At 43.5% G+C, this 288,358-nt stretch overlaps 6 protein-coding genes and 1 long non-coding RNA gene across 19 annotated transcripts; 4 read left to right on the top strand and 3 right to left on the bottom strand.

Moving 5' to 3' along the window:
• The first annotated feature begins 66,734 nt into the window (after positions 1-66,734).
• On the top strand, positions 66,735-93,928 carry Camk1g (calcium/calmodulin dependent protein kinase IG). 2 transcript variants are annotated; one of them, XM_074048430.1, is made up of 13 exons: positions 66,735-66,884; positions 75,911-76,031; positions 80,302-80,430; positions 83,286-83,360; positions 85,650-85,788; positions 86,393-86,516; positions 87,871-87,946; positions 88,989-89,101; positions 89,849-89,927; positions 91,506-91,593; positions 91,801-92,225; positions 92,780-92,907; positions 93,048-93,928. In XM_074048430.1, the coding sequence occupies exons 2-12, from the start codon at positions 75,940-75,942 to the stop codon at positions 92,868-92,870; spliced, it is 1,431 nt and encodes a 476-aa protein (XP_073904531.1). In that variant the 5' UTR covers positions 66,735-66,884; positions 75,911-75,939; the 3' UTR covers positions 92,871-92,907; positions 93,048-93,928. The 2 variants fall into 2 exon arrangements, with proteins under 2 accessions (XP_073904531.1, XP_020037335.1); XM_020181746.2 differs by lacking the exon at positions 66,735-66,884 and adding an exon at positions 66,894-67,060.
• Positions 93,929-96,170: 2,242 nt separating this feature from the next.
• Lamb3 (laminin subunit beta 3) lies at positions 96,171-133,445 on the bottom strand. 5 transcript variants are annotated; one of them, XM_074048425.1, is made up of 23 exons: positions 132,985-133,445; positions 131,612-131,680; positions 130,674-130,828; positions 121,181-121,295; positions 120,555-120,628; positions 116,041-116,232; positions 115,183-115,246; positions 114,678-114,871; positions 112,607-112,727; positions 111,708-111,896; positions 110,200-110,355; positions 109,570-109,766; positions 109,079-109,190; positions 107,787-108,165; positions 106,275-106,435; positions 105,946-106,160; positions 105,475-105,672; positions 104,985-105,129; positions 101,178-101,385; positions 100,634-100,775; positions 100,093-100,269; positions 99,182-99,335; positions 96,171-96,715 (listed from the first exon to the last, which is right to left on the bottom strand). In XM_074048425.1, exons 2-23 carry the CDS (start codon positions 131,640-131,642, stop codon positions 96,579-96,581), a joined length of 3,516 nt encoding a protein of 1,171 aa, XP_073904526.1. In that variant the 5' UTR covers positions 131,643-131,680; positions 132,985-133,445; the 3' UTR covers positions 96,171-96,578. The 5 variants fall into 5 exon arrangements, with proteins under 5 accessions (XP_073904526.1, XP_073904530.1, XP_073904527.1 ...); XM_074048429.1 differs by lacking the exons at positions 130,674-130,828; positions 131,612-131,680; positions 132,985-133,445 and adding exons at positions 126,825-126,944; positions 127,087-127,493; XM_074048426.1 differs by lacking the exons at positions 130,674-130,828; positions 131,612-131,680; positions 132,985-133,445 and adding an exon at positions 127,087-127,494.
• A 5,062-nt stretch (positions 133,446-138,507) lies between these two features.
• LOC141413949 (uncharacterized) lies at positions 138,508-249,510 on the bottom strand. Its single transcript, XR_012439006.1, has 3 exons — positions 249,052-249,510; positions 241,046-241,146; positions 138,508-141,719 (listed from the first exon to the last, which is right to left on the bottom strand). It is a non-coding gene; the product is annotated as an uncharacterized lncRNA (long non-coding RNA).
• Positions 159,014-159,999, top strand: G0s2 (G0/G1 switch 2). Its single transcript, XM_020185741.2, has 2 exons — positions 159,014-159,164; positions 159,289-159,999. The coding sequence occupies exon 2, from the start codon at positions 159,331-159,333 to the stop codon at positions 159,640-159,642; it is 312 nt and encodes a 103-aa protein (XP_020041330.1). The 5' UTR covers positions 159,014-159,164; positions 159,289-159,330; the 3' UTR covers positions 159,643-159,999.
• Hsd11b1 (hydroxysteroid 11-beta dehydrogenase 1) lies at positions 175,492-227,842 on the top strand. Of its 3 annotated transcripts, XM_074048415.1 has the most exons (7): positions 175,492-175,633; positions 190,057-190,170; positions 191,040-191,170; positions 191,885-191,996; positions 192,117-192,302; positions 225,116-225,259; positions 226,663-227,842. In XM_074048415.1, the coding sequence occupies exons 2-7, from the start codon at positions 190,083-190,085 to the stop codon at positions 226,878-226,880; spliced, it is 879 nt and encodes a 292-aa protein (XP_073904516.1). In that variant the 5' UTR covers positions 175,492-175,633; positions 190,057-190,082; the 3' UTR covers positions 226,881-227,842. The 3 variants fall into 3 exon arrangements, with proteins under 3 accessions (XP_073904516.1, XP_020012033.2, XP_073904515.1); XM_074048414.1 differs by lacking the exon at positions 175,492-175,633 and having other exon boundaries at positions 189,973-190,170; XM_020156444.2 differs by lacking the exons at positions 175,492-175,633; positions 225,116-225,259 and having other exon boundaries at positions 189,972-190,170.
• An 86-nt stretch (positions 249,511-249,596) lies between the features above and the next one.
• Positions 249,597-283,445, top strand: Traf3ip3 (TRAF3 interacting protein 3). Of its 3 annotated transcripts, none has more exons than XM_074048416.1 (16): positions 249,597-249,733; positions 253,270-253,684; positions 263,572-263,785; positions 263,866-263,929; positions 266,140-266,164; positions 266,432-266,461; positions 266,561-266,656; positions 273,716-273,787; positions 275,852-275,992; positions 276,224-276,361; positions 277,877-278,012; positions 278,603-278,665; positions 280,034-280,090; positions 281,160-281,296; positions 281,986-282,099; positions 283,019-283,445. In XM_074048416.1, exons 2-16 carry the CDS (start codon positions 253,328-253,330, stop codon positions 283,109-283,111), a joined length of 1,737 nt encoding a protein of 578 aa, XP_073904517.1. In that variant the 5' UTR covers positions 249,597-249,733; positions 253,270-253,327; the 3' UTR covers positions 283,112-283,445. The 3 variants fall into 3 exon arrangements, with proteins under 3 accessions (XP_073904517.1, XP_020018416.2, XP_073904518.1); XM_020162827.2 differs by having other exon boundaries at positions 263,572-263,719; positions 283,019-283,443; XM_074048417.1 differs by lacking the exons at positions 281,160-281,296; positions 281,986-282,099; positions 283,019-283,445 and having other exon boundaries at positions 280,034-280,369.
• Positions 283,446-283,671: 226 nt separating this feature from the next.
• On the bottom strand, positions 283,672-286,333 carry C11H1orf74 (chromosome 11 C1orf74 homolog). 4 transcript variants are annotated; one of them, XM_074048423.1, is made up of 2 exons: positions 285,184-286,333; positions 283,672-284,625 (listed from the first exon to the last, which is right to left on the bottom strand). In XM_074048423.1, the coding sequence occupies exon 2, from the start codon at positions 284,550-284,552 to the stop codon at positions 283,743-283,745; it is 810 nt and encodes a 269-aa protein (XP_073904524.1). In that variant the 5' UTR covers positions 284,553-284,625; positions 285,184-286,333; the 3' UTR covers positions 283,672-283,742. The 4 variants fall into 4 exon arrangements, with proteins under 4 accessions (XP_073904524.1, XP_020018417.1, XP_073904525.1 ...); XM_020162828.2 differs by having other exon boundaries at positions 285,250-286,333; XM_074048424.1 differs by having other exon boundaries at positions 283,672-284,539; positions 285,250-286,333.
• Between the last annotated feature and the right edge of the window lie 2,025 nt (positions 286,334-288,358).

Raw genomic sequence — 288,358 nt, 5'->3', positions numbered from 1 at the left:
GGGTTGTTAAGTCATTTGCCCAAGGTACATATTTTGAAGTAAGGCTGCAGCTAAAAGGCAAGTCTACCAATACCAATACCAAGGACACTGGTTATTTCACCATGCTGTACAACTCTCCAGTGTTGAGTTCATAGTTCTAGTAAAAGTTAAGGTAATAACTTCAGTTTGCTTTTAATACCCTTCCTCATAACACTCTCTCCTTTTTTTGGTTACCTTATATTGCCAAATCAGCAAATAGTATATTGGGCAAGAGAAACAATGGGTCATTTTCAGTCTCAAGTTGCTCAGCGAGATGATGGTGACCTGCAAGAGAAATAATATTTCATAGGGAATCTCCACAAAACTCCTCTACTCATGCCACTGACAGATCATTGTTTGGAAATTATGGTAACATATAATATTCAATAACTGACTTGTAGCATACTTACTGTACTGTATTGTACTTGAACATATAGAGAGTGACTTATAGATTTGTTTTCATAAGAACTGACTCTTTGATCATGAGAACACTGACTGTGTGCCTGATAAGTTCCAGGCCCTGTGTGAGTCTGAAGACTCCGAGATGATTAAGTCACAGTTTCTGCTCATAAAGTATCAACAGTCTTATGGGGTACACTTGCAAAGGAATCAACTTGACATGGGGTGTAAAGTCCCCCATTTACTTGGAGCTCCATACTGTGGAATTGTGTTTAATGTACTATCCAGAACTCCCTGCTTCATTTTATCCCAAGAAATGCATTGGCCCGAGAAACCTCAGAATGGCATGGTAAGGTCAACATGGGCAGAGTGAATAGACTCTCAGTGTGGCCACGGACACTGAGAGCTACTTGCTCCCACGTGGACTCTGCCATGGCTACTCTCCTTGCCCCAAGTGAGAAAGGAAGTACTGGGTTTGGACATGAAGAACTGCTGTGTTGCAGGGTGGGTATTTTTCTCCCTTGCTCTGCTCTTTTGCCTGGGCTGACACATATGAACATAGGTTAACAAGAGAGAGCATTTAGTAATTTTAGTAATTTTCTCAGGAGGAAGACAAGCCCCATAAGGCATTGAGAAAGTTGAGACCATACAGATGATTGTGTTCTCGCCACCCTACTTCCCAGCCCAAACACTGTGCAGTTTCTGCTGCTGGTGAATAAAATCCTCCTCTCTCGCTGGAGCAGGAACTTTCTACCTCCCGAACAATAGCAAGTGTCATCTTTCTCGTTTAACTCCAGGTTTCCACACTGTCCTACCCCACAATCTCCCAACACAGCACCAATGCTCCAGATGGCTGGAAAGCAGGCTCTGAGCAAATATTGCCTCTTGAAAGGTTAATAATTTACAAATGAACTTAGCTGATAAAAAGTCAAGGCTTCTGCTGCTGGGATAGTGTGGGTTGTGATGTGCATGTAGCCAGCTTTCTTCAGTGAAGGAAAAAAACAGCAAGAGAGCCAGGTGACTCCTTTGTAAAAAGCCTTGGCAAAATGGGGAAGAAATCTATTCTCTCCCATATAGCAATGGGGGTTGTGTGGAACTCAAGTGTTTTGTCACACCACAAATATTTCCTGTATCAATGAAAGTCCAACGAGATGCACAGGCAGCACTCTTTCTCCCTGGTGCCACTGTGGAAGGACACACTCTTCATGCCTGGAAGGACACCCAGGATTTTTATGCAACTACGCATACCTGCCATCTCATCCCACTAGCCTTAGCAAACAATTGCTCTATTGAGACATAGATTACCCTAAGAGCTATGTGCCTCTATTTGATCCTATTCAGAGAGAAGGAAACAAAGTCCTCTTTCATAAGCAATTTATGCCTTCAGAGGGCATGTAGAAGAGTGAGCAAGAAAAAATGGAGGATGGCTAAGTGCCATCCGTGCTGGAAAAGAAGGCCACAATGAGTGGATGGAACCAGAATTATTTGGCCTGGAAAAAGAGGTGATTGGGAAGAGAGAGAAAAACAACTATATTCAGCCCAGGGATTATCATAACAAGGTACACAAAAAGAGAGTTCAAGAGCAGGTAATGAACTCTTGCTGTAGGAAAGAAATTACTGGGTTTGAACGTAAAGAAATTGCTGTGTTGCAGGGTGAATGTTTTTCTCCCCTGCTCTGCTCCACTGTCTGGGCTGACAATCTGAAGATAGGTTAACAAGAGAGAACATTTAGTAATTTAGTAATTTTCTCAGGTGGAAGACAAGAAACTCATCTCACATAGGCATTCATAGAAGCCATGCTGAGACAACCCCTTTAAGCAGTACAAAAACTGGGACCATGCTGTTGACTGAGCTTTCCCCATCCCAACCCAAAGCAGAGACTAAAACAGCACACACATAACTACACTCATACACAGCACATATGCTCACACATGCTCACACCATACTGGCACACTCTTGGATCAGACACACTCACATGCATGCTCAAACTTGCACATGTGTTCATATATAACCACAATTGCACATGCTCACAGGGGCAAACACGCCCACACTCATACCTAAGTCCATCTGGAAAGGAACCACAGGAAACAATGACCATACCCAAGGCTGGTGAAACAGATGGGAGCTAAGGCAGTCAGTGGGGAGGCTTTTAGACCTGTGCATCCCCTTATCTGGAATGTCTTTCCCAACCATTTCCATATACCTCTAATTTTTGCCCATGTAGGAGCCTCTGCCTGTAGGGGCTGTCCAATCCCTGACCTTTCTCAACTGCTTCACTGGTCAGAGGCATCTTAGAAACCATGTTCCTTGGGAGAAATCCTCTGGCCATAACTATTAGTTCAAGAGTTGGGCTTCCAACACTCAGGTGGCTTACCATATTGTATCTCCTGGAAGTTGAAGGTTTTGCCAAAAAAAAATCTGAATCATAATGACAAGGGCAGCTCTAAAGGGAAGTGTCAGTGTCCTAGTTTCCATGACAAGGCCCCAAGGGATGTCAGCTTCCCGCCCTGCCTGAGACCTGTTAAGTCCTTCTGTGGATTCTGTGAAGTAGTGCCATCTGGTTCCTATGATCCCTTTCTATTATTGAAGTTAGGTTAGTTTTTATTTAATTTACTTGCAAACAAAAAAATTAATACTCCATTCATCCCAATTCTATTCAAATACCTACTCTTGCCTGTGCTTCCAGCTAGAAGCAATCTGCTCATTCTCAAAACACAGCATATTTATGGCTTTGTTTTTCCTCTGTGTACCTTTCATTTCTCTCTGAGATTCAATATCAGACCATAAGCTCCTTGAAGGTAGAAACCATGTCTTATTTATCATTTTAGCCCACTTGTCCCTAGCACAGTCCCTTGCACACAACCATTCTGGATATGTAGTTGTTGAATGACCGAGCAAATGCATGGCTGAATACATGTGATAAGGAATAAATTATCTCAAGTGAGGACAACTATTTCTTTTCTTTTTCCTTAGGAATGCATGGAGTCACAATCCTTGAACCAAAAATGATTAAGATACAGGCTCTAGCCTTAAAATTCCTCCACTCTTACTGGACTGAGAGCAGGGGGAATAAATGAGGCAAAGGAATGCTGCTCCAACTCAGGACACAGCCCTACACACTCTATCCCTAGGAACAGCAGAGGTAAGAAAGTCACACAACATGCATCCACCTCAATCTTGCAACAAGATCGTATTAAAAGCCATTTTTCAAGCCTGAGTAAGATGTTTATGACCTGATAGACGATGGCTGGCAAACTCATTTCATCATAAATATCACAGGAGATAATATACTTCAGTATAAATGATGCATCTGCCTTTGCAGGATCCTCGGAGTGAGTAATGCTCCTCCAATATGGGCTTCTTAAAGATAAACAAATTATGGCCGGTAATTACCCGAAGTTTGATTTTCTTTTTTATGAGCTTTTCTTCACCCTAATCACACACAGGGTGGGAAGATGGAAGACACAATTGGGACTTAAAGGAGGGAAGGAAAGTGTGTGCCCCTTCAGCAGTGAGGCAGTGCCAGGTAAAGACAGAGCTGGTATTCCCATCCCTCTGGAGTGAAAGGAAAGGCTCGGCAAGTAGGGAGATGTGCAGAAAATAGAGAAATTAGGATGGGCAGAAAAAGGTGATTTCTCGAGCTATTCATCTTTAGAAGATACCTAACATTTGAAAGACAGTCTCTCTGTCTCTCTTACACATACACACCACACACATTACATAGTCATTCTATGCAGATCTGGGTAAGCCCAGATTGCACAGTCTCTAAGCCCACTGTGATTCTTGAATTTTATCCTTCCTCCTTTCTGAATACAATGTGTGTTAGTCAATTTTCTGCCACTAGAACAGAATCCCTGAGAACAGCTACTTTATAAAGAAAAGAAATTTATTTGGCACATGATTCTGGAGGCTGGGAAGTCCAAAAATATGGTGCTGGCATATAGTGGGGGTCTTTGTGCTCCATCATCCCATTGAGAGAGGCAGAAGGCCAAGAAAGGGTAAGAGTGAGGGAGCAAGAGAGGACTGAAAAATAACAAATTTGTGGGCGCCAGTGATTCACACCTAGCTACTCAGGAGGCAGAGATCAGGAGGGTGGCAGTTCGAAGCCAGCCTGGATAAATAGTTTGCAAGACCCTATCTTGGGGAAAAAAAAAAAACTTCACAAAAAAAGGGCTGATGGAGCAGCTCAAGGTGAAGGCTCTGAGTTCAAACCCCAGTACCACAAAAAAAAAAAGAAAGAAAAATAATACATTCACTTGCAATAACTAACCTATTCCCATGAAACTGCACAAACCACCTCTTCTGGGCCCCATTTCCCAGCATTGTTGCCATGGGATTAAGTTTCCAACACATGAGCTTTGGAGACACATTCACACTAACGGTGTTGGGTGTCGGGGAAGGCTGGGCACCTCTTAGTTGTGAATGTTCCAGATTCTTGTCAAATTGAACACCAAATTGGACAAAACACACAGAAGTAGCAAGCAAGATGCAGATTTATTGCATAAAACAGAAGTGGACCTGAGTGAAGACCCTCAAGGCCCCAGTTCTCTGTCTGTGTTGTACTTTAAAGACAAAATGGGGGTTGAGGGGTGCTGAAAGGGGGCTGAGAGGGGCAGCCCTCTTATGATTGACAGCTTTGATTGGCAAGAGGATGTTTATAACTTTTTTTGACTGACCGTGTCCCTACCCATAATGCATTTTGCTATACTCCCATTCATGAGATGCAGTCTGTCAGTATGAAGATTTAAGTAGAGGGGTGTCTCAGATGGTTATCTGAGGACAGATTCTACAGCACCTTCACTAGCTTGGGGACCTTCCCCTCTGTGCAAACACTCTCTTTTATCATTGAACTAACCACAGAAAGAGGGTTCTAATGACATTCCCACCCCAAAGTCCCTTGACCAGGGCGTGTCCTACGTGGGACTTCCATAACATTTTATCCAGTCAGTCTCCACCCCCTCTTAATCAACCTGTACTTCCCTATTCTCCTGACTGAAAACCATAACATGCCATTTTCTGCCTCCCCTTCAAAGGTTAAAACTTTAGTTTTACAAATCCTTCATCTCCTGATAGGCTGCAGTCCCCTCTCATCAACAGTTCCATCAAAATGTTGCCTTTATGATTTCTGGGCAGGTGGTTAAATATTCATACTTGAAAATTAAATTTCTTCTTACATACAGGACCAGATTCTATGGAGTTAGTAGCTTCTCCCGGGATCGGAGAAATACTTCAAGGTGGGAAGGAAGCATGTCATTTAAAATAATAAGTTAACAAATAAGAGGGTCACAGTGTAATGTACTAGAATAATCTAGTACATCGGGCATGTGGAAACCTGGGATTAAGTAGGACCTTCACCATTTCTTATGCAAGTGCTATTTCTTCACATCTCTTCAAATCAGTCAGTTTTCCCTCACTTAAAAGTGGGAATTACCCACTTGGTAGGCGGCTTTTAAGAACCAATGAAATAATATTGGAAAAAGTCCCAGCCACCTTTTTGTTGGGCCATAAATATTTATTTCACCTGGCTTCCTAAATCTGTATAGTAAATGATGGTCAATGTACACAGCATTCTCTGCAGTGTTTCTGGGGCCTCTTTAACATTAACAACAGTCTCAGACATGAGCGAGATAAAAACTGTTTCCTTACCTTATCTGTACAGACTTGAGAGCACAGAGAGGTTAAGAGACTTGCCCAGGGCCTCAGGGAGAAATAAAACACAGATTTTTTTAGCTTTTCTATGGTTCTTTAAGAGCACACTCACCTGGGAGGATGGGTCATAAAGAGACATCCCCTTCATGAAATATTTACAAACCCCAACCGAGAAGAGAAGCAACCTGCCTGGCAATTGGGCTGTGAGTCCAGTGGACATAAGTTTTGCCCTCAAAGGGAAAGAGCCAGCTGAGGCCTGATGCCAAAAGTATCCTGGTTTACATCTACAAAAAAACCAGGCTGTGGATAGGGAAAAGAAGTATACAGGAACTTAATGATGACTGCATCCATTTGCTAACAAAACAGTATCACAAACTAGGTGGCTTAAAACGACATATTCTCTCACATTTCTGGAGACTAGAAATCCAAAACCCCTATCAGCAGGGCCATGTTCCCTCTGACAGCTCCAAGGAAGAATCCTTCCTTGCCTTTTTCTTGCTTCTATTTTTTACCAGCAGTCCTTGGTGCTCTTCGACTTTAGAGTAGCCCTCCAACCTCTGCCTCCATAGTCATGTGACCTTCTCAGGGCCTGTATGCTTTGGTGTCTCTTCTCCTCTTTAGGATCCCATCATATTGGATTAAGCCCTGCCCTACTCCAATAAGACTTCATCTTAACTAATGAAATCTGCAAAGACCCTATTTCCAAATAAGATCTCATTCTGCGGTTCCAGGTAGGACATGAATCATTATCATTATTATTATTATTATTATTATTATTATTGTTGTTGTTGTTGCTAGTAGTGGTGGTGGTGGTGGTAGCAGTAGTAATGCAGTGCTAGGGATGGGGATTGAACCAAGGTCCTCGGTCCTCGTGTATGCTACGCAGGTGCTCTACCATTGAGCCATACTCCTACCTTGGACACAAATTTTGAGGGGATATGATTCAACCCAGCACAATAAGGAAATGAGAGCCAAGTTGAGGAGGAAGACAGAGAAACCTGAGCAGAGAAAATGAAAGAGAGAGTCCATGTGAAAGGGCAGACAGACACAGAAGACAAAAGCAGAGAAGGAGACAGAGAAACAAAAGCAACAAAAAGAAATAGATGAGGTTGGAAAGGAAGAGAAGGAGGAGAGAGAAGGTAAAGGGTGCAAGAGGAGCAAAGACACATACACACACACACTGACATCTGCACACAAAATATAGAGACAGAGAGAGGGTAAACAATTACCCTTAAAATATGCACCTTTTCTCTGACTAGATGCCCAGTGGCAACCCTAAAGCTGTTACAGGGACTCAAACTACACCATGGAAAGTGATCCGAATGTCTCTTTGGTGTTAAGAAATGTCTGCAGTTGTGAACTAAACAGAACTTTCTCAAAAGAAGAAATTCAAATGGCCAGAAAACACATGAAAAAATGCTCACCATCTCTAGCAATAAAGGAAATGCAAATTAAAACCACACTAAGATTCCACCTCACCCCTGTTAGAATAGCCATCATCAGCAACACCACCAACAACAGGTGTTGGCGAGGATGCGGGGAAAAAGGAACCCTCTTACACTGTTGGTGGGAATGTAGACTAGTACAACCACTCTGGAAAAAAATTTGGAGGCTACTTAAAAAGCTGGACATCGATCTACCATTTGATCCAGCAATACCACTCTTGGGGATATACCCAAAAGACTGTTACTCCAGAGGCACCTGCACATCCATGTTTATTGCGGCACTATTCACAATAGCCAAGTTATGGAAACAGCCAAGATGCCCCAGCACTGACGAATGGATTAAGAAAATGTGGTATCTATACACAATGGAATTTTATGCAGCCATGAAGAAGAACGAAATGTTATCATTCGCTGGTAAATGGATGGAATTGGAGAACATCATTCTGAGTGAGGTTAGCCTGGCTCAAAAGACCAAAAATCGTATGTTCTCCCTCATATGTGGACATTAGATCAAGGGCAAACACAACAAGGGGATTGGACTATGAGCACATGATAAAAGCGAGAGCACACAAGGGAGGGGTGAGGATAGGTAAGACACCTAAAAAACTAGCTAGCATTTGTTGCCCTTAATGCAGAGAAACTAAAGCAGATACCTTAAAGCAACTGAGGCCAATAGGAAAAGGGGACCAGGAACTAGAGAAAAGGTTAGATTAAAAAGAATTAACCTAGAAGGTAACACCCACGCACAGGAAATCAATGTGAGTCAATGCCCTGTATAGCTATCCTTATCTCAACCAGCAAAACCCCTTGTTCCTTCCTATTATTGCTTATACTCTCTCTACAACAAAATTAGAGATAAGGGCAAAATAGTTTCTGCTGGGTATTGAGGGGGGGAGCGGGAGGGGGTGGAGTGGGTGGTAAGGGAGGGGGTTGGGGGCAGGGGGGAGAAATAAACCAAGCCTTGTATGCACATATGAATAATAAAAGAAAAATGAAAAAAAAAAAAAAAAAGAAATGTCTGCAGTAAGAGATCAGCTGGGTGGGGCTCCTGGGAAGCTCTCATGGCTCTCATATCCCACCTCCTCCTCTGACTCTGGCTCCAGGGGCTTCCAATTTTAAAGTTGAGAGCCTGGACCATGGTCAAAAAAATACTTTTTTCCAGAGGCAATGCCAGGTCAGTCCTATGTTCATTTACCTCCTCTGGAGAAGAAAATGGGCCACCCAGGAGATGTGATGACAGTGTTCCCCTAAGGAGCATATGTTCTTAGCTTCTGGCAGGCTGCTCAGGGTCAATCTACCCCCATTATTCATCCAACCAGATGTCATCCCTTGTTATTTTTCAGATTTCATGTCCTGGTCTTTCCTAACTTCCTGAAGTTTTCCAAATATCTCCAGAGGGAGGTTAGTCACTTTACCATCAGCCAGAACAGACTTAAAGCAAGAAAAATCATAAATTAGCAGCTGGAAGAGGACTTGGGGCTGGCAAAAGAGACTTCACGTGTATGACGTGTGTGTGTGTGTGTGTGTGTGTGTGTGTGTGTGTAGACACACACGCACACACTGGCAGGCTTTTGTAGAGAAGTAGATGGAGGCAGAAGAAAGCCCCTAAATATAGACCTGGCCATTTCCAAGTTACAAGGCTCTGGAACTTTATCATTGGAACAAACATTTGTCTACTCATAACAGCAAGTCATACACAAATGACAGAATTTATGAACTAGGTCTCTCCTTGCTTTTATTTTCTTTTTCCATATTAAAGTTAATGAGTCCCTATGCCTTCCCTATCATAGAAACCATCATTTTAAAGAAAAGAGTCATAGCTTTCACATTTTCCCAGCAGAATTTTCCATGCCAGTCTGATTGGCCCGTGTTGTGACTGGGAGACATAGGTGTAAGGACAGAAGGCCAGGCTTAAGCCAGTGCTGCACCATCCTTGGTCCCTGGGCTATCCCTGTAGAATAGTGAGGAAGCACTCTCTACCAGCAGAATTTCTACATCTTTGAAGCTTCTGGGCTCCTGGGTTCCCCAGTCCTCTTCCCTCCTCCATGGGCAAGACAGTTATTTACATCAGCCATTTCCAGGGATAATGGAAAGAGAAGGGAGTTAGTAGACAATTATCTCACATGGCCACATAATGAAATATATGTCTTCGTTGTCATAGTAGCCATTATTCATTCATTCATTCACTTATTTACTTATACATTTTTTTCTTCCTCATATTTAGAGTTGTATAATGTTCACTGATGGAGTTATCAAGATGAATTTCAATTCAGGGTAAAAATGAATAAAAAGGAGCTCTAAAAGTTGAAAGCCCAGGGTCATAAGCTGTAAGGATGGGTTCTTCTATCCAAGGATAGGCCTTTCTCATCTCTGGGGCTGCAGGTGGCTCCAGACAGACTCAGAAAAGAGTGTTTGGCCCTCTTCCAGTTTGGGGTCAAGCACCTACTGACTTGAGAGTTCCTTAGTTTATTCTCACAATGAACTATGGCACTCCAAACAGTTGGCAGGACAAAATCCTCAAGGTCAAGGCACTAAGAGAAGTATAGAAAGGCCTGGAAATGTACAAATAGAGATGGTTATTATTAGTACCTTGACACAAAAGCTACAGACACCCCCAGGAGTCCAGGCTAAAAGAAAAGGCCATGCAGCCCAAGAGTATGAAATATAGTGGAAAACAAAACACAGAAGACATGGAAGAGCATGATGATGCTCTGTATCTGTTTCTTTCCTTTCAGAATATTACTTGACATAAGAAATACCCATTCTGTAAATAGTCTCTCAATATGTTCTTTTGGTTATGTCTCCTTTCAGCATTGGCCAGCAATACTCTCAGTAGGGACAAACTGAGGGCTGCTATTTACGTGTTATCTCATTTTCATTCCCCTCCTTTCCCCTGCTTTGTCTGGTATTGCAGGGAATAATGAGGCTCCTTGCTTGTTGGCTTGTACGTAGGTTCTGCAGTCTGGAAAAGGACAGGGGGGGAAGTCAGTGTCTTTTTCTCTTTCTTTCTTTGCCTCAGGCTGTGACTCTCACTATGATCACATCTCCTTAGCTCCACCTCCCACCAAAAAAGCCCCTGATTGAAGGTCACATTGGTTAGTTCCTGCCTCTAGGATCTGAAAATAACACCTCCTTTCACTATGACTATAGACCTAGGGTTAGTAGCAGCTTTCTGCAACTGTTAGCTTTCAAGTAGCTTTACCATTCCTTGTTTGGATTTTCAGCTTTTCAACTTCCAATTTTTCATGTATCCAATTCCTGGTATTAAATATCTCAGTTGAAAAGCCTGGTGTGTCTTCTGTTTTCTGAACTAAAACATAGAAGGATGTTGGTTTATTTACAGAACTTCCTGGGGTGAGTGGAACTGTGCAACAAGATGCAGAGCCAAATTCACTCCACAGAAAGCAGACATTTCAGCACCCACTGCTGACCCCTGGATACTAAGGGCCATAGTGCTAACATCACCAGCACAGGACCCTGAGTCCTACCTCTGTAGCCTTGGGAATTAGCTCCCAAATAAAATTTAGATGGCACTATCTGATTGGTTGTGACTATACCACTGATCCCATTCTCATTTCAAAAGACTGGACTTTGAGAAACTGATTTTATTAGCAGAGTCAAGATCCACTTCTCAGTAAGATTTTAGGATCAAGAATTCTACCAACCCGAGGAAGAAGCTGAAGCATACAGTTAACTTTCCTGAAACCTTACTTAAGAATGGAGAATCTACTGTTGATGGATGCCACTTCTAGCTCCCTGTCAAACCAGCTGCATCCTCTTTTCATTTTCTAAAACTTTATCCATATCCATTTGGCAGGAGAGTAGATTTCATTATGATCATTACCAATGTGGACAAGCAGCCAAGATTTAATATCTGTTGGTCAATAACTGCTTTCCTACTTAATAGCTCTTGATGACCATCTAGAGGAGACTATGACCTTCTTATCTATCTAATTTCCAAAAGGGTTTGCTGATGTTCACATAGCCTATAGAACCTGGGGATCCTGACATCCATATACCTTAAGACTCTCTTTCTCCCAAGTGAGCACAGAGCATTTGTAGCTAGGGTACAGAACAGGAACGCTGACTTCTCCATCCTCAAAGTCCAACCCATGTTTTAGCTCTTCTCTGAATCCTTTCCTGGTTTTAGCACTCTGTCTTCTCTGTTTTCTATTTTGTGTCATATCACATAACCTACCACTACACTATGTTCTACTCTTGGAATCTTCTCTGTCTGTTTCATTTATGTCCTCCTTGTTTATCTACCAAGATTGCAGACTCTCTGGAAACAGGACACAGGTTTCAGACTTACCTTGATGAATCAGAGAAGCACAAAGGCAACTGATCAAGGATCAGCTAAGGACCTCACACTGGAGTAAGTGAGATGAGGGTCTGAGAACGCTGACCCACCAGTAGAGGTGAAGTCTAGAGGTGTCTTCCCTCCAGGACAAAGTCAAAGTGCAATACTAATGTTTGTTTTGACCCCAGACATAACTCAGGACACAGATCCACTGGTGGAGAAGGGAAGGGCAAGGGACAGAGCACAGGACAAAGAACACAAGTACAAGATGATATCTAGGGCTCAGGCAGTAAGAAGCAGTCACTATTCAAGAACTATCCATAGATTTCAAGCAGTGAGTCATGGAATGGTCCACCAAATCAGTGAGAAGCAGGGTAAGGTTTCCAAGGAACCAGAATAGGAGTCAAGTTAGGTGACTAGCATTGGAGAAACTGGGCATAGGGGCAGGAAAACCATCAGAAATACAGAGTTTAAGCATCCAGAGAGCACATAAATACCTGTCTTTGGGCAAAGACCAAACCCTTAACAGCAACTCTGGTCCTTCTCTTCCTCCCAACCACCGCAGGGGGTTTCTCCAAGCTGGAGAGAGAACTCCTCTCTCTTCTCTCTCCTGACCTGAGCTCTCTGCCTAAATCTGTGAACTGGAAAACATGACCAATTTCATAGTCCTTAAAGTTTCAAGACTCTAACTATGTTCCTCTTCAACTCAAGTCTGCAGGGGGAGTGACTGTAGAAGTCAGATCCTTACTGGTGCCTTCTGACCCTACAATACCTAGAATTGTGCTAAGTCCATACTTGGTGTCCATCCATTCTAATAGATTAAATAAATCCAGCTCATCCAAGCAAGCACAAACCAGGAGGATGTAGGAATCCCTGCTTGGAACAGCAGGCCAGCTTCAGAATTTATCTACACGTCCCAATTATCCCAATTGTCCTCTTCTCCTAAGGTCAAGGATAATAAGGTTCTAATCTGCATTATTACCCTAAAACCTTTTTAAAAAAAAAATGTTTGGGTGTCAAGAGGCCAACTCACTCTTCCTTGACATCCCACATCAAAGAATAGAATTTAAGAACCAACACTTAAAAAGTAGTGGCTTGACCACTTGATTCATGACTAATGATATCAGGCTGTAGGAAAGGAACCTTTTATGGCAGGTACAAGAAACACCAGATCAGCGTTCTGGGCTCTGGAACTGGCATGGCTCAGTATTTGTGGGAAGGGCTAGCAGTCTTTTTGCATGGCTAGGCACAATTTCTCTTCAAAAGACAATCCACAATATAAATATTTTAGCATCATAGCAGCATTAAGGCATGGATGAAAGAAGGGAGGAAGGGGGCACCAAGCCAGAAAAATAGTGAAGATCAAGGACCTTTTTGCCCAGGCTACTTCCCCCAGACTCTGTTTCAAGGTTTTAGTATGTTTTTAATCACTTTACTATTACTTATAAAAACCAATAGCAGGCGCCTGGTGATTCAAGCATGAGAGTCGTTTTCCTATTGATTTCCTTTCTCCTCATTTCCTTTTGACCTCAGTGGAGAAGGCACAGTCTCACTATTCAAAGGAACCATAACTCAGTCCTCACTCCTGGACTTTGTTTAAGAAAGTACTTAATATTTTCTCTTCTTATGTCCCAGGGAACTACATTTCAGGTGTTTAATCATCTTTACAACCCCCAAATATTTGGGATTTATGGAAAGCATTTAAACTCAGTTGAAAAAAATTAAAAAACAGTGTCCTAAATTCAGGGTAAATTTTTGCTCTCGTTATGGGTGTTAATTTATGATTCAACAATGATTTCAAAGCTTTATGTGAAATCCTCTGAGGCTTGTATTTTCTTATTATTCAACCTAGTTTTATTCTCAGTATCAAATCAATCACATACTCAATCACACACAGCACAGCGTCCTCCACCCCCATACACATAATTCAGAGTCTTAATCTACAAAATTATGAACCCCTTGGGAAGAAGACCAAGGTAGTCCTTATGGTATCTCATTTCCTCTGGTGATGAAAACAACTAATCCTTCAAAAGTCTAATTTTTGAGGGGGGTGATGCTCTTAGGAGCTAAGTTTAAGGCCACAGCGTCTTAGCCACCCAGAGTAAAGCTCCTGGCTACTTCAACACCACGAGGAGTTACTCAAAAGGAGTGAAGTGTCTTCTAGCAAGGTTGATTTGTGCTTGTTGAAGTGATCGTAACTCCTTCTGTGGCAGAAGATCCTCTACTCATGCTTCATAGGGTGAAAAGGGAGCTGGAATTTGAAACCTAAGCTTTGGTAGTCATATCTTCTTATTCCTAAGGGTTAAAACCAGTCTGGGAGGTGAGGATTCAAGCTAGATTTTGTATAGTAGGGAAAATCCTAGTGCACCCCACCCAGTTCTCCTTTCTCCAGCCCAAGGCTGCTGTGCACTGTGAAACACCTCTGCAGATACCATCTCAAGTCATAGCCTACTCTGACCATAAACCTCTGGCTTCCTTGGATACCATCCTTCTGTCTTCCCACCTGGATTCTTCCTTTCTGGATGGCCCTTTCAAATTGATGAATTGTTTCAATATCTACTTGGATTTTAGGGTTCCATTGCTTCCCATGTTGACCATTTCAGTCCCATATTCTTTGCATGTAGGAATGTAGCATCCTCCAGGATGTTCAAGTCCCCATTTGCCTACAAGGGCAATTTGGCAGCCTGTGACTGAAGTGTCCCAAGGGAGAGCAAAGTGTTGTCCATGCTGTCCTATGTCCTATTCTGTGTCTCTCACCTCCAGTCCACGCACTCCGGCAAGAAGCCAGTCCTATCTGCCCTCCAAGAGCTGAGCTATCCCCATCAAAACAGGCCCTCATGTGTCCCAAAGGACCTGACAGGTGGAATTATAGAGATGCAACTAACTGGCAGAAGACAGAGATGTGACAATTTAGGTGCAAAGCCAGCCCAGGGGAAAATGGGAAACCCTATCTGAAAATTACAGTAAATCAAAAAGGGCTGAAGGTGTGGCTAAAGTGGTTGAGCATTTGCTTAACAAGCATAAGGCCCTGAGTTCAAACCCCAGTACCATGAGACAGATGGAATGAGAGGGAAAGAGAGAGAGAGAGAGAGAGAGAGAGACAGAGAGAGAAAGACAGAGAGACAGAGAGAGAGGTTCAACTAACTGGATGGCAGAATCTCCTTAAGAAAACATTCAACAGTATTGTTCAAATCATATTAAATAGTATTTTTTAAAGATTTCCAGGCATAATATCATATGCCTATAATCCTAGCATAATTGGGAGGTAGAGGCAGGAGGACCATGAGTTTGAGGCTAGCCTGGGCTACATGGTAAAACTGTCTCCTGTCCCCTAAAAAATAGGATGAAAAGTATCCATCAGAAAGAAATAAGCTCAGATTCACTTGTTATCTACCATTGCCAAACCCTACAGTAGACGTTTCCTCATACATTATTTTAATTTTATCCTATAACAATTCATCAAGATATATTTCAGTTTTATAAAACAGAAACTGAAACATAAAGAAATCACGACAACAAACTCACTCTACTTAGTTAATAAATCAAAAGCTGGGACTCAAACCCAGAACTCTATTTTCTCCTAAATTCAGGAGTTTTCAACTCCAGCACTTTTCTCATGGCAGGCATTTGACTTCAGAAGCCACTATGACAGTGGTATTCTTTCCTGAGCTCCTGGAGAGCATGGGGACACTTTTCTCCATCCCCATTCTCTCTTCTGACCCTGACACCACATGCCACTCCAGTAAAAGATGCAAGTTGAGCTGCCCACACTGGTTTTTGCCTCAGGCCCATTAGTGTGCAGACTACCTGCCATGTTGTCCCTTCACCACCCTGGACAAGGCCCTTCCCACTTTCAGGGACCCAGAACCTCTTAAGAGTCCCATGTTGTCTTGACTGCAGAACCCCTCCTCAGAGGCAAGGTTAAAGAAGAAAAGGTTCTAGATTTGGGGACCTAGGAAAGCTCCCCACTAGACCACTGATCCAACCTAACTAATCTGGAAATTTGAGCCAATTCCTCTTCATCCTCCTACCCATCTAAGAAAGGAACTTGCAGAGGTCAGATAGAGCAGAGTTCTATATCTTACTATGACCTTGATCCATTCAAGGCCAGTGTAATTTCAAGCACATGACTAAACTACAATTACAATACTTGACCCTTGAGAAGTCAGACAGAAAATACAGGCTGCTTCTAAGAAACAATTTTTAGCAAATGAGCTTCATTAGAAGCCCAAAAAGTCCCAGTGGAGTTAGATGACTCCTTCTCTACCCCAGTGGTCATCCATTCACCTATTTTGACTCAGAGAGAGGTATTGCTGGTTCAGCCACTTTCCTATCTTGGGCATCACCCACCTATCAAATTGACTTGAAGTCCTGCTGCTGGAATAGCTGACAGGAGCCAGTCAGCACCATCTTTCCTCTCCAGAAAGTTAATGCAGGAGCTACTAAGACCCACAAGACTCATGGCTCACACTGTGACTAGCCATAAGAAGCCACTTTTCTCAATCCAAGTTATTATTTTCCTGGGCAATGCAGAGGGGTAGGTGTGAGTCAAAGAACCTAAAAGGTGAAGTATGACTATTACCAATTGCTTAAAGAAAAAAAACACTAGCATAGATTGAACTGTGCCCACACACACATACACACACACACACACACACACACCCCAAAAAATTCAATTCACTAGGGCATGTGAATATGACTTTATTTAGAAATAGGGTCTTTGCAGATATAATCAAGTTAAAATGAGATACTGGGGCCAGGAGCCAGTGGCTCATGCTGGAAACACTAGCTTCTCAGGAGGCAGAGATCAGGAGGATTGCAATTTGAAGCCAGCCTGGGCAAATTGTTCGTGAGACACTATCTCAAAAAACACTCAACATGAAAAAGGGTTGATCTCAGAGCTGCTCAAGTAGCAGAGCACCTGCCTAGCAAGTGTGAGGCCCTGAGTTCAAATCCCAGTACCACCACCAAAAACAAAACAAAAAAAGGAGAGACACTGGATCAGAGAATGACCTAAATGCAGTGATTGCTGTCCTATGCAAGGAAGATTTGGAGATGCACAGACAAGCATGGAGAGAAGGCAGTCACATGAAGACATTGACAGAAATTGAAGTAATGCAGCTACAAGCCAAGGACTGCCAGCAACTTCTGGAAGCCAGGAAGAGGGAAGAAGGCAAGAGGGACTCTATACACAGCTCCACCAGCACCTTAATTGCAAACTTCTGACCTCCGGAATTATGACACAATCAAGTGCTGTTGTTTTAAGTCACCCAGTTTGTAACAATTTGCTATGGCAGTCCCAGGAAATTAATATATACACTGAAGGGGTAAAATGGCACAATGATATGAGAAAGAAAGTCAGGAGAGAAGCAACACAAGTGGCAATTAAAAACATAAACAACGTTCAACATCTGGTAATAAATGAAAGGTGACTTAAAATGATATGCCCTTTCTCCTTTTCAGATGGCAAAGATTAAAAAGAATTATAGAGCCTGGTGTGGGCACAGGGATGGGAAATAACCGCTTTTGGAATAACTGGGAACAAATCTTCTAGAGAGTAATATGGTAGTCTCCATCAGAAGCTGTAAAAACTGTCATATTCAAGGAAATAATTAGGTAAGTGTACAATGATCTATGCTTAATAACTTTTTCATCATAGCATTGCTTATAATAGCAAAATAAAAAAGGAAAGAAATTTAAAGTTCAAACAATAGGGAACTGTTAAATCATTTATGTTATGTTCACACAATAAAATTATTATGAAGCCATTAAAATGAAGATGTTGATCTGTATTTATTGACAAGACATGTTCAAATATATTGCCAAGTGAGAGAAGTACAGATTAATTCTCTCTCTCTCCTCTCTCTTTCTCTCTCTCTCACTCTCCTCTCTCTTTCTCTCTCTCTCTCTCTCTCTCTCTCTCTCTCTCTCTGTGTAGTGAGAAGAATATATATCAATTATTGGCATTTAACCTTATGAATCATTTATTTGTTTTCTGATTCTCTTGTCTTTCTTTTTTAAAAAATCAATGCTTTAAAAATGTTTTTTAAATGCAATGGATTTGAGCACTTCTGCTCCTGAGCCAGTCTGAGTGATGTCCCTGGAGGAGACGTCCCTGGGACAGTGTTTCCTACCCTCTTGTTGTTCACACAGGCCAACACTGCAGAACAGCCAAGAGCAAACAGTGTACACCCCTTGCTGCTTGCCTCCGCCTGGCTCTGCTTTGTAGCCTGGAACCAACCTCTCCATACCCCCAGATCTCTTTGCTTTACCTCCAAATTAACTTTTGGTTTTTCTCTTCCTCTTTACCACTTGTTCCTAACCAATAACTGGATGATGTCTTCTGCTCTTCTTTCACATCCTAGCTGCTCCCCATAGGATATGCACACTCCCCAGTGCAGTGTGGTCCCTGTGGAATCGAGAGCATCTAGTCTACCTGCACCTACAGGGCCCAACACTCTGCCTGTCCCATATGTGTTCATTGGACCAAATTGAATCATGCAATTTCTAGAAACAAAAGGAATTGGCAATCAGTAACAATCAACTTTCTCATTTTATAGATAACGAAATGAAAAGTGCAAAAAACCAAAATGGCTTAAAATGACTTGCTGGCTCCCAAATCAGACAGGCCAGACCTCTTGGCTCCTGGTCAGTGTTTCCCCTATTATATCCTACTGACTGTCCAAAGAAGTTACAGTCCCTGAAGCCGCAGCCTCAAGAAGACACTGAGAGCCTCCCAGAGCTCCACTCTGGACCAGTCACCAGTCACGAGGTGCCCCCCACATTGGTCATTCCTGCCCTTGGGTCTTTCATGGGGAGCAAACTTTCTGATCAGCTATTTTCCTGAGATCCAGTCATGCTGTTGCAGGTCCTCCTCCCCAGGCCCACCACATTCTCCCCTCTCCAATGTCTGTTGCCCTTGACTGTGGTTCTCAGCACCCCTCCACTACTCCGCATCTCAGTCTCAACCTCAAGTCAAGTCCAGGGCTTTGCCTCCCATGCTCCAATGGGCCTGGAGGAAAAATTGAAGTGTGCCCTGCTGTCCCTTCAAGGATTCACATCTACCTTCCAAGCTTGCTTTTACACCTAATTCTGGTGAGCATCAGCCTCTTCCTCCCCGAAAGTGTCTGTTCCTAGGGTCTCTGCTTCAGCCAGTGGTTGGTGCGTCTGGACATCTTTGTTAAGTGCTGTTCTTGACCACAGGTGGAGAGTGCTCTCCATCCTTGTCCTTCCCTCACTGTGGCCAGGCAGATCACAACAAGCCCAGGCCAATCTCTCCCCCAAAGGGAGTGCCTGCCTCATTTCTCTGTAGGGTCCCAATGGGTGCCTGACCTTCACCTGCTGAGAGATGAACCTTAATTCCTCAGAGAGTTCATGGGCCCCTAGGGGCAACAAGGACTCTGCTGTCACTTACACTAGCTCAGGTCCAACCCATGGTGCTACAAAAGGAGAAAGAACTGGTCAGGACAGAACATAAGATCAGGACCCCCGGCAAAAGGTCAGATGAAGGAGGACGCTGGCTTTGAGCCAGTAGGGAGGTCAAGCTTGCAGGGCCAAAAGCCCTGTCTTGAATCCCTCCATAGAGCTTTTTTATGTACTTCAAATACCTTATAATTATATTTGAAAATGGATCCTATTGTTAAAATCAAGGTTTAAAAACCCTAAACTAGAGGATTGGAGAAAGACTGGGACTCAGGACGAAGGCAAGGGTCCATTTTCATGTTTGGAACAGGTATTGCATTGATTCAGCAAATACCCTGAATCACCATTATGTGCCTGGCAGTGAGTCAAGAAACACCTGACTCACTGCAGAATCAGAAATACCTGACAGCCCCACTTAGGACGGGTTCTGAGGCCCGGTTCTGAACCTGAGTTGGCCCATGCTCCAGTTAGCCAACAAGCCACCCTACATGTAGGGCCAGAAACAACAGCAAGTGTTGATTTTGCTCACAAAAGTGCAGCGTGGGCAGGGGTCAGTGGAGACAGCTCTCTCTACTCCATGCACAGAATCACCCAAAGGTTTGCTTGTGTGTCTGGCTGTTGTGCTGGCAGGTGACTGAGACCTCAGCTGGAGCTGTCAGCTGAAACACCTGCACCCGCTTGTCTGAGTGCCTGCTGGCTTCCCTGCAGAGTGGTGGCTGGGATCTGTAAGGGAGTGTCCCCAGAGAGAAGGAGTGGCAGCTGCCAGTTTCTTAAGGTCCAGAGCTGGATACTGGCACATCCCTGCTTCCCTTGTAATCTGTTGATGAAGTAGTCACAGAGCACAGACTCAAGGAGAAAGGACACAAACTGCACCTCTCAGAGAGAGAAGTGCCAAATGCCTTTGAGGTCCTGTAGTGAAAGTGCTATGGCCTGTAAACTGGGAAGAAATGCGAGCAGCTATGGAAGAATGGTAAGAACTATGAACTGGAGAGCCTGCAGCATCATACCACGAAGTACAACGGTTAAGGGGCACAGTGCTCACTCTGGGCCTCTCGATGGTCTGTGGAGCAACACAGAAGTGGCTTATGCCCTCTGTTTTACAGCAGCTCATCTTAAGATCCAGTGATTACTATGCTACCCAGTCCCCAGTCCCAAGTAATGCCAAGGCTCCAGGAAGCATTCTAGATTTCTGCATCCATTCCCTTACTGATTGGATTTCTAGGCCCTTCCCAAAGTAGCTCAACATCCCTGGGAGATGTCTGTGCTTCTCAACATTCCTGGAAAACTGCCACTCTGAGCTCAGGGCTCTTGTCACTGGCAAGCACAAACTATCATTTCCTTGGCAGCCACTACTCCATCAACCAGTTCAGTCCGGTGTCTGTGGAAGCACCTGGGTTCTGTTGATTTAGGGTGAATTTGCAGGAACTATAAGCTTTCTCCCCTTGCTACTGTCAAACTCTGGTCCGGCATTCATAGAAAATTCAATTCTGCAGTTATTAAGAGGCTAGCCTGTGCTCAGGCAGCTGATAGTTAGGGACCAAAGAGGGGGACTAGACATTAACCACAGAAAGGGAAAGTCACAATGCACATTAGTTTTTCTATCTCAGAGGCTCCTGTTGCCAAAAGTATGGAAGAAGCTCAGGCAGGGAGTGAAATATTACCTGCACAGTAATTTGCACCAAGTTCCAAGTGCGCAGCAGGACAATGAAATAATCCTAGGAGAGGCTAATATCCAATTTCACTTATTCTCCCACCAACCACTCCACACCCACCCCCCCTGCCCCAAGTAAGAGAGGGCACATCCAAGAAAAGGCTTGGCTCCTAAACTGACAGGTGGAGGCAAGGGGCTAGATTTATTGAGAAATACCTAATTAAGCTCCAGAGTAAACTAGTCATCAAGGTGTTTAATTGGCAGCATGTGACTGTTAGGAGCTAATTAAGTTGTTCCCTCATGCTTTAATTAATGTTTGTCATTCGGCCACTGTATGGCTTGGTGCAAGGGTAAGAGAAACAGAAGGGACCTGCCGGCCAGGCCTTAGACAGTCACTTACAGTTCTCGGCACCCAGGCAGCACTGAGCAGATGGGGCTGAGTGTGGCCTGGCCGGCTTACTCCTTTATCCAAGTCCCAGAAGTTACTTTGAGCTCATTTAATGGAAAGTTACTGAGGCTCCTCTCTGTGCCTGCTCAGAAGGCTGAGAGGATAGTGGAAAGAATCAGGTTAAACCTCAGTTCAAATCCTACCTTTGCCTTTCAATGTTTGTATAACCATGAACCACCTGGCTTTCCTAAAATCACATTGGGGATACATTGAGAAACACTTTGAACATCAACTTAGATATTAATAATGAAATACAGGACTGTAAAATAGATACAGTGTGTGGAGGGAGGGTACTTGCCAGAGAGGGGAGGGTGAATGAAAGAGATTAAAGTGAAGGAATATGGTTGATAGATTTCATATATGAAATAAAACAAAGAAACCTCCTGCAATAGTTTTAAGTAGGGTGGGGAGGAGATGGTGGGGTGATCTAACCAATGTACGCTGTAAGCCTATTCAGAATTGTCACAATGAGTCTCTCCCGTACAACGAATATATCCGAATAAAAAATTACAAGGAAAAAATACAAATAAAGTCACTTTTCTTACTTGTAAAATGAAAATCAAATATCCTCAGTCCTGGGTTCAAAATTCTTTGATGACTTGCCATCTCAAAGTAAAAGTGAAAGCCATCATGATGACATGAAGAGCTTTTCAGAATTTATCCTCCCCTGTTCTCCATCCCTTATCTCTCTTCCTTCTCCTACTACTTTCTCCTCACACCACCCATACTTCTCTTCTTCTTGCTTCTTGCTTCTTGGACTTACTATGCACTTACAGGAGATGAAGCTTCCGGCTCATGAATATTTGGGGACAAACCACCTCCCAGCCAATCCTAGGAGTTACTGGTTGCAACAAGTCTTGCTACAAGGGGCCTGTCTATAATGCCCTTTTACCCCAAAATCCACAGGGCTCACTCCCACAGTCTTTGTTCAAGTCATCTTCTCAGAAAGGCTTCTTCTCACCTCTCTGTTTAAATTCCAAAACTCAACCCCTCCCCCCAAAAAAGCTGGCAAGTGCTATCCCCTATCCTTGCTTTTTCCTCCCCTTAGCATTTAATCCCATCTAAATTCTTTTCAGTAGACATGCTTATTCATTGTTTTAGAATGCCTACCCCATCCATATGGAGAGTAAGCTCAATGACCGCAGAATCAGTTTTGCTCGTTTCCATCTCTGCTGTATTTCCAGTGCCTACAATTGTGCCTGGTCAGTAGTAGGCACTTGATAAATATGTTAAATAAGTAAGTATGAAATTACTAATGGCAATGGCACAGTCTCTGATCAGAAGATTTCCAAATTCTTTGTGTCCCACATGGAAGAATCCACAGCAGGACACGTGGCTGTAAGTGGAGTTTATTAAAAGTTAAGGAAGGGAATTACAAAAGGGAGCATGGTGGGATCAGGTGGAATCTGGGGGCAGACAGAGAGTCTTTCTCTTTTCCAGCTGCTTTTAAAACTTAAGTAACCGATGGGAAGAACCTAGTGATTCCCAACCAATAACTGATGAGTGGGGTGGGCATGGGTGGTCTCTGGCCAGGTGAGGGTGGTTTGAGTTGTCTCTGAGCCAGGGTGTGAATAACTTACACACATTTGCAGTTGAAAAGAAGAAAGAAAGGAATATTCAACCTGAAATACAATATTAATCCAGACACCTGCTGGATTGTAAACATTCTGCCAAGTGCTATGGGAATTCAGATAAGAATGGCAGACACTGCCTGCCTGTAAGAAGTTCAGAATTAGGGCCCAGCACACTTTCCTGTAAATGGCCAGACAGTAAATATCTTTGACTTTGCAGATCCTGGGGTCTCTGTCACAACTATGTAACCCTGTGGTTACAATGCACAATCGGTCATAGAGAATATGCAGATGATGGGTGTGGCTGTGTTCTACTAAAACTTCATTTGTGGACACTGAAATGTGAATTTCATATAATTTGCAAAATATTCTTCTTTTGGTTTTCTCAACCATTTAAAACTGTGAAAGCTATTCTTAACTCCCAGGCTGTACAAACATAGGCAATGGGCCAGAACTGACCCATAGGCCCACAGTTTGCTAACTCTGGATCTCAATAGAGGTGGAAAGAAAATTCCATGGCTTATAACTACGGTTTAAAAAAAGATGCTACAGACTAAATCTCAGAGGCATTCATGCAAGATGGTGGTAACCGAGATAAACTAGGGGAAGACGAGAGGGAAAAGAGCAGGCTTAAGCCAAGTGCTGAGGCCTGCTTAGGAAGGTCCCCAAGCATCAGCCATGACAGTCACAATAGTAATAACAGGTAGGACCTATTGAGAGAACGTATGTGACGTTGCAGGCTCAGCTCTTGGTGCTTTACCAGCATTGGTTAGTTCAATCCTTACAGCAGCCCAGCTAGGATCTAAATTTCACTCTCCTTTAAAATAAGGCCAGGGCTCCCAGGGTTAATAATTGGCCCAAATGTGTCAAACTCTCAGCCCGCCACTCCCCTTCTGCTCTCCCTCCTCCTGCAGCACCTTTGATCCATGTCCTTCCCCTTTGCCTACTGTCAGATGTTGCCTATCCCTGGTGGGCCTGCATTCATGTAAATAACCATCTCCTAAATACACTCAATGAAAAATCAATTACATAGCAAAGTGGCTGAGGTTTGGATAAACAACCTAATTGTTCCCTCTGGGGCTGCTGGCTGAGCCCTCCCTGTCAGAGAAGAGAGAGAGTTAACATTTATTGAGAATCCACCTAGGGCACTAATGTGCTCTTCCTGCTTGACCATTGTGGATCTGAGTTCCTGTGCCAAGCCCTCATCAGGATTCAGGGGAGCTGCTGGTCTCCAATACCACTGATGATTGGGCCAAGTGAGCTGCCCAAGTTCAAAGTCACCTCCGGCTCGCACAGACTTGAGACTTTGACCTCCAGGGGTGCATTACTGGTGCTTTTCAAAGATGACCACCCTAGCTTCCTAGCTCTGATTGAGACGATGATGGTCCCTCCAGGAAGGCCACCCTGCCTGCACCCCATCACCCCTGAGAGTTCTGTTCCTTTATCCTTAAATTTTCACAATTAGACTTTCCTTCCTTTGAATACTGGCTCTAGTTACAGCAAAGATCCCAGGGAGGTATATCCACTAAACCTTGTCAGTCAGTAACACCTTTCTGTAAATTAGTTTTCAGGACTTTTCAACCAGACAGCTAATTAAAATTGAGCAACCGGCTAGAGAATATGTAGAGTCCAAGTTTAGAGTGCCGTAGGAACAGGTTGAAGAACTGCAAAGTGGCCTTTAGCAAGAGAGGCGCAGAAAGGAAGCAGTGGTATTTCCAAAGCGTGAGTCTGCGGGGGGGGGGGGGGGGCTCTTCTCCCCCACTCTTCACCCTACTTCTCACTATTAGCACTCATTGTTAGCATTCATTGTGTGTCAAGTGTGGTGGGCGGTGGTGACACTTGAAGAAATAAGACACGGTACCCAACCAGGGCTCACCAATAATTACAGCTGCATATAACGCACTGTTCTAGGAACTTAAGAACCATCTACCAGTTTTGGAATAAAGGATTCCAAGGTCTGACCACCCAACCATGAAGTGGTGAAATAACTGAAAGCTTCCTGATTAGGGAATCAAGAGACAAAAGTTTTGTATTTCTTGCGTGACCTTGTATGAGTGACTTCCCCTCTCTGGGCCTTGTTTTACTCATTCATTTATTCACTTAACTTTGCGCCAACACTGTGCTTAACTCTGGGAGTATCTAGTGATAGTAGATACCATTCCTATTCTTATGGGTTTTATGGTCTAATTGTAAGCAGACAAGTGTGAAGGGAAATAAAATAGCAAAAATGTCCCCAGGAACAAATGGCAACCCTGGGGATGTAAAGGAAAAAAATGGCAGAAATAACCTGGGGATGTAAAAGGACAGATGGCAGAAGCAACTTTATTTTGGATAAAGAAGATAGGAAGGCATACTTAAAAGCAAAACATTTAGGGAGACTGAGAAACCAGCTTAGCACACAGGTGCGGAGCCCCAGTAGTTTCTCTTCCTAGACAAGGAAAACAAGATAAAACATTCCTAAGGGCAGACATCTAAATGGATGAGATACAGACCCCTAAAAGGAGAGAAACACAGCAAACTTTCCCAAGATAAAAAAAAGGGGGGGGGAGGTCTCACCAGAATAATGAGCGTAGTCATAAAATGTACATGACAGGTTTCAAAGACAAGATGGACTAACGAGACCCTCTTGGAATGTCCGGCCTGATAAGGATGGGGGCAGCCAGATGGTAGGGTTCAACAAGAAGTTAATCAAACAGCCAATTACAGCTACAGCTTCAAAGTAGAGAGGAGAGGGTGCCTAAAGTCAGCCCCTATTTAATCTCATGCACTTCATCCTTTCTTTGGCTTAGCTCTTTCACTACATCCCACCCATCAGGGTGCTTTGCTATCCTTTCAATGAACTTTCTTCTTGCTTTACTGTCAACTCCTGGTCTGTGACATAAATTTGCTTTAATTCTTAACTGCTTGTCTGGCGCTTTCAATCATCGACTATGCCACGACACGAACTCAGGGAATAACAATCCAGTCCAATATTACAATGGGGAGTGTGGATATGAGAGAAATAATTTCACAGATTATTGCCTTATAAAATGATGATCAAAACCAGGGATTTTAAATTAAACCATGGCTGTAGATTAGAATCAAGTAGGAAGCTTTTTGTTTGTTGTTGGTTTGTTTTGTTTTGTTTTTTTGAGACAGAGTCTCACTATGTAGCCCAAACTGACCTCAAAATGGTAATCCTCCTGCCTCAGCCTCCCCAATACTGAGATTACAGGTGTGTGGGAAGCTTTTAAAGAATAAAAGAGTATCTGAGCAGAATCCCCATTATGATTAAACCGATCAAGTTCAGGCATAGATATTTTCATAATTTCCCCCAGGGTATTCTAATTTGCTACCAAGGTTAGAGTCATTGAACCTGACAATACCTAAAATTCTTTCCTGCTCTAACATTCTTTCACTCTTTTATATTGTATGAATAATCTAGGACATATATTTACATATATGTATCTTTCTGTATTTATGTAAGAGAAAGACAAAGATACACAGAGCTGCAGAGAATGAGACCAGAAAGACCATTTAGCTTGTAGGTAGGACAAACTACTGACAACCAGTAGGAAAATAATTTATATCAGCATTGCCCCGCTAGTCCCAGAGGAAGGCTCAATTGGATGTTTATGTACAGGCTACCTGCACCCAATATCCCTTCTTGCACCCCTCTTTGTCTATAAAGCTGACTTAATTCAAGGTAGCAATGTGCCTGGGCCTAGGCCTACATTTCTCAGCCTCCATGACAGCTAGATGTGACCAGTGAGAAGCAAGTAGAAGTCATGGATGCCCCTCACTGGGGGAAAGCTCACTTCCCTCCTGCCTCCAGCTTTCTCCCTAGGACAAGTATGAGGTAACACACACAGCACTAGCCATCAGGACAAGGGAGTGACTTCAGCATGGAAGTGATGAGCCAAGGACATTACCTCAGGGAGGTCAAAGGGTCTAGGGTCATAGCGTAAGGTCACTGTCACCCAGACTGTGACTTTCACCTGAAAGCAACATGTCACTCCTTATTGCTTAGGTAACATGTTGGTGGGTGTTTGACAGGCATTCTGTATGTAAAGAAGAAAGAGCTCCTATTTTAATAAAGTTACAAAACATTGCAGACACAGTGATTTTCCTCACCCTGTCTGTCAAGATTTTCATTGCACATTTGCTCACATGAGAAGTTCCTAACAAAGGAACCTGTTCACTTTGTTTAACCTGGCACTTGGGGACCTGGGTTCCTCCACACATCCGGATCACAACACATACATATGCACAGACACATAGAGCAGCCTTCCATATTTCATGAAACTCATATTCTTCAATGCATTCTGCGAGAGTGTTTGACATGAATGTGTAAACATCCACTTATTAAAACTCCAGAATTCCCAACACCTGGATAGTTCAATCTAAGCCATCAATCAAATGTTTAATATCAGATGTGACAAAGCAACCAGTTAAATGTTTTATTTTCTATGTAGTTGCTGGGGCACTGAAGAGATGAAGGCACAGGTGCCCTGTTCAGAAACAACCCAAATCCAAGATGCAGCTGTGCTTTTTCCCTCCAGCACCAACCTCTCCTCTCCACCTGCATTCTGCACTGGCCAGCCTCCAGGCAATGCGCTGACCAGTGTGTTTCTAGCTCTGGCTCAGCTGGAAGGTTTCCAGGGATGGGAACAAAAATCAAGACTGTCCCAAGCTGGGCACCCATGACTCATGCCTGTAATCTTAGCTACTTGGGAGGTGAGATCGGGAGAATCACGATTCCAGGCCAGCCCAAGCAAAGAGTTCGCAAGACCCCACTTCTGAAATAACCAGAGCGAAATAGACTGGAGGTGTGGCTCAAATGGTAGAGCACATGCTTTGCAAGCATGAAGCCCTGAGTTCAAACCCCAGTCCCACCAAAAAAAAAAATACTGCCCCAAAACTGCTATGCAGAATAGCTTGCATTGGAAAACCCATTCCTCAATCAAATCTAGGAAAGTCCTGTCTTTAACTTCTTGGTAATTACTACAGTGAGAACACACTGACCCATCCTATCTACCTAGCCTGCCCTGTGTGGCCATCTCAGGAGGTCTTTTCTCACTTAAAATTCTGTTAATAGTTGCCAAGTCTTTCATCTCAGAAAAAAAGCTTAAACTGAAAGACATTGCTATGAAAAGAAACACTAATGAATTCATGGACACTATAAACACCTGATACCCTCTCCTAAGAACTGACCTTGCCAGACTATCTTTCCTCATCCATCTTTTAACCCACCTTTATGTATAAAGTGGAATTTTTGTTGGCAACATAGTTTGGTCTTATATTTTCTTATCCACTCTGACATTCTTTGACTTTTAATTGGTGTATCTAGACATTTCATTTATCTAAATACCATAATCACCCTGTATAGTATTACTATTAATTACTTTACTTTTTTCCATGGCAGGGGATTGAACACAGGTCATCGCACATGCTAGGCAAGTGTTCGAAACTTAGCCCCACCCCTAGTCCCACTATTATTAATACTTCAAACATTTATCTGTTATGTCAATTAAGAATAAGAAATATAGACTTTTTTTTTAACCTTCACTTATTCTCTCTCTGGTGCTCATCCTTTCTTCATACAGATCTGAGTTTCTGACCTTTTTATTTCTCTGAAGAACTTCTTATAACATTTTTTCAAGGGCAACTCCACTGGCAATGAATTCTTTCAGTTTTTGTTTGTCTGAGAAGGCCTCTCCTTCACTTCTGAAGGACAGTTCACTGGATATAGAATTCTAGGTTGGTTGGTGGTTTTTCTTTTAACACTTTACAAATATTTCACTCCTCTCTCTTCTTCTTCACCTCCCTCCCCCACCTCAGCATCTTTCAAGATTTTCCCTTTGTCTTTTTTGGTTTTCTGCAGCTTGGGTATGATATGCCTAGATATTAAGGGTTTTAGTATCTGCCCTGCTCTGGACTCCAGATGTAGGGAGTACTCATCATTAATTTTAGGAAGTTCTCAGTTATTATTGTTTCAGGATTTCTTCTGTTCCTTTCTCTCTTCCTTCTCCTTCTAGTTTCCAGCTACACATCTGTTAAAACTTTTGTCCCACCAAAGAAGTAGTTCTCAGTGTCATTGCACCAGTGGCAGCCCCATTAGTTGGGAAGTTGTGACAAATGAAAACTACCGGGCCCCACTCCAGCCCAGACCAAACCTGCTTATTCTGGGGTGGGATCTAGCAATGTGTGTTCAGTAAAGCTCTCTCAGTGATTCTTTTCATGTAAAGTCGGAGAACCATCATGCCAAAATCAGATGGTGAGCACTCAGACATCAGATAGAGGTGATGCAGAAGAAAGGGAATTACAGTCACTAGAAACATTATGTTTAAAAATTTTGCCCTTAATTTCTGCCTACATATCAGTACTACTTTCTATCATGGGCTTTCATGCCTTAAGTGAGTCCTAAAGGAAGACATGGGGCTAACTCCAAATTAATGGTCAGTTTCTTTGCTTCCTTCAACTCTGCTCCCATATCAGGCTGTATAGCACTCTGAGAGCTCATTTAAAATGGCTTTAGACTTACTGAGCCAGAGTCTCCATGAAGCTGTATTTTAATATGATTCCTTAGGTTTTCTTACTCAGCCAGTCCATGGCATCACTGATAGAGCCTTAAATTGAGCTAGTTGGTTGCTTTTCATGAAATCTCAAAACTGCCCTCTTCCCCTAGTTGATCCATGGTCTTAGATCATAGTTCAATAGGCTCCACCTCACCCTTCCTCTCTTCCTTTCTCCTTCCCTCAGGTGGACCTAGGGTCTACCTCCAAGATGGGATCCAGAGCCCCAGAGCTGAGTGCTAGGCCCCATACAATTCCTCCATACTCCTTTGAGTCCATCAGACATAGGACATAATATCCCCTGTGGTTGATGGCACTAGCTAAATGTCTATACTGTCTCCCAGAATGTAACTATTTCTGTTCCTTCCACTCCAACCAATCTACTATGACCAACCAACCCATAGAAATGTGACTCTTCTCATAAGTTCCCGCTAGCTAACTCTCATACCTCAGGTTCCTGTAGGACCCAATCACATCCTAAACTACAATCAAAGTTGGGTATCCTGCTGGTCACCATGCTTTTGCTAGTTTTACATCCTAGGGCTGTTATCTGCCTCCATGCCCCAGCCCACAGACTGTCACCTTGCTCCCTTAGTGCTCTCCAGAGTGTTCCAAATATCAGCCATTCCAGATTCCCTAGACCCTATTGGAGCCTGACCTTCTCCTTGTGCCAGTGGGCTCTGGAATTACGCAGGGAGCTCTGTGTCCCTTGGACATGAGCTGACTCTCTTATCCAGTGTTCCAAGCTTAAAGCTTGGAAAGAATGATAGGAGATAAGATTGGAGAGAAAGAGGGCTGGACTGAAGAGAGAAATGAATAACCTCTTAAGGAGTGCTGGCTTCAGTCCATAGCACAGGGGACATGTTAGAAGAGTTTGAGACGTGAGAGGAAACTATTTAGCATCACAATAAAGAATCAAAATTGGAGGGCAGTGAACAAGATCAGCAATTGGAAGACTTTCAAGAACCACCAGCGAGCAGTGTCTGATTTCCTGAGTTAGGGGCATCAAATGCCAAAGGCTACTATACTATGGGCTGGAAAAGTGGGCACACCAGATGAAGCCAGCATGACAGTTATCCCATCATTCCCCTACATATCTGCCAAAATATTGGGCTCTGCAAAAGGAGACCCTAAAGCCACTGGCCCAAGCATTCCATGGGAGATCAGCCTCCAAAGCCATCCATCAGAGATGACATGCAAGACATGTTCAGTGGGCTTTGTGGCTGCATCCCAGGAGACACTTAAGCTGCTGTTGTTTTAACAAGCTTCTGTTGGTCACCTGTTCTTAAGGTTTAGAATTCAATGCCTCTGTTTTACCAGAACCTCCAGAGAAAGGAAAACTTCCTTCCTGCTTATCCATCTGATTTAAGGATTGATTCTGTGAGTTTCAGAGGCAAATGTTAGCGAGGTTCCTTGCTGAAATAGCTCCCGGATGTTTGGGATATTTTGCTCATGTTGATGGTTTATGTCTCTCCACCCACACTGAACTTCCAGAACAAAGCCACTGTCCCCTCTCACCTGGACTATTCTCATTGCTAGAACCTTCTGCCTGATCTTCAGTTTTACCCTCACTTCTCATTCCGTTTTTTCATAAAGAAGCCAGAGTAGAATTTCTAAAGTACATCAATTTGTTCAGGTCACATCCCTGCTTAAAATTCTTCCTGAAACCTTCAGGATAAAATCAGATTCTATTACAGGGCTGGGTAGGGGACTCCATGATACAGCCCATGACCTCTCTAGTCTTCATTCTCACCAACTCTTCCTCAAACCCCAAGCTCAGCAATGGAATATCCCTTCCAGTTCCCCAACCCATTGAGCCCTCACCCGCCTCTGAGCTCTGCACAGGCCCTTCTCATCATGCAGAGCAGTGCTGGCCAATGCAAATAGAACTCGAGTCTCTTATTCAATCCTAGGAGACACTGTGAAGCAAAGTGAAAGAAACAAGTGAGCTTATCATTAATAATACATTATATAACTCAATCCATTGAAAAGGTTATTGCTTCAACATACAATCCCTATAAAAATTAAGAATGAGATAACTTAAATTCTTTTGCACACTGTCTTCAAACCTGGTATGTATTATATACATACAGCACATCTCAGTAAGGTCTTGCCATGTTTTCAAGTGTTCCACAGCCATACATGGGTAGTGGCTCCTATGCTGGACATAGCAGGCCTTGAGCAGGGGCCTCTACTACAGCCAGTCATCCTCCAGTACTGAGGCCCCATAGCAAGACTCTGCCTCCTGTCCTGCCAGTCCAGGCGACTCTTCTTGGTACCCCCATAGTTGTGTCTTAGACCTTGCAGGCTGCTGTAACAGATTACCACACACTAGATGACTTCTACACAGTGGAAATCTCCTCAGTGTTCTGGAGACTAGAAGTACAAGATGAGGGGGGCCAAAGGATCCAGTTCTGATGAGGACCCTCTTCTAGCTGCAGACGCCAACTTCTCTTTGTATCCTTACTTGGTGGAAGGGTCAAGAGGCTTCCTTGGGTCTCTTTCATACAGGTACAAATCCCATTCATATAGCTTCGCCCTGATGACCTAATTGCCTCCCAAAGGCCCAACTCCCTAATACCATCGCCTTGTGTATGAGGGGTCAACATGTGAACGCTGAGGTGAAGCCAACATTCAGACCTCAGCTCTCCCTGCCATCCACTCAGCTAGTTCGCAGAAGCCTGTTTTCTTATTTGAATTCCAGAATGTTAACTCCATGAAGGCAAAGACTAGGCTTGTCTTCTTTGCCATGAAACTCCAGCAAACACATGTTGTAAGCACCAAATAAGCATCTGTTGAAAGGAGAAAAAAAGTCCTGTATGGCCTCAACCCATCACTGGGAGACTAGAAGATGATTTTAAATTCATGTAAGGTTTCCCTTCTGCTTCGCCCTCCCTTTATCCACCATCTATGTGTCCATGCACACACTCCCTCACACACTCACCATCCACTGTACACATCTTTCCACTTACACTCACCCAAACACGTGTGCAATCCGTACTCCCACTGCATACACGTCACCTACTCTCAGACTCTCTGAAACAGCCTCACATTCATCTAGTAAAACACTCACATTCACATATACCACACACTCTCTCAGGCACTCACACATCCACACATAATTACACTCACACACATTGCAGAGGTTGATAGGAAGCCCAGAGAGGTTTTTATTTCTTTCAGGGCACACAACACACAGCTGGGGTAGGCCTGGAACTATATCGCAAGGTGACTGCTTGAGGAACCATGATACCTTTGGTTGCACATGCAGAGACCCAAGGGCCACAGGTATATCTAGGCACACTAATAATTATCCCTGTTTAATGTAAGCCAATGAGTGGTGGCAGAGCCAACCATCAACTTAATACATCCCTGGGCCTTTATGCCACTGAGACAGGTGTTGGTGGCTTCCTGGCTTTGGGCAGTAGCAGCACTTTGTGGTCCTCAGAACAGGCAGAGCTTTGCCGATGAGCTAGGGGCAGTCCACAGATTCTTGATATTTGCCATAAGCTGGCACCTATCGCCTTAGGAAAGGAAAGGGCCAAACATCTCAACAAGAAAGCAGATCACTCAAGAAGGAAAGTAAGCCTTTCTGGCCTGTGTGAGGAGAGCTAGAGAACGTGCCCTGGTGTGATTACCTTAAAAGTGGGTAACACAATTGTTCTGTGTGACCTGGAACAAATGAAAGACCTCTCCCAGTCTCCCACCAATCTGTGTGAGGACAGGAGGATATGAGTGTGGATGCCAGTGGATGAGTATGCAAAAGTGTATATGATGTGTGTTTCTGAGTGTGAGTGTAAATGTATATGAGAGAGCCTGTGAGTGTAAACTCTGTGTGTGGGGGATGTACATGTTTGTGAGCCTGTGAGTGTGTTGGAGGGTGAGTCTAAAAGTGCACTGGTAAGTGTGAAAGTGTTCAAGGATGCAGTGTTTGGTAACGTTTGGTGAGTATGTAAGCTTATGAATGTGTGTGTGTACATGAGTTGCAGAGAAAGACATTCCATGCAGGAGGGCTCTCCAACGTATACAGTGGTGGCTGATTTGATCCATTGCATGGCCTCAAATTGCACACGCACTGTTTCCTAATGTCCCATGGGTTTCCTTTTCTGTACTCTTTTTGTCTTTCCCTCGTGTTACAAAAAAAGATGTTTCCTTCACCCACTTCCAACCATACTGTGGTGTGATCTACAAAGTGTAAGATCCTCAGGGCATGAAGGAAAAAGAAAATACAAGTATCACTTGGGAGTGGGAATTCTCACTGATGAATTAAGATACAATAAGCCTACAGTAGGGCTCCCAGGCCTTCCTGCTACGGGCATTCTTAAGAGAAAGCCACCACCTTAGTCACCGTCTTAGTCATTGGCTTTCCTGAAGTGGTGTTCAGTTAGAGATGGTGAAGGATACCGGCAGTGAGAGTGTGGGCAGTTGGGGGTAAGGATGGCTTCTCTGCATTCCATGTCTTGTCACAGAATGAATGCATTGCTTTTGACAGTCTGAGGAGAGCAGAAACGGACAACATTGGAAGAAATAATTAAGGCTTAAAATGGCTTTCGGTTCTCACATATTAACATAGACAACTACTCTCAGTACCAACCCTCCGATGGGAGGGAGGGGCTTTTGAACTCCAAGTTCAAATAATTGATGAAGTTACCATAATAAAATACCTTCTGTTCCCATCAACTTATTCATGTAAGATTTATCAGTGTGCACATCTATAAAAACAAAATAAATTTTTGATATAAAGAGAGGAAAAAAGGAGAGAGGGAAGGAAGGAAGAAAGGAAGGAAGGAAGGAAAGAAGGAAAGAAAGGAAGGAAAGGTTTGTTTTAGAACACTGCTTCTTTTAAGCACAAGGGACTTGTAGGAACTACCAAAGTTTATAAGTTGTACTGAATAAAACCCAGATATAAAAATTTTATGTGGTTTCTTTTGAATAGGTAGTTAAAAATCTGTTTTATCAAATAATGAGATATGTAGTCCAATTACAATCAATCTTGAGATATTTAAGCTTATAAAATGTTTAAAATTTGTCTCTCCCACACCTCCTATTAATCAAAAAATAAAGTTAAATGCTGACTTCTGGACCTATTTTTTTGAGTTGGAGAGTTCATCTCAATGTCTAATCAATTAAAGGAGCTATGTCTGTGTTTGTACACAAGATTCTTCTTACAATTATTCCCAAAAGCTAGTTCTAAAGTTCAGTACATAGGAAAGTGCATGTTTATTTTTTAGAACTGCCACACCTTTAATTATGTTCTTGTTTTATAAATAACTTATAATTTTGGCTACCCAAAACATTTATTTGTGATAAGCTACTGAGAAACAGCATATAGGTTTTTCTTGTTTTTATAATTTACTAAAAAATAGATCAATTCTATCATAGCCTTCATGATTAGTCTTGAGTGCTTTCAGTAGTCTTTTTTATAAGATTAAAAATAATCCTTCTCACAGTTTTATAATAGTCTTCAAAACATATTCTGTAATGTTGATGTGAATTAAAATTTTAAGTCAGACTTTCCCATACAGAAAGTAAGGCTGATTTGCAGACTGGTTTGACAAGGAAGACTAGCTTTGCTAAATAGACTATGTGCAAGGCATTTTCCATAAATTGAATGAGCTTGGAGGGTTTGACAAAAAGATGTTTAAAGCATGTAATAAAATAAATTCATTTCATTTTTTTAAATTGCATTGGGGAAAGTGTATTGAAATTTACAATATTTTAATTTCTAGCCCTTTCTTAATAAATTGAATGAGACAAGTTGCCTCTAAGTGAAAAAATAACAGATGTAATTAATAATCACTGAATAAATTTTGGGAAAGGCTTTTTGGATATTACCAGAAATTGAGAAAGTGAATGACTCTACTCATAGATAACAAATCCCTTAGGAAGTCTTTTTCTCTTTCAACAAAATTGAAGGAGAAAATAATTTTCAATGATGGATCATTGTGTGATTAGGGGCATTTGAACTCAGGGTTCAAATAATTGATGAAGTTACCATAATAAAATACCTTCTGTTCCCATCAACTTATTCATGTAAGATTTATCAGTGTGCACATCTATAAAAACAAAATAAATTTTTGATAAAGGATAGACTTGACGCTGCATCCTTTCTCATTCTAGCAATAAGTTATCTTATTGGGGGATCACACTAATCTCATTAAGAACTGTAGCCCCTATAAATTTTTACTGTTTGTTTAATTTAGAATTGACAAAAATTTATGCTGCATGTTTGTTAGTTGGACATTTGTACACTGATAACACAAATAAGGTCATTCATTCAAGAAGTAATTTTAACATTTAGAACCTTAATGAATTATCATTAAAATTTCTGACTACAGGAAGTGTAAATTACTGAACTGCACACTTAACATGGTTAAGGTGGTGACTTTTGTTATATGTTTTTCAGTATAATTAGAAGATAATTTTTTAACATTTTTATTAGCAAATATTAGTTATGGGGGGAGGTTCACTGTGACATTTCCATATATGCTTCAGTGTACCTTGGTTACATTCACCCCCTACTCTCCCCTCTTCTTAAAACAATTCCAACAGGTTTCATTGTTCTATTTTCACACGCATATTACGAAGTACATCAACCATATTCACCCTCCATCACCCTCTCCATTTACCCTTCACCTGCCACTAGTACCCAGCCCTGAACAGGGCCTGTTTTACATCCCTGTCCTTCATTTTAAAGTATATATTCATTGTTGAAAGGGGTTTCACACTGATATTTCACACTTGCATATGTTGCAATTTACTCAGATTAACTCACTCTATTACTCTCTCTTACCCTCTCCCCAAATACCCCATTAGTCTACAGCTTTCAATACTTTTCATTGTGCCATCTTTGTACACAAATGCAATGTATTTTGATATTATCCACCCTCTATCTTTCTCTTTTCCTCTCACCACAACTAAAAACTTAATTTTAAAAAAAATCCCAGTCACATACATGTTATTTCAGAGACTCACATTGTTTGGTCAGTAAAAGACCAAAAAGACTTAAGTAAGCACAGAAGCATACATTAGAATTAAATTCTGTGAGAGATAGAATAGAAAGATGAGTTTAGAAGGTTAGGGCATGAAATAAAATTTCCTGATGTTAAAGAAACACATTGTTCCCATAGTTTTTAAAGAGTTGATGACAGATACCAAATCACTGTGGTAGTTAAAGTCCACTGAGTATATTTAATAAGAGATAATAGTCTCAATTTAAAGAGTCAATATTTATATACCCTGAAACTATATCCTCTGAAATTATTTCAACTTGTAGAGAAAATTATAAGGCATTTCCTTAATGTTTGAGAAGCTCAATGGATTTTTAAGATGTTTTTGGAGGTGGATGAGCAAAATCAAAAGGCACTGCCTGAGCCTGGGGTCAGTGCCAGCCCTTTGTGTCCTGTGGATTCCTGATTTTCTCTCCCTATTCTTCCCACTTTGTTCTGGGTAGGCATTTCTTTCTCCTGACGAAAAGCATTGACCCTGTAAAGCTGAATTTTCAAAGTTGTATGACAGTCACAGGCTCTATCCACCCTAGATAGAGCAGTGGCAAACCCAGTCAGGCCAGGATTTTACTACGTGGACTAGCTTGTTCATTTAGGAAGGAAAGGAATTAAAGACCTTTATTTATTGAACATCTGTCATGTGCAGGGTGTTTTATATACAAGGTGTTTTATATACATAATCTCATTTATTAATAAGAAAAATCAAGATTATTATTATGATACTGAGCACTTGCTATGTACTAGACACTGAGTTTAGAACTTTACATAAGTGATCTTAATCAAGACTTAAAAATCTTCTGATACTCAGCAATGAAGAAGAACGAAATGTTATCATTCGCAAGTAAATGGATGGAACTGGAGAACATCATTCTGAGCGAGGTTAGCCAGGCTCAGAAGACCAAAAATCATGTGTTCTCCCTCATATGCGGACTGTAGATCTAGGGTACATGATAAGGGGAGAGCACATACAGGAGGTATGGAGATAGGTAAGAAACCCAAAACATGATAGTATTTGATGTCCCCACTACAGAGGAACTAGTATAGAAACCTTAGAGTGACAGTGGTCAATATGAGAAGGGGATCAGGAACTAGTGAAAAGGTCAGTTAGAGCTGAATCAACTTGGGATGTAACACATTTGTATATAGAAGCAATGCTAGAAATTTCTCTGTATAGCTATCCTTATGTCAACTAACAAAAACGCTTTGTCTTTCTTATTATCGCTTATACTTTCTCTTCAACAAAATGAGAGATAAGGGCAGAACAGGTTCTGCCTGGAAGCGAGGGGGGATGGGGAGGAGAGGGAGGAGGTGGGGGACAGGGGGGAGAAATGGCCCAAACAATGTATGTATATATGAATAAATGAATTAAAAAAATCTTCTGAGGTAGAAGTTATATTATCATCATTTTGTTTTGTTGGGTTTTTTCAGTTCTTGTTTACTTTATTCTTTTTATTATTTTTGTACTGGGGATACACTGTGATATTTACAAAAGTTCTTACAAAATATTATAGTTGAATCACCACCTCTGTTATTCTCCTTTATCCTCCCTCCTTATTATCATAATTTTAAAGATGAGAAAAATGAGACTCAAATAAACTTTCCAAGATTAAACAGTTAGGAGCAACAAGGGTGTGGCTCAAGTGGTAGAGCACCTGCCTAGCAAGCACAAGGTCCTGAATTCAAACCCCAGTGCCACCAAGAAGAAAGAGAAGAAAACAGCTAGGATATAACAAAGCATGATTAAGACACCAAAAACCACTGTTTTGGACTCAAGTATTGCCCATTTGAAATGAAACTCTAAGAGTTACCAGGATGGAAACTGGTAGGACTTAGGTCAATCTGATTCATTCACTCCCTATTTTTTTCCAGAAAGGAATTTTCCTGATAACTCTAAGTATTCCATGAACACCTATATTATTCCCCTCACTTCACCAATTTTATTAAGTGAGAGAAGTGATTTTTATTATATTACTATAACCCCTCCTTTCTTCTTTCTTTTCTTTTCTTTTCTTTTCTTTTATGCAAACAAGAAAACTAAACTCCCCAGAACCTCTTCTGAAAGTTGGCAGATCCCTCAGTGTTCTTGGGCTCCCAAATCAGAGCAGTGTAACAGCTGTTAAAAGCTAGCTGAGTCAGTTGATGTTAGCACCAGGGCCCCAGGCTCCCGGAGGTGACACAGTTGAGCAATGGTAAGAATCTCTGTGTTACAGAGCAGCTTTCTGCTGCTATGACAAAATACCTGAAATAAACAACATGAAGGGAGGAAAGATTTATTTTGGCTCATGGTTTCACAGGTTTCATTCCATAGTCACATGACACCATTGTTTTGGGCCTGTGGTAAGGCAGAGCATCATGGTGGGGAGAGCATGGAAGAGCAAAGCTGCTCACCTCATGGTGGGCAGGAAACAAACAGAAAGAGAAGAGGGGCCAGGTTCACAATATACCCCTCAGGGGCACAGCCCCTATGACCTACTATGACCTACTTCCACCAACTAGGCCTTAGCTCCTAAAATGTCCACCACCTCCTAAAATGTCCACCACCTCCCAAAAGTGCATCAGCTGCAGACCAAGACTTTTAACAGGAGCTTTGGGGAACATTTAAGATCCAAACCATAAGAGGCCCTACAACACACTTTTGGATATACTGGAGGTATGGGCTCCAAACTGGCATATTCAATCATGTGGGGACCCCATCTTCCCACTGTCTCACTCATGGTTTTGATCAGAAACCACTGGGCTCTGGCCCAGGAGCAGATGGGAGAGGGGTTTGCCAAAAGGAGACTCAAGAAAAGAGCAGAGTGTGAGTCTTATTCTCACTGCCACTTCCTGAACAGGGACACTTTTTTTGTTGTTGCTTTACTAAGGCATGGTCTCCATTGGACTTTGCATAAGGCTCTATTTTTTTAATTAATTATGCCCCAGGCAATGAGGAGGGAGAATCATTTAAATCTAATGTAACCTATGCAAAAACCCAAACAGTAACTTGATTCTGGGAGTTGTGTGCTACCACTGACAGAAGGGAAAACAAAGACACTCCAGAAGATTGCCATACAGCGGGAGGTGGAGCCACCCAGGGAGACCTCTCTGTGGATTGCCTGCAGGGACTCCCAAAATTCCCCTGCCTAGCCTATTCCATTCCTCCTCAGGATGATGCATCCTATGAAGAAATAAATGGACTCATACTGGTGGGGTTTTTTTGTTTTTGTTTTGGATTAGAAGGGAAGAAATAGCTTTTGTTTTCTTTTCTTCCCAGTTGGCTAAACATGACATCTGACCCACAGGCTTGGAAAACAACTTGACTAGCAGTGTGAGCGATTAGACAGGACAAGAGCCTGGAGTATTCTCTCATGGAATGAGGAAAGCCCAGGCTGTCTTTGCTTCTGATATTTGTGGCAATCATCAGGAAAGAGCAGCTGTCAAACTTGCCTCCTGCCCCAATGGGGCCACCAGTCCGCTACAGTCTTTATTTAATTGGTTTATTAATCTTATAATACGATACCAACTTCTGTCTCATTGTGCCTCACTGACTAACCAGGCCTGGACTTTGTAAATATGTTTAATTAAGCTCCAAAAGCCACAAGCCTTCTCTCCTCTTGGTTGCTTTCTCCCACCAGGCCAGACACCAGCTGGAAGTGAAATAAACACGTAGCCCTGCCTCCCTGCCCATCTGCTCCCACCTAGGGTGGAGATGTGAAGGGAGGACATTCTAGGGGATGAAGTGCCCTTCACCTCATCTGAGGGTTGCTGGTGGGGGGTACTGCTCTATAGAGAGACCCTAATTAAGAATTTTAAAGGGTGAGGAAAGGACACTTCAAGCTTCTATGTTTAAACATCTTCTCCCAGTCATCCAGACTCATTTGGGACGATCCATTTACAGGAGCAATGTTTCTCTGGTGTTCTCTGAACCCCAGAAAACAATGCCCTGACCTGGGAAGGCAGGATAGGAATCATGAAACGAGAAAGAGGAGGTGAAAATGTCCAGAGATGGGTCTGAGAAGAAACGCACTGGAACTTGTTTTATAATTGCAATGGGATGGCTAGGGGCACATCTGTCTCACCCAATCAACTGTGAGTCCTAGCAGGCAAGGACTAGTGTCTGGCATAGTACAGTGTATGTAGGAGACAAATAAACTTGGAATGAGGGATGGAGGAGAGAAGTGGATGAATAAGAAGTGGGTACATCTGTAAGTGGGTATGTGAATGGATTGATGATGTGATGGGGATCTGGACCAGGGCCTCCACTCACTGTTACATAGTCCCTATAACTCCAAAAAACCATGTCATGGTGTTCTTTCCATGGAAGGGTCCCTTCCTAGAAGAATGGGCAGAAGAGTGGGGCCAGAGATAGTTTATGTAGAGTCTACACAGCATACTACCAAAATAATGCCAACAGGAAGGAAAGAAACTAGTCTCTCTACCAGTTGTTATGAAGGTCAGATGCTAAACTCACTGATTGGGTTGTGGAGGTTTCCTTTATTTATTTATGTATTTGTTTTTACTGAATTGTGTCCACAGGGTACAAAATACAAACGTTAAATCTACCATCTGGACATTCCTAAACATCTGGATATTCGGCATCACATTGACCCTATCTAGTTGTCTTATGGCCGTGGAGTTATAGCCCAGAGCAGATGAAGGGCAGAGGAAAAAGCACATGGAGAGAGATGTTTATTTACAATGATCATTTACCCCAGAATGCCTATAAATGTTCATATTTCAAATAGTCTGCTAATTGTCAAGCTATGTCCCAATTTTTAATTTAGAAAATATGATCGTGCTAGGTACATGGGTAAAACAATGTATAAGAAAGAAAGAGAGGACAAGGAAGAAAAGACAGGGAAGGAAGAAGAGCAAGTGAGGAAGGGAGTTGGTCAGGGCACATATTTGAGCTGTGAGGAAAGAACACCTATAAAAGGTATATCACAGTGTTCATCTGAGAAGAAAAAGTAAAATTCTCCCCATTCTATACAATCAAGACTTGGGAGGAAACAAAAGCTAGCCAGTCAGCTTAAAAACAGAGGTAAATCTAAGCTCCTTGCTTCTATGGTGGCATTTGGGTGTTGTTCCTTCCTTAGAGGGAAGAGTACAGGGAGCCTGAATTGAAATGGTTCCCCAGTCCCCCAATATGAATCAGAAAGGCAAGATAGAGGGTGAGATGCTTGAAAACTGGGAGAAGTTTGGCATCACTTAAACAAGACCTCTGATATACACATGCACACATAGACACACACATTTTATGTCCTCAAGGTTCATTTCAAGCCCACAAAAAGAATAACATCATTGCCACAGAGTCTCCCTCCCTACCTGCCTGCCTTGTGTCTCCTCTCAGTCATTCCAGGCTTGCTAGAGTGTGTTTTTGTTTTCTGTACTGGGTGATTGATTATAGAAGAGCAAATTAGCTCCCACTGCTTTTAAGATGCATTTTCTCTCTTAAAGAGAAGATGATGTGAGCATTACTCCTCTCTCCCTGTCTGCCTTGGCTATTGGCCTGCAGTGTCTGCAGCCTTACAAGGGCCTTCCTGCAAGAGAGAAGGAGCAAAAGGCTCTTCAAACTCACAGCAGCCCATCCCAGTGTGACCCAGTCCTGCACTCTGCTTCTCCAGCCTTCTTCCCCATCTCCAAAAAATGGCTCTGGTTATTCCAGGCTGTTTTTGCTCCTCTGTACCAATACAAGTGAATCCAGCTGCCTAGCACAGAGTAGGCACTGTTGAATTAATGAAGAAATAAATAATGAGTGAATCATAAATGCTAAGATCTCAGCTTAATGAAATACATGTGCTCTAGGCTCCAAGAAGTGTTCTGTGTGTGCGCACACGTGCTACTCAAGGTGGTTCCTGGACCAGCAGCATCGCAGTCATCTGGGAGTAAGCCTCAGGGTGACCTGTAAACAGATTAAACTTCCAGAAGCATTGCTATTTTGTCCCGAGTGGAGGCAGGATCTCTTAAGTCTCCTCATTGCCTTATGTTTCTCACAGTAATAAGAAAGTGAGCTCAGGGTCACTACAGACCTATTGTGCTGCCTGGGGGGAGGAGAAGATAGAATTTCAACTCCTTCCTTTCTGTTCTAGCCCATCCCTCTGGAGGTCATGCTCCTCTGGAGGTCCCAGCTGACAGATCCAGAGCACAGCATGGCTTTGCTCTAACTAACTGCCAACAGTTGGCTAAAGCTATATTCGTTATTCAAAAAGGCTCATTAATCTCTTAATGCCAGTGTAGCCAGGACTGCAAATGGTGAGCTCACCTCCTATACCCTGTTCCTGATGGGGCATCTTGGTTGCTTCTGACAGCACAGCAGTAAAAAGAGGCCTCTTTCCCAGAAGGCTAAGCTACCTTCTGGGAACAGGGAACCAAGCTGAGTTAGACCCTAGCTGAGCCCTGCCTCTGGATTGAGTGGTCCTAGGAGGTTGGACCTAATTCTAGGTCACTCTCGGGTCACAAACACAGCCTCGGAATGGCCCCCTGTGGGTGGAGGAAGATAATTCTACCAATCCCGTGAGGAAGGTCACTGAGTTCTCTTAGATGGGCTGAGTTGCCCTCTCCCAGCCAAATCAAGAAACTGCCCCTTGGAAAAATCTCACACTACGTTTGAAGACATGGAAGAGATGTGTTCTAGGAAGCTCTGAGCAAGCCCCGAGGAGCTACAGAGCTGATTGCCAAGCTTTGAGTCTGAGATTCAAAGTCGCCCTTTATCCTAAGGCCCAGACAGCATGAGTGCTCTCCTCCTTTCTCTTCCAAGATTTGCTTCTGGGAGTTTGTCTTCCCAAGACAACAAGCTCTTAGCGGATGGGATCTGCTGTGTCTCTCATACCTGCGCCATTTGTGCCTGGTACTCGACCGTGCTAAGATACCCGTACTCAAGCACAGATATGAGGGTAGAGGAAAGAATGAGGAGAAAGAGGAAGGAAAGGCCAGGAAACAAAGAGAGCCAGCGAGGGAGGAATCTGTCAGAGGCACATCTCCAAGCAGTAAGAATCTGATGGACATCAAGAATGAGATGCTTACTGAAGATTGGACCACCGCCTGCAGTGGCTATAGTCTGGCCTCAAAGAGGTGAACTGTCCAGCAGCAGGGCTGATGTAGGAACAGCACTGGGCTCCGTCCTTTGAAGTCCAACATTTTATTAAAAAAAAAAAATGACAGAATTATACCAAAAATGTTTGGTGTAGATGGTAGGTATAGAGATGTCTTTTTTCTTTCTTTTTTTCTTTTCTTTTTTTTTTTTTTGGCTGGTTTTGTTCCTCAAATGGACAGACCCTCTAGCCTCAGTCATTTCCACTAGCAGGCCCCACAGCAAAGTGGTTGAAGTATTTGTTGATGCAATACTGCCCTCTGCTGACCACAGGCATTCACGTCTCTAGGACAGCTCTGCCCAGCAAAGCTGGATCAGATTGTTCCTACCAAGCACTACGCTTTGTCCCTTCTGTATCTACCCTTTATCAAACCCATTCCCTAGTTTTGCTGAGACCCACCCAAGTCCAACAATGGGCACCAGACTGAGACTAAGCAAAGCTCAATTAAGCAATGTTAGCTCAGCTACCATTTATTGAGTATCGGCTGGTGAGGGGGCAGCACTAGGGCTATTCACTGCAAAGCTACATCTCCAGGCTCTAGATGAGTTGATCACTTGGGGCCTCACTTTCCTCTGTGAAATCAGGGTCCTCTTTCCCTTGGGGAAAGAGAGACTATAAAGCAAAGGCGAGAAAGAGTGCAATAAACCAGATGGTTTCAGACATACCTGAGAACTAAAAAGCATTCATCTTTTAAAGAAACAACTGAACTTATTTCCAGGTGGTTTGTTGACTTTGGTAAATACTTTAGGCCTCTGTATGCTATGTTGTTAAATATTCCAAGGTAGCTGATGTTTAAATTTCTCTACCAATGGGAAGCAGAAGAGCAGAATGGATCATCCCACACAATGCCAGGTCCCTGGGTAGCTGGAAGCTGAGATGAAGATTCCTCTCCTAAGGCCTACCTTTGCCACCTGTTCTATTTGAGATCAGGTATGGGGCTATTTCTCAAAATTGAGCTGTATCAGAATCACTTAGGGGAGTTGTTAAAATCAGATTGCTGATCCCACCCTCAGCCTCTGATTCAATGGAAGGGGAGGGGGGTTTGAAGCCTGAGAATCTGCATTTCCAAAATATTCCCAGGTAATTCCCTGGGCCTGTGCTGGTGGTATAGTGGTGAGCATAGTTGCCTTCCAGGTAATTCCCTGGGACCAGACTGGGAAACTCTGGGTTCACTGTCTATGGCAACAGCTTCTGAATCTTGGTGACTTTTCAATACAAACATTTGGGTTTTGTTGATGCTAAATATGGAATGAGTTAGTGCAGTCCTACTCCATGTAGTTGCTGGAGAAGCTAAGCCAAAAATTGCCCACCACATTACAGCCACAGCCTCTGGAATAGAAGAACTTCTTGGTTGCTATGACCAAAGAAAAGGAACTAAAGAATTGTGTTTGGACTTTTATCTGTCTCTACCAGACAAGATCACAAAATCACACTCACCCTCCACTGACCTAAACAACTCACATGGCCTACCTATGCTCCAGACAGGAGTCCTCCATGTTCCTAGAAGTGAACTGGATGTTGGTGAATGCATACTGTCAGTCATACCATCCCAGAATATCTGTTTGTGCTCATAAGAACATGTATAATTACATACAAATGAGACAGTGGTCAGTGAAGACACATTTTCAGACTCTCAAAGGTTGGTCATAGAGTAGTGAAGAAGAAAGAGAAGAAAGAGAGGAGGAGGAGGAGGGAAGAGGGGGAGGGGAAGGAGAAGAAGAAGGAAGGAGACAGGAGATCACTCTTGGGTGCTTATGTATTCCAGGAATTGTTCTCAGTGTTTTTATAACCCTTACACAACCTTATATGGTAAGTGCCCTTTACACCTCCATTTTGAAAGTGAGGCAAAGTACAGTTATTTAGCTTGTCTTGGGGAAAGAGAAAGAGAGAGAGAGAGAGCTGGAATTGTAATTCAATCAGTGCAATGCTAGAATCTATGCTTTTTAAACACTGTTCTGCTCCATTGCTGTGCAGTTACTTCCAATTCTGAAGAGGGGAGAAGAGTATAGTGAGAAGTCCTGATTTCTGGATAAGCTAATAGTTCAAACCCAAGAATTATAAATACAAACAGTTCTACAGAGAAATCATGCTCACTCAAGTAGCTCAACTGATACACAAAGAAGTTGGTTCAAGTTGAGTATGTTAAAATCCAGTTCCAATTGAGGGTCTTTAAGGTCCCCCACTGATACCCCAGAAATGTCTGGAAGTCCAGCTAGGTAGTGTATGCCGGCCCCAAAAAAGCACAGTATTCCTAGTAATTGATCAGAGATCAAGTGAGTGGGTCAAAATATTTCCTGATTTTTCTCAAAGAATTGCCTTCCATGTTATACAGGAATCTTTTCATTCTCACTTTCTACCCTCTTCTCCCCCCATCCTCTCCTCTGGGCTCTGTTCCACCTGTACAGATGCTGCAAGCTGGGCAACCCTGCCCTGAGATCTGTCATTTCCTCTCACTCCACCCTGAAAGCCAGTGATAGGTTCTTACTTGACATCATCATGCTGAAACAACTACACACACACACACACACACACACACACACACAAAATAGCCCTTTCTCCTACTGATGGTGACATAATTCTTAGCACTACTAAGAAGAAACAGTTTCTCATGCTGAAACAACTACACAAACACACACACACACACACACACACACACACACACACTACCCCTTTCTCCTACTAATGGTGACAGCCTCCCCTAACTTCAATAAGAAACCCAATAAAAATTCTACTTCTTTATTCTGTCTCACTGAAGACACCATCCCACGAGAAATTGGGAGGTGAGAAGATAGGGGAAAAATGAAATTGAAGGATGGTATAGAAAACTTCTGCCTGGACCCACTGAATTTGATAAATTTGGCTTTCCTCACTAGTAAAATGGGTAGGATTTAGCAGCAGAGGCTTTGGCTGAGCCATGGGCAGCCAGCAGAGGGCAGTAGTCTAACATGAGCTCCAACTCAGCCAGCACTCAAGGTCATTGCTGAAACCTCTAGGGGAATGTCATCTCATCATGAGGGATCTGTTTAACCCAAAACACAGTATACTCAATGGTCCTTGTTAGTGCATCAAAGGGAGTCAGTCATTGGCCTCAAAATGTCAGATTTCTCCCCTGGTATTTATAATCCTCTCATTTCCTATTTTTCATAATAAAAGTTCAAAATCTCCTTGGCAATGATTTTGAAACACTATAGTTTTCAAGTCAAGTTGAAAATACTATTTCAACTTGAGTACCCATTATCAAAGATACATGGCCAGTCATTCTATCTCTCAATCTCTCTATATATATATATCTCTATCTCTATCTCAAAACACACACACACACACACTCAACATTCACAATTTTTACTGACAACTCAAACCCACCTGACTGAGAGGGATAATTGGGAACTAATTGCATACTCACATCAGTTATTCTGCGTTGTTGGTCTGTATTATGAAGGACCTCCAACCAGTTTAGGGATGTGCTTAGTACTCCTAAAGGCACAGTTCCATGGAGTCATGACTAGAACAATTCTTTCTGTTCAAATCTCCAGGTGGTTAAAGGCATGAAACACATCTTTCCTTCCTCATAAAAATGCCTGTCAGATGGACTAGCAGTGGGAACAGTGCTTTGCAAAACAGACAATAACATCTCACATCTTAGCTATCTTGACACATAAAGCATGTTGCAAACATATAGTGCCTAAAGAGTAACCTCAGGCTGACTCCAGCCTGAGAATGAAAAAACAGGAATTCAGGATTTCACACTGTCAGCAAAGTCATGCCTTGAGAGGGCAGCAAAGGCAGACTTAGGATGTTCCCAAGTGTTTCCCATTTTCTCTCCTAGCTTCTGGTGGTTTGCTTACAATCGTTGGTATTCTGGGCCTAACAGCTCTGCCTTCATCTTCCCATGGAGTTCTCTCTGTGTCTATGACTGTGTCCAAATTTCCCCTTTCAATAAGGATACCAGTCTTCTGGATTAAGAGGCCACCCTACTCTAGTCTGACCTCATCTAAACTTTAACTAACTATATCTGCAATGATCCTGCTTCTAAGTATAGTCACATTCTGAAATCCTAACATTTTGGGGTTAGGACTCCAATATATTGAACATTGAAGGGTCACAATCCAAACCCATTTCAGGAATATATGCCGTCCCCCAACCACCAAGTCACCTGCCAGACCCGATGGGAATGCCAGTGCCCCAGATATAGAGACAAAAACATCATGAATTAATTAGATTTTAGATCTAATTTCTCCAATCTTCCAGCTTACCAAAACAGATAATCTTACTAGGGGTCGCAACTCAAATGCCCTCATTCTTTATCTCCAACTCACACCGAACATAAAGCTTTCTCCAAAGTTGCTCCAAGATCCTTTTTTTTAAATTGGGGGTGGAAAGGAATGTTTATGGGAGTCTGTCTATGTAACCCATAAAGCCTTGAACTCCCTATCCTCCTGCCTCCTGCTCCCAAGTGCTGGAATCAAAGGTCTGCATGGCCACACCTATCCACATTCCCCAAGGCTTTGTGTGAATCCTTAGAGGCATCTCATGCCTACCCTTTAGCAATTCCGGTCCACTTGAGCCCTTGTAGTGCTGCAGAGCTGTTGTCTCTGCTGGGGCTGTTGCTCCATCATCCTCAGGAATTCTCTCTAGTAAGTCACTCTGGTATCACTTGCTTTTGTCCTAAGCTCTGTAGTTCTTCCCTGCTGCATGGATGGGAGTCCTTTACATACTCCCACCAATGTCTGGAACCTTCTCAGCACCAACACTGCTATGTAAGGCCAATTTTGGAATGAGGGGAAATGGGTTGGAAATGGCTCGTTCCCCTTCATGGAAATGTTAAGAGGCAGCCCATGGCAGTGCTGCTTGGGTCGTAATGCTCTATAGGGTGTGTTGAAACAAACTTCTTTTAGTTAGAATCACTTTTTCTTCTGGACAGCACACATTAGCACTGAGCCAAAGATGACTTCAAGTAATAACCACCAAATTGAACTCTTGCCCTCTGGCCAGTAGTACCTTCTGTGGGATCAGATCATCAGTGGAAATACACTGAGGTTCTTTCCCAGGGGCTACTCAACATCCAGGCAAATAGACTTCTGGCAGCTCTACCTCACCAGTTTCCAGATGAAACCAGATGTGTAAGAACTTTTCTCTCATTCAGCATCTACTGAAGTCCAATCACACACTGAGAACTAAGGTAACAAAGATGGATATGACATAGTCCCTGAAAACTTGCAGTTTAGCTGAATATCTGGTATCCCCTGAAAAAGAAGATATTCTCAAGGCAAAATGATAAAGAGAATGATAGAGTAAATAAAAAAAGTGATAGGATGCCATGGGACTCCCCTCACCAGTAGAGAGAAGGCTGCTCAAGGTAAAGTTTGAGGTGGGCTTGTAAGGTAAAGAAATACAAGGTGGGTATTCTAACCCACCTTGCATGATGGAGTACATGAAGCATGCAACAGCAAGGTATAGTCAGTGTATCGAGCCAGATCTATGCTGTGCCAAATAGCTTGGATTGATTCTGCAAGCAATAAAAATCCACAGGAAGATTTTAAACAAGAGCAATATGCTCAGATTTGCATTACTGATCAATCACTGTCACAAGGCAAGTAAAGAATGGGGATGGAAGAGGGATGAAACTAGAGAAAAAAAGACCAATTCAGAGGCTTTTGATTGTAATCCAGTCAAGCCATGAAAGGATGGAGAAGAGGCGAATTCAAGAAATATTTAGGTAGCGACGTCAGCAAGACTCAGACATTTATTGGATGTGGAAAGGTTAGGTAGGTCAGGAAATTGCAAGTGGTTCAGACTCCTAGGTTGCATTCCTGAGAAGAGAACAGAGGAGATAGGCAGAGGGAGAGGTGAGGAAGACGAAGACATCATGTCCATTTTGTACCTCACTTCACCTTAACCGTGCATACTCCCTACTTTGTATTTCCCACTTCTCACTTAGGTACAGTTTAGACTTGCTAAAGTTGAGGTGATTGCAGGACCCCTAGATGTGGTGATCATCCCTGACCTCAAAGAATTTACTTTCTTGTAGAAAAGATAGGCATGTGTGATCCACATATGTCTGTTGTGGCAATATAGTCAGAGGAGAAACCAAGCAACACTCAGAGGAGTAGAGAACTCAGATTTTAATTTTACGCTAGCGGGCCCAGACGTGTACCTGTGTCTGAGCCCCAAACAAAGGATTCATAGGATATTTAAAAGGCAGTGCAGGGTATCAGGTTATAAGGAATGTGCTCTCCCATAAAGTAGGGCTAGTAGTGAGTTAGAGACCTAAGGTTTAGATAAGAACAGCAGGGGAGGCCTGCTTTGGAAAGTTTATTTACAAGTGGAGACAAAGGAAGGCAGGAATGGGTGCTTATCTCTGCATGGTGCCTTTCATCTTGGTCCCAAACTTTTGCATGGCTCTAATGAGCAATTCCTCACAGCTCTGTCGGAGGTTACAGCTTTTAATTGACAGTTTACCATGTTTTACAACCCTGTTTCAAGGCTATCTTCCTCTTCATTCCCCCCTTTTGATGCTTTTTCCACTTGTGGACAAGCATCAACACTAGACTTTAGTATAATCTTTTAAGGTTTTTTTTTTTTTTTTTTTTTTGTCCCAAAGACCTATATTGTGTTACCAGGAGCTGTAACTTTATCACCTCCATTTGTGAGCTGATGAAGTTAGTTATGGCGTTAAGAAGGCACATGCAAACACAAGTGCCAATGGAAACATAAGGAGAGGCCAGATAATGGAGTCAGCTGTATCTCTGCCTATTTTCATCTGATTTACACAGAACAACACTCTGTGTTTGAGAAAAGTCAAAGCCCTTCTTCTTGGCAGTGAGTAGATCCAACCCACTCTCGTTTTGGAGGACCACTGATGCTAGAGAGTTCAGCTGGTCCTGCATGGTCGCTATAGACCTAGCCACTTGTTCTATGTCATTTGTTAGGTCCACAGATAATTGATTATAGTAGGCGACTGATGAGGCAGTCCCTCCTATGCCTGGTCCTTTCCCAGTCATTATCCCCTGTCCAATTAATAAAGGTATGAATTGGATAGCTCTCTTCGACTGCACATGAGCCATTAAAGGTGGGGGTGTCTGATTGTCTGATGTTTATCAGGGGTGAGGAATGCTAATGTGCAAATGCCCTTCCAGTCAGCTGGCAAGTACTGGTAAGCAAGGGTCCCTCAGACAAGGAAGAATCCCAGGCTGGTGCACCATAGCCTGTCAACTGTACATCTAATGGCAGTAGCTGTACAGTTGAGATTCCAAGTTAAGGTTTCCTGTCCTAGAAGGAAGCCTTAACAGGGGTCATGGTGGTGGCAGATCAATGTCTTTTACTGGCCCAGGTCCACCTAGGTAATCACCTCTGGGTGGCCTCTCTAGATCTGTGGCTCTCCCTTTAGTAAACTGATATGGGAGTGGGGTAGAAGGGTAGGGTGGCACAAGGAGGTTTATTTCCTCCACTGTTTTATGACTTTAAGGTGTCCCTGTCTTTCTCCCAGCAACCCATATGCCCTATAATGTCTTTGTTTTTGCAACCCAGTTAGGCTATCAGCTTTCCTTATAGTAAATTGTCCCTCTCCTGGTGCATTCAGAGATTGATATGTTGTACACGAGTGACAGATACTGATAAAAGGTGAAGGCATACCTTAGTTTTCCCTGGAAGGAAAGCAGCCTTATGCAAGCCGAGCAGTCATCCCAGCCTCCCAATTGGACAACCTTAAAATGTAGCAGAGTCAGAAGGCAATAACACATCAGAGACATCATGCCTGAGACTGGAGTCTGGGCTACAGATAACACCAAACAGCAGTAAGGCTTCCTACTATGAGGAGATAACAGAAGGCCAGCAGTAATCTCTGGCTTACATTTCAATCTTGGGGAGCAGTGACAGCCAGTCCTCATGTAAACAGATTGCACAATGCTAATCAGCAGGATAAGGTATGGGTGACAGAGAAGAGGATACATTTGTGTCCTGGTGGATGAATCCTCAGGCTTCTGCCGTGCGTTGACCAACCAGCTTCCGGGATGTGGCTGGGGCAGGGCTGGAGATCTCTCCAGTGATGGCATGCTGTTGTGAAGTTCTCTGGAACCTTAATCTGAGGGGTATTAGTTAAATCATGGAGAGCCTGTCAGACATTGGGCTCTGCAGGGGCGGCTGTCCTTTTATCCAGGAGTGATGTGTCCCGGGAGTGACTCCTGTAACTTCAACAGCCCTAAGAGCTGCCAACATTACTAGATGGGGACCCATACAACTGGGTTGGAGTAGTTTCTTTTTAATTTTTTTTTATGTATCATATCTCTCCTTTTTTTTTTTAACTCAGTAGAATTACTTTGGCAACAATATACTGTCAGTATATATGTCCAAGAAAACTTTTTTTTTTAAAGTTAAAAACATCATCTTTAAGTATTAAAGGACATGTTTAGATCCAGTAAAAATAGTTATTTTGTCTCTATTTAAGTAGAAGACCCTGTCTAAAAATATGAGTTTGTGTCTGGAAAAGCTTTAATGTCAGATAGCCACACATGCATAAGAACCATTTCTTTAATCCTCTTGGCCTTGGTTATCTTTCAGAGGTCTGGCACCAATGACCCCATTGGAACTTTGATGGCATTCCCCACTTTGTCTCCAAATTGTTAGTCTCCGAACAGTCTCTTCTGAAGATCTGTCTTCCATCCAAGTACTAACCAGGCCTGACCCTGTTTAGCTTCCAAGATCAGACAAGATCGGGTGCATTCAGGGTGGTATGGCTGCAGACTGAAGATCTTTCTGGATTGGCTGCTTTTTCCTGGATTCTGTTTGTTTGGTTTCAGTCCCATGTTGGGAGGGAATAATGAGCAGATCAGGTGGGAGTCAGTGCCAACTAGACCCTTTTGGCCAAATTTAAGCAACAAAGAGGCTTAGAAGGAATGGCTCTTAGGCAGTGCACTTTTAGACAAGGACAATACAAAACAAAATCTAACAAAAGCAGATATCTAAGTAGTTAGCTTGGTTGACACATAGGCACTCATTAGAGTCATTTTTATGGACTTGATTATAAATGTCCCAGGAGGATCAGAACTGAAATGACAAAAACTTAAAAGAGCCATGGTTAAAATTTTGATGGACAATTTAGCAACCAACAGAACAGTACATCAGTACCACTAACTTTTTGTTACCATGTTTATCTAAATTTTGTATTGTAGAAGACTTGATATACTTGAAAATACAAATATACTTAATACACAGGAACCAGCAACAGCATCACAACTCTATAGAGGTTAATACACATATTAATTTAGTTGTTGCTCTTGAAGTAAAACTTTAGATTTTTATCAGTTGTAGGGGGAAAGAATAGTTTTAGCAAACCCAAACAGCCCAGTCACAAACTAGCATAGGGTACAAACTGTATTAGAATCATCCAAGACAACAGTTGTTTAACCATGAGGTCATCTAGAAAGTTTTACATAACTGTTAGAAACTAAGAGGCATGGAATAGGCACAGAGACAGCTGAAACACTGGTACAAGGTTTATTATTTAGGCAGGAGCCTTGTGGAGGGGGACCCCAGCAAGACAGCAAGAGCCCATTGCCATATATAGGCTTGGGCTAGACATAGGGGGCTAGTGGAAAAGTACCAGGAAAGTCACTGTCTGCCCAGCTGTCCCTGGCATATATCCAGGATGACAAAGGTGAGCCAGCTGCAAGGGGAAGGGTCTAGTCCTAACATGGCTTTCCTCATTGTTAACCCCAACATAAACCAACTCTTAAATGAACATGACTCAGTTACCTTAGTAGTTAAAACCCTGACAAAAATTACCAGAGAACACAGGTAAATATTTATGGGGACTAAGTGTGAAGTTAGGAAACATAGTGGCCAAGAACCATGGCTCAGATGTTGATAAGAAATCATATCCCAGATTGTTGACATTAACAGATGGCTCTTGACATATAGCAGAATCCCATCAACCTGCAGTCAATGGAACCCCCTCTAAAATAACAGCCCCAATCTGGTCATCTCAGGGAAAAATTTCCTCCACCTGCCATGTGGAAGGAGTAGGACTAACATCTCCACTCTGTTATGTCTAATAAAAACTGGAGATCTTGACTTCCAGTGTAGTGCTCCTTTTGGAGTTTTTATTTATTTATTTATTTACTTTTATCCTATCTGGGGGGTGCACTTTGGCTTTACATAAGTAAATCTGTCTTAACCCTCATATCAGTGCAGCAGTATTCCCTGTGTTCAGCTGCCTCTTGTCTCTCTGTGTTTTAATAAACTCCTGTTATCTTGACAAATTTATGGATTAACCTGGAGTATCAAAAATTTTTTTGAGTTATCTTGACAAAACAAAACCATTATAAGACAATTTTTGTAAATGTTATCTAGACCAATATAATATTTTTAAGGTAGCCTTGTTGTTATGAGCTTAGAGAATTAAATTTTAGTTTAACATCAGTACATTAAACTTTGAAGTTATAAAACCTTTAATGTAACTGGATTTTAGTTAACTTTAACCGGTTATATACCATCTATAAGCTGTATAATTTTATGACAATTTACTCTGTATCTTTGTGACAATTTATTTGTATCCTCTGGGGAGCTGGTCTTTATCCTCTTCTTTATCTAAAAGTATTTTTTAACCCTTTATTTATTTTGAAAAAACCATATCCTTAATACCTTTTATATATTTTGTTACTTGTTGAAAATAACTCATAAAATCTTTTAACTTAGAGCCTTATATTTGCATGAAAAAAAAAAACAAGAAAGAAAGCAACCCTGAAATTATTTTTTTGTATAAAAGCAATTTATAGAAAACTCATTTGTTAATAGACCCATATATTATAAGAGAGAATTAAATCCCAGATTTTATTTATGACAGAATGAAACAGGCTAAGGTAATTTTAACTACCTAAATTCCAAGACTTTGTTGCAGACTGTAGCCTCTTTTTTTTTTTCCTTCCTGGCTAAGCCAGAGTGTTAACAACTGAGTGTCTGCATCCTAGTAAGGCCTGATTGAAATAAGTTTGGAAGCTTGTTTTTTGTTGTTGTTGTTGTTTAAGGTAGCAGTAGAACAGAGTAATAACTTTTACATTTACTCTATAATAAGAATCGTCCTTAAGGTGTTTACATATTTAAATGTAAAAGCCTAAGCAGTTTATAAGAAAGATCTTTAAAACAAATATCCTGGTTTTTTTTCCTTGAATATCATATTAACCTTATAGTATCAATTTAAGAACCATTTTGAGATGTTTACATACACACACAAAAAGTTTTATAAATTAAGCATGCCAGAAAAACTGTCAATTTAAGCACGCATAAAATGGGCTGGAATTCCAGGAGCAGATTAAATTTTGCCTGTGCTTTAAACAAATTCACGCACACACACATACACATTCACACCAAAGTTATAACACTTTCCTTCTCCCCCTCCCCGCCCCCCTGGGAGAAGTGCCTGACCTGTGGAACTCCCCTAGGAGGTTCCCGGGAGTGGATTAAGCTCCCCTTCTGTCCAGTGGGACAGAACCTGACTGAAGACCTGTGGAACTCCTCTCGGAGGTTCCTGGGAGTGGATCAAGCTCCCCTTCCGTCCAGTGGGACGGGACCTGACTTAGGACTGATTTCCCTGGGGGTGGTGCTTACTGAGTCCAGACGAGATGGCCAGATGAGTTGGTCCACTTCTCCTTGGAGTCCAAGCTGAGTCAAGGCTGCTCAGAGAGTTGGGGCACCCAGGTGAAGGAGGACCCAGAATACCATCGGGTGGCGCACCACCTCGTTCAGTCCCGTGTCCCTCCCTACTCTGATGCAGCCCAGCCGCCAGTTGGTGGCACAAGGGGCCAGTGGGCTGGAATCTCGCTGGGGCCTCCATTTGTTGTGGCAATATAGTCAGAGGAGAAACCAAGCAACACTCAGAGGAGTGGAGAACTCAGATTTTAATTTTTATGCTAGCGGGCCCAGACGTGTACCCGTGTCTGAGCCCCAAACAAAGGATTCACAGGATATTTAAAAGGCAGTGCAGGGTATCAGGTTACAAGGAATGTGCTCTCCCATAAAGTAGGGCTAGTAGTGGGTTAGAGACCTAAGGTTTAGATAAGAACAGCAGGGGAGGCCTGCTTTGGAAAGTTTATTTACAAGTGGAGACAAAGGAAGGCAGGAATGGGTGCTTATCTCTGCATGGTGCCTTTCATCTTGGTCCCAAACTTTTGCATGGCTCTAATGAGCAATTCCTCACAGCTCTGTCCGAGGTTACAGCTTTTAATTGACAGTTTACCATGTTTTACAACCCTGTTTCAAGGCTATCTTCCTCTTCATGTCTAGACTTAACTATCTTAGGTTCCACAGTCCATGGTCCACAATTTCAACATCCATGGTGTCCTGGGAATCTGAAAAGAATTTCTAAAAATAAATTTGAAGTCCATTTGGTAGCAAAATGGAATTGAATGGATTTGCTCCTTGCCTGACTTGTGGCCAGGGGTGGATTCTATGTAGATATGGTGGCTCCATTAGAGCCATGTGACAGGAGGATGGCAGGATGGGAGTGCATTTGCTGGGTAGACTACAGGAGAAGTCCACCATAGTCATAAGGACCCCATGCTATCAAAACTGCATTATTCTTCCTATGCTGTAGATGAAGAAACCAAAGCTGCGGTTCATGTGAAATCACCAAACCAGGACTCAAATGTACATTGAAAACCTATTTTCTGGGATAAGAATCTGCAAAAGGGCACTAGGATCTGAATTTCCTTTTTGTTGAGATTTATAGTGATTGTATTTTTCAATTCACTGAATTTTTTTCATGTTGAGTGAACACACACACATACACACACACACACCCCACCCACCTTACTCCAATCCACGGGATAAAAGCAGAATCTCTCCCAGGAGTTTTGCCCTGGAGGGAGAAATTGTATCAAGCTCTCTGTGTGAAGAGAGAAACCACAAACAGTTCCAGGATTTAAAAGCTGGAAGAAGAGTTGGTGGAATGACTCAACTGGTAAGAGCACCTGCCTAGAAAGCATGAGGCACCAAGTTCAAACCCCAGTGCCATCCAAAAAAAAAATGGAACCCAAAACAAACAAATAAAAGCTGGAAGAAGGTTCTATGAGACACAGAGGGCAAGGAACAACTGCCCGGAGGGTGAATTGGCTTCTCTGCTGCAAGTTCCACTTCCAAACTTTGTGCACAAAATGTCTAATATCTCATGGTGGCATGAGGCACATTCTCTTGGGGCCCCATCAAATATGAGTGCTACCCTGCTCTTGGTTAGAAGACTGGACATCTCTGTCTAGGCTTCCTTTTTGTGAAATGAGAACAAAGCAATGGTCAGGAGTCTGGCACACTGACTTTTTGGCTCATGGCTCAGTCCTTCAACTGGAACTTTGACCACTCTAAGTTCCACGTCCCTGTGACAGACTCAGCATGGTCCCAAGCTTGGTCACCAGGACAGTCTTCCATGAAGGAGCTTTAGTTCAATGTTCATGGGTCTTTATTAGCATCCAGCCTTTCTCAGTCCCAAAACTCAATTCTGTGCTGATTCTCTGTCTTGATTCCTCAACCAAATCTCCTCCCTGAGCCTGATTTCAAACCCAGATTCCTGTGCTGCCTTAGAACTCTTTCCAGTGCCCAATTCTGCTGAGATAAGGACACTTCACTTTGTTTCCACCTACACCCTAGGCTTGCAGTCTTGCCTTGATGGCTCCTGCCCTGAATTCACCCACCAAAACTTAGTCCTGCTGCATGCCCGTCTGCCTTCCTGACTCTTAATGTGCTTTGGTTTAATGAACTAGTAAGTTACTAGTTGCCATAGCTAGGCACCTAAAGACACAGTTTCTACTCTAAGGACTCAAAATGTAAGGAAATCAATTCATAATTAAAACTTTGAATATAATGAAAGTACAAATAAGATCTTCTCCTGTCTCCTGGGGAAGAGTAAATTATTTTGCTATGAAGGAATTCATAGTGGAATGAGAGGGGAGCTGTTCTTGAAGCATCGCTAAGAATCCTCTAAACACAAAAGGAGGGAACACTTAGACAGGACATAGCCCATGCAGAAGCATGAGGCTCTGCCTTCTCTGAGCCTCCCCACTCCTGTCCTGTGCCCCCAAGTTGTGATGCCCACCCCCCACCTCCTGCATGAAATTTGGGACATGAAGACTTGCTAGTACAGCAGTCATTACCTGCCACCACCCACTTCAAATATTGAGCCCCTCAATCTTCTCATTCTCAGCTGGGGTACAGGCCAACCTGAGCTTACAAAGAAATATACACAATGACTGGCCTGGTCGTGTTTCAAAGGCTGCACTTGAAGAGCTTGCTGGAGTTGTAAGAGGAACACACCTGCCTTTCCTTTCCTCACTCCATAGTCTCTCCACTCCATAGTCCAGGAAAAGATAGAATCTCTTCTTCCTCTTCTTTCCCTTCCACCCCCTCACAGATCTAGCCCCCAAACATGGGTCTGATTTCAATAGTTTGACTGAGGGTGTTCTATGCCCCAAGATCAACCAGAAATTTTCTAATGCTTTTGAATACTCTGGCCTTGGGACCCCTGCAAAGATATAATCCCTTGTCTCTTTATAATCCTTTAGGCTGGTTGTTTTCTCCCAAGGTCTTGAAAAACTTGTACAGAACATTCTTTCTGCTTTCCTCCCACCTGTTGGGGGAAGGGGCTGGAAATGCTGCAAGCTGAGATCAAAACAATCTATAAGAAGGAGTGGCCATGCTAGCCTGCTCTCTGTCCCCATGCTGTGGTCCCGCCTTTATTATAGAATGAAAGTGCAGGAACTCGCCTTGGATTTGGAGTGCCTATTGTGCCTGCTTTCCATGCACTATGCAAAGAAGAGCGGCCGTTGTTCTCAGCCCACACACCTTGCCCTTGAGCACAGTCCCTCCTTCCACAGGGCTCTTTCAATCCATCCGTGAAGGTCAAATTTGGACCAAAATATTGAGAACACTGAGACAAGAGAGCTAGTATCTAAATCAAGCTATTGTTTCCTTCTTCAGAAGTCGATATTTCTGCTGACTTCTTCTTATTGTCTGTTCTATTATGCAAATGCTCCCTCTCAGGAACAATGGCCAACAAGGGGAACATTTAGGTGATACAGCTGCTAGGACCTTGAAACCTGCTCTCCTGAAAACCTGGAAGGGGGTAAGGGAAAGGGAAAATTGGGCAGCAACGAGAGGGGTTCATCTCTCATAGGGGATAGGGAGGCAGTGAAGAGAGATGACAACTGGAAGAAGGGTTTTATTGTTGTTACTGTCCCCGGAGCCACCTGGAGGTGAACATGTCCCCAAAAAGTTATCTGTCCTAGGCATTCCAGTTGTGCATGGTTCCTGGTTGTCACCTTCTTAACCCCATCATTAAGGAAAGGTTTTGTTCTTCACTGGCCCCCCACTTTTCCACTTCTAAGTATCCTTTCAGGGTATGCCTTAGAATTCCTGGAGTATTAGAGAACTCAGGATTGTGCCCGTTCTTAGAAAATAAAGTTATCCCAAGAGGGGAGAGTACCTGTCACCTCTATACCATCGGATGGGAAGCTGAGACCTCACTATCCATGGAGAGCCTCTGTCCCAGACAGCTGGCTCAGAGATGTGAATTCACATGTACCCCTCTTTGCCCTCCAGGCAGACATGGCCTCTACCTTGCCCATGTCTAGTGCCTTCACCCAGCTGTCCTGGGCTGCTTGACTGGCTGTATTGATCCCTTTAGTGTCTCACATTGATTCTTGCCCTGCAAAGTGTCCTCTTCCTGAGTGTTTATCATTTCCCAAGAATTTCACATTCATTATCTCATTTAATTCTTATGGCTAAAGGAAGTGTTCACATTTACCCATTTTATGCCTGAGAAACTGAGGTTCGGAAATGTCAAGACACTTGCCTAGGATCACACTGCTAGTAATAGAGTACCCCAAATTCAATCTCATCTCATGTGTGACTCTTAACCTCTTGGTTCCAATGACTCCCAAAGAGATATTCACATATTAGCATCTCAGGTTCTATTCAGGGAAGGCACTCATAAAACTCAACTATTCACTCAGTAGAACTTTCCAAAATACTTACTCCATGCCTGCTCTGTGCTGCGCACTGTGGGGGACAGAGAAGACTAGCAGGAAGTCCCTGTGGTCCCATTGAGTCATTTTCACAGGTGGAGAAGTGGCTCAGTAATCATCCCTGGGAAGTTTCCAGAAGGTAGACATTCTGGGGAGTGAATGGCCTGAGGTCTCCCCTCTTGAGGGAAATGAAGCCCAAGAGAGAAGTAGAAGGAAGAGAGAGTGAAAACTCAGTGCCTGGCACACTGCCTTATCCATAACAAACATCTGGTATGTATTTATTGGATTTCAAAATATTAAAGAAAAGAAGCAGTAGTCCCCATCCATATCAGAAATACAGAAGATATTGAGGAAGGCAGAAATAGGACTACCAAGAAAGTGATCTGTTCCCATCAGCTAGAGAGAACACAGGCACCTCTGGGCCTGTTGCTAGACACTGTCACTAGAGGGCAGTGGCAACTCACTCTTAGGAGTATGGGAGCCCTGATAGCCCCCAGAGAAGCCAAGAGCAATCCTGAAGCAGAATCACTCTGCCCAAGGGGGTTTAGCCACTCCTGGAGGTAGATAGACTTGTGATTTCAGTTGGGGATACATGAAGCATTGTTTTTGATGTTTAATATATGTCTTCCTTTTTTATTTGACCCTAACAATAGACCTGTGAGGGAGACTGATTTCTTTAACCCAGTTAACAGATGAGAGAGGGAAGATCTTGGAAATGGAGATTTAGCCTCTTCCTTGGTTTCTCAGCCAATAGCAATGTTATGGAGACAGATGCCAGGTCACCTAAGTCCCAGTCCCAAGTTGAATCCAGGACTGTCTGTAAACATTATGACATGAGCTAAATTCCTTAGGGGAATTCTCACCATTGTCATTTTTCTTCCTAGGCCATTTTCTTTGCTGTTTGTTCATTCCCTGGAGGATTAGGAAGAAACAGATTAAGGAGATTAAATTTAAATTGCTTAATCAGACACTTTGTAAATAGCTATAATAAAGTTTAAATGAGGTGAGTGATATGCATGGCCACCCAGTACTCTAGATTCCCCTCCCACTGGTTTTTCAAGGTCACATACTGATAGCCTTGGAGAATCATTGCTAATTCTCCCAGCTGTGGATATGAAAATATGTGTGCAGATAATGATAGGCACAGAGAAGAAAGGTCCTACAACCTCTGCTGAGGACCAGAAGCAGAAGCAGGCTAGGTCATAGCCAAATCCAGAAGCCCAGAGTGATGGGCTTATACTCTACGCTCCACCTGTTCCTAGAACACAGTATCTTCCAGGCTGAAGTCATTTGGGAACAGGACTCATGCAGCCAAGGTGATGGATTGTTCTAGCACGAGGACACACAGTAAACACATGAGATGAAGATTAAGTAAAAATCTACTTGCAGTATAGATTTTCCACCTGTCATATCCAATGCCACCTCCCACTTCACCCAAGGTAGAGCTAGAGACAGCCAAATATTTGATGAAACTTGGCAGAGGCTAAGGAAGAAGGTGGAAAAAATCTAGAGAAAAAGTACATAGGATGAAAAGGATATGGGAAAGAAGAGAAGAAAAGTACAGGTGGAAAGGGCTGATGCTTTCCTTCCAGGACCCAACCAGAGATCTGACTTAATGGCCCACCTGACACCCAGCTCTCTGCAGACTCTAAATAAATTAGATGATGCAACACAAAGAGGAAATAGGCTGCTTTGTGTGTTCTGGATCCTGTGTCCTCAGGGGCAGTCCATGGTAAGCCCACGTACTTATGCACTGTGCTCCTCCGCCCTCCCTCAGATCATGGTATCAAACTCAGGACATACCATAAAACTCAATCTTAGGTTTTATTGAGTTCTTCATGTTTCCAGGTCTTTGTGGAATGTGCTCTCTGTCAGATAGTAGTATCCACATCTTTGAAGCATGGTTCCTACCCTCAGAGAGTTTTGTTATCTAAAGGGACTTCTATCAGAGCCATTTTGACCCCAGCAGATGCAGTTGCAGAGATGTGAGAGCAGAAGGACAGAAAGGGTCTTCCACTGTGCCTGTGGGCCCAGAGAAGGCTGCTCAAAGGAGGGGACTTTAAACATCCAGCTCGAATAAGAAGATGAGCACTAAACAGGTTGCAGAAATAATATGATCCACAACACAGTGTCAAATATACATTTTTGGGAGTACTACCAGTCTAGTGTCTTACATTTTAAAACAAATAAATACGAAAATAGCAAGGTTTGCATTGATTATGTCTGTGTGCCAGTCTTTCTCTACTCTCCTATAATTTCCATCAAGGAGATCAAGAGGGCAGTCTATCCTCTATCATTCAACCTCAAAGTGAAAATGTGTGACCAAATAAATGATACTGTATATCACTTTAGTGGCCCCTTCTCCCTTCTTGCTATCCTTCCTATCATACCTTCAAGGCCTTGAATCTGCTTCTTTTCCTACCTCACCAGCTGCATTTGGGGCTACTGTACCCTCTGCTCTCCCTGCACTTCTATCTCTTCAGTAGCATGGCTCCTTTCTGCTTTAGGGTCATGGCACATGCTGCTCTTTTGTTTCTCTGACTTTTCATCCGGCTAATTCTTCTTTCTACTTCTTCACTTACATTTCCCTTTTCCTTCCTGGCAGGTCATCATGTCTTGTTATTGGCTGTCCACAAAGTACAATGTAGAGATCTAATTAAGAGTAAAAGACAATGTAGAACCAAGGTCAGATAGGATTTTGAAAACACAGGAAGAATTGTTTTGTCTGCATAACCATGCTTTTCTTTTCTCTTTCTTACACTAAACTCTAACAGGACCCCTTATTTTGTTTGCCTGGAGGGGTAAGCAGAACCAGATGGGAGCCATGGAGGTGAGTAACTAGTTCTAACATGGCCACTTCTTTTGCCAGTGTCACCTGTGAATCAAAGGACTTGATAAGCTCAGACTCACCATTGTTCTGGTTGAGGGGAATATGCTCCCTCAAAGACCCTGGCAACTCCTGAAAGTCATGCTTTTCTCTTCTTCACTCCCGCTACCACCTCAATTTAGACCCTCATCCCCTCAGGTGTTGGCAACCTAAAAAGCCTTGCTACTGACTTTCCAGTCTCGAATTTTCCCCCATTTCAGTCATACCGCCATTGATTTCCTAGATTCCCTTCCTTACAGACTCCTGAGCCAAGCCCAAAGCCTTCACCCAGGCTGCTGACTCACTCACTCCCTGTCCATCCAGCCTTGCCTCCTACACTTGCAAGGCTGCCTCACCATTTCAGCAATGGTTTTGTATATTTTAACCTCCTTGTTTTCCCTAATACCCACCACCACCACTGACACCTCCCAAACCTGGTCTTTCTCATCCTTAAACTGCAGACTAAATTCCATCTCTTCTATGAAATCATTCCTGGTATCTCCAGCCCACAGAAATCTCCCCCTAGTCCCATTGCAGGGGAACAATACCTTATTTAGCTATGACTTAGTCACCAATTGTTTTCAATGTTTTAGTCTTACCTTATCTCCTGGGCACATTGTTGATTTTTAATAAATATTTGATTGAATTGTGTTTTTGTTTTGTTTGTTTATTGGTGGCACTAGGGTTTGAACTCGGGGTCTCATGCTTGCTATGCAGGCACACCATCACTTAAGCCACTATACCTCTTGAGCCCTTTGAATTGCTGATTGTGGGAAAGTTAGAGATAAGGTCATGAATATGAACTAGACAAAACTACAACCGCAGGTGTGATGTGCATGTATGTGTTTGTGTGTGTATATGTGTGCATGTGTTTTGAGGCCAAAAGCTCTCTTCTACCTCCTGAAGAAACATTTCTTAATTTTTCTCCTCACACCAGTACTTGGACAGTGGATGTTCTGCCCCACTCTGGGCCACTGATGATTGGTTTATGGCCCATCAGTGTTTGTGGGGAGTCCTGGCTTCTGACCTCAGCATAAGGAGGTAATGCTTTTTCCTCCAGTGCCCAAAACTTCTGAAGCTATTTCTGTTTCCCTCACAGAGAGTTCATCTCTGGCCCTGTGACTCACCAAAACCAATAACATGCAGGTGGATTGGAGGGAGAAGGAAGAAGGAGGAAGATTCTGGTGGACTGATGGTAACAGATGACTCCTGCTCAATTCACCCTTTCATCAGAGCATGTTACAAAGTGCAGAATGGGATGATTCAGGGACTTGGACAGTAGAAAGTCTATGAACGTAGGATCTGGGTCTGGTTTCATATTCCCAATGCCTAGTACACAGTCAGCACTTGAAAAATATTCTAAGGAATGAGTGTATGTCTGTAGGGAAGACATCAGAGAGGCAGAATCTAACTCTTGTGGAGATAATCTTTGTAAGATGTGTCAATGCCCACGGGCATGCATGATTTGGCTGTCTCAGACTGTGATAACCCCCAGCTCCAGAGTGTTCAAGTCAGAGAAGGTTGGAGACTAGTCAGGGATGCTCTGCCCAGAGAATGTGCGTAGTAAGTGCAAAGTTAGACTAGTAACAATAATATGCTATTATTCTTGTTATCAACATTAAAAAAGGTTGGCATTTATTGAGTACTGACCATGTGCACCAATCACTAGCAAATTATATCTTATTTACTTACAATGACTGTCAAAGGCCTTTCCATTGCTGAGGGTTGATGAGCCTATCAGGTCCAATATACATTCACAGAGCCAGGCACCGGAGGAGGCCTGAGGAAAGGAGAAGAATAGGCAGGAAATTCAGGCCAAATTCCTTTGTTAGAGAACTCTCAATTCAAGTGGTAAGATAGAAGTGGAAGCAAACTAAGTTTTAAGGCAGAAAAAGATGAAGAGCTAAGGAAAGTTGTAGACAATGAGTTTGGGGAACATCCCAGAGGAAGGGAAGCAGGAGGAATCAGAGCTTCCTGAATCAAGTTGTGTTTCATGTGGATTTTTAAAATGTATGAAATTTCCACAGGCAAACTGGGGAAAGACAAGAAATCAGGATGAGCAAAAGTCAGGAGCTTTGCAGTAACATGTTGGAAGTCAGTGTCTCATATGGCATGGCTGGATTGTCAGATGGATAGAAGAAAAGATATTGGGGAAGAAGAGTAGTTTTGTGCCAGATTCTAGAATTCTTCAGAGATTGGCTACAGTGTTTAGATTTTATCCTGTAGGTGAGTTTTTGAAGTAAAGCAATGTCCTTTATTGAGATAATTTTAGCAAGAATGAAAGTTTAATTGGAAAGCGTCATAGTCTGTTTGAGCTGCTATAACAAAATACCATAAGCTGGGTGGCTCATAAACAATAGGAATAATTTGTCCCAGCTCTGGGGTCTGGCAGTCCAAGACCAAGGCACCGGCAGATTCAGTGCCAGAGAAGGCCCACTTTTTGGTTTATGAAAGTGTCCTCACATGGTGGAAGAAGCAAGGCAGCTCTCTAGACACTATTTCCGTTCATGAGGGCTTTACCCTCATTATCTGATCATCTCTCAAGGACTAAACCTTTTGCCACCATTATACTGGTAATTATGTATCAACATACGAGTTTGGGGATGTAATTGTTCGGACCATAGTAGAGAGATAATGGTCATAGCCAAAATTTATTGATTGCTTGCCTTGTGCCAGTGACTATTCTAAACAACTTGCATTCTGTTTCATTTTACCCTACCAGTGTATAAAATAAGTTCAATAATTATCCCATGTTATAGACAGAGCACTGAGGCAGAGAGAGATTAAGTCATCTACCCAAGACCACATATCCAGCCAATGGAAGACTTAGGAGTCCAACCCAGAAGTCTTCTTCCAGAGCCACATAAACCATCCTACTGCAGCACTAGGAGAGCCTATCCTATCCCAATAGTACCTGCAAAGAGGATGAGATGCTGATGGAAGATTGCAGAGATGAAAATATAAAAGACAGAATTTCCTCACTGCCACCTGTGTAAGAAAGGGAGAGATACACATGTTCTTATTTGCTTGCATTCACACAAAGAAAAACCAGGAAACACAAGAAACTAATAAAAGTGGCCATCTGTAGAGGACAAAGTCAGGTGCAAGAGGAAAACGGGTATTGCAGTGGGATGACACACCTCGATGTATGTTTTTTAGTACAGTTCTTATTGTTGAGTTAGATGAATGTTATTTATTCAGAAAAGATGATATCAAATAAAAGGCACAATTTAAAAGTGAATTCAAAGGGACAAATGAAAGTGTATAGACAACACAGACAAAGAAAAGACTGGGGTTCCTGATGAGCCTGGGGGAAGATGGAAGCCCATTAACCTAGCATAAAAAAACCCAGGAGGAGAGTGAGTTTGAAGAAAGCTATAACACACTCAGGCTAGTTTGACCATGAAAGTGGACATTTGGATGTCAGGGGTTGGGATGACAACCCAGATAGGGGCATTGGTTTGGGAGTTTCTCAGGAAGTTGGCTACAGGCTCTGTGCATGGAGATCATTAAGCAGAGGTTAGAGAAGGAGAGAGCAGAATGGAAGTCAAAGTCTTTAAGTAACCTGCACTGAAGAGGCAGCCCAGCCCAAGAGAAGCTAAAATAAAGACTGTGACATCCTGGTCAAGGGACAGGGCAGAGAAATGAAGCGAAGGGAAGAAAGGGAACAGAATTTCCATAATTTCCAGCAGAGGCGTGGTCTCTTAGGGTCTCATGGGTCAGAGTTGAGGACAGTCTGGTAGAGATGGGAGTCAAAATGCTAAGCTTCTGAAGGAAGGGAGCTACATCAGAGATATCAAGTGGGGCCATCCAATCTAGGGGCTTTCTGTAGGACATCCAAGGGCATCTCTCCCCATTCTGGAAAAGAGAATGGGTTAGGTGCACACTGAGGGGCTTCAGCCAGCAAATGTAGACATCTTATCACTGGAGGAGGTGTTTTTAGACAACATACTTCAGCAATTGAATGGTTAAAAGGGGGAACTGAGGCAGGCAGTCCTAGAAAACTTCTCTGATTTTGTGTTACCATCCCATTCAGGCCACAGTAAAGCTACAATTGGACATTTTATTTTTGGTTTTCATTCTTCCCTTATGTCTTTCCATTACACACATGAATGCAAAGCACAATTATACACACAATCATACATATAATCACACACACACACACACACACACACACACACACACATACACAAACCCGCACACTCCTCAGCATAAAAGGGCTCCTTCAAACAAGCATTTTTCTGACACAGCTCAATGGGAGGGAGGGAAAGCAGAGAGGAGGAAAGGAAGGAGAGATACAAGCCTCCCTAGCTACTTTTACTCCCCTTTAAGGCTGCCTGGTTACGGTCCTGGGAAAGAAAACCCCTGCATTCCTCCCCTTTAATTGGGTTTATTGTGAAAGAGCTGGAGCCGCTAATCCCGCAGACCTGTAGGAGCAGGAGTGGGAGCGCCGCCCAGCACAATTCTTCCGAGTCCCTGGGTGAGATGAACCTGCTTCTGTTCTCAGCTTAGGGGGTGGACGGGGGGAATTACCTTGCCTATGGGAGGAAGGGGCACGCAGAGCATAAGAGTGGGTTGAAGAGCCACTTTTGGGTGAGACTTGGGAATTCATTTCAGCCTCAGTTCCAATGTTCACGGACTCTTGTGGTCTCAAGGGTAAGTTGTAGCTGCATGGAAAAGAAGTCTGAATGGGGGCCGGGGTGGGACCTCCCTGGAGAGCCATCTGACCATCACTCCTTGGCTGGGTCCAGTGGGAACCTTCTGACTTCTGGGTAAGGACGTGGGGACAGTATATGTCTATGCTCCTGGCTCAGTGCTGGGGAGGGGTTCGGTCCCTCCGCGGGGTGTCAAGACCTCCCTCCCTTAACGCTCCTTTCTCCTGCTCACCCTTCATCTCCTAACCTCTTTGACCCCATCTGTCAAATGGGGAAATGCCCGCTCCGCCTACCTCTGTGAGTTGTTGGGAGGGTTAGACGCTGTGGGCTAAGCGGAGATTGTAAACAGCCCGTGGCTCTGCACACCCCCGGGAGGAGGGTCAGCCTCAGGCCCCCAGGCCGGGCTGGGTCCCCGCACAGGCTCCAGGCCCCCTGCCCCGGCTGGCTGCTGCGTTCCCATGCAGAACACAGGCGCGCTACGCTGTCAGTCACAAGACAGCGCCTTCACCTTCCCCAGGGGCGCATCTGGCCTCCTGGGAGTCTTTAAACTTTCCTGGTTTAATTTCCTGGTAAAGATGTGAAGAGGAGGTCTGGATTCACCACCCCTACCGCCCCCGCACTGTGGCCCCTTAGCTGCACGTAACTTTGACGCACAAACCTTAACCCTGAGGCTCGCGGAGGTGGCTGCAGTGTGTGCCTGGTCAGCCTTCTGCTCGGGAAGCAGATAACATTTTTCATGAGGAAAATCTCTTCAAATGACCAATAGGATCAAGCAGGTTCCGTCTTGGGTAAAGAGATGATTTTTTTTTTCCAGATCAGACCAAAGACAGAACAGAGCCCCTGATATTCTTATCGACAGAGCATAACCAGGGCCAAAAATGAATCCCACATATGAAAACAGGCCATGACACAAATTGCTTAGTAATACCTGTATGGGACACACTTCACAGGTGATAATGTGCTCTTAACTCATTATTTTGAGGACAATCCCATTAGGTAGTAAACTCTTGTGGGGATGTGATCTCTGGCTCTCAAAGAGGTTAAATAGTTTGTCTGGAGGTATGCACTTGGGGGTAACCTTTGAGTCCTGAACCTCTGATAAAGTCAGTGATATTTCCATGGGACTCTGGTGTGTGTGTGTGTGTGTGTGTGTGTGTGTGTGTGTGTGTGAAGAATACTCTTTAAAAACATGGGGCAAAACTTTGGGAAAAGCCTGAGGTACCAGTAAGAAAGGGTTTGATCTGGAGCCAGTTGAGGCTCTGGCAGGAGATATGGTTTCTGGTCTCAATACCGAGGTATCTGAGTGCTGCAGGGACTCAGCTTTTCCAGATCATTCAAGCCACGTGTTCCAGGGAAAGCAGTCAGATGTTGGGTTGCATGATAGCATCATAAGGAGGAAGGTGGAGATGAGTGACATCCCAGCAACCGTCTCCAGGAAAGAGGCAACAGGTTACCTGGTATAGTGACAATGAGAACGATTGTAGGAGTTGAGGAGCTGGGGCTCCGAGCCCTGCTCAATCACTTACTATCTGTTTGATTTGGGCTTTTCTTTTTCTGAACATTTTCATCCGTGACCTATACAACGGTGTTAGTTGGAAAGGTAGCGGTGAGGCATTAAACAAAATCATGGGTGCAAAGTGCCTCCTCCCCCTGCAATGCTCAGTCCACAGCCGCTTAGACTACAAGGCCTGGGAGCAATTCAGGCCGGAAGAGAAAAAGTATCCCCTTCTAAAAAGAGAACGCCTCCCTATCTCCCTCTCCCCCATACACACGCACACCCGGCCAGAAATAAATTGCCACACGGAGTGCGTGCGAGTGACGAGTGACGGCACCCAGCCGCAGCCTGCCAGAGCCAGCAGAGTGAATGAGCTGCAGCATGAATGAGAGGAGGAGCGGCTGAGTCTGCAAACAGGCTTTGTGCCTGGCTGTACAACTGCAGGCGCGCTGCCATGGTCAGTGGCTAGGGGACCCGCGCTGAGCAGCTGCCAGCAAGAAAACAAGCCAGTGGGGGCCAGAGGGCTGGACAACCTGTGGTTAAGTGTCAAGCCCTGTCCCCAGAGGGAAGGCTGGTAACTCCGAGCTTCTTGATGCAGCGGCCTTAGTTCAGCCTGGCTCTCCCTCCCTCTTCACTGCCTACAGGGTACAGATCCTAGCTCTCTCCTTCTGGGAGCCACAGTGGAGTGCCCGACTGGGACATTTATAGTAATGAATGAGCCACATGTCTGTTAGAGGAGGCACTTTTTGCATGAGAGGGTGTGTCATAGAGTCAGCATTACCCCTAAGGACTCAGAAAGTTGCCCCCAATGGAGAGGAGACTAGCTCACGCCCATGGCAAAGCTGACTCCTGTGTCACCACAGATCTGTGGTTCCTCAGTTGAAGACCAAAGTGATTGCATTCAAGGCCATGGTGTAGGAAAATAATGTATCTTCCAATGCTTTAGCATCTCAGTGAGATGAAATGCTTACCCTGTGTGAGACATGTGGGAACTGGGGTAAGCTCAGGGAACCATAGACTCCTATTTCCTGTCATGCTCACCCCTGTTGAAATGATTTTTGCAGGGTAGTGCACACTTGTAATCCCAGCTATTCAGGAGACAGAAGGAGGACGGTGAGTTTGAGGCCAGCCTGGGCAAAGTTATGGAGACCCTATCTCAAAAACAAAAGGACTGAGTGGTGTAGCCCATGTGTGGAGCACTTGCTTAGTAAGTACAAGGCCTTGGGTTTAGTCCCAAGTACTGAAAAAAAAAATAGGGCTAGTTGTACGGTTCACATGGAAGAGTGCCTGTCTAGCAAGTGCAAGGCCCTAAGTTCAAACCCCAGTACCAACAAAAACATAGGTAGGTAGATAGATGGATGGATGGGTGGATGGATCGGATACATAGATGGACAGATGATAGATAGATAAATAGATATATAGATAGATAGAATCCTTATCTGCTTTTCTTGCTCTTTCCCCAGTGCCTGATGTTTAGTTCATGTGCCTATAGCATGGGTCCACTGCATAGCACTGTGGAGGTTGCAAAATGCTTTCATGTTCCTTGATGCATTAGACCTCAAAAAGAATGCTGAGAAATAGAGCAAGGAGCATTATTCCCATCCAGCAGATGAGAATACTGAGGCCCAATGTGTTGAAGAAGTGGCATACCCTGCTGTCTCCATTGTCTCCTATACATCAGCCACCCTGGGGTGCTCTGGAGAATGCTCGTCATTTCCTCTATGAAAAGCACATGATAAACCTTAAGCAACACATGAATTCTGGCTTGTCACCACCAGAAGTGATTTGGTTAAACTTAAATGTGGAAATGTGGGTTTGCACCTAAAATAAACCTCAGGCGCAACTGAAAAGCCTTCTTCCTCAGTTATTTTGTGAACACAAACTGACATGCAGAGTGGCAAGAGGGCTAGGGAATGGAGGAAACAGTCCTTGGAGTTTCTCTCCAGCGGAAGTCTCCAGGAAACTTTTGGGTCTGGGTCTGGGTTCCAGATGACTAATGAGCCATGGGGTTGCAACCTATGAGCTGGAAGTGAGTTCTGACAGCTGCATAGACCCAGCCACATGCCTGTGACACCATGAAGAGGGCAGGTCTGTGACTGGTGGCAGTGGACTGTTGGAAATTTCATACATTCCTCAAAAAAATGAAGAAACACAAAGCATTAGAAATGGCCTTGTGTGCATTTTCCAAAGTATGCTTTGAACAACTCCAGATCTCTGGCTGCTAATGGGTGTTAGGAAAGGCAAGAGTTTCACCATCCATGAAATTTGGGAAATACCAGGTTAAACTGCATTGGGCAAGAGTCTTTAACAGTCCTCATACCCTTTAATAAGCTAATATTAACCATGAATCTCCTAGAAGGAGACCAGAGAGGCAGCAAATCCACCTTGCTCACAGAGTCTTTTGGGATTTACGGTCTAAAAAACAAACTTCCGGGAACCCTAATCTAGTTCAACCTCTCCTTTTTACCAAGGAGAAACTCAGAGATGTGTAGTGATTTGCCTGGGGCTGCACAACTTCTGGGTACCAAGCCAAGACTAGAGCCAGAGCTTGGCTTCTTTCTATTTTGCTTCTCAATCCAGAGGGTTATGCAAAACCCATATGGACCAGAGTTCAGAAAATTGTGGAGCCTGAACAAGAAAGCTTTCTGGTTTATAAAATCAATGGCACATGTATTTCCATGATTTTGTGTGTCCCAGCTGGGAGGTAGCGAGCACATTCTTATTAAAAATGATCTAACTGACAACCCAGGGGCCACAGGCCTGATGGAGTCATGTTCCCAAGGAATACAGGACAGTTTAAAGAAGTCTTCGTGTGACCTGATTCCTCTGAGGTCAGGAAAAGAGCCAGGCAAGTCTGGAAGCCTGTGAAAACTTGCTCACTATGCCCCAGAGTGAGTCACACCTCCTTGCTTAGAAGCACCAAATGAGAATACACACACAAATCACGGGGGCTCCATGTGTGGGTAGAACTGAGAGCCATTATTTGTGGGTTTATGTTTACAAGGATGCTACTCAAAGGTTCCCTGCCCCCATCTTCTCTGGTTTGCCCAGGGCTAGTTTAGAAACACTATTATTCTTCCCACATTGTACATACATTGGATTGGGCTAAGTGTCTTTGGATTCCAGTGTGATACTTCCAGGACTCCAAGACATCTTAATAGAAAGGTAACACTGATTCTTTTAATATGCACCTCAGAGCAGGGTCCTAAATGTCTGGACTCCAAACAGGAAACTTTTGGTAGGAAAGCCTTGTGGAGCAAGGGAGACAGGAGTGAGGGACTGGAAAGTGTGAGTTTATGGAGTGATCTGGTGCTTGGGTTAATGTGGTAGCATTGAGGAGGCCACTGCAGACACCCCTCATCTGCCTGAGAGCTCTGTTTGGGTCTAGTGCTGCCCCTGGGACAAATTGGAGCTTTGGAAGGAGACAATGAAGCCCCATGGGAGAGGCACATGGAGGCCGCATGGCTTCTGGGCTTGTGGCCCAAACATCACTCACCAGCACCTCATCAATAGCCAGGTTGGCTGCCACCAAGAATCAGACAGCCTCTCCCTAGAAGCACAAAAAGGGCAGTACTCAGAGATGGCGTCCATGCCGAGGCTGTGTTGCCTGCCCCTTAGGAAGAGTCTCTCCCTCTGTAGCATCCTCCCCAGGTGCAGAATTTTTCTCCAAAAGCCCAGGATGACCATTTAAAAACTGGGAACAGAACGTCTGGGGAGAAAGTGGCCTGACTTAAAATGGTCAGGGAGGGCCTCTTTGGGTGTCTAAGGGAAATTCTGCTGGCCAGATCCCACCCCAGGCCCCATATACTCTGTCCCTGGTGTGATGAAGATGGCAAGAAGCCAGGACAATTGTGCCTTTTATGGCTGTTGTTCCTCCCTGTTGCTGTGTCACAGGCAGAGCCTCATAGTGAGGTCTTTGGAGGAGGTCACCACTCTGAACCAGGGCTCAGGTCTCCTTGCTTCAGGTTCCTCTCTATAGCAATATTTTAAAAAATGCATCCACCTACCTTTCCAATCCCACCTGAAGTCCAGCTCCTCTGCAAAGCTTTCCCTGACAAACCCACTCTCCAGCACCACCTTCCTCCTTACTTACGCCAGTATTTAACATAGGCTGTATCTTTCTTTAAGTAGGCTGCACCTTTAGAATGTGCCAGGCAAGATAATGGGCACCAGGGATTCAGAGTTGCATAACCACAGTCCTGTCCTTTAAGCAATTGCCTATAGTTTTGGTTGTTTATTTAGTCTTTTCAACTTGATTGAAGACACTTTCAGGGTCAAGCTCGTATCGCAGAATTATTTATACTTAGTTCAGTCAGTATGCAGGAGGTACTTTGTTTTAATAAAGTTTCTGGAATGAAAAAGTGTTACCTCTATAATTCAAAGACAGTACCACAAGTAAGGTTATTTTCTTTGCCAGGAGCCAGTGTTGCAGATTTTTCATGTGAGTCTTGCTCTGCTGACAGTGAGGGGCCCAAAGCAGCCACGAATGTCAATATCTGTGGTGTCTCCTGAGCCATCAATGTGAAATCAGTTCTAAATCTCAGAGAATTCTTTAGTGGCTGCTCCTGAGCTCTGAAATCCAATGGAAGTTGTTACCGGAAATAGAGCGAAGCAGGAAGTGCTTTGGAAGCAAATAAGAATGATATTGGAGCCTTGAGCTTCTCAGAATTTGTTTTCTTTTTCTCTGAAAGGGCTAGATTGCAGAAGTCAAGGGGTCGGGAGGACTGTAAGAGAAAGCAGCAGCATACAATGAGAGCACATAGGCATGTCCTTTCTGAGTCATTACACCTGCCCCCCCACCCCCCGCCCCCTGCCCCAGGTCTAGGGGCCTCAGGAAGGTCTCTCTGAGGTCCTGGATAGGCAGGAGTAAAGAGCCCCTGGCAGGTGTCAGATTTGGTTCCTTGCATTTTCTACATCACACTGAAACTAACTTGTTATTCAGTGTATGGGAGGAGGGGTGGGCGGGAAAGATGTTTTCTATGGCCTCGCCTAGGCTAAGAATATTATGTTTTTAAAGCTATTTAAGAGATGGGAAAGAAGGAACAGAGAGTACAGATCTGCTAATGAGGCAATGGAGCTTCCCGGAGAGCAGGCAACAGTGAGGAGCAAGGCTGATGGTCTGGAGAGGTTCTTGATTGGATGCTCACCTGGGCTGCCAGCAGTGCTATTGCTCAAGGATGGGAGAGAAAGAGAAGAAGGTGCACAAACCCACTCTGTCTCTGTCCATTTTGTCCCTTGAAACGTCCAGCCCTTTGCCTTGATCCCCTGCCTTCTTCAAGCCTTCTCAGCGTAGTGCGTCTACAAGTAAGAAGCTGTTCCTGGAGACTGCTTCGGTTAAGCTGAGACTGATGTGGTGTAGCACACAAATCCACATGGAGACCACCCCTTTCCCCTTTCTGCTGCCCTCCAGATGACAAGATGTGAGTGGAAGTGAGGAGATTTGGAGCTCAGAATTTGCAGAATGCATCTGGATAAAGATATCCCTCTATTCTAACAGTTGATCCTCCTCAGAGCAAACTGTGCTGGTCTGATTCCAAGAAGTTAATAACCAGTAACTATCAGAGGGGGAATTCGAACTCAGGTTCACCTCTAAACCTGTTCTTCACTTGATGCTTTATTGTGGAAGCACACTTTCTTTTCACTCTGAGGCTATTAGAAGGCCTCCAGGATTCTACTGGCAGTTTTTTTAAATAGGGGCAGAGGACAGTGCCTAAAAGGAGCAACCAGGAGACATATCTTCCTATTTCTCTGTCAGGTTCAAGGAGTGTGGGAAGAGGGCATTGGCAGAAATGGTGTCTCATCCTTCCCAAATACCCAGGGGCCCTTCAGCCCTGCACCCTACTGTCATAACTAGTGGCTAGGGCACAGTACCCAAAGGAACAGAGATTCCCTCCACCCCACTCCACCCCACCCCAAAGACATGTTTCTCTGTAGTATTTCTTCTTGACTTTAGCAAAAGACTCTTGCCCTAGATGCTGCTGCCAGAAACATGGCAGTCATCCCAGACCCCCAGATACCTCCTCCCCCACCATGTTGTACATCACCTGGTGCCGTAAATAACTGGTCTGCCTGAATACATCCCAGGACCATCCATTCTCCCCTTTAGCACCACCATGGGTCAAGCAACCATCATCTCTCTTCTATACATCTGTCCATTTTCCGTGCAGCAATTCTTACCCCTCCACCCCCTTCTCCAAAAATCAGTAAGCTCTTTAAAACATCCATGGTGCAATTTAACTCACTTGCTAAAGGTCCTTCATGTCTTCCTATCTCAGAAGAAAACCCAATGACTCTTAACAGAGTCCGTACAGACTGTTTCATCTGCCCTGCCTGCCTTTCCTTGCCTTCTTACCACCATCACCACCCCCTGCCATGCAGAGTTAGTTTCCTGTGCCCCAGCCACACTGTCCCTTCAGTGTCTGGAGCATACCATGGGCTTTCTCCATTGGGCCTTGGTGTTTTCTTACTTCTGCCAAAAAGCAGCTTCATGTACTCTTTGCTTAGTTTGCTCCTTCACAAATTTCCAGTGACGGCCTAACTAGGACATCAGACCTGCTCAGGAACCCTTACCTTATCTAAAGACACCCCCTGTTTGTCTCTCTACATGCTCAGATCTCTCCCACACTTTGTAACTGTATACATGTGAGTTTGCTGGCTCATTGCCAGTGGCCTTTGCCTAGCAGCCCCAGGAAGGCAGGACCATTGTCTGTGTTGTCCATTATTACCTACCCAGCACCTGGAAAATCACAGGTAATAAGTAAATCTCTGACAAGCATGGAAGAATGGCCACAGAACTTTACTCTAATGCAGAGTTAAAGCACAATTCAATTCAGATTTTAACGTGTAAGTTCAAATTTACCCAACACTGGGCAAGATTTTGTGGGAGTTGAAGAGGAAATGGTAAATGCTCATTCGTTGAAGCCACAACAGGTTGAGAGTAAGAACAATTGTGATGACAAAAAGGAGCAAAGCTGATTCTGAAGACCGAATAAACATCTTGGTGATCATTTGGGCAACACAGGAAGTACCTCAGCTCACGTCATGGCTCCTCGAGGTGGATATTCACACGTTAACCTACACACGTATGCACCATTGCCTTAATGAAGGCATAGGTTACAAGCAGGGTTTCTGCTGCTGAGCGTGTAGCAAGCTTAATGCACATGTAGCAGACATTCGATAAATTTGTTGTAGTAATTTTAAAAGATAAGTGGAGAGAATACTCTTATTTTGTCATGTCCAGGTTTTGCTCCCAATCCTTCCTTCTGGTCATTACATAAGTGATGTATTTCTTATTCGAGCAATTATTTGATCAGACTTTGTCTTTCTTCTCTTCCTCCATCTCTCCCTCCAACAAAGCATCCCTAGAAGCTTCAACTCTGGAGGCAATGGGTCGAAAGGAAGAAGACGACTGCAGTTCTTGGAAGAAACAGACCACCAACATTCGGAAAACCTTCATCTTCATGGAAGTGCTGGGATCGTAAGTACTGGCCTAGGAAATCCGGTGAACTGGGCCACCTACTGTGGGGAGGTGAAGAGTTGTTCTGGGTCAGCTGTGACAGATGAAGTGCACTGAGGTTACTAGGACCTATTCTCAATAGATCTAAGAAAACTGGGAAGAATTTTACACCCTTAGGGGTAATGGGTGGTGTGGGAGAAGGTACCCTTGGGTGAAAGTGGGGATGAGTGGCACCCAGAGAATTTCCCCCAGGTTCCTGGTCATTCTGAGCCACCTCTAGCGGACCTGACCATACTTCTAGATCTTCACCAACTTATGAATTCTTGCCCAGGCCACAGAAGAGAGGAATTGGAGAGCACCTCGAGAAATTCAGTGACTTTAGAACTTTCCTGGGCTTCCTCATTTTTTCCTCCTGCTCCAGTGATCAGGCCAACATCATTGACTACTATAAATGGAAGACAGGGGGCTTCTGAGTCCCAGAGAGCTGATGGCCTACACATACCCTAGTCACTTCTGCCACCACCCTCTCTCTTATCCATATTTCAGTGCTTTGGCTGTGCCATGGTCCAAACGCTCACAAGCCTTTGCTGTCTGTGCTTGCCCCTTGACAGTGATTATATGGCTGGTAGACCTGAGACAGCTTAGTCCTGTCTGTCCCCCCAGGAGGTTATAGTCTCTGACACAGAGACTATCACTATCACCCCTTCAGAGCCCCAGCTGGTAAGCTAATTAGCCGGTACTAATTGGGCCTGGGCAGTGAGGAGTGGTCAGTGAGTTGTTCATCCAGGCAAGCTTTCCTTCTGGTCAATTCTGTCTAAGTATTGCTCCCCTCTTCCCTGTCTGGGAGGCAGTGACCTCAGATAATGATGATGGATGCCCACACTCTCGCTGCAGACAGAGAGGCTCCAAGCATGGCTGAGAGGAGACCTCTGAGTCCTCCAAGCACAGGCAGGATGTTGTGCTCTGCACACACAGGAGGATCACGGTGGTGGTGCTGGTCTTCTAGGCAATAGCACTTCCATTAAGGGCTTCTGCCAGCACAGGAGTGGCTCAAGAAGAAGCTTTTCATAGAAGCAAAGAGTCAAGGAAAACAGGCAGCAGGACGCCCAGATTGACAAGAGCATGTCCACTGCCTGCTAGAAGGACTGTCAGGAGACAGATGTGCCCTCCCTCATGAAACTCAGTGAGGTCTACTGCGAAAAAAAATCTAAACCTAGAGGGCTATCAGCCATCCGGGAGCTTATGACTCCTTCTTTGAACTGTGAAAATGTTTGAACACAAGGAAAAGTGAAATAATAGTACAATGAGTGTCATCATTCCCACCCCTTAAGTTGTTAATATCTCCCTGTCCAGTCCTCCATCCTCTGCATCCTTTGGTTCCACAACTGCAGGCTCCATCATCAGAGGATTAAAAACTGTGGGGAAAAAAATTGCATTTGTGCTGAACATGTACAGATTTTTTTCCAGTCCTTGTTCCCTAAGCAATGAATAATAATTATAACAATGATTTACATTGCAATAGGTATTATAAGTAACCTGGAGAAGATTTTAAAGCATATAGGAGGATGGTCATAGGCTATAGGCAAAAACTGCATCATTTTATAGAAGGAACTTGAGCATTGCCCAATTTTGGTATCTGAAGAGGTCCTGGAATCCATCCTCCAAGGGTGCCTAGGGACAACTGTATTTGTTTTACATACAAGCCACAACTATTGAGCAGTTAGGGCTGAACGCAGACCAACGAGAAGGTGCCTCTGTGGTGCTCAGGAGGGAGGTAGACCCCAGGCTTCCAAATCCCACAGTGTGGTAAAGAGAGGAGCATTTTAGGAAGACCAGATTCCCCTGAATCAGGATTCACCAGAACCCCATGACAAAGGACTCTTCTTCCCAGTTCTCTACTCCTGTGGAGCACACCAGGAGAATTTACTTTTGTCTAAACCTACGCAGATGCCACACACCATCCAGGACCCTAGGGCAGCCACAGGGAACTGTGCAAAGGTAGTAGTCCACAGCAGAGAACATGTCACTTAAGTCCCTGCCTCCTTCTTTCACACTGCACAGAAGGAGATTCTTCTCTTTAGTCCTCTTTACCCACCATCAGCCACCACCCTGGCTCCCTATAGAATGGAGAACTATTAGAGCAGAAAATGCAACTAGTCTTGGTCCAAACTTGCCATCCATCCATTCATCTCTTAAACAAATTTTTTTTGTGCATTTTCCATACATAACCAGGCTTAGGACCCAGTTCTCATCCACATCCATCTGCCATCATGCCTTGCCTCACCCTTCACAAATAGTGCTGGACTACTCTCACCCCGGCTGTGCCACCCCAGCCTGCTGGTCCACATCCTTTTCTCATACTTCCTCCCAACTCCCACGTGAAATATTTCCAACTCATTTCACTGGACAAACTCACCCTCTAAAACTAAGCTCGGGGTGTTCTCAACTCAGGACATGATGTGTTTATTATATGCTCCTCAACTACCCCAAGTGGTTTCTTTGTACAAATTAAGAAAAAGGTGCCCTTTCCTCTAGCATGCTGTCTGCTTCTGGATTATCATGTAACATACACACTGGCCCCAAGGTGAATGCCATCTGTTGGGACTATGCGGTGCACAATTTACCCAACTACTGCCCAGTGAACACTGTATTAAGTGCCCACTTTCTGTGGCCTCATCAAATGCTGCTGTTAATCTATATGTGTCTACCTCTCACATTCAATTATAAACTAAATCAATAGTCATTCTAGTGCCTGACGTGGAGAGGTTCCATGAGTTCAGCAAACATTCATTGAATGGCTGATAGCTTTTTTAAGATCAAGTGCTAATCGCTTCCTTGCTTTGTTCTTCACTAATCTACAAGCTCACCTTTTCATCTCCAGTATTTAAGAATCAGTGAAGTGCTCAATAAATCTTGGTGGAAGGGATGAGTGAATGAATGGATGAATAGAGCAAGGTCTAAAGGCTCTGATTAACTCAGTTCCAAGTACAGCTGGGAAAACAGGAAACCCAGACACAGGAAATGCCAAGTATTTTCTAATGCATATTTTTAAAGTCCTTATAAAAGCTTGACTGCTTCAGGCCTTCATTCTAGAATATCCAGAGGGCAAGGGAAAGGAAACTCAGCTGTTTCGTCCTTTAGTTTCTGTTTCCTGTTGTACTACAAGGTATTCTCCCTAACGGTATTCGATAATGATAATAACCATAACTAACATATATAGTTTAATAGCTGTCAAGAGCTGGAGGCATGGCTCAAGCGTAGAATGCCTGCCTAGCAAACATGAAGCCCTGAATTCAAACCCCACTATGGCAAATAAATAAATAAATGTTGAAAATACTTTTGTGCAGTTTACAGATGTTAACTCATTGAATCTTCTAAACAACCCTGTGACTCAGATACTATTGATACTCCCACATTCAGATGAGGAAACTGGGTATATAGAAGTTAAATCACTTGTCAACCATAAAGCAGAGCTTATAACATGCATCTACCCTTAGCTTACCTGCTGTTCTGATGGTCTGGTCTTCAGAGGACCCCTGCAAACTAAGAAGATTGTAATTTGGAACCCTGCCCTCATTTCCCATTGGATTTCATCTGTTCTGCCATAGAAATTCTGTCCCAGAAGCTGCTGCACCGTCTTTTCTTTGTCCATGAAGATACAAATCAAATGAATGAAAGGATGCTTAGCTTCCTTGTCCTCTGAAAATTGGTTCAGGGTGATGATCAGACAGAAGCAGATGACATACCTGTAGTCCCAGCTCCTTGGAAGGTTGAAGCAGGAGGATTGCTTAAAGTTTGAGGCCAGCCTGGGCAATATAGTAAGACCCTGTGTTTAAAAAGATAAATACGAAAACTGCCACAGCAATTTCTCCTATTACACCCGAGTCATCCCCCAGTGCTATAGCCACTGCCACTCCAGTGGGTCGATTGCACCATGCTAGAAGTAAAGTGAAGTGACTCTGCATTGGCCTTTCTTTAATGGGTTTGCCAAGTGAAGAAATCACCACAGCTGAAACACTCTGGGGTTTTTCCCAAATTATAGGAGCAGGAAAAGCATGTGCCTGGTCCCTGGGTCGTTAATGGGATATTTTCCTTCCCTCATGATCTATGCACGAAAGAGCATGCTGGCATGTCAGATAGATCCTGTCATCAATACAGCTCATTCAGGCCATCAATGACAATGGAAACTCATTGTCAGCTACATCTTCTTTTATCTACACTTTCATTTTGCTTCCAGAATGTTCTCTAGCCAGTCAGAACTAAGGCTTATGTCTTGGCATCTTCCTTTCAGAGGAGCTTTTTCAGAAGTGTTTCTTGTGAAGCAAAGGGTGACTGGCAAGCTCTTTGCTCTGAAGTGCATTAAGAAGTCACCCGCCTTCCGAGACAGCAGCCTGGAGAACGAGATCGCTGTGTTGAAAAAGTAAGTGTGTCTCAGGGTTGTTGGGTGTGACTCTGGGATCACAACATGTCTTTCACAAGTTACCTTCACGAGACCATGGGCTGGATTGCCACCCCCAAAGACATTTCTCCCTTTGACTGAGTTGATGGGTCAGTTTGGTCAATCAGCTAAATTTCATCAGACACCTGTCCTGGTTGAATTATTTTTTTTTACCAGCAAGTTGACTAGGGAACCCGCTAGTGTGAGAGCTAATTTGTGCACATAAGCCAGAGAACAATTAGCCCAAAGGAATAAAAATCAATTGATCGTCAACATCAGGAAGAATCGGTAATTAAGGAGTAGCATAAGACTTGAAAATTAGCCCCAATTTTATCCAAAGCTAATGTAGCCATCATGATGGATGGTTGCACTAACAAATCATAAACTGTATCCAGAGAGACTGTTATAGCAAACCTTTGGAACTCCTACAATATACCAACAGAGTCAGGCCCACTAACACAGGATCAGGACCACAAGGATGAGGCACACAAAATTCCTCACCCTCAGGAGCTCACATTTTCCTGGTGGAGACAGAGGTGTCCATAACATACTATAATCCCATTCAATGTAAAGTGCACCAACAGAAGGCAGAACATGGAGGTGATAAAGAATCATCTTGCCTATGTGTGTTTTATGAATATGGGATATTAGTCACATTTTTCAGAGAAGAAAGTCCTTGATGAATGAGTAGAATTTTGTGGGGGCAAAAAAGATCATGCAGAAAGGGAATTCAGGCTAAGAGCAATGTAAACTTTTATGTAGAATCATTAAAGGACAGGAAACGAAAGTAAAATGTGAAATGGAACAAGGGATTACAAAAGATCTTATGTGTCACAATAAAGAATGTTGGCTTTATTCTGTGGGCAAAGGGAAGTCATCCTGAGGATGTTAAGCAAGGAGTCACATGAGCAGATTAGTATTTTATAGCCATCCTTTTTCAGTAGGATGGGATGGAAGAAAACAGCCTAGAGAGTGGGAGACTAATTGTAAGACTTTCACAATAATCTAGGCATGAGATGAGAAAACAAGGTAGTGGCAGGATCATGTGGAGACAAGACAACTGGATGCAAGAGATGTTTCAGAGAAAGAAGTGATTGGGTTGAGGTTGACCAATAAGAGTATAGAAGAGAAAAGCATCAAAAAAGATTCTGAGATTGAGCATGTGCCCATTAATAGAAAGTAATGCCACTGCTATTGGGAATGTAGCTTGCTAACATGTGCACAACCCTGGGTTCCATCCCCAGCACCACAAAAACAAAAAGAAGAAAGAGAAAACAGACAAACAAGAAAACACGGAAAGCATACAATTGCTTGGGATAGAGAGCAAATGTGTAGGCTTGGCAGAAATAGAAAGAAATTGGTTGAAACACATTGAATGTAGCTCTCTACCTATTTGTACATGGAAGTGTCTAGTAGGATACTGGAGAGATAGATTTGGGCTCCAGGGAGATTAGGGCAGAAAGGCAGGGACTATAAACTAATGAAAGCAAGGACTATGATGGTCATTCTTATTGTAGTTTATCAACAGCATAGACAGTAGATGTTTGTTCAGTGAGTGTTTAGTCAACAAATTAATGTTAGCATTGCCTGCTTATGAGTTGAATCCATCAAGCAACCAAGTGCAGCAGGTCTGTAGTTTTTTTAAATATCCTAAATTAGATAGCTATTATTGATTATATGGTTTGTAATCCATGAGGTACTGAACTAAACATTTTTCCACTCACTTTCTCTTTTAATCCTGATATAACCCTATAAGAGATATGTACTTTTCAGGCAAGGTAAATGAAGTTTAGGAGATTGGAGAAAGCCAGCTAAGGTTAGTAAGTGCCTGAGCGAAATCTGAACCCAGGCCCAACTGACTCAGAGTCTAAGTTCTTAACCTCTGTGTTGCAGATCCATGAGTAAAACTTCCTGGAGACTGTCTGCCTTTGCAGGCATGCTCAGAATTGCTGCCTGGAAAGCAAAGCCATGCCCCTTGGCTAATAAGATTATTTTGTTTGACTCAGTCTTTGAGTGATCATACACAAAAGTAACCTAGGGCAGGGTTTCTCAACCACACACTATAGACATTTGGGATTGGATCGTTCTTTGTTATGTAGTGGACTGTCCTGTGCATGATTGGATGTTTAGAAGCATTTTTTTCCTCCACCTCCTAAATGCTAGTAACACCCTCAGACATGAATAACAACAATCAAAAATATCATCAAACGTCTCCTCACAGGCAAATTAGCTCCTGGTTGATCTAAGACATACCACAGGAATTGTGTCTGCCTTGTTTTTTCACAGTACCCTGGAATAATAATTTTTCAACACTTCCTCCATGTTTTCCAAAGAGGGAGTTCAGCTAATCTAAGCCCATCCTACTGTAGTGTATTTTCTTCATGTGATATTTCTGAAAAAAATCTGAATACCCATTTTTTAGAATAATCAGCTGTTGGGTATGTCCTTAGCCTGCATCAGGTGTGTGTGTGTGGTGATCAAATCCAGAGCTTCACATCCTAGCAAATATAAATCACATCCTCTATCACTGAGCTATATCCCCAGCCCTTCCTCAGATCTTTATCTCTTGATAAAACTTAATGAAATTCCTGAAGTAACAGTGAAATGCTTGTTCTCTGAAAGCAGGATGATCAATATTCATTCAATAAATGCAGGTTAAATACCACTCTGGAAATCTTTTCCCTGAGATTATATTGTGACAGCCTACTTATTAGGAAGGCTTCCCAAGAACCCAGTCCCTCTAAACATTGCCATAAAAACGCTCCAGAAAAAACTTTAGGACTGGGTCTGCAGTCTTTGTCCGGACCATCTGAAGCATGTCACTTACTTTTTCCTAGGATCAAGCATGAAAATATTGTGACCCTGGAGGACATCTACGAGAGTACCACTCATTACTACCTGGTCATGCAGCTGTAAGTGTAAGGTGACCCATCTCCTCCATAGAGCCTGGTTGATCTAAGACATACCACAGGAATCGTGTCTGCCTTGTTTTTTCACAGTACCCTGGAATAGTAATTTTTCAACACTTCCTCCATGGGCCTGGGAGGCCCAAAGGAGGTTGGTCAGTGGTGATTAAAAGACAAACTGAAGAATTTCCTCAAGAGGCTTTGAAATGCTGACTTCTTTTATGGTTGACGTGCCTCTAGGCTGAGCAATAATGCCAGGGCTGATTATTGATACAAGATTACCCGTTGTTGAAATATTTCCTACAAGTGTGAAAATAGTTTTCCATGCTCTTCTGCTGTCCCACCCCTCCCCTGGAGCTTTCTCAGGTTTCCCCACAACCCAGCAACTGAAGGGGCCATGCAGAGTGTGAGCCGCCAGAACTACAAGGTACCACATCTTGGGTCCATTTTGACCAGTTCATCTCTGTCAAGTGGATAGTAAACCTATAAACATCATTCCAGAGTAAAGTTATTACAGGAGTAGAAGCCACAGCTAGGAAGATTTCAATTCAATACGAGAAAGAGTTTCTCAAAAGAAATTCACTTGATGTTAAAAACAAGTTCTGTTGCATTTGTTGTTATTGTTGCAGTACTGGGGCTTGAACTCAGGGCCTTGCACTTGCTAGGCAGGTGCTCTACCACTTGAGCCATGCCCCTAGCCCCTGTGTGTCCTTCTATCAGACAGAAATAGTACTTCATTAGAAAGGTCTTTACATGTCATCAGATCCAAATAAGAGTTCTGGCTGACAGTGACTGCTGTGTGGGTTGGTCAGTGCTCCTGAGAGCTCAGCCTTTCACCCAAAGACATTTCTTCAGTATCTATAAGTACACACCCATATACTCACATGCACACATACAACTCTGTGATCTCAGTGTAGCTGGATGCAATGTGATTTTGGACTTGTAGACTGATTCCTTGGATTTTTTTTTTGTGGTGCTGGGATTAGAACCCAGGACCTACACCTTGAACCACTACACCAGCCCTTTTTTGTGTTAGGTTTTTTTCAAGATAGGGTCTCGTGAACTATTTGTCTGGGCTGGCTTTGAGCCACTATTGTCCTGATCTCTGTATCCTGAGTAACTAGGATTACAGGCATGAGCCACCAGCGCCCAGTTCCTTGGATAATTTAATACATTAATTTGTGTCTGAGTAATTGATTAATTCTCCGATCACTGACACCCAGTAAAGAGACAGTCAAGGAAATGAAGTGGGGAGGGCCCAGAGTGGCACTGAGTGAACAAAGACCATGTAGCACCTTAAGAATGTCAATTCAAGAGGATTAGCACAGAGCTACTCAGACGAGTAATGGAGGGCAAGGAGGCAGGCAGGTTTATATGTCACTCAGAAGCCACCAATTCTCCCAAGAGTACCACTCCAGGGCTGAGGATGGTGAGAGGATTGGAAACCTTGAATCATGATTGAAATAGTCTGTAGATGTTTATCCCAGAAAAGAGAAAGGAGGAAGGCCTCAGGAGAGCATTCTACTGGCTTTGCATACTTGAAAAAGATTCATGTAAAAGAATGTTTTTCTTGTTCTGTTTAGTCCCAGTGGGTGGAATTGGTATCTGCTAGAAATATTATTAATATTAAGAAGATGTCAAAAGATAAAACAATCTGTCATAGTGAGTTCTCCAGCACTTAGATGTTGCAATACTGACCAGAAACCTAGGTGAAAATAGTGTAGCTAGTGTTCAAGAGATAGAAGGTCAGTCTTTAACCCACTGCTAAGACCTGAGATCCTATACCATTTGAGTCTCAAAATATTCCAAGACATTACCTGAAATTCCAACTTTAGGTAGCCTAATTTTCCAAAATGAGGAAAGAAATTCTGACCAACACAGTTGGTCTCATTTTCATGCCATTTATTCCAACTTTGCCCAAGTATCACTTCTTTCTTTCATCATGGTTTACTGTGTCCTAGACCAGGAAGAAAGACAGCTAAGAAATGTGTCCACTGTAAGGGATTATTGGCAACTTGTGCAATGACAACCAGAGGCATTTGTATTTTAAAGGAAACTTCCACAGAGAAGTCAATGCTTGGCTCAAAGAAATGACTCCCTAGTGATATCATTCCATGTACCCAGAGGAGGTGTTTTGAAACTGTAGTGGTCCTCCCTACACCCTTCAAATCACAGTCCACAGGAACGTGCCTGTTCTATCACACCTGTATTTCGCATGGCTCCTGAGTAGACATGTTTGCATTCCTTTCACCTGAAATAAGAACTGGACTCCTGCTCTTGCCCCTGTGCCCTCAGGGTCTCCGGTGGGGAGCTCTTTGACCGGATCCTGGAGCGAGGTGTCTACACAGAGAAAGATGCCAGCCTGGTGATCCAGCAGGTTTTGTCAGCAGTGAAATACCTCCATGAAAATGGCATTGTCCACAGAGACTTAAAGGTATCAAGGCAAGAGTGCTTAATGGGAAATAGACAGTGACCCTTTAGGAAGCTGTGTGGGTCATGAGAAGTCGACCTCTCTAAAATGAGAAGGTTAGACAAGTTGAATTCTCAAGGTCTCTTTGGTTCTCAGATTTCCTAAACAAGCCTTGGGTGACTAAACAATCATTGTTAATTTGTACCTTGGCCTTTTCCCTTCACTACATCTTATCCCACTAGGAAGTCTAAGTAATCCATACATTTAGTGAACCCAGCCAGTCAAACTCAAGTGTAACAAATACTTATTGAGATACTTATTGAGGGTCTACATGGTACCAGTCATTGCAATAGGCTTTGGTGAGATAAGAGACAATCAACCGAGGGTGAACAGACAGTCTTGGGGTAGTTGGAAGTGGCAGGAAATTACAAGGTGAGCAAAGTCAGACACAGAGGTCTGGGGTATGGGAGTAAGGGAACAGGGAGGAGAAAAGAGTGGGAAAATGAACTTGGCATTGAAACCAGGAGCTCAGAGCTTAGCTTCCTAAGAAATTATTTATCAGGAGGAAGGATACATTTCTGTGTTTTAAGTGATTGCATCCTGTACTCCATATTTCCTTCTCTTACAGCCTGAAAACCTGCTGTACCTCACCCCTGAAGAGAATTCAAAGATCATGATCACAGACTTTGGTCTGTCCAAGATGGAACAGAGTGGTGTCATGTCGACAGCCTGTGGGACCCCAGGCTATGTGGGTGAGTCTGAGAGCATCTGAGAAGTTGACCAGTTGACTGTTTTCAACCCCATGGATATAATTCACAGAGTAGGGTGATTGTGCAGAGACAAGGTCCAACTTCAGGGGCTACCCAGGTAGAGCATTCACTGCTGAGGTTAAGGCCAATCTATAAATCTCTGGAACTACCCCTACTGCTTTCAAATCCTAATCTTTAAAGCCCTTCCATAGCCTTCAGCCATACTTTGACTATCACTTCAGAAGATACCCTTCCTGCCTTTTTTTGTGTTTTCAGCTGGCCAAGGGCCAGAGAAAAGATCACCACTCTAGAGGAGACCTCTTAGGAGGCTGGAGCACAAGGAGTTTATGACTAAGGAACCCAGATATGGACCTCAAATATATACCTAGGAAGCATTCTGGGGAACTGGCCGAGATGGAACACCCTGTTCCATCTCGGCCAGTTGAGAGCCCTGGAAACCGTGGATGAACAGGGTGTTCCATCTCGGCCAGTTGAGAGCCCTGGAAACCCAAACCCTATGGGTTTCCAGGGCTCTCAAAAAGGTGACAATAGGAAGGGTACTGGTGAAAGCATTCCTGGGATCCATGGGGGAAGAAGTTGAAACTTGGAATGTCCACTCCTGCCCCTTTCCTCTTAGCCAATCATCACGTGTTTGGAGTTGAACAGTGGAAAGCAGAGCCCTGACTCAGAGAGTGAGCTATTCTCTCCCTAAAAGGGAAGTCAGTTACTCCCCAAAAGATATGGAGATCTACTGGGTATTACGCCATGTTTTCTGGGATACATAAAGAAAGCCACTCTCTACTGCCCCAGAGACCCCAATCAGATGAAGACGTGACTCATGTTCTCATGGAGAGCTCAACCTGATGGGGCAGACTAAGCCCCTGCCCTTAGAAGGTACCCAGAGTCTGATAAGAAAGTTACGGCCTACTCTCTGGAGCTTCCTAACCCCTGTCTTCCAGGGACTCCTGCTCTACCCTGAAGACCTCTCAGTCTAAAAGGAAAGACACAGCTCTTGCCCTGGGGAATTTCCCCACCTGAGTGGAGAGACACAGCCTCTGTTTTCAGAGAGTAGTTAGTGTGATGGGGGTATGGAGTCCTAGAGATATCCAGTCTGATGGAGGAGTCATAGACCCTATCACGGTCTCTGTGGAGAGGACATATTATCTTCTCACAAGAAATTTTAGTTGTCCTAGGGGAAACCCAGCCCTGCCCTTGGGAGTTTTCAGTCTTATAGAAACTCCTCCATCTTCTGGGCTACCTTTGTTGTCCTCTCTAAGCCTCTTGCTGGCCTTCAGCCCCCACCCCATAGCCCTCTTCTCTTGCCCCCAGCCCTGACTCTGCCATTGGTTTGCTGCAGCTCCAGAGGTGCTGGCCCAGAAACCCTACAGCAAGGCTGTGGACTGCTGGTCCATTGGCGTCATCACCTATATATTGTGAGTAGAAGCTGGCATTGGACCAGCCCCTGAGAATTCTCAGCGCCTCCTCACCCTTCTTCTCTCCTCCCCATCTTCTAGTTCTCCCAAGCACATGTACACACACATGCACACACATGAGCTTACTCATACACAAGGCTCCAAGAATTCCTCTGTCCTCATCTCTACCAAGTAACAAAAGCAGAGCCCTAGCTTGCACTCACTCTTCAGCACCTGGCCTATCCTCCTCCTGTGCCCAACTCCCACTCCCCATATATAAGTGTGCTGCGTCCCTCTGTGGAACCTGCAGGGAAAAGCAACAGACCAAGTCAGGCCTGGAAATCAAGTAGACCTGATGCTCCTGCATCTTAGCTTTCTCCCCTGGTGACATCAGCCCAAGACAGGAACCATGACCTGGATGAAGCTGGTCAGGGCCTCTCCTTTTTGTGCCTCCACACCCTCAGGCTCTTCCTTGTCTCACCTGCTCATCGCCTCTTCCCCACCATCCGTCCTCACCTATAACAAACTTGGCTCTTAGGAAAATACCCTGGTATCAGACACTTATCCTTTCGTGTGGATTCAGCTCTCTATTTCCTCAGTTTCTGTTGGATAGTTTTCTCATTCATTCATTTACTCAACAAATATTCATTGACTGTCTACTCTGAGTCAACCCCTGGGGTAGGTGCTAAATAATAGAGCAAATAATAGTGAACGAAACAGCCCAGATAAATCCTTTGTGAAATTTACACTTAAGTAAACATTCACTTTCTTTCTTCAAGATATTTTGGACATCAAAATACCAAGGGTCGGAAGAAGTACAGAGAAGTGGTGGGGGTTTGAAGGCAGAATGTACAAAGGGGTCTTCCGGGGATGCCTCTTCAGGACTTGCCTCCTATACATACCCTTTATGGGACCCGGCCATCCCTGAATCGGGCAGATCCACATTTTGATCACACTGCAGGTTTCCCACCTGTGTGTGCTATGGAAGGTGGGGTGGAGAAAAAAGGCTGGCCCGGGAGAATGGGACATCTCAGCAGCATGGCTCCTTCCTGTACCTTTGCAGGCTGTGTGGGTATCCTCCATTCTATGAAGAAACCGAGTCTAAGCTTTTTGAGAAGATCAAAGAGGGCTACTATGAGTTTGAGTCTCCATTCTGGGATGACATTTCTGAGTCAGGTAAGGCCAGTAGGTGTGAAAGGCAAGGTCACAAACTCAAGGCAGAGGCAGCCGGGAGAAAAGCTCTTAACAAAAGATGATAGTCCTGGCTCTTCCAAGTCCCTGGAGATAATACAGAATGAGCTGCTGGGGAAAGTAGAGAAATTTTCAGATGCTTCAAAGACCAGATAAATTATTTGTGTCTAGGGTTCGCGTGTTTGTTTTCCTAGAGGCAGAACCACAGCATGCCTGTGCAGAAAGGTGGAGAGCGGGGTGCAGTTTAGAGAAGAAACAAGGAGAGTAGAGTCAGGCAGAGGGGAGGGTTCCAGGCAAGAGTAGCAAAACCAGGGGTAAAGTGCAATGTCTGAGTATGCAAGAAGGCAATCATACATGCTCATTGGGCCTGGTAAGTGGAGATTTGAGCTGGAACAAGCCAGCACTCACACGTGTGCCCACATTCTGGTGCTGGCTCGTGTATCAGCACACATACGCACACGTGGTGTACAGGCACATTGGTGCCTCGTGACTCTCAAGGTTTCTGCAGTGCTGTGTGGGTGAGGCTGCTTAGAGCCTCTCATCTTGGATGGCTTATGGTGGATAGTTGTTAGGTGGTTTGGATTTTTTTCTCTCTCTCTTTTAAGACTCTTAAAATTGCTTCCTTGGAAGATTAGCTAGATGTATTCATTGCCACCCACCAGCCCAGAAGTGAATTTCCATCAGTCATGAAATCTGGTCCTTAGTTTTCATGTCTCTAATTGCTCCCCTTAGCCAAGGATTTTATTTGCCACTTGCTGGAAAAGGACCCAAATGAACGGTACACCTGTGAGAAGGCCTTGCGGCACCCCTGGTGAGTGAGAAATGGGGTGGACTCTAGATCTTTATCTGGGGTCCCCAGAGTCATGCTGACTTGCTCATGTGGCCATCCTCTGGAACTGCTTGTCCTGAGTCTTTGCTGAGATATCCACAGAGCACACAATTGTTCATCAGCTCCAGGTGAAGATGCAGACATTCATCAAGCGGGTCCAACCTAAGGACGGCAGCTGAATTGTCCAGAGAATTCCAGAAACAGCCTCAGTAGGGCCCTGTCATTCAGCGCAACATATATCAGCGCCTATATGGTATAACACTCAGTTCTTGTTACTCACAGGCCACCCTTTTCTGTCCTTAAGAATGTCGTGTTACTCTAGGATCAAACCCTGTTCCATGTGAAGGGACTAGAGTAATCCCAATCAACAATAGGTAAATGCAATCTTGAAACACTTTTTTACCTTACCACTCTCCTGCTCAAGAATTTTTAATAGCTCCTCATTACCTACCATAGCACATTTAGATTCCTTTGTCCTTCAGGGTTTCTCTAATCTGGCCTAACCCTTTATCTTCAGCTTCATCTCCTAGGATTTCCAACTTCTCTTCTTGCCCTCCTCCACCCCATACACCAAGCTCTTTCCTAACTATACCTTGAGTTGTACCATTTTCACCATCAGGAATGTTCTATCTCTTGACTTCCCTGTCAATCCTTTAGAATCTGGATCCCTTCCCTGGAGCTCCTGACTCCTGCACGTCATGCAGGCCTCTCCATTTCTCTTTATTAGCTTACAGTCAATTTCTCTAGCCCACAGAATGAAACATCACACATCCAGATTGCAGGCTCCTAGGGATCAAGGCCCATGTCTCTCATTTCTTTGGATCCCTTGGTAGTTGTCCTAGTACTGTGCACACACAGCACATGTCTGAGGAATGCTTACAGACAGGTGAATAAGAGGTTAAAGGAAGGAGAAGGAGGCAGCTGTATCAGATGGCTCCCTAGGGAAGGTTCCAGGGGGCCTGGCTTCTGAGCAAGATTTCGAGCTAAAGAACAATGATGACACAGGCCTAGTGATGTAGGGGTCTGTAAACATTTTCTGTAAAGGGTCAAATAGTAAAATGTTGAGACTTTGCCAGCCATACTATATCTGTTGCCACTTCTCAGCAGTGCTGAGTAGCTCAAAAGCAGCCACAGGCAATGCCTTGTCTGAGTGAACACACAAGACTGCATTCCGGTGAAACCTTACTTGCAAAAGAGGATATGGGGCTGGGGATGTGGCTTAAGGTGGTATAGCACTCGCCTGGCACGTGTGAAACCCTGGATTCAGACTCCAGTGGGGAGGGTGCAGACAGTGTGTAAATTCCCCTCCCATCCCCCAGGTCATAATTTGCCAACCATGATCTCAACGTGTTTGGTTTTTCCAAAGCATAAACACCCTATGACATGCCCAGGGAGGGTGACAGAGAAGCCCTTATTCCAACCCTTTCCTATCGCAAATCACCCCTCCCCTGGGGCATTCTACTCAGTTTTGACCTGGACCTGTATGCACAGAGCCCTGCCCATCCCCAGGCTGAATGTCCACAGCCACCCAGTAGACAGGGTCCCCTCCTGCATCCACAGGATCGACGGGAACACAGCCCTCCATCGGGACATCTATCCATCTGTCAGCCTCCAGATCCAGAAGAACTTTGCCAAGAGTAAATGGAGGGTAAGTTGTGCTCTCCAGGGCTTGGTGGGTTGTTCTGGGACCCAGGAGGAAGGGCAGGGGCGGAGCTGGTGGAAGGCTTCCCTTGGGGCATGCCACCAGGCAATATTGCTCCTTGTGTCCTCTCTGAAATGAGAAGTGGGCACCTTGGTTTCCAGAGCCGGGCGGCCCTATGAGGCTGCAGAGGCCAGAACTGCTCTATCTCCTTAGCAAGCCTTCAATGCCGCAGCCGTTGTGCATCACATGAGGAAGCTGCACATGAGTCTGCACAGCCCCAGCACCCGCCCAAAAGTGGAGAACAGGCCTCCTGTCCCCCCAGCCTCAGAAGCCTCTAGAGCCAGCTCCCCTGAGATCACCATCACCGAAGCCCCTGCCCTGGACCCCATTGTGCCCCTCGCTGTGCTGCCCCAGCTGCCCTGCCAACACAACTCCCAGCCCAGTGCCCCCGGCGGCAGGTCCCTCAACTGCTTGATCAATGGCTCTCTGCGCATCAGCAGCAGCCTGGTACCCATGCATCAGGGGCCGCTGGCCACGGGGCCCTGCGGCTGCTGTTCCAGTTGTCTGAACATTGGGAACAAAGGAAGTTCCTCCTATTGCTCTGAGCCTACTCTCCTCAAAAAGACCAACAAAAAGCAGTACGTATTTTCTGCAAAGACAAAACCTAACCTTGCTCAGCCTGATCTGTAGGAAGTCAGCCAACTCACTAAAAGAAATTTCAAAAAAGGTCTCTCCCACTGCTAGGCAGCTCTTCTAAAGGTAGGAAGAAGTCTAGATTGAGAGACAGGGGACAGGGGGAGGGAAAAGCTTCTGGCCCCTGCCCCTACCACTCACTAGCCATGAGACCACAAACAAGTCTGTGAATATCTCTGTGTCTAGTTTGCTCATCTGTGAAATGGGTTGATTGAAGCGTATTGCTCAACCTGCCTCACAGAGGTGCTTATAAAATTTAGTGGAGCAGCAGAGATTATAAAAGCCCTAAGAAAAGTGGTTAAACCATTAGATTCACTGAGTTGCCAGAGCCTATCTGTTTGGGAGATGAAAGGAATAGGAGGCCATAGCTGTCTAATGTGTCTTTTATTTGTGAATGTCAGGATGGGAGAGCTGGGTGGATGCACAGGCACAGAGAACACCCCTCAGCTATTTTCCCTTCCTCAAATACTTCAAGGTCACTGCTTGATCTCCTTTTTAGGAACTTCAAATCAGAGGTCATGGTGCCAGTTAAAGCAGGGGGCAGTTCCCACTGCCGAACAGGGCAGACTGGGGTCTGTCTCATTATGTGATCCCTGAAGCCTGTGCTTGTGTCACTGCAGTTTTCAGGTAAGAGGCCAAGGGACCAAAGCATAGAACTCAGGAGGAACTTCTGTCCCAGAGGGAAAGCCCTGTCCCTGGCCTAAATGATGGGCCTGAAGGGCTGGAGATGGACGCCCCACCCTCACATGGAGCACTTCCCTTCACAGGAGACATGTCTGACTCTTCTCTGCCCTTCCAACCCTGGTGTCTACCCTGCAGAGGGAGGAAGGGGAACAATGGAGCAGGGCCTGGCAGAGCAAGTTCTGTTCAGAAGCAGCAGCCAGCTGCCACCTGGGGCAGATACTCACAGGAGGCCCCGGAGAGAGCCCCAAGGCCTGGAGTCTCCTTGAAGCTATGGGCAGGAGGAACAGCATCCGCTGGCTTCCAGGTCTCCCTGACCTGCCTGTTCTATGTCCTATACCCTAGCTGCCTTGGCTCCATGCAGTATCCATAGATAGCGCTCACCTGGTTCTGTGTTGTTCGTTTGAAAAGCTTAGTGGGCTGGCCAGGCTGTGCCACCTTCTCCAAGCAAAGCCATATGGAAACTCTACTCAGACTCCCCGCTCTGCACACACTCACTCCTGCCTCTCCAGCCTCAGGCCTCATGGCCAGACTGGATTCATTCATTATTGTAGTTATCTGTCCATCTGCATGAATGCCAGGCCACTTCCCAGGATCTGCCTGGGAGTACTCAAAAAGCTCTAATTCTACTCTCTGGGATTAGCTCCCAACTGCACTGAGACCCAGTCAGCTCATTCCCAGAGCACTCCCTCCTTGCCTCAACCTAAAGGCTGTGTCACATCTTCAAAGGTGGAATAGAAAGAAATCCAATACTAGGGACCATCCTGGCCACACCCCCTCCGTACCCACCCCTAAGTACACTGGAAGCTATTTTCATGTCAGCCAGGAATTCTACTTCTGCTTCTGTTCCCCTTTCTCCTCCTGAAGGTCAGGTACATTATCCTTGTCCTTCCCAATTTTCTTGCCCTCACCCCCTCCAGCTTCATGCTCAGTGTTGTGCTCAATAAAATGGACATATTTTTCTCTACATGGCTTCATTTGGTTCTTTCAAAGTTGGAAGAGGGTTAGGGACTTCTGTATGGACAGCTTTATACCTGACGTGTATCAGGAGCCTACAGTGAGCCAGCCATCTAGTGACATGAGTTACATAATTCATGACAATCCTTTGGAGTAGATTCTGTGGAGCCCAGAGATCTAGCTCCAGTGTTCACTCTTTTAATGACTGTATTTGAAGTGCATGGGTATAAGTCTGGTTCTGCCTCACCTCCAACATCTGCGATCTTGGATGTTACTTGCCTTTTGTGCCTTGATTTCCTTATTTGTCTCGTGGGAATATACAGTGCCACCTGTAGGTGGCATCATGAGATAATGCAGATGATGTGCTCAACACCACACTTGATAAATAAATAACTAAAATGGTTAATAACGATGATCAAGTCATTACTGTATGGCACATGGGTGTGCCATAAACATAAGTAATCCCAGCCCTCAGGAGGCTGAGGCAGGAGTTCAAGGCCAGAATGGGTTACATATTGAGACCCTGTTTCAACAACAACAAAGACAATGTAGGTAAAATGCCTAGTACATAGCCATGGTTAGCACACAGCATTTTTAACATTCCATGTTTGCACACACAAACCCACAATTCATTTCCAACTTCTCTTTGAGATCCCAAGAGATATAGATGGTAGTCTTCATCCTGCCTCTGAGAAAGATAAAATGGCTCAACCCTTCCCAACGTTACTTGGCTAAGAATACAGTACCATTAAGTACTTTTACTGCTAATTATAGGCCTTTATTGTAAATAACCCTTGTAATGTTTATTTTTCCTTTAAATAAGCTAACATGTTGGAGACCAGGGAAATTTGACTCCCCAGTGGTCAGTTGTTAGACCTTTCCCTGGTGCCCAGCTGCCTTGAGCAGAGGACCATCAACCAAGCAGCCCCTCTTTGGCTACTGGCCAAACTGCCCCTATGGCAGCCTGATGGCATTGAACGTTCCATGGCTACCTTGAGGAAGCCACACTGCCAACACAGCTGTTTGCTGCCAAGGCACAACTCCAACTCCAAAAGGTACTATTGCAGCCACAATCGTTTCAAACAACTTGTCCCAGAATTTTGGCCATCATAAGCCTCCATTAACAGCAGCAGCCATTTTCACTCAGACCAGAGGAGGAACACGTCCCCTGATGGCTCAGCAGAAGGTCTGTGATTGGTGCAAACACCCTCTGGCTCACTCTTCATGTCATCTGGGAGATACCTTCCTGTGCTGCCCCTTGATGGTGCGACATTAGGCCCAATAAAAAGCTTCTCTGAGTGGTCTTTTCTTGCCTACTTGTGATCTTATCATTAGTAGAGCAGGCTGAGCTGGTAACACAAAGAGAAAGTGACTGAAGTGGTGGCAGCAGCAGTAGTAGCAAGTAAGATAGTTTACGAGTCCTAGAAAGTGGGCAGGCAGAATTGACGAGTAGCAGAGGTGGTGGAGATAATAAAGAATGGCAGAAGTATATAGAAGGCAAGAGAAGGCAGAAAACAGAAAGCTGTGAAGAGTCAGAGATGAGAAACTCCAGCTAGAAGAGTTCCAGGGAGCTGCCAAGCCTTAAAATGGTCAAAGGTCCCAACAGCCTAAGCCCAAGATATGTAACACTAGCTCCTATAGGAGTGAAAGTCCCAACACCCAAGGCCTGCCCAGGAGCTATAACACTAGCAGGTACTGTCCTCTGCTGCTGCCTCTCACTGATGCTAGAAGCTCAGGATTACAATAACTGTCAAGTGCTAGTGGTTAAAGCACACCAACCTGGGTGCATCCAGCCATAAGTCTCTGGCTTCTAAAATCTGTAGCAATAGTCCCAAGCTCTCAGGGCTTGGAGCGGTAAACTTCTAGACCTGCCAGTCTATCCCCTAGGCCTTGGGCACTCAAGGATAACTATAAGAGCTTCTACTTGCCTATCATAATACCCAGAGAGAATCCAGGTAGAACAAAAGGATCCCAACCAGCTGATTTGTAACACCGCTGGGAGCTGTGTGAACCTGGACACGTTTACTTCCCTTCTCTGAATTTCTATTTCTTTGTCTATAAATGAGAAGCTGGATTGCTACACAAAGGTGAAAACTGCTACTCTGGTCTCTTATGGATGGAATCCATCCAGTCCCATGGTGGAGGAGCCCAGTCTCTAGGTTCGGGTGTTGAGCAAGCTGAACTGAGTGAGCAGGGCAACCATGGGCTTGAGCTCATAGGAATTCCACATGGAGGCAGAAACAGTACAAAAGTTGACTTAATGGAAAGACAGACCTTTTTCCCTCTTTGACTTCCAGGTTCCTTTCCAAAGACATTTATTATGTATTTCACTTGTACACCACTTTCTGTTCAGTTTTTGTGTTGGTCCAGGATTCCACCACAATGAAGGACAAAGGCTGGGGACATCACCCAGTCCAGCTCCCTCAACTTGAGAGCTCCCGGTCATAATGACATGCCTATCATCAGCATCTCTGTCCCTCAAATGTGCTGTTCCCTTCAGCGCAGGCTCAGCAGTGGCACAAAGCAATCCTAGCAGCTGCACATCTAGGTTGGTCCGGACTGTGCTATGAGTGACGTCAAAGCCTCCTGGAGCCAAAAGCTCCACCTGCCCATCAAAAACAAAGGGGGCAGATGAATGGGGCCAGAGGTGGAGCTGGAGATCACTTGCAGGTGGCATAATAGAGCACACGCGCATTGATGTGGTCACGGATCTGTTCCACGTGCTTCTCCAGCCCTGTCAGGTCCGCCGAGCGCAGCACGATAGCCTGGCTTTCCCGCAGCAGCTCCGACTCCATGTCTGAGGCAGAGGAACACAGGCAGGAGGAATGAATCTCAGTCCCCCCTTCTTCCCCCACCCCCAATCTGGAAAGCAGCACCAACAGGAGAATCCCTTCGAGAGGAGTGGGCTTCTGAGGCAGGGGCTACATACCTCTCCAGTCCCTATCCCACTCTTAGGAAAAACAAGCAGACTTGCAACACACCAAGCTTTGTGACACAGTGCTGTTGGACCCCATCAGCTACCATCCCATCAGTGGTTTTGGGGTTTTTTTTTGGTGGAGTGTGAACTCAGGGCCTACATCTTGATCCACTCCACCAGCCCTTTTTTTGTGATGAGTTTTTTTTGAGATAGGGTCTTGCAAACTCTGCCTGGGCTGGCTTCAAACTGTAATCCTCCTAATCTCTGCCTCCTGAGCAGCTAGGATTACAGGCGTGAGCCACTGGCGCCTGGCATGTTTCAATATTTTATCAGCATGGAGGTCCATGTGGATGCCTACTGGCTGGATTTCAGCCCAATGAAAATTCTGGTACACTCTGCTGGTGGATAGTGTTCAAAGGGTGGCTACTGCATCTTCAGAAGGGATATTGGCAAGCCTTCATACATCAGGATGAAGGTGGCCAGGGTGGGAAGGAAGGGAGGGACCCAGAAATTATATCAGATAAGGACTAGATGTTTTAGCCTGGAGAAAATAAAGCCTCAGAAGTGTGCAGGACTATCATGTGGGAACAGGGCAGATATATTTCTATAACATGGATAGAAGCAAGAATTGGTCAGATTTTGGCTTCATGAGAAGACTTTTCAAATACCCAGAGCTGCCTAAAGTTGGAGCCTCGTAAAGCAGTGCATGCCTCTCCCTATTCCTGACAAAGTTCAGGTTGTCCCTAGGGGACAGGATGGACTGGGTTGCTCTGGAGTCCCTTAGACCTTCATGTCTAAACTGGAGGTGATAACAGGATGGCCAGGGTAGGGCAAAGTTTATTTGGAGTCGCATTTTAGGGCGGGAAAGTGGGGAAGGATTTTGGCTTGGAAAAGCTGCTATTCTGTATCCTCCCCATTATCCTCCAATTTAAGGTAAATTCCTAAAAGTGGGTAAATGCTACAAGCTGAGCCTTTCCTGGTTGGTGGCACATGGCATGCCAGGTGCTAAATCGTTTTAAGATCACCCCTGAGCTATTACTCCCCTTACTCTGTCTTCTTTGTATTTATTAATGCTTTGGGCAGTAGCAAGACATTGCTGGCTTATAATCAGCTTGCAGTTAATCAAAACTCTTGGGTCCTTTTCAGGTAAATAACAACTTGTATTTGCCTATCACTTACCAGTTATAAAGTATTTGCAGTGACAGAGCCACTAAGAAGCCAGCCTCACCTGAGCTGTATTTGTGGGTTACAAACATGGCCAGGGTAACTCTTCTTCTTATTTAAACTGGTCTGGTTGGCTTCAGCCCATCTAGGCTTTTGTAATTCTCTTAGAATAATGAGTCTGTTTTCTGATGTATTGACTGTCTGTCACCCTCAGATTTGATAAACAAATTCTTTATCTTTATTCAAAGCATCAGTGGTCAAGAACTGAACCAGTTACTGGGCTACTTCCTTAAAGTCAGTCCTTTTTGCCTTATTTTTGAGGTGGCCATAACCTCACATCTATTCATTAGGAACCCACCAACCCAACCGTCTTTATGGTGTCTACCTGGTTACCTGGTAAGATTTTTGACAACCACTCTGGCTAAATTCAGAAAGTTTATGGCATTCACTGTACTCTCTAGTTCAACAATACTATCATCAAATACTAGTGATTAACTGGTTTCTAGAAACCCCTACTCCTCTTTCTGAGGAAACCTTAGAACCTTCTCAAAAGCTACTATTATGCCTCCACCATATTCAAAACCTTGGATGGTTCCTTACATCAGCAGGAGCAAATCTATCGTCTTCATCTGGGCCTTGGAGCCCAGCTACATGGACCCCACCATGTGGAGTTATGCTACTTCTCTCCCACTGGTTCTTCATCACCCCTTTTCTCATGGAGATGAATCCTGTCCCCATCCTCAGAGTATGCTTCATTCCTTCTCATCACCCGTGTCTTGATGTCCTTCCTCTTCCTCATAGCTCTTGTGGGCCTACATTTCCTCGCAGGCCCACCTCAAATTCTATCTTTCTGAACTTTTCTTTCATTGACCATTTCTCTCTGAACCCCTAGATCTCTTATTATTCATCCCTTATCACAGACCACCTTGTGTTGTTAAATAGAGTTTCATGCATCTTACAGGTAATGGGGAAAATGGCTTCAGCTGAATTGTGAGCTTTCTCAGCGTAGGCCATGCCATGTCACGTGAACAGGTCTGCATTCCCCACATACGAGAGGTAAATTCCGATTGATCTCACTGCCTTAGCACTGCTGCTCCAAAAAGAATGGGCCTCAGGAGCCCTGGGAGGGGACCATCAGCCTTTAGGGATGCCCAACGGTCCATGCACCCAGCCGTCCCTCACCTTTCATCCTGTCCATCATCTCCATGGTCTCCCCAAACAGCTCCTCTGCCTCTGTCTTGACACTCAGGATTCTGCTGCTCTGCTCACCCAGCATGGGACTCCGACCCAGCCGGTCCTTCAGCTCTGCATACTTTTGCTTTATTCTCTCAAATCCCTGGAAAAGACAGACCAGTCTCAGTGTTGTCACCACCATCATCCATCCCAAAAACCTGTGGCTAAAGCACTTGACATCATTCAAATCAGCGCACAGCGATAAGGTGCCTCCTATTATTCCTTAAAGGGCTGGGTTTGCCTAACCCAGGTGATGTCTTAAAATTCTGGATCTCCCTCCTTCCATCTCTAGGCTCTGTCACTTCCCACCTCACTTCAAGCACACTTCAACCCCGTAACAGTAGGTGAATATTAAGGTGTCACTTAAGAGCATTTTTGGCAACTTGGCAACCAAAATTGCCCATGCCTGTTCCTGACCCTGGAGGAAGCAGGTAGCACACTTGAAGCACTAAGAACAGCTCTTTGATCTCTAATCAAATTCTGATTGTGATGGAGCCCAGGGTGTCTGTCTAAGCTAAGAGTGTCTAGCCAAGCTGGGGACTGAGGAGACAAACTCCAGATCAGGTGTCAAGAGATGTGCTTTGTAAATGAGCTTTGAGCCTGGGGACAAGTCACAATCTCATCTGTAAAAGGAGAGCATCTGAGCTAGAACATCTTCCATGTCCCTGGCCCAGCTACCCCAGAGGCAGCCATGATGGAATTCAGATGCCTGGCTATGACTGGGTTCATGCAGAAGCCACTTCTGGTTCTGTTACTCCATGTGACTTAGAGCCCATGGTCTTATAAAGTGTGCAAAGTCCATCCTGCTCAGGACCCCCCTCTGACTATGCAACATTGGGCTAACTCTGCACTCTCTGTACCTCCCGGGCACTCAGTGCCCTCTCGTTGGCACCCTCTGCAAGCTGCTGGGCCTGGGCTGCCTGTCCCCGCTGCTGCTGGGCTTGGCGGCGGAGCTCCTCCATCTGTACTCGGAAGCCTCCCAGCTGTTCTGTCATGCCCATCACCAAGATTTCTGCTGGCCCCAGGACCTGCTGAACCTTTGTGGAAAGAGAGAGGAATCTGGGGATATAGCAGCAAGTGGTCTTCTTCCCCCAGCTTTTCTCCCAGTCTTCAGGCAATAAAAATATCTCTCCAACCAGGACTTCACAACGGTCCCCTCCCAAACACCTTCCTGTTCACTGACATCCAGGCCTCCTCCTTCTCCAGCCTGACTCCACCCCTGCCGTATCTCAGAGTCCACCCTTGCCTTCTGCATGGATAGAACAGTCCAAGGTTCCAAGCCGGGCCTTTTCTAGACCTCCAGCTCAGTTTCCAATTGGGTAACATTCTGGAATCTTCTATCCCTCATGCCTAAATCTGTTCATTCCCAAATATGGAGGGGAGGAAGTCATAAAACCTCACCTCAGCAACCCTGTCCTGGATAAGCCGAAGGGAGCGACTAGTGCCTTGCATGGTGTCCTGAGCTTCTTGCAGTGCCACTGTGCCCTGTCGGAGGTTCCCAACCACATCGTCTACCTGGCCTTCCACCGCATGGGCTCGGCTCCTGAGTGAGTTAAAGAGGAAGGAGAAGGGGAGAGAGAATGAGTGAACAGTGAATGAACGAGTGTCTGATTCAACTCACACACCCCCAGAAAAATACCATTCCCAGCCAAGATAAGAGCAAGGGGAGTATTAGGGATGCTCAGCAGCTCTTACTTCCAGAACTCCACCAAGCAGACATGCTCAGTGAGTGATGCTGGAGACACCTCTGGGCACAGTTGCCCATATGGAACACAGGGTCATGTGAGTGAAGTGTAATCCAGACTCTGCAGATTACACCATCCCCCACCGTGATAAGCACCTCTTTCTGTATTCCACCCTCTACACCCCTTTCCTAATGACAGGGTTGGGAAGCAAAGCATCAGCCCAATCCCGAGCAGGGAGGAATTGAGGGCCCATGTCATACCTGGCCTCCTCAGCCTCAGCCTGGAGCCTGCGAGCCTGTGCAATGTCCTGCTTGGTCTGGGATAGCACCAGGTCCACGTTGGGGAGCCTGGCTGCGATGGCCTGGATCTCTTTCATCTTCCGCAAAACTGTGGCCGAGTCTGTGGGTAGCCACAGGGCCAGCACGGCCTCACTGACCTCCTGGATAGTGGCTGCATCTGTGTCAGGATCTGGAAGACAGCCATCCATCCATCAGACTGAGGAAGCCCACTCACCTCCCTCAGGACCAGCAGCCCCTCCAGGCTGAGCAGTGCTCAGGGGCCACGCTGATTCTCTGGGAGTTTCCGGAAATGCTGTAGGAGAATGATTGTCCTATGCTCAGTGCTGTGGGGAGGAGGAGTGTCAGCACAGCTGTGGCAGCTAAGTGTCTAGTGCCACAGGAAGCTGCAGGGCCCGGAGGAGGAGGTGGTGCCAAGCAGCTGGTACTGAACAATGCCTGCAGCATACACATAATCAGCCCCAAATTGGGGGGAGTGACCAGGCACTAGAGCTGCTTCCTTGGCAATAAGACCCCTTCTCTGCACACCATGTTGAGCGCTCATGTCTGCAAAGGCAGATAAGGATTATCATTCTTTGCAGGAATGTCACCTTCTCATCGAATGGAGAACTGCATCTTCCATTCACCCTAGACTGGGCCTCCTCATTCTCCATCCTTGCTTCATCTTTCTCCCCAGCACTTAACACCACCCACATGGGAACACTGGCCTTGTTTATCTGGGTTTTGTCTCTTTTCCCACTAAAATGTAAGCTTCATGAAAACAGGGTGTGGGCTTTGTCCACAGCTATCTCTGCAGACCCCAGCACAGTGCCGGGCACTCGGAGGTCCTTGGTGTTTTAAGAGTAAATGAATGATTGACAGGGCTCTCTAGATCCAGGTTTTGCTTTCCTATTCAAGCCACCTGGGACCAGTCAAGTGATCAGGGTCCCATCCTGATCTATAAAATGGAACTAATGATCCCCGACCTAAAGGTGTGACATGTAATAATCAATTAGCAAGAGTTTTTACAAACCAATACTGAGTCAGAGAGTAAGGTCAGAAGTACAGAGATGACATCTCCCCATGTCTCCCTATTTGCTTTTATAGATTTCTCTGGTATGGAAGTGTTTGGGAAGGAAGCACTAACCCAGATGATTTGCCCATGCTTCACTACCAGAGGGTGTACTCACCAACTGGCTATCTAGATCCCATCCCCAGCCCCTCCCCATGCCAGGTGGGAGACAGGCCTGGCCATTGCTATGTCCCTCCGGCCATTCTGCAGCAGCACACAGCAGAAGCTCAAGACAAAACTAGCTGAGTTTAACTAAGAGGGCTCATCACACCTGCCCACCCAGACATCAGCCACACCTCTAACCTGGAGTCCTGCTTCCAAACAGAGTTTAATAAACACCTTCCCCAGAAAGCCTCCCACCACAAGGATGAGCCTATCACTGCCCTGCTTTGGCATTCCTGTTTTCTGCAGAAAACTTCAGCTGCAGGCACAGGCTGGGTCTGCAATACATTCAGTTATAGGTCTTCTGAGGCTTAGAATGGGCTTAGTAAATATTTACTGCTCGCACAACAGCATGCGAGGAATTAAGGCTGCAAAATCAAATTAGATGATGTCCCTGTGCTTGGGAAGTTCAAAATCTAGTGAGACAGGTTTGTAAACAAGGAAGCATAATAATGTATGAATAAAAGTCCAGGGTAAGCCCAGGTGCGAGGATGGCACTGGAGGAGCACCTCCCCCAGGTGACAGGTCCAGGGAGGCTTCCTGGAGGAGAGTGGGATAACTTCGGGGGCTTCTCAGAGGATGAGCAGGAATTAACCAGGTCAGAAGAGGTGTGTGGGGGGGGACCTAGAGAGAGGAAAACATTAACAAACTGTGTGTGTTTGTGTCCATACCATGAGGCAATAATGTAGTTTGTGGACAATAGAGTAAGATCATTGGGCTTGAGTCCTACCTGCATCACCTCTAGCTGGATACCCTTAGACAGGCTGCTTAACCTCTCTGTGTCTAGATTCCTTATATGCAAAATAGAAATAATAATAGTGCTTAGCTCAGGTACCCAGGATTAAATAACGCAATACATGCAAAGCACTTAGAAGTGCCCCACACTTATTGTGAACTTAATAAACACTAACTATTAGTTTGATGGATTCCATCTGGAGAACTAGTAAAGGCAATGTTAATGTCCTCCCCGGTAGACCTGCCACTCTCCCTCGCCTGCTGTGACCCTGCATGCCAACAGCAGTCAGCACCACAGGCCCCTCTGATAACGGGTCTCAGAGACTAGAGCCTACTGTTACAGTACTGTGAGAATCTTCATGGATTCTCCCCATGGCCAGGTCTCTCTCAGGCTCTGCTCCTTCCCTGTGGCCCTGGACCCATCACAGGACTTGACCTTAAAGGCAGCATGAGTGAGATTGACCACTCCCTGCATGTTCCTGTGAGCCTGGGCTGCCCCACAAGGAGAGAAACCCAACCCCCTTTACCCCTGAGGCCCTTGCCCTGGACAGGTTAATACAGGATAAATTGTCATTCAGCCTCCCTGGGCTTGACTTGGGGACAAGCCGCCCTTGCCTGAGTCTGATCCCCAAACCTTGGCCTGTCCCTTCATCCTTATGTGTTGGGCACCATCTTCCTGCTTCTCCAGTAACATTTTCCCCCAGAGGGACCGCATGGCCTTAAGCAAGTCATTGGCCTTGCTATCTACACTCAGGAAAGAGCTTTGGCCTGTGTGGGGCAAAACCACAGCAATAGTAGCAAGAAGAGTCACTGCTACACCAAACCCTCAGCCATATTAACTGGGCTCCCAGCCAAGCAAATTCCCTGGCAGGGACCAGAAATTTCATAATATCAACTCACATTCTGGAGGCACCTTTAATTTTTCAAAGCACTTTTTACATCAGCCGTTTGATCCTCAGAATAAACTTGTGAAATACTACCATCCCTGTCTGCAAGGGAAAGATGAGGCAAAGAAAAACAGAAGCTGCCAAAGTTGTACATGGCCCCTGAGTCCTGTCTCACTCTCCAGGAGCAAGGGCGGGGAATAGCGTCCATCCATTCATTGCATTAGAGTGGGATGCTTCCTGGGTTGGCCTTGGGCTAGGTGCTGGAGATTTAGCTGTAAATAAGACTGACAACCATCCCTGCCCTCTTGGAGTCTCCTGGGGAGACACACAGCACATTCACAGAGGAACCCAAGAACCATAGAGACTTAGCAGTGCCATGAAGTTACAACTCCAAAGGAGAATGGGAAGGAAAGGGGATGTCCATAGATAAAGAGGTCAGGAAAGGCCTCTCTAGGGGAGGTGACATTATAACTGAGACCTGGAGGACAAGACACAGCAGCCTTGGAAAAAGAATCCCAGGCAGGCAAAGAGCAAATTAAAGTCCCTGAAGCAGGCAAGAGTCTGACATGTTCAAGGACATCCAGTGAGGGAAGGAAAGAGGAGCACAAGGTCACACCAAGAGATGGACGGGTGCCAGACTTCGTAGGCCAAGAAAGGACCTGGGAGTTTATCCAAGAACAAGGTGAAGCCATTGAAGGATATTAAGCAGGAGTGCAATGTGATCAGACTTAGATATATTTTGAAGAGGTGTTTCAGGCTTCAGGCTGTTCGATGGAGAATGGATCACATGGAGCAGGCAGGGAGGGGTGGGCCAAACAAAGGGTGGTGGCAGACATGCAGATGAGGGCAGCAGAAGGTGGGCTGATGAACTGGACCTGGGAATGCAGGACATGCAGGAGCAGGAACATCAACAGAGGGGACGCAAGACCAGCTCACCAGTGAGGAAGTCCCGGACCTGCTGGATGAGGAGGCGTGTGCGTCTGACATCTTCTTCCATCTGGGAGCGGCTGGTGCTCACCTGGCTCTCCAGGCGCTGAGCATCTGATTGGACCTGAGAGGCAGCTTCTTCAGCTGCCCTAATCTGTTGACACACACTATGGGTCACAAAGGGGGACAACCCCCAAGGGGCCTCTCGGCAGCCCCCCAGGATTGTGGAGTCACCCTCTACCTTAACACCTATCTATGAAGCATTTGTAACCAACCCAGTTTGACCCTAGAAGAATGGTGTACATGTTGTGTTTAAAAAAAAAAAAGCCCAATCTCCAAATTCTATCTTGCACTTGGTGTGGAGCCCTCAGGCAAGTCATCTACTATCTCTGAGTTTTAGTCTCTCCTCACTGTAAAAGCAGGAGCTCTGAATTGCCTGAAGGGCTCTGTGCCCTCTGCCTCATTCTACCTGTGTCCACCCCACCTCCACTGGACCTACCATCTGCCTGGTCTGCTGGAGCTGGGAGTTGAAGCTACGCAGCTGTTCAGCCACTTGCCCCGCCATCCAGAAGGCCCCTCCAGCCCTGGGGAGAGCACCCCTGCAGTGGGAGCCACAGGTCGTGCCATTATCTTGGGGACACAGCTCACCAGGGCATGCTCCTGGAGTGCAGGCCATCTGCCTGGAGCCACCACAGACCTGTAGAGAGATGGGGGTGTCAAAGAGGCTCCTCAACAACCACTCCCATCCCACACCAGGAAACAAACAGCCAGGCATCTCCATGACAACCAGGCACCAGAAATGTGTTTCCTTGGCAACCTCTGAGCACACAGTGAGGGGTACAAGGGTCAGGATGAATCAGGTAGGTTCTCACTAGGGCAGGTCTGTCCTAATAGGAAACACGCGGCAGCAGTTGATGTGTGACAACCTGGGCAGGGGCTCCAGGAAGTAGACTCCCATGCCCTGAGTCACCTTGTTGATGGTGGGTGTCAGGTCAGGCAAGGAAGCCATCTGTAGCCTCAGGGTGGAGAGCTGGGGGCTACCAGCACCCATTCCGGCCTGCCTCTGTAACTCCTCTGCCTCTCTGCGGCTGTCCCTAAGCTGGCGCAGCAAGTGGGAGCTGTCGGACACCTGCTGAGCAGCCTGGGACGACCGCTCATAGGCTGTGGTCAGCATGCGGAAGGCTCCTGAAGGAAGAAGAGTGTGGATGGAGCTTGCCCTGGCCCTGGACACCAGGCAGTGGGGAGGAGCAGAAGAGGAGAGGGGGCGGGGCATACCATGGCCATGTCCCCTTCTCTCACCTGAAGGGTCAGCACTGCTTATTTTCTCAAACTGCTCCCTCTTGCTCTGATACATAACAAGGAGGCGACTGAAGCTTCTGTCCAGACTCTCCAGGTCTCCAGGGAACGAAACAATCTCTTCCTCCATGGGTAGGTCCAGCTGCAAGCCCTGGAGAGTCCGCCTGAGATGGGAAAAGAGCATTAGCTAAAATATAGGAGGGGACTCCAGCCTCCTCTTGGAGGAGCCACTGCTGAGTTCAGGAAAAACAGCTGCCCGTGGAGAAAGGATGGGAGAAGCCACGGGCTGCAGAGGTTCTGCTGGGCAGAGGCAGGGAAGAACTAGGTCAGTTTGCACGGCCTCCCTCCATCACTCTGCAGGCAGGTGCATGAAATGCTTTCTTTGCTTGGTTTCTGTGAACCTAACATTCCCAATTCTCCACCTCCCCCTTCTCCCCAGCGAGGAACCCTGGCCTGCCTTGCTCCTCCTGGCTCTTTTCAGGCTGACTTCAGCTACCCGGGTACAGCAGTGGCTCCCACATTTCTTCTGTAGCCCACACCACCCCACTGAGCTCCAGCCCCCATCTCCTGCCCACCAGTTATGCCCACCTAAAGGAGCCTCAGGACCCTGACCTTTGGGCTCAGGCATGGAACACCCTTTCATGGCCTGCCACTCCATGCTGACATTCCCAGTTAACTGCTTATGGACAGACTCCAATTTTTTGAGGTCAACAGGCACCTCCCCTGTGAAGCCTGACAGAATTACATTCTGTGGGAAGGTTTAGCTCTCTTACAACATGTGCCACCTAATTTCACTGTTTACATGTCAGCAGGCCCACCTGAGCCTCTGGATATTAATTTTATTATCCCCAACACCATATACTCATATTAGATGCTTTAAAACACATGTGGAGTGAATAAACGAATGAACGATTCCCAACACTCATTCTGGTTCCTCTACTGAACCCCCCCAAAGAAGCCCTAGCAGCCCCATAAGTGACAGATACTCGGACTTCACGCTTCTCAGGCTGCCATTGCTCTGCTGCCAACCACACACCTGGAGAGCTCTGCACTGCCAGTCTGCCAGTGCAAATTAATTATAGAAGCTTCCAGAACCTCATCTCACTAAGAAGGCACCTCTGCTCGTGGGACGGGGTGGGTGAGACTGCTTCCATTCCAAAGGCAAATTTGGAACTATTTTTAGAACCCTTCCCCCTCTGCCAGGGTGACTAATCCAGAGCTGACTCTCCTAGGCAGCACAGGGCACTTGAAAGAGCTCTGGGTTTGGGCTCCTGGCCCCCTAGTGGCTGTGGAGCTCTGTCATCACCTAACTGTGCCTGTATCATCTGCAAGACAGAAGTAATACAAGCTGCCATTCCATCCTCCCAGGATTGTCGCAGACATCAACAAAGAGCACATGTGAAAACGCCTTAAGAACTGCAGTGGACCACATGAATGTCAGTAAGAACCCGTGTGCCCCTTTCATGAACCCATGTAGCATAATCCTCCCACTTGGTTGGCAGGGCAAGGGATTACCTGATGGAGAAGATGGCGTTGGCCACCTGTGCCACTTCCTGCTCTGTGACCAAGGTACTGCCAAGAATTGCTTGGATCTGCTCAATCTTGCTCTTGGCGTCCAGTATCCGGGAAGCAAGGCCATGGTCCTCCAGACCTGTCCCGGACCACAGGCCGGCAGTGGCATTTCGCAGACTGCCAAGGCGCCGAGCCTGCTCCTGGAGGTCTGCATCATAGGTCTGGAAACAAGAGTGGCAGGCCACACACACCGGGTAGCGGTCACAGTAGCCTCGCTGGCACTGGTCACAGCGACGCCCAGTCAAGCCAGGGCCGCAGAGGCAACGGCCCGAGACTTTGTCACAGCCTCGACCTTCTGTTCCCCGGAAGTCACAGTCACAGGCTAGAGCCAGGAGAAATAATAGTCAGAGACAGGGGCCAGGGAGATGAAGGCATCTGGTGGGGAGTTCCCTAAAAAGAAGGTCTGACCTGAGGTCCTCCTGTGTGACTTGGAAACAAAAGCCATGCTGTTGACAGAAAGCATCTAGAGCCCACCATGTGCCAGGCACAATCTTAGTCACACTCACATGAAGTCATCTGATCTTTGCAACCATACTGAGCCCACTACTCTTGTGTGTGCCCCGAGCCTTTTTTGCTATAGTTATTTTCTGGATAGGGTCTCACACTTTGCATGGGCCATCCTGGACCTTGATCCTCCTACCTCTACCTCCCAAGTGGCAAGGATTATAGGAAGGGACCACTACACCCAGCCTAAGCTCACCATGTTTATTTTCCACTTTTATAAATGAGACCACTGAGACACCCCCAGTGCTTGCTCCCTCCCTCAAAGAAGGGAGGAATACAGTGTGCTTCCTCAGAGGAGAAACTGAGTCTAAAAAGGGGAAGTGATGAGATCAAAACTGTGTCTGCATACCATGATCTTGTCACTACATCAAAATGACTCTTTGGAAAGTGGCATCTTTTCCATCTCAGGACTCACTTTCTCCATCATTAGGAGGGAATGAATGACCTCCACTCCTACTGCTGCTTGTAGGAAATGCTCTTTCTCAGGGAGGGACAAGCAAGGCAACCCTCCTATGTGGGGACGTGGGAGCAGCCTGCAGTTAGACTGACCTAAGCGTGGGGAAGCCAAGCAGTGTGGGGGACACCGTACTCATGGGGCCGCCCAGGCTGACACCACACGTATTAATCCAGGATGTCCGATCATATCACAGACCTCAGTCCTCACCACGTGTCTCTCCTCCCACACCTCACACCCATCCACGCGCTTGTTCTCCCAAGCAGAGAGCACGCACCTCTGCATCCCACGGCCACATCTCCGTGCGTACGATCCGGACACTGGCGGATAGCTCCAGCACTGCACGTCAGGCCACCAAACCCTTCTCGACAGGGACACTGCCCTGTGAACTGAGCAGGGGAGAACACCCTCAGGGAACCCGTCCTCTCAGGCTCTATCTTGCCCTGCTATTTGGAGACCAGGTCCTGTCTGGACCTCTGCTCCACACACAGAATCCAGTCCTCGCTGGCTGGAGCACAGGTGAGCCTTGTAAAACAAGGACTCCCAGAGCAGAGACCAGCCTCGAGGTCAAGGCCCAGAGGTACTCTGCAGAAGGTGTGGTGAACAAGGCATTGCCCAAGGCTGAGAGCCACAGAGAGAGGGACATCAGGTGACACAGGCCTGACCGACTATGGAAAGACCAGAGTGCTGCATGATGGTGAGACAGAGATATCAGTAAACAGGAGCTCTCTGCTGCTGAAGGTCCCCGGGTCCACCCCCACCTCATACCTGGTTGCACTGGGGACTGAGGGAGTTGTGCGGGTCACAGGCACATGGTTCACAGCCTCGGCCGCTGGCCAGCTTCCAGTGGAAGGGAGCACACTGGTCACATTTGGGGCCCACTACATTGGGCAGACACAGGCAGCGCCCACTCTCCTCATCACAGGGCATATCCCGCCGGGCCCCCAGGACACTGCAGTCACAGCCTGTGGGAGGGAGGGGTGCTGGGCTCAGACAGATACCCCACAGAAAGCTCAGCCCCAGAAGACACATGTCTAGGAGGGAGGGAAAAGCACTGGCCAGGGCCATTCCCTCTGGATAACATTGCTGACTCATGGCCACTGTGCCTTCCCAACCATCTGGCAGCTTGACTGCTCTCTCCTGCCCACCCTTGCTCTGGCTGACTCAGTCCCAACACTCAGCCCAGGCCTGTGCTGCCACCTGCTGGAGAGCAGTGGCACGCCTCCAAGTGCAGGGGAAAATAAGAAATCAGAATTCCAGGCAAAGCAATGCCAGGCACATCCCCATTGTTTACCCTGAAGTGGTGGGGAGGGGGTCCCTCTGTGATCTGGGAAAGCCTCAGGCTGGTGTCCCCATGCAGCCTGCCCCACACCATGACAAGCTGGGGCCTCTACTCACGGTGGCAGCCCTGTGGGTTGGCATAAGTAAGTCCAGTGAAGCCGGGCTTGCACAGGTCACAGCGCTCTCCCTGTACATTCTCCTTGCACACACACTGGCCGGTCACTGGGTCACAGGGAGCCCCTGGAACTGCCCCATCTGGGTCACACTCGCAAGCTGAGAGCCGAAATCAACCATCATGGTAGGAATAAAGTAAAGTTGAAAGTTCAGATCAGATTCTAGGAATCAGACTGTGGTTCAAATCCTTGTTCCACCACGGGCTTTCAACCTGCCAACCTCTGCAAGAACTTAACCTCTCTGTGCCTCTGTTTCCTAACGTGTCAAATGGGAAAATAATGAGTAAATATAAACCAGATGGGACAGTAGCTGGCACATGGAAGTACTACAGATATACTTTGTTGTTATTTACTGAGCACTATGAGACATGCCTTGAACCAGGCACTGGCTTTGGTGCCTTATGCAATCTTCATGATAACCTTGAAAGGTGACGATCGTTGTACAGATAAGGAAACTGAGGCTTGGAAATATTAAAGAACTTACTTAAGATCACATTGCAAGTAACTGCTGGAGAGAGGGGTCAAAGTCAAGTTCATTCCCATAAACAAACAATATCCGCAGGAAGTGACCCAGCTTTCCCCTCTCTGCTCCCTGCTTCTTTCCTGCCTTTCAACACTTTTGACTCCTTCATCCTGGAGGTCTTTCCTGATCAAACCCTCCTCAATCAACTTGCTTCAGTCCCGTGTGCTCTTCCTGTACCAACCCAGCAGCCTTGTAGGCACCTTAAACATCGCTCACGGTTTCATCCCAGTCCGTTCATATGTTTAATTAATATTTCTTTTCTTGTCTATTGTTGTGCTGGGTGGGGGTACATTGGCATATTTGCAAAAGTTCTTACAATGTATCAAATATATCATATTTGAATTCACCCCTCTGCTGCTCTCTTTATCCCCTCTCCCCTGATTCCTGGAACAGTCTCAACAGGTATCATGTTTGCATTTATTTACATGTGTGTACATTATTTGGACCATCCCCCACCCTCAATAACATTTCTTGAACATCAGTGATTTGTGAGTCAGTGGGCTGTGGCCAGAGGATAGAAGACATAATCCCTGCCATAGGGAGTGCTGGATGCTGGGGAAAATAGAAAAATAAACATTAGAACAACAGGGTAAGGGCAAAAGCATGGACACAATGCTTCTATCCTTCTGTTTCATGTCTGTTTGCTTTATATTATCCAAGGACAGGAACTGTCCTCTACTTTTTTCCTCTACTATGACCAAAAGAAAGATTACATTGATTGGCTTGTCGATTGATGGTCCAAGAGGTTAAGTGACTGGCTTAGTAGTGCATAGGCAAGTTAAAACAATCCCCACAAGTCTTGACCCATGACCAAATCTTCATGCTTCCTGATAGCCTTTGTGTCCCCAGGGACATGTGTTCTCTTGTCACCACAGTAAACAGGGAGTAATGGATGGAAGATGACCTGCGTCCCAAAAGGTACTACTCACGGATACAGGTCTCCTGAATGGGAGCTCCTGGTCGTCGGTTCTGGAAATAGTGCAGCTGACATCGCTCACAGTTCTTGCCTTCAGTGTGGTCCCGGCAGTTGTCACATACACCTCCATATGCCCCCTGGCTGGCAGCAAACACAGCTGGGTCGAAGTGACAGGTCTCCGAGTGCCCATTGCAATCACACCCTGGAAAAGGGGAGTCCCAAGGCTGACCTCTGACCAGCACCAGTGCCATCTATGCAACAGGCACCAATGCAGTGCAGTCACTTCACTAACAACTCTGCGAAATGCCCAAGGCAGGGAAATGGCAAAACAGAGGCCAAGGGACACTTGAGTAACTATCTGAGGCTGCATAACAAGAAGAAAGCAAGGTGGATGGGCACTCAGGCCTTCTGACTCCAGTGTGGGATGCACTTAAGAACAGGGGCCATGTTGGCCCAAAGAGAGAGCCCTTTGAAAAGTCAATCCACAGCCCTCCCCGACAGCCACCACAGATGTGCTGGGTCACTGTCTCTCTGTGGGCTGTGCAAATGGAGGCTCTGATCCAGAGGGCCATTTGAAGTAGGTGAAATGACAACAGGGAACCAAATATACCTGAAACAGTAGAAGGGGCCGGAAGAAGGTTCTGGAGACACCACCATGAAAGCCATGTGGCATCAGCAGAGACCAATCCTTGGCCCCTCCAGAACTGGCTAAAGAGGAAGTAGAGGCAGTGGGGGTGTGAGACAACACCCAATCTCTTCACCCCACACACATAACCAAGAGAGTCACAACTTCATCTCCCTTTGGATAATAACAGCCAGACCCCCTCTGTGTCCCACGTGATGTCACGGAGACAAAGAAGGATCAGTACCCAACCCAGTCACTACAGGGAAGGAGTGGTTCCAGGCTCCTACTTTGGCATTCATGGGGGTTCTGGCCCTCGGCGGGTCTCCAGGGCCGGTTGTTGTAGAAAGGTGCACAGCGCTCACAGTTGGGGCCGGCAGTGTTGTGCTGGCAGGCGCAGATATCATGGACCTGGGAGAGGGGCCATGGGTCATTAGAATAACTAACACTGGAGAGCCCCAGGGGTGGACCTGCCCTCTCCCCTCTGACCTCTCTGCCCATCATTCAGGGCCCTACCCAGACTTCAGCCCTTCCAGGACACTATCCCTGGGTGCTCCAGCCTTCACCCAGCTCCTGCAACACTAGCTCACCTGCCTGTCATCACTTTCTGTATGTTAGCACACACACGTGTGAGAATGTGTGTGAGTATGCTGTGTGTACCTGAACTGCTCCTCTAGCAAGGATCTTACAAGCGCACTCCTTGCACTTTGACAAACCCCCCCCCCATACCCAGTCCCTGACACACCTGGAAGGTGCTCACACCCTTGATGGTGGAATTCTAGAAGACCTATGGACTCTCTGGGGAGTAATATCCCAGCAACATGTGACTAAGTTGTTTGGCTGATGGGGCTCTTAGGATGAATTGTTACTAGACTCATTAAAGTATAAAAATAGAATAGCTATTGTGTGCTAACTGCCTTCCAAATTAAGCCTAACACCTTCAGCTTGGCATTCAAGGATCTGTACCATGTTTGCTCCATTCTTATCTCCTACTCCCTGCAGAACTTCCAGCTGCTCCCTGTAGAAGCCCTACTTTTTTCCCATCTTCTGGCCTTTTCTGATGTTTTTCCTGTCTAAAAATTCCCTCTCTCTGTATTCATCAGCAAAATCCTACCCAGAAACTCCAGCTAGAATGGCATCTCCTTCATGAGGCCTCTTGGGTCTCTCTAATTCCATTTCAACTCTGGCTGCACTTAACAATCAATCACCTGAAGAACATTTTTCAAAATACTAATGCTCAGTCCTACTTTGATCCCACCCTCAGGGCACACAGCCCAGACATCCATGATTCCACTGTGCTGCCAGACTGCAGGCCCACCAAGACTAGGTGACTCACTACCTCTTCCACATCCCACTGTCCACCCATACAACCAGGAGGACTTGAAGTCAGGGCTGCAACTTGATTTCCACTTAAACGGAATCAGTAATGTCACTGAGACACCGAAGGATCAGCACCCAACCTTCTTCACAGGTCAGCCATCCTACTCAGTCTTGGGCTCTTGGAATTTGTCTTATAAGCCCTCATAGAACACTGGTCTCCAAATGGGCCTCCCTCTGCCCCCTCTGAAGCCTGGGGCAGGACTTGGCCCTGAAGGGGAAAGAACAGAGCCAACTGCTGCTCATTTCTCTTCAGCCTGCCTTCTATGATTTCCTCTGGCCCTCTATCACTAGGCCCAACACCATGCTCCCATATGTTGATAGAACTGAAGCCCTAGAAAAGGCAAAGGAAAGGCCCCTGTGCCTCCTCACCTAAGGCTCTGTCTCCTCCACTCAGGGACCTCATGTCTGTGTTCACAGAGGACCCACTAGGGAGCTAATTTAACTCAGCTTCTCCACCCCGCCCATCCCTACTGAATCTGACTGGGCTGGACTGGGCCATGTAGACTTCATATGTGTACTAAACACTGATGGCTCGCTTGCCCAGATCTCACCATCAGATGAGACTTTAGAATCCCAGCCCAGGGACTGTCAACTCAGGCAGGATATTAGAGGTGGAGGCCCAGTCAAGTAGCTTTAGGTCCCAATGAAAGTAAAATTTATAGTAATATTTTCATATCCAAATAATAATATTGCAAATAATAATTCACACATTATAATTACAAGGTATAACTGGGATTGAGGAGACTTGCCTTAAATTCTTCCTCAACACCCACACATACACTTGCATGCAACTGAAAATTAGAATCTTCAACCACAAAGCACATCTGCAGAAACATTACCTAATTCTGATTTTTGAAATGGCATTCACTTAGATTCATTTTGGTTTTTGCTGAATAACCTGCTTCGCAGGAGTTCAAGAACATCTTTGATCTTTCCTGGTCCTGCCCCTTCCCCTCCACCTTCCACACCCTGGGCTATCACCTGCACAGCAGTGGAGGGTCCTGCAGGGTCTCCAGGCTTGGGGGCGCAGCTGTCAGCATGGCCATGACAGAAGCAGCTCCCCTGCAGACGCAGCTGGGACACAGCAAAGTAGGCACTGGGTGGGTGGTAGCGCCTCTGGGGTAAAGAGGCCAGCCTGGTGAAGTTGACTCTCAAGTTTGTGATGTCTCCCAACTCTGAGGGGCAACGGCAAAGAGGGAAAGGAAAATAAAGAAGGAAGTTAGAAGTAAGTAGTCTCCTAGGAAAAAAATCTTTAGCCCTCTTTTCTTGCCTTCACTTTTTATGTTATATCAAGATTCATCCTCTCCAACCCCCAACCTTCTGACAGCATTCTCCACACAATATCACTTTAGGGTACATAGGGCAACTAGTGAATCTCAACCCTGTTGAAAATCTAAGGGATAACCAGAAATTTCCATGACCTGGGTTCCAATTTGTTTCATTCCCCACTCACAGTCCCAGGAGCAAGAGGCATAGCCAAACTGACCTTGGATTTTTTTACTTTGAGGTGCTGAAATCCCAGATGCTAAATCCATAAGGTTAAGTTGGACCTATACAGAGAGGGAAAAAGGAAGAACTAATCAGTAACTAGAATCTGCTCTGAGCTCAGCAGTGACTTCCTTTCCATTCTATGCCCACCCTCCTGTGGTACTCCAAGGCCCTTCTCAACTCAAAACTGGGATGAACCATGAACATGAGGTCTGACACCTGTCCCAGGCGAGCAGATGATCAGAGGATCCTAGGAGTGTGTGTGTGGTATACACACACATCCTTGTCCAATCTCTTCTCTCCAATTGAAAATATAAGTATCCCAAGAACTTATATTTTTCCTGGGTCAAAAATGTTGGTAAGATATATTACCTACAGATGATGGTTCAGGATATGATAATTTTCCATTACCCCAGGATGAATGAGAGGGTCTATAACCCAAGGATGTATGGTTATAGTGGTCACTCTGTCCACACAACCTTGGACAACTCCAATTTTGACTAGGCTTTTTATTTATAAAATTTTAAGGAAACCACTCATTAGATGTGACTTCCCTTGCACATTCCAGAAAATTTTCACTTCAATCCTCCACAAATTGGGAAAAAGTCTTGGGCTCTGAGCAGGTGGACAGAATTGACTTGGATAAGGGTGTAACCAAGAAAAGCTGCTGGAACGGGAGGCAGAAGATACGCCACCCACAGGGAAGACACCACTCTGAGCCTCCCTCCCCTGAGAGCTGCTCTGCACACACCTCAGCCAAGGAAAAAAGAAGTGAAACTACAACCTGAGTCCGCATGACTGTATGTACATGGGGATTTCTCCCTGTGCTGGCCTTTTCAGGGTTCCCTCTACCTACCTTCCCCCCATTTAGGTGCCCATTAGGCCTCTGTGGCAAGGACTGGCACCGAGCATCCTGCCAGTTCTGAGGCTGGCCCTGGCGGACCCTGGGGAATGTGGAGGCACAGTCAGCAGCCAGGTACTGGTACACCCGCCAGGTCTTGCCGAAGTCTGAGGAACGCTCAATCAACATGCCAGCAGGCATGGGACCCTGCAGAGACACAGACAGGATGGGGCCCTCAGTGACTGAAGAGAGGAGAGGAGAGGTACTGTAGTTTATCCTACCCATGGGGGACCCAACTGCAGAACTGGGCTTCCCCAGGATTCTGTTCCCCCTGGATTCTGGATTCTCTCTCTCTCTCTCTCTCTTTCTCTCTCTCTCTCTCTCTCTCTCTCTCTCTCTCTCTCTCTCTCTCTCTCTCTCTCCTCTCTCCTCTCTCTCTCTCATTCAGGCTAGAATAATGCTGAATCTGAATTCTTGCCACAGTCTCTGCCCTGGTCCTCCAAACCATTATTTCAGTTCACCAGAGAGATCTTCCTGAACGGTTATTTGATTGTGACACCCACTGTCATCTGCACTGGCTTAAAAATAGAACACAAGTTCCTTGAGTGACATGCGACATACTGTGTTCCTACTCCTTCCTGCAGCAATTTCATTTACTTCCTTGCGCTACAGGTTCATAAACCCAACCTCCAAAACAGATTCTGATCCAGGACCATCTGTCCAGTTCAGTGCCACCTCTTATCACCCCCTTACCCACCATTGTCATACTTCTCTAGGAGACTCCATCTGATTTTCCCTTGTTCATTCTTACCTTGGCCACATTTGCCACAATAATGAAAGAATTTCTTTATAAAATACAACGTAGACCATATCACTCCTCTACCAAAAATCCTCCAACCCACTGTTGGTTGCAGCCAGTAAGTTCATAGCGGGAGGGCTGCCCAGTGTACAGCCCACGTGGCACAGTATGTCTACATGCCTACCATGGAGCTTTAGGGTTTCAGGTTTGCCCTTCTGACTTTTGGTTTTGCTTTGGTCTAATCTCTCCTTTCTATATCCTCATTTTTTCCCTTTTCTAATGGGAATGTTTACTCTGTGCCTTTCTCACCATTGTATGTAGAAAGTATACAACTTGGTTTATTTTGGTTTTTTGTATGCTTGTTGTTTTTACAGTGGTTCACAGCTAAAAGTTTGCCTTGAGTCTCAGAGGAAACTTTGGACTTAGACTTTTTGGGCAATGCTGGAACAGTTAAGACTTTGGGGACTCTAGGAGATGGACTGAGTGAATGCATTTTTTGCATTATGAGGTGGACATGAGCCTTTGGGGGCCAGAGGAAGAATGTTATGGTGTGGCTCTTAAATGTCCCCCCAAAAGGCTTAGTCCCCAAATGATGGCAGAGGAAACTTTAGGAGATGGAGCTTAGTTACAGGAAGTAGGTGGCTGTGGGCATGCCCTTGAGGGGTATATTGGGACCTGGGCCCTTCTTTCACCTCTCTCTCTCTCTCTCTCTCTCCCTCTCTCTCCCTCTTTCTCTCTCAATGTGAGTAGCTTTGTTCCAGCACATGCTCCCCACTATGATGTTCAACCTCACCACAAAACCAAAGCAACATGACCAAGTGACTATGGACCGAAACCTCTAAAATTGTGAGCCAAAATAAACTCTTCCCTCCTTTTAAGTTGCTCATCTCAGGTATTTCATCTTAGTGATAGAAAGCTGATTAACACACTCACTACTCTCAAATAAAATCTAAACTCCTAGCCATGAGAAAAGAGACCCTATGATCCCAAGTCCTGCCTGCCTCCTCACCTCATCTTAGGCCACCTCCATCCCTACAAGCCCTAAGTCACATCAAATCCATTCCCTCCTCAGAGCCTTTGTACCTCTCTTCCTTCTACTGGGAATGCTCCTCCCCCATGAGGTCCTTCTTACCTTCTATTCTCAGTTTCAATGTTACTTCCTCATGGAGATCTTTTTTTTCCTTTGGCAGCACTGGGATTTGAACTCAGGCCCTCACCCTCGCTAAGCAAGCACTCTGACCACTTGAGTCATTCCTCCAACTTTTGTGTGTGTGTCCGTGTGTGATGAGTTTCTTCAAGATAGGGTCTCATGAACCATTTGCCCAGGGCTAGCTTTGAACCATGATCCCTCTGATCTCTGCCTCTTGAGTAGCTAGGATTACAGGCGTGAGCCACCAGTGTAGGGCATGGAGATCTTTTTTATACCTGTTTAACTTGCCCACAACCTGCCCAGCTCACCTCCAGTATTTCCTATTCCAGCATCTTCTTCCCTTCAGAAATATCACCACAATCTCCAATTACTTATTTGTCAGTTCCCTGCTTTTTATTCTTCTCTCACTAGACCAGAATTTCTCAACCTTGGCACTGTTTATATTCTGAGTGGGCAGCTTAGTTGTAGGGGCTGCCCTGTGCACCGTACCATGGTTAGCAGCATCTCTGACCTCTACTCACCAGATGTCAATACCACACCCACAGTTGTGACAAACAAGAATTTCTCCAGAACTTCCCAAATATCTCCTAGGGAAGCGGGGAGGGCAAAACTACTCTTGGTGGAAAACCAGTACACTAGACACATTAGACTGTGGGCTCCCTTGCCTGTTTGAATTACAGTTGTACTCCCAGCACCTAGCACAGAGTAGGTGCTTTGTATACCTTTAGTGAATGAATAGTGAGCCATTAGCTTGCTCCTCCCTATACATTCATATCTACAGATTCATTTCACACTAGTCTGTAGTCCTCTTATCGCTATAAACACATTTTACCCTCCAGATCCCTCGTGCATTCCCTTGCCCCCACTCTACTTATATACTTCCTGGCCTCTTGCCTCCTGGCCTTTGTGCTTGCTGTTCTCTTTGCCTGGAATGAAGTTGCCCTTCACCTGGCTATTTCTGGCCTATGAAGGGTCACCTTCCTCTGGGTGAATTCTCTTACAACCTCTCCCATAGCCCAAGGCCAGCTTAGCTAGATGCCCTGGCTCAACCAGCATCTCTGCTTACCAATCTCTCACAACACTCTCACTACAGGGTCTTTGTCTTCCCTGCTGTGGCAAAAGCTACTTGAGGATTACGACTTAGTTTCACTCATCTTTCCGTCCCTAACCTCTGACACCAAGCCTAACACACAATCAGTGTTCAATATGCGTATGGCAAGAATTAATGAGTAAATGAATGGGTGATAATATTCAGCAGTATCTAAGTGAATGTTGCCCTTCAAAACTGTCACCGTTAGAAACTGGGCATCTATTCAAACCATGCTGGCATTTCTCAAAATACTTTGACCTTTTCGTAGGGCATGGCTCTTGCAGCCAACTTTTTCAGTCATATAAGAAATTAGGTCCTATAACTTTTTACTCCAAGCTCAGTTTAACTCTTAAAAATCTTATCCCTCCTGATCATCAAAGTTCTTATTAACCGAACTTGACTTGACTAGTTGACTATTTCTGTGAAATGAATAAAATCAAGTCTTCTCTGAAAACAACTGCCCTGTCACAAACTAATGAAATATTCCCTCCACAGGGCTATCTCAAAAGGCTAATCTAAGACATAATGTCAAAGTGCTTTGAGAAGAAATAGCACTGAATGAGTGGATTGCCATCAAGAGAGCTGCTCCACAGGTGCATTGTTCATGTGAATGGATGAGTTCTTGGCTGTTCGTTAAACTCAATCTGATCTAAGAAGTTATTAAAATAGAGTATACCAAGAATACACAACTGTGTAATAAGCAACTGTGTTAGTCAGACTTTTCACGGCCATGACAAATACCTGACAGTTAAAACAGGAGCAATTTACCTTGGCTTATGGCTTCAGAGGTTTCAGTCCAAGATTGGCTGGCTTCCTTGCTGTGGTCACGAGGTAATAGTAAATACAATAGTGGGGAGCATATGGTGGAGCAAAGCAGCTCACCTCATGATGGACATGAGGTGGGGGTGGGACTAGAAGCCTGGGGCAAGGCGTAGCCCTAAGGACATACCTCCTCTCCAAGACCTACATCCTCCAATTAGACCCTACCTCTAAGTTTCATCACCTCCCAATAATGCTATCAAGTTATGACCAAAAAAGGGTTATTGGTCATCTTTTAATGAATCCATCAGTGGATTAATCCATTGACTGGGTCAGAGCCTCTATAATTCCATCACCTCTTAATTATTGACTCCATCAGCTGGGTACTAAGCCTGTAACACATAAGCCTGTGGAGAGACACATCCAAACCATAACAGCCATCAAGTCCAGTAGAATCAATATTTGCATTAGACAAGTAAAGGATGGGAATACAGAGAGAATGATAATATACAATCATGATAAAACCAAGATGGATCCAAAAGGTTCTCTGGGTCCTCTACCATCACCAAAATATAGGTTCATAGTGAGAGCCATCTCAGCTTGGTGTAGGGGCCTGCCCTGCATGTGATGCCTGTGGAGCCTAGAGAGACAAAAAGAGTGTTCCTCTATGGCTTGAGCCCACAAGGTTCAGGGTCCCCTTTCCTATGCACATTCATCCCCAAGAATCCCACCTTAAAATCCATCATGATGTCCTGAAGCTGCAATCTTCTATCCAGGTCCAGCTGTAGAGAGACAGGGCTCACATCTAGAAAGACAAAAAGAAGGAACTTTAGGCCCAAAACTTCCCATGTTCCCAGCTCTGCAGAAGACCCTGGACTAGACTAGCTCGAGAAGTCACAAATTCTCCAACCTTGATTCTCTGATTTACCTCTTGGAGAGGAGTGCACCAGTGTGTTTCTACTTCTGCGACCTATTCAAGATCTGTCTGTTCTTGGCCAAATTCCTTCCCCATCATCACCTGATGCTTCTTAATACCGTAGGGGTTTCAGATCTGTCTGCTCAACGCAGATCTGTTCTAAAAGCTCCTTTCCTTCCATGTGTTCACCCATAGAAACAAAATACAGTGAAATAAGGGTGGTTCTCTCCCCATACACACTCTCTTTAATCTCAATAGCCTCTCTGCCTACAGCATCTATCAGACCCCAAATGTAGAGTTAGAAGATTTCACCTGCCAATCTTCCACACCCCACTGCCATAGGAATAGCATAGAAACCCAAAGGGATCATGAGCACCTTCGGCCACCCCCAGCCTATGGGGCCTCCACAAGTTTGGGCCCCTGTAGTTGGCAGGTCCTCACCATTCTGTGACTGCCACCAGCGCATGGGGCCTGAAGATGAAACCACATTCTCCACTCGGTGACTGTTGTAATTGTGGGGCAGTCTCGAGTCGCACTTGCAGCACTTCATCTGCCACTGTGAGAGATACGGTAGAGGTTGTGGGGTGGGGGGCTTCTCATGAGCTTCTTCCCTGCTATCCTGGGATTTTCTGGTTAGTGGAAATCCTAAACTCAGGGATCCACTGACACCATCAATACACTCAGCAGGATGCATCGCTCAAAGCAGGGCTATTGGTCATCTCTTAATTTGATTCCTTTGTGTCCCTCCAGACACACAGCAAGGGAATAGTAAATAAATGTTGTGAGTGGGAAAAAGTTATAAGATTGTGAATGACATAATCTTGGTACATAAGATTGCCTTAAGGAGAAACTGGAAAAGAGTGCTAAGACGAAAAGAAAGGACATTCTGTGCACGTCTTGTCAAGTTACTTGTTGCCATTTTTTTTTATTATTATCTGCCTTCCCCTTGTAGGGTGTCTACTCCATGAGGGCAGGAGCTTGCCCTGCCATATTTCCAGTGCTTAGAAAAGTGCCTTGCTTAGCAAATGGAAGGCTCTGAGTTTGAGTTCAAACCCCAGTACTGCCACCAACAACAAAAAAAGAGAGAAGTGGGAGAAGAGAGAGGGAGGAGGCAGGAGAGGGACAAGGACAGGGAGAAGGAGGAGAAGAAGAAGGAAAGTACCTATAAATAATGAATGGATAAATAGTAAATGCTCAATAAATGCTGGCCATTCTCTTTCACATTGTTAATAGACCCTTCCTGTACTCAGAGAGCTTAAAAAGCAGGGGCAGGGAGTAAGGAGGTAATCAAACAAAAATAGTAAGTGATAGGCCTGTAGTTCCAGCTACTTGGGAGGCAAGAGGTAGCTTGAACCCAAGAGTTTGGGTCCAGCTTGGGTAACATAGTGAGACCCTGACCCTTTGGAAAAAAAAAATTGATGGAGTGCCTACCAAGTATCAAGGACTGTATTAGGCAATTTCAATGTGCAAACATATTAAATTTCACAGCAACCATGTGTAGTAAGTAGTATCGTCTTTGCCGATGAAAAAGCTGAGGGTCAAAGAGGCAATATGACTTTTCATCGACAAGCTCAACACCAAAGAGGATCCCTTACCATTTCTCTCTCTTTCTCTCTCTCTTTCTCTCTCTCTCTCTTTCTCTCTCTCTCTCTCTCTCTCTCTCTCTCTTTCTCTTTCTCTCCCTCTCTCTCTCTCTCTCTCTCTCTCTCTCTCTCTCTCTCTCTCTCTTTCTCTCTCTCTCTTTCTCTCTCTCTCTCTCTTTCTCTCATACACACACACACACACACACGCACACGCACATCCTCCATTCCTGGTATCCTCTCACTTCAGCCTGGAAACTGCTGAGTGACAAACCTCCTGGGAAGCGTGGTAAAGAGTGACCCCGAAGTGTGCTGACCCTGAAGCTAACCTTGGGGAAGCCTATGACAGAAGGAGCCTTTTGGAGGTGTGGTGGAGGGGCCAGCTTCTCTAGCTAACCCAGCTCAGTTACCACAGAGACAGTAGCTGTGCCCCTGGCTGAATTACCTGGGTATTTAGCATAATCCTTTCTGGGCAAGACAAGGCTCTTGTTGGAGTCCGGACTCCCCTCCAGACCTATTTTGGTCCCTGGCAGTAAGCATGTCTTTCTCCACACTCTGCTCAGCCTCAGGGGCAAACTTTTCCACTCTTCATCCTGTCTGCACTCAGCACATGTTCTGAGGAGGAACAAGGGCCAGCTGCTTTCTGGCGGGTGCCCTGTCACCCACCCCCACCCCACCCCCCCACGGCTCTGCTGGGAGCTGATCCCAGTCCTCCCTGGCCAGGATAACACCCGGAACAAGGCTCTCTCTTTCTCTGGGCCATGGGACAAGGAGCAGTCTGCGGAAATGCCCTCGATATTCCCAAATGATGGAATATTATGTAACTACTAAAAAACAGTTTAGAGAAAAAAATCAATTGCATAGGGAAATGATTACATTATAATGTTTTTTGAAGAAAAAAGTTGAGCATAAACATGCAAATACGTTATAACCTCAAATATACTTTTTAAAGGAATGGAAAATGTTTGCAAGGATATATACCTGTACATTAGGTGAAACCATATGCAACTGCTGATATTCATCCATTTTTAACCTACACACATGACAACTGTATGTTTTTAGTTGCCAGTTCAACCTAATATCTCTGCATAATAGAATTATAGGTAATTTTTCCTTCTTTCTTATTTTTTAATATTTTTAAACTTTTATGTCTTGAATATATAAATTTTTATACTCAAGAATATAGGCAGCATTATAAAGCTAAATAAGTTACAACCTCCAGAGTGTTCAGCTTGGACTTACTACCCTGTGCCCTGCTGCGGTCTTCCTAGTGACAGCTGGGGGCCTCCACACCTTCTCCACGCTCCTCACACGTGTACAGGCACTGATGGAGAGATGAGATGGCCTCGTGCACTTCAAAACTATGTGTTGCTTATCATAGTAACATAGCTAACAGAGGGATTTAGCTAGTCCTTAGAGGCAAGCTAAGCCACAGACTTCAGACAGGTATTTTAAGTAGCATTGCTTGTCAACACACTAGTAGGATGGAGGCCTGAAATAGAGTAGCTCATGGCAGAAGCCCATGTAAAGACGACCTGTGCATTTCTTCTTTTGGGGCCTCAGTTTCCCTCTCTGTTTTATTCTTGTGTGCTTTTGGGTAGTATGCATGTATGGGGCAGGGGTGGTGGGGCGGGGGTTGTGGGGAATGTGTGCGAATCTCAGTAGGAAGCTCATCTTCTCGTGCATGCTACATGTGCCTCCCACTCTCCCAGAGATGGCAGCTCTCGGCTGCAGCTGCCTCCTGCTCTGGGGTCATTTGGCCAGCATTCTCCTGGCTGTGCTACCTCAGAGATGCAGTGTTATTATCAATTTAGCCTGTCAGGCCTCCAGCCAGTTTGGCTTTTGCTTGCTCTCCAGCTGGAAAAGCTAGGCCTTCTCCTGGAGCTTTCTAGAAGCTCAGCAGTCTGACCAGAAGACAACACCTTCCAGAGAGCTGGAGGAGGGCAGAAGAGTGAGCAAGGGCCAGCAGGGTCCTGAATCATAGTGGAGAGGACTGGAAAAAGAAGGCACATACAAATGAAAGCCCTGTGCCTGAGAAGAGCACAGAGCTAATTCTAGGGGAACCAGGAAGACAGGCTCTGGTTATATATGACACAGCTCTCTCCCATGAGTGAGCCAGGGGGCTGCCTGCATTCATCTAAGAAGCTACAGTCAGGGTCATGGCCACCAGTCAAGGCCAAAAGAAGGAAGCCAAGACCAAAACAAAACAAACAAACAAACAAAGATCCAGGGGCCTTCAAGAAAAGACATCAGCTGTCTTATTGGTAAAATGCAGGGTTCATGAGATAATGAAGTTCCAGCCTGTTCTAACATGCTATTAGAATTCACCCTTAACAGCTTATCATCAGCCCAGAAGTTAAGACATTCCCAGCAAGTATACAAAGGAAGCAAGAGAAAAAGAAGACATTGGCCAGATGTTTCTGTGCCGGGGAAAGTCTCTTCCCAGCAAAGAGGGCAGTCGGAAATGGATCTAATGAGTACTTTGCTGAGACTTCTAGGCCTTGGGTCAGCAAAGTATACATTAGATTCCAGAAGCCTTGGTATTACCATGTCAATGGACATTGTAGGTAAAGGTAGGTCAAAAGTCAGAGTCTACTACTAGATATGGGTAGGAGAAGGGGCACAGTGTTTTGAACCATTTTCAACTTCATCTTCTTCCTTATCATGAAGTGAAATCTTCAACAAATTCTTAACTTACCACAGCCCTAACCATCCAAATCAAGTTCAGAAAAGTCATTTTCTAAAGCTGATCATAAGGATGATTACACTATACCAGCCTCTCTCCTGAGCACTGCATATAAATATTATCTCATTTTTATCCCTCCAAAATCTCTGTGTTAGGTACATTACATTTTATAAATGGTGAGTATCTCCATTGAGCAGATTACGAAAGTGAGTCTTAGAGAACTTAAGAAATGTGTCCAAGCCCATCAAGATAGGAAGGGATGAAACAAGGATTCTTGTCCAAGACATTTGACTCCAAACCTAACTGCGAACATAGAGGTCACTTGGGAACCATTAGAAATTGCAGAAACTAGAGCTGGTTTTCTGCCCCCATACCTTGAGAAAAGCAGCCTCAATTCTAGCTCTGACCTTTTCAAAAACAAAGGTATCCCCTAGTCCTGAATGCAGAGCTGTTTTGTGTGTCTGGAACTTCTTCAGCTTCCACCAGTAACAATGGCTTTCTACAGGTCCTGCCATGACCATAGGCAAAGGGCCTAGGCCGGGAATGAAGCAAGGTCAGCCTGCAAGGCATTACCCAGAGGTTTCTCCCAAAGAGCAACGGGGTGAGAAGTCAGGTCAACGAAGTTATGAGGCAATCCAGGTGTCTCTAAGCCTTCTCATTATAGCTTTCCCCTCTCCTCTCTCCTTTTAGTCCTATAAACACCAGTTCCTAGCACAGAACAGCCAGGACCCTAGAGTCTCGGATTCTACCAATCCAAGTTTTCCTTCTCTCTTAATAACAACTCTCTCCACTCTCTAATAACCCTTTTTATCTTCTTCCATCTCCTCAATAACGACTTATCCTTGATCTTACTCTGTTGGGACCTTTTGCAAAAGTCATAGCTAAGACTTTGATAAATAAACCCTTGCTGAGGTATAAATGGTTAATCATGGGTTGACACAGTACCTTTGCTAAAAGTGATTTGCATTTAATACAAGAAATTCAACATTGCATTATCCAAAACAGTAAGCCCCAGTAGTGGGAGCCTTAGAAGTTTTAAACCTTCTCAGAGCTCTAGGAAACAGGAAATCCAATATTTTGGTGAGGGACAGAAATCAGAGATCACAGTACAGTATGTATGCAAACACATCTGCCTACACATTAGCCTTCCTAGAGGTCAAAAAAGCAGACAATTTCCAAACAAAGAAAGCAATAGTTGTTGGTGTGGGCACAAATGGGTGTGTGTGAGATTACATACATGTGTTTGTGTATATGTTGGGGAGGAGGGAGCCTCCAACTGGCTACTGCACCCAGCTTCTTTGCAAGAGATAAAAATGACAGCTGTTTGGTTTACATAGTTAATTAACCTGAGGAATGTGCTGTGTAAGACTGTTATTAAGACAACTGGGTAGTTAAATTTCCCCTAGAAAGAGAGGGAATTGGAGATAAATAGAGCATTTGTTGAAGCAGACACCACATCACAGACAATGTCTCAAGCAAAGACCATGGCTGGAAAGCTTCCACACAAAACCCCCTGATTCTGAAAAATGAGCCAGGGAACACTGAAGGGTGTGGCTCAACCCCTGTAGCACTGGCTTTGAGAGACACTGTGGAACCCCAGAGCTGTACACATAGCCCAGCCGTCTCTGAAAAATGGGCAGACAACAGAGCTGAGCAAACAGAAAAGACCAACTAACCAAACTCCTTCATTTCCTAAATGGGGAAATGGTGGTAGAGAGAGGAGTCATGATCTTCACAAGCTCAGAGCCCTTTTCTGAGTGTCAGGACCATGACCAAAACTAAAGAATCTTCACCCCCAATTCAGAGCGACTGCACTGACCGTGACTTCCTGTGGATTCTCCCGTCACCCATTGCAGATCACAGATCAGATTAGCAGGGGTCATCTTGGAGGCAGAGTAGGCTGGCCCCAGGATGGACTGACTTCCGGTGAGTGTGTGTCCTGACCAGGGAAGAAGTGTTCAGGAGTATAATATGCAGATGGGGTCTGCATGGCCACCAGAGGCAAGGAGGGGACAGGACCAGAGGGAACAGTTAGCATCTGCCAGGCACCATGCCTTCACTTTGCACGTACTGTTACATACCTTACAACAAGCCCTTGGAGTGGGTGCTACCATTGCTCCATTTTCATATGAGGCCCAGGGATACACAGAGGTGAATGAGAATAGGGAGGAGTCACACACATTTTCATTCATGCCTTGAGACTGAGGGAATAACAGTGCAGAGAGCTAACCCAGAAGTTATCCAAGAGCTAGAAGGAAGAAAGCCAGGCTGGCTAGAACTGCAGCCTCAGGGCTTTTTGGTAAAGAACAGCCTAGACCCAAACCCAGATAGTTAATGGTTCATCAAAGCAGGCAGGCTCAGAAGAGTAAAGTTGGGGAGGTAAAAAGGAGGTGCTGTGAGGCAAATCTGGCCAAGTCCAATGTCCGCGGCAAGGGATGCAATGTGGATCCAAAATCCACAGAAGCAAGCCCTTGAGGCCAATAGGACACGGCCACTGAGAATGAATTAGGCAGAAGAAATAACAAATAGGCTAAGTCTGGTCTACAGAAAAAAAAAAAAAGAGCCACTTCTTGAGGTCAGGAGCTAGGAGAGGCAATTTTGGAACTAGAAGGAGTCCCCAGGACTCTTGCAATTCTCAGATTGTGAAGTCTGGCTACAATTGGGGGTGGGAAGGGGAAAGAGTAAGACAGAACTGTCCAAAGGTCACTGCACTTTCATTCATGCCACATCAGCAGCAGGCAGCAGGTACTGGGTGATTTTGTTCTGGGCTCAGAGCCCACCATGTCACCCCTGCATGGAAATAGAACAGAGGCTTTAACCAGGGGCCTTGACTTAAGGGAGGTCAGACACGGAGTACGAGCTGGTAGAGAGGGGTGAGGAGTCAAAAGGTATGGAGTAGGCACTAGGAAGACAGCTCTTCCTCATGCCACCCTCATTTCCAGCTGTGGATGTTCAGTATACCTCCTCCTCTCCACTTAAGAAACCCAACAATTAAATGTTTCTATCAGAAATATAGGATTCAGCACACACCCAAAACTTTCCTATAGCTAAAGGGAATAACAAGAGCTTCTCATGAGGTATTATAACAATTAATTCATTTAAAATTCTTAGTATGATGCCTTCAACACATAATGTGTGCTTAAAAATGATAGTTACCTTTAATATCATTTAAGAACAAAATAAAGATTAAAAGCAGAACTCAACACAGCAAAAATCTGAATTCCTACTTTTTATCACATAGCCACTACATCCCCCAGAAAGGATTCAGGGTACGTCCACACAGAGGACTAAAAGGGAGTCTCTATGGCTTTAGTGTGTACCTTCACCGTTGGAAGCTGTGGGCTCAGAGAAAGTTAGGCATATAAGGGAGAAGGAAAGAGAAATGAAACAAGCAGAGAGGTGAATTGCAGAGAAGAGATGCTGACTGCCAGCAATCAGCTCATTCCTAAAGAATAAAGCAAAGGAGGGACCTTAAAGACCACCTCGGCCAACACTCACGGAAGAGGGAAGAGAGCCTCTTGGCCAAGGTCATACTACAAGTTAATGGTAGACCTGAAATTACACACCACCCCAACGTGCCCCTATTCCCTACTCTTTCCAAAGGCTACCTGGATTTATTTCCCTTTGCAGAAAAAGAAAAAAGACCAAATCTTCTCAGCTTTCACAGTAGAAAAATAGCTAAGATTTATTCATCCCCAAGGTTGCCAAAGTCCAGACTTCTCTTTTGCAAGCACCCAGTTTTGCTCTCAGGGGGCTGCTTAGAGCAGAGAAGGGATTTGGCTCGTGGGGACAGCTGAGAGAGGCAGAGAGCAGTCCAGGGAGATGCCAAAAGCCCAGGCCTAGCAAGGGAGAGGCTGTCTAGACACGTCTGGGAGTAAGCATGTATGCCAACATGGGGGCTTCTGATCTTCCTTTGCTCCCACTTCTAGAAGGCAAGTCAGCCTGAGGAAGAGAATGAGCAGAAACCTTCAGACATAGGCTCAATGGCACTTGATTTGGGGGAAGGGAGTAACTGAGGAGTGGCAGCTAAAATCGCTGTTGGCCTAGAAAGCTTAATTATGCCAGGTCCCCTGATTCCCTAATGCTATGGAGTAATCTGGACCCACAGGGAGTCCTCACCTTACCCAATCTTGTCAAATGGGATTTCCCACATCCAAGTGGGTGAGATGCAGAAACCACAGCATCTCTACTCCGCATATCCAAAGTCATTACCAGTACCATCTGTGATTAAAAATAGCCAGAAGAACACTGGGGAATGGAAGGGCAGTGAGGCCCAAAGGCCATATCAAATACCGCCTTCCAGGGACAAGGGCAGCCTGGAAGGGGGAAATCACTGACAACCCAAGCCTCCTTCATGACAATCAATCTCTCTTACTCACCTTCACTCCCTCCCTCTCTCTTTGCCCCCAAAGGCTGCAGAGACTTAGGGTGAACCACTCCTCTCCCATTCCCTTGTACAAGTCTATTTTGAGGGCAGCAAAATGAGGCACCAGGATAGTGAGCAAACTTTTGGTGATTTCAACTTTGGTAAAAATAAATAACAAAGAAAGACCCCCATGTACTTAAGAAGAAAAGAAAACCAAAGTTCCTACAAAAAAAGGTTCAGAGGCAATATGGAAGAAAAAGTACAACAGCTCTATGGAAAGGCCAACTGCCTAATAGGCAACATTAATAGATATAGCCCAAAGCATTTAGTTCCTGGATTTGTTTCAGCTCCTTTTCCAATTTATCAACTGAGTCTCTGGCCCTCCCTGATAACCTCCAAGCACTAATCTATATCTTTTACCAAGTCTGAATATTTTCCACCTAACCTGGGTTGGTAAAATACGGACCACCAAGATTAACAGATAAGTAAATTGGCTCTTTACACATGACAGTAGCAAAACATACACAATAAACTATGGCCTACTGTCATATATTCTCCTGTGAGCTCTGGTCTACCTATACTCCAACACATATTAAAAGTATGGTGGCAACAGAAGGATTGTGGCACAAGTGAAGTCATGCCATGGTAAGAACACCAATCAATGCACACATCCCAGCTCCCATGAGCAACCAGCCTTGTCTTTACCCACCCAAGATGCCATGTTAGAGACTATAAACCTAAGAGATGGGTATTTGTACCAAGAGTTGGAAGCCATCCTTTAGGCTAGACATAATGGTGCATGGCTAGAATTATAGTCATGAAAATGAGATAGGAGAATTACAGTATGAAGCTGGTCCTGGGAAAAAAAGTATGAGCCCTTATCTGAAAAAGATAAAACCAAAATGAGCTGGAGATGTGGCTCAAGTGGTAGAGAACTAAGTTCAAACCCCAATACTGAAAGGAGAGAGAGAGAGAGAGAGAGATGGAGAGAGTGAAAGAAAGGAAAAGAAGGAAAAACTATCCTTTTCCATGCCCAGGAGCTAAGAAAAGACTCCCACTTTATGCAGCGGAAGAAAGAAAAACCTATTCCATTAATTCTGAGTACATTTCCTCTTGATCAATCAACATGTAAATTCCTTAGAAGCAGTGATCTGGCCTGATACTTTTCAAGCACTCTCCCACTCCCCACAGTGCATGGGGCTTGACCTATACCAAGTACACTGTAAGTACCCACTGAACAAATGGCCAGCTCATCCTGTCCTGCCTTCCTCCAGTCCTGGAAACCATTGAAGCAGGGCCTACCTCTCCATGCTGGGTGCAGTAGGTCTCAGGTCTGGTCAATCCACAGGTAGATGAAGCTCGGAGAAACCGGGTCCTCCCAATGAGCAAGTCCCCAACAGGAGGATAGCAGGCCCCACGGGAGCAGGATTGTTGAGCACACAGGAAGCCAGGCAACACTGAAATTATAGGGGAGTACTGGGGTGCAGAACAAAGAGAGGAGAGTCTAGCAGGACACCTCAAAATCCTTCAGGGGAGCTAACATGGGCAAAACTGCCCCGTCTCCTCACTCATGCCCCCACTTCCTGGTAATAATGGTGGGGCTGAGACTGTTAGATGAAAGAAGCTGAGTTCACATCCTATAACCCCAAATGTGAAAAGGAGAGGAGAAAGATTGGCAACTTAAAAAACCATGTGGCACCTGTATGTGACTTTTAGAAAAAAAAAAAAAAGTCACACATTCGGCCATCAGGACATGGTCCATAACTATTTTTGCCTGCAGTATGTCTTCTGTCAGCCACCCACAGTCATTTGCGGAACATTGAAAGAGGCCTGTGTTATTTCTACTCCTTTGTCAACAAAGGTGTCCCAACCTTAATTTATGAGTTTCCAGCTATAGTTTACTGGCAAACTCAGAACACAAGCCACAGTGGCTCTGGAACCAGCCTGAGAGGAAGAGGATGGGAAATAAACTGTGCAAAGCCCTCAGGAAGCCACAAAACAAACTCAAGTAAAAAAAAAAAGACTCTTGGGAGCCTTTCAAGAGAGGCAGAGAAGCCTCTTCCCTGAAAGTCCTAAAGAGTGGGGAACTCCCACAGCCATCCCCATTAGGCAAGCATTCCAAACCCAAGAGACTACAAGGTGACAGAGGGTGCTCACACTGTTAAACTCTCTCCTGCCTGTGGCTATCATCTCCCTGTACTTACCAGATCCTTGGAGAATGAATGGGAAGGGATACTTACTGCAACACAGGAGAAGGAGAGATCTCATCATCAGTCAATGGGAGAGGGGATCCCCAGAGCGGACCTCACCTGGAACAGAGAGAGCAAAGCAGCCTGGGTAAAATGATATAACCTCCCAGGGCATACCAGCCCCTTTCCTTTTCTGTTTCTGGATTCCTGTTTCTTCAGAAGTCTCTAGCTAGTATATTAACTGAGGACATTTCTGAGCAGTGAGCACACTTTCAGCCAAAAGCTTGGAAAATGCCAGAGCCCCAGACCCCTGTCCCAGCTGGCATGTGACTCACAGGGTACCCTGGGAAAATTCCATCTCCTCCCAGATTTCAGCTTTCTCTTCTGAAATGGATGGCAAGGGGAATCCATCCTGTCCACACCACAGGGCCATATGAAGAGCATGCGGGGTAGGCAGGGGCAGGGCCTTTAGAAATCTAAAGCTTTGTTTCTGCCTCAAGAGAGAGAACTGGTCTTTCTCAGAGCTTGGACCAGTAGCCTCAACCTAGCCCAGCCTAAGTAAAAAGGTCAAAGTGGCTGACAGCCATTAGCAGGGTCTCCAACACCACTCAGGGCCCCAGTGAGGTTGAGGCTAGGATGACCATAATTCTTGGCTAGTTAGGCAACTGAGATGCAGTGGGGAAAGAGGTAAGCCTGGTAGGTTTAAGAAAAGCCAGAAGGGATTTCATCTGAACTGAAAGAAACTCAAAATGACTCCAGTTATGGACAGAGATTCTGAAGGCAGCTAGAAATGAAGATTAACAAGGTGTAAGTGGGGGGCTTGAGAGGTGGGTCCGTCTCAAGGAGGCATGCTGCATCCTGTGCTTGTAATGTCCCCCTTAGCCTTGAATTAGACACTAGCTCTGCTCCAATGACAGCCTCACACTCCATTAACTGAAGTGGAGGTCAAGGGTTGGCTGGGCAGGAGAACAGGAGTATCTAAGGGCATCCTTTATCCGCATGCTTGAAAAGCATTCTTTCCAATCCCCTCCCGGGAGAGTCAGGAGCCTAGGCTGGGGACATGTGGCTGGAGGTCCCAGTGCTGATGGTGACCTGAGAGAGGAAGCACCTCCTGATTTCCATACAGTGCTCTCTCTGCACTCCCACTCAAGCTAGAAATCCCCCAGTAACAGGCACTCTGAGCCCAGCCAGCCCACCCTTTCCACTTCTCCTTTGTGCTCAGCTGCAGATCTACACTGCTTTTTTTTTTTTTTATGTCACTGAGGTGCTTATCAGATGTAAAAGAGCTATCCAAACAGTGGCAGACATCTTAACCAAGCATTTGGAGGAGTGAATCAGGCCTTGCAACCAGGCCACAGGCACCCAGAAACACAGCCTCTCTCCGCCATCCCACCCCACAAAGCAGGGGAAAGCAGGGAACATACCTGTCCAGTGCTATCCTTGTTCTTCCTGTAGATCTGTAGATCGGCTCAGAGAGCTCCCCTGGAATGTGGGGGTCTTCTCTTTTGGCTCCACGGTTTTAAACAACAGCCTCACCTCTGGAGACTCCCTTACTGGGCGTAGCCCCACAGCAGGGCGGCCTCAGGAATCTGGCAGCTGTCACGCCCATCTGTCGTCATTGCACCCCCACCCCCAGGACGGGACTGGGCAAGTGGGTCTGTCCCAGAGGCCTAGAAGCACGCACCAGAGTGCCCGCCTGCCTGGGGGGGCCTGAAGGGCTGGAGGGGGGCACTGCGAATAGACAGCACCATGCAAATGTTTCTGATCATTAGACCAGGACTCCTGGAGTGGGGAAGGCCCCTGAAATTGGTACCAAGCACTCCCCAAGGCCAGGAGGGGTCTTGCTCTGGACCACCCAGGACAGAAGATCAGGTAGGGGGCACAAAGGGCAGAACTTGTATACAGAGTATACAGAGTGTTAAAACCTCAGATATGTCACTATGCCAGAAGGTGACTATGCCAGGGTCCAAACATCCAGGACCCTGGAAAGCACCAAACCCCTCTCAAGGGAAAAAAAAAAGTGGAAAATCCCAGTTTCGTGGGGAATTTGGGAGTCCTTTGAAAGGATCAGGAAGTGGTCAAAGCTCAACTCAGCCAAGGGAAGTTTAAGAGGCATGAACAGAGGAACTCTCCACACCTAGCCTCGGGGCTCCCTCAGCAGGGTTGGCAGGGAGCCCTGGGACAGGTAACTACCTGTGAGTCACTGCCCTGCTGCAGGGAGGGTGGCCTCTGAGTCCCTCCCTTCTGGGCAGGAATGCCAGCCTTGAGGGCCAGAAATCAGACCTGACCACAGGTGGTAGAAAGAAAGGCTGAAGTAGATCTAGACTAAGAAAGTCAAAGCAGACTCCCCCTGGCTCCCTGCCAGGCTAGAGAACACAGCAGCCTTTGTGGGACGCAGGGCTGACTCCTGGCTTAGGGTTCCTGGGCTTAGAGCCACTGTAAATGGCAGAAACAGTTGAAAGTCTGATCTCCTGGGACACTCTTCCCTCCAGGTTGGGTAAGGGGGCTTTTCAAGAGATCTGATCTCTATCTTGGTCCTGGAGAGCCTATACTGGCATAATTTTGGAATACTCCTTATCCCAAAGTCACAATTTAAAGTAGACTTCTTCACTGTCCATTCCAGCCAATCTGTCTCCAAAGCAGAAAGTTCTCTACCACTAGAGCCCTATGCCTGAGAAATTAAGGGTTTGACAGCTCTTAAGGGAAAAATATAGGATTCTGAGGCTCAAACTGGGTATGTCTAACCCCCAAGTTCTAATTTAGCACAAGTTTAGGTGTAATTAGCAAACGCACAATAAGTTTATTAGAAGTGTAACTGAAACTCCAAAAACCTTCTTGTCTTGCCCACTGTCATTATTCCAGTGAAATGTGGCTTAACTCAGCAATCAGGAGCCAAAACGAACAGCTTTCCTTTAGCAGCCCTCATGGAACACAGAGAGACCCCCATCAAGTCCCCTGAAGAGAAGAGACTTCTGAATTTTGAGCCCTCCCACATGGTGGTCTCTTTCTCTCCATCTCCACTTCCAACTCTCTGAACTCAAGACCAGGAAACTTTCATCCTCTGTCCATCACCAGAGGATGTGACAAAGAGCTCAATAATAATTAACTCAGCCCAAGAGAGCAGGTGTCGAAATCCCAGATCCTACACAGGAGGAGAGGAAGCAGGGCAGGAGTGGGGTGGGCCTCACCCTGAGTGGCTGGGGCCCTTTAAATCCTCTCCTTCCCATTCTGAACCCAGGTAAATAAGCGTGTGATGTCTCAGACTTCACAAGCTAGGGCAGGTCCTGGAGCGGTTTAGCTTCACAGGAGGGAAACACCAGTTGCTCTTCTTGGGCCTCCCACACACTCCCCATGAAAGTTCTGGAAGCTGCTTACGCAGACCTCCAAGAATAGCTACACACTTCGTGAACAGTGTCCTTCCCAAGTCGGGATCCAGTCCCCTCAGAAATTCTAGGACGCCAGACATGAGCTCTGGGGCGTCTTTAAAACTAAGCAGCCTCGAATCGTGCCCAACATTCAGTTAGGGTCTGACCAGAGATTCAGGAGAGATGGCGGGACACGGCCTGAGCATCTCAGCCTCCCCTCTGTGCACTCCTTTCCTCTCACCCTGCCTGTCACTCTCCTGCTGTAAAGCACTCATCTCCCCTGGAGCCTTGGCTCATTAGAACACTCAGGGAAGTGACAAACGAAGTCATCTTTGAGTCCTGTTTTTCTTGCATTCACATCAGTCAACCAGCAAATTCTGTTAGACCTCCCCTCTAAAAGTAACTAGAATTCACCTTCCTGGCTGACCCACTCTGCCCTTGACTTCTTACAAGAGTATCTTCACTGGTCTCCAGTCATGGCCAAACACAACAGTCTCTTCACTCCCCTGCTCAAAACCCTGCACAAGCTTACTGCGGGCCAAAGCCACAGCCCTGACAGAGTCTGTGAGGACCTACATGGTCAGAACCACTCTGCATTGCCTCTCTACCTCTACTACTTTCCCTTACTACCTTCACATGGTCTCTTTGCCATGCCTCCCAACTGCCAAGCCTGTCTCAAGACCTTTGTTACCTGTCTCACAGTTTTTAAGTCATCCTTCTGATTGGAACTTCTCAACAAGGTCTACCTTGACCACTCTATTTAAAAATCACAACTAACTTCTCTGCCTTGTATCTGTCCTCCACCCCTTGCATACCCAAACCCATCACCCTACGTTATTGGTGGGTTTTTACGCCTTTAATTTTTTGGCAACACTTAACACTCTTTAACCAACTATATGATTTACCTATTTATCATGCTTGTTTTCTAGCTTCCCCAAGATGTAAGGCCCAAGGAGGCAGAGCTTATCATTTATTTTATTTACTTCTGCCTTCCAAGTGCCCGGCACAAAGTAGGTACTCAGTATTTGTGAAATGAAAGGATTCACACTGAAGTACAAGTAACTCATATGCATCCTCCATGCGTTTTTGCATAGCTGAATCCTCAGAGTGGCCAGACTCCGGTGGAATGGATTTACTAACAGAGTAGCTCATGTATCAGCTGGCTACAGTGAGGGAGTCTTTTTGGAGGCATCTTCCCCAGCTTACCGAAATGTCACCATATTGATATAGGTGGCATCCTTCCTTTGCCTGCTAATCAGTCATTCCTGGCATGTCTCTGCTAAGTGTGGGAGCTACTAAGAATTAGAAGCTACTGTCTCCATTAGCCATCTGTCAGGCTCAAACCATGCAAGTTGCCAGAAACATCAGCCAAGATCTGATCAATGAGCAATCAAGGGGGGATAGAAAGCAAGGGAAAGAAGAGAGAAGGAAGAAAGGGAGAGAAGAGATTAAAAGAAGAGGTGAGAACCTGCTCTGAGCTGTGTCACTCAGGTATCGCAGGAAGGGGGTGCCAGGTGACTAAGACTCAGGCACCATCTGAATATAGTGAGTCATGACTGAGTCCTTGTCTGTGGGACAAGGTGGGCTCCAGCAATAACCCTGGGTATTTACCCTGTGAGTAAAGCTGCCGTGGCCCTGAACTGCAGCCATCCAGACAATTGGTCACCTCTTCTGTGTCCTTCCTGAGGAGCCAGAAAGAGAAAGCTGGCCAGGTATATTCCACAGGTGCAGATGGGAGCCAGCCAGAGGCAAAGGCCAGCAGTAAGCAGGCCAGGAGCCTAGCTACCTGTCGTAAGGTGACTCTATTCCACACCCTTCCCTCTCCCCCACCCTCACCTACCCAACCTGAATATCTTCTTAGCAAAAAGTCATACACACTAGATTGGGCCTGAGGTCTTGGAGAAATCGGGCAGTCAGCCTAAAATAACTACAGCTGACATTTGCTGAGTGCCCTTGGTGTCCCAGGCACTGTTCTAAGTAAGCCCTTTCCATGTATTAACTCATGTAACGCCCACTACAATGCAGTGGGGATAACACTTGGCTGTCCTTCTTTCACAGATGAATAAGATGAGGTCCATTTTCAATAACTTGGTCCCAGCAAGTAACCAGTGATTTGAGCTCAGACCAGTTTGCTCCAGCACTCTTGTTCTTAAACATTACATAGGGCAGAGGGTGTCCCACCTCGTCTATACATCCTGTCTCCACCCTCATTAATCCTTGGCCAGAGTCCACCATACACTGGACTTCACGTCTCTCAAACCTAATCAAGACCCAATAGCTCAAAACTTTCTTTTGTGCCCTGGTTCCAACCCTTGGAGCACTGACGTTAACTGGGGATCCAGAGGTGATACCGCAGCTGTAGAAACATCTAGAACAGACACCACCAGGTGCCTCCTGGGTTCTTCTTTTATTTTTAAGGATTGAACTCAGTGTTTCTTTCTCTACCATTTGAGCCACACCCCCAATTCTTTTGCTTTCAGTTTTCTTTTTTCAGATAGGATCTTGCACGTTTTGCCCAAGCCAACCTCAAACTGCAATTCTACCTTGCCTCCCTTGTAGCTGGTATGGTGTGTACTACCAAATCTGGTTTGCTTTTGAGATAGGGACTCCCTAACTTTTTGCTCAGGCTGGCCTTGAGCTGCAATCCTCCTCGCGTCTTAGCCTCTTGAGTTGGTTTTCCATATTGACACCTCTTCTGTGTGGGCACTGCTGGACAAGGTGCTGCCTCCATCCCTCCTCTCAGAGTCTCCAAACATATCAGCATGATTTCCCCCTCATGCTAACAGGTTGCTGCTCCAAGTGAGGCCAGGATCACACAAGCAGGAGTGGGATGACAGAGAAGGAGGCTAAGTGAGCATCTCCAGGAGCTGACAAAATCAAGCAAAGGCATGACAAGAGGATGACACACTCCCCCACACCAAAGGATGGGTCCCCTGACTTGAGGTCAGACTCCTGGGACACCTGGGGACCTCCATTCCTTCTGCTCTGACTAACCTGACAAAGTGCACCCCCAAATGGCTCACCCTCCTGAGAGGTATGGCCCAGATAGCCTACAGCCTGGTGAAGGCAGAGGCTGGGAAGAAGCTGACTGGCTCCCAGAGAAGATGGAAGAATATCTGGATACCCTACCACCTCCACCTGCTCCCCATCATTGACCTTCCTCCAGCGGACAGGCTGGCCCATCACCAAGCCCCCTTCTCCACCCTCTACCCCTCTACTGCTAACTCAGCCATTGCCCTCTGGGAATTAGGTCCTCAGGAACTAAGTCCAGACTGTGAACCTTGGCCACAGATTTGCCATGTAGAGCTGGTCATGTAGCCACAGCCCAGCCTCACCGAGGGGACAGCTGTACACCAATCTGAAGGAGCAACATGTAGCCACTGTGGTAGGTCAGAGCATTCAGGGAGAGGGAGACAGAGGCATTTCTGAGTGTGAGGTGGGGCATTCGATCCTGAGATCTGCTCCCCATGTTATCAGAGGCCTGCCCCGTGGAACTTTAAAATTCTAAATGTGATCCATGAGAGGACCCACTGGAGACAGAAACTAAATGCCCTAATGTTCAAATTGGCATTTGAGGGCTGAGTATGGAGAAATAGCACCTTGTGGTCTGAGAGGGAAGGGAGCAGGGTGCGGCTACCTGTCTGGAAACACCACCTAAAGGCTTTTAATCAGCATTTCTCACAGTGCCTGTGGCTGCACAGGGGTTTATGTATGGACTTGACCTAACTCCAACACTACTACTCATAGAAGCATAAACTTAGGAAAACTTGGGGCTGGCATTCCGCTCAAGGGTAGAGTATGTGATTAGCGTGCATGGGACCCAGCATGGATGCCACATGGGCACATGCACACACACACACACACACACACACAAGCCTTGGGCAACTCCCCCCACCACTCGGTTTCATCATTTGTAAATAAACGGATTGGATTCTTCCAGTTCTCACCTAGGCTACCCCTCAGAATTACTTGGAGAACTGAAAAATATCACGTACCAAGGCCAGACCAGGCTCACCCAGGAATTTCACTGGTTTGCAGATGAGCAGGGCAGTTCTGTGGGGCACGGTGGGGTGCAGCCATGGTGGGAAATATTGAAGTCTCTGCTCTCAGGCTTAGGACAGTAGCTAAAAGCTTTGTCTTTAGAGTGAGAGAGTTTAGGGCTCAATTCCCCGCTGGGGTGACAGAAGCCCCATTCCTGCAATGGGAACTGTGACAATTCGACTTCAGAGATACTGTAAAGATTAAGGGAAACAGCACATGCCTAATTTTTCTAGCAAAGTGCCTTGTTAGGTGATAGCTCCTCAGAGGTTATGTTTCCACACATGCATCACTCACAGGTGCTGGGTGCTGTTATCAGCAGTCTGCAGTTGTTAACAAAAAGCAAATAGCGCTCCCATCCAGGTGTTTCAGAACACACCTGCAGGCAGTGAGCTGGCTTGGGCTGCTCTCCTAGAGGACCCCCAGGCACCAAACTGAGGAGCTGCGTTTTATGTGGTCCCCCCTATTCCTTTGGGGCTGAAAACTCTACAGAAGCCTTGACTGGAAAGAGAGGCACTCAGGCAGGACTCACTGGGAGTAGGGCTATGCATCTGGCCTTCCTGATACATACCTCTGAGAGGACAGAGGTAATGGCAGGAGAGGGACTATTTACAAACACAGAGGGCAAAGGACAAAGAAGCAAGTGTAAATGTGACAGACGTTTGTTTTATGGCCTTTAAGGGATAGTAAAACCAGCCAATTGCATCATTCCTGCAATCTCATAGATGATGGAGAGAGGAGAATCCCAGTTACAGGCTGACCAGGTAAAAATGTGAGACCCTAATCTGAAAAATAACTAAAGCAAAAAGGGCTGGGGGCATGACTCAAGTGGTAGACAGCCTGCCTAGTAAGCGTGAGGCCCTTAGTTCAAATCCCAGTACTGCCAGAGAGAAACAGGTAATAAAAACAGAGTTGAACACCTGTGAAAGATTGTAGTCAACTTAGTCTGGATGCAGTGTGCAGCTGAACTCACACTTGCCTAGCAAGTTAGAGGCAGCACAGAAAGGTCCTTCTTCACTTGAGGCCTCTGCACTCACAGATCAAAGTCTGGTCAATCTCACATCAGACAAGGGTGATGAGACCTTACTCAAGCTAATTCTTTCCCCTTGAAACAGAATTCAAAGCAGACCCCATTCTGATCTAAAATAGTGATAAAAGAGATTTTTATAACTTTGGGAAGTATTTGTGAGATACTGTTAACTGTGGAGTGGGGATATACATAATACCAACTTATCTCTAAAGGGAAAAAAGTACTCAGAGAGAAATCAGGGAGAAATGTCCAAAATGTTAATATGTCATCTCCTTACACTTTTCTGTGAGCTCTCAACTTCTTCAATGAGCATATTTTAGTAGAATGAACAGTAATAGTGAAGAAAACAGTTTCAGGGTGAGAGAGTGGCTTGTGCCCATGACAGGTCACCTTTGAAGAGTCCTTCCTCTCTCTGGCCCATTTTACTTCTTCCACTGAACCCACAGGCTGCCTGAGAGTTCATTCCACAGTTATCTAAATGGACGTAGAGCTTGTAAAATGCGGATTTCCCTTCTTAAGAAGTATTGCTTCCAGGGCTCAGTGCAGGAGTTACGTCAGAAGAGCACTCAACTCAGTGCATCAGTGAGCACACCAGTGAGCATGTGAAGGCAGAAGCAAGAAGACAGGAAGCAGGGGGAGGGCTGAGAATGTGGCAAGTAACTTCCAGGGCATCTTAGCTTCCTGTTTTGTAACTGCTCGTGTATATTAAAGCTGACCACAAACAGAGTCAATTTTATTTCATCTCTATTTGGAAGAAAAAGAAGTGAAGATAACTAAAATTACTACCCCTATCCAAAGGAGACTCCTGCAGGCAAGTCTCCCAGCTTAATGCTGCCTGATTCTAGTCTTCCCATAGCACGTTCAGAAAATTGTATCTCTAAGCAGTTCCCTTTGTTCAAGTAAAAAAGTGTATACATATTCATGACTGTGATGTCACATCTCTATCTCAGGTACATGCACGACCCCCAACAAGAGACCATAAGCTCCTGGATGTAACTCAGATTGCCACATTAAATATAAGAATTCAGTTAAAACTCACTCTCAGATACAGAAGGAGTTCTCTGGTTGTATATGTAGGCTCCAAATAATGGTACAGGGCACACTTACACTAAATGATTTTTTACTCTTTGTATGAAATTTCAAATTTTACTGAGCTTCTTGTCTTTTTATTTGCTAAATCTGGAAGCCTCACTTGTAGTGGGTTGTTCACTCAGTTCCATAATTTCCAGACCTTTTCTAACATGGTCATCTTCCTCTAGCAGGTCTTCCTTTTGCCAATAATCCTCCTAAAATACAATGCTTAGAAGTGGACAAAGGTGCCCTGGCTTCCAGATGACTTGACATTATAATGGCGTCCTCTGGGCCTGGGCCTCTTTGTCACAGGCCACTCCAGGTGAAAGACCAAGGGCTGAACCAATGGTACAGAGGTGAGCCTGTCCCTCCACTCTCGGGCGACTGCATGTGCATTTCCTGGACATTATAGGTTGTATTTATCCTTTATTTGGGATACTATTCTAGAAAGAAATAGCTATGGCTCAGTGCTGTGGCTGCAATCCTAGTTACTTGGAAGGCTGAGATTGGTAGGATTGTAGTTCAAGACCAGTCCAGACAAATAGTTCAAAAGACCCCATCTTCAAAATAATCAGAGCAAAATGGACTGGAGGTGTGGCTTAAGCAGTAGAGCACTTACTTTGCATGTGTGAAGTCCTGAGTTCAAACCACAGTCCTACCAAAAAAAAAGAAAAAGAAGAAGAAAGATAAAAGGAAAGAAATAACTGTGTTTTCCTGAGAAAATAGAAGAGAGTATTTTTCAAACTCTTCTATGTATCCAGTTTCAATCTAAGTACACCAAGCCCACATTATTCACAGATATATTACACACAGAAATATAATCAAAAAAATTGTCATATTGAATAATTCGTAGAATGTGACACTGAGGCAGACTAGACTTTAGGGAAAGTTCAGAACTTTTAAAAACTGGACAGCCTGATTTAGAGTGCCTCTGTGATCCCTCTCTTACCTACTCCCTCTGAGCCCAGAGAGTTCCATTTCAATCACAAATCCTTTGTTAAGTTAAATTGGAGTGCAAATTTCCTCCCACATGGACTTGGGGTACCTGAGAATTAGCACAGGTGTATGCCTGAGTCACCCCAAATCCTCCCCCTGTCCCTGAGACCATTGGAGGAGACTGGAGTGATGTGGGTTTTCTCCCCACCTCCAAGTTCAGGATGATATAAAAATGACCTAGAATAAAAATTCTTCCCTTTTTTCTTGCATGCGGCACCTCCATTCTGCCTAGCAGGGATCACACCTGTTAGCCCCTTTTCTATAATAAAACTGTTATTTCCCTCACTACATCCACCATGTTTTCTGCTTGGATTCTTCCTCCTCAAAGTGCAAGGATCAAAATCTTCAGATTAGAATCATCAGCGGCTTCAGCAACACTTCAAGGAGAATGGAAGGAAAAGTGACTGTGGTGAATGTTCTCAGATCTCTCCCCTCTACCGCTCCCCCCCCACAAAAAAAATCTTAAAAACATAGACCATGAGACTTCTGCAAATCACAGCCAGAGGGCAAATCTCTATGAGCTGGGTATGCCACTCAGTCTCTAAAAGAAAAACCAGTGTGGGAAGGGATAAATAACAAAGAGAAGATTCTGGTACTTCTGGTTTGACCAGGACTTTCCTCCATTTTAGCTCTGAAAGTTCTGTGTCCAAGGTAACCCTTCATTCCCACGCAAATTGAAGCAGTTGGTCACTTTGGTTGTACAGCAATATTTTTTTCTCCCAGATAGCTTTCAGAAGTGTTGTCTCAGATGATTAATTAAACTCTGCAAGAAGACACAATAACCTGAGAACATAAAGTTGCTCTGAGACCCAGAACAACCTGGATGGAAATAACACATGGGAATAAAACTCTTCCATGGGAAAGCACAGGGAAGCTCCTGGATGACACTGGCCCACCTGAGCAAAGCAGCCTGCTTTGTGGCACAGTTTGAGATAAGAGCATGCCAGTGTGGCTTTGTTCTGGAGAGGACCCACTTCTGCAGCTTGCCAGATAGGGGGCTCTTCCCTACCAAGTCACATCAGAGATCATGAACTTGGAGATATTTTAACGATCTCAAGTCAGAAACTTCAGATTTAAGTCTGTCTCAAGTCAGAAACTGTGGGTTTCCTCATCTTGAATTTGTGCCGTTCTTAAATCATGTGAGCAGACGCACATGTACCTTTGCCCTTTTGCCTGCTGCATTTTGTTGGTTTTGGCTTGTACTATGAGTTGCATTTGGTATGGACTTTGTCCTGCACATTCTCAAACATCTCCAGGTTAAAGTCAACAAAGTCCCTAGCAAGGTACTCAGAGTCCAGCTTAAAAAGTTGCCTTTCAGCCCAACTCATACAGCCCCCTTCACACACGTGCTCTGGTCCAGTCATCCGCTACCTTGACCACAATTAGGTTTGATTCATCCAACTCTCCCTGTCTACACTGCACTATCTGCCTCATGTGAACTTGACAAAATCCTAATCTAAGACTTATGTCTGATTCCTGGGCCAAAAGTGGCTTCTTTGGTATTTCCTGTGAATTCTTCCCACACAGGCAGCAGACCTTCCTATACAATTCAACCAGCAGTTGTAAATCCCTTGGTGAATAGCTCAAATTTATATACTTATGTCTACTCAGAAGTAAACATAATTACTTTTCATTGTTTTGTGATTTGTTCACAAATATAGAATGTAAACTCCTCAAAGTCAAGGATATCCTTTGAGCTCATAGCTTAGTGTTTGCACAGAGCAGAGACTCAACAAATAGATTTGGATTTATTAGTATGGATTCTTGGGACAAGGAAAATCCTAATTTAAAAAAAAAATATTGCTTGAAGAAGATGATGCCATGAATATCACCAACTATCTTTCTTTCTCAGTACTCCTCTCCTATTCAGAAAAAGAAATTTTTCCCTCCAAGAGTTGGACTCTGAGGAATTTCATGAGTTGATTCACTCATCAACAGAATTCCAAGCCTATGTAGCCTTCAGTTGAACACCAACTTCCTATTCTATCTGCTATTGCTGGTGCTTAGGAGTGAGAAGATCAGGACCTGAGCTGATATTAAGTTGGTATTTAGAACTGAAATACTTATGGAGTCGAGCTATTAGGGATCTAGGCACTGCAAGCTCCAAGACCCAGCATTTAGAATCTTGAGAAGTGATGAAAGAGGAGCACGTGGATCTGGAGAAGAGGGGACAGGTGGACAGAGGGTCTTAGGATGCAAGAATTCCTAACTATGTTTAGGGATTCTATGTCTCTCCCAACAAATCAGGGGACATGTGAAACAGGTCTGTCAGTCTTTGCTCTTCTTGTGCTGCCAATGATGATGTGTTCACTGAGAGTTTCAGGCCCATCCCAATGAGTGCCAAGCCTAACAGCACACTAAAAACCCCCTTCCAATGGTCAAATGAGGTCCTGGAATATCTATTTCCTTAAGTCCCTTGCCTGGGGATCAGCAGTGTCCCAAAGACAAATATGAGCATTGACGGGAACATCTCTCTTCCATAGCCCATCTGTGTGTCCAGTTTGTTGTGTTTCTGGGTTTCTCTCCAGACCTTTGACAGTGCCTCTTATCCCTGTGGTTGTTCTGTGGGCTGGATCTGGGATCTGAATTCTCCCAGCAAGTCAGTCTGTACACTGATACCCCTGCACTCCCAGCTTCTGTCTGGTTCTCATCCTCAGGGACTGACTTTTCTTCCAGTTCATCACATGTCAGCAGACCCTTCTGACATTTAACCTAGAAACACGAAAACATCCAGAACCATTCATTCACTCAACAAATATTTATTGAGTGCCCATCCAATGCCAGACATCAAGAGACACAGTAGTAAACAAGCCAGGCACAATCACTGTTCAGTAGAAGACTACTATCTCATGGGACACAGGCATTAAACACATAATTACCAAATACTTTGTTAATTTTGCAACCAGAGTTACCTCAATTCCTTCAGCCATTCAAGAGTCACTCTTTCCCCTACTACCCAATAATAATTCTAGGAATTCTAAGGCTAGATGTTTGCATACAGATTCATTGTAGTTCCTGATACCCACAAACACTTGTAGACTTCTTACAACCATTTTTCCATGCTGGCCCAGCTTCTCCAGCCTCGTTTGAAACCATGAGCACATGGTCTTCCTTCCATTCTCCAGAAATACATAACTCTTGGGTTTAAGAAACTTTACTGGGTATGGTGGTGTAGACCTGTAATCCCAGCTACCCAGGAGGTGGAGGTAGGAAGATCAAGAGCCAAGACTGGCCCAGGCAAAAACTCGAATCCCTAGCTGAAAAAAATAACTAAAGCCAAAAGGGCATGAGGTACATCCCTTGCCTAGCAAGCAAGACCTTGAGTTGAAACACCAGTACCACCAGAAGAAGGAGGAGGAGGAGGGGGAAGGAGGAGAAAGAGAAGAAACTTTACTAAAAATGTTGAAGTAACACAGTGAGATTACAATAAAAAATAAACGCTAACTTTCTTGTCCCTAGAATCCATCCAACATTATATGTGTTCCTGCTGCCTTCTCCCTCCTTGACTCTGAGCTTTGGATTGCTGGAGTCAGGATCCTCCTCTGACGCAACTTCCTCCTCCCTTTTGTGAAACTTCCTCCTCCCCAACCTAGGAAGGCAGCCTCTTACAGGGTAACAATCCCGGGCTGGCTGATCTGCCTTGAGATGGACCTGCTTGCTGCTATTTGCCATGCATCAGCCCATATCCACTCATTCTGGAGAGATTTATTGAGCACACTGTACCCGGTATTGTGCTAGATGAGGAGGATACAGCAGCAAACAAAACAGGACAAGGAGACTAAGAACTAAATCATACCATTATCGTTTCCTATGCTATGGAATAATTTTTAAAAGATGCTAATGATAGGGGTCTTGAAAGCATGTTAGAAAGGATGGAGAAAGGATGTTAGAAAGGATGGTCTCTCTGAAGAAAGAGGTGACATTTGGGCCTGAAAGGTTAAGGGCTAAATTTCTGAAAACCAGCTAACTAGGCCATCAAAATTCCTTTCAAAAATTTTTCTTTCCATTATTTTTAAAAAGATGGGAATTGAGTACTTTATGAAAAATTAGAATGCCGTAGGTCCCTTCCTATACAAATTCTAAAGTTTAATATTGTTTTTATTTTATTTCCATGGAAAAGAATGAGTATTCAATCTTTTTAGGGATCAGAACCTCTGAACTCATACTCAAACCCCAGATGATACCAGGAAGGGTTGTTGCAGGCATAGGAAGAGCAAGCACAAAGGCCCTGGGGAAGAAAAGAGCTTAGATTCTTCTAGGGGTTGCAGGAAGTGATGGGAACATCATGAGCAAGATGCTGTTGACAGCAGGGGTGGAGGAGGACAGGCAGGGCAAGATCACACAGAGGGATGGTCTCATCCCTAGTTATGTATGAGAACTCCTTTGAATATTTTTTAAATTTCTGATGCCTAGCCCCTACTTCAAGAGATTGAAATGGTCTAGGATGGGGTTGGAAAATTGATTTTTTTTAAGTTCCTTGGGAACCAGGCTGAAGTACCACTGACATGGAGTCTGTGACTGTCCATGTCCAGAGGACAGAGTACTCAGTGATGAAGAACATGGAACCTGGAAGCAATCTATTTTGAATCCCATCTCTGTTTCTAATGCACTGTGTGATCCTAGGTACCTTGCTTAAGACTTTTGTTCCTCAGTTTCCCTATCCACCCTGTAGAGTTGTTTGTAAGGTTAATGTTAATCCAGGTCTTATAAAGCACATATTAAGGATGCAGTGACTTTTGGCTCAAGCATCCTTTATTATTCTTGGCCTAAGCTGGAGGTAATGAAGGTGGAAGAAGTGGATAGAATCAAATTATCTATTGGTAAGCAGAACTGGCAGGACCTGTCAGAAAACTGGATGAGGGAGATGTGAGAAAGAAAGGGATAAAATGGCTTCCAGTTGTGGGGTTCTAGCAATTGAGTGGAAAGTGAGACTGTTTTCTGAGATGGGAAAGACTAGCAGAAGAACAAGTTTTGAAGGAAATAATCAAGAATTCCATTTGGTAGGTATTAAGTTAATGACACCTAACAGATAGTCAAAAAGAGACACCAGCTAGACAACTTAATGTGTAAGCCTGGAATTCAGGAGAGATAAATTTCAGAGTCATTAACATATAGAACTGTATTGTTCAATACAATAGCCTCTAGCCACACATACAAGGTTATTTAACTTAAATTTAGACTAATTCATTAATTCAGTTCACCATTCACTTTAACCACATCCCAAGTGCTCATAGCTAGTGGCTACCATATTGGACAGTGTAGCTATGAAACATTTCCATCGCTGTAGAAATTTCTGTAGGGAGCACAAAGAGACTCTCAAACTGTGGGGCAGTACAAAACCATCTAGAAAGTGTTCACAATTCTGGGGTCACATCAAAATCACCCCAGGAATTCAGACTAGATTCCTCTTGGGGTCTTCCAGGTCTTAATAGTTGTTTAAAAAGCTCTTAGAATGATTGTAAAGGGGAAGCAGGGCTGAGAGTCCCTAATCACTAAGGACGAGGTCACAGAGAGCCCTGGATTGAGCCAACATTAAGGGCAGTGACTTAGCCATGTGCTGGTGGCTCATGCCTGTAATCCTAGTTACTCAGGAGGCAGAGATAAGAAGGATTGTGGTTCAAAGCCAGCCTCAAGCAAATAGTTCTCAAGACCCTATCTCCAAAATACCTAACACAAAAAGGGCTAACAGAGTAGCTCAAGTAACAGAGTGCCTGCCTAGTAAACATGAAGCCCTGAGTACAAACCCCAGTATCACCAAAAAAAAAAAAAAAGAAGGGGGCAGAGACTTCTAATGCAAAACAGGTCACACTAAGGGGAGGACACTAACAGTAGGGGGAGGGTAAAAGAAGGGAGTAAAGCAGGTGAATATGGGTGATGGAATTTCTATACAAGAATGAATATAGAATTTTTAAACCTGTTGAAATAACCATAGGAAGAAGACTAAGGTGGAAAGGAGAAAAATGGAGGATGAACCAATTCAGGTTATAATAGATAACCAAACAAAAATGACTTTTTTTCAAAAACAAAGTACAGGAAGGTAAAACAGGTCCTGTCTAAAGGTTGGTACAGTGGGAGGGGGAGGATATAAGGAAAGGCTGTAGGAAGTGAATATCATGAAAATATTATTACTCATATATGAAAATGGAAAAATGACACCTGGTGAAACTATTCTAGAAATGGGAGAGTGGGAATAAGGGAGGAAAATGGAGGGGGTGAATTTAACTAAGATATATGGTAAGCTCTTTTATAAACATCACAGTGTACCCCCAGTACAACCATGATATGATAATAATAATTTTTTAAAAAGGGCATTGACTCAACCTTGGATGTACATTGGAATCACCTGTGATGTTTCTTTAAAAAAAATTTTTTTTTATTTGGGCTGGTGGAGTGGCTCAACTGGTAGACAGCCTGCTTAGCAAACATGAGGCTCTAAATTCAAACCCCAGTTCTGCCAGAAAAAATTTTATTAGTGTATATTAATTGTTCAAAGGGATTTCATTGTTATAGCTCCATACATGTATATAATGTACTTTGATCAATTTCATCCCCTCTATTGCTCTTTCTTATTCTCCTCTTCCCTTTTTAAAACAATTTAATGGTATTTTATACATCCGAATAAACTGCTTTGATCACATTCATACCTCTCCTTTTTCACCCTCTTCTTTCATTCTTTGTCCTCCCTGTGGCTCCCAACCAGAAGATGGCCATTTGCAAGCTAGCAAGAGGCCAACTTAGTCAGCAAGATCAAAGTCGATCTTGGATTTCTAGCCTCCAGAATCAGGAGGAAAATAGACTTTTGCTCAAGTCACCCAATCTGTAGTATTATCATGGCAGGCAAAAAGACTAATATGCTCACCTTCCTCCTTCTTGAATGATTCTGAATGTTTTTTAAGTCCTCAGAGCTGTTGCCCAGTCTCCTGCTCAATGATAAATTCTGATTAGTCACTCTATACCAGTCATCTTAGCCTGTCCAGGCTGCTTTAACAAAACACTTTCAACTAGATAACTTATAAACAACGGAAATTTATTTTTCACAGTTCTAGAAATTGGGAAATCCAAGATGAAGGTACCATCAGATTTAGTATCAGGTGAGGGTTTACCCTCTGCATCATAAATACCACCTTCCTGCTGTATCCACACAAGGCAGAAGGGGCAAAAGAGCCCCCTCGCCTCTTTTCTAAAGGCACTAATCCCATTCATGAAGGCTTCACTATCATATTCTAATCATTTCCAAAAGGTTCCATCTACTAATCCCATTACATTGGGGATTAGATGTCAACATCTGAATGAGGAGGAGGCACAAACGTTACAACAGTGGTTTGAAAACTTGAGCATACATCAGACTTGCCTAGAGACACAGATGGCTAGGTTCCTGTACAGAATTTCTGATTGAGTAGGTTTGGATAGGGTGCGTGAATTTGCATGTATTACAAGTTCTCAGGTGGTGCTACTGGTTTTAGGGAGAATCTGAGACTCATTGGTCTAAGCACATTATGCTAATCATTTTCTTCATAAGTAGTATCACAGATGGGTATGAGACCCAGTTCTGGCCAACAAAGAGGACTTCTGGGGGATTCTAGGTGTCGAAGGACAGAATTACAATATAAGGGTTTTAATTCTAGAATCTGATAACACTTCATGCCTAAAACAGATTAAGTGTTCTGATAAGCCTGAGCAGAAGAAGTTGGTTATATAGACAGAGAAGACTGCAAAAAGTAGAAATAAAGAACAAAAGCGGATTGGTCACCTCAAAGTTACTTTCCTTGTAAGGCAGAGACAGGAAGACAGATCACTAGAAAAATAACTGGTTAGTTATCATCAGGTTACTTCCAGTTACTTCCTTCGTGAAAGGATTAAAACACAGGGAATCTCATTATCACACCAACTGAAACTGGCCTGGCTGGGAAATGTGACTACTATCACTCCAATCCTGATTTCTCAGAAAGCCAGATAAACAGCTTAGTTTCGGCTTGGTGATTTGGAACTCTTAGCATGAGTGACTCCATTTTGATTTGTAGCCTGGTCTGCCCAGTGCAGGAACCAGTCTAAAACAATGACTTACTATAATCTTTACTCTACATTGGAAAGATTTCCTTGCTGATAAGAGATAGAGTGACTGGAAGCATGATTCAAGAAGTACAGCATTTGCCTAGCAAGCTCAAGGCCCTGAGTTCAAACCCCAGTACCACCAAAAGAGAAAAAGCAACCTCTGTTTTGGAATGTGATGTCTGGAATGATGGGAGCTAGACTGTGGCAAGCCTCCATGCTGAAGGTGCCCTAGAAGAAAGAGAAAGAACCTAAAGTCTTAAGAGGGTCAAGCTACTGAATTAACCAATCCTGGAATCCTTGGGATAAATATATTTTTATTATTTAAGTCATTTTGAATTAGATTTAGTTATTTTGTAATCCCCCAAAAGCCTAACTTGTTCATGAACCCCTAAAACCTTAAATGAATGAGACAGGATGAGATGGAGGAGCAGCTTTGTACAGAAAGAATCAGGGATGCTTCCATGTCTGTGTGAGAGAAGGCAGAGCACGTGGGTACTGATGCAATAGATTCAGTGGTTGGGAGAAGAAGTAGCCCCTATCAGATTCCTGCTATTTTTACCAAAGCATGACATAATGGGAAGAAAATATAGCCAGTTTGTGAAGATGGGGAGAAAGTGTGGGAAAATGTCTTTTTTTAGAGAATAATAAAAATAATTGACTTGAGAAATATAATATGTTATACCTAAATACCCTTTTAAGATTTGCCCTCTTAAATTAAACAGGCAACCTGACTGGGTGACCAATTGCTTGGCTACAGGTTTGTACAGAGCAGAGAGCAGATTCCAACCATGACTGAGTTGTCCCAGGTGAATCTAAAGAAATAGTGGGGAGCAAAGGAGTACAGGGCATCTGCAAGGAAAGGCTTATGGTGAGGGATCATCAAGTTTAAGCCAGGTTCTCTCCAACCTGGTCAGTTTCCTAGCCAGGCCTCACCAAGCTTTGAACTGGTTTTCTTCTGACATCACAGCAGAAACTCCAAGTATGCTGCACATATTCATTTTGTACTGCTGCAGAGCAAATGACCACAAATTTAATAGCTTTAAATGCTCATTTATTAGCCCACAGTTTGTGGGTCAGAAGTCTGGATACAGCAGCTCAGGTCTCAAAAAACCAATGTCCAAGTATTGGACTGAGTGCTCATTTGGAGCTCAAGGTCTTCTTTCCAGTTCACATAGTTACAGAATAATTCATTGCTTTGTGACTACAAAACAAACATCCTATTTTCTCGCTGACCATTAGCTGTGGGCCACTCTTAGCTCCCAAGCAGCTACCTACATTCCTTGCCACATTGTCCCTCCACCTTCAAAGTTAGCAGTAGAACAACTATCATTTTGAATTCCTTATTTAATCTCTTCTTCAAGAAGAACCCAGGTCCTTTGAAGGGCCCACCTGAGAGATTAGACCCACTTGGATGAACTCCCTTTCTTCAAATCAATTGTACCATATAACAACCTAATCATGGCAGTGACTATTCCACCATTGTCACAAGTGCTGTGAATTTTGCAAGGCCTGTAACAGGCAGCAGAAATTCAGGAGGGGGGCATCTGAGAATCCTGCCTATCACATTATAAATGAGTTTTTTATACCAAGAAAGCTCCTGGCTTTGATTCTAGATCTGGAGAAGATGGAAATATTTGTAATGCATGCCCCAGGAACTGAATTACTCTGGAAGATCTGCTTCACCACCAACCTTGGACAACCACAGGTATTTCCTCACTCCCCAGATTTCTACTCTTTCCCTTTTACCTCTGTCCCCTCATGAATTGACCTCTCCCATTCCCCAAATCTCAGCCATTCAACTCACTGAAACCTTTCAAATCCACAACTCCAGACCCAACTTTTTTGGGGGGAAGGGAGGTGATTGGGGTTTGAACCCAGGACCTCGGACTTAAGTCTCACCCACAGCTCCCAACCATGTCTAGGTGGGAGTGAAGGTCTCCATGGGGAAGTGAGAAGACAGAGATATTTGAAAGATGAGTAAGAGTTCTCCAGATGAGGAAAAATGGAGAAAGTGCCCCAAATAGAAAGCACAACATGAGAAGGACCGAAGTTGTGAAGGAACAGGTGATGTGGCTGGCACCCACAAAGAAAGGGTTGAGAGAAACCTAATGACACTGTGAAAATAGACAAGGACACAGTCATGGGTGGCCTTCTAAGGCATGGTAAGAATCTGGAGCATTATCTAAGAAGCAATGTGGAAATCCACTGAGAAATCTGAAGGAAACAAAGGACATGATGAGTTTGCAATTAACTTTTAGACTGGATTGGAGGGAGCATAGTGAAGTAGTTAAGACCTCAGGAAGAGATAACAGCTGTAAAACCATGCTAAGAAACCAGGAGATGATGGGGGCTTAAATTCAGATGTAGCAGAGAGAATGGAAAACAAATACAACCAACAGATATCTAAGAGGTAGAATGACAAGCCTTGGTGATGGTTACAAGAGCAATGACAGAGAGGGAAGTAAATGATGGACCCAGGCTTCAGACGTGAGTTGCCAGGTGGATGGTGACTAAGAAAACTGGTAGTACAAGTTTATGGGGTAGAAATATTGGATTTGGTTTTAGACATGGTAAGTTTGATCTCTCCAAGACACTCAAGTTGAAATGCAGGATAGAGGATGGGATATACAGGTCTAGAGTTCAGATGCTTGTGTTATATATGAAGAAGCAGAAATAGAAGCCCCAAGAGTGAACTAAATCACCTAGAGAGGACATGCAGAACAAGAGGAGATACTCCAGGACTCAGTCCTGAGAAATGCTGCCATTTATAAGCCAGATGAAAAGGAAGGTATTGGGGAGTAGGTTAGGAGGAAAACTGGAGAATATGGTGTCACCAAAGTCAAGGAGAATGTATTTCTAGAAGAAAGGAGTGGCCGACAGCTCCTAAACATCACATATGAAGTGATCATTTACATATTTGTTCATTATCAGGCTCCAGGCTACTACTTCCTCCTCATTCTCTAGCATTTCAAAAAAAAAAAACCCATTCTTTATGCTGTTAACACCAGTCTTGCCTAACTGCTCTTGAACTGTGCAATGCTTTCTCATGCATCCTCCCCCTTTCATATGCAATCCCCTCTTGTTCAAGGCATCCTTCAATCCTGAGCACCACTGCCTCCTAGAGTAACCTAGTAAACACCAGTCCAACTTCTAACATCCTAAGCTACTCAAGAATCATTCACTCTTAGGCCTTCTTTGACCATCTCCTTCCCAGTGGAATCAATACATTTCTCATTGTACTCTATTTGTTTACCTTTCACATATTTCTACTGTTTGATTCTACTAGTACATTGCAATAACTTGTTTGCATGTCTGTGTCCTCTTCTTGACTATAAGCTTCTTAAGGGCAAGAGTAGTTTGCATTCTCCTTTCTATAATTACATTTAACACAGTGTTTGATGCACAGATGGCTTCAACAAATGTTTTTGGATCTTCCTGGAAGCTACCTAAATGTAACTCAGCAAGTGTAAGTGTCCTGGCTGGGATAAGGGATCATGAGAATTGTGTATATGTAGCAGAAAGCAAAAGCCACCTAATAATAATTGCTAGCATTCATTTATTGCTTCGTTTGTGCCAGGTACCACTAAACCCTTTACAGAATTACATTCATTCAGTCTTCACCACACCCCACTTAATAAGGGTTATAACCACTCTCACTTTACAGATGAGGAAGTAGATAGAGACCACAGAAGTTGATTATCCAAGGTCAGACCCTAGAAAGTCAGGACTTGAATGAACCCCAAGTCTGCTCAACTCTAGAGTCTTATACTTTAAGTCTAGGTAGCATTCAAGCTTAGGGGAGTTCCCTGTGTTGCTTCAGACTTACAAAGCACATTACTGCAATTCAGAAGTGCTATACAGGCAGCAAGGAGTAGATCCTAATCACCCTACCCAGCACAGGGCAAAGGTCTCAGCACAGCCTGCCTGCAGCAGCTGGTGGCTCTGCTTGACCAGGAGCCATGAGGAGCAAGAGCTAAATGCCTACAAAGGGTCTGTTCCTCAGTGAAATGTCCCAAGGGCAGCTTGAAGGGGTGCCCCAGAGTGAGCCAATGACTCAATGCCAGACACTAAGTTGGGAGTGGAAGTGAAAGGTGAGGAGGCCAGAGTTGAGGGAATTAAGCCAAGTTTCCAGGTCTTGAGCAATTTCAATCCCAAGGCTCTGAGCCAAGGATGGGTCACTATGCCCAAAATAATCTCCCAAGAGAGTCATAACTGGTCACTTAGCAATATCTATCCCAGCATTGACTGCTAGGTCAATATTGATTGGGCCCCATTACATGTTAGCGCCATGAAAAATAGAAAGATTTGTATTTTCCACAGAGATGAGGCAAACTCACAAGAAACAATGAGACAACTATATAAATCAGTATGCAATCCAGTGCCAACCTGTGCAGCAGGAACCACAAAGGCAACTGAAATTCACAGAAAGGAGAGATCAAGGTGTGCTGGCCTAGGTAGTGGTGGTTTCTTGGAGCTCGTGAACTTGAACTCGATCTCCAGGAAGAAAAAAAGACAAAGGATAGCATTTCAAGCAGGAAGAACAATATGAGTAGGCATGAGCTATAAACCACTAGGCATTGTCTTCAGCAACAGTGAGAATGGATTGTTTCTGGGTCTGAGAAGTAAGCTCTCTGTGCAGTAAAGTCTCTTATGGGAGAAGAATGGAAGATAAAGTTAAGGAAAATCAGACCAAACATGACCTAGATTCCAAGAATATTAGGTCACACAAACTCAACGTGCAGAATCCAGGAGCTCATCATGCTGGGATTTAAACAAGCAATTAACAATTTGAAAAAAAGAAAAGGATATTTAGGAAGATTCATTTGGTGGTAGTATTTGAAATGGATTAGAGAAGAGGAGATTAATGGTGAAAAGCTGTTCCCAAAAAAACACAAAAGCTTTTTTAGTATCCACCAAAAGTCTCACTGCATGTGACCACCCCAGGAGTGTCTCCACTGGGAAGCCATTCATTAAACTCATAGTCACCTACTGAGGACCAACTATGTGCCAAGGATTATACTAGGTATGAAGGATACCACGAAGAGCACAACAAAGTTCCAGCACTCATGAAATTTATCCTCCAATGGGTAGAGACGACAATACAAAAGCAAACCAATAATTCTATCACCATAAAGCTAATTGACAACTTCTATAAAGCCAAATAAAGCAAGGCACTAAGTGGAAATTGGCAGATCGAATAGTCAGGGAAGGGCTTGCCAAGAAACTGACACAATACTTCAAGCCCAGAGAACCAACAAAAAACACACACTGCTAGACAGAGGATACTGAGAAGGGAACATAGTTGAAAGAGTACAAAGAAGGTGAGGAGTCTCCTCTTAAGTGCTGTGAATCACAGCAGGATATAAATTTAAAGACCATCCATTGAGGACAGGGGATGTAGCTCAGTAATAGAGCATGTGCTTAACATACAAAAGGCCCTGGGTTCAATCCCCAGCACCACACACACAAAAAAATCAAAATTAAAATCATCCATTCATATTTGAGTAATAAGAAGCCTTCTCTCTAAAACTAAATTACACACAATGAAAGTAAGCCAAGGACTTAAAAGAATAAATAAATTTAAGTGGAATATAAGATACATAAATAGTTTTATCCTATCTCCAATGATGACCCCTCCCCTCTACCCTCCAGGAATCCCAGGGGAGAGCAGTGACTTAGTGTAGGTAGCAAGCAGCTGGTTAAAAAAAAAAATAATAATAATAGCACTAATAATTGAGGTACATACAACAAGCCATCTGAAAGATCTCTGTCCCCTGTTTCTTCAATATCCATGGCACAATTGTAGGCACAGCTCCTCCTCTTTGACACCCTTTGGGCCACATGTTGCCCCTTTGTGATTTTTTTTTTCTCAACAGATGGCTGTGTTTCAATGTGTAGAAGAAAGGCCTTTCAAAAGCAAATTAAATAAATTTTAAATTGGACCTTCCAGTATTCCTAGAAAAGGCAAAAATGAAATGTTGGGATAGACTCCACAGTATAGATTGAGTGTGCCCACCCCCCTGCCCCCTCCACCAAGCTTCAAGAGTTGGTATTTAATTCCCATTGTGAGGTATCAAGGGTGTTAACTTAGTCCAAATAAGGTATCTAGAGGTAATGCCTTTGAGAGATGATTAGGATTGGATAAAGTCATTAGGGGAAAGTCCCATGATTGAATCCTGGTGGCTTTATAAGAGGAAGACACATGCACACGCTACGCTTCCTATCTCTTCCTGTATCATATCAGGAATCTATGAGCAAGAAGACCAACACAAGATGTTGCCCAAACCCTTGACAGTGCACTTCCAGAACCATGAGCCAAAATAAATCTCCTACTCTCTATCTTTATAACTTTCCTTCTCCACTGTATTGTGTTATTAGCAACAGAAAATGGACTAATACAGGTAGGGTGACTAACTGTTCTAGTCTGGTCAGAACTGTCTCAGTTTTAACATAAAAAGTCCTTAATTTCAAAAAAACCTTCAACCCTGAGCAAAAGAGATGGTTTGTCACCCCATGACTTGGTCTGACCTTCACAGCTATAACTGGTGTCTGACCCATGTGATGCAACCCAATGCTTCACTTCTTGAAAAGTGACATCACTCCAAAGTACCTGTTTAGTTTCCAAGCTCCTTCTGGCCTCCCTGCCTCCCTCCCCAGGAGCCAGGCTATCTTTGCTCATTCAAACAGAGGAGTCATACTCAGAAATTCCTGAGCATGAAATATCCCTGGACTCCTTTGCCTTCTATTCCCATGGCCTCCTGCTTGGTCCCAGGGCCCACCTAAACCAGCAACACCAAAACCACCAGTGACCTCAGTCTGCCTAGCCCTTGACACAAGGTGGCAGGGCCTGGAGGTCAAAGTCAGTTCATCAAGGAGAGGAAGATACATGTTCATGTGAGCTGGTGATGTACTCTAACCCAGCAAATCACATGAAAGGGGAACCCCAGATAAATTACAGCCTGCTGACCATGGATGGCTTGCGTCTTTTAGTTACAGAAACACAGGAAATACTGCTCAGTCAGTTTTGGTGTTTTGGATCCAAAGCTGCGCTGATTCACATTCACAGTGGAAACCAAGTGAATGACCCTCAAATCAAGGTGCACATCATATTCTCTTCCAGGAGCTGCCATGTTTGGAACATTCATGGGTATTGGGAAAGCTCACCAATCATTTCTGCCAGTTATTAGGGAGTGTTCCAACATTATAAGGAAGATTCAAAGAAAATGCCAAGACTGAAATTAAACTTGGCTTGGACCCTTGTTACAGAATTTTCCTGCCTGACAAGGTTAAAAGAATAATAAGCAGAAGACACAGTCCTCCAATAATAATCCCTTTTGGCCCTTGGTTATCTTGACTGCTGTGTGTAGTAGACTAAAATGCAGAATCTTAAATAAGCTATTTAGGTAACCTTGACCAATCAGTACCTACAAATCCTTACCTTAACTACTAATAGAAGAGGCAAGGATAGCAGAAGCAAGGGATCATGGTAGTTATTGTCTTCTTTTTGACTGCATTATCTGGGAAATGATTTCAGACCCCAAGAAAAGCACCTTTCCCTGAGGGCCACAGAGCCCAGCCAGACTGACTGTGAAAGCTGTTGCAAGATTGCATCAGTGACCTTTGCAATTTTCTGGCTAGTTTAATTTCCTGCCCCTGTCCTCTCCCTTTCCCTGCTTAAAGCCCTTTAACCTATTTGCCTCACCTTCCCCCCTACTTTGCTAACTCAAGTGCATCCATAACTGAAGCTAAATCAGAGCTCTCCCCCCCACACACAGGGGATTATAGTTAATACTAGTCAAAAGCAGTCCTATATCCAGTTCCAGCTTCCAAGGGTACTCTCCACCTTGGCTTCTTACCCAAGCTGTCTACTGCACCCTTCCTGCGTTTAAGATACAGCTGAGCAGGCATAGGAAGTTGTACCCCAAGACCCAGGGATACAGCAGAGAATGACTAAGGAGAGCATGAAATATTGTCATTCTAGACACGCAGACTTTTTTTTTCCAACAGCTCAGCCCACCTTCACTTTTCAAGTGAGAGTGGGGACAAATTGGATTTAATGGCTGTTCCCTAATACACATATAGGGAACACATAGAAATACCTTGAAGGCATTTCTTCTCTTTCTCTCTCTCTCTCTCTCTCTCTCTCTCTCTCTCTCTCTCTCTCTCTCTCTCTCTCTCTCTCTCGCTCTCTCTCCCTCTCATCTCTAGCTCTCACACACACCTCTATGCATGAAGGGGCACACCTTCCCCTCAATGGATAGTTTTCTGTTACAAAGTGACTTTACTCTAGCAATGTACCTCTTAATAAAAACCTATCCGGTGTGAAAAAATAGTATAGTGCTTTATAAAATGCACAGAGATCTATTCAGTTCGTTTGTCCGATCAGCTCGTTTTTGGATCCCTCCCTCTTGCCTTCTCACCTATGGGAAGGTGACTGACAGTCCTTCTGAATGAAAACGAACTCTCTCCCTTTAGAACCCCGAGTTTCTCTCATTAGGGGTCCTTCTCAGTTTGTCCCCCGACTAGAGAAGCTGTGCGGACACCACTAAGAAAGTGCGGTCCACTAAGAAAGTGTCACGTCAGAAATGTATGTGGACACTCCCTGGGCCCGGGTCCCCGCTGCGCACACCCGGGAGTGGGACTCTGCGTGCAGCCCCGCCGCGGTGGCCCTGTCCAGGGTCTCCCAGCTCACACGATTGGGGCGTGCACAGTTCGTGGCCACCTCCCGCCAGGTCCCTGCGGGTTCCAATCTCACCCTTCTTCCCTCCCCTCCCCCCTTCCTCTCCCCCTTCCTCTCTCCCTTCCTCTCCCCCTTCCTCCCCCCTCCTTTCTCTGGCTCTTGCAGCACTGGCCCGGGCCCGGGAGCCAGGAGGCGGGTCTCGGGCAAAAGATATAAGCGGCCCCGGGTCGCTGTCTAGATGCCAGTTGCGGAGTCTCCATCTAGAAGAGCTGTGGCTGCGGAGGAGGACGCCGAGGACAGCCGGACCGACAGACGCATTGACCACTAGTGTCGCCAGCTCGCGCTGCCTCCTCCTCCGACTGTGCCACTAAGGTGAGTCCCGCCGGGGCGCGGGGTCCCGGGCCTGCCCCACGAGATCTGAGGGAGGGGTGTCGGAAAGTTGGAGCCGTCCTTCAGTGGCTAAAGGTCCCCCTCTCCTGCTCCGCTCCTCCTGCAGGTCACCCCCCCCACCCCCCCACCCCGAGAACCCAGGGCTGAGATGGAAACCGTCCAGGAGCTCATTCCTCTGGCCAAGGAGATAATGGCCCAGAAGCCCAAGGGGAAGCTGGTGAAGCTGTACGTGCTGGGCAGCGTGCTGGCCCTCTTCGGGGTGGTGCTCGGTCTGGTGGAGACTGTGTGCAGCCCCTTCACCGCCGCTAGCCGTCTGCGGGACAAGGAGGCAGCCGTGGCCGAGCTGCAGGGCTCTCTGGAGCAGCAGGCCCTCCGCACGCAGGCCCTGCAGGAGAAAGGCAAGCAGCAGGACACTGAGCTCCATGGCCGGGCCCTGTCCCATCGGCAGCACGCCTCCTAGGAACCTCGGGGACCTGATGAGCGAGAGGGGAAGAGACCGAGACTGGGCCAGAGAGAGAACAGAGATCCTAACTCAGGAGGGAGAACGCAGAAGCCTTGTGCTTTTTCCAAAGAAGCCACCCACATGTAGAACTGACCTACCCAGGGAGCCACCAAAAGGGGTTTGGAGTTGAATCTTGCTGCTGTGCAGCACTGCCATTGTGATGCTATGTCCAAAACTGTATCTTTAAGCTGTCTGAGAATCTATCATTTTGCACTAGGGAGGAAGGAGAAACACTTTTTATACTATTATTATTGTTATTATAATAATGATGATGACTACCATTTTGCATTTTGAAATAAAAAACGTTTTATACAATATCTTGTACCTAATTCCTGGGAGCCATGGTGACCTGGATGGACAGCAGGGAGGGGGGCATGCCAATGATGGGTCTCGTCTGAGCACAGCTTCAGACTCTGATACTGCTATTACTTACAAGTTTATCAGGGATTCCTTTTTTCTTCATGTTAGGGATAGGAAGAGAAATTTTTCTAATACCCACCAGTCTTAGCATTTTAAGATCACAAAATAAATCAAGGTCTGACCTAGAGATAAATGGGACATAACTGATGAATTCTAAGGGGGAAAAGAAAGGTTTTTTTAAAAAGATGTTTATATTTGTATGAGGAAGGGAGAGAAATCAAAAGAGAGGGAAGGAGGAAGAGAGAAAGAGAAAGAAAACTAGCTACTTGGTGAGGTAAGAGTTAAGCTCCCAAGAACACAAGACATCTGCTTAATCAGATGAACAGTCTAACTGCACCTCCTTCCTCCTCAGAAACTCAGATTCTGGTAGAAGTTCTAGATTAGAAAGAGAAAAGACTGTCTATTACAGACCTGAGTTCTCTTCGTCAGGGACAGAGCTCACACTGTAGTAATAACTAATTCGGTTGCTTAATAGGACTCAGCAAAGTGATCAGCCAGGGGCCAGAGGCATGATGCCACGCTCCTCAGATTTTTAATGTCACCTATCTTAACCAGGTTCAGGCACTTTACTCCGCCATCAACAGCTGTGTATTTTTGCCAAAACCTAACAATGGTTCATGCCATTCTCATTGGTCAGACTCTCCTTCCTAAACCACCTCTTCACACATATCCACACCTTCATTTCATTTATTTCTGTCACCTCAAATCCTACCCAGCATTCCTGGCTCTGATTGATTGCCAGCTCTCCCTGTAATCCACCCTTATCACCCCCAAAGGAAAGAGCAATTAATGAAGGGAAAGAAACCCACTTGGAATTTTAAAGAAAAATAATGTCACTGCCACTATTATGCCTCCTGTTTCCAAAATAGGAAATGCAGCTATATAGAGAGAGAGCATAACCTTAAATGTCCAAAATAGGTCCTATGAGTTCACCCCACCCTATTTTTCCAGATGGCCTTCGAAAATGTCTTTCCTATAATATTTATTATTCCTCTGCCTATTCCTTCATTCAAACATGTCAGAGACTAAAACTCTCATGCCAGGTTTCAGTGCCTCGGTGATCTGCTCCCATCTCCTCTCTCTAGTCTGATTTCTCTGGATGTCCAGCGTGAACCCTCGTATCCTCATCTTCCCGGTTGGTCCTTCACAATTCTCTCCTCCCTGAATGTCTTCCCATCACAATCTGCATATCTTCTGAAGCCACATATCTCAAATTCTCCAAGACAGGAAGGATTACAAATATTCTGCCCACCGTCAAACTATCTATCAAGTTACCAGCTCTGATTTCTGCTGTATAAGATATATTTGGAGGGGGTTATACATAAAAATATAGATGCTTAAATATTTAGATAATGTTTATTTTGTTTAGAAAGTAGTACCCCATATCTATCCACATTCACACTACCCAACCCAATTGAGTCTGAACTATTGACATTTTCTCTGTCTTTACTGTTCTCTCATTTCTCTGAATTCTTAAATAGTCTAGGTTTCATACTGGATCACTCAGTAGTGGACTTTTTTCCCCCGGTTATTTTGTGGAATTAGTCATGTCTGTTGTAGTATAGTCTCCCTGAGGTCAAGAGCCATGTCTTCTTTAATGTTCCCAAAAATCATCAAGGTCTTCACAAATGGTAGGCTCTTAATAAATAATTATGGGCTACGGGTGTTGTCAAGGCCATAGAGGGCCTGCCTACCAAGTGCAAAGTCTTAAATTCAAATATCAATACTGCCAAAAAATAATAAAATAAATAATTGATTGCTAACTAACCCATTTATGAAGTTAGAGCAGTGATTGTACACAGGAGGGAAAGCAGTTTTGTCTCCACAGAGAATATATGACAATGTCTGGGGACATAGGTGGTTATTGGTGGGAGGAGGGGTACTACTGCTGGCATCCCAGTGGAAGCCAGGGATGCTGGCAAACATCTTACAGTGCAAAGGACAGACCCCCATGACAAAGAACTCCCCAATCCAAAATGGCAACAGAACTACAGTTGAGAAACTTAAAGGAAAGTAAGGAAAAAGGGGTTGCCTAATAGTTTCAGAATCAAAGTTTTAAGATAGTTTCACAAGATGCTGCCTGGGAATGATCAAACATAATAAATTCTGTGCACTGAAGAAAACCAACTGAAACTGAATAGGGAAGAAGATACAGTATGGAATTTAGGTGTAAAAATCAATTACATGACCCCAGAATTAGGAAGGCTTATTCTGCAGCCTTTTTTTGTGAAAAACACAGGGATTTTCAATGATTGCAAACTCAATATATGCCAACAAGGGCTTATGATCAGGCTGCTGAAACAAATTAATGCTTTTAGGACAAGAAGAATGTCCAGAAAAAAGGGATAGTAGGTTGAAAAACAAAGAAGTTAAGTCAGACTCACCTCAATTTATTTGGATTTGACTCCCCAATTTGCTAACTCTAAAATATAGGACAAGTTTCTAACCTTTGCCTCAAATTATTTACATTCTTTCCTCACCTATAAAATAGTGCTTTTATCAGGGAATCATTTTACAAATTAAATGAGATGATACATGTAAAGTTCTTGGAGCAGTACCTGCCTTTCAGTCAATGTTAACATTTTAAGACATTCTTGATTAAGTTTATGTCTAACGTTTTCCTCTTGAAAATACCTTAACTTCTTGGTTGAAACTGATAGTTCTCAAACTTGATCATAATTAAATAGCTATTTATCATTTTGCTCTTTATAAAACTATGATCTATTAATCTTAAATATATAATTTTGTGCTATATCCGATCTTACACTAGTTATATAGTTATTTGTTTTTGTGGTGTGGGTGATCAAACCCAAGGTCTCCAGCATGCTAGACAATTAAGTGCTCCATCACAGAGTTATATCCCCAGCCCTCTTCTACTAGGTTCTAATGAAAACAAATAGCAGAGCTGGGTGTGATGGATCATGTCTATATTGCAGCTACTCAGGAGGCAGAGGCAGGAAGATCTGGAGTCCAGGCCAGCCTGGGCAAACTTGTCCAGACCTTATCACAGAAACAAAAGAAGTGCTTTGTAGAGCACTTGTCTAGCATGCCCAAGGCCCTGGGTTCAATCTCTACTACCGGGGGAAAAAAAAAAAAACAAGGCATCAACTGTGAGAATATTTAAAAGTTTCCACATTCTTAAGATAAGTTTGATTGTACTACAGTTATGGTAACCAAAACCAAGTTAAAACTCATTGCCTCAATCAATAACAAGCCATTTGTAAACAGGCTTTTACAAGCTCATTGATAGGTCCTCATTCGAGAATCAACCTGTCAGGAATAGACGGACTACGTTAAATGTATCTTAGAATGTCAGCAAATCAACAAGAAGTCATGCTTCTGTAGGTAATGTCAATCCACTTATGCCAGGAGCTCACCACTCCCTGGGCTCCAGGCTTCCCAAAGCTCTATGGTGTGCAAGATCAGCCAGCTGCTCTGCTCAGAGGTCGAGCACTGGAGCTTACCCTCACTGTCACGAGCAGTAAGTTCACTAGTGTTTTACTTTATTTCAGACATTAAGTGGTGGTCTCATCACTCTTCAATTCTGAAAAGTCTACGCCATTTTTTTTCTCTGGTTTTTGAGACAGGGTCTGGTTATGGAGCTCAGGCTTAAGATCCTCCTGCCTCAGGCGCCCAAGTGCTGGGATTACAAGTATACCATGCCCACATTTACCCACTGTCTTAGAACTTTACTTGGCAGTATTCCAGAGGCCCTGGGCCAACCAGTTTTCCTTCTGGGCTCCTTGTGCTCAAATTCCATTTGTCTTCAGATCTACTGCTGGGTGACTAACTCTCAACAATAATCTGAACTCTGACTAGTTTCATTGTCTACTCATTGCATCTATGATTTGTTAACAAGAAGGTCTTTGTAGAAGATCATATGAGCCAGTTTTTTTATATAAAGTAATTAGAAATTTTAGTTTATGGGTGAGATTGTTTGTAAACAAGTATAGCTAGACCTTTGCATAAAGTCATTAAGTATTTTGTTTGGGAGGTATTACACTGAGTAATTAGACATAAATCTTTACATACGATCATTTGATATTTTGTGGGGGAAGTAGATCACTAACTACTTCAACACAGGCCTTTGTATATGTTCATTAGACCTTTTGTTTTGGAGGCATAACATTTTTTTTGAGACACAGTCTTTCTATTTAGCACAAACTCACTATGACATCTGGGCTGACCTTAAATTTGAGATCTTTCTGCTTTAGCCTCCTGAGTGCCTGGCTTACAGGTGTGATCCAGTATGTCCACACCTGAGACATACCATTTGATTACTATTTTTATCAGAATCTATTTATTCTCCTGCTGCTCACTTTGCTTTTGTTTGTTTATATTATAAAGTCTTGTTTTAAGTGTTTTTGTTGTGTTTTGGATTGTATTATTTTATGTGTTTTTGTTTTCTTCCTGGCTGACTTATTTCTGATATAAGAATAAGGGAGCATTTGATAGAGAAAAGATGGAGATATAGACCTACTGAATTGCCAATCCAACCCAAACTGGTCCTTCAGGACAACAGCCAGAGGTCCAGTAGACTGGTGACCAATTAAAGAAAAAGCAATTTCAAACTCAATTTTGGGTCCCCTACAAAACTTTCATGAGCTCACTCTCTGTCTTGTCAATGTATGAAAGGTCACTCTTAGTTTGTATTCCAGAGTCACTGATTTTGGGGCCCTTTACTATACTTTGCTTAGGAAGGGAACCCAAAATCCTATCCACAGACACACACACTCTATCCAGAGGCTTCTCTTGTCTTTCTTGGTTTCTTCTGTGTCAAAAGTGTACCTCCCCTGCTTCCCATATAAAGTGACACTGTGGCCCAAACTCTTGCACTTACTTTGTTAAATACAAAACATTTTAATCAGAATAGTAATGGCCATCATGTAGAACTTTTCACACTGATCAAATCAATAAACTATTTAAAACATTTAAAAGGAACCCCAGAATCATTACTAGACACATCCAAAAGAGCCAATAATTAGCTTCTAAATTGGCATTCAAAACAAAGGTTTCAAAACAAACTTCTAACTTGAGGAGGGTCTCACTCAAAGACTCTATACCTTCTGAAGCCCACCTTCCTTTCATTTTTTTCTCTTTCCTCTCCTCTATCCCTGACCCTTTAGTTCAACAACTTGTGTGCATATGGGTGGGGGGGGGTACTGGGGTTTGAACTTGGAGCCTACACCTTAGCCACTCCTACAGCCCTTTTTTGTGATGGGTTTTTCGAGATAGGGTCTCTAGAACTATTTGGTCGGGCTGGCTTCGAATCTCAATCCTCCTGATCTCTGCCTCCTGAGTAGCTGGGATTACAGGCATGAGCCACCTGCTTCTGGCTGAACTACTCTTTTTTCAGAAATTTTATGCCTAGAGGGAGGAAGCAGAAAGCGAGCCTCCTATAGTGAAATCTTGGAGAGACGCCAGAGACACACTTTGCAGGCATAATCACTGAGAAAAGGCATAACTTTGACCCCTCCACACCTCCAGCCGGTGCAGAGAATCTCCACTTCACATTAAACAGAGAAACAAGGAGGGCCCCCGGGCCGCCAGTGGCCGGCGCCCAGATGGCTTGGGAAGACGCGGACCAGGTGAGCTTCGTGGTACCACAGTTCTCCCACAGACAAGCCTGGGCCAGAGCAGCATAGCCCCCTGGACAGACTGACCTCCACCCAGGAAAAAAGAGAAACTGAGTAATAAGCAATAAGAACAAATAAGACATTCAGGAAAGAGGGTGGGGTGCACTGAGCGCCGAAGATTGGGGGAAGGGAATCCTTCCTGGGACTGTAAATAAACAAGCCGGGCGGGCCAGAGAGGCTCTGGTGGGAGTGGGTGTGTGTGCCCAGCAATCAGGAGCAGGGAAGCTGGTGAGAGTGGTGGAGGGAGGAAAACTGCACAGGAGAGGGGGGAAGACCCACCTCCCACATGAACTGTAAATAAACACGCAGGCCTGACAACGCGGGTGCAGTGTCACGTTTCCCAGTGCTTGGAAAGGGGAAAGCCTATAGCAGAGGCTCCCGCACAGGAGAACTCTGAGCAAACAAAGCCTGTGGGACCAGGTGAGTGCTAGCTCACCCCAGAGATCTGCATAAATAAAGCCTCCAGCAACAGCAGGCTGACAACAGCGGGCAGGCAAGCCACAGTTGCAGAAACCATTCTCAGAACTGTCTCCAGACTCTTTTTTTTACTTTGTCTCCCTACCTTTGATGAGAGAACTACCAAATTACGCCTGCAAGCTGAAAAACTTACTGAAACTGTATTGCATTTGAACTTGGGACACTTGGTGGGGTTATTTTTGTGCATGTGTGTGCAGTTTTGTTCTTCTTTATGCGTCCCCTTTCATGAGACAACTACACAACAACATCTGAAGCACCATCTCCAGGATTGGAGACTGTGACTTCACTGCATTTGAACTTGGAGGTTTTTTGGTTTTTTTTGGGTTTTTTTAATTTTCTATTTTTTCATTTTATTTTAATACATTTTTATAAACAGATTTTTCTTTCATTTACTTATTTTTTGTTTTTATTCTTACCTTTTTTTTTAATTTTTGATTTTCAATCCTCTCTCTGTCTCTCTAATGTCTGTTCAGCTTACTGTCAATTAGTACACTAAAGCTCCCTGTTTATACCTTTGAAATCTTCTTGTCTGACACCTTGTTCTGTTTTCTCCCTCCAGTCTGCGTATTTGTTTTTCCCATTTCTTTAACTTCTTGCTTTCCATCTCAGCTCACCCTTCCATTCTAAATATTACCATTGTTATTATTACAAGCTAGAAAATACTTAATTGCACACAGTTCAGGGACAGTAACAACACCAAAGACAATGATGGGAAGACAGAAAAAATAGGGAAACCAGTTTCCCCACAGCAAAAAATTAGTACAGGAACCAGAGGGGAATGAAGAAGACAGGTACTCAGATCCAGACTCCAACAAAATGAAGATAAACTATGCCAAAGGACCCAATGAAGCCCACAAGAATAATTTAAAAGAAGACATACGACAGGTACTCAAAGAGAATTTTATAGAGATGAAACTGGATAGGGTCAAGCAAAATGTACAGGAGACACTCAAGAAATTCCAAGACAACAAAAGCAGAGAATTTGAAAAAGCAAAAGAAGAAATAAAGGAAACCATAGAAGCACTGTATAAACACCAAAGTGAAACAGAGAACACGATTAATAAACAGATAGATGAACTCAGGACAAAAATAGACAACATTAAAGAGGAAACCAGCCAGGATATGGAAAACCTCAGAAAAAAGAATGAAACAGAGCTACAAAACAAAACGGAAGGCCAATCCAGCAGAATAGAAGAAACAGAAGACAGAATCTCAGAACGTGAAGATGAAATGGTAATTAAAGGAAAAACTGAAGAACTATTAATTAAACAACTCAAGACCTGTGAAAAGAAAATGCAAAAACTCACCGACTCCATCAAAAGACCAAACTTGAGAATCATGGGCATCGAAGAAGGAGAAGAGGTGCAAGCGAAGGGAATGCGTAATATATTCAACAAAATAATAACAGAAAATTTCCCAAATCTAGAGAAATCCATTCCCATACAGATGCAAGAGGCCTCCAGGACACCAAACAGACCAGATCAAAATAGAACTACCCCACGACATATCATCATTAAAACAACAAGTTCAGAAACTAAGGAAAGAATATTGAAGGCTGTAAGAGAGAAAAAACAAGTAACATACAAAGGTAAACCCATCAAAATCACAGCAGATTTCTCAACAGAAACTAAAAGCAAGAAGAGCATGGGGTGAGATCTTCTGGGCACTGAATGAAAATAAATTCAACCCCAAGATACTCTACCCAGCAAAACTATCATTCAAAATAGATGGAGCAATAAAAGTCTTCCATGATAAGCAGAAACTAAAACAATATGTGACTACAAAGCCACAACTACAAAAGATTCTTCAAGGGATTCTGCACACAGAAAGTGAAACCCAACTTAACCATGAAAAGACAGGCAGCACCAAACTACAGGAAAAGAAAAAGCAAGAAAGTAGAGAGTAACCTCAACTTAGATACACACAATCAAACCTTCAAACAACTAAGACAGCTAAATGACAGGAATCACCACATACCTATCAGTACTAACACTTAATGTTAATGGACTTAATTCACCCATCAAAAGGCACCGCTTAATGAAATGGATTAAAAATGAGGATCCAACAATTTGTTGCTTACAGGAGACCCATCTCACCCACAGAAATAAGCACAGGCTAAGGATGAAAGGCTGGAAGAAGATTTACCAAGCCAATGGCCCCCAAAAACAGGCAGGAGTAGCAATACTTATCTCTGACAAAGTAGACTTCAAACCTACATTGATCAAACAAGATAAAGAAGGACATTCCATACTAATAAAAGGGGAAATAGTCCAAAAGGAAAAAATAATTATCAACCTGTATGCACCCAATGTCAACGCACCCAATTTCATCAAACATACCCTGAAAAACCTAAAAGCATATATAAACACCAACACAGTGGTTGTGGGAGACTTTAACACCCCATTGTCATCAATAGATAGGTCATCCAAACAATCAATAAAGAAATCCAAGATCTAAAATATGCAATAGATCAAATGGACCTAGAACCTTCTCCAAAATAGATCATATCGTAGGGCACAAAGCAAGTCTCAGCAAATATAAGAAAATAGAAATTATACCATGCATACTATCTGATCACAATGCAGTAAAAGTAGAACTCAACAACAAAAGTAAAGACAAAAAACATGCAAACAGCTGGAAACTAAATAACTCATTACTTAATGAAGAATGGATCATCGATGAAATAAAAGAGGGAATTAAAAAGTTCCTGGAAGTCAATGAAAATGAAAACACAACCTACCTATGGGACCTAAGGCAGTCCTGAGAAGAAAGTATACAGCCATGAGTGCATATATTAAAAAGACTGAAAGATCCCAAATCAATGACCTAATGATACATCTTAAACTCCTAGAAAAACAAGAACAAGCAAATCCCAAAACAAATAGGAGAGAAATAATAAAAATAAGAGCTGAAATCAACGAAATAGAAACCAAAAAAACCACACAAAGAATTAATGAAACAAAAAGTTGGTTCTTTGAAAAAATAAACAAGATCGATAGACCCCTGGCAAACCTGACTAAAATGAGGAGAGAAAAAACCCAAATTAGTAGAATCAGGAATGCAAAAGGGGAGATAACAACAAACACCATGGAGGTCCAGGAAATCATCAGAGACTACTTCGAGAACCTATATTCAAATAAATTTGAAAATCTTAAAGAAATAGACAGATTTCTAGACACATATGAGCATCCAAAACTCAACCAAGAGGAAATTAATCACCTGAATAGATCTATAACACAAAATGAAATTGAAGCAGCAATCAAGAGTCTCCCCAAAAAGTAAAGTCCAGGACCTGATGGATTCTCTGCTGAATTCTATCAGACCTTTAAAGAAGAACTGATACCAACCCTCCTTAAACTGTTCCACGAAATAGAAAGGGAAGGAAAACTGCCAAACACATTTTATGAAGCCAGTATTACACTTATCCCAAAACCAGGCAAAGACACCTCCAAAAAAGAGAACTATAAGCCAATCTCCTTAATGAACATTGATGCAAAAATCCTCAACAAAATAATGGCAAACCGAATTCAACAACACATCAAAAAGATTATTCACCACGACCAAGTAGGCTTCATCCCAGGGATGCAGGGGTGGGTCAACATACGAAAATCAATAAACGTAATAAACCACATTCACAGAAGCAAAGACAAAAACCACTTGATCATCTCAATAGATGCAGAAAAAGCCTTTGATAAGATCCAACACCATTTCATGATAAAAGCTCTAAGAAAACTAGGAATAGAAGGAAAGTACCTCAACATTATAAAAGCTATAGATGACAAACCTACAGCCAGCATTATACTTAATGGAGAAAAACTGAAACCATTTCCTCTAAAATCAGGAACCAGACAAGGATGCCCACTATCTCCACTCCTATTCAACATGGTACTGGAATTCCTAGCCAGAGCAATTAGGCAAGAAGAAGGAATAAAAGGAATACAAATAGGTAAAGAAACTGTCAAAATATCCCTATTTGCAGATGACATGATCCTATACCTTAAAGACCCAAAAAACTCTACTCAGAAGCTTCTAGACATCATCAATAGCTATAGCAAGGTAGCAGGATATAAAATCAACATAGAAAAATCATTAGCATTTCTATACACTAATAATGAGCAAAGTAAAAAAGAATGCATGAAAATAATTCCATTTACAATAGCCTCAAAAAAAATCAAATACCTAGGTGTAAACCTAACAAAAGATGTGAAAGACCTCTACAAGGAAAACTATACACTTCTGAAGAAAGAGATTGAGGAAGACTATAGAAAGTGGAGAGATCTCCCATGCTCATGGATTGGTAGAATCAACATAGTAAAAATGTCTACACTCCCAAAAGTAACCTACATGTTTAATGCAATTCCCATCAAAATTCCAATGACATTCATTAAAGAGATTGAAAAATCTACCATGAAATTTATATGGAAACACAGGAAGCCACAAATAGCCAAGGCAATACTGAGTCAAAAGAACAATGCAGGAGGTATCACAATACCTGACTTCAAACTATATTACAAAGCAATAACGATAAAAACAGCATGGTACTGGCACAAAAACAGACATGAAGACCAGTGGAACAGAATAGAGGACGCAGATATGAAGCCACACAAGTATAACCAACTTGTCTTTGACAAAGGAGCTAAAAATATGCGATGGAGAAATAGCAGCCTCTTCAACAAAAACTGCTGGGAAAACTGGTTTGCAGTCTGCAAAAAAACTGAAACTAGATCCATGTATATCACGCTATGTCAATATTAACTCAAAATGGATCAAGGATCTTAATATCAGACCCCAAACTCTAAAGTTGATACAGGAAAGAGTAGGAAATACTCTGGACTTAGTAGGTATAGGTAAGAACTTTCTCAATGAAACCCCAGCAGCACAGCAACTAAGAGATAGCATAGATAAATGGGACCTCATAAAACTAAAAAGCTTCTGTTCATCAAAAGAAATGGTCTCTACACTGAAGAGAACACCCACAGAGTGGGAGAAAATATTTGCCAATTATACATCAGACAAAGGACTGATAACCAGAACATATAGGGAACTTAAAAAACTAAATTCTCCCAAAACTAATGAACCAATAAAGAAATGGGCAAGTGAACTAAACGGAACTTTCTCAAAAGAAGAAATTCAAATTGCCAAAAAACACATGAAAAAATGCTCACCATCTCTAGCAATAAAGGAAATGCAAATTAAAACCAAGCTAAGATTCCACCTCACCCCTGTTAGAATAGCCATCACCAGCAACACCACCAACAACAGGTGTTGGGGAGGATGCGGGGAAAAAGGAACCCTCTTACACTGCTGGTGGGAATGTAAACTAGTACAACCACTCTGGAAAAAAATTTGGAGGCTACTTAAAAAGCTATACATTGATCTACCATTTGATCCAGCAATACCACTCTTGGGGATATACCCAAAAGACTGTTACTCCAGAGGCACCTGCACACCCATGTTTATTGCAGCACTATTCACAATAGCCAAGTTATGGAAACAGCCAAGATGCCCCACCACTGACGAATGGATTAAGAAAATGTGGTATCTATACACAATGGAATTTTATGCAGCCATGAGGAAGAACGAAATGTTACCATTTGCTGGTAAATGGATGGAATTGGAGAACATCATTCTGAGTGAGGTTAGCCTGGCCCAAAAGACCAAAAATTGTAAGTTCTCCCTCATATGTGGACATTAGATCAAGGGCAAACACAACAAGGGAATTGGACTTTGAACACATGATAAAAGCGAGAGCATACAAGGGAGGGGTGAGGATAGGTAAGACCAAAAAAACTAGCTAGCATTTGTTGCCCTTAACGCAGAGAAACTAAAGCAGATACCTTAAAAGCAACTGAGGCCAATAGGAAAAGGGGACCAAGAACTAGAGAAAAGGTTAGATCAAAAAGAATTAACCTAGAAGGTAACACACATGCACAGGAAACCAATGTGAGTCAATGCCCTGTATAGCTATCCTTATCTCAACCAGCAAAAACCCTTGTTCCTTCCTATTATTGCTTATACTCTCTCTACAACAAAATTAGAGATAAGGGCAAAATAGTTTCTGCTGGGTATTGGGGGGGGGGGAGCGGGAGGGGGTGGAGTGGGTGGTAAGGGAGGGGGTGGGGGCAGGGGTGAGAAATGACCCAAGCCTTGTATGCACATATGAATAATAAAATTTTTTTTAAAATAAATAAATAAAGTAAAAGAAAAGAAAAGAAATTTTACAATGTTAATCACACTGTAAAGTTTCTAAACCAGAGGGCAGCCCTAAAGAAGTTGAATTTAAGTCTTGGTATGGAACAATATTAAGAGTTATAATTAAAGATTTTCCTAAGCCTCAGGAGGCCAGGTTGAAATTTTTTGCAATGTTCATGATTTCATTAGATTTTGTCATGCACTAGATAACAACATTTAAGTCAATGATGGACCATGCACACAATGGTACAATAACATTATAATGGAGCTGAAAAATTCCCACTGCCTCATGATGTAACCATCACAACGTTGTACAACAACACATTTCTCACATATTTGTCATAATACTGGAGGAAAGAAACCTATTGAGCTGCTAATCATTTTAGAGTATAGCACATAATACTATGCATTTCATCATTTTAGAGTATATTCCTTCTACTTATAAAAAAACGATGCTTATTATGAAACAGTATGCCATGTTACATAAGAGGTGGCCTCAGACATTTCATGTTCACCACATCTCTTGACTGCATCAGGAGGCCACATCAAGTAATTGACCTAAATTTGTGTAAGTTCACTTGGCAACATCACCTACCTATGCCCTTCTCATTTATGCATATCCCCCATTTAAGCTACACATGACTAACCATACTTCTTGTTCTGGACTACAGATCTGTATCAAATGGTTCAGTCAGTCCTTTCACTAAAAAAAAAGGAAGGAAGAGAGGAACGAAGGAAGGAAGGAAAGAAGGAACAAAGGAAGGAAAGGAAGGAGGGAAAGTTTTAGTAACTTAGTTGTGAGACAGGTACAATGTAGCATGCTTACAGTCTCAACTACTTGGGATGCTGAGATAGGAAGGGTCACTTGAGTCCAGAATTTCAAAACCAATTTGAGACAATGACTCAAAAATTAAACAAAACAAAATTCAGTTCTATAAAATGAAGAAAAATGCCTTAAGAAGATAAGAAAAAATAGAAAGACTTCTACAAAAAGTAATTTCAGAGGTCTGTCTTTTAAAGGTACTGCTATGATATGGTTTGTCACCTCCAAAACTCATACTAAAATTTGATTATTATTATGGTGGAGGTAAAGCCTTTAAGAGGCAAGTAAGAAGGATTAATGAAGTTCTGTTGGGACTGGATTAGTTACCATGAGAGTAGGTTGTTTCAAAGGAGCTCTGCCCTTCCTGTTTTGCCCCTTTTGCATATGCTCACTTGCCCTCCCACTTTTCATCATAAGTTGAGGTAGTACAAGACCCTCATCAGAAGCCAAGATGTCTTCATCGTGCTCGTGGACTTCTCAGCCACCATAACTATGAGATGAAGAAGCTTTTTATTCTTATAAATTATCCAGTTTTGGGAATTCTGAACTAAGGTAGATTGAACAAAGATTAAAAATAATATATTAAATAAAAATGAAAATAGACTTCAGGAAACTTTTTTTTTTTTTTGGCAGTCCTAGGTTTGAACTCAGGGCCTCACACTTGCTAGGCAGGTACTCTACCACTTGAGCCACTCTGCCAGCCCCTTTTTTGGGTTGGGTATTTTCAAGATAGGGTCTCATGAAATATTTGCCCTGACTGGCCTCGAACCATAATCCTCCTGATCTCTGTCTCCTGAGTAGTTAGGTTTACGGGTCTGAGCCACCAGTGCCCAGCAGGAAACATTCAAAGAGAATTCTGCAGTAGACCTGACAGCTGAAGTAAAGGAAAACTTGTCTTTTTTTATTATTTTATTTTAATGGATCCAAATGTGAATTAGGGGATTTTAATGAAAAAAATCACTGAAATGTGAACATGATGACTTGTAAGTATCCAATAAGTGGCTAGATATTTTCAGAAAGCTTTAGAAAGTAGGCTAAAAGTCAACAGAACTTATGGGTCTCTAGATAAAACAACTGTCCCCCGAATTAAAGAATTTTCTATTCTCTAATAATTAGGAGCATATAGACAGAGATTTTTGTAGATATTGAAAGCAGAAGGGATGTTGGAAGAATTAATATCCTATATTGGCTAAGAAACAGAAGGATGTTGAACCAAAATCTGCTCAATGGTGTTTCTCCAAAGGAGACATTAACAGCCAATGATTCCAGTCCTTCCTCCAAAATCATGGCCTCAACTCTCAGTGGACCCAGTGTGCAACCACGTTGATTAAACTCTCCATCATGACAGAGTGCAGTAAGTATGACTTACTACTCTAGCCCCAGTTCCTAGCCCAGTGCCTAGAACAGAGTAGGCACTCATTAAATATTTATTGAATATGCTAAAAAATAAATGAAAGAAGAAAATGAATTTGTATTTACATTTACATTCACACATACAGTATATATGTGTGTACACATAAAACTGTAGTCCATTCCTTAGTCCAAAACAATTCAAACCTCTGGACTGGGATGTGATCGTCCATCATTAATTGCTGGGAATCTAAGTGGAATTATTGTCCCTACTTATGGAGTCTTACCCCTTACAAATCTCGTTGCAGACTGTTCCCTCTCTATCATCCACTTCACCCCCCTTGCTTCTGTGATCACCATAATGGTTTCAAAGTCACATAAGCAGTTTTCCTAAGGATTTTATGATGGAGAAGTGTATGGACATGCAGGCCTCACAGACTGCATTGGATTGCTAGGGTGTCACCTGGCTGAGAAGGAAAATCTGCCCAAACCCAGTTCTTTTTTCAGCAACTTCCTTTGAGGCAAAGTCAAGAATCTGTGAGCACCTGCTAAGGGTGGAACAAGGGTTCTGCTTGGTACTCTCCCCTATGTTCAGAGCTAACAATAGTAATGGGGAAGTCTCCAGGACAACCAGGACCACTTCCAAGTATTCCCATCCTGGGCTACTTAGGAGTCCTCTGTCCTTTGGGGAGTCCTGATGCCTGACACCAGGACTGGCCCACTCTGGCTTTCCTTTGGGGCTCCCTCTGCAGGCACCTCCTGGCTGCCAGCTGGGTCCTAGAATAAGGGCCTTCTCCCTTGGCCTGGGTTTCACCTACTTGTATCAGGTGGCAGACCAGCTGGTTTCAGTCCTGAATCAGGTCTTCTGACTCCTCCCAGAAACCAACCAACTTCTGAGCAGGAAATCCTGCCCCTCCTCAAAGAGTAGGAAACCGCAAAGGAAGAGAGAGATGAAACAGAAGGAAAGCCAGAGGAGGAGGGAGAGAGAGAAGAGAAGCAAAAGGGAAAAGGAGATCAATAAAAAGAACTTAAGCTTGTTCGAGACCTCAAGGTAAGACTTTTTAAAATCATATTATATATGGTAACATCACCATTCAAGTCAGGACCTAGTACATAGTAGGTCTTTAAAAAAAAAAGCTGTTGAAATAATGAATCTATTGAAATGAACAGGAGAACTGGACTAAAAAAAAATTTCAATGTCAAATGCTGGTCAAAAAAAAAAGAAGAAATGCCCGATGAGCTTTCAGATGTGTAGGAGGGAAACTATGATAAGATGCAGATGGAACCAAACGTCTGTTACTGGCACAGAAAGCATTCTGATCATTTTGGGACAGAAAGTTAAATTGAAACAAAAATAAGCTGCAAAGATAGTGAGAAAAAAAAGTCTGCATGTTCTTTTGGAATCATACAAAGATTACAGGTCGTAAGCGTTTTTTAAATATCAGCTTCAACCCGATAACAGATGCAAACACTATGTTGCATCTTGGGAACTGCTACAAGGGCTGGTGTCTGAATGTTGTGTCCAGTCATCGGCTGATCTCATATTATTGAAATCTAGAGTTGTGAGGATGGTTCATTTTATCTCAAGAAGTCTTGTTCCCTGGACCATGGGAGGCCTAAATTTGTCAGTCACAATTCTTCCTGTGTTATGACCTATCCTTTAATCCCAGTCCAGCCTGGCTGCTCAGGATACTGACCTTCTAGACTTAAAAGGGCCTGTTCAGAGAGAATTCCAGGACACCTCTTTCAGGTCTGGGAATTAGAGAAACCCTGACAGGAAAAGGAAATGCCATTCCCCACCTTCACCGTTTACGCAAACCCTCACTTGCCATCAATAGTCGGGATCATCTCATCCAGAGGGTTGTGGTTTACTGATCCCATTACTTGAAGGGATTAAAATAGCTAAACTCATGCTTTAGAAAACACCTATAGACGATGAAGTGTTTTCACAACACTTGGCTTCTGAGTTCTGTTCCCCCAACTTTTCCAACAGAGCTTGACAATATCAGAGGGATACACTTGAAGCATTTTCTTTTTTGCTTTCTTTCTTTTTCTTTTAGTGCCAGTATTTCTCTCTGGGGTTGGTGTGAGTTAATAGGAATCAGAAGCTGAAAGGAAGGTGGGAGAGGTAAGAAGAGATGGAACAATCTGACTTCTGCTTGCTTGCCAAGACTTTAAAGGAATTGCCTTTAGTATGATATGAAAATAAAGTCCCCAAATCCTAGTTCTTTCTTAATACTTATTTCAGTACAACTAGAAGCTCCCTGAATCCAATTTCTTAAAGGTAATCTAATTTAATCCCTCTTATTTGCCAGGTAAGGAAATTGAAGCCAAGACAAGGGGAGGGCCTTGCCTGTAATCACATGGTACATGTCAGTGGTGGAGGGGGGACTGGATCCCAGCATTCCTGACCCACGGTCCTTTTAAGAAATCAACCAAACTTTACACAAACATACCTCTGATGCCCAGGACCTCATAAACACTACATCTACAAATGGAATACTCAGTTAAGATACTCAAGTAATCCTTGGCTGCAAAAGTAGACAAAAGAAAAAACTTCCCCCCTAGTTAAGCTTTTCCAGAATCCATTTCATAATTATTAGGAGACTAGAGAGTAGAAAGATTTAAGGCAGGTTTGTCATGACAGAACTAAAATATGTTCTGTTCCTATCATCGATCCAGCAGTTTATACTTCTCATCTCTTTCTACAGTCTTCATATTATCCTTATTTCACACCTAATATTGTTTAAGTGTGCTCAAATATATAGAGAGAATAAGATCTTAATACTTTTGTGGACTAACATGGATATTTATAGCTAAGTAACTATTACAGACTTACTCAGTTCCCTTCCCCAACATGGATCTTCGCTCTAGCTATTTCAATCTATGTGAGACTTCTTTGACATCTCGTGCTATTTCTAGAGAGCAGAATACATGCAGTACTCTCTGCTTGGAATGTCTTTTCCCCCAGTTTCATCTCTACAACTCATATTTAGCCTTCAAAACTTAGTTCCAAGTCTACCTCCTCCTTCGGTTGATTTGAGTCATACACTGTGCTTCTGTAGCACTCCACATGCATGCTATGATAGCATATATTACACTGCTGTGATTTGATTTCCTTGCTACTTTCCTTATACTTGACTATAGTCTACACCACAGCTTCTATATTCTTATCACCTAGCACAGTTTCAGATATGTATTAGTGCTCAATGAACATTGTATAAAAACTAGGCAAGTGAAAAAATGAAATATTTCCCCTCCTTTCCTTCCATTAAAATCACTTAGTAAAGGCTTATTTCCATGTTCTTGACTCTTTGGTAACTTGGGGGCAAACAGAAGATGTCACTATTATAAACTCCCCTTCCTTTTGAGCCTGATAAAAGATTATCTAGAGTTATACATGGCACTCTGCTTCCTTAAAAAAAAAATGTACTGGTCACAGTAGAAGAATTTTCATGCTATAAACCACAAGGACAAGGAGAATGGAATATGGGCACAGAGATAACAGCACTTGAGAAATGTCAACACCCTTTTCAAAGATGGAAAGTGGATGGACAAGTGATAAGTGACTTTGCAAACCTGAGATTGCTCATGATGGGAAGTTGACAAGAAGCCAGGAGCCTAAGAAGGAATGAGGGCATTAGGAACCTGAGAAAACAACTGAAGAGATGAGAGTGAAAATAGGAGGACACACTTGCCCTCCAGAGTTACTCCAGGAAGGGAAAGCTTATTTTCTGGAGAAACTGACTCAAGAGACACCAGATTCAGAGGCATCAGGCACAGCAGTGGGCAGGGTTAGGCACAGAACTAGAAACAGTGGGACAGAAGGCCTCCATACTGAAAGATGAGATTCTCCAGCCCCCATTCCTGGCTCAACTCCCAGAACAAGAACAGCCTGGCTTATAACCCCTCTCCACCCACCCTACCCTAGCTCACAGTGGGCAGAAGAATTACAAAGTCCTCCCTGTAGAAAGAACCCAACCAAAGAGAAAGCTATGACACAGACACAGATATGTGGGGGGTCTCAAAATGAAGGTGCCGATACCCTTTGGATTTTCCAACCGTTGACAGAGCCTGACCTCACACACAAAGCTTCCAACAGCCAAGAAATGGACTTCAAAGGTTACAAAGGATGGGAAGAAAGCCTGTGATATTAAAGATCCCTGCACAGATCATCTGGAAAGCAGGAGAAGCATCAGTATCCCCCTAGACGTAATCAATATCCCCCTAGATGTAAGGGAAGATAGCACATCCATAAATTAAGATCAGAAAGCCATTCTTAGAGCCAGGGTGTAGCTCAACTGGTAAAGGGCCTGCCTAGCAAGCACAAGACCCTGAGTTCAACAACAACAATAAAAAGCCTTTTTTTTTTAGTACAGAGAACAAGCAAAAGCTCTTTATAAAAACAAAATACATGTAATCTTAGCTACTTAGGAAGCTGAGAGAGGATTGAGATTTGAGGCCAACCCATCTCCATGAGATCCCCCATCTCCAAAAATACCCAGAGCAGGGCCTGGAGGAGTGGCTCAAGTGGTAGAGCGCCTGCTTTGCAAGCAGGAAGCTCTGAGATCAAATTCCAGTCCCACCAAAAAAAAATGCAATTGGAAATTTTAAAAGTTATAATAAAGCAACAGAAGATAAAATTATGGAATTCCCCCAGAAAGTAGAACCAAAAGAGAAAAAGATGAAAAATAGGACAAAAAAGAAAAGAAACTTAAAAGATCAGCCCAGAAGTTCTGACATCTTCTAAGAATTCCAAAAAGAGAGCACATAGAATACGTAAAAGAATCTATTATCCAAGAAATAATTTCTCCAAAACAAAAGATTTGAATTTCCAGATTGAATGAATGGACTCAGTGGGTGGCCAACTGAATGAACGACAACAAAAAATACTCTCCCCAAAAGCACATTATCATTGGAAATGTTAGAACCCCAGAAATAAAAGGATCTGAAAAGTTCTAGAGAGAGAAAAACAGTTCACAAACCAAGGATCAGAAATCAAAACAGTCCTTGGACTCCTCAGGGTCAGCACTGGAAGCTAGAAACTGAACAGCAATGAAGCAAGGTCTTCCAATCTAGAAATCCTTACCCAGCCAAAAACAATTAAGGGCAAGGTAAAGTAAGGACAAGCAGACAGGGCTGACCAGAACTGCCACACTGCTTTTTAAGTGGTCAGGGCCTGATGGATTAGTGCCCGCACAAAGACGTTTAAAATGTGAAAGATCAGTCCTGTATCCAAAGTCTCAAAAAAATTCCCTACCATTCATGAGGAAGTACACCAACAAAGAGAAAGGAGTTCCCTGGTAATATCGAAGAGATGACCCCTCTCTAGTGGACTATAAAGGTCCTGGTCCAGGCTGGAAAAGGGAGAACTCCAAAAAAGATGTCGCCAATTAAAAAAAAAAAAAAAGTTCAGCTACAAGGGAGGAAGAGATAGATGGATGGAGGTTCTAGACCAGTTCCCACAAAAATGTTAGCACTCAATTATCTCAAAACAAAAAAAGCTGAGCATGGTGGTACACACCTGTAATCCTAGCTTCACAGGAGGTAGAGATAGGTGGATGGAGTTCTGAGGAGAGTTCTGGGAAAAAGGGACAGAGACCCCATCTGAAAAATAAACTAAAGCAGAGGGGGCTGAGGAGTGTGGCTCAAGTGGTAGAGTCAGCTTACCTAGTCAGCACAAGGCCCTGCGTTCCAACCTAGTACCATAAAAAAAAAAGGAATTAAGATGTTACCCAGGCAATGTGACCTACTTTTTTGCAATCCTGAACCACTAAGAAAGCAGACAAATTATAAAAATGGAGATAGTGAACCAGAGATATGGCTCAAGTGGTAGAGCACCTGCCCAGCAAGTGTAAGGCCCTGAGTTCTAACTCCAAAAATAAATAAATAAATAAAAAGAAATTAAAAAGTGGAGATGATTAGATAGTTATTAACTTTCAAGGGGCAAAACAAAGACTAAAAGAAACAGAAATGCAATCATAGTATACTACATCACTCAGCTGTAAACAATGAATCATAATAGCAATACTGATTAGTGACTTCATTAAAATATTAGGAACCTGGAAGAAGGGGAATGAGTGCTTGTGTATGTTGAAAAAAAAGAAAAGTCCCAATATTCCTTAGTAGAAAATTGATAAGTAACTTCCAAAATTGCGAAATCGAGAAATATCAGTAAAAGTATATTCCTTAACAAATATGGAGTTGATCTGGGGAGGAGGTGAATAAGTTTTGACTGCTTCTAACAGGACTAGGGCATGGGGACAGGAAGAGCAAAATTTGCTGTAATTCATTATAAACTTTCTGGGTCCTCCTTGTGTAATGTATTGATAAATATAAGAATTAATTTTTTAAATGACTCAGTCATAACCCAGCAGTCTCCCAGGGATTACATTCTGTCTGTCAGCCAATGCACTAATGACTGGAGCCATTCAGTGAGGCCTCACACAAACCACAGGTAAGGTATTTACCTAATCACCTAATGCAGAACCTATCTGTTCACAGTTTACTTCAGAATCATCTGGCCCGCCTCAGAAAAAACAGAGCTGAATAGTCATTAAAATGGAACAGATTTTAAACAGGACTGTTACACTAGAGGAAGTAGAGGACCAGAACCGGGCTCAGCTCTGAATACAGCATGGACAAGTGAGAATTGATAGCCAGATTGCAGGATGGTGATCGGCAGGTGGAAAATTACGGAGAGGAAACATCACGAATAAAGGAGGGGAAAGGATTTTCTGACCAAACTGACCTAGCAGGATTCTTGCTGGTCACTGGCCAGAGTGACCAGACCATTACCTGAAGGATGGAGGAGGATGAAGAAACTGATCAGATATCCAGAGTGAACAGATATTGGGGGTTGGGGGAGAGGGAGGATCTTGCTAACTGACTTGGCAGGGTTCTTGCTAAAGCTGGATTTTGCAAGGAAGTGCGTAGATGGGCCAAGCAGAGCCTCTCCGCCAGGAGCTTTGTAAAAATACAGATTCCTGGGTCCCACCTTTGATGACAGTGACTTGGCAGGCCTTGGTGGGGTCTGAGAATCGGCCCTCTGTTCACCCAGGTGAGTTGGGGAGGTTTGGGAACTACAACCACAGAGCAATTGTGAGCGTAGGAAGGGTGGACGGAGTCAGGGAATACGATTTTACGCGTGCAACTGTTGGAGTATTTGTCAGTGTATTGTGTTTCTCCTTCCCTCCCTCTTTCATCCTCTTTCATCTTAACCCATAAATCCCTCTGGACTACTGAAAACGTAGCCAGAAACATTGCCAGACATTAAATCCTGGTCCCTGGTTTTAGGGCTCTGCAGTTTGAGCTTTATCTTCCGGCCCTAGGGCGCCCTCTCCTGGCAGAAGCTGTTAAAACTTGCAGCATCCTAAACTCAGAAATCCTCCCTCAGTTCTCTCCCTCCCTTTTAGGTCACTTTGCAGAGCTGTTGCCAAGCCCTCAAACTTCACGAACCCTCCCATCAGACAGAAAATGGAAAACTAAACGTGGGAAAGACTTTCTTACTTACCTTATAAAGCATTAGGAGGGAGCAGGATGAGGCAGAAATGAGAAGGAGCCATCTACATGGTGGTCAAGTCTGTGGGGAGGAGACTCCTATGGAATTTGACTCCCCACCTTCTTTTCTTCACCCTCTCTTAAGATTTATGGGTAGACAGGGAAGCCACATTCATCTGCTTTCCAAAAATGGGAGGAAGGAAACAAATTAAGCCAAAAAGTATGCTGAATTTGGGAGCAGAAGCCAAGGGTTCAATATCCGTGCTCATTTTCTTTCCTTGATCGTCAGAAGAAGTGGGCTCCATTTCCAGAGCCATGTGCCCTGTCATCTGGAATTGGACTCCATAAATCATGCCTCTCTGGTCATTCTGTCTTCACACTCTATGGAATCTTTCCCACAAGCCAAAAAGAAGCTCAGCCGAGCAGTGCCTGCCACAGAGGAAATGTCCAGAAATGTTGGAATGTAAGCTCAACTCCTTACTCCCAAAACCAAAACGCTCCTTCAGAAGCACGTATTTCTCAAGCTCCTCAAAGGATCCCCAACGCCCTATTGCTCACACTAGGCATGGTATCTCTCATGTAGCCTCACTCAGCATTCCAGCTTCAGTGGCTTCAAAACTCCCTGGCCCAGCTCTCCAATGATTGCTGCATGCCACAATCAATGTGTCCTTGTCTCTTCCTGCCCTGCTTCACCTCTGCCTCCTCACTGAGACCTGTGCCCCTTGCATCCTGTGTTCTCTCAGTTCCTCCTGCTCCCAGATCTCCCTTGTTCTCCTTCACTGCCTCTCCTCTTCTCCCCAAATGTTAAATGTCAGCATGATAATCCCCTCTTAGCCTTCACTCTCCATGATGGTCTCAGTTACTCCTATGGTTTCAACTTTAGCTTATGTGGTTTATCTCCCAAATCTATTATCTCTAGCCTGGGCCTCTCTGCTAAGCCCCAAATACCTACCAGACATCTGCATCTAGAAGTGTCAGAACCACTTCACTCATTAACACTCAAAAGATGCTTACTGGGCCTGCCATAGTGGTATGCACTCAGAGCCTGCAGGAGGCAGAATCTGAGGTTGGTCCTAGACCTTATCTGAGAAATGAACTAGAGCAAAAAGGGCTAGGGGTGTAACTTAAATGGTAAAGGACTTGCTAGGCAACCATAAACCCCAGTACACACACACACACACACACACACACACACACGCACACACGCAATGCTCACTGAGCACCTACTCTGTGCTAAGCACTGTGCTAATGCTGAAGAGGCCTTGGCAAGCAAGATGGGCCAGGCCTCTGCCCTCCCAGAGCTACAGCTGCTAGGAAAGATGGAGCAGCTAGAAATGAAGATGAATTAATGCTATGATAAGAGAAATGGCCCACAATGGGTAGCACCTTGCCTGGTCTCAGGCCGGGCAAAGCAGGTTCCCTGCATGTGTGACTGAAAGACAAGAAGTATTGCTAGGGAAGAAAAGCCTCTGGAAAAGGATTTCAAAGATCATGAAAAATTCAAAAAGCTGAAAAAGGAACTTGGGATTCTATCCTAAGCATAATAGGGAACCACTGAATCCTTTGAAACTGAGAAATGCATGGATCAGTTGTAGTGTGAAAAAGTGGAAGAATTAGAATCCACAGGGAACATCACATATTGGCAATGTCCATGTCTTTTTTGCATTTTTATTAGCACATATTAATTAAATGATTAATTGTTTCATTGCTATATCTCCATACATGCATATGATATACTTTGGTGACACTCACCTCCTCTATGGGCAAAGTCCATGCCTTGGGTTGGATAGTGAACTTACGAGGCTTCCATTGTGTTCTTCTGCTTCATAAATTATTTGTCTTCATATATTCCAAATATGTCACAACCATTTTTTTAAATAAATGGTTTGGAAAAGGTGACATAGAGAGATGAATCAGATTACTTAAGCAGAAAAGAGTGGTGGCCAAGTTAGAACACTCAGAGTGAGGATAGTAAGGATAAGGATTTGGAGATGGCTTTAGAGATATTTAGAGGGTAGACTTATAGGATTTGGTGATTAATGGAATATGGGGAGATGGAGAAGGAGATGCAAAGAAGGACTCCTAGAGTTGAAGATTATTAATTGGATAAATGGTGAAGTCACTCATTGAAATTGAGGTCACTAGGAAATGGCAAACAAAAATAACAAGGTCACTAAAGAACAGCTCGGTGGCTCTTAAAAACTTATACATGAATTTACCACATAAGCCAGAGATGCCACTCCTAGGTATAGACCCAAGAGAAATAAAAACATGTGTCTACAAAGAAGTTCATGCCAATGTCATAGCCTCACTCTTCATAAATACCATGAAAGTGGATGATTCCAAATACCTGTGAGTTGGTGAATTTATAAACAAAAGTTGGTGTAGTCACACAATGGTATATGATTTGTCAATAAAAAGAGTACTGAGCCATGCCACCATAGGGATGAACCCCAAAACACCATGCAAAGTGAAATGAAATCTAATACAAAAGATCACATATTGAATGGTTGCATTACTACGAAATATCCAGAAAAGGCAAGCCTACAGAAATGGGAACCCTGGAGCCAGGAGTGGAAATAGTGATATAAATGGGTATGTGAGGTCTTTTGCTGGGGATGGTGAAATGTCCTAAAATTGGTTGTGGTGATAACACCCAACTCACAAATTTATTAAAATTGTTGAACATTTGAAATGAGATAATTTTCTGATGTATAAAGTATACTTCAAAAAAGCTGATAAAAAGTAATCAGGTCAGTTTTTGCATGTTGAGTTTGAGAAGGAGAAGTTGAGTAAGCGGCAGGCAGGCTGTGTACCTGAGGCTAGGATAAAATGCTGCACAAGAGGTTGTTAGGACTTAATGTAAAGACCATAATTGGAGCCATGAGAATGAGAGAGATTACCCAGGGGAAATGGAGAAGATAAAAAGTGAGAGTAGAATCAAGGTCAAGTTCAACTTTTTGACCAAATCCCAAAGGGAAGAGCAACCCACAAAGAAAACTGAGAAGCAAAGAAGTAGGAAAAAACCATAGTGAATGTGAATTGACTGAGGTCTAGGGAAGAGATGTGTTGAGGCAGAAAAAAGGTAAAAGAGGAAGGTCAGGTAGGTGTAAACAAAACCAAACAGAGGAAGACAGAGTAGAAAACTCTAGATGGGTATGTTGTTGGGCATAGCTTCAGGGGCCTGCAAACCCTCAGGGACAAAGCCACACCTGAATGCATGGCAGTCAGAGTGAAGTGCTAATGGAGGGACTGGACTGGACTGGGCCAATGATCCTGAAATGTGCAGAATGTCCATAATCTTCTGCATTGGGCAGTGAGGGCTACAAATTATCCGTGGACAAGCAGAATTCTGGGAAACGGATGGAGAGGGGTCCACAGAGTTCAGAGGTTTCATAACTGGAAATAAATGGCCAGAACTACAAGCTCTAGTAGTGGCTACTGAAGACCCTCAAAGACACAGCGTGTGTTTACTTCTCCAAGCTTACTTCTCACCGTGTAACCCCACCTTGCAAAATTCAGAGGTCCAGCCATATGGAGCTGTTTGCAGTTTCCCCAACACGCCATTCTCTTTCACACCTCCTTCTATTTACTCACACAGCTTCCTCTGCATGGAATGTTCTCAAACAAAGCCTCCCTTCCTCCACACACTCCTGTAACCCAGATCATTGCTCACTTCTACCCTTTCTCATTTGCCCAGAGCTTTCCTGGGCAAATTTCAATAAGGATCAAAATTAAGCTCCTCTCCCCAGCCTTTCCTACTTTCCCATCCCACACATGAGATGGGCTATTTCCTTCTTTACACCCTCCACCCCACTATAGACTTCCAACCATTCACGTATTTCACTTATTTCAACACTGTCTTCTTCCAGGGTCTGGAGATAATTTCATTTGCTTTTTCATTCATGGTACCTGACCCATGGTAAATACTTCACTAATTAAATGTTAGTAGATGAATCATCCACACAGCCACCATGTGTTACATACTCTTTATCTTTTTCTGCCGAGGACCTTTGGGGGGTTGTCTGTGGCCAGGCTCCTGGACTCAATCTATTGTAGTGAAGGTAGGCACGATGGCTGTTAGTAGCCATGGTCCATGATACTTTGTCCACACCTAAGGCAGAGTTTCTCAGTGTTTCCAAAGTCCAATGTCACTTCTAAGATTGCCAAGTAAAACACATCCAGTTAAATCTGAGTTTCAAATAAACAATGCCTAATGTTTTAGTATAACTGTGCCTCTTTCAATGTTGAGAGAGAAAGAGACAGAGAGATCCTTTAAAAGTATTCATTGTCTTGCTGGAATTCAAATTTAACTGGATATCCCATATTTCTGTTTGCTAAGTCTGGTAACCTTATTTCCCACTAGAGAAGTGATAACTCATTGCTCACTCATACCTTTCCTCATATGCTTGAAGTACACACCTTTAATGAGGAAGTACCAACCTGAGCCACAATGCTGGAGTTCTTCTAATGCTGGCATCACTAGTACTCAAGAAACTCACCAGGCTGAGTTGGCTGTGCCACCTTGAGGTACTTCCTGAAAGTTGAGCAGATGTTTGAGGTGTGCTGGTGGCCATGCTCTTGGGGGTTCTCCCTTGGCTCTCTTGTACCACCTGTGTTTCCCCAAATTTTCCAAGGAGTCATTTTTTTTCAGTAACTATGTGGCCCCTGTGTGGGAGCCAGTCCAGAAGAAAAGTCTGAAAAACTGCAGCCCCAACCTGTTCAGAGTCATCTCAGCCCCTACCACATTAGAGAGATAGGGATCAGACCAAGTTCATGGCACAGAAGGGTCATGAACCCTTTTCTCCCACAAGGCCCTTGGATCTCCCATAAAGATTCCAGAGATCTGCCCCACCAGTGGCTCTGCCATGGGCTATACATGCCAGGCAGGAACAGCACAGAACACACAAGGCCTTCATCCCACCTCCACTTCCTACTCCCACACCTGAGATTCCATTAGGTGGAGTTTTGCTTTGGGATAGGACTATGCAGAAAGATTGATAAACAGAACATCTCCCCTGCTGACATACAGAGGGAGAGGAAGAAAAGGAGGAGGGAAGAGGAGAAAGTCTGTTATCGGTAAAATTATATAAAATGATCAGGTTTTTCTGTCTTGGCAAACAGATTTGACAGCAGTGGCACAGATTCTTGAGTTCCTAAAATCAGACCTGGAGAAAACTAGGGTGGGGACAGGGTGGCAAGAAAGACAGAATTTTGTGTATTTTAGTATAACACCAAGAGCCTTTCCAGTTTCAACATATTGCTGCCATTCCCCCTGAGAAGGCAAAACCTACCTTTTACTCTGAGGTCACCCACTGGGCCCCCCAGAAGGATTAATTTCCAAAATAAAAGTGCCGCTTTTTGAACAAAGTTACTAAACAGAAATGAAGAGCACTCTAGCTGCTGCCTCAGAAATGACAGGTGCTCCTTTCATGGTCTACATTTTATGCCAAATGCATGGAAACCCCACTACCCTGGCTGGGCCTCTCCACATGTTTACCATCTCCTATCTGTCCTCACAGTCCCTTGCTCATCCACCTACTCACCTTGTTACTTGTTCATTTAGGTGAGAAATGATCAAATGAGAGTCCCTGGCTGGGCTCCCCCTGGAGGAGCCCACCCTCAAGGATATTTGCAAACTGCCAGAGACGTGTGTAAGAGACCATTCTAGAGAGGGTCAGTGCATGGCAAAGAAGTAGAGCCAACAGCTAGCTCCCTCCCTGTGGCAGGAAAAGGAACTTTGCTGGATAGGGCAAAATATGACTGAAAAGAAATGCTAGTGAAATCTTTGTATTTCCTATTGCCCTTATTTGTTGTTGCTGTTTTGTATTCATTTGGTGACAACCCTGGGAAGAACAGTTGGGGGGATGAGTTTGATCGTTCTAACCAAAGGGCAGAATACCAGTGAATTCCGTGGATTAAGACAGGCTCCAGAAGGACGGTATTATTATTATTGCCTCATCATCTCAGAAACCAAACAGAAACAGCAAAAGTTTGTTGAATGCCTATTTTGGAAAAAGACTGGGGAATGGAGAGAGGCAGAACAATTGGACACACTGAACATTGTTGAATAGTACAGGGTAGGGGAAAAGGAAAAGGAAGAGTAATAGAGGGGGGTGGACTGATTAAAGTACAATATATTTACAGGTAAAATACCGTGGGAAAAATCCCACTGAACAATGAACAGGCACGAAAACAGGAGTGTAAAATAGGTCATGTTAAGGGGAGGTTAATAGCAGAAGGGGGAGAGTAAATAAGAGGGTAGAGGGTGAATATTCATATTTGAAAAGCAACTCTCTATTTTTTCCAATAATTTCACTATTTATAGTACAAGATTAAGAAAATAAACTTTATTCTTGCTTCCCTGTAGGGATAAAAATTGAGTCTGGTCTGTACTGTGTCTTGGTAGCATAAAGTCCTTTATAAAATTATGGAAATATAGTTGGCAGTTCTGACAGCACGTAATTTAATTTTCACTTGACTTTTATCTTTTCCCTGGTTTTGTCCCCCATGAACCTTGAGCTCTAACTAGCTCTCCACTGCTCTAAAATCATCATTGTTTTCTGGAAGTGAACTTCACAGCTGTGGGCCTTTGTTGACAAATTGTTTCATCTCCTCTGGGTCTTAAATTATTTTCTCTTACTCTGAAGTCAAAATTCACTGAATGTTTCCAGATACTGTATTTAGGGTCATAACTTGATTTAACTTCCAGTCCTCCTCCCGTCCCCAACCCCCATTTGTCCTCCAAAGAACTGATACTCATTCTTATTGTCACATTTTAATCTTTTCCTCTCCTGTGTTGGTAATGTGCAGAATTCAGGATTTGTTTTGTGATGAGGATACTTTTCATGATTTGATTGATTGGTTTTACGTTGAAAAATTTAACAGTGATGCATTTTAAATTCTTTCTTTGGGGTTATTCCTTACTGAAATCTTGCTTCGGATTTACCAAGGAGGTTATTTTTACATTGCTCCAGATAATATATTGTAAATTGGCTCAGAGCTTCCACTTCCTGGTCTTTTTATTGTTGCTAAATCCATTTTTAACTGGGACATGGGCATCCCACACTAATTTTGCTTCAAGAGTTTTCCTTCTGCACTAGGTGTCTTCGTCCTAACAATCTTTTCCATGTTTCTTATTCCTCTATAGCATTAACATGACCCAGTTTAATAACTTAGTGGCTTTTTTTGGCACTCATTATTTCTTCTTTATACCCTGTTAAAGTAATAAGTATACGTTCCATTGCACTTGCCTGAGAGTCTTGAACTGGTCTTGGGTTTCCCGCCATCTGGGTTCTGGCTGGATTGCAGTTTCCCTTTGATGTTGTAATACTTTGTCATTGAACTTGAGTATGGGGCTTATATTTGCTTTTATTTATTTTTTTCTCCAAAGATGCACACATTTTTTCTTGAGCTTATTTTGCTGTTGTGTGCTGTTGTTTTTAATTGCTTCCGACTGGGGGGTGGGGCTGAGGGTGAGATTTGGCTTGAATTTGACTCTTTTTGCTATTACTCACATTTCCTCAGAAGCCCCACATACTCGCTCTCGCTCTCTCTCCTTTTGTCTCTCTCTCTCTCTCTCTCTCTCTCTGTCTCTCTCTCTTTCTCTCTCTCTCCCTTTGACAAACCACTTTTGAAAGGCCATTGATCCCTGGTATAAATGCTGTTAAGAAGAAGATGTTAGGGTAGGGATGCTCAGGAATCCAGTCCTGTACAGTCATGAGCTTGGCCATCTGGAAGTCTCCTCTTGCTCAATGAAATGGAGTAAACATTGTCCATTATGAAATCCACCACGCAGGCTGCCAGGGACGAATGGGATCCCACCCAAAGCCAATCGCTGCTCTGACAGGGAAATTGGCTAGCACTGCCTGAGACTACTCCAGCCTCCCCCGTCCCTGATGTCACAATTCAGAGGCTGCTGCCTGCCTAGGAGGTTGTAGAAAGCTCTGTAGATTCTCTCTGTGTGTCCTACAGGGCTCCTCGGGCCAGATCCCTGACTGATGGCTTTTATGAAAAAATATCTGCTCCCCATTCTGATGCTCTTCCTGGCCTACTACTACTATTCCGAAAATGAGGAGTTCAGACCAGGTAAGTACCAATGTGTCTCATTTTGGAGAAATAGGTTAGAAAATACAGGGGGTGGGGCTAGAGTGTTCCTAAGGACCAAGAAGAGTTCTTGATCCTAAAAGTCGCTGAAAAGAAGAAGCCCTGAAGTAGGACAATATCTCTGTGCCTTCCAAGCTGTCCATAGGCTGTGGGCAAGAGGAGTGTGGAAGGGGTAATCATGCAGCCAAAAGTTTGCCAAAAAAGCTATGTTTTACTTGGCTCCCTTAATGGAAAAGAAATCTCAACTCTTCTACAAAAAAATGAAGGTAATACCCAAATTCACAGGCTCAATAGACGGATTGGTAATTAAGAGACCAAAAAAAAATAAAAAAAGACAAAAGACTCTAGAGTAGATGACTAAGTAAAAGTGAGGGAAAATCCCTGGAATCTCTAGAAACACATGCCTTTTTTTATTGCTTTTAAATTTTCCTTTCAATTGAGAAAATTAGATGAGTCCAGAAATGTCTGGAACTCCAGCATTTTAACTGAACAATGACCTTTCTGGCCTTGTTCTCATAATCTCTGCACATGGAGGTTTTTAGGAATGACAGCAGGAAGACTTGGTTTTGCACAACCAGACCAAACCCCAACCTGAGATCAAGTTTGTCAATGACTTGAATTGCTCCTTCAGTGATTTACAGTTTGAGACAAATTGATCTTGGCTCAACCAGACCAAACCCCAACCTGAGATCAAGTTTGTCAATGACTTGAATTGCTCCTTCAGTGATTTACAGTTTGAGACAAATTGATCTTGGCTCACAGCCTTCAAAGATAGAGAGTGAAATAAGGGGGAGAAGGAAATGTTGTTGCCAAGTTTGATATGGTCCTCACTTCCTTGTGTGGTTCCCCAGAAATGCTTCAAGGAAAGAAAGTGATTGTCACAGGGGCCAGCAAAGGGATTGGAAGAGAAATGGCTTATCATCTGGCAAAGATGGGAGCCCATCTGGTGGTGACAGCAAGGTCAAAAGAAGGTCTACAGAAGGTGAGGGTTCTTTGCCTATAGACACACGAACCAGTACATGCTCAGCTCTCTCTCTCTCTCCCTCTCTCTCTCTGGCGCGTGCACGCACATGTGTGCTCTTAACTCTACTCTCAAACACAGGTTCAAAGACACACAGGAATATAAAAATATGCATTTAAGCATTCATTCCTACACACACACACACACACACACACACACACACATTTAACCATGGAACCACAGAGACATGTGCTCAGATACTGAAATTCTAATGCCTAGTCACAAATACATATCCTTGTGCCCATGCAGACTCTCAGGCACAGACCCTCTTATCGATTCACAAGCCCAAGGAGGTACTAACACTTACAAACCTAGAATTATCCACATAGAAACCAGCTTCCATGCCCACAATGCATTTGGAAATATCTATTCACAAAACTGATGAATGTAAATCATGGACTTAAAACCCCAGCACAGTGACAATTTATCCATTTAAGCTCCACCAAGTTCCAGAAAGTATTTCAGACAGAGAACAATGATCACGACAGTGTGTTTGGGAACACAAACACACAGACACACACACACACACACACACACACACACACACACACACACACTACATTTCTTATCTAAGCAGAGCTATGAGCAATCTCTCATTTAAGCCTTCATTATTTCAGAAAGTGCACAGAAAAGTCTACAACCAAGACTGAAGCCATTTCTGCTGTGTCTTTGTAGGTAGTATCCCGCTGCCTGGAACTTGGGGCAGCCTCAGCACACTACATTGCTGGCACGATGGAAGACTTCAGTTTCACAGAGCAATTTGTTGCCAAAGCAGGAAAGCTCATGGGTGAGGCTTCTTCTCTTTCTTCCTCTGGACTTTGCCTTAAGGGTCACCAGAGAGCTTTTGGGAGGGAAAAGGAAGGTATCAGCCCCATATGGTTTCTCTCAACACAGCTGTCTCTTGCAGGGGGACTAGACATGCTCATCCTCAACCACATCACCAACTCTTCTTTGACTCCTTTTCGTGATGATATCCCCCTTGTGCGCAGAAACATGGAAGTCAACTTCCTCAGTTATGTGGCCCTGACTGTAGCTGCCTTGCCCATGCTGAAGCAAAGCAATGGAAGCATTGCTGTCATCTCCTCGATGGCTGGTGAGTGTGACAGGGACCAGTGTGGAAGGTAGGAGCAAAAAAAATATGCCAATATGATTACACTATTCTCTGCAGCAAACACAAATTTTTATCAGTTTCTGTGCAGAGAAGTAGCACAATAATAACTTGAAGTTGAAATGCTCACGGTGATATTAAATAAAAGCTGATTAACAGATATGCACAGGTAGACAGATATACTAAGAAGGGCCTTGGGTATGTGAACTCAGTGGAGGGCATGAATGCTCAGTAAAAGAGAAAAAGTGGTAGTTCAAGGTGCCTACAGGAAGCCTGAGGGTGTGTGATCTACAAATGGAAGATCAAAAGAGGCAGCTAGAATTACTTTCAAAGCACAGAGCTCAAGTAATTTACACAAGGGTGGAGATGCTCCAGCTGCTGGTGAAGATGCCTGAACAGGTCCAACAAACTATACATTTGAAAAAATAAAACTTTATTAAGTTAAAAGAAAAAAAAAGAGGCAGCTAAAGGTACAGCTTGTCCTGGTCTCTCTAAGGGAGAGAACTGGTCACAATGCATAAAAATGGATTAAAAGAAAAAAAAAAAAAGACTGCTTCCTTCATGAGCAAGAACCATAGGTTGGTGAAGTTAGTGGATGCAAAGGGAGAAGTGAGGACTGAAATACTTTAATAACATACAATAAGGGAGTTAGCCAGGACAAAATGAAATGAAGCAACAGTTTTGTGTTTTTTTGTTTTTTTTAAGGATTGGGGCTGGAGATGTGGTTTGGTGGTAGAACACTTGCCTGGCATGCACAAGGGATCAAAAAAAAAAGAAAAAAGATTAACAGACTTCCCTGGACTGGGTGTATTCTTCCAAATCTTGATTGTTATAGTAATAATCCAAGTTAAACAGCAACTAGGTTAGGAGAAAGCATACACAGAGAAATGTACATGAGAGAAATCAATGGGCTCAAGAGAGGTCCCTAAAGAAATGGATGATGGTAGCATCAGAAGTTATAACCATTAAAAAAAGAGTCAGAGTTTCCAGCCTGGGGGATTCCTGGGCCCATTTCCTCATGGATCAAGTTCTACACATTGTTGTTGATGAATCAGAAGGATGACTGGAAAACACCAAGATCAAAGTTAGCCAATGTAAATGTAGTTCCCAGCAATATAAAAACAAATGACCTAGAAGACGATAAACTGTTAAGTGTTGCACAAATATCAGTTCTAATTGAAACTAATAACACCATCTATGGTGTAAAGAGTCCTCCATTCTGGCCCAGGAAAGGCCTGTGTGGTGATTAGATAAAGGGGCAGTGTGTCTGTGCTACCCACCAAACAGAGTGATTGATATGCATCCCCGTGCTTCCCAAACAACACAGACTCCTCACCCCTCCCCAGCCACAGACTCTCTGAGCTGAAAGGAAGGAGAGCTTCCAGATGCATACTGAGTGGGAGGGTGCTGGGCACATCCCCAATCCATCCCAGGGCATTGGCCAAAACCCTCACATCAGTCTCGGTGTAGGTAGCTATAATGATTTCACTTGATTAAACAATGCATATGCTTATAGGCAAGTGATGTTTCACCTTTGTTTGGAGAATTAACTTTTATAATAAACACAGTCTAAATGTGCTTGGAAGGAATAAAAATTAGCATAGAAGCCTAAGGGCATGGTGAAATTCTGATAACCTCTGTGACCATATACCATCCACACCTATGGCTTGACACTTTCTAATTTCCATGGACTCTGTGAGGTAGAAATTTAGGTGGACGACTATCCTTCATTTCTGTTGTTAGTATAGCCTAGAGTTCAGCCCTTTTTGCTTTGAAGCATGTCTGTGAACTTGCAAAGTACAGATACATTGCTTTCTCTCCCTCACTGGAGAATATTCTGTATTCCATGACATATTCTTTTACACACTCTGTAAGCATGTTCATTTATCCTTCCTCCTTAAGACCTGAATTCCACAAACATGGGACACTAAGCATTAAATTGGTCCTCAAGTCATCAAAAGAGTATTGGGGGTGAGGTTTTAATTATTTCTTCTAGGAAAGGTAGTAAGGTTTGTATTGAATCGTAGTAATAAGCAATTCATTTTATTCCCAATGCATCTCTGGGTGCAGAAATCTTCTACTTTCATGGAAATCGTCTACTTTTAATATGTCCTTTAAATACTCAACTATTCTTTTTTATTAAAAGAGACAGTATTGATGCTTCCAGGAACCTCTTCATAGTACATATCCATTCACAATTCAACACAATTTTTTGACACTTATTGATCAAGTTTCCTATCTATGTAACATGCAGTTACATTGATTAATCTCTCCTTCCACCAGATGCTAGGATAGGATACAAGTTTAGCTACAAAGTTCCAAATTTACAGTACCTCAAATGAATCTCCCATGAAATAGCCCAGGGTAGGCAGCCCAGGGCTGATATGATAGTTCTACCCCATGAGGCTATCCAAGAATCCATCTGTCTGAGAACCATCATTCCTATGGTGTTATCTTTGTCTGCATGTCCAAGATGACTTTCTGTTGTGTCTGAATTCTAGCTACAGAAAATGAAGAAAGGATACAACCAGAAAGCGAACTCTTCAGCAAATGTGGTCTTTATTCAAAATGAACCTATGTCCAGTGAAAAATCAGGGGTTCTACTTCTATAAACAACACTGATATTGCTAAACTACTACAAAGTCTCCACAGTACCCAGGCCAAGACACATATACAGCTAGAAGAAAATGTCCTCCAAGCTACCCACATGTGTACCGCACATAAACACAAGTGCACTAGCAAACCCACGTATACCCTAGACCCACTTTCTCTCTCACGTTCAAGGTCCACCACAAAAAGCAAAATCCCTTCTATCAGGCAGTTGGGTACAGGGGGCCATGGGGTAGAAGAAAGAATGAAAAAGAATGGATGCCCAGCTAGTATTCATTAAGCAAACTGAAACAGAGATATTAATACCTGAATTTGACTTTTAAAAAAATCACTAGATTGGGCAGTGAACATCTGAAAAGATCTGGAAAAAAGTTTATCTGCTGTTAGTCAAAATGGGTTTCCTTAGGTTTAATTCTAGAAGGTAAAACTGATTCCATTCCTGAGTCCCTTAGCTGTCATCCTCATAACCATGGTGCATTGTATCCACCTGGCAACTGGAACTAAGCATCTGAGCCTCTCATTCATATCCCTTCAGAGGAGTCACAAACTAACCCTGTCATCCCTCCACTCTTTCTCCTCTCAAAATCTACTTATCCAGAGCCATTTCCTCTTGTCTCTGCTACATTTTGTTGTTACCTTTAGAATTCCTACTTCCTCTCTAATTTCTCTTTTTTTGGGTTCATCAGTGACCCTAATACTATTAATAACAGTGATTTTTTAAAAAGCATCCTGGGCAACTCTGAGTATCAACAGATAGTACTTCTTCTGTCCCAAGGGAAATGAAAGGCAAACTTTGAAGCAAAATTAGACATAATAAATGACTGGGTTTCTTAAATCTTCAAAGGTAAACATACCAAAAGGAACAACAAACCTTATCTGTAACCTCTAAACCCTCACACCTCTCTTGGGAAACTTTGTGTCTCAGTTACCTATTAACTTTTCTCCAAAAAAATCTTTTAAAAAGATCAACTTTTAACATAATACTTACACTTATAAAGATATCTATCTATCTATCTATCGATCTATCTAAATATACTTAATTTTTGCCTTATTCAAATGCACTGCTTTTCTGGTTGCAGCATTGTTTTGTACTATTTTTTAAATGTAATTGTACAGTATTTCAGGCACATTGAGTTGACTGGCCAGGGGCAAATATGTCGTTAATACAATGTTTTCATGGGAAAACTCAAACCAAGAAATGAAGTCATTTGTTGGACCGTATTCTGTTTGTCAGTTGAGGTTGCCTGTGTGGTCTAAACCTATTTCAAGAATTCAACATTACAGAAAGAGAAAGAGAGAGAACAGGTTTCTCAACTACACATATCAACTAACAGGATTTGGAATATCCATAATGTTGTTTTGCATAAGGACAAGGATATACAGATGTTAATCGCATCCTTGGCTTCAGTTCTGGCACCCACTCCTTCCTGAAAGGCCAGCCAATTCCTCAATGTATGGATGTGCCTTAGGGTGTAGTGGAGGTGGTAAGAGGCCCAAAGTCTAGGATGTGAAAGGGTCTTGGAACTAGAGTGGAAAACAGCAATTTATCCCTCATCAAAATTGTTGTGATTGTTCTAAGAAAATATGCAATTTTGTCCTTAATTCCAAGTTACCCCAGAAATAATTTTCAGAAAGCACTATTTCCAAGCCAAATAGAAGTGTGTTCGTATGCAGAGACAACAGTTGGTAGGGGAATGGGTAGAAACATAAAGTATGAAATATGGGTGAGGTATGTGCATATGTTAGGCGTGTTATCTGTAGGACCCGGAAGAATGCCAAGGAGATCAGAGCAAGACTCAAAAACATGGGCATAAAAATTCCAAAGTCATTGTTGCCTGAACTGAAGAGATTGTATTCAGGCAAAATTCAGTGTTGTATCTGTCTCCCAAAAAGGGGAGATTTGAAAGTGCGGAAGACTCCCATGAACACAGTAACAATTTAATGCAAGTTGGGAATGGGATGCTAATGACAACTGTTGCTCCAAGTTTGTCCCTTAAAAAGCTGGGTGGAACTTTTGTAATCCTCTGCTAGACCATAAATTTCAATCAACCAGGCAGGTGTGGTAGTGCGCTCCTGTCATCGCAGCTATGCGGGAGGCCATAGGCAGGAGGATTTCAGTCCAAGATCAGCCTAGGAAAAAGTGGGACATCCTACCTGAAAAATGACTAAAAAAGAAGAAAAAAGGGTGTGTGGGGAGGGAGGGGGAGCTGGGGACATGATTCAAGAAATAGAGCGTCTGCCTAGCAAGCACAAGGCTCTGAGTTCAAAACCCTAGTACCACTAAAAAAAGGGAAAAAAAAATAAGTTCGGAAATAATTTTCTCATAAAAGATTATAAATAGTCAGGTGTGATGGCACATACCTGTAATTCCAGCTCCAGGAAAGCTGAGGCAGGAGGGTCACAAGTTCAAGGGAGTTTGAGGTCATTCTGGGTTATATAGCAAGTTCAAGTCCAGCCTGAGCTACATATCAAAACCCTGTCTCAAAACAAACAAACCAAAAGATTGTAACTAGAAAGTAAGGGAAAGAGCAATGCCACCAACAACTTCCCAAGTTGTTTCCATGATATACAAGAGACCCTATTGCCAAGTGTGGTGGTACATACCTATACTCCCAGCTACCCAGGAGATGGAGATCAGGAGGATCACGGTTCAAAGCTAGTCCAGGCAAAAAGGCTGTGAGACTCCATCTCAGTCAATAACTGGATGTGGTGATACCTCTGTCATTCCAGCTACATAGGAAGCTTAAATACTAGGATTGCAGTTCAGGCTGGACCAGACAAAAACATGAGGCCCTATCTCAAAAAAGACTAAAGCAAAAAGGACTGGCAGCTGGCTCAAGTGGTAGAGCACCAGCCTAGCAAGTTCAAGTACTGCCAGAAAAAAAAAAAATACACACACACACTCACATATAAAATAGAAATTTGAAAAAAGAGGAAAAATATAAAGCTAAAAATAAAAACCATTCATGGTCTTGTTCTCTACATATAATCAGAGAATTTCCTTCCAAAGATATAAATATACAGCTGTAGATATCTGTTCAAATACCCAGACATGTAAGTTACTTCTAATGTTTTTACATTTTAAAAATCCTGCAATAAATGTTCTTGTGCCTGAATGTGTGACTAAATTGATGATCCTTGATAGATTCTTAGCACTAGACTGACATGACAGAAACATTTGAACTTATTGCCAAAGTGCTTTAAACAAAGTAACAAAAGACTAGAATTTTTTAAATACACAAAAAATAAAAGCCAATTAAAATGAACATAAGCCAGGCACAGTGGTTCAAGCCTGTCATCCTTGCTACTCAGGAGATAGAAAGCAGGAAGATTGGGATTCAAAGCCAGCCATGGCAAAAAGTTCATGAGGCACCCATCTGAACCAATGGCTGAGTGTAGTGGTACATGCCTGTCATCCCAACTATGTGGGAAGCATAAATAGAGGACCATGGTCCAGGCTGGCTAGGGAATAAAGTGAGACTCTATATCAAAAATAACCAAAGCAAAAAAGGATGGCAGTGCAGCTCAAGTGGCAGAGCTCCTACCTAGCAAGTGTGAAGCCCTGAGTTCAAAGCCCAGTGCTGCCAAAAAAAATAAAGAACTTAAAAGTCGTGCCCTACAAACATAGGAGTCTTCATCTCACAATGACTTTGCAAAGTTAACAAAGTCTTCAGAGTTCACAGTTCAGAAGGTAAAAGAAAAAGGTGTTTAGTAGCTCTAATTTGAACTTGTTTGTTTACTTGTGAGATGGATCATGAGGGCCCTGACCCCATGAGAAAAGTGGTATTCTGGTTTTTACCATTGCATACTCAGTGCTTGCAACAACATCTGATGTGCAGTAGCTATCTGATCAAACAGTTTGGTAACTCATGAACAAATTTGAAGTTTACAGGCTGTCCATACAGCTGAGTCATACAGTGGTTGTCTACCATGAACAAGGCCCTGGGTTTGATCCCCAGTACCAAAAGAAAATATCTTTTCTCCTGTAAACTTTGCTCATTGAGATGTCAGCAAAACTTTATTAACAAATACGGTACATGGCTTTCATATGCAGTTTCTTGTTGCAAACTTTGAAAAGGCATATTGTTGAAACACAGCAAAACATAAAATTAATGAAGTGCAGAGCGAAGTTGACATAGTGTGAAATGTAGCTTTAGATGTTTCATCTTGAGCCAAGGAAGATTCTGTCAATATAAGCATTGATTTCAAAGAATAGAAGGTCACTTGAAGAACTTCAAGAAGAGGAATGGTTGGGGAAAGAAAGCACTACTTCACATCTGAGGAACTTATTCTGGGAATAAACTTGCACAAGTGCTTCCCAAATATATGCATTCATTCACTCCCTCACTCAAAAAAAATTATTTATTGGGCTGGAAGTGTGGTTCAAGTGCACCTAGTGAACATGACACCCTGAGTTCAAACCCAAGTACTGCATACCTATCTATCTATACATAGATAGATATGCAGCCCATATGCAGTCATGGAGCCCATATTCCAATGTGAACCAATTTGTTACTGAATTTTTTTTCCTTCAAGAGATTTTTTCTTGGGGGTTGGTGCAACCAGGGTTTGAACTCAGGGCTTTGCACTGTTACTTCATTGTTTATAGTTGTAAAAACACTGGCTATCCTAAATATCCATCTCTAGGGACAGGCTTCTAAGTTGAAGTGAAATAATATGCAAATTTTTATGCATGAGTACAAAAATCATGTTTAAATGGATAACAATTTACAGATGAATACGCATTGTATGAGTTCAGCAGTGTTTAAAAAGAAGGCTTCTCCCTTTCATTTCATCCACTGCTGCAATGTTCATTGTACAACGGAGCTTGGTACAAAATTTATCTGAATAACTTTCTTTTATTATCCTATTATTGTACTGGGGATACACTGCAGCATTTACAAAAGTTCTTACAGTATATCATAGTTGAATTCACTCCCTCTATCATTCTCCTTTATCCCCCTTTTCCCCCATTCCTGAAATAGTTTCAACAGGTCTCATTTTTCCATTTACATTGAATAATTTTTTTAAGAAAAATAAAGGAGGGCTGGAAGCTGGTGTCTCACACCTGTCATCCCAGCTACTCAGAAGGCAGAGATCAGGAGGATCATGGTTCGAAGCCAGCCCAGGCAAATAGTTTGCGAGACCCTATCAAAAATACTAATCACAAAAAGGGCTGGTGGAGTGGCTCAAGATGAAGGCCCTGAGTTCAAGCCCCAGTACCGCAAAAAAAAAGAAAAAGTAAAGGATAAACTAGGCCTACACCTAGCTACTCAAGAGGTTGAGATCAAGAGGATTATGGTTAGAAACCAGCCCAGGCAAATAGTTCAAGAGACCCATCTCAAAAATAGTCAGTATAAAAAAGGACTGGTGGAGTGCCTCAAGTGATAGAGTACCTGCCTAGCAAGTGTGAGACCCTGAGTTCAAGCCCCAGTTCAGCAAAAAGAAAAAAAGGGATAGAGTTCAGTCTCATAAGTAAACAAATTTAAATTATAACTACTGAATACCAAAGGGGTATTCGTTGTTATCTGTTACGGTTTTGTTGCTTATGTTTATTTTTGGTTTGACTATAAAATTGTCAATTGATGAAAAATTTTTTGGTTTTGGTTTTGTTTTGGTGGTACTGGGGATTGAACTCAGGGCCTCTAGTCTTGTTATGCAAGCTTTCTGGCACTTGAGCAAACTTTGTTAATGCTGCAAAATAGTTGCAAGATAGCACTGTCATATACTCCTGGGAGTATGGGTCTTTTAACCTTTCTCTCTCTCTCTCTCTCTCTCTCTCTCTCTCTCTCTCTCTCTCTCTCTCTCTTTCCTTCTTGCAGTGCTAGGGATTGACCCAGAGCTTTGTTCATGCTAGCAAGTGCTCTACCATTGAGCTATTCCCCAAGTCCTTTTTATTCACTTTAACTGATTCTCACTCTTACTTTTTAGAAGTATAGTCTTTCATTTTGTCTTAAGCAACTTGGCCATGTGTGCCAACATCCTTCAAAGCCTTCCTATAATTTTGCCCAGCAAATGTAATGCTAAGACTCTATCAAGGAGTAATCACCAGTGTGGTCACAGATAGCAGAGATGCCAGTACTAAAGATAGCCATCCCTGAAGTCAGCCACCATCAATTGAAAGTCAGACCCAATTAACATATGACTTAGTTGATTTTACTCCGTGAGCTTGAAATTATTTAATATTTTCCATGAATTTGTCTAGTTCAGGAACTCCCACATAATAAGATGTGGGGAGTGGATTTAAGCCTATGAGAACTGGACACAAGCAAGGCGAGATGCAGTTAATTGATTTTACATGTAGGCCGAGACAGGCACAGCCCTGGCACGAAACAGGAAAAAAGCAGACCAACTGCATCTCTCAAGCTTGACCAAAGGTTTCTCGTGTTACAATGTCACGCCCCTCCCCTGCCCCACCCTGTTTGCCGATGTTTATAAAAAGCACACTGAGGGAGGGCTGGGGGCTTTTTGGTTTTGCCTTTTGGGGCTTTACTTTGGGGCTTTTACTTTGCTTGGCTTTTTGCTTTGGGGGGCTTTTGGAAGAGAAAAGAATTATTGAAGGGAAAACACTAAAGGGAAAATGCTGAAGAGGGGTTGGTAGAAAGTCTGCACCGAGAACTTTAACAAAGGCTTCAGAAAGCAAAGCTGAGCAAGAACTTCATACATAGCCTTAGGAAAGCTAAAGTTAAGAAAAGCCAAAGAGAACACCGGACAGTGCTCAGTGCAAGTCTAAGGACCAAGACCTTAAGAGTTATGCATATGCAGTTTTCAGGCCGCTGTTGGTTTGCAAGTTTGTAGCACCAAGGCTTTGAGAGAGCTAAAGAGAGATGGGACAGTGCAAGCCTGGGGGCAAAAGACTTTAAGAGCAATTAAGCTAAAGATAAGCTGAGAGCAAACATGGGACAGTGAGAGCCTAAGGAAAGAGGTTTTATGCAAATTTTTAAAGAACTGCAAGGAGTAAGGCCTTAAAGAATCAAGATAGAGAAAAACAGCAATTAGGGTTGGGCTCCACCAAACGCCCAAGACACCTGACCCCAACTTTCTGTCTGTCTGTCAATCCTGTGTCTTTTCTGAATCTCCAGTCACCCCCAGTTAATCCCAGTTAGGCCCAGTAATAACCAAGGAGGGAGAGAGAAAACCTCGCTTCAGCAAGGGAGAGAGCACAAGAAACAGCGCCCCCTTCAATAAGTACATAAAATAAACCCTTGACTGTAGCATTAGAAAATTAGTCTTTCTCTGTATTCTCTAAATAAATGTTGAATGACATTTGAGGAATGGTATTTTGAAGGGCTGTCAATTCACTGGCCTATGTGGGGCACATGCTTCTCTCAGTCCATCCCTGCAGAGACAGCTGGCCTTGTGGAAATTGTAGCTAGGAAGCCTTCGAGAAATGAGGCCACCCAAGGACCTCCCAGGGGTGGCACTGGTGTAACTGCTTCTCTCAGCACATCTGCTCCTCTTTCTTCTTTATTAGCCCCTGCTTCATTTGATCCATAGTTCAACCTGGATGCCACAGTCCCCTTCTCAGCATGACAACCCATAACACAGGTTAGACTTCTGCCTCACTGCCAGCTATCTTGGTCTTTCAGTTAGTATTTCCAGTCACCCAAATGCCTAGTATATCAGGAGACCAAAGAATCCAACTTAATCATTGTAACATTCCTTGGTGAGGGTGGAGTCAGAGTAAAGGGAGGTTTATGGTTGTGATGTGTTTCAAATTACAAAATGCACATTTATTCACATTTTAATGACACTGAAAAAGAGATACATCTTACAGCCACTATCAGGCAGTGGCTGTGGCATGGTTGTCACTAACTGTGCATGCACACAGAGACTTGCTATTTGTATTGTCATCGCTTCAATTGTTTACTGGTTAAATATACTACCTAGCATAACATTTTAAAATTTACACCAGGATTCATCCTTGAAACAAATAGTGACTGCACATATAGAGTCATAAGAATCTGGTATAGTTTTTTTTCAGTGCTAGGGATTAAACCCAGAGTTATACACTTGCTAGGTAAACATAAATTTGATATTAATGAAGCAAATATCACTTTTATGGAAAGCTTTCAAGTCTTCTTCCAAACCAAGGACTTTTATGAGAACTGAGGAAGGAAAATACCCAAAAGTAGATGAAGCTTTGTTATACTTTGTTGCTAAGAATATGAAAACAGATTTCCAATTATACATCCAGCAAAATAACTAAAGCCAAGAGAAATTCCCAAGTGCCTTGGAATAGATGCAAAAACACTGAAAATATCAGTTACATCAACTCATATAATGAATTTCTGCTAGTGCTTACTTGACCTTATCTGATAAAATATCAACAAGTTCTTAATTGAAAACCAAGAAAGTGCCACCATCAAAAGCTGCAAAATAGGTGTCAATGACTTGGTAAATACTCTTTTTAAGAAATCCTGTACACTAAGTGATGATATTGCATGGGAGGGGGACTAGCTCTGGTTGAAAAGAATTATGAGTGCACAGGAATAATGTTTGGTTTAAAAAAGCTGTCTATATAAGTGTAAAGAAACCTTTTCAACAAGTATAAAATAAAAATTCCATGGGATAGGAGTCATACCATCACTGTACTGGCAGGCATTTTGTTTCTTGGTGCACAAAATAATGATGTGTCTTACAACAGCTTAACTCACAGAGCTGATGAAATGCAGGATTTCATCCACAGTGACTAGGCTGTGCATTCCTGAAAGGCAGGCACTACATCCATTCATCTCTGACTTCCCGAGCCAACAAATTTGGCAAATAATCAACACATTCCGTTCTTCTTGAATGAATAGTTAGTGCAAGGGCTTGCTGGTACTTGGATTTCTGATCTCACGTCTTCCCTTAGATTATCATGATGACACCTTCTTGCTTTCTTTCTGTTTCTATGCTTCCAAGGCAAGGCTTCTTAAAGGGGACACTATTGGCCTGTGGGGCAGGACAGTTCTTCCTGTGGGAATGTGTGATGCCTTGTAGAACACTTAGCAACCTAGGCACTGAAAAATTCAATCTAAAAGCCATTCAGAGGGAACGAGCAAGGTAGACATCTTCATGAAGGTGGGACATGGCAGCACAGGTTGGCAGGATGGGTCAGGTGTATGTCAGGGAGTAACCATGGAAGCCTGACTTGGAATACTGAAGATGGAGTGAGATGAGGGTATCCTCATGAGGCTAAGCCATGATAGCATGACATGCTGAGTCACAGCCCAGATGAACCAAGGAGGGCATCCACATAGCAACCAGCACAGGTTATCAGACCTAAGAGAGAGTGAGAAGGCAATGAGGCAGCCCAACATGGGGTGAAGAATGTATTCATCTGGCTGCCATGGGCTGTCAGAGTATGGGTTGGATGAAGAAGGAAGGCATCCACACAGAGGGGGCAGAAGCAAATGAAGAATGATCTCGAACAGGAGGTATCAATCAAATAAGTTCTATATATTGAGTATAATGGAAGCCAAGTTCTCACCATTGGTGTTACAAAGATGAAAAGGGAGACAATTAGAATGAACCCTGTGGCGTTGTACTAGAGTGGGAGGTGTGGGTATGAATGAATTTTTAAAACACGTGGAAATAGAAATATAAATATGTTTGTTTATATATGTGTGAATATATTTGAATCCCTTACTCTGCCCACTGAGGGGACCTGGGAACGCCCTTAGGTCTCAGACCTTGTTTTCTAAATATCATTTTCCACTGAAAGGAATCAAGGCATCTTGAAAAGATGATTCCAGGGCAGAGGCAGGGGCAGGAAAGGTTCAAGATGAACTTGAAAATCCTGTTTTGTCAGTAAAACAAAGCTCAAAGAATAATAGGTACACATTGCTGGACACAGAGGCTAACTTTAAAGGAATCCACTGGCCAAATCAGGGATCACTGGAGCATTAAAATAATAACAATGATAAATTGCGACCTGTTTCATACAATCGGAAAACAGCAAGTTTATGGTGATATAAATGCATGAATAAATACATGGGGAAATGAGAAGCCTTCTCCATAATGAAAAGCCAAAAAATAAATATAGAAGGAATGGTAAAATTGGAAAATCACCAATTAGTAACCATTATGGTAATAATTTAGCCAGGATGCATCAATGCTAAAACTAATGAAAAAAGTTGAACAAGAAACAGTATTTATATGGTTTCAAAGTGCCACCCTACTCAAAAACAAAGCAGCAAGCAACCACCAGGTGCAGTGGTCCAAACGTGTAATCCTAGCTACTTGGAAGGTGGAGATCAGGAGGATCACAATTCAAAGCCAGCCCAGGCAAAAAGTTCACAAGACCCCATCTCAACCAATTGCCACCCATGGTGGCATGCATCTGTCATCCCAGCTACATGGGGAAGTACAAATAGGAGGGTAGATGTCCAGGCTGGCCCATGCATAAAGCAAGACCCTACTGTAAATATAACCAATGCAAAAAGGTCTGGTGGAGTTGCTCAAGTGGTAGGGCACTTGCCTAACAATCAAGAGGCCCTAAATTCAACCCCCAGTATTGCCAAAAAAAATTTAAAAAGCAACCAAATTAAAAAATGGACAAAGGATTTGAGTAGACATTTCCCCAAGGAAGATATTCAAATGTACAATAAACACATGAACAGATGCCCAACTTCCCTGTTCATTAGGGGAAAGCAAATCAAAACTACAATGAGATATAAACTTACACCTATCACAATGACTGCTATCAAAAAGAAAGAAAGAAAAGGAAGGAAGGAAGGAAGGGAGGGAAGGAGGGAGGAAAGAAGGGACATGCCTGTAATCCCAACTACATGGAAGGTGGAGGTAGGAAGATCTCAGTTCGAGGCCTGCCCAGGCAAAAAGTTAACAAGACCCTATCCCAAAAAACAAGTCTGGCATGGTGGGGCATGCCTGTAGTTCTAACTATGTGGGAAGCAGGTAGAAGTATCCAGGTGATCCCAGACAAAAATGCAAGACCCTATCTGAAAAATGCATGGCCTCAAGGAGTAGAGTCCTTGCCTAACAAGCACAAGGCTCTGAGTTCATATTCCAGTATCACCAAAAAGAAAAGAAAAATGTGAGAAATTGAAGCCCTTGTGCACTGTTGATGGGAATGTAAAATGGTCTTGCTGTTGTGGAAAACAGTGTAGCAGTTCCTCAAAACACTGAAAAGAGCATTGTCACACAACCCGGCAATTCTACTCCTGAGTATGTACTCAAAAACAGTAAAAGCAGAGACTCAAAGAGATATTTGTGCCCTCGTGTTCATGACAGCAGTGCTCACAAGTTAGAACATAAAAGGAGCCAGGCACTGTGGCTCACAGCTGTAATCCCAGCTACTCAGAAGACAGAGATCAGGAGGATGGCAGTTCAAAGCCAGCCTGGGCAAATAGTTCACAAGACCCTATCTCAAAAAAACCCATCACAAAAAAGAGCTGGTGGAGTGGCTCAAGGTGTAGACCCTGAGTTCAAACCCCAGTACCACAGAAAAAAAAAAAAAGCATAAAAGTAACTGTAGTGTCCCTGGGCAAATAAGTAGGTGAACAAAATGTACATATGCACAGTACACAACAGAATATTATTTGGTCGTAAAAAGAAGGGAAATTTGAAGACATAATACAACATGGATGAACTTTGGAAACATGGTTCGAAGTGAAATAAACCAGCTACAAAAAGACAGACTGTCTGATTCCACTTATGGGAGGTATTTAGAGAGTCAAACTAATAGAAAGTAGAATGCTGGTTGCCAGGGACTAGGGGAAGGAGAGAATGAAGACTTTCTGCTTAATGGATACAGAACTCAGTTTTGCAAAACAGAAAGCGTTCTGGAGATGGGTGCTGGAGATGACTGCACAACAGTAATAGGACCTAATATCATAGAACCATACAACTAAAAATGGTTAAGAAAATATTTTAAATGCCACCTGAACTACTATTGATTAGGAGGAAAAGAGTAATCAAACATGGAGAAACCTGATAGTACCACACAAATCAAATGACCAAAGTTAATTAACATCACCAGCAATGGAACAAATTGAAATCCTGTGTCACCTGATGGGATGGGTGATGAAGAACACAGTTACTTCTGTGATTCCACTAAAAATGCAGAGCCCTGACCAAATTGTGAGGAGTTATCAGACAAATGCAAACAGAAAGACATTTGTCAGAAGTACATTGGTAAATGTTTAACAACCAGCTCTTCAGAAAGGAAAACACTTAAAAACCCAAATTGTAATAGCTAGCCACATAACGTCAACCTGCTTGCAAATAAATGAACACTGAACAATCAGCTGTCACAGTCCAGTACAAACCAGCCCCGGCATATCGGCTTGAACAAAATAACTGGCTGGACTTGACGGTGTCAAGGTCATGAGAGTCAAAGAAAGACTGAGGAATTGTTTCAAATGGAATGAGATTGAAGACTTATGACAACCAAATACAACACATGATCCTTCATTGGATTCTTTTAAGAATATTATTGAGACAAGTGACAAAGCTTGAAAGAGGTCTGTGGATTGGATAATAGGAATACATCACCATAGAGAGTTGAATGGTAGTCCCCCAAAAGATCTAACTCAATGAACCTGCAGATGTGACCTCATTTGGAAAAAAAAAAGTCTTTGAACTAGGTGTGGTGGTGAGCACCTGCAATCCCAGCACTCATAGGAGGTTCACAAGTTTGAAGCCAGTCTGAGCTACATAGTGAGACCCTGTCAAAAAAGAAAGGAAGGAAGGGAGGGAGGGAGGGAGGGAGCAAGGAGAAGTCTCTGAAGATATAATCAAGGCAAGGATCTTGAGAGATAATCCTGGGTTACTCAAATGAACTCTAAATCCAATGACAAGCATCCTTATAACAGACAGGAAGAGAGACAAACAGGGAGAGAAGAGAAGGCCTTGTGAACACAGAGGACAAGATTAGAGTGACTTAGCCACCAGGAATGCTGATATTGAGGAAAAATTCTCCCCTGGAGCCACTGGAGTGAGCACAGCCCAAGCACCACCCCAACTGCACACGTCTGAGTTCCACAACTGTGGGAATCAACTTTTGCTATCCTTGTGATCATACTAGATATCTTAATTGTGTAAGGATTCTATTTGATGTTTCTAACTTAGTTGCATCCTTAGTAAAATTTGGTTTTTTTCAAAAAAACAAAAATGTCTGTTGTCTTAAGCTACCCAGTTTGCCATAAATTATAACAGCAGCCCTAAGAAACTATTGAATGACTTCTCTCACTTCCATGGTTATATTGTAGTTGCATAGGACATTTCTCTGTATGTAAGAAATGGACACTAAAGTATTTAAAGGTGATAGGACATGAGGCCACTGGTGATCTCAGTGACAGCGATTACTCTCAAATGGCTCAGAAATTAAAAAAAAAAGTCTGTGTGTACTAATCTTTCAAAGTTTCTAAAGTCTGAAATCATTTCAAAAGGAAAAAAAAAAAAATCCCCATCCCAGGAGTCTAGTGGAGGAAGCACAAGAGTGGATTTTGTGGGGCTTTTCCAAGGATTCTGTGGAGATCCCCTGCAGGAGGCACCCAGAACTACCTCCTTACCCCACCTCTCTTTCCTAGTGTTAAGAAGAACCTCTTCTATCTAGCTCACTACTTTCAATTCAGCTTCTTCCTCCAGCCCCAGGGCTTTGGTTAGCCCCGCCCTTTAGCATAGTCCACCCTACCATCCCTGGCCAGATGGCCAGGCCAGCCACCTTCCACAGAATCCACGTTTGGGGTCTAGGAAACCTACCATTCATGAACATAACCCATCCCACAAGGTACTCGGATGAGGACAGTGCCAGTCCTGACTCTTGCCTTTAGAGTGTCAAGTGTGAGCCAAATACCAGCCCTGGAACTCCAGGTGACCTTGTAAAAGTTCTCCAGATAACATTCTTGAAGCCCCTCACGGGGACTGCAACTACCTCCCCTGAGTCTCTGTAGATGAACACACAGGCTACTGACAGCCTTCCTGCTCCACACACAGGTTTAGGTTGGCCCTGGGTGATTCGCTCGTACTGGTAGAACAGGTTTGGGCCTACCCTTTTACCATGGAGTTCTTCAACTCTCTCCTTTTCTTCTTGCCTTGGAGGATACGCTGATTCTCCATGGCAATAAGAGAAACCACATTTCACAGATTGTTACACAAGCCCCATACCTGTGTAGGAATGCTCTTGCCAAAGCCACCTTGTGAAAGTTGATTAACAGATTTCAATCTGACTTATCTCTGGAAAATTCTGTGTTTCAACACCATTTGCTCCTACCTCGCCATCAACCAAAACGCTCCCCTGGATTTCCTCTGCCAACTCTAACCGATCTCAGTCTTTTAGGGTCCTCTTCATCTCCCCCTACATCTGTTGTTGGTTTTCTTGGGATTCTTCCATCCTAAATCCACTTCTCTGTTCACTTAATACTCTCTCCTTGGGCAATCCCTTTCGTCCCCATTGCTTCAAATGTCACTGGATTGTGAGTTGTCTTAATACTTATTATGGCACCTCAGGTCCAACAGGGTCTAAAGAAGACAGATGGATTTATCCTTAGAACCCGACTCAACTCAAAAAAACTACAAGTTGAGATCATGAGGAAAGACTTTTATGAAGGATTGGGACAGGAGCAGAATTGGGGCTCACTCACTAGAAGGTGCAGCTCATTTGCCTGGCGTCACTGTACAAGTCTGAAGGAAGGCAGGAATGAAGCTTTTCCATCCTCTACACTTTCTTGAGCATTCAGTTAAAGCAACTGAAAATCCGCCTTTGAAATGGAAATCATTTCAAAATCTCAGCAAGGCCACTGAGCATGGAGGGTGGGGAGAGGATAAACAAAAGCGAGGCCTCCCTTTGACCTCTTCTGCTCAGCTAACAAGGCCCAGAGCACAGCTTCTCTGCCAGCTCTCTGGCTCTTGCTGTCAATACAGTGGCTAGGTCCCAGCGTTTCTGGGACAGAGCTAATTACAAACATTCTGTCCCATTTATCACCACGCCTGCACTCATACGTGTCAGACTTCTCATTCCATATTTTGCTTCAGAAAATATGGTCACCATGGCTCTGTTTCTATGTGGCCTAAAACTTCCAGAAGAGAAATCGAGCTGCCATATGTCTGTTTTGCTGTCATGACTCTATTCCGTGCACATAAACCAAAACTTGACCTTGGGCAAAAGCACTTAGGCTTCTCCTCTCCTACTTTTCATGACAATTTCATGCAGGTAGAAATGGAATATTTATTCAGGTATTAATTTTATTTAATGAAGCTAGTTCTCTGGCATAGATTTTAAAATGATAGTTAGACAAGTAGATCTTGTAGGGCACCATCAGTAAACATCGCGATACTTTCTTCCAAACCTGCTCTGTGGGAACTTTCTCTTCCCAGAAACTCCACGCGATATAGGGCAGACAGCAACACTTTTCTGGTCACTATGAATAATAATAATAATAATAATAATAATAATACCTTCTGGCTGCTTCTACTCTTAAGAATGGTGTCACTCTTATAGTTAGGATGTCTAGTCACATGTAATTTAACAAAAGCTTCTCCCCATGTCAAGATGGAACTGCTACTGGTAGGAAACCCAGGATAAGAAAGAGGTATCTGTGTTCCTCCTTTCTCTACTTCCCCCGCTCATTCACCAGGCTCACTCTAGCTTGGATCATTGTAGGGAAGAAAAGACCTTCTGAGCTGGTCAGAGGATTAGGCTCTGATCTTTGGGCGGACCATCAAATTTGTTCTTTGTATTGGACTCCTTTGCAGATCCTTTGGAGGCCCCTTCTGTAGTATTGTGGGGGGGGGGGGCGGTTTCCTGTGGCTTGGCAGGAGTTTTTTACACTATTTCCCTCAAGTCATAAGAGTACAATGCACCCACTTCTACAGTGTCTCTCTTGGACAGGATTGGAAATGTCTCCAAGAAAGAAGGGATGAGCCCTGAGGAGGGGCCTATAGGATGGTGAGCAGAGTATGGGCTGCATGTCTGCCCACCCATAAGGGAGAGTTCTCTTGTATAAACACAATTTGTACCCATTAGGCAGTGGTCTTGCTCACAGCCATAGCTTCTCAGGTTGGGTCAGCTCCCAGTCCCCTCCATATCCTTCAGACTCCTGGGGACAAGCTCTCAAAAAGTCACTTTAAAGCTCCTTTTACAAGGATTGATGCAAGGGGAAGCCCCCACTCCTTCTTAGAAGGTCAAGGAGACACTACTAACTTTCTCTCCCTAACTCCCAACCCCTCCTGACTCCTCAACTTCCGCTCCTTCATTCCCTTGGGGTGCTTGAAGGTCTGCTTGTTGCAAAGCATTTCTGTGGTATTTGTTTGTGTTACCACATTCCATGTAAGTGCAGAGAGTCAGGAATCTCCCTCCAGAATACAGAGCCATTTGTTCCTTACTGCTGTTCTCAGTCTCTGAATCTCAGCAGAAGCTACAGCAGGAAGCACATTTTAACATCCTATTGCATGTTGTTTACTCCACGTTGACCAGGCCTTTTCATTCACAGAAGCTTTTTCAAAAAATAAAAATCTGAGGGGCTGGAGGAGTGACTCAAGTGGTAGAATGGTTGCCAAGTAAGCATGAGACACTAAGTTCAAACCCACTGCCACAAAAAATAATAATAATAATAAAATAAACAAAAAAAACCACTTAAAGCTAGCAATAAAAACATATGCCAGGCACCTGTAGCTCATGCCTATGATCCTAGATACTCAGGAGGCAGAGATCAGGAGGATTGAGTTTTGAAGCTACTCTGGGCAAATAGGTCAACAGATCCTATCTCAAAAATACCCAGCACAGCTGGGTGCCAGTGGCTCATGCCTGTTATCTTAGCAACTCAGGAGGATTGAGGTTCAAAGCCAGCCTTGAACAAATAGTTTGGCAGAGAGACCCTAACACTAAAAAACCCATCACAAAAAAAAAAGTTGGGGGGGGGGGGGCCTGGCAGAGTGGCTCAAGCAGTAAGAGCACCTGCTTAACAAATGTGAAGCCCTGAGTCCAAACCCCAGTATGCCCAAAATAAACAAATATCTGAATATTCAAAGAGGCTTTACACTTTTCAGCTTTCTGAAACTTCTAAATACATTTTACATAGAGCAGAATACAGCACTTTCCTCACACAAAGTAACTAGCATTCTGTGGGGAAATGTGTAAGAACAGTCCCTGTGAATAGACTTTAGTTAAACAGACCTTAGTTAAATGCACCAAAGTTGTCTTGGAATGGTGAGAAGCTGGGAGATTTTTCTCTCTTCACCTTTTTCCTGCGTTTTGGAATGTTCTAGCCTTCCTTTAGTGAGCCTGTACTGGTTCACAACATTTCTCTGCAATTCCAAAATCCAAAAATAAAGCTCTGAAAACTAAGGATTTCCTTTTCATAATTAATTCTACATAATTAATTTAGGTTGAACTGAAGTGAGGCCTTTCTTTATCTCTGTGTGAACTTTCAAATGATGAAGTAAAGAAACAGGAATGTTGGCTTTCTGGATGACTCTCAGTCCCTTCTGAGTGTGTTGTAGAGTATATAGACCGTAGCCCACCTTCTCAAATCCAGACCTTCTTTTGAATTTTAAATCACAGCTGGCCCTAAAAGCTTTAGATGAGTGCTTTTAAGTATGTACTCTTATAAAGGAGAACACAGAATGAACATAACTACTACTTCTCTTGCCCTATTAGCTTCTCTCTGCCCTTCTTTTTCCCCCATTTCCCTGGTCCTTTGTAAACTTTGTTTTGTTAAATCAAACATCAGAACCTGTCTCCCCAGGTGGGGTTTCCTTGTCTGTCCCTCTTCACCTGAATACTCAGTCTAGATTTAGAGCAATGCTTAACTAACAATTTAGTGACTATTTACTCAGCTATCACTGAGGAACTTCAGTCTCTTCCAAAGACCTGCCCTCCCATTCCTTCTAGAAAGTTCTAGACCAGATTCTACAAACTTATGCCACCATGCCTTTCCTGTCCCCACCTACCTTCAGAACTCATCATAAATATGGTTTGTGAATAAAATGTGTAATATATTCAACAAAATAATAACGGAAAATTTCCCAAATCTAGAGAAAGATATTCCCATACAGATGCAAGAGGCCTCCAGGACACCAAACAGACCAGATCAAAATAGAACTACCCCGTGACGTATCATCATTAAAACAACAAGTTCAGAAACTAGGGAAAGAATATTGAAAGCTGTAAGAGAGAAAAAACAAGTAACATACAAAGGTAAACCCATCAAAATCACAGCAGATTTCTCAACAGAAACATTAAAAGCAAGAAGAGCGTGGGGTGAGAACTTCTGGGCACTGAAAGAAAATAACTTCAACCCCAGGATACTCTACCCAGCAAAACTATCATTCAAAATAGATGGAGCAATAAAAGTCTTCCATGATAAGCAGAAACTAAAACAATATGTGACCACAAAGCCACCACTACAAAAGATTCTTCAAGGGATTCTGCACACAGAAAGTGAAACCCAACTTAACCATGAAAAGACAGGCAACACCAAACTACAGGAAAAGAAAAAGCAAGAAAGTAGAGAGTAACCTCAACTTAGGTACACACAATCAAACCTTCAAACAACTAAGACAACTAAATGACAGGAATCACCACATACCTATCAATACTAACACTTAATGTTAACGGACTTAATTCACCCATCAAAAGGCACCGCTTAATGAAATGGATTAAAAATGAGGATCCAACAATTTCTTGCTTATGGGAGACCCATCTCACTGACAGAAATAAGCATAGGCTTAGGATGAAAGGCTGGAAGAAGATTTACCAAGCCAATGGCCCCCAAAAACAGGCAGGAGTAGCAATACTTATCTCTGACAAAATAGACTTCAAACCTACATTGATCAAACAAGATAAAGAAGGACATTCCATACTAATAAAAGGGGAAATAGACCAAAAGGAAATAATAATTATCAACCTGTATGCACCCAATGTCAACGCACCCAATTTCATCAAACATACCCTGAAAGACCTAAAAGCATATATAAACACCAACACAGTGGTTGTGGGAGACTTTAACACCCCATTGTCATCAATAGATAGGTCATCCAAACAAAAAATCAATAAAGAAATCCAAGATCTAAAATATGCAATAGATCAAGTGGACCTAGTAGATGTCTACAGAACATTTCATCCAACTTCTACACAATATACATTCTTCTCAGCAGCCCCTAGAACCTTCTCCAAAATAGATCATATCCTAGGGCACAAAGCAAGTCTCAGCAAATATAAGAAAATAGAAATTATACCATGCATACTATCTGATCACAATGCAGTAAAAGTAGAACTCAACAACAAAAGTAAAGACAAAAACATGCAAACAGCTGGAAACTAAATAACTCATTACTTAATGAAGAATGGATCATCAATGAAATAAAAGAGGAAATTAAAAAGTTCCTGGAAGTCAATGAAAATGAAAACACAACCTACCTATGGGACCTAAGGCAGTCCTGAGAGGAAAGTATATAGCCATAAGTGCATATATTAAAAAGACTGAAAGATCCCAAATCAATGACCTAATGATACATCTTAAACTCCTAGAAAAACAAGAACAAGCAAATCCCAAAACAAATAGGAGAGAAATAATAAAAATAAGAGCTGAAATCAACGAAATAGAAACCAAAAAAACCATACAAAGAATTAATGAAATAAAAAGTTGGTTCTTTGAAAAAATAAACAAGATCGATAGACCCCTGGCAAACCTGACTAAAATGAGGAGAGAAAAAACCCAAATTAGTAGAATCAGGAATGCAAAAGGGGAGATAACAACAAACACCATGGAGGTCCAGGAAATCATCAGAGACTACTTCGAGAACCTATATTCAAATAAATTTGAAAATCTTAAAGAAATGGACAGATTTCTAGACACATATGAGCATCCAAAACTCAAACAAGAGGAAATTAATCACCTGAATAGATCTATAACACAAAATGAAATTGAAGCAGCAATCAAGAGTCTCCCAAAAAAGTAAAGTCCAGGACCTGATGGATTCTCTGCTGAATTCTATCAGACCTTTAAAGAAGAACTGATACCAACCCTCCTTAAACTGTTCCACGAAATAGAAAGGGAAGGAAAACTGCCAAACACATTTTATGAAGCCAGTATTACACTTATCCCAAAACCAGGCAAAGACACCTCCAAAAAAGAGAACTATAGGCCAATCTCCTTAATGAACATTGATGCAAAAATCCTCAACAAAATAATGGCAAACCGAATTCAACAACACATCAAAAAGATTATTCACCACGACCAAGTAGGCTTCATCCCAGGGATGCAGGGGTGGTTCAACATATGAAAATCAATAAACGTAATAAACCACATTCACAGAAGCAAAGACAAAAACCACTTGATCATCTCAATAGATGCAGAAAAAGCCTTTGATAAGATCCAACACCATTTCATGATAAAAGCTCTAAGAAAACTAGGAATAGAAGGAAAGTTCCTCAACATTATAAAAGCTATAGATGACAAACCTACAGCCAGCATTATACTTAACGGAGAAAAACTGAAACCATTTCCTCTAAAATCAGGAACCAGACAAGGATGCCCACTATCTCCACTCCTATTCAACATAGTACTGGAATTCCTAGCCAGAGCAATTAGGCAAGAAGAAGGAATAAAAGGAATACAAATAGGTAAAGAAACTGTCAAAGTATCTCTATTTGCAGACGACATGATCCTATACCTTAAAGACCCAAAAAACTCTACTCAGAAGCTTCTAGACATCATCAATAGCTATAGCAAGGTAGCAGGACATAAAATCAACATAGAAAAATCATTAGCATTTCTATATATATTAGCAAAGTAAAAAAGAATGCATGAAAATAATTCCATTTACAATAGCCTCAAAAAAAATCAAATACCTAGGTGTAAACCTAACAAAAGATGTGAATGACCTCTACAAGGAAAACTATACACTTCTGAAGAAAGAGATTGAGGAAGACTATAGAAAGTGGAGAGATCTCCCATGCTCATGGATTGGTAGAATCAACATAGTAAAAATGTCTATACTCCCAAAAGTAATCTACATGTTTAATGCAATTCCCATCAAAATTCCAATGACATTCATTAAAGAAATTGAAAAATCTACCATGAAATTTATATGGAAACACAGGAAGCCACGAATAGCCAAGGCAATACTGAGTCAAAAGAACAATGCAGGAGGTATCACAATACCTGACTTCAAACTATATTACAAAGCAGTAGCAATAAAAACAGCATGGTACTGGCACAAAAACAGACATGAAGACCAGTGGAACAGAATAGAGGACCCAGATATGAAGCCACACAAGTATAACCAACTTGTCTTTGACAAAGGAGCTAAAAATATGCGATGGAGAAATAGCAGCCTCTTCAACAAAAACTGCTGGGAAAACTGGTTTACAGTCTGCAAAAAACTGAAACTAGATCCATGTATATCACCCTATACCAAGATTAACTCAAAATGGATCAAGGATCTTAATATCAGACCCCAAACCCTAAAGTTGATACAGGAAAGAGTAGGAAATACTCTGGAGTTAGTAGGTATAGGTAAGAACTTTCTCAACGAAACCCCAGCAGCACAGCAACTAAGAGATAGCATAGATAAATGGGACCTCATAAAACTAAAAAGCTGCTGTTCATCAAAAGAAATGGTCTCTACACTGAAGAGAACACCCACAGAGTGGGAGAAAATATTTGCCAACTATACATCAGACAAAGGACTGATAACCAGAACTTATAGGGAACTTAAAAAACTAAATTCTCCCAAAACTAATGAACCAATAAAGAAATGGGCAAGTGAACTAAACAGAACTTTCTCAAAAGAAGAAATTCAAATGGCCAAAAAACACATGAAAAAATGCTCACCATCTCTAGCAATAAAGGAAATGCAAATTAAAACCAAGCTAAGATTCCACCTTACCCCTGTTAGAAAAGCCATCATCAGCAACACCACCAACAACAGGTGTTGGCGAGGATGTGGGGGAAAAGGAACCCTCTTACACTGTTGGTGGGAATGTAAACTAGTACAACCACTCTGGAAAAAAATTTGGAGGCTACTTAAAAAGCTAGACATTGATCTACCATTTGATCCAGCAATACCACTCTTGGGGATATACCCAAAAGACTGTGACTCAAGTTACTCCAGAGGCACCTGCACACCCATGTTTATTGCAGCACTAAACACAATAGCCAAGTTATGGAAACAGCCAAGATGCCCCACCACTGACAAATGGATTAAGAAAATGTGGTGTCTATACACAATGGAATTCTATGCAGCCATGAAGAAGAAGGAAATGTATCATTCGCTGGTAAATGGATGGAATTGGAGAACATCATTCTGAGTGAGGTTAGCCTGGCCCAAAAGACCAAAAATCGTATGTTCTCCCTCATATGTGGACATTAAATCAAGGGCAAACACAACAAGGGAATTGGACTTTGAGCACATGATAAAAACTTTAGCACACAAGGGAGGGGTGAGGATAGGTAAGACACCTAAAAAATTAGCTAGCATTTGTTGCCCTTAACACAGAGAAACTAAAGCAGATACCTTAAAAGCAACTGAGGCCAATAGGAAAAGGTGACCAGGAACTAGAGAAAAGGTTAGATCAAAAAGAATTAACCTAGAAGGTAACATAGACGCACAGGAAATTAATGTGAGTCAACTCCCTGTATAGCTATCCTTATCTCAACCAGCAAACCCTTGTTCCTTCCTATTATTGCTTATACTCTCTCTTCAACAAAATTAGAAATAAGGGCAAAATAGTTTCTGCTGAGTATTGAGGGGGTGTGGGGGAGAGGAAGGGGGCAGAGTGGGTGGTAAGGTAGGGGGTGAGGGCCGGGGGGAAAAATGACCCAAGCCTTGTATGCACATATTAATAATAAAACAATAAAAAATAAATAAATAAAATTTTTTTTAAAAAAAGGTCCTTGCAAATATAATTAAAATCTCAGGATAAAATCATCCTGGATTATCTGAGTGGGCCAAAATTCAATGACAATTGTACTTACAAGAAGAATAAAAGAATGCCGGGTACAATGGTTCATGCCTGTAATCTCACCTACTTAGGAGGAGGTGGCAATAAGGAAGATCTTGGTTCTAGGCCAACCCAGGCAAAAAAAGCTACCAAAACCCTATCTCAAAGAACAAATTGGGTGTGGTGGCACATGTCTAATCCTAGTTATGAGGAAGACTTAGGTAGGAGGATCTCAATCCAAGGCCAGCCAGGAGAAAAAGTCAGACCCTAGCTAAAAAATAGCTAAAGCAAGAAAAGGCTGGGGTGTGGCTCAAGTCGTAGAGCACCTGCCCGGCAAGCAAGAGGCCCAAGTTCAAACCCTGGTATTGTACAAAAAAAAAAAAAAGAGGAGAAGGAGGAGGAGGAAGAACAGAAAGAGGAGGAGGAAGAGCAGAGGAGGAAAAGGAGGAGTAGGAGAAGAGGAGGAGAAGGAGGAGGTTAGAGGAGGAGGGAAAAAAAAGGAGAAGAGTTGAGGAAGGAGGACGAGAAGGCAAAAGAAAAGGCACAGAGGAAAAAGTGATGTGAATGGAGGAAGACATCAGAACAATGCACCTACAAGCCAAGGAACACCCGGGCCATCAGGACCAGCTGCCCTGAGAAGCTGGAAGAGACAGGGAAGGACTCTCTACAAGAGCTTTGGAGGGAATATGGTCACACTGATGCCTTGATTTTGGACTCTAGCCTCCAGAATCATGGAAGAATAAATTTCTGCTGTCTTAAGCCATGATTTTACAGTAATTTGTTATGGCAGCCCTAGGAAACTAATGTAAAGACATTAAGAATGACTAGATTATCTACTTGTTAGTTCAAAAAGGGAAAATAATACTGCTCTTCATAGATTGTGTCTATTTGGTGTTTGACAGTCAAAGCAGAGAGAATCCTCACCAACACAGGAAGAACTGGATTTGACCCATGACTCCTGGAAAATACTCATGTAAGGAACAGTAGCTCCCCCCATTAAAAAAAATCAGAAAATAAAAATAGAATGGTGGCTTCTGTAGAGGAAATATCACCTGGTTCTTGAAAGTGCAGGCCACCGAAGTCAAACATGGTTCTTCATTTCCCTATTTCATTGACTTTACAACACCTTTGAACTTCAGGCTGGCACAGACGAGCTTAAAAAAAAAAAGTTGACTCCCATTTAGCTCCAACTTTTGTGGCTATGTTTGTCCCATGTTCCTGCTTATTTCTGCTGATTTATCCCTACCTCAGTTCTAACTTTACAAAATCCAACAGGTTTAGGGTGTAGCTCAGTGGTAGACCACATGCCTAGCATGCATGAGGCCCTGGGTTCAATCCTCAGCAGTGTGAATCCTGGGTCACTCATTCCCTACCACTGGGCTGGCCTTCTAAGGCTAGAAAATCAGTATCTGCAGGGGAGACCTAAGCATTTCTATTAAACTGGCTCTACCATGTGAGCCACGCCCCCAATACTTTTGATTTTAATTTGTCTTGTTTTGTTTTTCAGATAGGGCCTCCTGCTAACTTTGCTCCAACTGACCTCCAACAGCTAACCTCCTGCCCTGGCCTTCTGAGTAGCTGGGAATACAAACGTGTGTCACCGTGCCAGGCGCACTGCAGATTTTTATGCTTTTGTTTGTTTGTTTTGTTTTGAAGCAGGAGCTCACTATGCAGCAAGCCCCAAATGCTTGCTAGGTCCTCCTGCCTCAGCCTGCCAAATGCTGGGATAACAGGCATGCATCGCCATGCCCAGTTCAGTTTTTGAAGTTTTATATATTCAAACCTACTTATATCTTCCTTCAAAGTGCATGCGTTTGACTTCATGCTTTAAAAATGCATTTTGAGATGACTGATTCACCCATATCTTCTTTTGTTGTTTTACTTTCCATACACACTCTCTAATACAATTTGAATTCGTTAATTAGAATGGCATTTTTTCTTTTCTCCAAGTAATTAGCAATTTGTCCCAACGTGATTTCTTGAATAACTTATGTTTTCTCACCAATTTGAATACTAACTGCTAACAATCATAGCATTCTCTGAATGCTTTCTCTGTGCCAGAGTTCATGCTAAGTATATTACATGGATTATTTCAGCTTTATAATATTATTATCCACAAATTATAGCTAAGAAATGTCATTCTTTGGATTCATATCCGGTTATCTGACTCCAGAGCTCATACTTTTAAGTACCATGCTACTCCTATAAATAATTTGGATCTATTTTTGGCTTGCACATTAAGGAAAATTATTGACAAAACTGGAATTCAGATGTAGGGCAGACTTCACAGTTGATTTGGCTCTGCTCTCCTCCACACGGTGCTTCATCCTCAGGCTGACATTGAGTTAGTTACAGCAATCCCAGCCTCCATATATCCATGCACAAAAAATATCCATCAGAAGAGAAAGAGGACTGTTATGCTCAGAAACACTCCCAGAAGAAAAAAGAACTTTGTGAGACACCTCAACAAAATTCTCCTCAAGTTTTATTGGTCCAAAATGAGATTCACATCCATGCCTGTATCAATGAGAAAAAGGCATGAGATTAAATGTATTATACAAGCTTATTCCTAGAGTTAGTCAGATTTCCTTTCACACATGAGCTGCATAGAAGTGAGGAGAACAATCATTAAGGTTTTAATTCAGTGCTCAGACACAAAAAGTCAAAACAACAAGTTAGGAGGTAAATCAAGTCTGAAGGTAGGTAGTGTAGAGTTAGTATGGGCAGCTCCAAATCACCCAGGTCCCCTCCCATCTCAGTGTTCTGCCATTGTTAATGTGTGGTTTCTACCTCATGTTAAGAGACATGCCATTAAATTCATCTTCCGAAAAGGAAGGAGTTAGAAAGGAAAGACTGACTTCTCCTTTAAGGACATGTCCCTGAAGTTATATGATACACTTCTGCTTATAAACCATTAGACACAGCTTAGTCACTTGGCAATAGCTGGCTGGACGAAGCTGTGAGATGTGGACTTTATTCAAGATAACTATGAACACAGACATAAATTAGAGGTTCTACTATTATAGGAGAGGATTGAAAGATATATTGAGAGAATTCTAGGATATTTTCAACAGGTAGAACAGTTGGGGAATCTGTAAAAGAAAAAGGAAAGACAGCTAAGTACTGGTTAGGCAACCAATGTGCCCTGCAACCTTGCTTGGGCATTGGCCCCACCCTGGACTAGCCAATAGCCTAGTGCTCAGATGCTCAGGCTGAACACATGGGATCACGTACTCATTCCTGAGACTAGGCTGTAAGCCATCCCAACCCAAATCTAATATTCAAGATGGCATTGGAATAGTTCCCTAAAAGATGAGTTCATATTTTTTGTTAATAAAAGGTCTTTATTTATTGAACACTTGGGATATTAAGCTTTTATCTGTCTAATATGTGGCTACTGCCTTTCTGTTTATTTTCCCTGTACCTTTATAGTGATGTTACTATAGTTATTGTTTGATATATAGAAATTTTACATTTTATAAAATATTTTGTGACTTTTACATATTTTACTATTCTATTAGAATTTTACATAACCAAAGATTAATAAATATTTGCCTATATTATCTTCTTTCCCTAATTGAATTATTTTTGTGTCTGTAGGAAGTTGCGTTCTGCTATAACCAAACCCCATTTACAGTGGCTTAACAAATTGGGGTTCCCTTTTCTCAGTGCTGGACTGATGGGCTTATTGTTTCTTTAAGATTATAAGTTCATTCTGTACCCTTGGCTCTACACAATGAGTTGCCCTTCTTTTACCAGAAAGAGAGAAGAGCAAATGATCTTGTCTTAAGAGGAAGTGGTGTGCCCCTGACAACCAGTCAGTTCTGGTATGAAGTGAGCCTCACACTGGGGAGCTCATTATAGGACATCAGATTTGTTAAAGAAAGTAGGCAAAGTAAGATTTCTGAATAAGAATTCTGTTGAAACAGTGAGGTAGATAAAGAGTTTTTAACTGTATATTTTAAAAAGCATATAGACTCATTCCACATCTCTGTTCCACTATTCTTAATATTAACCCTTTCCTCCAGCTCACAAAATTACTGCTACAACTCTAGGTATCACATCTGAAGTTCATTTAGGAAGAAAGGGAAAGGGCAAAATATAAAAACTGCTTGCCACCTGAACCCACCGATTTTATCAGGAAATCATTGTTTTTCCTGGAAACCCCATTTATTAGATTTCTCACTGGCCAGAACTATATCACGTGGCCAACTAGAGCAAGAAAATTTGAGTATTTTCTCTTTTTCTTTCTTTCTTTCTCTCTCTCTTTTTCTTTCTTTCTTCTTCCTTTCTTCTTTCTTTCTTTCCTTTTTTTTTTTCCTCATTATGTAACTCAGGCTGGCCTGGAACTCACCAGGTAGGCCAGGCTGGCCTCAAACTCCCGATCCTCCTGCCTCCACCTCTTGAGTTCTGGGATTACAGGTGTGTACCACCATGCCCAGTAAAAGATGACTATTTTCATCTGAACAGATTGCTGCCCTGAACAAAATCTGATTCTATTATTGAAGAAAAGGGAATGGACATTGGATAAACAACACTGTCTGTCACTATTTTCCATATAGAACTTTTTTAATATATGATATAAAACAAAGAACTAACTTAACTATTTTCAACTAACTAAGCAATTTTCCCATTTTTATTCAATAAATAATACTTCATTCATTGATTTTGCACACAATTATATTATATGTAAATATACAGACCTCTGATTTGAACAATGGCAAAATGATACCTAAAAGACCAACCTTTCTCAAATAAAAAGTACAAACCTTTAACAACAACAAAAAAAAAACCTGTTGAAGGCACAGGTAAATAACAAAAAGCAAAGAGAAACTAGAGAGTTTTGGCCACTTAGAATAAGGAAATGATGCTAGGCAAGTTTCTCAAGTTTATAAGTTTATACATAAGAGTATCCGAAACCAGTCCGATAGAGATAGAAATACAATAGAAATCTGCCTTCAAACGAACTTGAAGAGCCAGTAAGATGGAAGAGAGTATTATTCAGTCATAAAGAGGAATGAGATTATGCTGTTTGCAGATAAATGGGTGGAACTGGAGACCATTATGGTAAGTGAAGGAAGCCAGGCTCAGAGCACAAAGGTTGAATGTTTTCCCTCATATGTGAAAGCTAGACCTGAAAGATAAATGTACCCATAAATACATGTATGATCTTATAAACATGCATATATATATATATATATATATATATATATACATATATATATATATATATATATATATGGAGAGCGAGAAAGGGAGAGAGAGCATGATTGTATTAGTAGGTCTGTCTGACAGGACTAGAGGGAGGCAGAAGAGGAAAAGAGAATGATAGAGAGTAATATTGAAACAATGCATCTGTGTATGAAGGAAATATAACGTAATGCACTGTAAACTGTTGAATAGTGTGGGATCGGGGTAATAGAGAAAGAGAAAGTAATATAGGCAGTTAATCTGATTAAAGCATGATATATGTCTTTAATATATATCATGAAATATGTCTGAAATACCAAGACAAAGCTGGGTAATCTTAGCGACTTTGGAGGGTGAGATCAGAGTTCCAAGCCAGCCCATGCAAATAGTTTGTGAGAGCCCCATCTTCAAAATAACCAGAGCAAAATGAACTGGAGGTCTGGCTCAAGCTGTAGATCATGTGCTTTGCTAGGACACAGCCCTGAGTTCAAACTCTAGTTTCACCAAAAAAGAAATACCAAGGTGAAATCCTATTGAACAGTCAATAAAAATTTTTCAAAATGTAGGATAGGAAGGTAAAACAGGTCCTGTCTTCAGGTAGGTACCAATGGGAGGGAATGAAGGAGGGAAAATAGGGTGTATGGATTTTGTATTCATGTATGAAAATAGAAGAGTAAAACTTGTTGAAATTGTTCTAAGAAGAGGGAGGAAGGGGGATAAGGAAGAATGATATATCATCATAAGTGCTTATAAGATATATTATAAACACATATGTAAATGTCACCAATATATCCCCTGTACAACTATTATATGCAAATAAAAAAAGAAGGAAAGGAGGAAGGAGGGAAGGAATCCCAGCAATGAGGGAGGTGTATGCAGGAGGATCATGGTCCAATGCTGTCCTAGGCAAAACTGGGAGACCCTATCTGAAAAATAACTAAAGCAAAAAGGGTGGGGCTTAAATGGTAGCGTGCTTGCTTAGCAAGCTCATGGCCCTGAGTTCAAGCTCCAGTACCAACAAAACAACAGGAGGGAGGGAGGGAGGGACACAAGGAGGGAGGGAGGGAGGAAGGAAGGAAGGAAGACACTCTTTGGAGGAATATGGCAAAATCCAGAGACTCTACAGTGCATCACTCACAATACCAGGGTATAATACAAAGTTGTTATATGTAGAAAAATAGGAAATGTGACCTATACTCAGGAAAGAGATAATCAATAGAAACAGAAACCAATCCTAAAATGACCAAGATTCTAGAATTAGCTGACAAGAACTTTCAAGTAGTTGTTCTAACAATGCTCAGAAAAGAGTATCAAGTCTCTGCTCATTTCTACTCTCTCCTCTTTTTTTTATTGTTTTATTATTCATATGTGCATACAAGGCTTGGGTCATTTCTCCCCCATGCCCCCACCCCCTCCCTTACCACCGACTCCGCCCCCTCCCTCTCCCCCCCACCCCCTCAATACCCAGCAGAAAGTATTTTGCCCTTATCTCTAATTTTGTTGAAGAGTCTACTCTCTCCTCTTGGAAAAGGTAAAACAATAGCTTATCATATTAGGCATATGTCCACATTTCCTCCAAAAAACTGGAGTGAGAATTAATCAGGCTACTGAAAGTAAACAAGGGGGTGGGTAGTTACTTGTAAAACTCGGAGACAGGGCTGGGGGGTTTATCCCCTTCATATAGAAAATAAACATAGCCTTCCATTGGCCACTGAGAGCTGTTATCAAACGGTTGGGTTCCCAGCTTTCTTGGCTCAGAGGTGGAAGGCTTAGCAGCTATAGGATTACATGACTCTTTTGTAGCCCAGCTTATTTCCCTCTTCAGTGAATTCTGTCTTCAGCCCAACTGCATTTTTCCCTTGCAAAGTTCAACATAGCACGTCAATTTAGAGAATAGTGAGAAATTGAAACACAAAGGGGTAAGAGGAGTCCTCAGAAGTCACAAATTAATACCAGCTCTTTCAGAAGCAAAATGGATCACCTTATTCACACTTTTTTTTCTGTGCTAGGGATCCAACCCAGAACCTCATGCATGCTAGGCAATTGCTGCACTCTATCACTGAGCTACTTCTCCATCCTTAACCAATTTCTTTAATCTGTCATTTAGGGAAAATTGCTCACCCTCTGATTGCTCCCTATTCTGCAAGCAAGTTTGCTCTGGATGGGTTCTTCTCTTCCATTAGGAAGGAATACTCAATAGCCAAGGTCAATGTATCAATCACTCTCTGTGTCCTTGGGCTCATAAACACAGGTAAGGTTAAGACACCGGAATAAATGGCTTGTGGTTAGACTGCCTACTTTACTATTGTAGGTAAAAAGTGGTACTATACTCCTTGATTCATGAGTACTAAGAAGAAATAGGTGAAAGCAGTCACCCTCTCATTTAATGAAGCACTTCTGTCACTGGTGGAGCCTCTAAACAGTCTCTGATTCTCCTTTCCATTCTGACCACCAAGTTTGTTGAGTGACATCACATTTATCACCCTCCCTGAACACCTTATGCCCTCATGGACTTCCAATGGTATTACTTTTCTACATGAGACATACCAAATACTAATGTGTTTTTCTTAATATCAGTAATAATAAGACATTGATATCATAGATCCTCTGTAAGATATACTGAAAGGACACAACTTCATTTTTGTACTGTTCTTGCTAAAAATACATATCCTTAACTCAATGTGAAAGAGCAATGAACAAATAAATCCAAATTGAGCAGTATTTCTCAAAATTACTGATCCATACTTTTCAAAAGTATCAAAGCCATGAGAGAAAAGGAAAGATTGAAGAACTGACACACATGGGAGGAAAAATAGGAGAAATTAATACTAAATGCAATACTGGACATGATCTAAGAACATAAGAGGACATCAGTGAAAATGAGTTCTGTAATTTAGTTAATTGTATTGCACTAATTCTACTGTATTTGTTCTTGATCATTGCACAATGCTTACGTATGAAGTGACAATTAGGGGAAGAAGGGTGAGGCATATAAGGGGACACTTTGTACAATGTTTGCAAGTTTTCTCTAAGTTCAAATGTGAGTGTATCTAAACCACACAACAGGTACTTTAAGAAAATTTTATTTAAAGAATAATTGAGTATTAGTTACAGAATGAGACAGAGGCTCAGAGTGAAACAACAAAAGAATGGAGAAAGGGAAGCTATGCAAGAAGGACATGAAAACTTGGAAGGAGAGAAAAGGTAACCATAGAGTTTCCGTCTCAGTGAAGGTGGTTAGTGTTGAGAAGGAAACAAAAGCCTGGGTCCTGCCTTTCCTTTTATGAATCAATAAGTCATTATCATACCATACTCAGTTTTTGCTCACAGACATTTCCCATTCGTTAGTGGGTCATTTATTAATCTCCCACCCCAACTAAAATACCCAAGAAAGGAGCTTGATTTAGAGTTCCCAACTAATCACCTCTAACTGTCCCCCCCCAAAAAACCTCTATCCAGGAAGGAGGCCTCAACTAGTACCAAGGCCTCTCTTTGCCCAACAGTCTAAACATATTCAGCTCTCCCTATACAACTTATGAGGTACAGGCATTGACAAACAGTCCCGGACAGCTACACTGTGGGTGACTGCAGGTCTTCCATCATACAGGCTCTACTAGTCTTAGGTAACTCCACTTTTCCCTTGTCATTATACAGACACAGCCATGAAGGCAGTTTCTGGGATAATCACCACATATGCTGCTCCAAAGGAGGAGTGTGCCCTGGAGATCATCAAAGGGACAGCCTTACGTCAAGAGGAAATGTACTATGTCAACTCGTTCTGGACTGCTTTCCTTATAAAAAATCCAGGGAGGACAATCTTGGAATTTCTCTCATTAAATACATATAATTTTGACAAATTTATAAACAACTAGGAACTCCCTTAGGGCTTAGCATGGTGAGGGATCTTGGAACTGTTCCGCCCAAAATTTCTCTGAGTTTGGTCAGTGAAGGCATCTTCAAAAGGGATAACTAGAGTGTCTCCAGAGACATGCAAGTCACAGGGGTACATCACACAATTGGAAGGAGTTCCTCCTAACAGTTGCACAGTGGAAATATAATTATAATAAATGTCATGAACCATGTTGCAGCCCATAGTTGGGAAATTGATAGTAACCATAGGTATAATTACAAAGTAGTTATATCAACTTTACCTCATACATAATATTATGATGCTTAATACAATATTAATTATAATAAAGGTCATATCAACTTTATAAATTCAAAACTGGTAGGTATAATTTGAGTTCATTATCATTCCTTTAAAGCCATAAATTATACAAATGAAAATTTTCAATAATCATTTCATATTTTGTGGTCTGGACTTTTTATGCTTCCAAGTGAAAGAAATCATTTCATTCTTCATTTGGTGTACTTCTTATCTTTATCATTTCTCTGTATCTCAAATACTCTTCATATTATTGTATATTGCTCCTCTGGGAACGATGACACCTAAATATGAGTTACTAAGGCATCTCAGGGAAGTGCAGGTCCCAAGAAATTTAAACAGAAAGGATGCCTATATATTGCTCTTAGAATCCATCAAACATCAGTACTTTATGTAGGAATCAACACATAAAGTATTTTATGTGGGAATGGTCAAACTGTATATCTGAAGTTTGGGGAGGGGTTGGAATTCAAATCCCATAATGCACTTACTTATTCATTCATTCATTCATTCAACAAATATTAATCATCACCTGACAATAGCATGGGAATCAAAGCATCTGCTATTACTAGCAATCAAAAAACTCCTCAATTGGTCAGACCCAACAGGTAAGAGATGGCATCCTCATGTTGGATCATTTTAGTAGAGTTTAATTTAAAAAAAAAAAGACATACTATTTGGGCCAGCGGAATGTCTCAAGTGGTACAAGTGGTAAAGCACCTGCCTAACCAATATGAGGCTCTGAGTTCAAACCCCAATACCACCACAAAAAAAGAATTATTTACAAAGGTGTGAGCAAAGCATGTGAAAATCACAAACAATAGTGCAGTGTCGCAGGGCTAGTCACAATTTTTTGTTTCCAGAGGCCTGTAGAGACAAGAAGATGGGACTGTTGTGAGAAGCCAGAGATAGAAAGGACTATTTGGAGAGTGCCACATGACAGGAGTTGCAGATTTGGTTAAGGGATAGGCATCCCAGTCTGATGCCTTTCTTAACCTCTGATCTCTAGCCAGTGCTTCCTATTAACTGAACAGAAGAGCAAAGGAGCAGACCGGCACAGACTGCGCAGGTCCCCATGCACCACGCAGGATGGAAAGTGTGCTGGAGGGATGGAGTATAGGTGATATTCAGCCACACTTCCTTGTGAGTGAGGCTAGAAGGTGGAAGCACAGGGAAATTTTGTTTTCCTACTTCCAATGCCCAGGCATCAGACTACTTCAGAGTCTGTTGAGCCTGCCAGCCAGGCTCAACAAGGAACTAGGTCTAAGAATGTGAATAGGGCTGGACTTTTCTTAGACAGAGGCCTTCAGCCAGGTTCTCAGGAGGCTGAGATAGCAATCTGAGGTCAGGACTACATGTCAAGAGAGGTGAGGAGGAGGGGAGGGAGGAAAGAAGGAAAGAAGGAAGAAAGGAAGGAAGGAAGGAAGGAAGGAAGGAAGGAAAGGAAGGAAGGAAGGCAAGGAAGGAAGCTGGGAGCCAGTGACTCATGCCTATAATCCTAGCTAATTGGAAGGCAGAGATCAGGAGGATTATAGTTCAAAGCCAGCCCTAGGCAAATAGTTCACAAGACCCTATCTCAAAAATACCCAACACAAAAAGGGCTGGTGGAAAGGCTCAAGTGGTAAAGTGCCTGCTAGCAAGCCTGAAGCCCCAAGTTCAAACCCCAGTACCTTACTGCCTTAAAAAAAAAAAACACAAAAAACAGAGAGAGAGGTCCTCCCCAGTCTATGCGTATTAGGCAGCAGGAAAGACCAACTACACCTGTCCGTGAAAAAATAGACCAAAAACACAAGGCCTGGTTTCCTCACTAGACAGCATACCAATACATAAGCAAGAACACTAGTAAAATGTGTTCTGATAAATGCCTCAGTTTCCAACCAATCAGATTAACACTCTCAGTCTTTAGAAGAAATGAGGAGAGAGAACAAACACGAGGTTTCCTTTTCTGAAAGGAAACAATATGAAAGTTAAGCTAGAATGTATTTGGGGATAAGTGAAACCTCTTTCTAAATGAGGTTCTCCCCAGAATCCAAAGGGGAAGACCTCAAAAATGTCTGAGAACTGAAACTATCTATACCCAGCGAGCTTATTATCTTTGTCAACATGACATTAAAATTCCATCGTCTTTATCAGCCTGTCTTTACTATTCCAAGAAAATCTTGTCCAGGAAAATAAATGTTGCAAGCCTGTTTTAAAGCACTCAGTTTTTCAAAATATAGCATCAAATGATTGCTACTCCTGAAGACTCTTTGGAACCTTCACTTCAAATCCCTGCTGCTCTGTGTTCGCCAGTCTCAAACCGCTGTACCCTGACCCTTAGCCAATCCTCACACAGCCACCTGGCCAAAGCCCTGCTGTACTCTAGACTCCAATGCCTAAAATAACTACCCTGGCTTCCTCCTCCCCATTCTGAGCAGCTAGGATGACTCTACCAAGGCAGTGCTCCCCCTTGGGTGGGTAAGTGACACACCTAGCTTTGCCTTATCAACAAGTTGTTTCAGTCTTTTCAGGGATCCAGTATTCAACAGGTCTCCCAAGAGGTCCTCTCCAGTTCCCTCATTCAGTTTCTAACCTGCTCCCTTTGACCCTTAGATACCTGCTGCCATCTCTCAGGAGGGGCAGAGTTTCAACAGCTGGCACCAAGCTCCAGTTTCAACAACACAGTGGCCTTGTCATTGGACAAGTGCCACGTAAAAGAAATTACCCTTCCTAGCACACTTTATCATGAGCTCAAAGATGTGTGTACAGATCGTCTCTTTTCATATCACCTGTGGAATCCAGATGTGCGCCACTCACATCTCACCTATCCTGGCATGAAAGCTCAGCCTCACTTTGAGAATTCTAAAAGTAATTCTCTCACTGAAAGTATTAGTAAGCAGGGCAGCATGTTCCCAGTATTTCAGAGGGAAGAAAGAATCTCGAGTTTACATTCATTCAGTGCGCACTATTTAAGACATTTCCCCTTGGCCAAGCTCCTCTCAAAGTGCTTCCTCCTGGCTCTCCCTCTTATCTGACTCAGATTCCTGGAGAGTCCAGTCCTCCTCCTTCTTCTCCCTCATTTATCATATACAGTGTGCTGATTCTAGCTTGAGGCCACCAAGAAATAGCTTTTTCAACAAAAATCATCTCTTCTCACAAAGGAATTATTGTACTACTAGGAAAATAGCAATTCCACCAAATAAAACATCTGTAGTAGCCAAAAAACAACCTTAATGTCTACCCATAGGAAAACGTTTAAATTAGAGCACATGAGTATTATGAAATCACTATGTCATGGTAACAGGGAGTCAAGTCAATTAATATGTATTCACATAGAAGAAACTCCAGGACATATGGAATGGGCAGGTATGTGTGTGTGTGTTAGAGAGAGAAAGAAGAGGAGAAGAGAAGAGAAGAGAAAGACTAAGTATAAGCATTATTCTAAGACCTGATAAAATTAGGAATGTCTTCCCTCTGAGGAATAAACCTGTGGTTCTTAAAATAGTAGAGTTATGAGATGGGTTACATCCCCAAAAATATATGCTGAAGTCCTAATCTCTAGTTCCTCAAAATGTAACTGCATTTGGAAATAGAATTAATTGTATCTATTGCACATATAATTAGTTAGGTTAAGATGGGTGGGCGCTGGTGGCTCATGCCTATAATCCTAACTACTTAGGAAGCTGAGATCAGGAAGACTGCAGTTCAAAGCCAGTCCAGGTGAGAGCCCAGTTCTTGAGACCCTATCTCAAAAAAGTCCTTCACAACAAAGGGCTGGTAGAGTGGCTCAAGGTATAGGCCTTGAGGTCAAATCCCAGTACCAAAAAGAGGAAGATGGGTTTACAATGGACTAGGTTGGACAATATGACCAATGTCCTTACAAGAAGGCAGCCATGACGAGGCAAAAGCACAGGAGAGCATCGTGTGATGGCAGAGGCAAAGAACTGAGTGATGCAGCTGCAGAGCAAAGAATGCCAAGAACTGAACACCTTCACGGACAGGTAAGAAGAGGCAAGGAAGTCTTCTCCTCGACAGGTTTCAGAGGGACTGTGGCCCCACCAACAGTTTGATTTCCATGTTCCAGCATCCAGACTCTGAGTTAATAAAATTCTACTGCATTAGGCTACCAAGTTTGTGGTACTTTGTTACTAAAGCCTCCGGAAACGAATACAGGCTGTGATACTGTAATCTTGAGCTAGCAACAAAATCAATGAGGACATATCCCTTGACTTGAAATTTCACTTCTAAAACTGCCATACACAAAAATGTGATCTGATTGATTAAAACAGAATCACATCACACATACATCGGAACCCATCGTGATCCTATCTCACTCAGAATAAAGGCCAAAGTCCTTACAAAGACTGGTAAGTCCTACAGGATCTGGTTCCTCATGAGCTCTCAAGCTTTGTCTCCTTCTATCCCCTCCCTACCCAGCCACACTGGCCTCCTACTTATTCCTAGAACACAGCTTCTATGCTTTCACATTGCTGTGCCTGGGTGATCCATGAGACCAGCCCCTCACTTACTTCAGTCTCCCCTCAAAAGTTGCCTTCTCAATGAGGCCTGCCTTAACCACCCTAAATATAATGTCAGGCTTTCCCTGGCAAGTTACAGCTCCCTTCTCTGCTTTTTTCCTCTGATCTCATAATTACCTGTCTCTTTTCTCATTTATCTTGTTTACTGTCTATCCATGTTCCAATTACTATGGCTGCATAACAAACCATCCCAAAACTCAGTAACTTAAAATGTAGAATAACATTTGTATCAGTCATGAATCTGCAGTCTGGGCAGGGCTGAGCAGGGATAGTTCATTTCTGCTTCATCAGCGAGGCGGAAATGGGAAGCTCGTGTTATGTGTCTGGTGCACAGAAGCCTAGACCAGATAGTACACCTTGGGCATCCACCTCTATTCTTGGCCTCTCAGAATGGCAGCTTCAGGGTTTCCATGTTTTTTAGAGAGCCTCAGGTTTCCAAAAGTGTAAGTCCCAAAAGTAAAGAGAACCCCCACATTAATGGTTAAGATTTTAACTGCTAAGTAATCTTTCTTTAGATTTACAGAACCCAGAATAATCTGGTTGGATTGCCTTTTAGGACCAACCATACACTTGTGGTCAAAGCAGTTATAAAGACCCACCCATTTCAAGGAAAAAGAACACAAATTCCAGCTCTTGTTGGAGGAGTGTCAATATCCATGGTAAGAAAAACAAGGGGATGGGCTACATGCTGAGAGACCCATCTTTGGAAAATACCATCTGCCACAATCCCCTTACTAGACTGGTTTCATGAGGGCAGGAGTTTTGTCTGCATAGTTCCTTATACACCAGCACCTAGAGGAATGCTTGGCACACAGCTGCTGAGCCAGAGAAGACCATGAGGTGATAAGCTGTAGGGCCAAACCCAGAATCCAGGGCTCTTAAGGTTGACATAAAATGGGCAAGTAGCCAGTTTTCAAGAGCAGAACCTTGCAGATTGCCAATAGGAGCAAGTTAGGAGGACTGATTAGGAGAAGATGAGATACATAGAGGCGGGAATATGATGGGATGGCAAATCTACACATAAGTCAAGTTCAGATTAATTTTTGCCTTCAGCTTGAACCCTTACAAGTTCTCCCTAGACCCAAGACATAGTAAGACTTCAGACCGTGTCCTTTTCCTGATCCTGCCCACTTGTGGCTTATTAAAGGCTGGTGAAATGGCTCACATGGTAGAGCACTTGCCTAGCAAGCCTGAAGGCTGGAGTTCAAATCCCAGTACTGCCAAAAAAAAAAAAAAAAAAAAAAGAACAGAAATGGGGTCTTTGGAGGTGATTAGGGTTAACGAAGATCATCAGGGTGGCACGAGGAGAGAAAGAGCAAGGACAGCCATAAACCGCTATGACCCAAATACTAAACTAAACCCTTTTTCTTTTTCAGGAGTGTCCAGGTCAATGTTTAGCAACTAACTCTCTAGGGAAAAAGGCTGGGAGTTGGGGAGGCCTGATTTGCTGATTTGTAGCATTAGTGTACTTCCACCATACCCAGTTTGAATCCACTCACATAGCATTGCTGCCTGTGGATGAGAAGGAGATGGACACCATTGGCTTCTCAAGCCTATTTGGCCAGCTCCAGCACATCCCAGTGACTCACTGTCCACACTTCTGACAGAGTTCCTTCTTAAAGAGACAGCTTACTGGTTCCTACAAGACTTCAAGTGAAACTCTAATAACATGAATCAAACTGGCTTTTTTCAAACAGGAAGTATGGCCAAGCTGACCAACAGAGTGACAGGAAGTCTTTCTCCCATTGCTAGGGAAGGATGGGGAACCAGGGCTCCCAAAAATATGGGAACATCCCCCTCTTCACTTCTAAGGGTGTCAGAATCTTATAAGGAACCAACAGATTTAGCCGAAGTGTTAGAGAGGACTGTAGTCACGACCTTCATGTTTGTTCACCCTGCATTCCTCTGGGAGTAACAGAAAACCCAACTGTCTGACAGTGGCTGAATTAAGTAGAGATTTATTTTCCTCCCAATATAAAAGTCTGGGTGGGAGAAACCGTGACCTCCAGGAACCCAGGTTCCTTCTGTCTTTCTACCCAGCCACCCATCCTTCTCCTAGTAGCTGTGTGGTCATGAGACAGCTGCTCTACCTTCAGCATCACTCATTGTTTCAGGGAAGAGGAAGGGGACAGTGAAGGGCAAAAGGTGCACATCAGCTGAATCTGGTCCCTAAGAAACAGCACATTGGGAAGCCTCATCCAGGGACTTTAGCTTACAATGTCCACAGCTACTTCATGTGACCATCCTTCCCTGCAAAAATTGAAAAATGGAGTTTTCAGCTGAGCACATTGCCACCCACCCCAAACAAAATTGGGGTTCTGTTAGACAACCAGTAGTATTCATCACAAGTGTAAATTTCTAAATAACCAGGCCTCTCCTTTGGAGGATGTCTTTGGTGGAGTTACTTTCTCTCCCGTGTCTTTTCCTCCTACAAGGCTGATTCCCCTTCCTAATTCGTTTGCAATTATTAAGTCCCCTCCCTTTTTCCTGGCATTCTAAATTCTAAGGAGAAGCCCACACCCATGGGTAAGAGGTTAACTGCTAAATAACCTTTCTTTAGATTTACAGAACCCAGAACATCTGGTGACCTTTGTAAAGCCCCTCCTCGATCTTTACTTCTGTACATGAACTAATGCAAAGTATGTAAATGGCTGAGGTTCAACCTGCAGAAAAGTAATATGTTTGTTCGAAGAAAATAAAGGAACTAGTCACAGGAAGTTGATATCATTGAGAGGTTCAGGCCAGAGGGGGAAAAAAAGGAGGCAAATCCTGAATGACAGAGACTCTACTCAGGATGTACCCTTCCTGCCTGTTAACGAACTGCAATCCTTCCTGCTCTATAAAAGACTTGGTGTTGGGCTGGCAGAGTGACTCAAGTGGTAGAGCACCTGCCTAGCAAGAACAAGGCCCTGAGTTCAAGCCCCAGCATGGCAAAAAAAAGAAAGAGTTGGTGCCCATGGGTTTGAGAGGATGGAGTATTTAGAGTATTGAGGGTAACAGACCTCCATCGTCTCAAGATGCTGGCCCTTGAATAGACATGATTCCTTTCCACCAACTCTCATCTGGAACACTTGGCTTTCAGCAGTAAGCACCCCCACTTTAGTCAGGTTTTTTTGTTGCTGTGACAAATACCTGAGAAATAATTTAAAAGGAGGAAGGATTTATTTTGGCTCACATACTCCCAGTGACCTACTTCCTCCAACAATGTCCCACCTTCTAAAATTTCCAGCACCTCCCAAAATAGCACCACCAGTTAGGGACCAAGCCTTCAACACCGGAGCTTCTAGAGGACATTTCATATTAAACCATAACAACCTCAGACCTTATTCTAGTAACAACCACAGAAGCAGGCTGATATAGTCATAGCAAAAGAGCACAATTCCTAACATCTTAACATGTCAGGTTCTCAACCATGCTAACACCATCCACTCCACCTTGTGCAAGATCCTAATTGGTCATTGCTCCATCCATGCTGGAGGCCATGCTAGGCCTCCCAATTCTTCAGATTTCCCTTTGGGAAACTATTATTCCTTTCCTTAGTAAAGAATATAATATAAGCCCTTACATACAAGATAGGAGGGAGCTCTGAGGAGGTGACCTTGGAGGAGGTGACTCACACTGGCACAGGGGTCAGACTTCCTATCTGCTGTTCCCAGAGAGCTACTTCTCAGGGACAGTTAAGCCACATCTCACCACCAAGCCTTATCCCAGAGCTACTGTACTACTGCTTTTCATACAAACTGAATGGCTCTCCCTGGTTTCACTTCTCTGGGCCAGCATCTCACACCCACCCCAGAGCATAATTGCTAGGGTGTGAATGTTTTCCCCAAACATTCATGGATTAGAACTTGTCTTCAAAAACAGCAATCTTGAAAGGTAGAATCTTTGGGATATGACAGTGTCATGAGGACTCTGCCCTTTGAATGGTTAATCCATTTATGGATCAATAATTTTTTGAGGGAGGGACTTTGTTATAAAAATAAGCTCTCTCTGGTTTCTTGCTCTGGCCTCACCATGTGATGCTCTCTTTCATGTTATGATATAGAAAGAAGGACCTCATGAGATGTGGTGCTGAGATTGGGTGGTGCTCTTAGACTACCCAGCCTTCAGAATCATGAATCCAACAAATTTATTTATAAATTATCCACTGCATGGTATTCAGTTATAGCAACAGAAAGCAGGCTGGACAATTGTGGATGGCAAGCTTCAAAGGACTGAATCAAAGATTCTCCAGACTGATGATCTCCAAAGCTTTTGACATTGCTTAATCATTAAATCATAAAAAACCATGAATGATCACATGTGCTTTGAACAGACTTAATTACTATTTATATAATGTGTATATAATATTTACTTTATCAATATAAAAACATTTGCAGATCCAGGAACCTTTAAGAGACAAGATACAAAGAAATTCCAATATTTTCTTCCAACATCTACTCTCTAGAGAAATTTCCAAGAACCTACATTCTTCTTCATTTGTGCCCAGCCAAGAGCCCTAGGACAGATATGCTAATAGAGTCCCAGAATAATGCAAGGCAAACAATTTTGAGGCATTAAAGGAAAGGGGAAACTCATCAGCCACTTTGACACGGGTGTTCATGATGTCTCCCAGTGACTCCAGCAACTCTGCTTCAACATCAACATCCTGCCACCCCTAGTTCTTCATCCCTCCCCAGGGAGACACCAATTCCTGAAGAATGCCAAGGCAAATCAGAGTATTCCCAACGCATTATCCCCTCCCTCTCAGCAAATGTTAATCTAAGTTGTCTAGTTTTTCAAAAGTAGGTGGGGTGATGAGTGGGAATAGGAGCAGGGCAAATATGAAAGAAAAAAGCAAAGAGAAAAAGAATTTTGTAGAAGGTAAAACAGAACTTGTAACTCCAAAGAACAAAAAGCTAAGAGAAACAGAAATAAGTCTATATAGATCCAGAACACTAGAGGATGAGGACACTGGATCTAGAGCAAAAGGTAATACCACAGTAGAAAGGAGAAGGAGAAATGGATTTGTTTTTAATAGACTTTGTTTTTAGAGCAGTTTTCGGTTCAGAGCAAACTTAAGCAGGATGTACAGAGTTCCCATATATGACTGCCATCCCCCACTCCTGCCTTCCCTATTACCAAAATTTCTCTTCGGAGTGGTACATCTGTTATAATCAATGAACCTACACTGGCATATCATTTTCAACAAAAGTCCATAGTTTCACTGGGATTCACTCTTATTGTTGAATATTCTATAAATATATAGTGACACATATCCACCATTGTAGGATCATACAGAGTAGTCTCACTGCCCTAAAAAATCATCTGTGCCCTGTCTATTCATCCCTTCTCCCCCACCCTCCTACACACACAGGACCATTGACCTTTCTACTTCTTCTCAGACATTAAATTTTTCAAATGTCTTTTGCCCTGTTCTCTCTTTCATCTCTATTTGTTTTGATCACCTTTTGGTATTACAATTATATTTATGTTCAACTGCTTGATATTTTATCACAGTCCTTGAATATTCTGCTATGGATTCTGTGTGTGTGTGTGTGTGTGTGTGTGTGTGTGTATGTGTGTGCGTGTGTTTTAATTTAAGTAATTTCTGTTGACTAGTTAGGCTTCTAACCAGTCCTTTGGAACCTGAGCTATGGGGAGGGTAAACCTCTCTGATTTTGATTCTTTCTCACGGATTGTTTTCTTAGCGCTGCTGGATCTCCTGAGGATCCCACTGAAGGCATTTGTTACATTGCTGTATTTTGATATCTAACATCTCCTTTTGATTTCCTCTTTGAGTTTTCATCTCTCTGCTGACTTTACCCATCTGGTACTGCATGTCTAGCTCTTCCTTCAGAGTCTTTAACTTAGTGTTTAGTTGTGTTGAATTTCCTGCCTGATAATTCCGGCATCCGTATCATATTGGGGTCAGTTCTGGTGATCTCTTTACTTCTTCTGACTATGCTTTTTCTTGCCTTTTTGTTACCGGTGGTTGGGGTGGTATAGATGTTCCTCAGTTCTTTAGGCACAATGTCTAAGATGAGGACACTTCCCCAAGTACAGCAAAAGAACCATGAAGAGTAGGAAAATAGCAAAGAGTTATTTATTAGCAAAGCAGGATTACATCTTGAGGGATGAGGCAGGCAGTTCTGGTAAAGGCTGGCTGCATGGAAGCTGCCAGGATTTGAGGTTTTATCCAATAGGCAGGGGTTACTAGGTAACACAAAACTGAGGCCCTTCCCTCTGGCCCCTACCCAAGTGGTACCAGAATGTAGAAAGGTGAGGGCAGGTGTCTGCCCATTTGATCCTCTTTGCCTTTCTTGATTTAGTGGTAGCCAGAAGAAGACCGTATAGCAGACATTACATCCTCAAGGCATATACGGGAACATTAAGTGGGGCGTGGGCTCCATAAGGAGGATATGGGTTACCAGCTTAATTGCTGGCACAGGTGTGGGCCATCTGGGGTTTTAGAATGGAATCTTATAGCTAGAGCATTTGCTCCTTCCTAATCATAGCTACCGATCTACCTATGCTAACATTTCAGTATGTTTGTGATTTCTCCTTTTGTTGTGTATATTTGAGTTCTACATGAGAAAACCACAAACCAAAAGGCAGCCAATGAATTGGGAGAAAATATTTGCAAAGTATATGTCAGATAAGGGGTTCATGTTCAAATTACATAAGGAAAATACACAAATCAGTCACAGAACACATATATAATAAGATCAAAGAGTAGGAGACGGAGCCAGGTGCTGGTGGCTCATGCCTTTAATTCTGGCTACACAGGAAGCAGAGAGCAGTAGGCTCACCAACCCTGGGAACATAGTTTGCAAGACCCTATCTAAAAGAAAAACCATCACAAAACAGGGCTGGCAGAGTGGCTCAAGCAGTAAGAGTGCCTGACTTGAAAGCATGAGGCCCTGAGTTCAAAACCCAGTGCCTCCAAAAAACAAAGAAAAGGGGCATAAGGACCTGAGTAGACATTTCTCCAAAGAAATAAAAATGGCCAACAGGTAAATGAAAGGGTATTCGACATCACCCATCATCAGGGAAATACAAATCAAAACTACAATGAGATATCCCTCACACCTGATAGCTACTATCAAAACCACAAGAGATATCAAGTGTTGGTGAGGATGTGGAGAAAAGTGAGCCCTTGTTCACTGCTGGTGGGAATGTAGACTGGTGCAGCCATTGTGAGAACTATAAATATGGAGATTCCTAAACAAATTAAAAATAAGACTAATATATTATTGGTTTAATGGAAACAAACACATCTTCAAAATTGTTTGTATGTTTTCTATGTTAGATGTTTAAGATCACAGATGTAGATGTTTGACCTAAGGACAAATACACAATAGGAGTATGGTACAGGGCCACTGCTTCCTCTGTATCCAGTACAGCAATCTGACTTTCTTCTTCTATGAGGAAATAACTTAAAATACTGACTATGCTTGTCTAATATCTCAGATTTCATAAGCAGCTTATGTGTAAAATGTTAAAAGTAAATAAATTAGATAAATATAAATAGAATAAGTGATTATAAGCTTTTCGTATAATTTAAAGTGTTATGTAAAATTAAGTAATAGATATAAAGCATCTGAGAAATTTCTAGGCTAAAATACTCAGACATTAATTGCTAAGTATAAATTCCAGTACCCTTGCTTTCTTAAATTCTTCAGAAAAGACTATATATTGGTGTTTATTAATAAATGTTTTCAGGCTAGGGGTGTAGCTCAAGTGGTAAGTGCTTGCACAGTAAGTACAAGGCCCTGACTTCCAACCTCAGTAATACCAAAAAGATAAATAAACAAACAAACTGGACTCTTTCATAAAGCCTTCCAAAAACTCCTTTTTCATTATTTGTTTGGTCAGATTTGTAAGATTTGTTTTGTCAAGGTAAATTTTTTTTTGTTTTCTACTGTCTTTTTAGCTTTTCATTTACTTAGAAAACAGTTTTAAAAGTGTCAAGGGTTTTTTTTTTAAATCATCTGTTTGAAAATATTTTAAATATTTAAGTGGTCACTTTATAAATCTGTTTAGTTTTTTTTTTTGGCAGTACTAGGATTTAAAGCACTTGAGCCACTCTGCCAGATATAAATCTGTTTAAATCTGGTTTATAATTCTGGTTAAGTGAATGACTATTATTTTACAATGATACATGATATTACAACAGGTACTTAGAAGCTGCTTTTCCTGAAAAGCACTGAGTCCTTACTTAGGCCCATAATTAACTAAAAACAGGAGTGAAGCTTGGCAAACTCCTTCCATTTTGTATCTGTCTTTGCTTTCAGTTATTCAACTTGCAGCCACCTTGGAATCCAGGAAGGACAGGACTACAGAACTGATCTAAAACATCTTTTTTTGTTGTTTTTTTCTTTTGGGCAGTGTTAGGGTTTGAACTCAGAGCCTCCCGCTTGCTAGGCAGGCACTCTTCTACTTCAGCCACATCCCCAGCCCTTTTGGCTTTGTCTATTTTTGAGATAGGGTCTCACTATATGACCAGCCAGCCTGGACCATGGTCCTCCTGTTTGTACTTCCTTGTGTAGCTGGGATGACAGGTGTACACCACCACTCCCAGCCATTAGTTGAGATGGGATCTCACCAACTTTTTGCTCAGTCTGACCTCAAACCTCAACCTCCCAATTGCTTCCTCCTGGGTAGCTAGGATTACAGACTTGAGCCACCATGCTCAGCTGATTGCTAACATCTTTACAAGCAACAACAGAAGAAACTCCTCCCAAGGAAGGAAACAGCAGAGCCTCCTCAGGACAGACCACCTGCTCGGCAACGTCTTGCTTATCCTGACCAGATTGCTCCCCTAAAGTGATGACAGTGTTTCTAGGGCCCCTCCTGAAAACAAGACTGAGATAACAACCAACCAGGCCACATGGTGACCGGGACTGTTTAGTTATGTATATCCATTGGGCTTAGAGGTAACCTCGATCCCTAATTCCTTTTCTGTTTAAACCAAAGGCTCATATCTATACTCTGAAGATGGGCTGAAGTACATTTTGCCCTCCACATGCCTGCACGGTGTAATAAACCTCCTTTCTCTGCCTTCACCATTACCCATCTCTCTATCTGGCATGTTGGAGCTAGTGACCAGATCTCACATGTGGAACCCCTGGAGTTTCAGCCTGAGGCCTAAAACTCAGGTTGCAACATATATTATTGACACAAATGTTCAAAAAATTATGTAAAATTTATAAAAAGTCTGGTGGCCCTGGCATGATGATGTCAGTCTTGATTAAATGCTGTATTAATGAAAATAGCTAAATTTCCTTGTCAGTTGCTGAACTCGCATCAAAATTTTAACCATTGCTATTCTACATCTTTTGTCATCCCTAGTTGTGATTTTTCTGTAAAGCACCTGCTGTCAGATTCGTTGAAAACAATTCTTGGCTGGAGATGTGGCTCAAATGGTAGAATGCCTGCCTCGCAAATGGGAAGTCCTGAGTTCAAACTCCAGCGCTGCAAAAGAAAAGAAAAGAAAAAGACTCTAACAAGTACACTTAAATTTAGCTTTCTGATAAAACTAAATTCATTTTACAAATTGGTTTATCTTTGATTATTTTTGATAAAAATTGGTGGACTATAGAGATTCTGTTTCTTGGTTCAGGACTATTACACAAACTGGCTTTGTTTTGCTCTTGTTGGTTTTGTTTCATATTTTTCCTTTTTAACTTTTGTACCTGTTGTCACCTATCAAAATTCTGCAGTGGTATCACTCCTAACAAAATAATGATGGCCCAAGACTTTGAGGTTATAGTTGCCACCTATAGAACCAAGAGAACTGAAGTCAATAATGCATTTCAAGTTAGGCAGAGCCAGGCATGGTGGTGCCTGCCTGTAATTCCAGAACTCAGGAGGCTGAGGCAGGAAGATTGAGAGTTCAAGGTCAGCCTGGGATACATACCCTATCTCATTTAAAACAAAACATGCTCTTGCAGAGAGACCACCACAACCTTATACAAAAAAGTATTTCTACAGAGATACCTGCCTAGCAACTGTCTCTTCAGTTTCAGACTAACCCTTGTTATTAATTGCTGTGGCCAGGGATTGTTGTTTGAAACTCTCTGATACCATCCTCCTTTTTTAATACGCCCACAGTTTACTATGGTGTGGTGTTACTATTGCAATGCTCTGCTCCTCCCAAATAAACGTCAGTATTCTTTGGAGAATCTCTCTCTGATTGTTCTGTTTTCTTAGTTTGCTTTTTAGATTGACATGTATAACTCAGCAATCCTTCTACTGGGTATGTACCCAAGGAAATTAAATCCCCACATGGGAAAGCTATCTGTGTCCCATGAGTGCATGCGCACACACACACACACACACACACACACATATACACACATATATAATGGAATATTGGTGAGCCTTCAAAAGGTAGGAGACCTTACTATTTGCATCAACATGGATGAAACTAGAGGAAATTATACTAAGTGACATAAGCCATAACAGAAGGACAAATCCTGCATGATCTCACATGAATCTAAATTATATATATATATTTATATGTACATACATAAAATCAGTCTCAAAAACACAGAAAGATGGTCGCCAGTAGGGAGGAGGGAGGATGGGAAGATGGCAGTCAAATGGCACAAATTAGATTCTGTAGATAAATAAGCCTAGAGCTGTAATATACAGCACAAGGGAGGCAAAACTCCACCTCCATCCTCTTAGGGTCCCTGCTGGGCCCAAGAATTAAACTGGTATGAGATAGAGTAATAAGAGAAAAGCATATAACAGCATTAATATAAATTTTACATGGTATGGAGACCTCAAAAGGAAACTAAGACCCAAAGAAGCAGCTGAACTCAGTTACTTGTATTCTGAGTTGGACAAAGTATAGTAAACTGAAAATGAGACAAGACAAAGAGGCTTGGACTCAGGTATTTAACTGAGTAGCCACTAGGAGGATAACAGTTAACAGGGTTTCTTTGCAGAATGTTCTCTTGGCCTCAATTTTCTGTCCTTGAAGATAAGAATGTTGGCTTTTCCCCAAGTATAGAGAGGATGTCTTTCACATGGAACTGCAACTTCTGCTTTTAAGAAAAAGCTCCAAGGTCAGAGTGGTCTTCTTGCCTCTGCTGTTTTTAAGGTGTCTTTAACTTAAATAGTCAATATGCCAGAATGGCAATAGTGAATGCTTCAACACTGGGAGGGCAATATTTAATAATTACATATGAGAAGTTTGCTAAGAGGGATTTTAGGTCCTCTTGTCACACACACAAAGGTAACCATATGAGAAGGGATATGTTACTTTTCTTGACTATAATTATCATGTATATAACCATTATATCTTAAAATATGCATTCACCTTATACATAATTACGACTCATGAATATACAGTATAAGATATAACAACATTATGGGGTGTATTATATAGAGTGAAATGATATTGTTTATATCTTTGTATATGCTATGTAATTATTATATATAGATATCATACAAGAACGTATTCTAAAAAGTGCTGAACGGCAGCCGCAGAGCTGGGGAGGCTTTGAAGAGAGTTTCTGGAAAGGAGGATAGAAAGCCGAGGTCACAGAGGAGGACCCACGGGTATGTTGCACAACCTGGAACCACAGGGTGGAAAGTGGGGACAGGCTCAAAAGCTCCATAACCATCTGGGCCGAGGCCCAAAGACACGATGGCGCCTTCACGGTTCCGGGTACCACTGCACGGCGTGTTTCGGGCCTCCCTCACGCTGTCCTTGAACCGTCCTGCAGCACCACGAATTCCAGGTAGCAGGGTGGACCCAAGAGCAGCCTGCCCGCCACCAAAGAGCAAGGCTCCATCCAACCAGACTTAATTGCACCGGCTCCCGGCAGCGCCACCCAGTGGCCGAGCGTGGTGGTGTTTGCATCACACAATTTCTTCCCCAATTCCCTGCAAGGTTCTACTCCAGGGCTGCCACCACCTCCTCACCAGTGAGCCTACACGTGAGTCACTGCTTGGGGGCAAAGGACAGACCTAAAAGAGGCCTAGCATCGAGTTACGCTGCCCAGCTCTAGCAGCCTAGGATAACATTGGCCTTGAGCTGTGGAGAGCTAGACCTGCTCAACAGCGACAGCTAGTGGTCACCCTCAAAAACAGGTGCTCTGAGCCTCAAAGGAAAACATGGAGGAAATCAGAACTTCTTGGCCCTGTACTGGCTAATATCCAAAGCCACTGATTAAGATGGAATCTTGCTATTTTTGCCTGGACTGGCCTCAAACTGCAATCTTGCCGATCTCTGCCTCCCAAATATCTGGGATTACAGGCACGAGCCACTGCACTCAGCCACAACTCCCTGTTTTTGGACTCTTGCTAACATCCAGCAGCACTGAGCCCTTGAGCTGTTCGGAATGCCTCTTACCTCTAGTCAGCAACCTTGCCAACTCCAGCAATGCCCTAAATCCCAGTTCTATTTCTTCTGCCCACTTCCTGCACAGCTTTCTGGCAGATAAACTGCTTTTACAATAACCCACCCCCAGCAAATCCACTCCAGGGATTTTATCCTAAAAGAATGTTTTTTTAAAAAAACAAATAAATACATGCATAAAGATGCTCATTTGCAAAATTATCTGTAAAACTAAAAATTAGAAATGATAAAAATCTTCAGAAAAATACAATTAAATTCCTCCATATAACCTCCATATAAACAAATTATTCATGCAAAACATAATGAGTTTCACCACATCGGAACAACTTTATTTTTACTTCATTTTATTAGCAAACACATCCACAGTACTCACTTCTATTCAGGCACTTTTCTACCATATGAATATTAACGATTTAAATCCTTGAAACAGCCAGGCGCTGGTGGCTCATGCCTGTAATCCTAGCTACTCAGGAGGCAGAGATCAGAAGAATTGCTGTTTGAAGCCAGTCCTGAGCAAATGGTTCACAGACTCTATCTTGAAAATGCCCAACACAAACCAGGGCTGGTAGGGTAGAGCACCTGCCAAGCGAGTATAAGACCCTGAGTTCAAATCGTAGTACTGCAAAAAAAAATCCTCCAAACATCCAGAAGAAGTAGGTGTGCTCTTCTGATTACCACTCCTTATCCCAGTTCACATTTGGTTTGTTCTGACTTAAAATAGAAATTAAATTACCTACAAAACACTTACTTTGAGGGACATTATGAGTCACTTCAAATATTTTTCTCCTATATAAAATAGTGTGATACATATTCTTAAAATAACTTGGTCATTTGAGTTGTGTTGACTAAGCTTAAACATGACCATGTTTTAACTTTTGCCATAATTCCATAGATAGAGAGGTTCCATGTGCTTATTCATCTTTCCTAGTGACTAATTTAATTTTTTCCCGCTGGCTATGCTTAGAAAGTTGGATCCAACAAAATGCACTAACTCACTGAAACTACTCTGCTTTCATCCAGCTACACATCTGAATGAGGGTCTACTTTATCATAACCATTAATAAGCCACAGGCAGATGCTTCCAAGTGCAGACGTTGCTATAGCAACCATGAGAGTTAATGTTTATTGGGTGCCTTATAAGTGTTATTATGTCTAATTCTAAATATAATCCTAGAGTGGCAGGTGCCAGTGGCTCATGCTTGTAATCCTAGCTACTAAGGAGGCAGAGATCAGGAGGATCACAGTTCGAAACCAGCCCCAGGCAAAGAGTTTGTGAGACCCTATCTGGAAAAAGCCCATCACAAAAAAAGGGTTAGAGAAATGGCTCAAGGTGTAGACCCTGAGTTCAAGCCCCAGTACTACAAATAATAATAATAATCCTAGAGTGCTGGCAATCAAACCTAGGGCCTCATGAGTCCTAAACATGTGCTCTACCACAGAGCTACACCCCGCCCCAATAAATATTACAGTTAGTATCATTTTACAGAGGAGGAAACTGAGCTGCAAAGATGTTTACTGAGCTTGAACAGGCAGGAAGTAGTAAAGCCAGTCCAACTTCAAGCCAGGCAGTCCGACTTCCTAGTGCCCCTGCCAAACTCCTCTCCCAGCCTTCCACTCAGGGCAGCTGGCTTCAGATGAACAACAGCCTTGGGAAGCAAGTGACAAAGAGACATATAAAGGAATCTTGTTACAATGTTGAAAGTTATTGCAGCTCTGAATTAATTGTTGCAATTACAGAAAATTATAGATCGTGTTCATTTTTATTACATGAATTAAGCTGTATTTACATCGTATTTACCAGTGGTTAATAATTACCCTGAGCAGTGGTAGGTTGCATGGCTACAGTTCAATAATAAGGAAATTACTAAACAGACTGTATTTTACCAACAGCACTAAAAGGTGAAAAATATGAAAAAAGTGTAAAAAAATGAACACTATTTATAACTTCATATCAAGTTAAAAAATAATTATACGTCCACTACACTTACCATATGTTTTAAAAAAGATACACAAATATGGACAAAAACTAGGAGGTAATGTGAAGAATGCAAAACTAATTTGAGGTTGGTGGTAGGATGAAGGTACTTATTTTTCTATATTTAAAAGTCTTTTAGTGGTATTTGATTGCACTTTTTAAAAACTAAAAAAAGAAAATACAAGAGAATGTGAATGCCTTCCAACCCATTTCTCGTGCATCTGCCTTCTTAGTTGTCTTGAGCAAGTCCCTCAAGTGCCCTCTGCCAAGCAGGCTGACAGCAATCAGTATGTCAGCACTCTCCATGAGCTCAGTCTCCTTCCACTTTACTGCATCAATTTAAATTCTCTTTGTTACAGATGACAGATCATGCTGAGTGAAAAATAGACTAGAAAGATTTGTGGAGAAACATGGAAAATGAACACAAAAGGCTCTAGAGGACATCTCAGTTTGGAATGTAAGACCATTTGTGAAATAATTAGGATGCTTTAGCACAGGCTGTGCCAAGCAATGGCGATCTAACCAGGAAAGAAAACTGTCTCTCAGAAAGAGGATCACACTATTAAATAACTAATTTTATTAAAAAGCATTAGTGAGCACAGTCACACTGTTGGGCCTCAGGACTCGGAGCTGCAAACACTGGTAATGGTGCTGACTGCCTAAACTATATGCAAAACTAACATGTACAGGAAGAAGAGCAAGCAGGAGTATATTCTAATGAACAGAAGCCTTGTATCTTTAATCTTTGTTAAGTGATGACCTTCAACAAGGGAGCTGAAGTTCCCAGTGAACCTGGAAATGGTGAAGAGAAGCGCAGAGTGCTGGCCAGTTGATGCCAGGTGCCTGCCTCAAGAATGACCTGATTAAGATCTCCCTTTACATCCCACATAGAGATGGGGAGCCTCAGGCAGAGGCCAGCTAATGATGGGACTGTGTATCTCTTCTTGAGTTTAATTTGGTAAATTAGAGTTTTCTTAAATCCAGTTTATCTAGATTTTCAAAATCATTGGTACAGTTATGGAAATGACTCAAGCTATTTTATTTCCACAGAGTTGTGTTTATTTTCCATGTGCCATTATTAAATTTTTGTAGATGTTCTTTCCCTTATTTCTATTGAAATAAGCTAAGCCAATAGCTTTTTCAAAATTTTGTTGTTTATTGATAATTGTCCCTCTCCCCCTCACACGTGCACACATGTGAGAACAAGCTTCCAAATTTATTTATCAAGTATACTCAGGATTCTAATTGATTAAACTATTTTTTCCTTTACTTTTTTTTATATTGTCAGCTCCTTGTTTCAGCTTTTCTGACTTTTTTGAAGTTTGCTTGAAAATAAATGAGTAGGTAAGTTATTAATTTTCCTTATTTATATAATAAAAATGATTACAGCCATGAATTTTCCTTGGGCTATACATTGGCTGTATCTCACAGGTTTTGCTCTTAATGGTCCCACTACCACTGTTTTCAATAAATTCTTTTTTTTTTTTTTTTGAGACAGGATCTCATTCATTACATGGTCCAGGCTGGCCTCAAACTCACAACTCTCCTGCCTCGAGCTCCCAAGTGTTGGGATTACGGCATGAACCACCACATCAGTAAATTAAATTCTTTTTCATTGTTTAATATCAGTATTCTTTTTTTGGCAGCACTGGGGTTTGAACTCAGAACCTCGAACTTGCTAGGCAGGTGCTCTTACCGCTTGAGCTACTCTGCCAGCTCAAACATCAATATTCTTAATTCCAGATTTGATTGCCCATATAGTTCAAGAGTAAACTGGGAAAAGTTTTGACCAAGAAATTGAAATGTTTATTTCTTCCAATTTTTATTATTTATTTCTAATTTTACTGTACTATGGCCAGAGAATCCTGTTGTAATAGATCAACTTTAAAAAAAAAAGTTTGCTTTTTGATCAATCTGATTTCTGTAATGCTTCATGAGCATTTGAAAGTAAGATATATTCTCTAATCACAGGTGGTGTGTGTGTGTTTTTCTCAATATAAATCAATAAATAGGTAAGATGAGCTCATTAATGTTTAGTCTCAGAGCCCAGGTGTCAAGAGTTCAGGCTCTGGTATAAGACAAACCTGGGTTCAATCCTTGCCATGTGACCTCAAGCACCTTATTAACCCCTCAACTCAAATAAAGTGAGATGCATTCCCATCCCTACAAGGATTTTTTTTTATCTTTGTACACATTTCTTTCTAAATTTAATGGATTCAAATAGTTGATCTTTAGAAATTCCTATTTTGGCCTCCTGTCCTTCCCTATACTCTAATGCTGTAAGCTCCCAGAACACTCACTCTTCTATGCCAATACCCGGCTTGTTTTGCCACATTGGACTCCCCATCCCTCTGTCCTTTACTCATTCTCACTCCCACATGCCAAGCTCCAGACTCAAGGTCATGGACTATCTTTAGGGAATGTCTTTGGTTTTGGGTTCTAGTGCTTGATAATCCATCCACTGTGCTTTTCCCTACGTATTCCTTCCCTTGGTCTCCTCAGAGAATAAAGGAAGTATTAGTAGTGAAGAGGATTGTGACAAACTCCTCACATGCTAACAAAGGTTACCCCAACTGTTAAAATTCTTGGGCACCCTCTATTAGGACCTCTTTCAGCTCTGGGAGCCCTATTCTTTGCTACTTTTTCATTTCAATAAACTTTCCCACTTTGTTCACAAAAAAGAAAAAGAAAAAAGAAAGTCTCATTACACATTACATGTGTCAAGCCTTAGAATTCATAGGAGCCACATAAATCATCCAACCACCATACCAAGGGCCTCATTCAGACGAGGTAAATGACATTGAGTTACAAAGCTGCTCAGTGAACATGTCTCAATCCAGTTCCCTCTCCATTCTTCTATCTTGAACTTATGGGAATTTCCCAATTAGAACATTTTGGAATCATTTCTCTTTAATACATGGAGATAAATTCCCTTGAATTTTCCCCCAAATTTCCTAGTTCAATTGACTGGCAGAATTTTGTTTTACAATGTTCTAACTGCTATTCCTCCTTCCATCTCCCAGCAACCCACCTTTTCACCACTAACCTCCACCCATTCATTGCTTCAGAAAGGAGCAACTCCAGAACTGGCCTCTGTCCAGAATTCTCCAGGAGACACAAGGTACTTCAGAAGAGCAGAAACTCTTCGTAATGTCAGGATTGATGACTAAAGGAAAGGGAAAAATCTTACACAGAGAACTACCTGATACCCATGAAGACCTACGTAGAGAACATGTCTTCTAGGTCTTAACCAACAAAAAAGCATTTTTTCCCCTCATAGAAGCTGCAAGGTTTGAACCTGACCCAGAGGCCCATCTTTGTCTAGTCCTGGAAATGGACCTTCAAACTGTCGGAGAGCTCAGACCAATCCGGTAGCATAAGAAATGGTGGTTGGGGTGCCCTCTGATGGGAGGAGCTCCTCAGCCCAGCCCTGGAGGCCCCAGGGTTCAGGGGCCCACTCAGATCGTGCAGAGAACAAGAGAGAGGAACTGGAGTTTGCGAACATTGTGGCTTTGTCTGTTTCCTGTTTCGGCAAGGCTACTGTGCATAAAAGAAAGACAGTACCAAGAAGGGAAATGCTAAGGGGGCCCAGAACCATGAGTTGAGAGCCTCCCCCAGCCGATGCCATGTTCTACCTGAGACCAGAATCAAGATCTCCCCCAGGAGCTGGAATGCTTTCCTGAGCTGCTAGGATTGGAGCCTGGGACCTGAAGGTAATTGAGAATTTGGGGTGGGGCAGAAGGAACTCCGCCATGCAAACTTCCCTGGGTGAAGAGGGAGGCACAGAAGTAGGTGGAAGAGTTTAAGACTGCTGGGGTTTGGGTAACTAAGAAAGCACCCTGCATTGGATTACTGATGTACCAGCCAGGCACAGGGAAACAGTTCCCACTACTCTTCTGCTCCATCCATCAGATTAGATTAGGAGGTGAATCATGTGACTTGAAGTCCAGGCTATCTGGTGGCAGGGACATGAATTAAATGATTTTTTCACAGTTCCCTTCACAGCAGCGATCCCCATCACGTGAAGCTGCCTTTGGAGCAGCTTAGAGGCAGGCCCCTCTCCCTCAGCTCACATTGAGAGCTCTGGACACCTGCAGGAAGCCATCCATCATCTCTGTTGGACACATGGACAGGAAGTAGGCGCAGAGACTTGGAGAGGCAATAACAAAGCCACTGTTGGGTGAGGGGCAGCACCCTGATCTCTCCCTGTGACCGTGAAGAGTCTCTCCAAGCCAGCACCACCTCTTCCTCCAAGCTCCAACTGGGCCCTGTCATGTTGCCAAGGGGCACCACAGAGAAGCCAGAAAGCCTGGGTAGTGGCCTCATGACCTTTCTCTGAACCCTACAGGAATCAGTTCCTTTCTTATACAGCCTATCCCTGTCCATCAGGCATCCCACATGGCTTCTTGTTTTTAAGTAAGTCACTACAGTCAAAACATCCCAGAAGGCTGGGTGTTCAACTCAGCTATGTCACGCCAAATCCTATCAGGTTGGGGGAACTGGGGATCTGGGGACATGCCTCTCTCAGGGGTCATTTTGGATTATAAGAAACAATGTCTAGCCCTCAAGTTGCAGCAAACAAAGTAGTCACATTTTGGTGGACATGTAGACAGTCTAGGTGAGAGCTCATGGGACCTCATTTCAGGCCCATCTCCTGCCGCCCCACAGCCCTTGCCTCTTCACAGCCAGAAGGTCAGAGAATTCTCAACATTGGGGGATCTGCCTGCACTACAAAGCCTGAAGGTAACCAGGGCCAACAGGGAGGGTTCTCACACCCCATACTCTGATGGTGTGATGCAGGCTGACTGGATGCCAGTTCCTCACCCCTACCTCTTCTTTGCCTTTCTGTTTGGCTTAATTGAGATGCTGATTGTGTCCAGACCAGGGAACAGTCCTTTCTTCTTATAGGCCAAACCCAGTGATCAAAGGACCTAGAGTAGATTTCAAGCTGGGACTATGTCCCCTCCATTTGGAATACAATATTCTTCTTCAGTGAGAAGGGCAATGTTTTTGGTCCTAGGAGTGCTGGTTTAGCTTGGGGCCTTTGTCTTTCAGCACCAAGTCTTAGATAGCCAGTACAACCATAAGGATAATATTTATATTATATTAATAATAATTATTACATTTATTATTATAAAAGCTATAGTTTGTGTGCCACATGGTAGGCCCAGGGTGTGCCTTTTGTTATTTAATCTTGATAACTTTTCAAGATAAGTTTTAGGCCCCCTTTATAAATGAGAATACTGAGGCTTAGAGATGTTTAATAGCTTGTCCAAAACAGGTGAGCAGTGACAAAGCCAGGATATGAGTCCACAGAGTCTGACCCCAGAACAAAGGCTCTCCTCCTCCGTTGGTGGCAGAATAGCCAGGCATTATGGCTTAGAGATGCCACAGTGTAGGTTCTGGAATTCCATGTCCAGAGGAGTAAGAGCACAGGCATGTAGGCATTCCTGAATCACCTCCATTCAGTCATTTATAACTCAACATGAATGGGCCTCTCAGATCCTTTTCTGTTTATAAATAAAAGGGCAGGTAGGAAGTCTAGGCATCCCCCACCCAAGGAGTGGGAGTGAGGAGAAAAGCCTATAGAAAGAGAAGTTCAGAGGGGATGTGGAGGACATTGACAACCTCACAATTCTTTTAAGAGTCAGCACTGCCTATGACAGAGTCTGCCCCCCCAACTTCAAGAGTCAGGCATTTGAGAGTGTCTAGGACTTAGCCATATAAACCACTCTAAGAGTGAGATGGCCCCACACACACAACCCCTGGGAATGAGTGGTAGATCAGAGAGAGAGCAAGAATCCTACAAAGGATTACAGACTGAGTCTGAGCAAAGCAGCAGAGGTTGCTTCCTCTTGGATCTGTTTGGCCTATAAACAAACCTGAGGGACCAGAGCTGGCAAATGCCTGATGTTTGGTGAGTCTGAGATACTCAGCTCTGACCTACCCAGGAACTAAGTTACATGGGCAGTAGGCAGTAAGATCATGGGTCAGAGAGAAAGGCAGCAGCTGTCCAGGGAGTACCTCTTCCTTCATTAGTTCCCAGTGGCAGAGGAAGCAGGGCACAGAATTTCCAGTGCTCAGAATCCAGCTCAGCCAAGTCCAGGGCCAATTCAGCAAAGCCAGCAGAGCATTCTAGAACAAGCAATTTTTCAGAAGGTAGGTGGGGAGAGTAGGAAATAGAAAGGCACAGAGAAGGAAGAAGGGATGAGGGTTTGAATACTATGAGGACAGGAGGGTAAGTCTATATAGAGGGGCGTCAAGGATGGCCTCTCCACCAACCCTTGTTCCCTGGGAATTTTTGGTTACTGTTTTCGCTTGATTGTTTTGTTTCTTTGTGGTTTGTAGGAGCCTAATAGAATACAAACCATGTGCTTGCTGGTTTAGATGGCACAATCTATGGCTGGACAAAGGAAAGCAGACTTAGCACCTGATAGAGAAGTGATAATAAAAAAACCAGAGTCCTCTTCTCTGAAAGTTACTGAGCCAGATGCTCTGAAGGAGTTTGGACCAGCACTGTGCATGTTGCAAGCGCTTAGTCAATACAGATTTGACTTGACCAGCCGCTGAGAGTCAGGGCCAGTCCCAAGTATAGAGCAGGTGCCAGTGGAGCAATATCAGGACATCATGATCAAGTAATTGAAATGGGTTTTCCTGCTAAGGCATTCCTGTCCAGGCCCACAAGCTTGTTCCTAAAGGTCCAGAAGGAAAGAGCAGGTGCCAGTCGCACACTGAGACCTAAGGCAGTGTGGTTATCCCTCCAGGTCTTGAGAAGCACAATTCAACTACTGTGCTAACAACTTGGGTTAAGAAAGAAAGCAGTAAAGATGCCAACTTTCCTTTTAGATTGGAGTAAAAACAGAGTGGGATGACAATTTATTTCTGTAGAAGTCTGGAAAATGAACAAATACAAGTCATCCAAATGGCTATAAGTGCACTGTGATTTTTACCAAGTATTTCTTATGTTCCCCTGACTTAGAGGTGTTTAATCAAGGGAGACATGGAAGCCGGAGAGATCCTTCCACTTGACAGAGGGAGAACACAGACTAGAGAAAAGCAGGAATTTACTTTTATTGGATTTTGTTAGTTCATTAAGGATTGAGCCCAGGAGTCCTGACTCAGTTTGACACCGGTCAGACCTCAGTTTTCAACCCACATAGATGGAGGGCAGTGCTATTTCTGCCCCTGGTCTGGGAAGATGGTCATTTTTCTGCCCATCTTCTGACTCCTCCCTCTTGGCATCTGGCAGATCCAGGCAGTTATTCAGGAACTGGAAGCCAAGCACAACAGGTGCTCAGGAGGTCATCATGATCAGCCCAGGCCCCAGTCCCTCCCCTGCCTTGGCCCGGTGGGCTGAAAGCTATGAGGCCAAGTGTGAGCGCCGACAAGAGATCCGAGAGAGCCGCTGCTGCCGTCCCAACGTGACCACTTGCCGCCAGCTGGGAAGGGCGTTGAGGACCCAGCACAGAGAGCATCTCCAAAGAGCCCGACAACAGCAGTTCTTCAGGAGGAGGAACTTGGAAGTGGAAGAGAAAGGCCAGGCTCAGCATCCCCAGGCCAGGGAGAAAGGTCCCTCCAGGAAGCCAGGCGGAGGGACAGGCCAGGCGGTTGCCCTCAAGGAGCCCTTGTCTTGTGTCAACAGGATCTCTTTTCCTGGACAGCAGGTGAGCTGCGTCCAGAGACACACTGCGCTATGGGACTTGAGGGAAGCACCATAGGGATGGGTGGGCTTGTTGTGGGATATTCAAGCAGGGAATCAGGTCACCAACGCTTTTCAGGAAGCAGTATTTATTAGCATGTCGATAGCATCTCAGCAGATTAAAATCCAAAGGCTGAGCCCCGAGAACAAAGAGGCTTTGCCTTATATACCCTTGCAAGCAGGTTACAGAAGCAAGAAGCAAGGTTTAACCCCTATGTGGTTGTATGCATCTCTATTGGCTACTTCACCCTCAGGGCTATGTGACCTTCTTCACATTCACATTCTCTAAGTTTTATCTCCCTGCTATGTTGTTCCCCTCCTCCCTGCTACATTATTCCCCCCTTTGATGCTCAGACCCATCTAGGGTCAAAGACATCATCTTGATTTAAGGGTTTATATTTCCACAGCAACATTATATGGGCAGCCATTTTTCTTTCTATAGTGACCTCCATAATGGTCCTGATAGACCGCAATACCAAGGGAACCAAGCAGAGTAACATCAGACACCCTCCCAAGATTAGACCCACCACTTCTATCAGGGTTTTGAACCGCCCAAGGCAGAGAACCACCCACCAAGCAGACTGCTTGGGTCCCATCCATACCTGTACAGGTACATGTGCCATCTTTTTAATATTAGTGGCAATTTCCATTACTGCTTGACCATTGTCATCTATGTGGAGGCAACAGTCTGTTCGGTTGAACTTGCCACATACTCCCTTTCCTCAGCTAAAAGATAATCCAAGGCCAGGCGATTTTGATATATAGCGGCTCACATTTGGGTCTAACTCTAGGGCAGAGGCAGTCTGGTTGGCACTAATTTCCATGACTGCCTATAACCTAATGATTCTGTTGAGCATATAGATAGGAGTCTGGTAACCCCAGCTCCCATCCTGTGCCCAGGTGGCTGGACCATAGGTCTCAATAATCCTCTGGGGAGGCCATGAGTCTTCTCCTCATCTCTGTTGGCCCCACACCTCGAGGTCCCTTTTTATTCTAGGCACCAGAGTTTCAAAAAGGGGAACCCCCAACTGTTCCCCTTGGTGGTTGGGCAAGAGGAAGAACCCAGGCTGGATAACTCCTATAGTACAGCTTCCCTTCCAAGTCCTAGGGAGTTTGGTATACGCTCGCTTCCCACATATCCAAAATAGCCCATCTGGTGCCCTCCAATTCCCTGAGTCAGTATTGGTGAGGTTATTTCAGTATTTGCCAGTTTCAGGGATGCCTCAGAATAGGTTCACCTCACCAGTATTAGAACAATTTAAGAGGCTGTCATTGGTTGGAGAATCATGACATTGGGAACTGTTTTCTGATGGGGGCAATGCCCACTACCATTTAGGCTCATCAGGTCACCAGGTTAGATTAGTCCCATTCCCCCACCCACTTTTCATATTCTGACCTGGTTCTTTTGATACATTCTTCCCCAGTTACCTCTGATGTGAGAATCCAGATCTGAAGTTGGTTACTCTCTTGTCTAGTTATAGATTGATTCCACAACAAAAGTTGGTAAGCATTTAAACTGGTCCCTTTCCAAGGCCATTCCTCACTCATGAGGGCACCTATGCACACCCAGAAGTATGAGACATTTAGTTCTTTAGCAATCCTTTCTGCCAGGTCTACAAAAAGATTTTTTCCTATCATTGGAAGGTCTAATCCTCTGCCTAATTCACTTCTGTTTTTATTATTCAGTGGCCCAGTGCTTTGATTGGCAGCCAGCCCCAGTCTGGGTGAGAGTACCTTTAACACTTGGTGTGCTGTCTCTCTAACATGTTGTTCCCGAGCTAGGTCCTGGACTCCCCTACCATCAGAGCTTCCGCAATATCCCAAATAAGCTCAGCAGACCCATTCTCCCTTCTTTCCATGACACATATAGCCTGCATTGTTTCCCTTACTTTGAGACTTCCAGTATGGCCTACCAGCAACCTCACAAACTTGAGGAGTATATGAGCCGATGTAACGTCGGAGGTGTTGGCGGGTGTATGATACAAAGTATAGCTGTGTGGAGGTCCCAACAAAGGCTCTCTTATAACATTCGGCACATAGGGGAAACCTTGCAAGGGTGAACTCAAAAGGTAAGAGTCCAAGTACTTAGAGGAAAGCAAGGGTGCATCCCATGTTCGAGCATAGATTAGTCAGCTTCCCCAGTGACTAGAGAAGTGCTGTTGGCCCATTGTTCGTGGTCTCCTGTTGTCTCCTGGGGAATAGAGTCCTGCTGGGGAAGGGCGCAGGCGTTCCGGAAGGTGATCTTGCACAGTGAGACTGAGTCAGAGATGTATGCCCACTCTAGAGAGGCTGGCTTTACTCAGCTGTGGTGGATCCAAGGAGCAATCTCTGCAACTTTAACTGCTATGGAAGTAGACGAAATAACAACAAAAGGGCCTCTCCAATGAGGTTTTAGCAGTTGGACATTCCATTCCTTTACCGAGATGGCATCCCCTGGATTGTAAGCATATGTGGGAGTTGTCAGGCTAACAGGAAGTCTCTCCCAAACCCAGTAATTGATCTTTGAGAGAGAGTCAACCCAACGGCCTACATCTGTTGCCTTGAGAAGTGGTCACCTATTTCTTTGAGGTCCCCCTATATGCCCTTGATTAGGGGGGTTGGGTGTCCATAAAGGCCTTCAAAAGATGAAAGCCCTGTCTGCTTCGTGGAACTAGACCTTATCCTCAGTAATGCTATGTGTAGTAATTGGTCCCACTGCAGATGGGTCTCCTGGCATAGTTTTCCCAACTGTAATTTTAGGGTTCTATTCATACGTTCCACTTTTCCTGAACTCTGGAGGAGGTAGGCCCTATGCAACTTCCAGGTGATTCCTAAGCCCCTAGCCATCAGCTGTACCACCTTGGCCACAAAGGCTGGCCCATTATCCAACCGAATAGACACAGGTATTCCAAACAGGTATTAGCACAGATGTCTGCTAAAGGAAGTCATCCCTTTAGCAGACATCTGGCTACCTCCCAGGCCTTTTTAGCCTGCATGGGGAGCAATTGTTGCATCTCCCTTTTGGTGCCCTACACAGTGTGTAACTGCCACCCATTTAGGGGCCCAGACACTATCTAGTAGTTCGAGGATCTCTTACCCATATATTCTTTCCTCCCAAGTTAATAAGACCCCTCTCCTTATATAGGGCCCCATGGACAGTGTAGATGTTTACACATACTTCTGCAGCAAGCTGGAGTGCCCATGTGAGGGCAATAAGTTCAGCCTTTTGTGCAGCAGTTCCAATGGCAGCAGGAGGGCTTCAATGACTGAGTCCAAAGTTACCTCTGCATATCTGGCAAAGTACGTGCCATCCCAGACAAAGCTGCTGATATCTGTGAAATATTCAATATTCAATGTCTGGATGGCCAATAGGCTGATTGGTCGGATCTGACCAGCTTGAGAAAACCTTGCCTATAACAATCATGCTCTGGGAAGTCTGAATTAACTGGCAATAGGGTGGCCGGGTTTAGAGTCTTAACAACCTCCAGCCAGATGTGTGGGTTTTCACATAGCATATGCCGGTATTTGCTCATCCTAGAGTTGGTCAGCCAATAATTTCCCTTATATTCCATGAGAGTAAAGATGGAATGGGGAACCCTGACAGTGAGTTCTTGCCCTAGGGTAAGCTTGTGTGCTTCTGCCACCAAGACAGAGGTGGATGCTAGGGCATGCAGGCAAGGCAGCCAGCCTTGGGAAATGGCATTGAGTTATTTTGACAAGTAAGCCACCAGACAGTGTCAGGAGCCTAGTAGCTGAGTCAGGACCCCAACAGCTGTTCTCTTTCACTCATGGACATTCAAGTAAAAGGGCTTCATCACATCCAGCAGACCTGGTGCAGGGGCATTTCTGAGCACCCTCTTGATTCCTCTAAAGGCTTTTTCCTATTCCTCTCCCCATACTAAGGGTTCCTGTTCTCCTCCCTTTGTGGCTTTGTAGAGGGGTTTGGCCAAGAAGGAGTAGTTAGGGATCCAGATTCAGCAGAAACCTGTGGCTCCCAAAAACTCTCTGATTTGCCAGCAGGCCTTGGGGGCTAGAATAGAACAGACAGTTTATTTCCTCTCAGGGCCAAGTCTGTGCTGTCCCTGCAACAGGTGAAAGCCAAGGTATTTGACGTGTCTTGGCAAATCTGGACCTTTTTCTGAGAAACTTTGTATCCTGTCTCCTGTTAAAGAGAGAGCAGGAGGTCATCTATGTACTGGAGGAGTGTGCAGCTATGCTGGTTGGCTGAGAAAGTTTTGATGTTGGGTGCCAAGGCAGTTCTGAAGATAGTGAGGGAGTTTTTGAACTCTTGTTGCAACCAAGTCCAAATTAGTTGCCCTCTCTCTCCATTATTGGGATTTTCCCACTGGAAGACAAAAATAGTTGGCTCTGTGGGACTAGGCAGATGCAGAAAAATGTGTCCTTAAGATCTAGGCAGGTAAAAAATTTTGCCTCAGCTGGGACAAGGCCTAAAAGCGTGTATGGATTTGGGACTACAGGGTGCAAAGTGACAGTTGCTGAATTTACTACCTAGAGGTCCTGAACTGCCTGAAATCCTCAGTCCCCAGTTTCTGGACTGGTAACAAGGGGGTGTTCAAGGATGACTGGCAAGGTCAGAGGATCCCATATTTTAGGAGTCTGCCAAAGTATTTTTGAATTCCAACCAGGGCCTTGTGGGGAATGAAGTACTGTTTTTGGCTGACAGGGGAGGCTCCCAGCTTTAGTTCCACCACTATGGGGAGCACGTTTTGGGTCAGAACTGGGGGGTTATCCTCAGCCCACACACTTGGAATCTTGAAGGGAAGCTTAGGAATCTCAGGAGGTCTTCCCTTAAAGTCATAGAGCCACCATTCCTCTTCTTGTGTGACTGTGAGGATTAGAGTCTTTGCCCCCAAGTTCTCTCAGAGTTAAGGCTGCTGTACCATTCAAGTCAAAAGTTATCTGTGCCCTTGGTTTGCATAATAAGCCCCTGCCCATCAGGCCCACAGGGCAATTGGGGAGATAAAGGAACTTATGCCTTACTTCATGACTCCCAAGATTGCATTGTCTGGACACTAAGAAGAGTCGGTGGGCCCAGTCCCCTGTAGCCCTGATAACAGTTGCATACTTTTGTGAAAGGGGGCCCACTGGTTGGGTCACAACTGAATGCTCTGTGCCTGTGTCCACCATGAGATCAATGGGATGGTCCCCTACCTTATTCAGACTGTAGGCTCCTGGAGACCTAGTAAAATGGAGCCTGCTCTGTCCTATTCCTCCTCATAGCCTTCTGCCAGTCTGCCAGTCTGACAAGGTGTTCTTCACAGGGGCCAGCCTCCCCACAGGCAGGCTGATATCTTCCCTCAACAATTTGGCCTCTGCCTCTGATCTGGGGGGCCTTCTAAGAGTCCCTGGCCCATTGAGGACATTCATTTTTCCACTGCCCTTCCTGACAACAGTCGGCATATCAATTTTGCCCTAGTTCCTCCCTGGAGTGGAGGCATTGCAGAGGCAATGATTGCCGTCCATGGTGATACCTCTGCCTCTGCCTCTGCCTCTATTAGCCTGCTAGGGCCCACCTCATTGTTCAACAAGGGCTGCAGCAAGGAGATCCACTTTCTTTTTCATCTTCCTGTCAGCCTCCTGTTTTGCCTCCTGATCCCAATTGACAAAAACTTTTGAGGCCACCTCCAGAAGCTGGCTGGCGTTCATTCCAGTAAATCCCTCTAATTTCTGCAATTTTCACCTTATGTCCCCTTGAGCCTGGCCAACAAAAGCAGCATTAACCATCCACTGGTTTTCAGTGGCTTCCATGTCAAAAGGGGTGTACAAGCAGAAGACCTCATACAGGCACTCATAAAACTGTCTGGGACTCTCATCCAGTGCTTGGACGACCTCTGATGTTTTGCTCATGTTCATGGCCCTTTTCCCCTCCTCCCTTCATTCCCCCCAATAGTGCCTCCTGATATCGTTTGAGTTGCTGGTAGTCTCAGTCATCATTAGAGTCCCAATGGGGTTCCTCCTCAGGGAACTCAGCCTGACCATAGCCTTGGGTATTTAAAGTGTCGACAGGGGCATGAGCCTCCAACCATTTAAGAGACACCAACGGTATAAGGCATTGCTCTTCAGTATTGAATAGAGTCTGAAGAAGCTGCCAACAGTTTGTCTAGGTGGGTTTATGAGTCTGGATGATAGACTGCATCAAATCAAGGTTTTGAGGTAAAGGAGGAGGTATGATGTTTCCAGTTTAGGAGGTCTGTGGTGATATAGGGCAGGTAGACAAATGTCTGCCCTCCTTCTTGTATTTGACCATCCTGATCATAACACACTGGGCCTTGGGCTTCCCTTAGGGGCACCTGCAGGGCAGTGGGAGTCTGGGGAGAGGAGGGGTCCTCACGGTGACTGGTTGGATGCCCTGATTGAATGGGGAATGTGGGGTGAGAACCGGCAGACTTGGATTGGGCATGGGGTCCGTAGGACTCAGGGAGGTCAAGGGAGTTGAGCCCCCAGGGGTTTCTGGGCCAGATTTTACAGGTATGACTGTCCCTCGGGCTTTCCCATCCAATGTTGAAGGCAAGGGTGCAGAACTGGGCACTGGTGGCAGAGGTGGATGAAGTGGCACATAGGGCAGTGGTGTCTCCTCAGGCTCCTCGACCAGTATAGGCGCCTTGTTTTTCTCCCTACACTTGGAAGTTGTGGCTACCCTAGCTACCATAATCCTACAGGCCTCTTCCAGGGTGAGCCAGCTGAGGAAAGCATCCTGCCAGCAATCAGTATAAGGAAACTGATCTGGGTGGCCAGGATTCCCTACAATTACCCTATAAACTTCATTAACCTCCGTTTTGTCTAGTGACCCTTCCAGGGGCCGCCGTACACCAAAAGCAGGCCAATCTACTTCACAAAGGGCCTTGAGCTTGTTAGGAGTTAACTCCATAGTCTTCATTAAATCCCTTTTTAAAGTATTTAATCATACATTCCAAGGGAGTGTTTTTACTCTGATTCCCACCTATTTCCTCCCATTAACAGATGTCAAGACAGAAATGAAGGGGCAGTGGCTCTGAAGAAGAGGTAAAGGGTCCTCTTCTCCAACACACAGGGAAGAACAATACATGCTCCTTATCAGTGACCTGGACAAGGTCGCTCAGCCAGGAACTGCACCTACACAGGGTCCTCACTTGCTTCATCCATCTCCAGCTGCTCTCCTCATGGGGATTCAGGCATCTCTTAGCCATAGTGAGTCCGTATAATCCCCAGACCAAAGGCCCTATTAGGGCTCACCCTAGACCATATGAGTTTGCCACAGACCCACAGATCAGGACTCACTTTTGCTTTGTAGTCAGGCTACTTGTCATTCACACACATTCACAGGCAGACATCAAATGTTTCCAACCTGGTCCCAGGGCCCAGGAGTCATGGTTTCACTTGGGTGACTTCAAGAGGTGATCAAGCTCCCTTTCTGCCATTTAGGGGCAGGCCTAATATTTGAACCCAGGTTCTTACCAGTCTGATGGGCAATTTGTTCCTGAGCCTTCTCCAGGTTCCTTTGTGCAACCGAGACTTGCTCTCCAGTGCACCAGGAGGGGTGAGTCCCTCTGTTGGATCAACAGGTCCACTGGCACCTGGTGGGACGGCTCTCCTGACAAGAGGGGTATGCCAAGTCCCAATAACAGGCAGTGAAAACACCATCTCCGAATCCCGGACTGAGCCCCTCCAAAACATTATGGGATATTCAAGCATGGAATCAGGTCACCAAGGCTTTTCAGGAAGCAATATTTAGTAGCATGCCAGCAGTGTCTCAGCAGATTCCCATCCAACCTGAGCCCTGAGAACAAAGGGGCTTTGCCTAATATACCTTTGCAAGCAGGTTACAGAAGCAAGAAGCAAGGTTTAGTCCATATGGTTGTATGCATCTCTACTGGCTACTTCACCTTCAGTGCTATATGACCGTCTTCACATTAACATTCTGTAAGTTTTATCTCCCTGCTATATTGTTCCCCTCCTGCCTGCTACAGGCTTAAGGTTACTAACAAGTGATTTAAATTAAGTCCCTTCTTCCCCAGGCATGAAATCTCCACTAGCCACTTGCTCAGAGATCTTGTTGTGGTGCTTTTGTTTGTTTGGTTCTTTTTTGTTTTGCTCTTTTATCTTTTAGGGGAGAAAAAAATAATCATAAAAACAATCTCATAGCTATACATACTATCCGTTTGGATTTCAGCAACCTATACATATCTTCTAGAGCTACCGTACAGCATTCATCAGCCCGTATTCATCAGCTATTTGCTAGATACTTATGATATTCCAGGGACACAGGCCAGTACTCTTAATGCCCCTTCTCCCAACACACATGCACATACATGAGCACGTCTACTCGCTATTCTTCTGTGAAGCTGTTACACCCACTCATCTTTTCTTTTTCTTCCATCATTCCAATCAGCTAAGGTTTCATCTGGCTCAGAAAGTCTTCCCAAGCTGTTCTCTGTGGGCCTCTGAGGTCATAAATTCTCTAAGAGGGCACATAGTCTAGCCCAGAAAAGAACAACAGAGTATGTGGAGATGACCACAGCTAGCAAGCCACCCGTGTCTTCCTACCTATGTTGGGAGCACACTGACTGGAGGAACTACAGTCACGAGTCCACTGTATTCCCTGGAAATGCCTGGCAATATACCATACCTAGAGTAGATACTCTGTCATGGCTTCTTAATAGCAGATCTGATACACACAACAGAAGGTGTTGTTCAGAGAAATGATCCTAGAGCCTAATTACAAAAGAGAACCAACGGTTTACTTTCTAAGGTAAGAAAGTTCCTGTGCGGTTATGTGAGGGGAAAAAAATTTCAGGAGGAAAAGAGCAGAAAAATGCAATTAAGTAAAGAATTCCACCTCTGCCTATCAATTGTTTAAGGGTCCATGGAGATTGACTTAGTCCACATGATTGGATACACTTCAGAGCCATAGTGCTACATTACCCACAAAGACTTTTTGAGTTTGTGGAAAAAGAATATAAAACAGGCAGACTAAATTTTGATCACCTCTATTCCACCCCTTCCTATGATCCCTATTTTACCTTCTCTTTACAAAACCTCAGCAGTTCCACAACTGTTACTGATGGAAGCATCTCTAGACACCTCTCCCCCTGCACAGACAGTAAACTGAGACAGAGAAAAGGCAGGATCTAAGTGCAGGTGATCCATTCCCTACACTAGCTGTGGAAGTGACCAAAATAAAATAAAGAATTCCAGTAAGAACGATTGGGGGCAAGCCCAGCTCTCCATTTGCCTGGCCTGAGGAGAACCGTTTCTATCATCCAGGACAAGGAAGAGCAAGAGCAGGGGTTGCCTTGTGGCTTTGAAGACTTGAGTGGATCACTTTGGTTTTCTGGGCTGGAAATATTGTCTAAGACCATTTTATTTGGACTGCTAAAACAAATTACTATAGTCAGGGTAACTTAAACAGTATAATTTTATTTCTCACAATTCTGGAGGCTGGAAGTCCAAGATCAAGGGTCCAGCAGATCTAGTGTTTGGTGAGGACACTTTTCCTGGTGTGTGGATAAACTTCTTCTCATTGTAAGCTCTCTCATGTCTCTTCTCTCCTTGGGATAAGGAGTACTCAGAGCCTCCTCATGCTTGCAAGGCAAGTGCTCTACCACTTGATTCACATCCTCTCCCAGTTCTTGAGTTTCTTCTTACAAGGACACTAATCTCATTCATGAGGGCTCCACCTTTGACATAATTATTTCCCAAAGGCTCTACCTCTTAATACTATCACATTGGAAGTTAGGATTTCAACATATGAATTTTAGAGGGATACAGTCAGTCCACAAGAAACGTGGTATCTGTTTTCTGCAACTGTCCAGGAAATCTTCTAAGAGGCTCTAAACAGTGTTTTTTTTTTTGCAACCCTCACTTGCTTTCCAGGAGACAAGAATCAGCTCTGAGATCTTTCCAAACCACCATCATCTTCCCTCAAGCACTCAGAAGAATGTGGCTCGTCACCACTCCTTACAGGCAGGGGCCCTTCCACCACAAGACTCTCCCACCAGGAAGCCACACAAACACCACCGGGGTAAGACAGAGCTCCCTCACTCTACGAGGCCTGCAGATAATCCTACCACAACAGTACAGCTCACAGGTAGTAGAAAGTCCCTGTACTCCCCAATTCCCTCACTTCCTCCCAGTGGGTTCTGAATCACCTTATCCTTTATCTCTCAGGCACTCAGACAAAGGCAGAAGAGACACAGCCCACAACTAAAAATGATGCCAGTCAGCAAACCAAGTGAGTTCCCTTCCTGTTCCTGACCCTAACCCCCTCACATTTCATCCATTCCTCTCTTCTAAATTTTTTTAATTCATATGTGCATACAAGGCTTGGGTCATTTCTCCCCCCTGCCCCCACCCCCTCCCTTACCACCCACTCCGCCCTCTCCCTCTCCTCCCCCTCAATACCCAGCAGAAACTATTTTGCCCTTATTTCTAATTTTGTTGGAGAGAGAGTATAAGCAATAATAGGAAGGAACAAGGGTTTTTGCTGGTTGAGACAAGGATAGCTACACAGGGAGTTGACTCATATTAATTTCCTGTGCATGTGTGTTACCTTCTAGGTTAATTCTTTTTGATCTAACCTTTTCTCTAGTTCCTGGTCCCCTTTTCCTATTGGCCTCAGTTGTTTCCAAGGTATCTGCTTTAGTTTCTCTGTGTTAAGGGCAACAAATGCTAGCTAATTTTTTAGGTGTCTTACCTATCCTCACCCCTCCCTTGTGTGCTAAAGTTTTTATCATGTGCTCAAAGTCCAATTCCCTTGTTGTGTTTGCCCTTGATCTAATGTCCACATATGAGGGAGAACATACGATTTTTGGTCTTTTGGGCCAGGCTAACCTCACTCAGAATGATGTTCTCCAATTCCATCCATTTACCAGCGAATGATACATTTCCTTCTTCTTCATGGCTGCATAGAATTCCATTGTGTATAGACACCACATTTTCTTAATCCATTTGTCAGTGGTGGGGCATCTTGGCTGTTTCCATAACTTGGCTATTGTGAATAGTGCCGCAATAAACATGGGTGTGCAGGTGCCTCTGGAGTAACCTGTGTCACAGTCTTTTGGGTATATCCCCAAGAGTGGTATTGCTGGATCAAATGGTAGATCAATGTCTAGCTTTTTAAGTAGCCTCCAAATTTTTTTCCAGAGTGGTTGTACTAGTTTACATTCCCACCAGCAGTGTAAGAGGGTTCCTTTTTCCCCGCATCCTCCCCAACACCTGTTGTTGGTGGTGTTTTTGATGATGGCTATTCTAACAGGGGTGAGGTGGAATCTTAGTGTGGTTTTGATTTGCATTTCCTTTATTGCTAGAGATGGTGAGCATTTTTTCATGTGTTTTCTGGCCATTTGAATTTCTCCTTTTGAGAAAGTTCTGTTTAGTTCACTTGCCCATTTCTTTATTGGTTCATTAGTTTTGGGAGAATTTAGTGTTTTAAGTTCCCTATATATTCTGGTTATCAGTCCTTTGATGTATAGTTGGCAAATATTTTCTCCCACTCTGTGGGTGTTCTCTTCAGTTTAGAGACCATTTCTTTTGATGAGCAGAAGCTTTTTAGTTTTATAAGGTCCCATTTATCAATGCTATCTCTTAGTTGCTGTGCTGCTGGGGTTTCGTTGAGAAAGTTCTTACCTATACCTACTAACTCCAGAGTATTTCCTGCTCTTTCCTGTATCAACTTTAGAGCTTGTGGTCTGATATTAAGATCCTTGATCCATTTTGAGTTAATATTGGTATAGGGTGATATATATGGATCTACTTTCAGTTTTTTGCAGACTGCTAACCAGTTTTCCCAGCAGTTTTTGTTGAAGAGGCTGCTATTTCTCCATCGTATATTTTTAGCTCCTTTGTCAAAGACAAGTTGGTTATAGTTGTTTGGCTTCATATCTGGGTCCTCTATTCTGTTCCACTGGTCTTCATGTCTGTTTTGTGCCAGTACCATGCTGTTTTTATTGTTATTGCTTTGTAATATAGTTTGAAGTCAGGTATTGTGATACCTCCAGCATTGTTCTTTTGACTGAGTATTGCCTTGGCTATTCGTGGCCTCTTGTGTTTCCATATAAATTTCACGGTAGATTTTTCAATCTCTTTAATGAATGTCATTGGAATTTTGATGGGAATTGCATTAAACATGTAGATTACTTTTGGGAGTATAGACATTTTTACTATGTTGATTCTACCAATCCATGAGCATGGGAGATCTCTCCACTTTCTATAGTCTTCCTCAATCTTTCTTCAGAAGTTTATAGTTTTCCTCTTCTAAACTTTTACTTGAATGCCTACACCCAAAATGTGGAAAGAGAACACAAGAATATCCATGTCTACACTTAAGAGGGAGCCTTTCCCCACTCTACTGCCTCTTAAAAAGGAATCCCAGAAGCAACCACCTCACTGGCTCCTTGATTCTTCGGTACATTGTCATGTTTTGTTTTGTTTTTTTCTTTCCAGTTATGGAGTCGCAGTTCTGGATAAGGTAAGAGAACTCTCATTTTGAAGGGGTGGGGTCAGATGGCATCCTAACTGATATTTTGGTATTCCCTAATAAACTCAGGCTGGGGTGAAGGGACACTTTCTTCCTGGATGCCTGGAGGGTACTGAGCATAGACACAGGTATTAGGGGACCCTGTGAGACCCAAGGCAAATAAGTCTACTATACACAAGCCAACCCAGGCACTAGTTCTAATTCTAGGACTTCAGGGGATCTAGAGTCTCCTGTAATATCTTTTCTTTTTCTCTCTAGGAAATCATCCAGCTTTCAGAGTACCTCAAAGTAAGTGGCATGGTGACCCTACACTCAGCTTGTCCACCCACCTACCCCCTCCTCCTCCAGGTTAATTTTACCATCTTGCATTTTACCATAATCTACCAGGAGGCCCTCCAAAGGGAGCTGGTACTGAAACAGAAAATGGTGATTCTCCAAGACCTGCTGTCTACCCTGATTCGGGCCTCTGACAACTCTTGGAAGGTAAGGAATAAAATCTTTGAATAAAACTCATGGGCTTCTATGTGTGCCCATCTCATTTTTCTTTGCACACCATTCATCAAGAGAGGACTGCTCCAGGTGCCAGTGGCTCAAGCCTACAATCCTAGCTACTCAAGAGGCAGAGACAGGAAGATCACAGTTCAAAGCCACCCAAAGGCAAGACCCTATCTCAAAAAAAAAAAAAAAACCATCACAAAAGAGGGATGGTGAAATGGCTCAAGTAGTAAAGTACCTGTCTAGTGAGTGTGAGGCCCTGAGTTCAAACCTCAGTACCACCAAATGAAAGGTCAGGTGGGAGATTGTCTCACAATCAAAGAGTAAGATGGGAAGAGACAGGAGGTGGGGGTGCTCAGATCTAGAGATCAAACAGGTCACAAAGTGTATGGATCATCAACTGATAGTCATGCTGCTATGCACCCAGGGAAGGCTTAGAACCAAAAGTAGAAAGAAGGTTCACCTTTTAATTTGTGAGAAGAAAAGAAGGGAGATCCCAGTATAGTTTATATTACTGAATATGGTCAATATCTATGATTGTTGTATGGAATTCATTCCAATATCTATCTAAGCCAGCCTGCATTCAATGTTCAGCCCAGACATCTGTGTCAAAGTTGGAAGGGACCTTAAAGATGATCTAGTCTAATCTCATTTTGCCCATGATGAAAATGAGTCTCAGAGAAGTCACTTTACTTGCCTAAAGGCACATAGCTAGTTAATAGCGAAACTGGAATTTGTCAAAGTTGGAAGGGACCTTAAAGATGATCTAGTCTAATCTCATTTTGCCCATGATGAAAATGAGTCTCAGAGAAGTCACTTTACTTGCCTAAAGGCACATAGCTAGTTAAAAGCGAAACTGGAATTAAACTTCAGACCTGCCAGACACCAGTGGCTCATGCCTGTAATCCTAGCTACTCAGGAGGCAGAGATCAGGAGGATCACAGTTTGAAGCTGGCCTGGGCAAATGGTTCATGAAATCCTATCTTGAAAATACCCAACACAAAAAGGGCTGGGGAGTGACTCAAGTGGTAGAGCACCTGCCTAGCAAACATGAAGCTCTGAGTTCAAATCCCAGTAGCACAAAAAAAAGTTCAGGACTCTAATTTTAGAAAATTCATTCCATGAATATGCATAAATCATGTTCTTCCTACAGAGTACTGGGCTAGCACTGGAAATAATGAGTTTAGACAGGACTCATGCCTGTATAAGGGAGCCAGATACCTAAATGATACAAAAGTGTGAAAAGTAAAACAAATGTTTTCAGGATATAGTAGATTACAAGGAATGGATGACTCCAGAGAAGAGAGCCAGGGGAATGTTTGTAGTTATAAAAACAGTTGCCAGGCAAATGTGGAAGCAAAAATAGTATTGTAGGCAGGAGATGTGGAGCAGGCAAAGATCTAGAGGCGTATGATACAGTTGAATGCAATAGTGCTCCAACTTGTTTTTAATCTCAGGGCCCTTTTATACTATTTCTTAATTACTGAAAATTCCAAAGAGCTTTTTATATTTACCATATTAGAACTTAGCATGTTAAAACGGAAACAAGAATTTAGAAACATTAATTTAAAAATAATACTAAATTGTCACATACTGACCTAAATTACTTTTTTTTTAATGGTACCAGAGACTGAACCCAAGGCCTGACATATGCTAGAACAGCACTCTACCACTTGAGCTGCACCCCAGCCCTGTTGTGTTAATTTTGTTTTTGAGATAGGGTCTCACTACCTTCCCTTAGGCTAGTCTCAAACTCAAGGTCCTCTGCCTCTGTTTCCCAAGTAGCTGGTATTACAGGTGTGCACAACACTCATCTCTAAATTATATATGTTAATTTAAAATAATTTTATTTTCAAAAAAAATAGCAAAAGGAGTGGCATTGCTTTACATTTTTGCAAACCTTTTTAACATCTAGCTGAACAAAAGATAGCTAAATTCTATTTGCTTCTAAATTCAATTTCTTGCTACACATTCTTTTAGTTGAAGTTTACGAAGAAAATTCAGTCTCACACGGACATTTAGTTGGAAAAGGGAAGACCTTGCAGATCCCTTAAAATGGTCTTGAGGATTCCCCTGGATGGGAGAGGATTCCCAGAGATCCTCAGATCCCACAGTGAAATACATTATGTTCAGGGAGTTACACACAGGTTGATGCCACCAAAGCATAAGGCACCAGGTGCAGTGAAACAGAGCATGCACCCTCACAGGCCTCATGAACACTGTACTCTACAAGAAGATGGCTTGTGCTTAGACAGAGAAATATAATAGGAGGCTGTGAAACATAGCCAAGAAGTTTACAGTGATATATATATATTAAAAAAAAAAAAAAAAAGACTTCCTAGACTCAGCCCTGGCTCCTTCCTCACATCAGTGGTCAGTCGCCGAACCTGGATTTGGGAGTCTGTGGTCAGAGTTCCTGCTCGCTCAGGAAGTCATTTACATTGGCAGAGGAGGAGCCTGGGGCAGGATCCTCAGCTGTGCCTGCCAGGTGGTTTCCGGTGCTGAACTAAATTGAGATCATCTCATTCATTTGTTCAACAGACATTTGATAATTCCAACTCCATGCTGGGTCCTACGCTTTAGGAACAAAAAGAAATACAGTCCTTGCTCTTAAGGTGCTCATGGTCCAGCCGGGAAGAGAAATAACAGAACTCCAAAACAGTCTAACAAAGCTAAATGGCAGTGTATTCTACACCATACAGGGAAAAGATAATTATTCAGCCTGAGGTAGAACAGGGAAGATTCCACTGGAAAGAGATCATTTTAGCTGAAGAATGAGTAGGAGTTTACAGGTACAAAAATAGAGTGGATAGTAGGGAAAAGGAGCAAAAAGGAGAAAGGTGTTTAAAGGAATCAGAATGTTTGCAGAAAGTGTGACAAAGGATTGGGTGTAACAGAATATGACTGAAATGAAGGGATCATATCAGAATAGTACCAAAGAACGGGCCTCCAACAGGTCCTTAAGCTTTTTCTGTGGAACAGTGTATTTCAAACTTAATGTATTGAGCTCTTTTTAAAGGAAAGACACATACATGTATGTGTGTATGTGTGTGCATTTGTATATGTGGATCACTGCAAACTTCTCAGATCAGAGAACCCATAAGAAAATAGGCTACCCCAGTTTGAGAAACACTGCTGCCAGCAAGAAACAGGGTGGCACCCTGCTCGGGTTAAAATCCTACACTTATCTGTGTCTGCCCATCCTTACAAGGTGCTTAATCATTATTTGTGGAACTGAACTGAAATTGGATGATCCATGTGTTTAACAAGTTTTCTAACAATTAAGACCCTGGCTCTGAGTGGGGATAGGGGCAGTAGTAATAGCCCAAGTAAGCTACACAGAGTTTGAATTATAGCAAGCTTGGAGGAGATGGGGAAGATATTTTAAGAGCCACTGATGGCATAAACTCAGAAGGGGTATTTCATCTCATGCTCCAGCCCAAGTGTAGAAGTTCCTCTGGCTGTGGTTTTCTCCTTCCCTTCTTCTCATTCCTCCAAATCCTCATCCTTCTCTTCTTCCTCCCTACTCCTAAGCTCCCAGCTTTCTGTTTTTAATCAAAATAGTCTCAGACTGTTCAGATGAGGACCCTTGCTTCTCCCCAAATGAGACAATTCAACTCTAGCCCTTCCATGAAAGCTTCAACTTCAATATAGGACAACCTTAGTCCATGGTATTTGGAAAAATAATTGGATGAATATGGCCAGAACTGGTACTTGGACATCCAGGCCAGTTCACACTTTATTTTTTCCATTTGGCCTCCATGATTTGAATATTTATCTCCACATGCAAAGATGCTCACAGCAAGCTATTAGAACCCCAAGGATCAGTGCCCTTTGTTTCCTCCACCTCCATGTGGAGGAAACACACTCCAACCCCTGTGGATACCATCAGCCTTGGGGTGCAGCTGAGAACCCTAAGCTGAGTTCAACCTTCAGAGCAGAAGCCACTCAGCCAGTAAAGAAACTCAACATTGGGCAATACAAAACAGGAGCAGGACATTCTTGGGTTTTAAGATCTGCAAAGTAGAATCGAGATCTCGAGATGACAGCACAGTGGGGGATTGGCTACAAGCCCTAAGCAAGCTCTACCACAGCAGAGATGAGCTGTGGGCTGGGGCATCTGCGGTGAGGTAGTGGTGTTTTTGGAGAACAGATCAGAGGCGGGGGAAAACCAAGCAGAAGCAGGAGCTGAAACCCTCAGACCGGCACCAGGTGTGTATGGCCTTCACCTTGCTCCCTTTTCCAACCAGGGATAACTGTTTCCCCTAAGCCCCAGGCTATCAGGGTGTGACTGCCTAGAAAAGGTCAGCAACAGGCCTGTAAGTAGTAGTTCTTCCCATACACTGTAACACTGGGCTTCAGTGTGGGGAGAACTCGGGCTCAGGTCAGGAAACTACATGCCCCATTTGCAACAATTTGGCTGCAACTTTCCTGCCTGCCCTGGGGAGTCTGGGAAGGCAGAACTGTGGACAAGAGATTTTGTTCAAGCCCCAAACTTGGGTGGCCCTCCATCCCCAATGAAGGGGCTATCATGAATTGTCTGTTATTACAACATGAATGGAAAAGTAATCTGGGATTGAGCTAAAATACAAATATAGCTGGAAAAGGCAAAATGTTGAATTAAAGCCATACTATGGAGCAGGGAGAGAGGAAACTATCCAAAAAGGATAGAAGACTGAGGAAATTTTTAAAATATTGTCTTACGCCTGCTTTCTTTCCATGCAACAGTAAGATAATCCTTAAATGTGGTGGGGTTGGTTGCATTCTGCAGAGCAGGAGCCAGGGCAAAGAAAAATGTGTGGAGTTGGACAAGTTGAACCAGGGGAGTGGGTGGGGAGCCAGTTGATTTCAGGACCTGCAGATTGACAGTGAACAGGCCACTTGGGGAATGCAGCTATTTTACCAGTGACTCCAAGGCCAAACAGTGGATGTCTTTGTCCATGTCTTTCATCTGTCCCAAAGCCCTGTGGTTATTACAGATGCCAAATCCCTGACTCTCAGCTCTCTGTCTCACATGAGACATTGAGAAAAACATTAATAGCAGAATGCACTTTAAAAATTGTTTTTGGCAAAGCTTTTTGCTTTTGCAAGGCCCAGCTGAGTAACACAGGAAGCAGATAGGGTGGGGGCACCCCCCGCCCCCCATGGTTAGAAGAATCAGCCAAACAAGATCAAAACAGGAGCTATAAGATACCACTTCCTGCCTCCCCCAGGCACCCTGACACTCATGCAGGGAGGCAGACCTCAAAACAGAGGCCACTCCTCTACCCCCAGACTGTTATAGGCCTGAATTACTATAAGGGATGGAAATATCCAGGCGGTCTGAAAGGGGCCACAGCACCCCAGGCCTGAAGAGAAGTGGAATTTGTAGATCCCACAAGCCTCCCACAGGGCCTGGATGGAAAAAGTCAGAGAAAGAATATGAAAACCAGCATTGCTGAAGAGGCCCACGCTGTTTCTCTGGGAAACTTAATATCACTGATAGCTCCCCAACCCCCTAGACAGATATACCTGAAAACAAAACCCCTACCTGGTAAAAGAAAAAAAAGGGGGGGAGTCTACAGGTGGAGAGAACAAAGCAGCAAGGGTGTTTTCAGCTACTCAGTTGAAATGTTGAAAAATTGAAAAACAGACAATGGCCCCCTGCCCACCTTTCTCTACTCAGCCTTGAGATCAAGCAATCTTGGAATGTCCCAAATGCCATTAGATGCCTAGCATGCGCAAGGACCTGGGTTCCACCCCCAGCACCACAAAAAATAAAAATAAGAAACCATTAGACTGGCCCAGCTTGTGCATAAGTAAAATATCACTTCTGGGAAGCCTACTTACCCTGCCTCTGCTCCTACCCTGCTTTAATATCTCTCCCCACTCTCCCTTCATTTTGTGCTTTCTTAAAGAATTTCCCATCTTGAGTCATGGGCCAGGCAGGGAGGAGAGGGTGTTAGTACAGTCGGTCCGTCATATCTGCAGGTTTCACATCCTCAGACTGAACCAACCTCAGATCAAAAATAATTGAAAAAAAATCTTGTCTTTCTTGTCCCTAGTCCCTATGCAACAATTTACATAGCATTTTCATTGCATTATAGGTAATCTAGAAATGATTTTAAGTATATGAGAGGATGTACATAGGTTATAAGTAAATACCACACCATTAAATAAAAGGGACTTGAGTATCCATGGATACTTTGCACTCTGGGGCAAAGGGAGGTCCAAGAGCCCCTGCTGGGCACCAAAGGATGACTGTATGTGAGGGATGTTATAACAAAATACTAGACTAGATGAATTCAACAATAGAAGCTTATTTTCTCACAGTTCTGGAGACAAAGTATGACATTCAGGTTTCTTCTCTTCATTGTTTCCTTGGTTGCAAGTGTTCATCTTTGTCTTCACGTGATCTACCTTTGTTATATCCTAGTGTCCTCATCTCCTCTTTTTGTAAAAATACCATTTATATTGAATAAGGGCCTTACTAATTTTTAAGTAATTACTTGTTTTAACTTAATTACTTCTTTAAGACCCTACCTCCAATATGGTCATGTTCTCAGGTACTGAGACGGGTTGAACTTCAACATATATATTTGGGGGGGGGGCTATAATTTTGCCAAAATAGGGAATAATCAAGAGAATGCAGATTCTGCCTGGACAGAGAGATCCTTTTAGTCTTACTGGCCTATTCTTTATAGATAAAGCCTGAAAGGAGATGAGGAATACAGAAGTACCTACAGGGGAAAGAGGTCTTGAAAAAGGACAGCTTAGAAATGTTCCTTCTAATGGCCCCCTACTATGATATCTGATTTATTGGATAAAGAGCCTTGAGATGAGAAGAGGACTGGGGAGCCAGTCAGAATTGTCCTTGTCTTAGTACAGAGAAAGAGAAAATCCTCTCCTACTCAATCATCATTTGTCATCTCTGTTCCTCTTTACCAGCTGAAAAAATTCAGTTCCACAAACATTATTTAAGTACTGACCATGTGCCAGGCTGAGAATGTAGAGTTAATTTCTGTGCAGACTATGTTTTGGCTTACTAACTCATCCCATTTACTCTAGGGACAAGTTAATGAAGACAAATTGAAGGGCAAACTAAGGTCCTTAGAAAACCAACTCTACACCTGTACTCAGGTAAGCATTCTAGAGGACATTTACAGCTCATAAATCTAGAATTAAATAAGAATGTTTGAACCTTAATCCAACTTTCTAAAAATGCTATCATATAGGGATTAACACACATATTCTTACCTAGTTCTGGTTGGTAGTTTTCATTTTGGTCCCTAATTTGCCATATCACTATCTCCACCCTTCTCTTTCTCCTAGTATCCTTCTGTTTGCACCCTGGGAAAGAATCCTAGCACTGAACATTTGTGGGCTCCAGGGGAATCCGGAGAATTCCCTCAACTATAGAGAGAGTGCTTGGTAAAGATGTACACTACCCAGCTAAGCGTCATAGGCCCCAATCTTTCCATGGACAACTTTTTTCTAGTAGTAACCTCAGTAAGAAAGGAAGAGTGTTGACTCTTGGTTTGTGATATTATTATTCAGCTTTAGTAAATTAACTTTCACATTTGAGAAGGAGTGGATGCCTGATAGGTGGGGAGATGTCAGGTAAGAAAATGGGGAGGGGGGGACCTAGCAGACTTCTTTCATTTAAAGATAAAGTACTTTGGGCTGCATAGCTGGAGTCTTGCAGAACAGAGCTCATATAGTCTATAGGTTTCCTGGCCCACACATTTTTTCAATATGACCTGCTTTATTAAGCTCTTAGGAACCAAGGTATGTCAACCAAGCTTGTAAGAGACTAAAGTATAATTCAGAGTACCAGTCTATTCATTTTCTATGGGGAATGAAGCCAGAACTAGTATGGTTAAGTCCAATAACTAGGACATCTGCCATATATGACCTCAATGAATCACTCCTAGATTTGGTTTTTAACAAAAATTCCAAAAACATAAGACCCATTCACATATAAATACAAAATTTTAGACAACTCCAAGGCTAAATGGAAATAGCTCACATTGATTCCTAAATTTTCATTATCTGGACTACTGCTTACCCAGTGAGTAATCTAGAATTGACAGTAAAAGCTGCCCACTTTTCCCAAAATTACAGACCATGGGAAGGGCAAGATTCCTGGTGAGTTTGAAATTTTGTTCCAAGACAAATTTTTTAAATCCATTAATTTTAAAACGTAGAGTTTACTAGGAATTTCTCAGATCCCTGAGGCTATAAAGATTTTTTTTTTCTTTTAAGCAGCAGAAGCAGCATGCTTCATACTCTGAAGGCATTTACTCATGTCTCTCCAGTAAGGGAGACATGAGTGAATTGGGCAGAACAATGGAGGCATATGAACACTAAGAAAAGCTACCTAATCCATAAGGAATTATGTATGAGCTGAGGGTAGTTAGTTAAGATTCATCAGAACCGGTAATTCTGAGCTGTATTTTGCACATGTGTCGAGGTAAACTAGATGAAAAGGTGGGTAAGGAGGCCCAAGGCAGAAGCTATCCAGGCAATGGCAGAAGCCAAAACACACAGTGCTTGGGAGATCTGCAAGCAGTTCAGCTTGGGGGGAGGCCATATAGAACAGTCTGGGTGGTACGTAGCCATGTCAGGGAATTTGGAGCTGATCCTTAGCACACTGAGAGATTTACACAGGAGGTAACATGATCAGGTTTGCATTTTAGAAAGAACTCTCTGAGGAGGTTCTGAAGGGAGGCAAGGACTGGTGATAGGGAGACTATTGCATTGACCATTTATAATAGCATTATATGAGTCTGGATTAAGGAAATAGAAGTAGGGATAGAAAGGAGACAGGTATGAGCTGTTCAGGAACATGACATGACAAGGTTCAATGATCAACCAGATTACTGAGATAGGAAGAGAGGAATTAAGGATGACTCCCTGATGTAATGTAGGAGGCTGCATGGATGATGTGCTAGCCACTGAAATACGAAGCCCAGGAGAAATGAGCTTATAAAAATGGGTTCTGTTTGGATGCAGTGGATTTCAAAGCCTGAGGAAGGACTAGGGTACAATGCCCAGCAAGCCTCTCACATGGTCTGAGGGACACTTCCTGCTCAGCTCTAATCCTGAGGACGTCCACCAGATTACTGTTGTCTCTGCCCTGGAGGCAAGGACCATGTACAGGGAAGCTCAATGTGTATTTGTCGAAATGCATTAAATTTACAGAAATATTCCCCTTGGGGAATGAAAAAGGTGCTCTTGGAGATGGAAGACCAGAAAAACAGCTATGAGCAGAAGGCCAAGGAGTCACTGCAGAAAGTGCTGGAGGAGAAAATGAGGGCCGAGCAGCAACTGCAGAGCACACAGGTGGGGAATGCTTCATTCTGTAGGACTGGAGACCCCAGAAACAGCTCTGGGAAGCAAGGGAACCAGCTGAGCTGCTCCCTGTGCAGCTCCTCTCATCAAATACACCTGGCACTTGTTATTGTACTATAAACAAATGAGGGGATTCACTTTGCCTTTGCAATCCTTCTTCTAAATCTCTGCCTTGATTGTTGAGGCTTCCACTGGAACCCCTTCCTCTCTGATCTTCCTCAGCGGTCCCTGGCCCTAGCAGAGCAGAAGTGTGAAGAGTGGAGAGGCCAATATGAGGCTCTGAAGGAGGACTTGAGGATCCTAGGGACCCAGCACAGAGAGCTAGAGAACCAACTCCACGTACTTCAGTCCAAACTTCAGGTACAGGGATGGGGAGGGAAGGGCTGTGATGAGAAAAGCTGATTCTGGGACAGGGGTCCCAAAGGCAGCAGCGAGCACTAAGCTTTCAGATCCTTACTCACTGCCTACTCTGTGCCACATTCATTGTTTTGGCTTTGAAATATAATTTTGAGTTTAGTAAGGATGACAGCACTGCTCATGCAAATGAACTGTTCCTTGAAATGACTCTATCCAAATGCAAAGAGCAGCCCAGCCCTTTGCTGCCCTTTGCATTTCATTGGCTGATGAATGCATAAGGGGTTGGGAATGTCATATCCCAACCCACTATCTGAACACCATCCCAGTACAGCATCCAGTTCAGAACTGCACAGAATAAATTTGTTTATTTATAGGTGCTAACATATCCTGCCAATGTGTTTTTAAGAGACTGTATTCAGAGGCGTTCCATGATTTCTAATTTGTTGTTACCTTAGAAAAGTTAACAAACCTCCTAAATCTCAGTTTCCTCATCTCTAAAATGCAGGTAACAGTACTTATATCACAGGGTTGCTGTATGGATTAAATAATCATGCAAAGCTCTTAGCATAATGCTTGACACATATAGGCATTCAATGCATATTAGCTATCACTTTGCATAGATTTCACTTACTTGGTTTGGAACTTTGAGGATCTATCCCAAAAGTTGATGTTTACAATTTTCCTGAAACAACAATCAGAATAGCATACTTGATGAGAAGGAATGTGGGAGAGAACCTCTCTGGCCACTCTGTATGGCATCTACATCTCAACCTTTGCTCTCTTCTTCCCATCATCTATATGGCAATTCTTAGGAAGGTATTTGGAGTTTTTAAACCTTAATTCTTTGTGACAATGGCCCTGCTCCCCCACTCCACCACCACATACAAATTGACAATGCTACAAAAAGTAAAGTGAAAATAACTGGAAGTTATACTTGGTATGTCTTAATCTGGGGTTTTGCCAAGGTGTCAGGATATGTCGCTTATGTTTGTTTGGTGATGCTGGAGTTTGAACTCAGGACCTGAAGCTCAGGACAAGCACTCTGCCACTTGAGCCATGTCTCCAGCCCTGTTTTACTCTTAGGTTACTTTTCAGAAAGGACCTCACGTTATTTGCTCAGGGCCAGCCTGGACTGGGATCCACCTATCTATAGCCTCCCACATAGCTGGAACCACAGGCACATACCACCACACCCAGATTATTGGTTGAAATGGGGTTTTCTCACTAACTTTTTGCCCTGGCTGGCCTTAAACAGAGACCTTCCTGATCTCTGCCTCCTGAGTAACTGGGATAACAGGCATGAGCCATAGCACCCAGGTCAGACGGGTCCCTTATGAATATCAAAAGTCTAATACGTTGCTATAAATATTGATAAACAAGGCACAGCAAAAGAATACAAAACAAACCTTCCTTATTTTTCCATTTCCCTAATCCTCCTAGCTCTAAAATTCTACAATTTTCTTAACTTTCCTCTTCTATGGGACCTGCTTCTGTGCTGGCCCCTCCTCCTCCTTGCAGGGAGCAGACAGCAGAGACTCACAGATGAACCAGGCCCTGCGACTTTTGGAGTATGAGCATCAAGAGTTGCAGGCCAAGATTGAATGCCTGCAAGGGGACAGAGACCTGTACAGCTCTGAAACCCAGGACCTACAAGGTATCCTTCTCCTTGGAGGCCTCAGGAGTTTGGGAACCATGGCTGAGTAAGCTCAGAGAAAGAAGGCTGGGTGGAGAAAAGGCTTCAGCCTTTGTTTGCTTGGCCTTATGATTTCATTTTACCTTGAGGGAAAGACAGGGCTATTTTAATCATTCAAGACAAAAACTAATTTTGCTTCACTAGAGGATCTTGTATGAGTTTTCTCCAGCCCCTCCCTGCAGGCCAAACCACAGCTGTTCCCCTATTAGTCACATGTGTCAAAGTCACATTCCTAATTTGAAAGGGAAAGGTCAGTGCAAACATAAGGCAGAGTGAAGAACTCCCAGTCAGTCTGTGTCGGCTGAGAAAAGACCTGAGTATAAATACAATCGTTAGGTCAACCCAACATTGTGATGCAGACCCCTAGTTGTGACTAAGGTACTTGGGTGCTATCTCCCTCCTCAGAACTGGCACAAGTAGAAGACAAAGCACCTTCCACCTGACACATAGCAGAGGCCACAGACAAGACAGTACCTATTACTAATTTCTATCACTAGGTGTTGAGTTCATGATGCTGAGTTCTTCTAATTTGGTTTGCATTTCATTTTCAGATCAACTAAAGAGATCAGAGGAGGAGAAACTCACCCTGGTGACTACAGTACAGCAGCTGCAGGGTAAGTTTCCTTTTCAGTCAAACTGGCACAGGTGGCTTTTTGGTATCCCTGGGGCTCCTGTCCTTCAAAAGGCATTCATAGGAAGGACAAGGGGGTCTAATCTCTAGTATATCTCCTACTTCTGTGCATTTTCAGACCCACTTCTTGTGAAGTGGGGTCTTTTTCATAGTTCTTCACAAGTTATATGTTAGCTTGTTTCTTTTTTTTCCCCCTTTCTACTTTTCTCCTCCCATGCCAATGACAACTTGCCTTTCCATGAGAATTGCAGATTTTAAAAAGTATCAGGTTTTCTAAGGTAGTTCTTTTCTTACATATCCTAACTTGTTATGTACATGAATGTGTCACTTAGGTTTTTCTCACTAGAAATGGTTCAGAAACTAAGCATTTCTCGAGGAGCCCCTACTAAGAGTCAGGCACCCTAGACATATGCACTGAGGATATAACAGCAAACAAAAGTAACAGTTCCTTCCCTATGAGGCTTACATTCTAAGTAAGTCTAATATGTGAAGTCATAATCATTATTATGGAGAAAATAAAGCAGGTTAAAGGTAAAATAGTCACTACTTCATATAAGGCCATCTGGGAAAGCTTTTCTTCTTAAGTAACATTTAAGCAGAGACTTGGCAATAAAGACATTATAAGAGATATACTAGGATGGTATATTTCGAACAAAGTACCAGTTTGGGCAATTTGAAGAGCAGAAATATATTGTCTCATGCTTCTGGAGGTTAGAAGTCCAAATTTAAGGTGTCAGTAGAATTGGTTTCTTCTGAGGGATATGAGGGAAGGACCAGCAAAAAGGCTATCTTCTCCTTATATTTCTTCCTATCATTTTCCCCTGGAGCATATCTGTGTATGAAATTTCCCCTTTGTTTTTTTTTTCTTGGCAGTTCTGGGGTTTGAACTCAGAGCCTCACACTTGTTAGGCAATCTACCACTTGATCCACTTTGCCAGCCCTTTTTTGTATTGGGTATTTTTGAGATCGGGTCTCATTAACTATTTGTCTAGGCTGGCCTCGAACCATGATCCTCCTGATGTCTGACTGTTAAGTAGCTAGGATTACAGGCGGGAACCACCAGTGCCTGGCTTGAATTTCCCCTTCTTATAAGAATTTCAGTTGTCTGAGTTAGGACCCACCTTAATAACCTCATTTTTTACTTGGTAAACACTATAAAGACTCCGTCTCCAAGGAAGACCACATTCTGAGGTACTGGGGGTCAGGACTTCAATATATAAATTTTAAGGAACAAAACCCAATCCATAACAGATGGGACTATCTTTTCAATTAAGGTTCTAAACAAAGGTCAGAAAAGAGGTCTTGATAGTAAATCTGCTAGCATATATAAGCTCCATGTGTTTTCCAACAGGTCTGCTTCAGAATCAATCCTTACAACTTCAAGAACAAGAGAAACTCTTAAAGAAAGGTCAGCAAATTTAATAGCACAAATTCTAATATACTGTTCTTTCCTTGCCTGCCTAGATGCGTGGGGATAGACAACATGACCTCTTGGAATCCCATCCAATTCTGGGAGTCCGTTTAGTCAGGGATGTAGGAAGCTCTTAAGGAATGATCATTGACTCTCAGGACACTTTTACCTAGTTACTCTTCTATTATGAGAGGTATATAAACTGTAAAAAGTATTTCTACTTTCTCTGAAAACATGTTTATGTTGAAAATTTCAATAAACTGGTTTTGAACTCAGGATTTCATGTCAATTTTTACACTTGCTTGACTGTACAAATCACATCCAACTTCCCTGTCCCAAACAATGTGGCAAGAAAAAGTCATCTCACTTTAACCCTAAATAGTCTGCTGCCCAAAATTCCTGAGAATTTATCACTTACACAGATGGGGGCAATAGCTCCTCACTTATTCACAACACATGGTCTTTTGTTTTGTGAGGGTTTTTTCACAATCACTGGGTATAATATAAAAGAGAAGCAGAAATTATTATACCCACATAGTAAAGAAAGTAAAGGTCTCTGGTCATACAAATTAAAGAGAGTTTAAAGAATAAAAATGACTCCTAATCCAGTAATCTTTTCACCAAGACTAAGATTACAAAGTGGCTGAAAATCCATCTTTAACAACAGAAGACAAATTCTAGGATTACTCCCATTTTTAGGACTTTGAAATGAGGATATAAAGGAAACAGAAATACACAGATGCATGAAGCAAACCTACCTGACAAACTAGAAATTAGGTGATATACAACCAAAGTTATTCAATTAATAAGTATTTGCTAAAAGTGCAAGTAAGACTGGATACAAAGAAAAATAAGATGCCAACCTTGCTGTCAAGGAGCTCAAACTCCAGTTATCTGTCTAGACAGAGCAGAGAAGGTCCCAATGAGAGTTCCATTCCATTCAGTTTAGCCAAGGGCAGGTCCTCCCTGCTCCCTCCCCTCCCCAACTCCTAGAAGTTCTCACTCAATAACAGGGCCCTTCCTCAAGTGGGTTTCACTATCACTGAGAATCTGGCTGCTTTTTTAGATCAGGATTTGCCTGTGTGGAATCCAAAACCATCTCACAATGAAATGGAGCCGGAGGGTACAGGGCAGGAGAAAGACTGGGATCTCAGAGACCAGCTGCAAAAGAAGACTTTGCAGCTCCAGGTCAAGGAAAAGGAGGTGAGAAAGTAGCCCTGGACTGTGAGTGGCTCAGGGAAAACTGCTGGGAGACAGAGGACAAGGGCTTCAAAGTTTAAATTGTGACTGGATGGCCAAGATATTCATTTGCTTCTATAAAAATGTCTTGTTTTTGTTTCCTTCCTTATCTATACCAGCCCCTAATCAAAAAATAGTTATTTTTTACAGTCATCCTAAACTCAAACACATATGATAAACACATTAACTTCTCAAGCTTTGTCCATTTGAGTATGTTAAAGCTTTTACATAGTGTCTTTTAAATAGCAAAAACTTTCCTATGTACAAACTCACAAACATACATATCCCTGGAAGCATTGGTAAGCAACTAGCTCCTAGGAAAGAAACTTGTACTAAAGTCACTTCCAGATCTTTTGTGCTGTAAAAACTTCACTTTTTGATACTCCACCTACAAAAGCACTTGCACATACACTGTCATATAGTAGCATTTACATGTATAATATGTAATATATGCAACATAATCAATGTTCAACTGAACACATTCCAGACAAACTAGGTGAGAGAGTAGAAAGACAAACTGAAATCTCTGAGAAAGGCTGGGAAGAAAGAATGATTCATTCAAGTGAAGGAATACGGTACTCAGAGCATTCTCCGCTTCCCGGGTTTATCACAGACAAAACTGGTAGTGATGACCTTGTTGATATTTTCCCCAGTGCAGAGAACTGCATTCAGAATTAGACAACCTCAGTGATGAGTACCTCTCCTGCATGAGAAAGTTGCAGCACTGTCGAGAAGAGCTGAACCACAGCCAGCAGCAGCCGCCCAGAGTAAGACGGTCCATTCTCCTGTCCAGCCCTAGATGATGGTGGTTTCCTTTTCAGCCAAGTCTTGCAGATAAAAATCTCTTAGCCCATGACAACATCTGGTCACTCTGTTACACTCTACTTGGTTTAATACTATGCTGACAGTACAGCAACCATGAAAAAAAACACTGGCTTATGCATGCAAGACCAGTTTTCATGAAACTCTTGAGCCTGGAAAAAGACTTAATACAGGTTAAACATCCATGATCTAAAAATCTGAAATGCTCTGAATCCAAAACTTTTTGAACACTGACATCATGCTCAAAAAGTGTGAGATTGGGCAAGGGGGTGTGTATCAAGTGGTAGAGCGGTTGCCTAACATGCCCTTAAAGTCCTGGGTTCAATCCCCAGTACACCAAAAAAATTTTATTAAAAAATGGTTTCACATTTTAGAGCATTTCAGATTTTTAAAATTAGGTCTGTTCAACTGGTAAAATCTATGAAAATATTACAAAATCCAAAAAACTCCAAAATCTGAAACATTCATCGTCCCAGGCATTTCAGATAAGGGATACTGAACCTGTATTAGCTTAAATACCAGAGCGTTCTTTAGGCTACAGTGAACATGACAATGACAATGGGAGGAGAGCAAAAGTACTGAAACACATGAACAGGGAATATAATTTTGCTGAGTTATTTTCCACTCCTGATTATTTGTATCAGCATTTCAGTGTTCGGCCCTTACTGGATATGGTTTCCTGAGCCAGGTTTTATCCCAAGGAAGATGACAGAAAATGGATGGGACAATGAAGGAAAAAGCTTTTTCTCTGCCACCAACCCAAGAGGTTTTTCCACTAGTCTAGAACAGGATGGACTATGCTTGCCCTACTTTCTTCAACTAACTCATGGCTGCTTTCTTCTGTCTCCACCTCCCTTCAAACAGAGGCAATGTGGCCAGTGGTTCCCAATGTTAATGGTGGTGATTGCTACAGCACTGGCAGTGTTCCTGGCTAACAAAAATAATCTACTGATCTGAATAACTTGTGACATGTGCCTGGAGTAAAATCAGAAGCAAGCAACTCAACGAAAAGCTCAGACAGTTTGGGTACTTTACAGCTTGGATTTCCCCTCCAAATGAATTGGAATTTCTATTTTTTTTTAACCTGCTATAAATAAACTTCCCAAGACTGCTCCTTGGAACTTTCAGTTTATTCCTGAATAATATATCACAGTTATTACACTTAAATATCTTGGTCTACTCTCCTTAGCCCAATTCAGGTAGAAGTATATCAACATATCAGTCCTCCTGTTTTCCTAGGAGACACTATTTGCATAGGGCAAGTACCATACAAGGGTATACTGCTAGTCTTCTACAACCCTTTCTTTTCTCCAGCATCCCTTTCCTTCTACCTCTTTCCAATGAAAAATGAATAGATACCTCTGCTAAGTACAGATTTCCAAGTACTGAAATGGCAAACATGTACTACCAATGCTATCACCACCACCACCACCTATTCCCATTTGCATATGTGGCCAATTGCTCATAGCATTCTTCCCTCATGTTCTCAAGACACTTGGAATTGGCACTTGACATGATTCCTATTTGACATCACCAATCCAAAGATGTTTATTTACTGAATACCTTCTAGATAGGAGGAGAATTAAAGTCAGAGGGCCACAACTGGCAGTGTCACTATCTCAGAGGAGATGCTGAGGTCAGCAAAGTCATTCTGAGTCCTAAATCGGGTTCTGAGATCCTTCTCCCAGGCATTTAGAATATCCCTCAGGTCTGGGAACAAGCTCTCTGGGATACTAAAGGAATATAGCAGTATTGGAGGTTGACCTAGCAGCCACGAAATCCTGGCAGTAAACACCCGTAATGGGATTAGGGCTAAGCAGTTGTCATTTCCTTGGTTCATGTGAAAGGTGTAAGACACAGGATAGCCCAGGAGGATCCCAAATAAAGTACAGAGATTCCAGTCTGTGGAATGGAGCCTGCTATGGGAGACACCTACAGACAGGTCCCTCTGCAGGCCATGCAAATGCATGATGAGCTCGGTCACGAGGGCCTTCAAGTCCTGAAGCCGGTCCAATGAACAGACAGAAGGGTGAGGATGTTTGCTGGAAATATCCACCACGGCTATGGTACCAAGCAGCACCTGCTCCAAATGTTCACATACATGCTTAAGATTGACAATGAGGCTATTTTCTCCAATCTCAAGAATGTGAAGTCCCAGGGCCAGGAAGCCCAGCCCCTGCAGCTGCCCCAGGTAGTTCTGAAGCTCCAATACTCCTGCAGAGTTGCAATCATAGAGCACAGCTGGTTTCAGTCCCCGGGCCACAGCCAGCAACTCTCCAGCTAGGTGGACGCAGATGGCTCGAGGAGGACTCTTTCTCTTTCCCATGCCCAGAGTCTGCTGAGCAGCTGCCACCAGTAGCTGAGGGCTCAGCGTTGACATGAGATCTGGAAGCAACATCAAATATGGCCTCTTTAGCTAGCAACAGTTCCCTTCCCTGGGTTGCAGCTCAGCTACAGACACCTGAGAGAGCCTACAAAGAAAGTGGTAGCAATGAACTGTTAACACCAGCCAGTGGCAAACCAAGAAACCTACCACAGCCTTCCCATTAAGTCTTATAGTATCTCCCAATGATATTTTGTCCTTTCTCTCTAATTCAGAAGGCTGATCCAGGCCAGTAAAGATGAGGTCACCAATGCTACCCTATTTCTCTGGCTTACTTAGTATTCCTTAGTCTCAGATTCGTATCTTTCTGGGTTTATAGCCAGATTTATATTATCTCTGATTTCTAAATTTTACCTGTTGAAAATTATGTTCTCTGATTAAAACCTTAAGAAGTTTAAAGCAGAGAAGAGGCAGCACAGTCTCTGGCAAACTCATTGCATTTCACCTAAAACGACCCTTCTGGGACAGAGTTTTTGGTTCCAAATGTACTCTTTCCACGGCCAACTTCCCTTTTAGTGAATAGCTGCAATAGCAATCCTATTAAACTAACATACACTAGAATGTGAACAATCATCTCAACCTGAGATATAAAAATAAACGTAATCGGCTAGAACTGCAGGAAAGTTGTGTTTTAACCTCTGCTGACCTCGCCTTCCCCTTCTGGCAGCTATCCAAGGACTGTGGGACGTTAAATTGCATCCAACACACGTACCGCACATCTGAGATTAAAGTGACGGGGTTAAAGCGGCAGGTGTTCTAGCTTACAAACGTTCGGCTTCCGCTTCCGCTGCAGGTTCGCGGGCTCAGGAACTTCTTCCGGTGTCCTGGCTGCTGCTGGGAAAGGCGGCTAGGGCTCGGCGCCCCACGACAATGGAAATCCCGCCCGCGCGAGGAGGACCTGGCGAACTAGCTCAACTCCATGTCGGCGAGGACAGCCAGTTGCGAAGGCGCGCCCTTTCGGTTCTCCCGTTTCTCCCTCCAACCCAACCCTCCCATGACGTCACCCATTCCGCTCAAGCGCCTCGCCTGGCCAAGCAGTCCTCCGGCTTGCCGGAAGTATGGTCCGCCTGAGCCCCGCCCCTTCCGGCCAGACCGCCTCCAACCCCGCCCGTCTGCCTACGGACTGGCAGGGGCGGAAGTGGAGGAAGCTAGTGAGATTTGTTGCTTGCCGCTGTCCTCGCTTTACCTTGTGGCATACCTTTCTTGAGTTATGAAGTCCAATGGCCCACTTGACCTCCCGGAAAGCTAGAACCAGGGCATACGACATCTATTAATCACGCTTTGCGTTGTGTCTGAAGAAATGCGCTTTTTCTTCCCGACAAACCTTGTCAAGACGACTGACATTTTGCAAAATATCCTCACCTGTGGGTGGTGCTATAAAGCTTTTTTTGGTTTTCCCGCTTTGATGGCCCTAAATTATAAATTTGGTAGTCTTGACTTTCAAGGAGGGAAGGTATGAAACCGTGAGGTAGGACTAGGTTGTGACTCCGTGGTAGAGCACTTGCAGGGCATGTAAGAAACCCCGAGTTCGATCCCCAGTACTACCAAATCTTTTTAAAACCATAAAATTCCATTTAAAAGCACACCCATTAAAAAAAACAAAAAAAGTCATCTAATACGTTCTAGGCCTGCTCTAGGAGTGTTTGCATTGTAAAGAACAGACCAACCCCACCCTCATGGAGCTCAAGTTCTAGAAGTCATTTGCTGATTTCAAATGACAAAGATTCAGAGGCTTTTCCATCATATCTTTTCCATCAGGTCGGTGCAAAGGAAAAGTGTTACTTGACATAGGGAGGTGTCACTCTTAGCTCTACCTTGGTGATATCTGCAAATTGTGAAAAGAGATAACACATAGGAGTAAAGATGGAACCAGCATTGAAGGAGGACCAGGTTGTAGGGGTGTAACTCTGGTTTTTAGCTCAAAGAAGCAGACTAGAAAATAGTCTAATTTTTTTCCATCCCATATTTATTTATTTTACTTCCCCATGGTAGTTAGCAGTAAACTCTCAAAATGGAAGACTTATTTAGTTCATTCATTTATTACAGCAACAAATACTTGTGAACAAACTGCATATCAGGACACTGTTGTAAGGACTGGAAGCAAATTCCAAGATAATCTTCACCTTTAGCAAGTTTGTAACTAAGCAGGACACAGATGCTTAATAGTTACAAAGGACATGATTATTCTAAAAGTGAAAGTTTAGGGTGCTGTTGGAACATACAATCAGGGACCTAGTTATATGGGAAAGGGACCAGCCCAGATTCAACACTTGCTCTCCTAATTTACCTGTATTAGGTTCTTTTTAACTTTGAACTAATGTAGTGTGGTGGTGGTGTGCATAGTGATAAAAAAAGAAGTGCTGGCGACAATCTAACTTCCCTTCCCAGTCTTAAGCAAGGTGAAGGCAAGGGAGTACAAGACACCTAAAGAATGAGTAGTATAGCCACCAAAGTGGATAATAGATTGAGTGCCCAAGAAAGGATACCAAAACTGAGAAAGAATACTGGAGATGATCAGAGGAGATCCCCACATGTACTCTCTCAGCATTCAGAACAAAATTCAAAACAAGGAAGATACTGGGCTATCTGGTTAAGACCATATAAAACCATTCATCCATCCCTCTGACACACCTGTAGACTTTTCCAGTCACATAGTAAAAGCTTCGTCCCTGGCACTTCAGAACACTATTTTCAACATTCTTTACCAGCTCATATTATCTAACCTCCCATCCAGATGGACATTTCACAGAAAGGAAAGGAACCAGCCCATACTCAACAGCTATCCTCCCACTTTATCTACAATGGGTTCCTTTTAACTTTGAGCTCACAGATGCTGATGGGGGTAGCCAAACATCAAGATCAAATCTCTCACTTTACCCACTCAACAAAATGACCCAAAAAATGTAAAATTTCTATGCTTTGTACAATTCCAAGTTTCTAAAAGCCCAACTTTTTCTTGGAGCTGGGCACTTGAGATCTTTATCCATCTTTCTCTTAGCTGCGCTTTTAATAACAGCAGGTTCCACTAGGTCTCTTGGAAATCCTTAAACTAAAACATTTTAAATAAATAAGTCCCATTGTCACTTTTAATTAAATTGAGCCTTTAGGTTTTTAAATAAAGCTAACCCAACTTTCAGTTATTTGAAAAGTAGGAGGTGGTTTGGTTTAAGGGTAGCAGATGACATATGTTTCCTTACTATGACCTGACACAAATAGATATCAGTATTAAAGAGGACTGGGGACTGCAAACAAGCTTAGCATCTTGTTTTCCATTTAGGACTTGCAATTTAAATTATGTATAAATTCATCTTAAAGAGAAAGAGTGGAGCTGAGCAAAGTTTACTAGATACAAGACCAATTGTGACAGATAAAGCTACACTGCTCTATACCACTCTCACCCTCATAGTTCACACCCAGATACCTCCCCTAGCAAGGAAGATGAACAGGTTTACATCAGGTAAGCCTTTCCCAGAAGAGTACTACTCAATCCTTCTTCACCCTGGCCTTAACACAGCCAACAACGTCTTTTTATTTTTCCCAACTGTGAAAATCCAAATGACAGGAAGACTCTTTAAAATCTCCAAGCAGCTGGGCATCATGGTACATGTCTATAATGTCAGCCCTGGGGAGGCTGAAGCTGAGTTTGAGGCCAGCCTGGGCTACATAGCAAGACTCTGTCTAAAAAAAAAAAAAAAAAGCCCAAAAATAAAAGTCTGTAAGAAGCAAGAAGAACTGTCCCTTTTGTCTTTTGTACTCAGAGTATGTCCTAGGTGCCCAACTCCCTCCCAAGTCTTCCTCAGAGAAGGAAACAAGAAAACGAA

Source organism: Castor canadensis, chromosome 11 (genome assembly GCF_047511655.1).
Source record: "Castor canadensis chromosome 11, mCasCan1.hap1v2, whole genome shotgun sequence".
Taxonomy (NCBI): domain Eukaryota; kingdom Metazoa; phylum Chordata; class Mammalia; order Rodentia; family Castoridae; genus Castor; species Castor canadensis.
Note: the sequence above shows the minus strand (reverse complement) of the source record. Positions and strands in the feature narration are given on the sequence as shown.

Coding starts and splice junctions, on each gene's coding strand:
- Camk1g (XM_020181746.2), top strand. CDS start 67,033: ATGTTCACGGACTCTTGTGGTCTCAAGG. Junction 76,032..80,301: donor TTCATGGAAGTGCTGGGATC/GTAAGTACTGGC, acceptor TCTTCCTTTCAG/AGGAGCTTTTTCAGAAGTGT. Junction 80,431..83,285: donor GAGATCGCTGTGTTGAAAAA/GTAAGTGTGTCT, acceptor ACTTTTTCCTAG/GATCAAGCATGAAAATATTG.
- C11H1orf74 (XM_074048423.1), bottom strand. CDS start 284,552: ATGTTGCTTCCAGATCTCATGTCAACGCTGAGCCCTCAGCTACTGGTG.
- Traf3ip3 (XM_074048416.1), top strand. CDS start 253,328: ATGATCAGCCCAGGCCCCAGTCCCTCCCCTGCCTTGGCCCGGTGGGCT. Junction 266,462..266,560: donor AGCTTTCAGAGTACCTCAAA/GTAAGTGGCATG, acceptor ATAATCTACCAG/GAGGCCCTCCAAAGGGAGCT. Junction 278,666..280,033: donor TACAGTACAGCAGCTGCAGG/GTAAGTTTCCTT, acceptor GTTTTCCAACAG/GTCTGCTTCAGAATCAATCC.
- Lamb3 (XM_074048425.1), bottom strand. CDS start 131,642: ATGATGAGATCTCTCCTTCTCCTGTGTTGCA. Junction 114,872..115,182: donor TCAAAGTAAAAAAATCCAAG/GTCAGTTTGGCT, acceptor GTTGCCCCTCAG/AGTTGGGAGACATCACAAAC. Junction 106,436..107,786: donor AACGCCATCTTCTCCATCAG/GTAATCCCTTGC, acceptor TTCCCATCTCAG/GCGGACTCTCCAGGGCTTGC.
- Hsd11b1 (XM_074048415.1), top strand. CDS start 190,083: ATGGCTTTTATGAAAAAATATCTGCTCCCCATTCTGATGCTCTTCCTG. Junction 190,171..191,039: donor AAATGAGGAGTTCAGACCAG/GTAAGTACCAAT, acceptor GTGGTTCCCCAG/AAATGCTTCAAGGAAAGAAA. Junction 225,260..226,662: donor CCTTGGGCTCATAAACACAG/GTAAGGTTAAGA, acceptor GTCATTATACAG/ACACAGCCATGAAGGCAGTT.
- G0s2 (XM_020185741.2), top strand. CDS start 159,331: ATGGAAACCGTCCAGGAGCTCATTCCTCTGGCCAAGGAGATAATGGCC.